General features: G+C 40.1%; 2 protein-coding genes across 7 annotated transcripts in view; both read right to left on the bottom strand.

Moving 5' to 3' along the window:
- Nucleotides 1-66266: 66266 nt before the first annotated feature.
- On the bottom strand, nt 66267-222913 carry NFATC2 (nuclear factor of activated T cells 2). Of its 2 annotated transcripts, none has more exons than XM_081323651.1 (10): nt 222314-222913; nt 203611-204643; nt 202362-202530; nt 174182-174384; nt 172790-172962; nt 154360-154500; nt 122660-122715; nt 121742-121868; nt 119520-120203; nt 66267-68535 (listed from the first exon to the last, which is right to left on the bottom strand). In XM_081323651.1, exons 1-10 carry the CDS (start codon nt 222444-222446, stop codon nt 68480-68482), a joined length of 2775 nt encoding a protein of 924 aa, XP_081179777.1. In that variant the 5' UTR covers nt 222447-222913; the 3' UTR covers nt 66267-68479. The 2 variants fall into 2 exon arrangements, with proteins under 2 accessions (XP_081179777.1, XP_081179778.1); XM_081323652.1 differs by having other exon boundaries at nt 203611-204640.
- Nucleotides 222914-275338: 52425 nt separating this feature from the next.
- Nucleotides 275339-288358, bottom strand: part of ATP9A (ATPase phospholipid transporting 9A (putative)) — a 93596-nt gene continuing 80576 nt past the window's right edge. For 2 of the 5 annotated variants that reach the window (XM_081325352.1, XM_081325353.1), the window contains exons 23-28: nt 288001-288156; nt 286777-286841; nt 285672-285780; nt 285506-285563; nt 282891-283094; nt 275339-280551 (exon numbers count right to left, since the gene is read on the bottom strand). In XM_081325352.1, the coding sequence (XP_081181478.1) occupies nt 280415-280551; nt 282891-283094; nt 285506-285563; nt 285672-285780; nt 286777-286841; nt 288001-288156 (729 nt within the window). In that variant the 3' untranslated portion in view covers nt 275339-280414. The remainder of the gene's footprint in view (nt 280552-282890; nt 283095-285505; nt 285564-285671; nt 285781-286776; nt 286842-288000; nt 288157-288358) is intronic. The other 3 variants (XR_014026138.1, XR_014026139.1, XR_014026140.1) reach the window with 3 other exon arrangements.

The raw sequence follows: 288358 nt of genomic DNA, 5'->3' as shown, positions 1-288358 counted from the left end.
GGGAAAAGGAAAAGTTTTATACTTTTATCAGTCAGCCAGTCTTAAATGGATACTTGATTTCTTATTCCATGCTTTCTCTAGTCTTGAATTTCTAATTTAGTATATGTTAAAAATTTATATAGCATAATAGTGATTTCATTTGGACTTCCGGTGGCTCCGTGGCGCCGGAGACAGCCTTCCCGGGCTGCCCGCCGCCCAGCTGTGTGATTTTTCGCCCGAAACAGCGCCGATCAGCTGTTCGGGCGAATTTGAAGCCCCCTCCTCGGGAGAAGAGGAGGGGGTGAGCCCCCAGGTAGGGGTTGAGTTCTCCGGGGCCGCCTGAGCTTGGAGCTTGGGCGGCTGAAGGATCGAACTCCCCCGCAGCCTGGGCTGCTCCCAGCTGGCTAGCGTCTCTGCTCCGGACTTCATGGAGCAGAGCCAGGCGTCTGCGACCATCCCTGCTTGAAGGAGAGACTATGAAAGGGAAAGAGCAGGCAGAGCAGTACAAGAGGGAAAGATGAAGAGATGAAAAGGATTATTTTATTTTACTCTCGAGCTTGATGGACTTTGCTTAAAACTTAAAGTGAAAGTGCGACACAATTGTAAGTAAAAGATGGCGTCTAAACCTCCCCCTAGAACTTTTCGGAGTGCTGGAAATTCCGGACTTCATGGAGCAGAGCCAGGCGTCTGCGACCATCCCTGCTTGAAGGAGAGACTATGAAAGGGAAAGAGCAGGCAGAGCAGTACAAGAGGGAAAGATGAAGAGATGAAAAGGATTATTTTATTTTACTCTCGAGCTTGATGGACTTTGCTTAAAACTTAAAGTGAAAGTGCGACACAATTGTAAGTAAAAGATGGCGTCTAAACCTCCCCCTAGAACTTTTCGGAGTGCTGGAAATTCTCCGGTGCAACAACAATCATTACTGCAGGCGTTGCATTCTCCAGATGTAGTGACATCGAAGGATCTTGAAAAACATACCCAGTTAATTTTGGAGTCAATGGGTGTTAAATTTGCACAGATGGAGGAGAAATTGGAGAAATTGGAGCAGAGAATGGAAGAAAGGATGGAACAGAAACTTGGAGAGATGAAGGTAGACATTTTGTCCTCAGTGCATAAAATAGCTAAATGTGTGGAGGTGCTGGATGACAAAGTGGCAGAACTGACTCAAAAGAATGCTATATTAGAAGCAAAAGTATTGGAAATTGAAGATTTTAAAGACAAAATGGATAGCGAACTGAGTTTGGCCCAATTTTATCAGATGCAGTTTGCTGTTAGAATTAGAGGCCTAAAAGAGAATATTAAGGAAGATTTAAAGCAGCTGGTTTCTGAGGCTTTTGAGGTGGTATTGAATCATCCAGCATCTGAAATAAAACAAGGCATGGACAAAGTGTTTCGTGTGAACTCGTGGATTGCTAAACAGAGAAAGTTGCCTAGAGATGTGGTGGTTTATTTTGTAAAAAGGGAAATTAGAGATGAAGTTATACAAGCTGCCTATGATACTAAAGTTGTGATTGCTGGTCAAGAAGTTTTGGTTTTAAAAGAAATTCCTCCAAAGATTTTAAAGAGAAGGAAGGACTTTATATTTCTTGTGCAAGAGCTCAAGCAAAGGGATATAAGGTTCAGATGGGAGATTCCAGCTGGGTTGAGCTTCATGTATGAAGGCAAAAGGTACTGTTTGGGTACTGTGAAGCAAGCGCATGATTTTTACAACAATGTCTTAAAAGCAACCCCATCAACACTTTTGGAAGCTGCAGAGGGATCTGGAGAAGGAGAACATCAAGAGGATGAAGATGGACAGATAGACGAGAATGGTACAGGAGGAGATCAAGCTGCAACTCTTTTGGATGATCCTAGAGAACAGAGGGTGACGCGTGCTGCCTTAAAACGCTCAAAAAAGAAAAGAAGATAGGACTAGTAGAAATCTATGGAACTTCCACAACATACTGATAGTCAAGTGGTAGTTGTGTTTTTAAGAGTTTTGGGATGATATGTATGGTAACAGAATCTTTAATTTGGAATTAATGGGCAATTTACTACAGAGGAAGAGGAAGAAAGTTTTGTGGGTTAATGTGGGTTAATCTGTGTAAGAATTATCTATTATAGCCTATTTTGGCTAGAGAGGTTAATAGGGATAGGGGTTTGTGATGTGTAAATGAGAATATGTTTAGGAAATAGTGAATTGTGGAAGAACATAGATGGGAATGACGCTAGTTTTCTTTTATTTTAGTTCTTTATACATATTTAGTATTATTAAGGATTGGTTTACTCTATATAAGCTAGAGAGTGATGGATTTTAGAGTTTATAATTGTTAGTATATGATTGTTTATGATTGCTTTTTAGATATATACCTTGTATTTTGCTCTGGGAAGTCGGGGGGGGGGAGGGGGGGAGGAGGGGAGGTAGGGGGGGAGGCAGGGGAGGGAGGAGGGAGAGGGGGAGGGGGAGATAGGGGGGAGGTAGGGAGGGGAGGAGGGAGGGGGAAGGGGGGGTTTTTTAAAGGAAAACTGTATTTTAAAACTTTTCAATAAAAAAAAAAAAATAGTGATTTCATTTGTTCAATTTATATTTCCACACCTTTTCTCCAGAAAGTTAAGCCAGCTTATGTGGTACACTGGTACCATGGTACTCAATTGCTTTGAAACTCATCGAATTTGGTACTCAATGCATTTTGACATGAAATTTTATCCTAGTACTCATTTGTTTGGTAAACACACAAGCTAGAACTTGTTGGTGTCTGCTGCCTTGTGGCTCACTACATTATTCCTTATAGGAAAAAATTGTTTGGTACTCATCATTGTTGGTACTCATCATGCCTCCTGGAACCAATTAATGATGAGTACCAAGGTACCACTGCATTTCCCCCTTTAATAATAGGCTTATTTTTTTGTGTAATCCCTAGAAGCAATTAACAGGAGGGGTCTATGTAGCTAAAATCACTGTGGAGCTTTTTCCAGAAAAAGTAGGAAGGCATTGTCTTTTAATCAGTTAATTACTTTCAATTTATTTGATTTAGTTTACTTATTTGATGCATTTAAAAACTTTCTCCTGAAATTACATTGCTCTAGAGCAGGGGTCTTCAACCCCCAGTCTGTAGACCGGCACTGGTCTGCAGCATGCTGGCAACCGGTCCACACAAATAAGCAAAGCCCCATTGCAGGATGAACGCTGCACCTGAAACCACGCCCCCTCTGGTCCACGAAAAAAACTCTCCTCATGGAACTAGTCCCTGGTGACCAGAAGGTTGGGGGCCACTGCTCTAGAGGTAATCTTTGATTGTCTTCATGGGAAAAACATACTTGCTAGATACTTCTGACCAAACCTGAGAATCCTGTTTCCTCTTGTGGGAGGTAACTTAAATATAATTAAAATTAAATATTCCTTTTTTAAAAAAAAATTTGAACCTTCTGTCTGAGTCTCACATAGTTAGATGCTTCATTAATCATCAGGTCACTACACTGCTGAATTCAAGGCAGTTACTCTGGTCATAATGACATCACTATAAAACTTAGAAGACCTTGCAGTGTTAAGTCATAAAAATGTCAACTAAATATATAAGGACCAAGGTTGTTCTCCCAGTACAGGTTTTTTCGAGTAATATTTCATGTTCTTGTCTTACTTCCTGAACAAGTCTTTTCACAACAACAATATTCCAGGTATGGCTCTCCTCTAAAGATAGATCAGCACTTTTGTAACTCTTTGCAACTGCTATCATGAATGAATTAGCAATTATATTCATTACAAGGCTAATAAATGAATTACTAAAATGCTTTTGATTTTATGCTTTTGTACGACTGATTGTAAGCAACCCCAACAATATATAAAAATTAAGAAAAAAAGTTGCATGTACAGGTAGTTCTCAACTAATGACCACAATTGAACTGAAAATTGCTGCTGAGACAGTTGTTAAATGAAGTTTGCCTCGTTTTATGACCTTTCTTGTCACAATTGTTAAGTAGGTCACTGCAGTTGCTAAGTGAGTAACTTAGTTGTTAAGTGAATCTGGCTTCCCCATTGGCTTTGCTTGTAAGAAGGTTGCAAAAGGGAATCACATGACCCTTTGTTTTTCCTTGAAGACATTTCACGTCTCATCCAAGAAGCTTCTTCAGTTCTTCAGAAATGTCTTTAAGGAAAAACAAAGAAAGTCCAATTGCCTCCCAAAAAAGCACCTTTGGGACTTTATAGGCCCCACCTGGGGCCTATAAGTCTCTCTGAGCCCTTGTTGTTGTTGTTGTTGTTAGCTGCGAAGTCGTGTCTGACCCATCACGACCCCATGGACAACGTTCCTCCAGGCTTTCCTGTCCTCTACCATCTTCTGGAGTCCATTTAAGCTCACGCCTACTGCTTCAGTGATTCCATCCAGCCACCTCATTCTCTGTCGTCCCCTTCTTCTATTGCCCTCAATCTTTCCCAGCACTAGGCTCTTCTCCAGTGAGTCTTTCCTTCTCATTAGGTGGCCAAAGTATTTGAGTTTTAGCTTCAGGATCTGGCCTTCTAAAGAGCAGTCAGGGTTGATCTCCTCTAAGGCTGACCAGTTTGATTGCCTTGCAGTCCAAGGGACTCGCAGGAGTCTTCTCCAGCACCATAGTTCAAAGGCCTCAATTCTTTGGCGCTCAGCCTTTTTTATGGTCCAACTTTCACTGCCATACATTGCAACTGGGAAGACCATAGCCTTGACTATACACACTTTTGTTGACAGGGTGATGTCTCTGCTTTTTAGTGTGCTGTCTAGATTTGTCATGGCTTTCCTCCCCAGGAGCAAGCGTCTTTTAATTTCTTGGCTACAGTCCCCATCTGCAGTGATCTTGGAGCCCAGGAAAATAAAATCTGTCACTACCTCCATTTCCTCCCCATCTATTTGCCAGGAATTGAGAGGGCCGGATGCCATGATCTTGGTTTTCTTAATGTTAAGTTTCAACCCAAGTTTTGCACTCTCCTACTTCACCCGCATCCAGAGGCTCTTTAGTTCTTCACTTTCTGCCATTAGAGTGGTATCATCTGCATATCTTAGGTTGTTGATATTTCTTCTGGCAATTTTAATTCCAACTTTTGATTCATCTAGCCCTGCCTTTGTCATGATGTGCTCTGCATATAAGTTAAATAGGCAAGGCAACAGTATACAGCCTTGCCGGACTCCTTTCCCAATTTTGAACCAATCAGTGGTTCCGTGTCCAGTTCCCACTGTTGCTTCTTGGCCCACATATAGGTTTCTCAAGAGACAAATAAGATGGTCTGGTACGCTCATCTCTTTAAGAACTTGCCACAGTTTGTTATGATCCACACAATCAAAGGCTTTAGCATAGTCAATGAAGCAGAAATAGATGTTTTTCTGGAACTCTCTAGCTTTCTCCATGATCCAGTGTATGTTGGATCATAAGCCCTTGCAAGAAGCCAAAGACAAGCCATCTGGAAATCTTGCCAAGTAAACAGCAGGGTCTAATCCAGGCAATTGCCAGTTGTCAACAATGACTCAGGTGCTGGCACATATAGCACTCACACTCAGATCCATCTTTGCTACTGATAGAATACTGTCAAGGTGTGATTACAAGACATTTTAAAGGGAGAACAGCATTACTTATCACATTCTAGGCAGTCGAGTGATTGGGTTTTGTTCTTCTACAACACCAGTGTCAAACACACAGCGTCACGTGACATGTTGCAACATATCATGACTTTTTCCCCATTGCCAGAGCTGGAGTGGGCACGGTGTCTGCACAATGCAACCGGCCGTGGGCTGACAGTTTGACACCCCTGTTCTACAACAAACATAGTTAAATAATTAGTTACTCATTGAACCAAATTTGATTCCTGACGATTGCATGGATAATGGTTGACTTATACCCACTGATTTGTAGTTTTTCCATGAATATTCCAGTAACTTCTTTCATTCTGTGCATTTATCTTATCCCTTGACTTCCCCATTGAATTTTTTAGTGATACTTTAGTCCATCAATCCACTCACATCATATGCCCAAATATGTAAGTTTCTCCTTAGTGATCATCACTTCTAACTTTATTTGGTGCTGGACTTATTGGCTAGTTCTTCTTGCTCTCCATGAGCCTTCCAAATGTTTATTGGGGTAAAAAAAAGAGAAGGTATGAATGAATTGGTTGTTTGAAATTCAATATTTCTCTCACAGTTGGCAGGAAGATGTTTATGGCCTCCAGGTGAAATACCTTCCATTATGAAGTCTACTGTTGGTCTTGTAAAAGCAGGTCAGTCTCTGGATAGCAAAACATTGTATGCAAGCTATATTGTAAATCAAAATGTATTTTGAAAAGTAAGTTATTGCAAGTCTTGCCATCATATTCTAACATTAAACTTGATTCACCATTATTATATCTCATGCTGTGAATTACATTTTTGCAAGTTTACCCTAGCCTAAAGCAAAATGATAATGCTGTAATTAAAATATAGATTAGGATAATTGTAACACTGTAAATATATGTAATGAGCACTATAAAACTTGTTTCTGTTATTCTTCTTATGCTTTGTATCACATATGTTTTAAGACTGGTAGTAATGCCAAGCTGGTTTTAAATATATGTAGAAGTTAATGAGAATTGCAATGAAATTAGGTAATAAAATTTGGCATCTAAGGAGTGGGATATGTTTCACAAAGGAAATAAAAATTATCTATTCCTTGAGAGAAGTATTATTCCTTACTAAAAAAAACACACCCCTTCCCTAATCTGATGCCTGCCATAAAAGTGTTATGATTCACGTCTCTCAAAACTATTAATTGTGAAAGACTTATCTGTAATATGAATACAGTTATTGGATAATGCATAATGCTCCTTGAAACTCCAAAACATAGCAAACAATAACAGTTTCCTTTAAATATACTAGCACATAGGCACATAAACATTTTTGGCAAAAAATGTTGTGAACACATTCATACAAATGGATGCTATAGATTTCAAGATCAGTCACAAAACTCTAATTTTCTACAAAACCTATGGGAATGCCCCATGTTACCTTTAAGATTATGTCAGGATTCACTCCTTACACAAGTCTCTCATTGCTTGTCTTCTCTTGTAGATGAACTTACTTCCAAAGCATAGGTTTGGTGTTTCCCACCATTTAAATTTTCTAAATCTTTATCTTTCTTTATCTTTATTATATTTGTATACCGCCCTTCTCCCGAAGGACTCAGGGCGGTGAACAGGGCACATAAAAATACAAAATACAAAAATTAAAAAAGAATTAAATAAGAGCCCGAGCTAAAAACAGTAGAGTAATAAAAATCCCCAATAAAAACCCCAGCACATCCCCCATCAGGCCAGGCCGGCTTGCTCAAATAGGTAGGTCTTCAGGCCACGTCGGAAGGAGCGAAGGTCAGGTGCCATCCGGAGCTCAACCGGCAGCTGATTCCATAAAGCCGGGGCACCCACAGAGAAGGCCCTCCTATGGACCCATACAAGGTCAAGAATATTCTTGAGATACATTCTTGGTATTTAAGAAAATAGTAGGTTGAAAATCTTTTTGTTTTAATCAGGTGAGTCAGGATGAGCAGGTCTATGGTCATCAAGTATGGGCTCTATGACTTTCCTATGGCCCATATATCATCCAGTATATTCTCAGTTTTTGTTTGAGTGGAGATGATAGGAAAGCACTGTTTGCAAGCTGAGGATCTTGGCTGTACAAGGCAAATAGAATACAAGTGTCTACAATCTGCAGCAAGCAAAAGCTATGGAGATGCAACCCATCAGATTTACAGCACTTTGGGATTTCATTGTAGATCAAATGGATTGTGAAATGTTAATAATGTAAGTCTGGCCACTAAACTCTAAACTTAGTATAGCCTGAAACTTCAATATGATGGGTATGAAAAATATGTTGCCCCCCCAAAAAGTGAAAATCCTAAACCTACTATCAAATCTCCATCAACAGGAAGAGCTCTAAAATGCAATTTTCCTCTGTTTTGGAGCATCCATTTTTTAAAATAAAAAGTCCAGTTTTGAACTTTTTATATCTTTACTTATATTATTAGGGAACCACTTAGAAAGGCAGCATAATACAACTTCAAACAATGCTACTGGATTACACCAGGGGTCCTCAAACCTGGCCACTTTAACACTTGTGGACTTCAACTCCCAGAATTCCCCAGCCAGCCATGCTGTCTGGGGAATTCTGGGAGTTGAAGTTCACAAGTCTTAAAGTGGCCAAGTTTGAGGACCACTGCTTTACACCATAGATTGAGCAATCTCCTTAAAGGCACATGAATGCTTCAAAAGCGGAGTACCTGCTTCCTACCATCCTACTCTTCTCCTTCCCTTGACAATGGTGTTTCCCATTCGGCCCCTTCAACTGGTTCTAAAACTCCCAAAGTAACTAGCCGATCTAGTTCGTTTTCTATTTTTTCTCTCAAGGCGAAGGGAACTCTCCTAGCCTTGATTCTGATGGGCATTACATTAGGGTTCAGTTTTAGTGATACTGGGGGTCCTGTGTATTTTCCCAGTGAGCTGTCAAAAACGTCCGCGAATTGAAGGCAGACGGATTCTAAGTTTGACAGCTGAGTGGCGTTGACGCCTGTCAGCGCTATTCCTAATGCCTCGAACCAGTCCAGCCCTAGCAGGCTGGTCCTGTTTTCCTGGGTAACTAGTATAGTAAGGGGTCCCTTAAATTGTCTAAACTCCGTTGGGACTGAGGCCTTTCCCCGGAGCTTAATGGGCGTTTTTTGAAAATCCGCTAGGCGGAGTTTAGTGGGGCGTAAGGCAGGCCGTTGCCGGCTGCGGTTACAAATGTCCTTGTAAGTCTGCCAAGAAATGAGAGAGACGGAGGACCCAGAGTCCACTTCCATCTCGCAAGGGATTCCGTGAATTAGAACGTCCACCTTGACTTTGGGCTTAAGGGTGCTGTGGACCGTATGCTCTCTCACTTTTCCCTTTACATTTTGCACTAGGGGTTTGGATTTATGCCTGTCCCTGGGTGTGGGTCGGTTCGTACCTGCAGACGTCACCTCCAATTCATGTAGGTTTTCTCGGCTCCGGCTACGGCACACAGCTTTGAGGTGACCTGTTTTTCCGCATCCATGGCACTTGGCACTGCGGAACCGGCACGATGCTCTCGGGTGGCTTCCACCGCAGCTGGCACATTTAGCTCTGTTAGGCTGGTAGCTAGTGCTCTTGTTGTTGTTGGAAGGGCCCCTCGGTTGTTGCGCTGAAGCCTGAGCCTCTCGAATCGCCGCTGCATGGCATCAATGTCCATGGAGATGTCGTCTTCTTCTGGCCCGCTGAAGGTGCCGTCCTCCTGGTGCATGGATCCACTGGGCCCGCTATCAGGGGGACGCTGGTTGTCACCGTGGCTGTCTTCGTAGGCGATGACTTCCATCGCCACTTCAGCCAGCGTCAGAGCGGGTTTGGCGATCAGCTTCCTCCTCAGGCGCTCATCTTTAAGCCCTATGACGATTTGGTCCCGGATTCGGTCCTCTAAATCGGGGAACCGGCACCGCCGTGCAGCGTGTCTGACCCGGGTTATAAAGTCATTAGCGGGCTCGTCAGGAAGTTGTACTCGTTGGGCGAAATTCACCCTCCAGAAGAGCTCTGACTTCGTGGGCATGAAGTGTTTACTCAGCCCCTCGGTGAGTTCTGCGTAGGAGATTGTTGCGATGGGTTCTGGACTGAAGAGTCCCAAAGCGGCATCGTAGACGGCGGGCCCACTGAGCCAGAGGAGGGCGGCTGCTTTAGCCCGATCGTCGGTTATCTTCTTTACCACCAGGTACCCTTCTACCTGGCCTAGATGTGATTCCCAGCATTCTGGGTGGCGAGTGTTGAACTCGCGAATATGGCCATGGTTCGTCATGCTGTCCGGTCGTGGGTGCTGCTGCTTGCGTTGTGTGGAAGCTAGGCTTCCCTTAGTGACTTCAGCGAGTGACTAGCTCTGGCTAAGGGAAAAAAATCTCTTCTCCCCTTAGGCGGTGACTTCAGCTATGCAAGCAGGTATCCCATCCTCGTCGCCAGTGCTTTGAAAGAGCAGGCAGGACAGCAAAGTTAAGCAAACTTAACTTTATTAGGAACCAGGCAAAACAACAGAAGAACAACGCTCTTATTTATACTAGCAGCTGTCAACGTTTGTCCAATCAGGGCTGAGCCGGTTTCCCGCGCCGTCCGCTTCGCCAATCAGAGCCGGCTGGTTTTGACAGCTCGGAGCTGTCATCGGTAGCGCGTGCTGTTGCCAGGTGATTCTGACAGCCGAGAGCTGTCAGACGGTGGGCGCCTGCGTAGTTCTGTCCGGCAGCTTTTGACAGCTGTCAAAAGCTGCCGCGGCTTTACCTCAGCCCTGTATATTCTTAATGTTAACGTTGATAAACATGTGAATACATAACAGTAGCCCTCTTTGTATAGTCTCAGGGAATTTTTCTTTTCCCTCTCTCTTCCTGACCATCTTCTTTCGGGCTACACCTCTTGTCCATTTCTTTCAGCATCTCTGAGCTTTGAACCTGCTGGGTATTTTGTGTTCTGGTGAAACCTGACAGCTTCTTTCAATCCATAAGCTGCCAAGTCACTCCACAGCCCAGGCTGCCTGCTCCCCTGTAGGGAACAGGCATATCAGCTGGGCAAAAGTACTGCAAGCAGGAAAAGCCTCAAGCTTTCCCTCCTGTTTAAAAATTTATCTTTCCAACAGCAGAGGGGAAAATTCCCCATTATCATACCTCAGCCCAGGGGCTTTTATAGATTTCTGAATTATTTTTTTCTCTTACCGCCAAATTTCTCTCCATTTTATCCTCCACTCTCACCATCTGACCCACTTAAGAGCAGATAAAGCTTTAGCTTCAGGAAGTTTGACATGAGCAAATTCCTAATTCCTGCATCCTGTTTTATTTTAACCTTTTTTCTCTGGATTCTATCCATGTTACAGCAACTATGGCTACATCGTTAATCATGTTCCATATTGTCCATCCAGAGATGTCTGTTTCCAAAAGTGCAAGATGGTGGATGCAGCATTACAACCAATCTCAACCCACTTAACCCACTTACATGTTTTTATGGCTATTTTCTCCCGCTGGTTTGACAGTTACATTGGAAAAGATTAGTGAGTTTCTCTTTTATTTCTTCCTGCTATTTATCTTCTCCAGAAGTCAGCTCCAACCCATTCACATTATTATCACTTTAAAGCTTGGTGTCATCTTAAAAGGCCATTGGACCCCACCATCAAATCAGCCAACATGTCTCAAAACTGCCAATCCATGCAGGGTTTTAGTTGTTTTGCAAGATTTTATTTGAGAATATTGAAAATTCATACAGAATTTCAAGGTCCTTTACTTGAGGTATTGTGGGACTCTGCAGTTTTTAAGATTTCATAATATCTGAAATCTTGTGACATTTGGTGGCCTCATGAATTTTGGCCTACGTATGCCCTTGAGGGGGTAACAAGCTCACTATTGTCTATGGGCATTTTGTTCTAAACCCTGATTCACAAACATATGATATGACTCTAGCTATCATAGATCAAGACAGGCAGTTTGCTTAAGGCAGAAGGCCATGAATTCTAGCCCTGCTCGCAAAACCAGCTGGGTGATCTTGGGCCAATCACTCTCCCTAAACCTTAGAAGAAGTCAATGATGAAAAATGTTGCCAAGAAAACTGTAGAGCCTTGTCCAGGCAGTTGCCAGAAATCTAAAATGACTTGGGGGCCCAAAAAACATATCATGGATCAAAGAAAATTTTAACTAGATGTGTGATTAACTATATTGGATTAAACTAATCCAGTACTTAACATTCTTCTTTCTTTTTTGTTTTGAAAGGCAGCTGGAGAAATGCTCTGTATAACTTACTGATTTATATAATGGCTCATCTCACAGCTAAACAAGCAACCTCAATGTGGTCAAATGTGGTGAAAGTTTCCGCTGGGATAAAATAAAATAAAATCTCCTTCTGACAGGGCATGGCTTCTGTTGACCTTGTGAACAAAACTCTCTGGTTTTTAAGGCAATGTTGTGGGATGTGGTTTGCCACTGCCTCCTCCTGTAGTATCTTTTTTCTAGAGCAGACATGTCAAACACAAGTCCCGGGGGCCAGATCCGGCCTGTGAAGTGGTTTCATGTGGCCCGCGAAGCCATCCTGGAAACAGTGAGGGAACGGCCCCCACTGCCTTGGCCCTGGCCCTGGCCCAGAGACCCTCCTCCTGCCAGAGACCCTCAGATCTGGCCATGCCCACCCAGTAGGCCATACACGCTTTAGCCATGCCCACCCAGTAGGCCACGCCCACCCAGGCCTCACCCACCCGGCCCCCTGAGGGCAACTGCAATGCTGATGCAGCCCTCAATGAAATTGAGTTTGACACCCCTGTTCTAGAGGGTTTTTCATCCTTATCACAAGCAGATCAAACCCTGCTTAGCTGTTGAAGATCAGGCAAGGTCAGTGAGATGCTGCTCGGTTTAAATTCCTTGTTTGTTTGTTTTTTTTAAAAAACAAACAAACACCAAAACATCATGATAAAAAGCTTCATGGCAAAATGTTACTAATGAAGTGTCTCATTATGAGACTCTCAACAAGAAACAGGCATTGCAGTATCTCCTGGCAGGAGGTAATAAATGTAAACTTTTGTGCCTATGAGTGCCTTCCCTTGATGGAAGTGCCAATTAATTGGCTAGGTGTTTGATAATGATTAAACGAAGAAGGTATTTTTTTAACAATGCTTGAGCAGAAAACCTTCAGATGGGTGCATGGCAATGAGATGAAAGAAGCAATGATATTGCAAAGAGCATCTGTTAATTTATTAAAAGATGCACCCTTTCAATACACTGATTTATCACAGAGATTCAGGCATGTTGCAAAAATTAAATTGATTAGCTGTTTTTCAATTAAAATCCTACTTCAAAGTTTGCTGCTTTCTCAAATAACTTTTAATACTCTTACATACAAACTCCAGCCGGTTGTGAGCATCTACGGGCCAGGGGTGTAAAAAAAAAATCAACATGACAATTGCAACTATGTAATTGAAGCTTCATTACTTTTTTATCTTACAGGTGCAGAAAATGAATAGGGCTTCAGTTGTGTGGTTAAAATTGCCATGTTGGCTTTTTTGATCCCTGCTCAGATACAGCCAGGAAACAGAGCCCTTGACACATTCAGCACCCCACTCTCTGGAACATAGCCTGGTTTTTAGGGCCTTACGAAGGGTTAACAGGGTTGGGGCCATTCTAATCTCCGAAGAGAGGGTGTTCCATAGAACAGGGGCCACCACAGAAAAAGTCCAACTCTTAGTCCCTACCAGCTGACATTCTTTGGCTGATAGGATTCTACTAGATGGTGTTGGACCGGTAGAGACTCTTGGAAAAATAGGCGATACCTCAGGGGAATTCGTCATAATTAACTTCTCAAGAAGCTAAGGTATTTGCACAACATCTCCAAAGTATGATAATTAGAACCTGGTCATTTATGCCTTGAGTGAAAACTCTGAGCTGATTTGGTTTATGATCCATTTATTTTGTTTTCTTGGTTATCCCTGGTATTCTCAGCAGTCTTCTCCAGGATCAAAGTCTGAAAGCTTCAGTGCTCTTTCAGTCTTGCTTTTCATAGTCCACCTTTCATGTGATTACTGAGGACTGACACCAACTTGATGACACATAATAATAATAATAATAATAATAATAATAATAATAATAATAATAATAATAATAATAATAATAATTTAATTTAATTTAATTTAATTTCTATACTGCCCTTCTCCCGAAGGACTCAGGGCGGTGTACAGGGCAATAAATACAATAAAAATACAGTGTACAAAAGTTAAGATAGAATTAAATATTAAAGCCCAATTACAGTAAAAAGTAATTAATATTAATATTAAAATACCCCAAACCCATCAGACCAGGCCGGCTTGTTCAAATAAATAAGTTTTTAGGTCACGGCGGAAGGAGCGAAGGTCAGGAGCCATCCGGAGCTCAACCGGTAAACGGTTCCAAAGGTCTGGTGCGCCCACAGAGAACGCCCTCCCGCTGGGGGTCACCAGTCAACACTCTCTGACCAACGGAACCCTGAGGAGGCCCTCTCTGTGGGAGCGCACTGGACGAAGGGAAGTGATGCCGGCAGCAGGTGCTCCCGTAAGTAATCCGGACCCATGCCATTTAGGACTTTATAGGTCATCACCAGCACCTTGAATCTCACCCGAAGGACAACTGGAAGCCAATGCAGCTCATGGAGTAGAGGTGTTACATGGGAGTATCGGGAAACCCCCAACACCACTTGCGCGGCCGCATTCTGCACCAGTTGAAGCCTCCGAGTGGTCCTCAAGGGCAGCCCCATGTAGAGAGCATTGCAGTAGTCTAAATGAGAGGTCACGAGCGCATGAGTGACTGTACGCAAGGCATCCCAGTCCAGATAGGGCCGCAACTGGCGCACCAGGCGAACCTGGGCAAAGGCCCCCCTAGTCACAGCTCCTATATGATCTTCCAAGGAGAGCTGTGAATCTAGGAGGACACCCAAGTTTGTAGCCCTATCTACGGGGGGTAATAGCTCACCCCCCCATAGTTAGAGGTGGAATAATCTGAATTTCCAAGATGCTGGCACATACAACCACTCAGTCTTGTCGGGATTGAGCCGAAGCCTGTTCCTCCCCATCCAGACCCGAACCGCCTCCAGGCAACGGGACATCACATCAAGGGCATCACTGGGGTGATTTGGGGTAGAGATGAAAAGCTGGGTATCATCTGCATACTGATGATACCCGACCCCAAAACCACGAATGATCTCGCCCAGTGGCTTCATATAGATGTTGAACAGGAGAGGCGAGAGGACCGACCCCTGAGGAACTCCACATAATCAATTTCTAGTTGCTTGATAACAGCTCTCTGTTGGGTTAGGCATGCCCTTGATCAATTCTATAACTATGTCTTCTTGGGGAACCAAACAATATTTCAAAGGTGTAGAAATGTTGCATTTTTATAACTAGAGCATGCATTTAATATTTGTTGATTACTAGAATAATAATGTGCATTTGCCTACTTTATGTTTAAAATTGCTCTGAGCATTTCTGGCAGTAATTTCAAGAGAGGGAGGTGGTGAGTTTTATATAGTTTTAAAACTACGAAATCACTTTTGCTCATTTTTGTTGCGATGCAATGCAATGACTTTTTTTTAAAGTAATCCACATTTAAACATTGAACATTTCCCCACTAGATGACTACAATACTATTCACTTATTGTTGAATCAGCAGAAAATTATAGTTGCCTGAAATATACTGTCTGTGTTGCCAGTCTTTATTGCCTTTGTTCCCACTCATTGCTATACTTGACTTCTCTCTGAAGTATTGGATGACCCAAAGGATTTTACATAACTTTGATTGATGGAGTCAGCTGAAAGCTGTGCTGGCATGAAGTCTGCCGTGTCCCATTGCCAATTCCTATCTTGCTGGCATTGCCTCAATTGTAAGCGGCTGAACTTTGAATCTGAAAGCAAAAAAGAAGTTTTTTGTAAGGGGGGGGGAGAAATGGAGGGTTTGAAGTCTGTTTTCCCAGTGCACTGAGGGGTTTCTCCTCCTCTATGCATGGGGACGCAGTGGCTCAGTGGGTTAGGACGCTGAGCTTGTTGATCAGAAGGTCAGCAGTTTGGCGGGTCGAATCCCGAGTGCCGCGTAACAGAGCGAGCACCTGTTACTTGTCCCAGCTTCTGCCAACCTAGCAGTTCGAAAGCACATAAAAATGCAAGTAGAAAAATAGGGACCACTATGGTGGGAAGGTAACAGCGTTCCGTGCGCCTTTGGCATCTAGTCATGCCGGCCACATGACCACGGAGACGTCCTCGGACAAGCGCTGGCTCTTTGGCTTTGAAATGGAGATGAGCACTGGCCCCTAGAGTTGGAAATGACTAGCACACATGTGCAGGGGAACCTTTACCTTTATAGGGAAATCCTATCATGTCCTGCAGAAAATGGGCCTAAAATCTGATGAAAATGTTACTGAACACCAACCTTTCCAAACAATGATGTACACGAACATTCTCATGATTCTTCAGAAGGCCCAAACTGAGCAATTTGGAGGAGGAGCCTTCTGACCCATCATGAGAAAGGGGCATGCTTCCAGGATGGAGGAGGCTGCCTCAATAGTCAGCAGCTGCCTAACTTTGCAGAGGTAAGTGGACCCAAATGTGGGGGCAATGGTAGTGGTGAGGTGCTATAATATAGTTGCTATGCAGCCATTTTAAAACAGTTTTTAGAGGTGCAGCATAGATGCCCACACTTGTTCTGTAACATCTTTTCACCTTCAAAGTTTTATTCAGTTCCTAATTAGTGCAATCACCCAATTTCTTTCCAAGATAATGGTTTACACATCTCAGAGTCACTTTTCTCTGCTATCGACTAAAGGGGCAACATATTATTTTTAACCTGATTATAGCCAAGGAGGACTTAAGGTTGCCTCATTCATGGATTGGTGTTGAGAAGAAGGGAGCGTTGGAAACAAAGGGGAAAAAGATGTTGCCAAGATACATTTCTACCATGGTTAAATACAAGGAGTTCCTATTTGCTGTCTACTTCTCTTCCCAACCAATCAGCTCTCTTTGCCATCTCACTCCTCCCACAATCTGTATTTTACTGCAGCTTTGTCTGTGTAAGTTGAAAAATATATTCCCATAATGCCTGCATTATTTTCTTGACGATAGTATCACCTTCTGTGACGCTTGTTTTCAATTTCCCATTCTAGTTCTCACTGGAATTCCTTGCATTCTCCCTTCTAAGAATTCACCAGTTCTGACTCAATTTAATTTTTTTCACAATTTTCTGACTCCCTGTCACGAAGTTCTAAACATTGATGTGAAATATATGACCATTTTGTTTCAAAAATCTAATGTGAGACACATTAGATCTAATGTGAGACACATTTAATATTCATTATGTGTTCCTACTGTTTCGAAGCCTCCAGAGCAACCTCACCTTGTCAGATTTCATCCTGGCAATGTCACAATGCACTCTGAGTCCTGTGTCTTTGAGTATTTAGAGGTAATCTTTGACTTACAACCAAAGCTGAGACCAGAATTTCCATTGTTAGCAAGGCAGTTGTTAAGTGAATTGGGCCTAGTTTTACAATCTTTTTCTTTTTGCCACAGATGTTAAGCAAATCACTGCAGTTATTAAGTGGCTTATGCTATCATTAAGCTAATCCAGTTTCCTTCGTTGACTTTGCTTGCTGGAAACTAGCTGGGAAGATCGGCAATGACAATCACATAACCTTAAGATGTTGCAACAGTTGTAAATACATGCTGGTTGCCAAATTTTGAACCTATGACTGCGAGGATGCTGCAATGGTTGTAAATGTGAGGATCGGCTGTATGTCACTTTTTTCAGTGCTGTTGTAACTTTGAACAGTCACTAAACAAATAGTTGTAACTCAAAGAATGCCTGTATTTAATTTTGTCTTGTGCTCTTTTTACCTCCAACCACATGCCCTCTAAACTATCTTCTTCTCAGAGTATTGATTTTTGACCAACTGTTCTATTCATATGATTTCCCAATTATCAATCATTAGAATGTAGAAGTTGGTGAAAGCTTGAAGACACTTCAAAGCTTGATGAAAGATCAAATCATGCAATATTAGGTCAAGACTGTAAGGAGAAAAAAAAAGGAATATAAATTTGGACTATTTGATCAGGGATAAACTGTGTCTGGAATTTCTAATAACTCCCAGTGGACTTTTAGCTGAACCAGAACTGAAAGGATTATGATTAGTGGAGTGCACATAGATAGAAGTTAGGTTATGGGAAAAAGAGGGGTGAAAAATGATATTAGCTTCCCTTTTCCCCTATCTGAACTTTTACTTTTCTTTTATGCATATAAATGTTGGTATACAAAGGATACCAGATTACTTTTGCTCAGTGGTGGGATTCAAATATGTGAACAACCAGTTTTCTGTGCGGATGCCGCTTCTGGAAGTCCATTCTGGGCCTGGGCAACAAAAAAAATTAGCTACTGGTTCTGCTGAAGTGATGCAAACCAGATGAATCCCACCACTGCTTTTGCTCCTCTTCCATGTTTCAACCACGAGAAACTGTTGTGTTTCGGTGCACACAAACAGAGCCAGTGTGGGATTAGGACCAAAAGTATAATGTGACTCCCTTTCTATGCATTTGTTCTTCATGACTGCTATCTGAAGGGATATTTCTGCTTTCTTTTAGCAGTCATGATTCACAGTCTTCTATCCATAAACTTTTTCACTTGCAGCCCAACCCTCTTTTTCCTTCCTCTTCCTACCAACTCTCTGAGGCTTTATTATTACCAGACTCCATTTCCCTCAGACTCTTGATCCTTCCTGTTCATTCTGCTGTGTGTCTCCTACAATCTTTCCTTCAAATGTTCCACCTTCCCTGTTCCAATATCTCAGGGGTTGCCACAAAGATGAGGGAGTCAAGCTATTTTCCAAAGCACCTGAAGGCAAAACAAGAAGCAATGGATGGAAACTAACTATATAACTATATACACATACACATACACATACACATACACATACACATACACATATACACATATACATATACATATACATATACATATACATATACATATACATATACATATACATATACATATACATATACATATACATATACATATACATATACATATATATATATATGTTTTCTGAGGTTTTCGCGGGTGTTCGTATGTGGATCTTTGGTTATTTGGGGTTTTCCCCGCGTAGAACTAAAGGTGTAGGGGCGACGTTTCGACGGAATCCCATCCGTCATCATCAGGCTGGTGGCTTCTGCTTCCTTCTTCTGGGAGAAGCATGTGGCTGTTTGTTCCTCTTTTTTTTTTAAACTGCCAGAGGGGGTGTGTTCTGTGAGTGGAGGTGTGCTCTGATTGGGTGGGGGAGTAAGTGTGTTCTGATTGGGTGGGAGTGTGTTTTGAATGGTGGGTGTGTTCTGATTGGGTGGGGGTGTGTTTTGAGTGGATGGGCTGGTCTCAGCTGCCAGCCTTAGACCTGAGCTGGTGAGTTGTGCTGCTTTTGTACGGCTTCGTGTTTGTGGTGGTGCCATGTTTTTATAGTGGGTGTCAGTTTGCTTATTGTGTGGTTTGGAGGGGTTTAAAGTGGCTGATGTTGCAGCTGTAGTTAGGTTTCTGTTTTGTGGTTGTGCCTCGTTATCATTGTGGGTTCGGATTTGCTTTTTGAATGGTTGTGTGGTGGTGATGTCATGTGGTGTTATCATGACTTTGGGTCTATCATTCTTGGTGGTTGGGACTCGTCTGTCAATCAAGGCGGGTTTCCAAATGGTTGGTAGGCGAGAGGTATCATCTCGTTTGTTTATGCTGTGGGGGCGTTTTTCTATCTCAATGGCTTCTCTGATTCTCTGCTTCTCAGCAGGAGGGGAATGTCCTCTTCATGCACTTGTGTGTGCACAGATGCACATACACCAATACAAACATAGTGATCACTTTCTCTCACAAATTGCCCAGGTGTCCATAAGGATTTGGGGGAAAGTACCCATTGGCATGAATAGGACTTGCTTTTCAAAGCTTGATTGCTCCAGGAGACCAATGAAAGAGAAATGGAGAAGTAACTGAAGAGACAAAAAGGAGAGTAAGAGATGTTGGATACATCTACTTATCTACCAAATTCTTTATTTATGGACACCTGCTGTCCTACTTTCCATCTCTATTCTGCTGGTGCACATAAAGGGGTTAAAGCTGAAATGTTTAAAGCCCACTCCTTTTAGGACAGTCCTTATGAACTGGAAATTGTGTGTGTATAAGAGATTTGGGTGTTGTGGTTGGTGTCCATGCATATGTATGTGTGTGTGTGTGTGTGTGTGTGTGTGTGTGTGTGTGTGTGTTGCTCAAATTTTTCAAGATGGCAGACACAACATTGCATTGCCATGCTTCTTTTGTATATCCATGCACAAAAGGGCACATCTTCTCTTGCAAGGCCATGCGTGCCATCTCACAGATTTTGAAATGCCCCCTCAATGTCTACAGGTGGGGTTACAGTAAATCCATACCAATTTTCACTGCCAAATGATCGTGGCTTTGAAAGAAAGGAAAGGTTCTTCACCATATTGTATACCATATTGTATACAGTGAGGGTGAGAAAATAAGTGCCAATCATGTCAAGGTCAAGGTTATGCTAATTGCACTGATATGTTTATCTAGCTTCCTGGAAGCAACATGGAAATAACTTGCCTTTGATTCCTTCTGCAGTCTATTAACTTTAGCCCTACTATTCTCTGGATCAGTGTTTTTCATCCTCAGCAACTTTAGTTGATTTCAACTATCAGAACTCCCCAGCAGCCATCATGCTTTGGATGCTTCCTTCCTCATACTAATCAGACCCAGGACTTTTAGCTTCTGAGCTTCTGCACTAGCTGAGACATCTCTGAATGTACTATTGTACCTGTTGTGTACTGATGTGAATTAAGTATACAACAGTACCTATTGTACAAATTATCCTAAATTCATAGGCCAAGTTCACATTGTTCATTCAGCCCCTTTCTGAATCATTTTAAAATAGATGCTTATTTATCTCACCACTCCTTCAGATTTCTCGTGAAGTTGATTTTCCCTATCTTCTGTCTTTCTTTGTGAATAAGACCAAAAACATACTTTTTCACTTGCTCTTTTTTTTACACTGATGTCTGCTAACTAAAACAGCGATTAGAATTCAGTGCTAATTTACTAACAAGTACAAATTATTTTTTGTGGTTTGTATTTGAGGTCAGATTTAATTTGGTTCCTGAAGTATGCCACCCAAGGCTCTTACACAGTTTAAATTAGCTATATACTGTATATATAAAGAAGGCTGTGAGTGTGGAGAGAAACCCAGGAGTTTCTAGAAAAGTTGTAGCTTAGTAGAAGAACCCCTCCTTTCTGTGTAGAAGGCCTCATTCAATTCCCCAGTAAGACCAGGAAGTAATTCCTCCCTGAAATCCTGGAATGTCAGTATTATTTGCTGCAGATAATACTGATTACATCAGTGTTTCTCAACCTGAGCAATTAGAAGATGGATGGACTTCAACCCCCAGAATTCCCCAGCCAGTAAACTTGCTGGGTGGGAATTCTAGGAGTTGAAGTCCACCCACCTTGCAATTGCCAAGATGAGAATACTGAGCTAGATCATTTAACCATGTGGCTCTCCCAAGATTTTTTTTTAATGTTCTATAGTGAGTTCTCTCAAGCATGAAGTATATACATAGAACTGGTCTTCAATTTAGGGAATAGAATAAGTAAAGTCTCCTTTAAGCAGTGCATTTTGAGATCTCTGAAAATCTCCCATCTAATGTATGGCTCTGATATTCTCTGAAGATCTTAACAGGGCTAGTTCTGATTAGCTTCTGGGTCAAGAGCTGCTGATGCAAGCATCCTGAAACCTCACAATTCTTCTGATGTGGAAGTCAGCTGATACTAGAGGATCAATGCTGTCTAATACAAACATTTCTAAACCTAAACTTTACAGAATATTTTTTTCAGAAACTTGCAAGATTTTGTTAATGTAGTTTTTACAATAAAGTGGAATTAGATTATCTGTTTGCATTTCTTGTCCAGTCTACCTGGTAAAGCTGGAACCAAGTCACTGCAAGTCTGACTTGGAATATTGCATCCAGTTTTGGTCACCACAGTGTAAAAAAGATGTTGAGACTCTAGAAAGAGTGCAGAGAAGAGCAACAAAGATGATCAGGGGACTGGAGGCTAAAACTTACAAGGAACGGTTGCTGGAATTGGGTATGTCTAGTTTTATGAAGAGACGGACGAGGGGGGACATGATAGCAGTGTTCCAATATGTCAGGGGCTGCCACAAAGAAGAGGGAGTCAAGCTATTCTCCAAAGCACCTGAAGGCAGGACAAGAAGCAATGGATGGAAACTAACCAAAGAGAGAAGCAGCCTAGAAGTAAGGAGAAATTTCCCGACAGTTAGAACAATTAATCAGTGGAACAACCTGCTTCCAGAAGCTGTGAATGCCCCAACATTTTTAAGAAGATTGGACAGCCATTTGTCTGAAATGGTATAGGGTTTCCTGCCTGAGCAGGGGGTTGGACTAGATGCCCTCCAAGGTTCCTTCCAACTTTATTGTTATTGTTGTTGTTGTTGTCTGTCCACTATGCAGCTGCAGGCTAGGCTCCCTCTTATTTGACCATAGTCTAGGCAACATCTCTTTGCCTGGTCTCCCAAGGTCATTCCCTTATGCCACAGGTCTGCAACCCGTGGCTCCGGAGCCGCATGTGGCTCTTTCAGCCGTCTCCTGCGGCTCCCAGTCCTCTGCCATGTGCAGTCCAAAAAAAAAGTGGGACTAAAAAAGTTTAACCAATCAATTCAAATATGCTAGGTAGGTGCATATCTCGCCTTGGCTCCACTCTTCAGTCAAACCCTGTTCTGCACATTCGTGCATGTACACACATGCACACACATTTTTTGCGGCTCCCAGTTTTTCCTTTTGTGAGGGAACCGGTTCCGAGTGGCTCTTTCACTGTTTCAGGTTGCTGACCCCTGCCTTATGCCATTACAGCTACAAAGCCACTATATGAAGTAGAACCTGGGGCTAGGGAATGAAGATCTAGAGAGTGTTTGGGACTGGAGGTTTGAGACTTCAGTCTTTTACTCTATAGGCTGAGTCATCCACTACGTACAGTTTAAAAAACCATACAAATTAATAGAGATAAATCTTTCAATGGCTAACAACTATGATACTTAAATGCAGGAACAGGGAGCATAAAGCATACAGCTTTTGTTAAGATATCCTTAGCTGCAACTAATTAGTCAGTGATTATTAGAGTTGTTGTCCAGAAATGAGGCCGGAAGTTGCTGACTTATTGTTGATGATGTACATCCAGGAAGGACATCATTTTAATTTATCTTGCCTGAATCCATTTTTGAAAATTCACCCACTTCTGTGCCAAAATCATATTCACTCTTAATTTTCCAAACCGGCATTCTTATTTTTCCTATCAAAGCCCTCTCACTTCTTATCTTCAGCATCTTCTCACATTTCAGAATAAATTGCCAGGAACTACTTCTTCTCTTCAGTTTCTCCTATAAAGATAATGTATCCTTAAAACTATAATGATGCAATTGTTAAAATGGGTAAGCCACACAGCATGGCCCCAAGACTTAGGCTATTCTCTGCAACTCAGTGCTAATCTATGCAATCCAGCATTAGCATATTGGTATCCATAGGAAAATGCCTACTTGATTTACATATAGTACACATAGAGGAAAAGAAAATAGTGTGGTGTAGTTAATACACTTTTTTTATTTTTATTTTTATTTTTATTTCATTTATATCCCGCCCTTCTCCGAAGACTCAGGGCGGCTTACAAGCTTAGCAGTAGCCTTCATTCTATGTATATGCCTGCTTATTAGGGCTTTCACACACACCCCCAAGCGGCATTATTACAAAGTCAGCTTATTGCCCCCAACAATCTGGGTCCTCATTTTACCTACCTCGGAAGGATGGAAGGCTGAGTCAACCTTGAGCCTGGTGGGATGCGAACCTGCACTAATTGCAGGCAGCTGGTGCATTAGCCCACTGCTTCACCAAGGCACATGACTTTGTCTATTAACTAAAAGGAGATGGTTGTTGAAATATTAAGCATCTTTCACTTTGCATATAAGAGATAGCAGAGCAGAACTATGCATTCTGGATATGGCAAGGGTGCTCCCTAAAGTAAGAGCTTGCTCCACCCTCCTGCTTTTTGGCCCAGGATGTCCTAAAACAAATAAATTGACATAATATCAGTGCCTTTCAATTTACTTATTATTTTCCCATTTTATTGGATTCTGCTTGTGGATTTGTTTTCATCTGACACAGTAGGAGCTTCTTTCATTCAAAATTTGTTTCTCACCATAACACAATCTTGAAATTCACATACAAACTATGTTGTCAAGCTCTGGGGAAATCAGGAGATTCAGACAGTTCAAAGGAGTATAAAGGCTTATTGCAAGCTTAGGCTCTCTACAAACATTTGAGCTACTAACTGTCAAGGGAAATGAGCAGGAATTAAGAAGGCGTTCAAAGTGGGCTGGACTTAGATCTCTTGTGTGTGCACAGGGACTCATGACTGATGATGCTTTTGACCCCTTCCTCAGGCTTAGCCTGATCATTTCCTACATATGTACAATCAACCGGCATTTACACTGTGATGTTCTGTTAACAAATTTTAGAGGATGAAATTCTGTATGTTTTTACCTCTTCTTATTGTTTCAGTTTGTCTCCTTTTTCCCAGCTACACATTCTACTACCATTACAGTTTTAAGAAAATGCCTCATGGTTTAGTTATTGAAGTCCTGTTCTCTCTCTCTCTCTCTCTCTCTCTCTCTCTCTCTCTCTCTCTCTCTCTCTCTCTCTCTCTCTCTCTCTCTCTCTCTCTCTCTCTCTCTCTCTCTCTCTCTCTCTCTCTCTCTCTCTCTCTCTCTCTCAACAATTGCAAGATTGAATTTCCACTGATGATTGTACATTTTCCATTTTCCAAGTTCATGCAGTGTCCACACAGGCATGGAAATGCATTTCTGAAGCTAAGCAGGATACCCAGAACACTCATTTCCACATTATTCCAGCTCACAGCAATTCAACAAGAAAATACACTGATGACCATTGTGATTAGCCAGGCAAGCAGGAGAAGAAAATATTCTATGGTTTCCTTATATAGAAATGTCCAACTGGAAAACAATTTCGGTAGACTTTTTATATGCATTTAAGTCCAGGGGAAAAAAGAAGATTGTTAAATCAGTGGTGACTAAAAATAGGTTGAGAATATATGGTAGAGATTGAATCACAATCCTAGATGTCTGCAGTTATAGAGGAACTGCTTGAAGTTGTTCAAACTGTATCCAAACTTTTTTTTACCCTGTCTAGATTGGCAACCTTTGAATTGCATTTGGGTTTTTCTAGGTCATAACATTAAAAATGAATAAATACTGTTTTAAAAGTTGATTCACAGAACACATAATTAAACTCTAATAAAATAACAGAATAGCAGAGTTGGAAGGGACCTTGGAGGTCTTCTAGTCCAACCCCCTGCTCAGGCAGGAAATCCTTTATCATTTCAGACAAATCTCTTCTTAAAAACTTCCAGTGTTGGAGCACCCACAACTACTGGGTGGGCGCTCCATCACTGGAGGTTTTTAAGAAGAGACTGGACAGTCAGTTGTCTGAGATGGTATAGTTTCTCCTGCTTGAATGGGGGGGCTGGACTAGAAGGCCTCCAAGGTCCCTTACAGCTCTATTCTATTCTATTCTATTCTATTCTATTCTATTCTATTCTATTCTATTCTATTCTATTCTATTCTATTCTATTCTATTCTATTCTATTCTATTCTATTCTATTCTATTCTATTCTATTCTATTCTATTCTGTTGTTCCACTGATTAATTGTTCTGTCAGGAAGTTTCTCCTTAGTTTTAGGCTGCTTCTCTCCTTCATTAGTTTCTATCCATTATTTCTTATCCAGCCTTCAGGTGCTTTGGAGAATAGCTTGACTCCCTCTTCTTTGTGGCAGCCCCTGGGATATTGGAACACTGCTATCCACACCTAGTCCTTCTTTTAATTAAACTAGACATACCCAATTCCTGCAACTGTTCTTTATATATTTTAGCTTTCAGTCCCCTAATAATCTTTGTTGCTCTTCTCTGCACTCTTTCTAAAATCTCAACACTTTTTTTATATCATGGTGACCAAAACTGGATGCAGTATTCTAAGTGTGGCCTTACCAAGCCATTATAAAGTGGCACCAGCACTTCACATGATCTTGATTCTATCCCTCTGTTAATGCAGTCTAGCACTGTGTTGGCTTTTTTGGCAGCTGCAGCACACTGCTGGCTCATATTTAAGTGATTGTCCATTAGGAACTTCAAGATCCCTCTTGCAATTCCTAAATTTCTTTGCTTCTGCCTCCCAGCAATCAGATATGACTGATCAAGAGTCAAAGGGAGGATGAAATGTCCAAAAAGAACCTCTCAGATCTTACCTCTTAGCGGGAAGCTGATGTTGGATGATAAAACACTAATTTAACACTGGTAGAGCTAACAATCATTTAAATCTGTATCAAGATTAATTGATCATTCTCCTTGGGCACCAAGTAAAGTGACATTGGCAACGTTTTGATTGGTATAGACATAGGAAGTGGGACTTAGTACCCCCAGCTTAAACTTGTTTTGATTCCTGGTGACTTCTTGAAGCCAGTCATGCAGTTGGTTTCCCACTGTCTTCTTCTGGGTTATCTTTTCAACTTCCAAGCTAAGCCCACACATACCATCGAAGATTAACTAAATCTAACTTTTGTTGGCTTTTTGACCTTGCATTAAATCAGAAACCTCTGTTTCTGCTGAAGTTGCTGATTATATTTGCAAAAGTATTTGCCCCAGATGGGTTGGGTTAGTTATTGATTTAAAATGGCCAGAATGCAGTCATTTTTCATAAACTATATAGATTTCCTCAAGACTATAAAGGACAATCTACTCAACAATGTTTCATACAGAAGCCTGCTCTTGGCTGATTGTCCCTATTTCCATATAAATTGTTGTGACATATGAATTTGGTGCAGTTCCTCTTGGTAGCTGCCAGATTTGTTATTGCAAAATGCTAGAAAACTAAAATACATCTTTCATTCGACCAGTGGTAGGTCAAAATTGGTCTGGCTGAAAAATTAACAACAACAAGAGTCTGGGAAAACCTTACAAAGAATAAATTTATTCAAAATCCAGTTACATTTATGGCTACATTAAAATAATTGTTCCTACTGGATTATCTTTGTGCAAAGGAGAACCTGGAAAGCGATAGCGACTGTGAACTTTTCAAATGCTTTGTTTCTCATTATTATATATGGACTCCTAATTGTCTGCCTGTCGATCTATCTGTCTGTCCTTCTATTGCACGGGTGTCAAACTTGATTTCATTGAGGGCCGTATTAAGGTTGTGGTTGATCTTGGGGGGCTGGGGTGGGCATAACAGGAGTGTGCGTGGCCAGGGTGGGTGTGGCCAGCTCAACATCGGTCATGTTGGGGGCACCTGTGGGGGCCCAGGTGGGGCTGGGGGGATCCATTGTCTCCAGCCAAGGAAAGCAAGACCAGGGCAAGCATCATACCATTGTCCACCAGAGGAATCCTGCTGTCCCTCTTAGGCCATGCAGAAGACCCCCAGTGATGAAGTGCAGGGCAAGCACCCAGTTCAGCCTTTCCCAAGGGGGTGCCTGGCTGCGCTTACCTCCTCCTCAAGGCTGCTGCTGATTGGCTCATTCTCCTTGGCCAAGTTGCTCATGGTGTGTGCGGGAGGGTAAAATGTGTGAGGGAGGCCCATACCCTCTCCCCGCAAGGAGACCCAGCTTTGTAACCAAAGCATCCTCAGTGATAGGATGGGAGAAGACCAGGAGAGGTCAGGAGGAAGGGACAAGGGGATGGCAAAAGGGCAGCAGGGCTGTTCGTGGCTAAATGCTAAGGCAGGACTTCCCTCAGACCCTTCCTCCATCTCATTATAACCTACCTTCCTTCCTTCCTTCCTTCCTTCCTTCCTTCCTTCCTTCCTTCCTTCCTTCCTTCCTTCCTTCCTTCCTTCCTTCACTCCTTCCTTCCTTCCCTCTTCATTCTCCTTTCCGTCTTCTTCCTTCCGGTCTTCCTTTATTTTTTGTTTGTTTTTCCTCTTTCCCTTTCTCCTTACTTTTTCCCCCATATTCCATCTCTTATTTATAAACGAATCCATAAAGTGTTGTCATTTCAGTCTCAATGCCAGCAGAAGTCCACAAAGGGTTACCAGAGATAACAACATATGTATATTGGAAAAAAGGTCATAAAATGTTTTATCTATAAAAATGTGGGTGAAGAATTGATTTCAGCAAGGAAAGAAGGAAGGAAGGAAGGAAGGAAGGAAGGAAGGAAGGAAGGAAGGAAGGAAGGAAGGAAGGAAGGAAGGAAGGGAGGGAGGGAGGGAGGGAGGGAGGGATGCCTTGCCAAAGTCTAAGTATACCATGTCCACAGCATTTCTCTACTCCACCAATTTAGTCACCTGATCAAAGAATGGAATAAGATTGGTTTGGCATGATCTGTTTTTAAGAAACCCGTGCCGGCTTCTAGTTATAACTTTGTTTCTAGATGTTCGCAGTTCTGTTTTTTTATTATCTTTTCCAGTATCTTCCCAGGTATTGATGTTAGACTGATTGGTCTCTAGTTTCCTGGGTCTGTTTTCCCCGCTTTCTTGAAGATGGGAAGCACATCATCCCTTTTCCAATCCTCTGGGAGTTCCCTGGTGCTCCAGGATTTTTGAAAGATATGGTACAGTGGTTCTGAGATGACATCTGCCAGTTTCTTAAGGACTCTGGGGTGTAGTCCATCAGGTATTTTCATTACAAAGGACAACTCCATAATAGCCTTGGTGGAGCAGTGGGCTAATGCCTCCTTAAGTAACACCAGCTGCCTGCAATTAGTGCAGGTTCAAGTCCCACCAGGCTCAAGGTTGACTCAGCCTTCCATCCTTCCAAGGTAGGTAAAATGAGGACCCAGATTGTTGGGGGCAATAAGCTGACTTTGTAAAAATGCCGCTTGGGGGCCCCCCGAAAGCCCTAATAAGCAGGCATATACATAGAATGAAGGCTATTGCTAAGCACATTGATTTGTGCTTTAGATTGTAAGCCGCCCTGAGTCTTCAGAGAAGGGCGGGATATAAATGGGATTATTTTTATTTTTATTTTATTTTTTAATTCCATTTATATCCCGCCCTTCTCCGAAGACTCAGGGCGGCTTACAAGCTTAGCAGTAGCCTTCATTCTATCTATATGCCTGCTTATTAGGGCTTTCACACACACACACCCAAGCGGCATTATTACAAAGTCAGCTTAATTGCCCCCAACAATCTGGGTCCTCATTTTACCTACCTCGGAAGGATGGAAGGCTGAGTCAACCTTGAGCCTGGTGGGATGCGAACCTGCACTAATTGCAGGCAGCTGGTGTTACTTAAGGAGGCATTAGCCCACTGCTCCACCAAGGCTCTGTCCTATATATGTTTGTGTGTGTGTGTGTGTAATTTTTTTTTACACAAATATGAGCTGTCACTACTGTGACCACTGCCTGTGGATGGCCTTGGGTTAGGCTGAAACAGGTAATAAGATTTGTCCCATGTTTGGGGCCTAGCAAGGTAATTAACATATATTTGTCCAAACATGGGACAAATCTTATTACCTGTTTCAGCCTAACCCAAGGCCATCCACAGGCAGTGGTCACAGTAGTGACAGCTCATATTTGTATAAAAAAAAAATTACACACACACACACACACACACATATCCTTCCTTCCTTCCTTCCTTCCTTCCTTCCTTCCTTCCTTCCTTCCTTCCTTCCTTCCTTCCTTCCTTCCTTCCTTCCTTCTTTCCCTGCAATTCCAGGCTCTTGACAGCTTATCCTAGACCTGCAGAGTTTGAAACACAGGCTCCTCTGGCTTCATTCATCAACCAGAGGACTAAGACAAAAAGAGGCTACATCTCATTTTGGCAAGGGAAGCTCAACCTGCACTCCAATTTATCAGCAAAGACACAGCAGCTTCTATGAGTTTACATTGCTCTGGTCTGTGAAATCAAACATTCAGCTCTCCTTGACAATTTTTCTGGCCAAAAGACTATTTTTCTGACCAATTGCCAATTCCTTGACCAATTGCTGGTCATGGAAAAACACAAGCAAAGAAAGTCAGCTAGGCACAAGCTGGATGCACATGCTATCTTATAAATGCTACTCTGAAGAATTGAACTCTATCCTTTTCCTCAGGGTCTCCACTGTCCCCATTTGTGTCTGCGTGTGCGTTGTGTGTGATGTAAGCTATTGGAGGCCAAATAAATACCTGAAAGACAGAATGAAATTTCAGTCCGTAAATAAGTAAAACTATAGAGCCATGGTGGCACAGTGGTTAGAATGCAGTACTGCAGTTTACTTCTGCTGACTGCTGACGTTCAGCAGTTCGATTCGCACTGCCTCAGCGTTGACTCAGCCTTCCATCCTTCTGAGGTTGGTAAAATGAGGACCCAACTTGTTGCGGGCAATATGCTGACTCTGTAAACAGCTCTTAGAGAGGGCTGTAGCGCACTATGAAGCAGTATATAAGTCTAAATGCTATTGCTATTGCTATAGATAGAACCAGTACATTTCCCATAAGACACATTTCCATTGCAAAGCTCCAATGGATACATTTGGGTGTAGTTGTGTATAGGCTAGTAACAGCAATACTTTTAAGAGCAGTGCTCTCTTTAAAAAAGCCAATTTACTCCAAATCCCCAAAGTTGTTGTTTTGACTGTTTCTGCAGCAGCAATGTAAGCATTACAATATTGTGCTGCTTACCCTTCCAGATGGAACAACCCTTTTCACTGGGCAAAAAGATGCTGTAAAAAACACCCCAGGATGTTCCCTTCCATATTTGTTCATGGCACAAATGTGCAAAGTATGTCTACCATACACATATCGAAATATGCACCAGCCACAATAGCTGGTATTTTCATCAGGTATTTTCTGAACCAAGAAAACTCTGCTGCATCTTATGATGAGGTAAGCCCAACTGTGATTGCAATCCTCCAATTTTACCTTCCTCCTATGGGGATAATGATTGGTTCCTAAAACAAAAAGAGCTATATTTAATTCTGGAAAAAGAAGGGAAATTGGTGGTACTGTATTCGTACACCACTTGCTTTCCATTCTGTAAATCTATGAGGTGCACCGAAATTCAGTAAGCCTCAATATCTGATTTTGGGGGGGGGCAGGGGCGGGGGGAGAGAAAGTCTTTGGTGGAAGTAAAAGTATCTTAAAAATATTAATCTTGATCCCTGTAAGAGTAAACAGAATTGGGACAGAGTGATTGAGGGGGGGGGGGGGAAATACCAATAGGTTAAGAATTTTCTTCTTTCCCAGATCCAAATGTCTGTTTGCTAAAGGCATTTGGAAACACCAAATGAGCCATTTGGGTTTAATATAATCTGCCCTTGAGTTTTGGAACCATTGATTTTCTGTAAGTCTTGATATAATGGTATTGGCTACATCTGCTCACTTGGACAATGATTTAAATCAGGATATTAAATAAAGGATTTATCTAATTCAGTTGAATCCATATTGTTGTTTAGGAAAACGGGAGGGGGGACCCAAAGCTAATACAGTAGATGAAAAACAGCAATTTATTGTTGTTGTTGTTGTTAGTTGCGAAGTCGTGTCCGACTCATCGCGACCCTATGGACAACGTTCCTCCAGGCCTTCCTGTCCTCTACTATCTTCTGGAGTCCATTTAATCTCATGCCTACTGCTTCAGTGACTAGCAATTTATTACACTGCAAAAAAAACACACAACAAAAATCCAATCCACAGACACCTGAAGGTAGCTTAAAGAACTAATAAAAAATAGGGCTTTACAGCAGTGATGGCAAATCTATGACACATGTGAAAAGTGACACACCACAAAATTTTGGGTGACATACCTAATAATGATGATGATGATGATGATGATGATGATGATGATGATGAAAGGGACCTTGGAGGTCTAGACTCTAGTCCAACCCCCTTCTCAGGCAGGAAACCCTATACCATTTCAGACAAATCGTTGTCTAATCTCTTAAAAACTTCCAGTGTTGAAGCATTCACAACTTCTGGAGGCAGGTTGTTCTCCTGATTAATTGTTCTGTCAGATGACAAGCCACAATGTTTTAATGATACGTCATTGTTCACCAACACTCAACAACCTTCTAACCCACAGGTCTGCAACCCGCGGCTCCGGAGCCTCATGTGGCTCTTTCAGCCGTCTCCTACGGCTCCCAGTCCTCTGCCATGTGCAGTCCAAAAAACAAAAAAGTGGGACTAAAAAAGTTCAACCAATCAGTTCAAATATGCAGGGTAGGTGCACATCTCACCTTGGCTCCACTCTTCAGTCAAACCCTGTTCTGCGCATGCGCGCATGTACACACATGCGCACACGGTTTTTGCGGCTCCCAGTTTTTCCTTTTGTGAGGGAACCGGTTCCGAGTGGCTCTTTCACTGTTTCAGGTTGCTGACCCCTGTTCTAACAGCTTCTGAACCTCCAAAAATCACACAAAAACAGGGCATGCTTTCATTATTGGTATTGTTTTGCTTTATTTTGCCACAGCTGTTCTACTTCAATTTGCAGGTCTTTGTATTTTGCAATTTTTCTCCAGTTCTTTCTCTTCTCTTCTGCTGCCTACAGTTGTTGCAACATCCACACATTCAAAACCTTTTTGTTTTTCTTATTGACAGTTATCCTTCTTATTGACAATTATTAAGCCTAGGATGTTATTTGGCAAGTATTTGTTTGAATTCTAAAGTCCCAGAGCATTTTTGTTTCTTTATTTTCCATTACTTTGTGTAATTTTGATCCCACCAGTTGTTGCCTGCCATCAAGTGGCATTTCTTGCAGATATTCCAACACATCATTGCCACTACTTTGTCATTCCATTGTGCGTAGACAGTCTATGTGACCTTATTATTGTCATTATTATATTACACACACATATATATTACCATATGCAATATTTCATTGCCTTGGATAGCCATTTAGTCTTAAAGCTAATTGTCCAGATTAAATTGCAGGACATAAATTTCAATTTCAATTTATTACAAAAACACAGAGGTGTCTTTGTTGGAACTTTGCTATATATAACCATCTTCTGTATCCTTCTGTTTTTATCAATCCTCTTTCTCTCTCAAACCATAATAAAACTGCTTGCTGCGGGTTCCCATTGATTTCTGGATTCTTTCCATTGCTTCAAAGCTGCCAGGGTTAATTATATCACTAAGAAATAAAGCTGGGTAATAATATATAACAATAAGGTTCTTGCCCAGAAAAAAAAGGTATCCTAGACCAATTTTCTTGACAAAGAGAGAGAATGGAATTTGCCTAAATTAACTTCTAAAGGGTAAGGGAAACGTGGAGATTTGACACTCTCTGAGTTTGGTTGTTTGCTTGCAGACATTTCATTACCCCACTAGATAGCATCATTACTCTCTTTTCAAAATTGTTTTCTCCTAATTATAAATAAAGGGAAATAGTGAGAACTTTGTGGCAATTCACATATTACTAAACTACTGCTCTCAGTAGTCTCAACCAGTGAATAGCAATTTAGGGAAGCCATTGTTTCTTGGCTCTCAACTGTCTTTGGATGCAATAGACAGTTTCATCTATTGCAGAAAATGATTATGTGGTTTCTTGGTGGGTTAAGAAGATGGGTGAGTTTAAAGCCATATTTGACCTGCCTCCTCAACCTGATTTCTGGTTTAAGAATTCCAAGGCAGAATTTTTATCGAACATGGACTAAAGACTCTTGGAAGATTCTGTCAGTGCCGACACAACAGAAGGATGCTATCTTAGGAAGACTGGCTTTGACTAATGGGAAGGGCCTTCACAACTCATTCGGGTAAGCATGGGTAAAACAAACTATGGCTCATTGCAGTGGGTTGTGAATGTATGCTGAATAGATCTGTACCAAAGTTCAGCATTCACTAAGATAGTCTTGTAGCTGTATTCTCAGATACCCAATTGGTAGCAATTATTTTAAGTACAGCAGATCCTATTGCTTGATCTGCAAAGGCCATTTCTAGAGCAGAAACTAGTTAAGCAAGTCTGCCACCTTGTGGCAGAAATGGAGAGGACCTTTCTGTGCAGACAGCAGATTATTTGTTTTCAAGGTCGTTATTGAGAAAATGGCAAATAGTGCATTGTGGGTAAATCACTGGATAAAAAAATACTTTGTGAGAATCACTCTAGCAGTTATACACTTAAATTTTTTTTCCATGAAAATGATTATTGCATTATTGCTGTATAAAATGTTATGGCTCAAAAATTAGGCTTTTTGCTTCCCCCCCCCCCCAGATTACATTTACTTTAGCATTTTCAAAATCATTTTTCTCCTTCTCCTGGCAAATCTTCTCTTCCTTTTTATCTATGAATCTGGCAGAAATATAGGACATGACCAGTTTTATTTTTTTTTCTGGGGTTGGGATATCGGTAATGGAGGTAGTCTTACTTATGGAACTGGAGGTAGCCCTCAAGTTACAACTGAGTTGTGATGGTTATAAACCAAGCCACCATTTGACCAGGCCCAATTTTACAACCTTTTTAAATGTTTGTTAAGTGAACACTGTGGTTGTTAAGCAAACCCATTGTTCACTTCTTGTTTGGTAGAATCAGAAGTAAACACTGTATTTTTGGCAAACCCATCATAAATCATGTCCTCAGAGTGCTGCAAACAGCGGTAAATGTAGGCTGGTTGTTGAGCAGTCAAAATGCAGTCAGGTGAACATGGGTGGGGGAACCCGTCTTTGGAACTTCAAAGCCAGGTTGTAAGAAGCTTTGAGGGGGGGGCTTCCATTGTAACTTCAAAATGGTGACTAAGCAGCTGATCATAAGTCAAGAACTAGCTTTTCAAAGGCACTGAACTATACCAGACTGAAACACAAGGATCATTAATAGGGCATAGTAATTAAGATGTTAGGTTAGGATTTGGGAGATCCCAGTTCTAGTCTATTCTCAGGTCATTTTGAGTCCGTTGCTGTCCCTCAGCTCAACCTACCTCAGGGTAATTTGTGCTGAAACAAGAGGGAAAGGGAAGTACAGTGAATGTAACTTAGAGCTGCTCAAAAAAGTTGGGCTATAAATGCAATAAATTTTGTAGAAGAATACACAGAAAGAAAGACAAGGTAATGAATGAATTTATTACAAGATATCAAATATGGGAAAAATAGATAAATAGAATTTGAACCCTGGAAAAATTGTGGATATTCAGAAGAGAGAAAAAAGCATGGTGGCAACTGGATCCAGAATCGCTACATGTTTTTTATAATGTGACCGAAACTGTCATATTTAAGATGATAGGGGATCTTGTGCCATTCCTCAAGGCATGCAAGCCTTGGGGAATGGTGCAATAGCCCCACGGCCTAGCGATCTCCAGATCTGCCTTGTATCACGTACCTTCAAGCAATGCTTTCTTTCTGTTGACAGACCGCTGGGGTCTACCTGAGACTGTTGCCGTTCACACCAGGCCTTTGATTTTTATTGCAAACCAGACTTGTGGCAACTTCCATGATATAAAAAATATTTTATTGATTTAATCACTTTTCCATCCCACTGCAGTCAAAAGTCTCTTGACAGAATATCATAGAATATCAAACTGATAAAATACCCTTGGTATAAAATTCCATAAAAACAACAAACACAGACACCCGCTAAATCTAAAGATACAAACAACAAAAATAATAGTTAAAGATGGCGCAATAAACTCAAGGGAAGGCTTGTTGAAACAGCGCTGTCTTTAAAAGCTTCCAAAATATAAATAAAGATGGCCTGATCTCAATAGAAGGAGCTGCTTTACAATGTCAGTGCTGCCACTGAAAAGCAATTCAAACGTTCAAATAAAGCATTCAGCATAAAACATTCAGCAGAAAAGATATTAAATCTACAATATAAAATCGCAACCCAGTGAATCATTCCCAACAGTCACAGGAAATAAAAAGCAGGGGGGAAAAAAGATATATGAAAGAATAGAAGATGGTGTGAATCATGAACTTGACTAAAGCGCTCTCTGAAACAGCTGTTGTCATCTAAAATTCAACAGACAGTGCCCAACTGACCTCTCTCCAGAAACTATTCAAGGACACTGGCATTAAAAAGCAGGGCCTCAGTTTCCCTCATCTCCCAGAACCATTGATTAACTACTCCCAGAAAGCACTGAGGTACTCACCCTTCATCTCCGAGGTATATGACAGCTTCTCCCTAGACCAGTGTCCTTGGCAGCTTTAAGCTGTGTGGACTTCAACTCCCATAATTCCCCAGGCATGTCATGATGGCTGGGGAAATTCTGCAAGCTGACATCCATACAGCTTAGAGCTGTCAAAGTTGAGAAACACTGCCCTAGATGATCTAATACACGGGTGACAAACTTGCCACGTCATGTGATGTGTTGCGACATATTGCGACTCTTTTTCCATTGCTGGCAATGGGGTGGGCGCGGCTTCGGTATGATGAAACCGGCCTATGGGCTGGCAGTTTGACACCCCTGGATTTATAATAGGCCGAGCTGATTCAAGCTGGGGCAAGCACTTCTGTAGGCATCCAGGGACCAAGCCATACAAGGTTCGATAGGACACCACCAGCCAATATTGATATTACAGGTTCTCAATGAAACAGGCTGCTGAATTTTGGACTAGCTGTAGCTTCCAAGTTAGCAGCCCCATGGAGAGGGGGTGTCGGAGAATTAATAAGCGGTAATGAGGCCTGTGTCGCTGTCGCCAAATCTTCCCACACCAGGTAAGCCAAAATGTCTTCCAGCTATGGCTTCCTTCTGCTGCTTGAATAGGACCTCCACTGGCTAGTCTGCCCTGTTCACAGGTGGTGCAAGCCCATCCAGGCATAACTCTGGCACTGATATCATAAAGGCTTCTTTGCATTCTTCTCTCTTACTCTCCTGTGTCCCACCCTCTCTTGTTTCCCGATAGCAACTCATCTCTGCACGGCCTTTAATGCAAATCCTGGGGTGAAAACACGCATCCAAGTGATCCTCTACAGAGAGGAGGCTAAACCAGGCCTGAGTATCAAGTTTTCTACTCCATTAGAGCTGTCCTGGGAGGTATAAATAGACTTACTAATTGCACTGATATTAATATTGCTACAAGTGTTACCAAGTTTCATTACACAGGGAGTGGGATTTGGCTGAGCTGAAAAAAACAATATGAAATCTGGCAACAGAAAAGAACAGGAACAGATGTCTAAGAGGGTCTGTTCCATATGCTTTGTTCGCATGTGCAGGCAGATTTGCAAACTCAATCGCCTAACTCCACTGCTGGGAAATGCTTACTACGCTGTAACTACAAGTAGTCCTCTGCTGTCTACTGTCTGGGGAATTCTGGGAGTTGGAGTCCACAGATCTGAAAGCTGCCAAGGCTGAGACACCATTCTAAGCATTCAATGCGGCTGTAAATCCAAAATCCAGCCACATCCCAAATACCATAAAATATATAGGATTTCACAATAAATGTTACAATTTCACCTTACCCAGGCCCTGCAGAAGAGGCACTGGGACAACTCTGCCTGTCTTACCTAACCCTTCTTTCTGCTCAGCATTAAGTGAATTATGTGACAGGATTAGCCCAAGCTGGGTATCATGCAGACTGCACAGTGCTAATAACTTACCTGTTTGCAACAGAGGGCAGAATTCACAGGGATAACTCCAAGCCAGGCAGAGACACAGTGCTAGGCTGCATTAACACAGTGCTAGGCTGCATTAACAGAGGGATAGAATCAAGATCAAGTGAAGTACTAATACCACTTTACAATGCTTTGGTAAGGCCACACTTGGAATACTGCATCCAGTTTTGGTCACCACGATGTAAAAAAGATGTCGAGACTCTAGAAAGGGTACAGAGAAGAGCCACCAAGATGATTAAGGGGCTGGAGGCTAAAACATATAGGGAACGGTTGCTGGAATTGGGTATGTGTAGTTTAATGAAGAGAAGGGTGAGGGGTGACATGATAGCAGTGTTCCGATATCTCAGGGGCTGCCACAAAGAAGAGGGAGTCAAGCTATTCTCCAAAGCACCTGAAAGCAGGACAAGAAGCAATGGATGGAAACTAGTCAAGGAGAGAAGCAACCTAGAACTAAGGAGAAACTTCCTGACAATTAGAACAATTAACCAGTGGAACAACCTGCCTCCAGAAGTGGTGAATGCTCCAACACTGGAGGTTTTTAAGAAGAGACTGGACAGCCATTTGCCTGAAATGGTATAAGGTTTCCTACCTGAGCAGGGGGTTGGACTAGCTGACCTCCAAGGTCCCTTCCAACTTTATATTATTATTATTATTATTATTATTATTATTATTATTATTATTATTATTATTATTATTATTATTATTATTATTATTATTATTATTATTGAGAGATGAAAGGGAATTAAAGGGTGGCACTCATGTGTTCTTCGCCAAGTTTTAGCTTCTCATGTGTTTGGAAGTGGTAGTGACTATCCTGCATAGGTGGTAACTTCATGAATGTGTGAATGAGGATATGAAGCAGGTCAAATCAAGCTTGAGATAAGGAGTATAAAGAAGTTTTAAAAGGTGACATAATAGCAGTCTTCCAATATGTGAAAGACTGTCACGGGGTGGGGGGAGTGTCAACCTGTTTTCCAAAGCACCTGAGTAGAAGACAAGAAGTAATGGATGGAAGCTAGAGAGAGATCCACCCTAGAATTAAGGAGAAATTTCCTGTCAGTGAGAACAATTAATCCATGGAACGACTTGCCATCAGAAGTTGTGGGTGTTTCATCACTGGAGGTCTTTAAGAAAAGGTTGCATAATCATTTATCCGGAATGTTATCAGGTTTCCTGCTTGAGCAAGGAGTTGGACTAGAAGTTCTCCAAGTCTTTCCCAACTCTGTTATTCTGTATTCTGTAAATACAAACATCTATAAATGCTCTGTCTCTAAAAACATACACCTTTTTTGCTCTGCTCTTGAACTGTAACCTGGGGGAGGGGGGGAGAGAAAAAAGTTGAATGTGTATAGCATTTTACATACTTGATATAATGTTTTGGGGTTTTGTCTTACTAAAGAGTATCATGTGGGGTTAATTGCTGGAAGGTTGTTTAAGCAGGGAAGCTGGCTAACGGCTCCCAGCTCCTCAGACAAACCGTCTCCAGTGCTGCCATTGGCTGCTTCTAAGGCAGCAATAGGTTGCTTTAAACCTATTGGCCGCCACCTAGAGGCCAGGGTATAAATAGCTGCATTTGCATCCCTGTTTCTCAGTTCAGTTCCTGTAAGCAAACAAAGAATGGTTCTTGTTGAATTTACTCGCCTCGTCTCGTCAATCAAGCAACAAACCCAGTATATAACACTTGACATTTAATCTTAAAGGAAGCAATAGTTTATCAATCTCTCACAATTTGTTCTTTGGGGGGGGGAAGGGGGGAAGAGAGGGAAGAGAAGGAAAAAACGCTGCCTTCTTGTGACAATGAAATGAAATTATCTTGTCTAAAATGAAGATGGAAAAAATGTAAGGAAGTTTCAAAAGGCATGACAAATAAATTAAACTGTATATCAAACTGATATTCTAAGGGATAATATGAAAGGAACTGAATCAAATTTTAGCGTTCTATTTTGAAGTATTCCTATTGTGAAAAGTTTCCTATGAAATGCCTAGCTCTAATTTACAATTTTTCGAGGTTTACTATTCCAGGGTTCCCTCTATCTTTTTCCTGGATAAGGGATACATTTCTACACAAAGGAGCAGACTGCAGCAACCCACTGATTGTACTCACACCACCTACATTACCTGGATGTCTTATACAATGTATTGAACCATCAACTAACCAAAAGGGTTGGATTCACTCTCATGTATATACATACATATACAGTGTCAATGCTGCTAACACTGAATGTTATTGCTTGACAAGAGATGAAGAAGTAGCCGTTTCATATGTTAAACTTGTGTATTGCTTTAAAAGATTAGTTTAAGGTTGGGAGGAGGGATGAGTAGGAATGCACTTTCAAGGCGATCTCTCTAACTAAAGAAGATAAGGCCTTGGCGGGTCTTCTAACGGAAGGGAAACCGATTCTTTAAATTAATTGGAGAATATAATTAATGACAAAATTAGAAAGGTGGAGAATTGTGTTTTAATATATTGTGCAAGGGGTGTAGATTTCAGATTCCAGCTTCCTTCGAGCAAGCATTTGCCAGTGTATTAGGCTAATAAAGGACTTTTAAGGTAAACAATGCCTCAGAGTCACTTGAAAAGCCCATACGTCGGAAACTTGACATACAGTATATGTAGCTCATGCAAAAGCTGACCAAGGTTGTTGTTGTTGTTAGTTGCGAAGTCGTGTCCGACCCATTGCGACCCTATGGACAATGTTCCTCCAGGCCTTTCTGTCCTCTACCATCTTCTGGAGTCCATTTAAGCTCACGCCTACTGCTTCAGTAACTCCATCCAGCCACCTCATTCTCTGTCGTCCCCTTCTTCTATTGCCCTCAATCTTTCCCAGCATTAGGCTCTTCTCCAGTGAGTCCTTCCTTCTCATTACGTGGCCAAAGTACTTGAGTTTTAGCTTCAGGATCTGGCCTTCTAAAGAGCAGTCAGGGTTGATCTCCTCTAAGACTGACCGGTTTGATCGCCTTGCAGTCCAAGGGACTCGCAGGAGTCTCAGGAGGACCAAGGTTAACTCAAACCAATTGCAAATGTAATCACTGTGTCTTCAGCTGATCTGTTTAAGTGGACTGTGAAAACAAGAGGCTGTATTGTCAAAGGATTTGTGAAAGGATTTGTTCTTATAATTCTAGCATGAAGATGCCTCCTCAGCTACATTTCAGACTTGTTTTTCATGTTGTTGCTTCTCCTGATCTCCAGTTCACAGCAAAGCAGCTTAAAGTTGTCTGTGGCAGTTCCATTTTTTAAAGTAGCATTTTCCCTTGTCTCTTGATACAGTTCTTATTGTGAACAAGATCCATGACACCTCTTCAATGAGGTTCTTGATGATACAATTGGCCATTCCAGCTGCCAAATGTTCCCTCCATTCTGATCCCTGCCCCCCTTTCTGACACCATTTGACACCTATGTTCTTTGTAGGTTTAGGAAAAAAAAAACCTGGGGTAAACTGGTGGAAAAAAGCCACCTCTACTGTCTTTTCCTGCTACCCCTTCTAATCCTGACAGCTCTTGCTCAAATAGCAAGGACTGGGAAGAGTGACAAGCAAAACAGTGGATATTTTTGTACTGTACATAGGTGTATTGGTCTTGGACAGAGTGCTTAGACCAGATTCTGGCTGTTTTAGAATTTAGTTTTAGTAATTTGCAAATTATGTGAGGCTTAGAGGCATTCTTAGAAATAAAAGGGGTGTTTGAAGCCAGCAGTTTACTTCACAGTACACCATCTAAAATGGTGAATCTTGTCAAGCATCAAAGTAGACATCCATAGACACTGCACTGGAGATACTGAAGCCAGCAAATAGTCTCAGATCAATAACTTTGGCTAACTGGCAAATGATGCCATGGATCCTATTCATAAAAAATACCTTATTGTTATGATCCTCTAAGTATTGGATTAACCATATCACTTAATATTAAAGCTGGACACTATAAACCTAGAAACCTATTCAAAATAAGAATTCTGAAATGTATGTATTCTATGTGTCAGACAATAAATTGAATTGACACTAAATTCACAAGACATATTTAGTGTCAATTTGCATTTTGATTCAAATTTCAAAGTTCTGAGCTCCTGAGGGTCCATTGTAAAGTTTTGCCTCTGAAAATGAAATATTGGTTGCTCTTAAATATGAAAATTTCTTTAATTGTCTTGTGTAACTTTATTAAGTTTAGCTTTGATTTATCATACTAAATGAATGAATTTTACTGAAAAAAATTAATTTCTCAGCTTTCTAATTTCAAACCTCATGGATATTATTTAACCCTAAAAACAGGATTTTCCAATATTTTTTTGAATTCATAACTTTAGAGGGATAAAGTCCTACATCATATTTGAGTAAAGATGATTTTAGCTTGTCCAGTAGAATATTTCTAACAGAGCTGTGCAACCTTTCAAAGGAATCTGATCAAGTTATCACTTTGAACCGAATCTTTGAAACAATTTGAGGTAGCAAATTGAGCAATTTAATGGTGAACAAGAGATTCAAAGGCTGTCATTACAGTTTTCTCTCCATGCACAAAGCTAAAGAGAGTCGACTGATATGATGGGTTCTCTGACATTTACAGAAGCTGCCATCATTCAGTTTTGACCCTCATATACTCTTTGGCTGCTCGTGCTACTTGTCAATCTTGTATTGTCTGAAGAAATGGTTGTCTTCAGTGCATGAATCAATCTAAAGTGTGCTGGACAATTTGGGGCCCTCCAAACATTTGAATTTCAACTTCCACCATCCCCAGCTAGCATGACCAAACAAAGGAACTGGAATATGTAGTCCAAAACTCATGGAAGATTACTTACTAAATCTTCCTTCTCCAATCACAGAAAAAATGAGGGCATTAAATACTGGAACAGTTGATATGTTGAATAGACACGAATGAATCAAATGTTACTTGTTTTATTATTTATTATTTTATTAATTGTCTGAATCAATCATCAATTTCAATTAAAAACAAAAATCATTTTTGTAGCTACTGTTCTCATATATATGTATTTTATATATAATATATAAGAAATATGCCTCCTATTAGAAAAGCACCTGGTCGTATGCCAATCCCACAATATGCAACACACACAAACACACACACACACAAACATATACATATATATATAAATTTATGAAGAAATTATATTCAGTGTGATTTTTATTTACTTTTTTGTTTTGAGGACTAGTTCCCATCTTCCTATAATACTGATTTTTTATGCTGAAAAAGATAAAAATATAAACCCACATTATGCTCAAATTTTTGGAGAAAATCTTATTTCTAACTAGACACTGAAACATTTTTCAAACAATAAAAATTGGGCCAAAGGATAGAGAATTTTATTTATTATGCTTGTAAGTGTGTCACAATATTATGGACGATACAAAATGAAGATTCATAAGACATCTGTAAAATGTTCTAGAAACTCAGCCTGGTGTTATAATAAGGAAATAAAACAGCAGGAAAGGATCAAGAAATTTTGTTTAACATAAATAGAAAAAATAATTCATCCGAGGAAATCTGCCCATCCCTTGAAGATCATGGCTAATGAATGACTGAAGAAAGAAAGAAAGAAAGAAAGAAAGAAAGAAAGAAAGAAAGAAAGAAAGAAAGAAAGAAAGAAAGAAAGAGAAAGAAAGAAAGAAAGAAAGAAAAAGAAAGAAAGAAAGAAAGAAAGAAAGAAAGAGAAAGAAAGAAAGAAAGAAAGAAAGAAAGAAAGAAAGAAAGAAAGAAAGAAAGAAAGAAAGAAAGAAAGAAAGAAAGAAAGAAAGGAAGGAAGGAAGGAAGGAAGGAAGGAAGGAAGGAAGGAAGGTTCTATGAGGGCTTCAGTGTATGTCTTATTTCGCTTTAGATATGAGGCAAATAGGATCAGACCATCAACCAAATTCTGAAAATGCCAGTGTGACCTGTATCTTTGAAAGCAAGGCAGCATCTTAGAACTACATAATTTAGTCTTTCTTCTTGATGAGTGCTGAGCAGTTTCTAATTATCAAGTAAATTTCCCTGGGACAATCATGCTGGTATATGTTTTTCTACAACAGAGTTCTCAGGATATACACTCAGCATCTTTACTGCTGTTGCTTTGTACCCCAGCACATGAGGGGAGCCCATTAGAGAATCTTCTTGCTTCCTTCCCAGTTTAATTCCTTCATTCTCTCATTTCTTCTGCTCTCTTCTTGCAAGGCAGCAGCTCCAGCAACTTTTGTAGAATTGTTCAGCTCACCCAACTTCTTAGCTATCTCATCACTCAATAAATACAAGAGACTTCCACTTTCCATCCATGAACATTTTTATAATGTTTTTTTTCTTCTGATTTGAAAGGTCATCCAAAGCAAATTTTCCACCACCACCTTGACAGACAACTGGCAGGAAAACAGGCAGGTTTGATGGGATGAGTTTAGTTCTACCACTGAGCTCTCAAAGAAGGAAAAGTACAAGCATCTCTGTCATGCTATTAACACACTGAACTGACTGATTCAGTAGAGCTACTGGATGTCAGTTTGTCAGGTACTGAGAAGTGAGGACACACTTGTAGGTAGTCCTTGAAATATGACCATAATGGAGCTTTGAATTTCATTATAAGTCATGATGGTGTAAGCCAAGGAGCTCACATGAATGATCTTTATTGCAGAAACCAATAATAATAATAATAATAATAATAATAATAATAATAATAATAATAATAACAACAACAACAACAACAACAACAACAACAACTTTATTGTCGCTTTGAATGTACGCCAATTGGCATACATCAAAATGAAATTTCATTGCATACAGCTCTTAAAGAGTCACCACCTCCGATATACACTCCTTGTTCCTGGCCAGCTCAAGTTTCAGATCATCCAGTTTAGTCTCTAGGGAATGAATGATGGCAAACAGGACAGATGGAAATGGGGCTCCATGTGGATTAGTCCTCAAATTAGCTTGTATTCCTGCACAACAACATAAGTGAATGCTATAATTGTTAAGTGAATCAATCTTATAAATATTTTTTTTTTGCCAGACACTGGCTGATAAGGCCAGTTTCCAGCCAAAAATGTTGTAAATCACGTCATGTGACTGCTGAATGAAGAGCCCTAGTGGCGCAATGGTTAGAATGCAGTACTGCAGGCTAACTCACTGCCAGCAGTTCAGTCCTGACTCGCTCAAGGTTGACTCATCCTTCCATCCTTTCAAGGTCAGCAAAGTGAGAACCCAGATTGTTGGGGGCAATATGCTGACTCTTTAAACCATTTAGAGAGGGCTGTAAAGCACTGTGAATTGGTATGCAAGTCTAAATGCTAGTGCTACTGAATGCTGCAAACAGCTGTAAAAGTTGCCAAATTCCCAAAATATGGTCATATGACCACAGGGGGTGACTCCAGAACTGAGTTGTATCTTTTAGGGGGTCTGTCATAACTTCAAAGAGTTACTAAGAGGTCTGTCATTAAGTGAGGGTTACCTTTAATAAGAGCAGGGAGAGAGCCAACACATTGGTTTATATAATTTTCTTTCCTTAAAGGAAGATTATGCTTCTGGATCCAGTAACTGTGACTGCACGGGTGCCAGGATGGGATGGATGTCAGAAAAGTCAAGATGGTGGCCGCAAACATATAATGTGATACATATAAAAAGGAGGAGTTTGATCACCCAGTTGTGTCTGCTATCTTGACTTTTTTGACCCTTCTTCCCTACAGATGTCCCTGTAACTTAGATAACCTGGTTAACTTGTCGACTGCAGAAAACAATAGGCTGCTGATTTTTTTTAGCTCCTTTAAAACCCCTGTGCCCCAACCTAACAGTTAATTATTTCTACATAAACTGACAAGATGCTCCACAATTGCTTTATAGCAAAAGAAGCCAATTTTTGCATCAACAAACTGATCTCAGGCTCTCAAGAACTCTGGCTCTGCCTAGGAGATTTTTGGCAGCCATTCACTGCTCATTCGCCTATATGTGGATAAGTAATTACTGGTAACCGGATCCAGAACTGGAGAAATTGGTGCCTTTTTTTTCTTCTTCATTTCAGCTAACCACAGATGGTAATTTGAACATTTGCCTGGGGATGATGTCAACATAGGATGGTTTGTAACCTGAGGTCCATTCTGTGTCTCCTTACATTTCATTGGACTAATATGTGCATGTTTTCTTCCATGGTTCATAAGCAGAATAAAAACGGGTCCTTATGGCACAGGTCAGAAATCTCTGGTTCTATTGATCAAGGATGCACAAGTTGCTCCTTGGCACCAGGACAAATATAGGCTGACTCACAACAACTCCCTTCCACAGGCAATGCAGCGTATTTGTTAAGAGTTGAATTACAGTGGAGAGACCCATCAAGTTTATGGGCTGGGAAAGCATGGCCTTCGAAGATCTGCTTCATGCAGTGTGCAAAGTTTCATTGAACAAGACAAAGTGATTTGGTTTATGCATAATGTTAAAATTGTAATTTACAGATCTCATTTAATGGTTAGGTCATGTACTAAACCTGAATGAAACAAGTCATGAAAAGGTTTAATGCAATTTGTGGATCCACTTTAAGTTTGAGATTCTGTATCCAGCCTCAGATGACTAATTTGATTTGTGAAAGGGCTGTCCAAACTGACACTGAGCCCGTCCAAAGCAGCTGGAAGAACACTTTGTACAAAGCATGTTAGCACGCTGATTATAGTCTATTAGCAGATAGTTACATTTTATGGTTAGCTGCAATTATGATTCATTTTTATGATTGGAAAGTTTGTGATGTTTTTCTGATTTTAAGGCTGAGTTTTATTCTTGTTAGCTGCACATAATATTGCAATGAAGGCAGCATACTAATATTGTTAATAAATAAACTTGCCTCAGAGTCTTTCAAACCATCATATCCTCTTAGAAGCCTTGGTGCAGTCATCCTTTTAGCAAGGCACAGACACAAATGCTTCAAAGATATTTCAGGGTTTCCCACACACGTGTGTATCTGCACAGCCCTCTTATTTCATTAGTGACTCCCTGTCCAGGCATTCAAACAAATACGGAAAGGCTTTGTGCATGTCACGCACAAGATGCAAATGTGTCAGAGAGAAGCATTTGGTTTGCACAAATATGGTTGGTGGGGAATCCTGTGTTCCTTGCACTATCTTTGTTCTTATTAGATGTAGCATTTCCAAAAGAAAACAATCCTACATATTTTAAAAATCTGCTTGAATCACTGATGACCCCAAATATGTCAAATGGATTTTTTTCTCTCTCTCTCTTTCCTTGCAAGTGTCAGGTTCAACCATTCTGAAACATTCAAGCAGTGATGGGTATGGAATCTTGCCCCTGGCAGTCATAAATAATGTTATCATCTGATACCACCTGTACCGAAAAATCCCATTGGCAAAAGAAGTGCACACATAAATTGGAACTAAATATTATGGAGGCTACACCCACAGGAGTCTTAGTCATTTTAATAAGATGTATCAGACACAGCCGAAGTCTTTTAGTTAACATTGCAATTGTATGCACATTTATGCTAAGTCCCACCAAACTTTCATAAAAGTAAATCTTGAGCGGAGCCAAATGCCCTTTTTGCTTATTTGTCTTGCTAGCCACCATTTGGTTAATTGTGGGTTATTGACTATAGCACAATTGGTAGACTTTGCACAATATGCTGAATCATAAAGTATGGTTTTATAAATCACAGTGACTGAGTTCATACAATCAAGCAATCGGAATAGAGCTGAAAGGGACCTTGGAAGTCTTCTAGTCCAGCCTACTGCTCAAGCAGGGGACTCTATATAATTTCAGACAAGTGGTTGTCCAGTCTCTACTTAAAAACCTCAAGTGATGAAGCACCCACAACGTCTGAAGGCAAGCTGTTCCACTGGTTAATTGTCCTCACTGCTAGGAAGTTTCTCCTTGATTCCAGGTTGCTCCTCTCCTTGATTAGTTTCATCCATTGTTTCTTCACTTGCCTTCAGGTGCTTTGGAAAATAAATTGACTCCCTCCTCTCAAATACTGGAATACTGCTATCATGTCCCCCCTAGTCCTTCTTTTCTCTAGACTGGCCATTCCCAAATTCTGCAACTGTTCTTCACATGTTTTAGTCTCCAGGCCTTTAATCATTTTAGTTGCTCTTTTTTTGCACTTTTTCCAACATCTTTTTTGTAATGTGGTGACCAAAACTGAATGCAATATTCCAGATGTGGCCTTACTAAGACTTTATAAAATGATACTAAATACTTCATGTGATTTTCATGATTTGCCTCTGTTTATACAACCAAGGATTGTATTAACTTTTTTGGCGGCGGCTGCACACTGCTGACTCATGTTTAAGTGATCGTCCACTAGGACTCCAAAGTTCCCTCTCACAGTTACTGTTTTTGAGCCAGGTTTCGCCTAACCTGTACTTGCACCTTTGGTTTTTCCTACCCAGGTGTAAAACCTTGCTTTTCTCCACATTAAATATCATTTTGTTGGATAGGGCCCATTGTTCAAGTCTGTCAAGATCTTTTTGGATTCTGAGCTTGTCTTCTGGGGTGTTGGCTAGTCCTGCCAGTTTGGTGTCATCTGCAAATTAGATGAGCTCCTCTTCTATTCCCTCACCTAAGTCATTTATGAAGATACTGAAGAGTATTGGGCCTAAGACAGAACCTTGTGGTACCCCACTGCTTACTTTCCTCCATGTAGATGTAGCACCATTAAGGACTACTCATTGAGTACAGTTTGTCAGCCAATTATAAATCCATCTGGTGGTGATGCTGTCTATCCCACATTTTTCTAGCTTACCAAGGAGTAGGTTGTGGTCTACTTTGTCAAATGCCTTGCTGAAGTCTAAGTATACTATGTCTACTAGTTTAGTCACTTTGTCAATTACATTAAACTGTTTAATTACATTAAACTGTTATTTCACTAAGCCAAAACTAAGCTACATTTATTTATGTATTTATATTTCATATTTTTAGATTGCTCATCTTTCTCAAGCACAGACTTTTGTCTTATGAACCAAGTCCCATGGTTTGGGTTTCAAATTCACTGGTGCAGATGGGCCCAAATGTCCAGGCTTACTATTGGTAAGAATCTACCAAGACCAAAACATTTGCAAGAGACCTATGGATAATCCATATCCTTATAATTAACAGTGGATGTTAAGGAAACACTGGACCATTTCATGTTCAGTATTCCATTATCCATGATTTGCATTGCATGCTTAAACATTACTTATTCAACTTAATTTTCTGGACTTCCTTAATACACTGAACCACAAATTAATCATACTTATTAAGTTTGTACAAAATGCTAGGCTAAAACAGAATAACCTTATTTGTGCTGTATAAACAGAAACATGTGAAAGACTTAACAATGAATGTTGTATATTTCTTAATAGCTTCATCCCCTATTTTTTTTTCTAGATATCTGAGGTCCAGGATTTTATATTCCACACATCACACTGACCTTGGTTAATGAAGCTACTTGTTGTTTATTTGCTTTTCCAGCTTGCTGGAGCAAGTAGATAGCTGTGTCATTAAGCCAGTCACATATTTGTACAAATGTATGAAGTACAAATGTTTTAATGGCAATCAGAGACCATTTGGACCCAAGGCAGACAGGTGGCAGCAGTACTGGGTTAATACTGCCAGCTGAAAGATGTAGCCAGGTTTCATTTATGACCATGCCTCTACTTAAAGGTAAAGATAAAGGTTTCCCCGTCCAGTCGTGTCCGACTCTAGGGGGCAGTGCTCATCTCTGTCTATTAGCTGAGGGAGCCAGTGCTGTCTGAAGACACTTCTGTGGTCATGTGGTCAGCATGACTATACACCGAAGTGCATGGAACACTGTTACCGTTCCACTGAAGTGATACTTATTTATCTACTCTTATTTGCATGCTTTCGAAATGCTAGGTTGGCAGGAGCTGGGGCAAATAACAAGAGCTCACCCCATCATAAGGCGCACGAGTCTTGAACCCGGGCTCTCAGCTTTCCAGCTGACAAGCTCAGCATCTTTAACCACTGAATTATCTTCTAAGTGAAGTAACTCTGCATTGTGAATGTCACCCCTCTAGTGCCAGACAGAGACTAGGTTCATGCATCATGGTGAGCTATGGGTTACTTAACCAAGTGTGTTCAATAAGCCAGGAAAGTGCAAAAGCTAAGATATGCTTGTCAACATCTTGCAACCAAGTTTGCTCACAGCATAGGAAGTGAGAAATGAGGCAAGGTGGTGGACATACCTTTGAGTTTCTCATTGCTCAAATGGACAGTGTTTATTTAAATTGTTAACTGATTTCAAATCTTCTTACAATTATGTTAAATAAAAAAATCACTGCAAATGTGCTGTCTTTGAAGAAGCATTCCTATTTTTCACTCATATTAAACACTATTGTTTTTATTCATATGGAAGTGAATAATTGATGAACTATATAACTGGTTCATCCCTGGACTGAGTACAACACATTCAATTCAGTCCTATGCACATGAATACCATGGGATTTACTTCTGAGTAGACAGATGCATACTTGCTGTGCTCTAAGATTTCTGTATCTGGGAAAGCATCCAGTTTAAAAGGCAGAAGGAGTGCATTTGGAAAGAACAACCATCTTTAAATCAAACTCACTGTGACATGCATGGATAATAAAATAATTCATCAAAGCCTCACACTGGTTGGCAGAAATAAGTTTCATTCAGATCTCCGGGCTCCACATGAAAGAAGAAACAGATGCAAATAGGAGGTTAACTAGCAGGTTAGTGACATTCTTCAGGAATATATTGAAATACATATCATATATATTAGAAACATACAGAAATATTTGCCTATTAGTCAGGTAGCTGTTGGACAGATGGAAGAAAGCTATTGAGATTTATATAAAATCTAATTAATTAGATGAATTAATTTCTGTTGTACAGAAAGTTAACTACAGACTACAAACTTAAGTTGCAATGTTTCCATTAAAATAAAAGCTCAAAAACTCAGTTAAGTCAGATTTATGAAATTACCAAGCTGAAATTGTTTTTATTTGTATTTTGCTTACCATTTTCTTTTTGATTAAGATACATGCAGTTTCAACATTCAAAAAGGCTATATGAATCACACTTCTCCAATTTGTCTTTCTGGCTTTTTGGCCATTAGAGGTGGTGGGAAAGGAGCAGAGGGATTGTGTGTCAAAAAGTCAAATGTGCATCAAATTCTTGACTGAAAGGGTAGGCTTCAATTGTGTGACAGACGCTGCTTTGGACATTTGGAAACATGCTCTGCAGTCTGGAGGTATTACAAACCAACAGATCTGCTGACAGAATTCCAGGTATCCATCCCATCTCCTTTTAAAGCCATTCAAGTTAGCAGCCATCATCACTTCTGGTCACGAATACCAGAGGCTTAGTATTGCTCCCGGCAGTTATAGCTGACAGAATTCTTAGACAACATCTATGCTAGTTAGAAATGAAATGAGAGCCAGTCTGGTCTAGTGGTTAAAATACTAGACCAAAAATGGGAAAAGCCAAGTTTTTGTCCTGCTTTAGGCACAAATCCAGTTGGGTGACTTTGGGCCAGCCACTCTCTCTCAGGAAACCACTTCTGGAAGTTTTGCCAAGAAAACTGCAAAGATCTGTCCATGTAGTTGACAAAAGTCAAGTATGCCTTGAAAGGGAGAAAAAAAAATCTGTTTCGAATTTCTTGAAATTGGAATGCAGCATTTTTGTGAAGTACCAGATTAATCTTTTTCTATTTAGAATTAACTTTTCTTATGTGGAACTGTATATAGGAAAATCAAGGTAGTAAAAGTTCTAGGACTAGAGAAGCTACTCATTTATAGTATTCCAATGCCTTTAATTAACTAGACACACAATCTAAAGTTTGTTGTGTGTCATTTTGTTGAGGCCTTAAGAATCAGCCACCGTATGCAAACTATGATATGCACATAGGGTTTTTGTGTGTAAATTGTAAATCCTGCAAAAGACAGACTCTCTTTAGAGCATTGTTTGAACACGTGGAAATCAGCAGATATACAAAAGATGTATGTACATAAGACATTGTTTTATTCCAAACTGGACAGTTATTTCCTTCTTTAAATCTCTGGATTTAATAGAAAGAACTCAATAAATAAATTATAAATAAATAATGCTCCAACAATATTTTGGAACATGAATTAGTGGTCTGGCTTGTGCACTATGCTAAGTCGAAAATATACAAACCACAGTATGAAATAATCTTCCAGATTGCCTGCAAAGCCATATAATTGCATAAATAAGTTAAAGGACAGTCTTTATTCAGTAGCATTGCATCCCAATAATGCAATAAAATAATTTCAGTTTGTACTGGTAAACAATTCTACTGTAACTCGATCACAATATATTCTTCTATTCAACATAAAGGAGCAAGCAAATGGCTATTATATTACACAGAATGTTCTTTTTTTCCTTAATCCAAAATTATCTAATTTGATAGATACCTGCTCTCTAGGACCCTAGGAAATAGATCATTTGATTGGCAATTTTTTCATGTAAAACCTATGTTGACAGACTGAGATCCCCAACAAATAAATTGTTGTTCTAATTGTTCTGCCGGCAGCAAAATCTGAATGATGGCACAGCCACACGGATTCTATTGCAAGTCAGGGCTGTTTGCAAAGGAGGCAGAGGAGGAGAGGTCCTGGGGCTTATGAAGGGAAGGAACTGGATGAGGCTGTCCGCAGGCCCAGAGGAAGGGAGAGAGGCTTTTGAAGGAGTTGGAGGCAGCGGCAGCGTGCTCCAGGGGCAAAACGGAGCAAGGCCCCTTTAAGGAAAAGGTGGAAGAGACAGGATCAGAAAAAGGAAAGGAGGCGAGGTTGTTGTGCAGGAATACAAGCTAATTTGAGGGCTAATCCACATGGAGCTCCATTTCCATCTGTCCGGTTTGCCATCGTTCACTCCATAGAGACTAAAATAGACATTCTGAAACTTGAGCTGGCCACGAACAAGGAGTGTAGATCGGAGGTGGTGGCCCTTTGAGAGCTGAATGCAATGAAATTTCATTTTGATGTATGCCGATTGGTGTACATTCAAAGTGACAATAAAGTCGTTGTTGTTATATTATTATTATTATTATTATTATTATTATTATTATTATTATTATTATTATTATTATTATTATTATTATTATTATTATTATTATTGAATTGTACATTTTTTCCCTATTCCATTCAGTCTATAACAGAGATTGTCCTCAACTTATGACCACAACTGAGGCCAAAATTTAAGCGAGACACTTGTTAAGTGAGTTTTGCCCCATTATTATTACCTTTTTTGCCACAGTTGTTATGTGAATCATGTGATTGTTAAAACAAATTTGGCTTCCCCCATTGACTGCTTATTGGAAGCCAAATGGGAAGGTTACAAATTGTGATCACAAGAACCCAGGATAGTGCAACTGTCATATATGCATGCCAGTTGCCAAGCATCTGAATTTTGATCACGTGACCTTGAGGATGCTGCAATGCTTGTTAAGTGTGGAAACAGGTCATATGTCACTTTTTCCATTGCCGTTATAACTTCAAACACTCACTAAATGAATGGTTGTAAGACAAGGACTACCTGTTCTTGCTTTTTCCAACAACACATTGTGTCACAAATGAGGTGGACAGTTCATGCTGACCCTCGCAACTTTGCCTTATCCAACTGTGAGAACCTTGAGACTTGGTGATTAAAATCTGGCACAGCATACATGAAGCATAAAGCAGCTGGAAAAAATTATTGTTGGAAACGTATTGTTTTATTTAAAAGATGGGTATTCATTTTATGGTTCAAAGACATGGAGAATTTCTGGAATGTAACTCATCACGGGGTCCCAATTAATAGGGAGAAGCTTTGTAGGCCTTTGTTCCCATTAGGAGTGTTTAGTCGCGTCTTCTACTTTTGATGGGTGATTCATTGCTCAACATGTGCCATGTGTACCACATGTTCCATCTGAGCAAGTTAGCGGGGAAATATTGAAAGATGAACCAAACTAAAATATTTGGCACAAGGATCTACTTATAATGCAAACTTATCTTTCCACTGTGAATTGATTCCTGTTATCGCGAGAAAATCAGCTCGCCCGCAAAAGGAGCATTTTGGAGTAGAGAGATAAATTGTGGAGGAAACCTAAGTTATACCCTGGCTGTACTGCTGAAATGGATTGTACATGAAGTTTTCCTTGAAAAAGTCTGGAAGCTACAGTTGTTGTAAAATGCAAGAGCTAAAGTATTACTTGCTTCAGAAAACCAGGATAATATCATAAAACCTTCTTGCTGAAAGGTATGACCCATCAATTATTTTCCAGAAACAATTGTTGGTGTCACTTTTGAAACTACAAACAGTTCGGAGCTCAACTCCTTGAGAAATTTTCTGTCTCTGTACGAACCTATCAAGATACCAAGACTTGTAAGATCATCTATGCCTTTCGACTGCAACTCTCCACATAGAACAAGTGGGCAAGTGACATCACATGTCTTATCATGTAAATTATGCAAATGATGTCTTTACAAAATTTGCATAATATGTGCAAGGAAGTCATGATACGAACGACATCAACATGGCTTGCATTGGATACATATGCCTTAACTAATGTAATTTACACTCTTCTAGAGATTGTTTATTCCCAGTCTCTCCAATTTGAAGGAAAGGGTGAATCCAAATGATTTCAGCTTTATTTATTTTTTTGACTGAGTGTTATAACCAAACTGGGACAGCTTGGATTTTTATCTGTTATTTGTTTTGCCCATTTGCCTACTAAGGGGATAAGAAACTCTTTTTTCTATTTGTAATATTTTTGTGGTGGTGTTGCAAAATTAGACATTTTTAGTCATAGTATATAAAATTGCTATTTGCCATAGCTGATGGAAAAACTCTGGGCAGAAAATAAATTCTGAACATCCTGAACCTTAGTGAAATATAGCAATATTTTTGCTAGCTGATTAAAAAGTCTGCAAGCAAAAATAATCCAATTTTCTTTATGAACTCTGAAGGGCTAACAGTTTCATTGTTCACATTAATTAGATTATTTATGCATTTGGTTCAATGTGGGTAATTGTATTGTTCTGAACAATTGTGGTTCCAACTAAAGTAACTTGCATTCCCTTTAAATCTTTGCAATATTTTTATTCCTACTAAACCCCAAAGGGCCACACAAGCAGAGGTTATACACATAATTTAGAAGAATAGCAAGTGAAAGAGGGATGGAAAGCTTTGTTGAAGAAAAATGTGAGAAATACAGAATATTTTAATATGAAGCAAACTTGGATTGATAAAATTAAGTTGCCTCACCCTGATTTGAATAGTAAGAGGTGGACCACACAGACTAATAAAGATATTATAATCAGCATAAACTCTGCTTCTATTTTCTGTATGATTCTGACTGCTGAGTCTTGTCAAAGAGTTAACTCTTTGAGACTAACATCTCTTTTTCTTTCTCATAGGTGAAGGATGTAAAATGCCATCTACTAAGAAAATATGGATATTGTGGAACAGGATCCTAAGAAAAAGTTTTTATCACTGATTGAAAGACAATGGTATGGTCAACTCGGACAACTCCTGATGACCTTATGGACACTTCTTTGTAGTTTTCTTGATAATAATATAGAGGTTTGCCATTTATTTTGAGAGACTCTTTTGACTTGCCAAAGAAAGGCTAGAAATGTGGATAGTTAACAAAGGGAATAATGGACTGCAATGCTTGCAGATTGGAATCAGGGAAAATGAGAGCTTTGGACTGAACCCCGGAGTATCCAGATGTCTGTGCTTCATTGCTCCATGTATAATTGGTACCTGTTCAGGGAATGTACGCCTAGGACTTGGAGAAGGACTTCTAGCATAATTCTTTCCTTTACATGATAGATGGGGTTTTTTCTGATCCTTTCCTTCTGAGGTATTTCTCTCTAATACATGCATGCATACATACACATATACATACACACATGCATATATACATACATACTAGATTGCTCCATTATAGCAGCCAGACAATGAGCTGACAGACAAATGAGGACCTTGTGTTCCACCAGATAGCCCTTTCTCTGGCTATGTTGAAACATACCTTCAGTGCTCTTGAGGAAAAGCACAAAATCTGTGCTTAAAATGAGCTTTTGTCTCTTCTCCTACCAGCTTGAAAAACAGGTCACCAGGAAAGAGGCCTGGGAAGCTTTTTATTAACCATGAATCTTTTAGTGTTTCGCAAAAGGACTAAACCCATGTTTAAAAACAGCTCTAAAAACAAATGACAAGTACTGGGCAGTGACTGGCTCCAAGGGGAATTTGGGAGGAAACACTCCAGCACCTAGCACCCAGCAACTGTCCTCCTTCCCATTAATTATGTTTAGACATAATATCTGGGAGGCAAGTGGGCACATCCCAATATAGCAGAAAAACAGTTTGTTTTTGGCACTGAGGCCAACATAAAGTAGGATGGTAGATGTAATGTATTGGGCCTAGTTTAACTTGAGCTGTACCATGTGGGTTTTATAATAATAATAATAAGTTGGAAGGGACCTTGGAGGTCATCTAGTCCAACCCCCTGCTCAGGCAGGAAACCCTATACCATTTCAGACAAATGGCTGGCCAGTCTCTTCTTAAAAACTTCCAGTGTTGGAGCATTCACCACTTCTGGAGGCAGGTTGTTCCACTGGTTAGTTGTTCTAACTGTCAGGAAGTTTCTCCTTAGTTCTAGGTTGCTTCTCTCCTTGACTAGTTTCCATCCGTTGCTTCTTGTCCTGCTTTCAGGTGCTTTGGAGAATAGCTTGACTCCCTCTTCTTTGTGGCAGCCCCTGAGATATTGGAACACTGCTATCATGTCCCCACTAGTCCTTCTTTTCATTAAACTAGACATACCCAATTCCAGCAACCGTTCCCTATATGTTTTAGCCTCCTGTCCCCCAATCATCTTTGTTGCTCTTCTGAGATTGCTTAAGCAAAGAGTTGGGTAACAGTCTCCGGCTCCTCAGACAGGCCATCTCCACGACCACCATTGGTTGGCTCTAGGGTGGCAATAGGTTCCTTTAAACCTATTGGCCGCCGCCTAGTGGCCAGAGTATAAATAGCTGTGTAGAAGCCCTGGTTAACAGTTCAGTTCCTGCATTCAATAAAGCACGTTCCTGCCTGAACTCTCTCACCTCGTCTCCTGCTTGCTGAAAAGAACCCAGTACACAACAGTAGACTTTTGAGCTGCCTTACCATCTAGGGGAAAAGGCCCATTAACCCAGCCATGAAGAAAAGCAGTGAGCTTCGGGCCTACACTTTTCATGGGCAAGATAGATTATTTGACAAGATTTTGTATCACCCTAGCTTGATCCCTGACTCTTCGTTTTGCTTAACCAGCATTCCTGATGGGAATTCTTAATTGGGTTCCTTTGAAAGTTGAAGCAGCTGTCCCTACATATGTTGGGCAACTCTCCATTTGCTTTTGTGAAGAGTCTGCTTGACTCATGCATGACTAAGTGGGACTGATATCAATTGAGCGAGCCTCACTACAGATCTCATTCACAAATCCTGTTCTTTTCTGCACAGTAGAGGCTGTTGCTATAACAGTCAGTCACTAGGCAACTGAGAAGCCCCTTTGTTTCCTACGCACTCCTTGTTCTCCCTCTTCTTCTTTTTCTTTCCAAAAGGAGCAAATGCATGGCAAGGCATTTCTGGCCACTGACTCTCCCCAGCTGTACCCTTTTAGAGGCTGAACTGACTCATGTTTTCTGCCATAACAATGACTTTCTTCTTCATAAACAATACTAATCCTCCCACATCCTCTAACAAACTGAAGTTGGAGGTTTCTGGGCAACTACAAGGAATATTGATTAATTATCTATGTGCACATGCAAATCTTTAGGATGAAGTGGAGTGTAGAAATGACAAAAACTACAGTTCACAGGGAAAAGTATGAAATAAAGATGGGCCTTAATGCAGAAAACATCCTAATAGGTTATATTCAATGATGTGGATCATTTTCCTTAATAATCTCCCAAAGTTGTTGGGACTGTGATGGACTTGGAATGAAAAAGAACACATGTTCATAGTAGCATTTATTCTAATACGGGTAGTCCTCGATTTCCACAGTTCATTTAGTGACTGTTTGCACTTACAATGGCACTAAAAAAGTGACATGATCATTTTTCACACTTACAACTTTTACAGCATCCCCAGGGTCACATATTCAAAATTCAGATGCTAAGCAACTGACTCATATTTATGATGGCTGCAGCATCCTGGGGACATGTGATCATGTTTTGCGACTTTCTGGCAAAAGCAAATTCAATGGGGAAGACAGATTCACTTAACAACTGTTTTACTAGCTTAACAACCGCAGGGATTCACTTAACAACATTGTCAAGAAAGGTCATAAAATTGGACAAAATTCACTTAGCAACAGAAATTTTGGGTTTAAGTGTGGTCATAAGTGGAGGACTATCTGTAGTCCCAAATCTTCACCTTATTCCATGACATTGGCATATCTTCCCCAGGCCAGGTCTATGGAGATTCTCAGTCATCCAGGGCATGGTTGTCCCAAAGATGCTTTTTTCAAGAGGCAACTGGACTTTCTTGTTTTTCTTTGAAGATGTTCCGCTTCTCATCCAAGAATCTCATCTCATTCAGAGCTGAAGAAGCTTCTTGGATGAGAAGTGAAATGTCTTCAAAGAAAAACAAGAAAGTCCAGTTGCCTCTTGAAAAAAAAACACCTTTGGGTTATCCAGGCCAACTGTGAGACAATCACAAGTCAAAATTAGATGTCCTGATATACAGTGGTACTTATTCTTCTATTATTCCCATACTGTCCAAGGTCTGTCTCAAGATGTGTAACATCTGTGACACTTTGGCCACCCATTACTCTGAAGGCAAACTTAGGGAATTTTAATAGATATGATTGGAGGTGTGTTTGGGGGAGCGCTCCATGTTTTTAAGGACCATCTCTAAACATCTGCATGTTGTTATAAAATTCCTCCCAACATCCATTTCCCCCCCAGAAAATATACTGCTCAAAAAAATAAAGGAAACACTTAAACAACACAATGTACTGTATTTAATAGTAGGATGTCTTATCTTGTGTTCCGTAGTTCCAATATATCTGGATATCAATAGAGTGGGAAAGACTACCATCCTCTGGGGCAAATTGTACTGAGAGCCTTGAAACATTGATACATTCCTTCTATTTTCCTCTATCTTCATTTTTCCCGCTTGCTTCTGTTGTTGAATTTATTAAGTCTTTTGGGGTCATTAGCCTGTTTGCTTGCTATGCATGTTGATGGTGCCATATAATTACATTATTATAAAAAAATCACTGGCTTCATCTTTGCTTATTAGCTATGTATCCAGCTTGTTCCCAAAAGAATATGTTGCTAACTTGGATACTTTGTTGAGCAAATGGCAGAGGGACTAAATTTGTAGTTCATTATTCCTCTCTCTTTCTCTCTGCCTTAAAATTTGCCAGATCTTGAGGTTTCTTTCTCTTGTTAACGATGTGCACCAGTTGATGTGAAATATGGCCAACTGTGTCATTGTTGAAGTGGGAAAACTTTACTCAGTGTGTGGCATGTTAACATGAATTTATTTGGGGTTGTCAGATGAGAACCCACATATCAGTGGTTTTGCACAAGGCGGCAAGATTGTGCAGAATTTCCTTTTCAGATGACTCTTTCTTAAATGAGGGAAGCTGTTAATTCCAAAAGAAAAGCTCTTCTTCCTTTATGCAAGAAAGATTTATCCATTTATCGTGGTATAAGATTTTGTGAATCACAGCTACCAAATGCATGCCATATGAACTTGAGAGGAATATTGCATATTATATACTGACACTGTTGTGGGGGGTCTGGAGAAGCAGAAGGGAAAAAAAGTACAGGTAGTCCTCAACCTACAATGACAATTGAGCCCAAAATTTCTGTTGCCAAGCGAAAGACAGTTATTAAGTCAGTTTTGCCCCATTTTATGGCCTTTCTTGCCACAGTTGTTAAATGAATCACTGCAGTTGCTAAGTTAATTAGATGGTTGTTAAGTGAATCTGGCTTCCCCATTGACTTTGCTTTTGTCAAAAGGTCACAAAAGGTGACCACATGGCCCTGGGACACTGCAACCATCATAAATATGAGTCAGTTGCCAAGCATCCGAATTTTGATCATGTGACCATGCTGTAACAGTTGTAAGTGTGCAAAATGGTCATAAGTCACTTTTTAAGTGCTGTTGTAACTTGAATGGTCACTAAACAAACTGTCATAAATTGAGGACTACCTGTACAAGGAGAAGTAAAACCCCAGCACTACCAACATGGCTTCAAATCCATGAGGAAAGGAGACTCCCCCCAATCCACTGATAGCATCACTGGGCAATGCAAAAGGCCTGGCTTGATGAAAAATGCCAATGGATGCCATTGCCTGATTGATGGAAGCACATTTTGCTTCCTATGTATATTTGGTATCATATTTGGTACTGCAAAGAGAATGGTGTTACCCTGCAGGGATCACAAACAAGGCAGCAGTTGGGCCCAATGCGTAAGGTAGATACAGTCCTCTTTCTGTGAAGTGGTATTCCTGTAACTGTAAGGATGCTTCCATTCAAGTATCTGGCTGCAAGGCAGAAATGGTTTGCTATTTCCTACTTCCAGGATGTTTCGTTTCCCCATCTAGCCTGCAGTTCTCAATGCCCCAGAAGCCTCCATCCCTCCAACAGAAGCCAGACCGTGCGGTGCTTAGCAAGTCAGCAGGATGCTTATATAGTGTATGCAGGGTGATAGTAAATCATGGTCTCTATTTGTATTCTTTCCCTACTCTATGCATCCCTCACCTTCCCAAGAGTTGCATATGGAATGCCTCTTTCTTGGAATTATGCTCCGATATGTAATTCAAGAAAGCATGTGAGACATCTCATTTCCATAAGATCGTTTTGCCATATCCTCTTTTATGCCTAAATAGGGGAAAAATATCCCACTTATTCTCCTCTTTGCCTATCCCCTTTGATGTTGTCTTCAACAATGGATGAGAGTTATCCACAGCAATCCTGGTGTTAATATAGGGTTTGCTTCCTTGTTCTTTGACCAAGGCATATAAAATGTATTAGACTTTGTCACCCATTACTTTCTTTAATGGGCTAGAAGTGACTGGGAACAGAGGCAGGATAAGGTGGTGATCTGAAACAAAGAAAGCAAGTGACTGACAGTATTGCACACTCAGGGATGGGCAGATAGCATGCTAACATCACACTGTGAATGAATCCAATACAAAGAGAATATATGGTATGTATCAGAGGACTGAACTCTGGAGCCCTTGGTGCTGACTTTGGCTGTTTATTTGCAGACATTTCATTACCAATCAGCTAACATCATCAATAAGCATGTGTGGGATATAGACTAACTCAGCTTCTCCCACAGGAAATGTTTTGGAGTTAATAACACTCTATGCATCCATTTAAAATAAAAGAAAATCCCTTCATAAAACTGTCTTTTTACTTATTAGAAGTATTTCCCAACTTTTGCCCAGCTCAGGACAGTGTGCAAAGAGATCTTCATTCCATAAAACAATTCCATGAACTTGGTTGGGCTAAAAGAGAATGACCAGCTCAGATCTCATACTATTCGTGAGTTGGGCAGCTACATAAATGTATTACTTATTTTATGAATATTTTTTTATTAAAATAGATTTAGAAAAACCACATACATAAAGGAATAGAATTTTTTTTAAAAGGATAAAAGAAAATGTGAATAACAAAAAAGCAAGAAAAGGGAAATTATCTAGAGAAGTGACTTCCCATCTACTTTGCAGCAAACATCTTAGTTACCAACTTCACCCTCCTGTCATTCGCTTCTTCCTATAAACACATCTTTTTAATCAGCAATTCATTTTTCCCCTTTTCCAGTAAAAAGCCTACAAAGGGTTTGCAGTCAGTCTCCAGATAATAACTGGTTGGGTAAATGATCCTGGAGCTCAACCCTACTTGATGAAATATGGTTGCACAACAGTTTGCTTTAAGGGGGAGATTTAGGAGCTTGGCTATCAAGGGAACTGTTGAGCACATCTAGTCCAGATCACAGCCCATTAAGTTCTTTCTTCATGGTTAAGTGAATGGTTTAATTGGATCAGGCTGACTGTCATACATGGAGTGATTAGAGCTCCAGAAAAATGGGTCCAGTGTTCCTACCGACATTGTTCATTGGATCATAATAATCTTTCTTTTAACTGCAATGAAGTACAAAGAACAAAAACAAAGGAAGTAGCTATTTGTCCTTCAATTTATTGCTGAACTTTAATAATACAAGCTGTATAAAAATATTTTACAAAAAAGCAAAATCACAATTAAACTTGAGATTAAACGCAACAAAGGGCAATATAACAGATACAACCCACCATTCATTCTTGTGGGGCTTTTGGGGTTTTAGTTAAAAATAGGTGAGCGAGCAGTTTAGTCACGTGTTAATATTTGAGCAATAAAGCTGCTTTCCGTTTAGGTTGATGACCCTGTGACTACAGCAAGCAGACATGACTAGCTGCAACCCAGGCTGACTATTTACCTTGCCACACTTGGAAATATATGTTCATTTTGACTTCCTTGCAATCCAAAGAAACCTTACTTCTCCATGCTGAATTGCTTCTTAGGGCAGTTTATTTTAAAAGTTAGTTTTGAATTCCTGTTTGTAAAACATGTTGATGATTAGGAAGCAGAAGCAAAGAATTATTTTAAGCCAAATGTACAATTTTGACATATATATATATATATATATATATATATATTTAATTTGGAGGTATACAGTTCATTAATTTGGCTGAAGGATTTGGAAAATCAGAAATCTTTGGTGTCGTTTGAGAACAGCGCCATCTGATCAGCCTCCTGTTCCCACAATGGTCAGCCAGATATTTCTGGGAAGCCCACAAGAAGGATAGGATTGCAAATCTCACACTTGACAAGCAGCAGCTGGAATTTAATGGCATGATCTTAATGGGTCAAAGTTACCAAAGGACCAATGCTCTCTCTCTCTCTCTCTCTCTCTCTCTCTCTCACACACACACACAAACCTCAGATACTTTGGGATGTTACCTGATGCTAATCCACATTTTTCATTAGCAATTCCAAGTGGTGCTTGGTAATTCACTGAAACCTTTCAATGCTGCTGAATTAATTGAGAGACAGTGAGATAGGGGCAGGGGAGAAAATAACAGTAGACTTCCTTTTGATATATTTTACATTCCACATTCTTTTTCACTGTTTGATGGCAAATAATATCAGGAATGAACAGGAATGAGGATACATACAACACGAGCTGAATAATTATATGCAGAACATAAATTGCATTTCGTTTCCTGAAACACAAAAATTACCAGTCTATTGGTAGGGTATATAATGACCACATTCCTGAGACACCAGACACCAGATTTAAAAAAAACAACAACTATGGATTGCAATTTATTGTGCTTATTATTTACAGCAGTGTTTCTCAAACTTGGCAGCCTGAAGAGCTAGCTGTGCTGCCTGGGGAATTCTGGGGGTTGAAGTCCAAACAGCTTCAAGTTGCCAAGGCTGAGAAACACTGATCTACAGTATACTAATTATGACAGTCCTTTTCTTCAAGAAGAGTGTTAGGATATGTTTATTCACCCTTTTTATTGCATCTTCCTTTCTGATCTTTTTTTTGTCAACACATTGTAAGGACTTTTTTTTAAAAAGAAAACCTGGGATTATCATAATTCTCAGTCTGTCACAGGCTCTGTGCAAGAGGACCGTAGGGTTCCCTTGGTATAATACAATTTTGGCCTAAATGAATCTGTACAATTGCTCTCAGCACTTCCTTCAACATTATGCACAATGCCCTGGAAATCCAGAGATGCAGATACCAGCTTATGAAATTTGTTATATACAAGCATTCAGAAATAAACAGAAATTTTACAAGCAGAACTACTGATTGGTTGGTGAAGCAGACAACAGACATTTGCAAGTTAGCACAGCTGAAATTAGAAAAAAAATGCAGTTTCTTTGCTTGTGTACTTATGTTCCTTCATCATCCAATGTAGCACGATAAAGGATGATTCATGGATCACATCAAATAGGCACCAAAGCATCTGTGAAGGCCACATATGAGTCTACAGGACTGGTTTTTGGAGTGTCAAAAAATCACAGCATTAGAGGATGCGGTGTTAAGTCTTTTGTCCAACCCTTGTTTGGTTCTCTGGGAGAGCATGAGGGGAAGCAGCCGGTAAGGAAAGAATTTATTTAAGAAACCCTGAGGGAACTTCCTCACATACTGCTCTCTATAAGCCCAAGAGTTCACTCAGTGAGTTCAACAGTACTTGCCTCCACAGAATAACATTTCTGAAGGCTTCAGCTGAAGAAAAGTCACACTATTTAGAAATACCACCATGGAGGCGTCTCATTCTTTGTAGCAACCAGAAAATATCTTAGACAATTTTCCCTTTTTTAAAAAAAATCTTATAATACAATATATATAACACCCCCATCCCCCACCCCCCAAAATACAAGAGGCTAGATAATTCCGACAATGGGTTGAAAACAACAGTCAAGAAGCAGCTTTTCTATATAATCTAATGCTCACTTTGCAAATGTTTATAATGTGATACATTCCAAACAAGATGCATAGATATGCAGAGTCCAATCAAGCCAAAGACATGTGCATGTTCTCAAATCCTGCAACTGCTAATGTATGAGAAAAAACAGGGAATCTCAAAGGGTGGATTATGAACCTCCGGGGAGGGAGGGCAGGCATGGGGGGGGGGGGGCTACAGCGTTTTTAGTTGATCAGACTTGCCCAGACAAAGTGAACAGGAGGGCTGTCAATGCTCATTTATGCTTTCCATGAGAGAAAAGCCCAGGACAGTTAAATCTGTGGGTCTAGCCAACCATCAGCACCATTTGCCAATCAAAGCAGCTGATTAATTCTTGCCAAGTGGTGACTTCCCATATGGCGTGTAATAGAATATCTGTAATTTGGGTGTGACTATAATAAATTTCAGTGCTTTTACCCATTATGTTCAATTTCTAGCCTTTTAAAATGGAAATTTTTGCTGGGTGGGAAGATGAGCGTTAAAAATGATCAATCTAACCATAGTGCTCATCCAATTAAGATTTAAGTCAAACATTTATGATAAAAATGACATATCTTTTAGCTAAGTGGGGTATTTATTCCTTGTCCAACCCTAACTCCTAAGAATGGATTTGTTTTATTCATTTAGTTATTCAACTTTATTTATTATTTTAGGGAGGTGTAGAATCACAACATTTGAGAATCCCTGAGTTAAAATACAACTTCAGATATTTCCTCTCTAAATCAATGGAATTACGCTTTCTATATTACATACAGTATCTAGTAGACAAGAAGACCAGATGTCAAACAGAATAAAGTAACACATTATTATATTGAACTACTATCTAGCAAAAGATTCATGGAAAAGTGCTTCAGTTTGGATTGAGCCCACAGGTCAGTATTAACCAAATGCAAAGCATAAATATTTTGATATTTTTTTCCATCTCAGCATTACTATTATTCAAATAAGCCTACATTTCTCTGACACCCAGAAGAAAAATTAGAGGCAAGCAAAAAGACAAAAAGAATTCTTCACAATGAAACAAATATCCATTCAAATCACAAAATATTCTCAGGTGCAGTTTTTTCTTTGGTATTCTTTAGTAACAAATGCATTCCAAAGTGATGAAACACTCTTACTAGCATGAGTTGCCTCTCTAACACCATCTGACTGTTTACATACTAAGATGGACGACTTCATCTATTTAGTGCAAAAGTTTACAGAAGCTCATCCTGTAATATGTCGGTCTAAGCTGTGATTAAGAAATAATAATGTTGGAAAAAATGCTACTGAGTTACAATAAACTGCTTTGACTTTAGCATAATAAGACACTAATGGAAAATGCGTTTACAGTTGTTAGACAATGCTTTGTGAGGCCTTTTGGTACAATGACAGGAAGGCACTTGTCATGAAGCTTTCAGATAACTGAGGAGAAAAAAAAGAATCTCCTCATGTGCAGCTAAGGCTGTCTTCCAGATAAACTGAGAACAAATTACTCGCACAAGGCAGTTTATTATCCAAGGCAAACCTAACATTTCTTTAGGTCAAAGTAATAATTAAAAAAAGTTTACATAAAGTTTACAAATGTTAACACTGTAGATCTATTGCAAAACCAAAATAAATAATTTCATTCATTGAACATTTCAGAATGAAATGTATCCAGTTATTCTTTACGACAAACATCTGCAGCGGAATGTCTTTGCTTGAGAAATATATATTTAGTTAAGGCTTTACTATGAGAAAATGGTTGCTTGCTAAATGTTCCAAATCAGACACAGTAGGACAGCTTGCAAACACGTAGCCATTATATATATATATATATATATATATATATATATATATATATATATATATATATATATATATATATATATATATATATATATATATATATATATATATATATATATATATATATATATATATATATATATATATATATATATATATATATATATATATATATACAGTATATATATATATATATATACAGTATATATATATATATATATACAGTATATATATATATATATATATATATATATATATATATATATATATATATATATATATAGAGAGAGAGAGAGAGAGAGAGAGAGAGAGAGAGAGAGAGAGAGATTAAAAAACATGTACTCTATACTACACATAAATGAATGTATAATGTAGCAGATAAGGAAGATGCAAAGAATACAATGACGTTTCGACCTGAAGATGACGAGTGGGACCTCGTCGAAACATCGCCAAGACACCCTCAATCCTACACGGGAAAAGACCTGAATACACCAAGACATATATATATATATATGTATTGCTGAGAAGCAGACAAAGAAGCAATATGGCTGTTCTATTGTAATTCCTTATGGTTTTAATCCATAGGAAATGTGCAGCTCTGGATCTAACTGTGGACTCATATTTTTCATTCCCCGCAGTGAATCACTGGCATAATAACATGGATATCCCTGGTTCACAAATAATAGTAAGCCATTAGGTAGTTGGTTGGGCTTTTCACTTAGTGGAATATACAAACCCATCTTTACAAAGAAACAGTATTTATAAGTCAGAGGGTAAATTTCACACCAAACCAAGGTAAAAACAAATAGACACAAGTGTTTACTACTACTACTACTGGGGATGCGAATGTCCTTACAGAAGGCAATTGCAAATCATCTGTATATTGTTGCCAAATAAATTATAGCTCAACTCAAAGGACACTTTACTTTTTATCCAAAAATACTACTAAATTTGCCAAGAATTTATTTCCTAGAGCTGGTGTTTTAGAGCTAAAAGCCAGAGCTAGGTTGCATCACATCCTTAAACCTCTTTGCAGATTAGGCAGATATAGATAAACAATTTGTATAAAATGATGGTACTCTCATAGAGGAACAATAACCCAGCAAAGAAATTCAAATAGGAAGTTTCTTTGGTACTTTATACTTGGCACAAAAATGATTCCAATTGTGGTCTGAAATCCAGGTATCTAGACAAACATTGAGGATTAGTGGTGGAAATGGTTATGAAGTAAGTGTATTCAAGATCGGGCATTAAAGGATAATTTGAAGTGAAAATGAAAACTAATAAAAGTGAAAATGAAAACTAATAAAAGTTTTTATTTAGCTTCGAGGAGTTAGGTTAGTTTCCACTAGAAAATTACTTTTGTACTTATCTCTATTACTATCCAATTCAGTTGCTTTTCATCATTTTCATCAAGCTTAGAAAAATATGGACAAAAGGTTTCCACCATAATGAAGCTATGCTTTCTTGTATTGCATAGATACATATATAGCCAATGTACTATTATCAATCCTACTTGCTATGCCTATTTATAAATTTGTACATTGGGACCGTCTACCAATCCTCAAGAAACCGAAATCAAATTGTTAGTTGGTTATTACAATAGTTTTATTAGGTTTTTATCAATTCTTTAAGAATCTTATTTGATGGAATGTGGATAAGTCTACATATGGCTGAAAAGTACGCACTTCCAAACAATTTGTATCACGTGAGTTATCAAGACTGATCTACAGTTTTAATTTTGCAAGGGATGAAGAAAAGAAACTACCACATACATTGGGCAAAAGAGTAAAAAAACATGTTGTGGCTTCTTTTGGCAATAGAAATTTTAGAGAAATAACATCTAAATCCAGAATACACAATGATAATCCTTAGTAGAAAAAAAACATTCTGGAGAGAAAAACCTTATTGTATCACAAATAAAAAGAGGCTCTGAGATTTTTGGATAATTTGATAGCTGCTAGAATGAATAATTCAGTAAGTCCTACTTGCTTTAACCAATTAAACACATTTCTATGCTTAACCAATTAAATTACTTAATATCCCACATTTCCTATGAATATAATTATGCCATCTTGTGATTTTTACCATGAGTTGAATGATTTGAACTGCAAAAGTTCCACTGTAACACCATAAAAGCAGTTTCCAAATCAAGTTGAGATAACTGATTTACTTAAAAAAAACCTTTTGATATTTGTATGAATGGGAAAGAATCTAAAATAAATCAGTTTCAAATCTGTACACTGTACAGTGAAATGCTGCATAGAACAGTGTGGAACAGAATGCATACTTCAGCCAAACTTAAATATTTTAGTTTTAACATTCATTCAGAATTGCAAATACAGGTTCGGCTCTTTTCTGTAGACATTGTTTGGTTTTTAAAAAAATGCTTCATTGTTGACTGCATTGTGTTCTGAGTTTATATATTTTCTAGTCCAATGAAAATATGGCTTTGGTGCATCTAAAAATAGAGCAAAGTTATGACAAGGCTACAACTAGAAAGCTACTTTACATTTTCACGAGAAGCTATGTGCATACCAGATGATTTTTATCCATTTTTCCATTGCAGCACCCTCCTTTTGAGGGTTTCTTTTTATTTTTTTTTTTGAAACACCTGTGAATCTGTGCAGAGCAATGGTCATGCTTGTTTGAAAAAAGAATAAAAAATAATGTTGCAAACATAGATCTGTTCCCTTTCATTTAAGGGAGGGGGTTCAATGCTTGAGTACTGGAAGTTTTAAATTTTGTTTCTGACTATGTATTGTGACCATTTGAGAAACCTAGTTCTTTTTTTTTGTTGAGTTGGCAATTGTAAAATTCATCCAGCGTCCATAACATGCATTCATATACTTTAGTTCAATAAAAGTTTCTGGACCAATAACTTTTCCTCCCTATTGCCATTTCCAGTCCATGTAGGCATCTTTAGATGCATCAGTAAATAGCATCAGGCACTTGCAAGGTTGCATGAGAACTGTATGATCTTTGGACAAAAGCAAGAGAATTTTGTTTGATATTTACAATGAGAGGTGCTGAGTGGCTTACTCAAAGTTGTCGGCTGGATGCCAGTGCATTGTTGCTGGTGTTGAATTGGTGCCTTGAGATGATCAGTTGAGGAAACAAAAGGCAGGCAGGACAAGAGAAGAATCTTAGAAGTCAGGTGTGGATGGATTCTGCAAAGGTTGTCCCATAAATCGCATCTTCTATGACTGACTTCTGGCAGGGAGTCCAGAAAATTCTTTCCTGATAATTTCGTTAACTAGGAAGGGAAAGAGAAAAAAGAAACACAAAAGCGGAAACGTTACTGTGCAGAAAATGAGAAAGAACTGAGCATAAAGCCACCTGTGTGGTTGCCAATTAAAAGCTGGCATTCAGTAATGAGTTAAGACTATGAAAATCTGGGTGCAAGTCCCAACTGCTGGAATATAGCCATGTAGCCTGCTGGATGGTCTTGAGTCTATCATTATTGTTCCGCCTCAAGTAGCTTGCAAACTGTAAAGAAGATGGAAAGGAAAGAAAATATATATATATATACTTTCTTGAATTCCTGGTAGGAAAGGGAGTTTTCATTTCTGGTTTATTTAAAGTAATGTAATATAATAATGCAACACTTCACTGACTTTTATAAATACAGGATCAACACAGATGTAATGAACTTTGATTACTGAATCCTGTCCAGATTGCAGAGGAAACACTCTTGCAAGCTCATTCTTGTTTTTCATGTTTTGTACCAACTATGGATCATTCAAACCATATTCTGCAGTGCCAGTCAAATTGTGACTTGGTAAACTATGGCCCTGTTAACTGCATAGCTCAGTTAGGTGAGAAGAGTTCCAGGCAGTGTACAAAATACCCTCAATACATTTGTATCCTTTACTGTTTAATGAACATGTTGGTGATTTCTCATAGTAAAACTCTGCTTACTAGTGTATATTCTACTAGTGTACATTCTATGTGCCTATATGTTTCACAAATTTACTTCACTAAGCTGATAGTAACCACAAAAACTCAATGAAGTAGTTACTGGCAGACAGTCTTGGCAAAATGTCTAGGAGGATGCAAATCTTTGGGAGTGACTAAAAAACCCCATTTTGCTATATACTGAAGACAAAGCACTGTATTGTACAATCACCTGTAGAATATGCTATTGCTACTATTGATGTCCATGTAAAACCTACAGATAGAACAGAAAGCAAAAGTCTGGTCAGAATATAATTCCGGCTTCAGATCAGCAAAGGAGTTATATAAGTGAGTTTATTAACAGAATAGAGTTGGAAGAGACCTTGGAGGTCTTCTAGTCCGGGGCTTTTCAACCAGTGGTACAGGTACCACCAGTGGTACATTGGCACCTGGCAGGTGGTACACGACCATCCTAGAAGGGGGGAGGGGAATGAGCTGAACTGGTGGCAGCACCGCACAAGCCTGAGCGAGAGATGTCTGGAGCTGCAGGGCTGTCAGGGCTCAGCGGAAGGGCCAGGATCAGTGCCAGGCTCCAGCTGGAGCTCAGTGCTGATCCTGGTGCTTCTGCTGAGCCCAGAAGAAGCACCGATCAGCTGGAATGTTGCAGCATCTCCAGGGTCTTGTGATTTACATTCAGATGCTTGGAAACTGATTCATGACGGTCACAGTGTCCCAGGGTCATGTGAAGTGAGCAAAACCTGCTGCAACCACCCAGCAGAGGGGGGGAATAAAAACCAAACACCCCCCAACCCACCCCCACTGCCAATCCTCAACAGAAATGCTCACAACAATGAAAACCTCAGACAGGAGGAAGAGCGCCGCCAGGCGGGCAGGCAGGTGTCTTGCTCGGCTGTGGCTTGGGGGGCACTTTTTTCAGTGTCATTGTAACTTCAAACAGTCACTAAGTGAACTGTTGTAAGTCAAGGACTACCTGTACTTCATCAATGTTTTCCTTTTTATTTTTTTTGGTCATCAAGTTTTTGACACTAGGCGACTGGCGGTACTTGGATGTTGCCATATCCTAAAAGTGGTACAATGGGTGAAAAGGTTGAAAAGCCCTGTTCTAGTCCAACCCCCTGCTCAAGCAGGAGACTCTAAACCATTTTAAATAAATGGTTGTCCAGTTTCTTCTTAAAAGCCTACAGTAATGGAGCACCCACAACTTTTGAAGGCAAGCCAGTCCGCAAATTAATTGTTCTTACTGACAGGAACTTTCTCCTTAGTTCTAGGCTGGTTCTCTCCTTGATTAGTTTCCATTCATTGCTTCTTGTCCTGTCTTCAGGTTTTGCTTCTCATATTATTGTATTGTATTGTATTGTATTGTATTATCACATTACATTACATTATTATATTATTCTTCCCTTGTGTATCCAACCAATATGCTGAATATGGATTGTAGGGGCTGCTTTGGTACAAAACCATCAGGGCTTCAAAATTAGAGGAAGAAACATGCATTATCCTGATGGTCCTACCTTTATAGCTGAAAATACAAAGTTCTACTAATAAATGTCAAGGCGCACAATTTTTTTAAAAAACGGTTAACACTTAAATATCAATCCAGAGTTTTCATTTCAGGCAAAATGACCAGGTTCAAATTATTATATTCTGGATACGTCTGAAGATCCAGCTCATGTGAGGACTCCAAAATGATGGGAAAGATGGAAGGAAAAAGGAAAGATGACCAGCAGAAACATGGATGGATTTAGATAGAGTGGTGATGAGAGACCTGAAGAACCAAGTGGGCAACAGATCATCCTGGAGAAGATCTATTTATATGGTCACTAAGAGCCCATACAGATGGCCCGTGATTACTGTTGTTATTATTACTAATTTAAGTTGCAATCTATATTTCTGAGCAAAAGTTTGGTCATTATGTAAAACTTACTGTGTTGGGGGAAAAATGCAGCCAGAGCCCAACCAAACTGTTCAAAATAGTGGGGTCAGCTTTTAAAGGAAGAAAGGTAGTACAGGTAGTCCTTGACCTATGACCACAACTGAACCTAAAATTTCTATTGCTAAGTGAGACAGTTGTTAAATGAATGTTGCCCTATTTTGCAACCTTACTTTCCACAATTATTAAGTGAATCATTGCAGTTATTAAGTTAATCTGGCTTCCCCATTGACTTTGCTCGTCAGAAGGTCACAAAAGGGGATCACGTGACTGCACACTGCAACCGTCATAAATATGAACCAGTTGCCAAGTGTCTGAATGTTGCTCACGTGACCATGGGCAGACGGCAACGGTAGCAAGTGTGAAAAATGGTCATAAATCACTTTTTCCAGTGCCATTATAACTTTGAATGGCCACTAAATGAAGTGTTGTAAGTTGAGGACCTGCATATTGATTAAATATAGATATATGTGAGGCTGATCTGGACTGACAAAGTTATGAATAAAATGGAAGGCAACGTCATGAGATTATAAATATTACTAATCAAGATTGTTCAAAGGTACCAGCTGTATTTCCCCAGGGCTCTTATTTAAAAGGTGGAACTTCTTCCAGAAGATATTGTGATTGCTGCCAATTGTGATAGTTCTAGAAAAGTGATTAGACACATTCATAGAAGATAAAAATGGCTGATAGTTATTGTGATTATACATTAGACCTGCAGTGTGTTTCTGGTTGTTGAGAAAAAGGGAGGAAAGACCTATTTGTAGGGGATAGAAATTGCAAGGGAGTGCTGTTACTTTGACAAAGGTTCAGATGAAGCACCTTTCAAAACCGTTTCGCAAAACAACACAGCTCCTTTGTTTCTAAGAGAAAAATGAAATCGTTGTGTTGCCTTTGTTCATCCAATTCTCTCCCCAGCTTTCTCTGACTTTTTCTTCCATGTCCAGAACACTCTGCACCACTTTCTATTCCAGAATAATAAATTCTAGAAAACAATAAAATGGCTCTGTAAGGGGCAGGGACATTCTGGCATATTTTTGAGAATGTCACAGTGGAGATCGGAATGTTCTGGAATCAGACCATGAGGTTGTGTACATTCTGGTCTCAGTAAGCATGAAAATTAACTGATAGGATCATTGGTGCTTCAAGATGGGCTTACATCAGGGATGGGCAACTATGGCAACTTTATGGCCTATGGACTTCAATTCCCAGAGTTCTTGAGCCAGCTGCCTCAGGTTTTCTGGGAATTGAAGTCCACTGGTCATAAAGTTGGCTGGCTTAGGAATTCTGGGAAATGAAGTCATAAAGTCATAAAGTTGTTATAGTTGCCCACCCCTGACTTAGATACCTCTGTGGTGGAATTTGATGCAATCATTTGAAGGAACAATGGCCATGACAAATTCTCCCTATAATAGTGTGACCACATTTGGGCCAGTCTGGCGGTGACTCAAAAGCACTACTTGCTTCAAACAAAGGTATTCCTTGATTTATGACTGTAATTGAGCCCAGAGTTATGTTGCTCGTTAAATGGGTTACCTCATGAGGTTTTGCAACCTTTTTTGCAGCAGCTGTTAAGTGAATCAGTATGGATGTTAAGCAACTGTAGCAGTCGTTAAATAATCCATTGTCTGCAATGATGGTTTCTTTTGGCAGAAATAGGAAGTAAGTGCCAGTTTCTAGCAAAAAAAAACCATTATAAATGGTGGTCACATGATTGCTAGACAGTGCAAATGTGGGTCAGTTGCTAAGTGCGACTGTGTGACCACAGAGGCAGGGTCAAAACTTTGAATGTGGATCGTAAATAGATCTGGGGAGGTCAGTCGTAACTCCGAACAATTGCTAAGCCACTGGTCGTATTTTGAGGATTAAACTTGGACTCAGTTTGAGCAGGTCATAACACACATTTTCAAGTTGGAATGAAGAATATTGTTTGTTCTATAGATTTTGTAACTGTTCAGTACGTTACTTATTACCTGTTGTACTGTACATAGAAAGAGGGAAACATAGAGGATGTAGCCTTCTTAATTAAAAAAACACAAAGAAACCACAACCCTGAAAACTACTTATCTAACACAATGGTGCATTTTTAAAGGTTTTAACCATGGTTGGAAATGTATATGGAAAAATATTTTTTTTTTAAAAATCAATGAACTAAAAAATATGCCCAGCTTTTCTCCTACAATTATCTGGGGAAAAAGAGAAGCATTTTAGACTGTGTTCTTATCCACACTCGTTAATGAAACTGTGTAATTAATATACAAGATTGTAACTCAAACATTGTCAGTGCATCGTACCATATTAGGGTTATAAGTTGGTAAGTGCTCTAAGCATTTAATCAATATGCAGGATATGTATGTCTTCGGTTATACTTAAGACATCTAATTACTTGTGGGTTTTTAAAACAAAGCTAGGCCTTACAAAATATTAAATGAAATTGCTGGCTTCTAAAGTCTTGCAATGTCCTGGAATTGTCAGCAGGGGGTGATATGGCTCTGGTTTCAGGAGACACCCTGACTGAAGCCTATACCTATTTTTCTTTTTTCTTTTTTTAAAGGCTTCCTGTTTTCTTTACCCAGGAAATGAGAAGAGCAGATCTTCAATGGAAAGTTTTTGGTCTTTCGACTGCTAAAAATACCATTTAGGTAAAAAAAAAAAAAAGGTGGGCACCAACCTTAACAGGGGAATGGTGGGTCATTTCCTTTGTGTAAACAAAGTAGGATGAAATTACAAGCTGTTTTATTTATCAGCACATTTGTTCACATGGTTAAGTGCCGAGAATGAAAAAAAGCTCTATGCACTGTAGGGCCATATCATTTTTATTTAAAGAAATCAACCTGTTTGCAAATGCGACATTTTTCCTGTTCAAAAGCTGTGTGAAAAGCCAAAAAGGGATTGGCTGGCAGTGGGGGAAGTGCTCATTTATGTGTACTGAGAAGCCGCAGTGGCAAAGCAGGTCAGCCTTCTAAAACTGAATCAGGAAAAACTCTCTGAATTAATCGAACTGAACTTCACGAGGCAGAAATCTCATGGTACAGGCAGTCCCCGACTTACAACAGTTCATTTAGTTACAACAACCCTGGAAAAAGTGACTCGGCAACCGATTCATATTTATGATGGTCGCAGTGTCCCCGGGGTCATGTGATCACTTTTTGAGACCTTCTGACAAACAAAGTCAATGGGGAAGCCAGATTGACTTAACAGTCCTGCTAATAACAACCGCCAAGATTTGCTTAACAACTGTGGCAAGAAAGGTCGTAAAATGGGGCAGAATTCATTTAACTGTCTCATTTAGCAACAGAAATTTTGGGCTCAGTTGTAGTAGGTGCAGGACTAGTTGTGCTGATAAAGGGGTTGCAATATGTGGTCAAAAAATAAAAATGGTGCCACTATAGATGTTATATAATGTGCTACTAAACTCTGCCTGATAATTTTTTTTAACATATGTTGCATATGAAAGGCGCAGAAATTCAATTGCACTGCAGTTGTCCCCCTTTTGATTTTCTTTTTTCTTTTTCCTTATCCTATGAATACCCCGAGCCTTGAAAAGTCATTAGCCTGCAAAAACAAGAACATCAGAACAGGATAGTCTTCAAAGAGGTTGGTGCATGCATTTCCATAGTGGGGCAGAGAATCAGAATGGGCAAACAAGTTCATTTCAAGAGGCAACATTTCCTTCAATCATTTCTGTCGAGCTCTCAACTTCCATTTATCAAACCTGAGAACTTTTTTTAAAAAAGTTTAAAAATTGGTAAACAGAGTCCTGTGTGCATTTGTGTTTGCAATATTGCCTGATACACTTGGTTTCCACAATTTCCTGTAAGATTTTTCAATATGGAGTTTGATAAAGAAATTTTCTACAAATTGGCAAACTGCATTGGAAAAGTCTCAGTCTCGTGAGATGTATGTATATATGTATGTATGTATGTATGTATGTATGTATGTATGTATGTATGTATGCATAGATAGATAGATAGATAGATAGATAGATAGATAGATAGATAGATAGATAGATAGATAGATAGATAGATAGATAGATAGATAGATAGATAGATAGATAGATAGATAGATAATGGGTGGGTGGGTGGGCAGATCAACAGATAGACTTGCTAGACAGTCCATTAAGGAAGCTGTTTCTGGTGTAATTAATGTTGGTGCTGTTATATGCTCAGCTTAGTGTGGGTATATACTAGGCAGGTTTGCATCCTAGAAATGCAAGGTATCTTAAGCTACAAAAAAAAGTTTTGTTTTGTTTTTTGACTTTTTTTAAGTAAAAACTTTCCTCAAGGGAAGCTTGTATTTGGTGACTACATAAGCACCACCTTCATGTATTTTTCTTGGCCATAATATAGAAACAGATTTTTCATTTCCTCCTCTTGAGATATTGTATTATTTAGATTTTTAGATTTAGATTTCCCAGTGGGATTTCCACAGAATCAGTTTTTTTAAAATTAATAAACCTACAAAGTTATTTCATTAATTATACATTCTTTATTTCAGTGACCATTCTGAATGTGATATTGAACAGCCATTTGTCTGGAATAGTATAGGATCTCCTGCTTGAGACTAGAGGACCTCTGAGATCCCTTCCAACTCTATTATTTGGGTGTTCTGAGATTACCTTCAACTTCTTCTGTATCAGAGTAATCTGTGAAATGTATGCCCATCTTTTTTTGCCTACTTCGTTTTAGTTCTAATTGTGAATGCCTCCTCTAAGTCTACATATTATTTGTGTGGTTTTTCGGGGTGTGTGTGTGAGAAATCTTGCTATTTTTTAACCACCTGCACATTCATGACAGTCTCCCCTGTCTCAGTGGTCTTAATATCAGATGAAAGGGTAAACAACTGTTCCAGACTCACTTTTTCCAATCCACTCATATTTTTATGTACTTTTGATGATTGCACAGCAGATATCTAGAGCTTATTATGACTCATTCTGCTTTTGCAACAGAAGGGAATGGGGAGATGGTGGTAAATAGTCCAAAAATTCCTGAGGCCTGAATACTGTTCTTTGATTCTTGTAAATATCTAATAAAAATGTGCCCTCGTGTAGCCAAATGGCTGGGAAGACATCCAAAAGATTAAGATAATCAGAGGTTTAGATAATGGGGAGTGCTTGTATACATAGAATTACAGTGTTGTGGGCAACAGATTCTGAAAGTGGAGGTGTACCCAAGTACAGCCTGTGTCCTAGAATACAACCATAGGCACACAATTCAACCCGTGCCATGCATTTGTTTTGGCATTTAAGTTAAAGTTGCATTTACTTTTACATGGAATAGCTTTTAGATGGAATAGCCAATATGGCTTCAACCACAAGCCTGGAAAATAACCTTAATCTCTTCAACATAAAATACATATATTACAGGTAGTCCTTGATTTACAACCACAATTGGACCCAACTTTTCTGTTGCTAAGTGAGATATTCGTTAACTGAGTTTTGCCCCATTTTACGACCTTTCTTGCTACAGTTGTTAAGTGAATCATGCATTTGTTAAATTAGTAACAGAGTTGTTAAATGAATCTGGTTTTCCCATTGACTTTGCTTATCAGAAAGTTGCAAAAGGTAATCACGTGACCCTAGGACACTGCAACTGTCATAAATATCAGTCAGTTGCCAATCATCTGAATTTTGATCACCGACCATGGGGATGCTGCAATGGTCATAAGGGTGGAAAAAAGTCATAAGTCACTTTTTCAGTAATGTTGTAATTTTGAACAGTCACTAAATGAACTGTTGTAAATTGAGGACTACCTGTTTTACCTGATTGTGAGAAGAGAGTCATGATTTCTCTTGATCTAACCTGGCTGACTTCCAGATACCTAGAGTTCAGTTCCCAGAATTCTACAGCCTGCATAGAATTCTGGGAAATGAATTCTGCGTAGAATTCCACTGCACAGAATTCTGGGAAATGAAGTCCATGACTGTGAGGTTGAGAAAGACCGGTCTACAGACCTCTGCAAAGTTTAAATTGTAGATTTGGTTCTAGTCAATTATTAATGCAGAGACTGAACATGACAGCTAATGGTCTGTGTGACCCTGAGTTCCATTTCTCACCATAACTAGTTGGATATGCTACTTTCTCTAAAGCCTTTGTGTTGTAGTTACCTCCCACTTTACAAGAGATATTCAAAGATATTTCACTACAAGATATGCAAACGTGGATCTCCTGCTCTCTAAACCTTCAATAAAAGTAGAAAGTCAAAAGATGCTTGGCCATTATTTGCTAAGTGGGTGCCAACTTAGAAAATAAGCACTGTCATCCACAATCCAGAACAATTTCTCCTTTCCTTTGTAGTAGTTTCCATTAATTTTACTTGGTCATGTACCCTGAAATAAGCTACAATAAACCCAGATTTTTAAAGGAGACTTTAAGAGCCAAATTAGATTCAATAATGGGAGAGCTATGAATCCATCATATACTGGAAGAGGGGATATTTGTTGTTATTGTTAACTCGCTAAGTCATATCTGACTCTGTGCCCCCATGGACCATAGTATGCCAGGCCCCTCTGTCCTCTACTGTTTCCCTTAGTTTGTCCAAATTCATGTTCATTGCGCCAATGTCACTACCTCACCATCTCATCCTCTTCTCCTTTTGCCTTCAGTCTTTCCCAACATCAGGGTCTTGTCCAATAAATCCTCTCTTCTCATTTGGTGGCTGAAGTATTTGAGCTTCAGCTTCAGTACCTGTCCTTCCAAAAAAGTCAGGGTTGAGTTCCTTTAGGATTGACTGATTTGATCTCCTCGCAGTCCAAGGGACTCTCTAGAGCAGACATTTCAAACTCATGACATCATGTGACGTCGCGCAATGTACCAGGCCAGTTTTGCCACTGCCGGTAATGGGGTGGGCGCGGCTTCTGGATGATGTGTCCGGCCCGCGGGCCGGCAGTTTGACACCCCTGCTCTAGAGTCTTCTCCAACAGAGGGGATATTACATAAACCCTTTTTTCAAAAAAGATGGGAAAGTGTGGGGAGAACATATCTGAAATACTTAAGTTTCAGGGACCCAGCCAATGGTCATTTTACCTTTTAGCTGGTCTTCTGAAAAGGTGGTGGAAGCATAATATGGCTAACACTGGGTGGAATCAAAATTTGGGGCTCATGGATTTATTAAGGCTGTGTTTTTACTTCTCCCTAAAGATTTGATGTTATTTACTATTGTTTTGGGGTCTTTAACACCCCGCTTGGGAACTACAGCACATGATCATGAATTGTAAGAAATTGTTGAAAGGGTTTCCAAATAGGTCAAAGATTATATTGGAATGGCGATATAGTTAAGTGTTGATTGATCAATAATTACCGTAATAACACTGATTTGTAGACCACCTGGGACAAGTCAGAATTCTAGAACAAGATCAAGCCTCCAATCTTTGACAAAGAAGAAGCTAATATTCTTTTAATAAGATATTCTTCTCTGTGATCTTTGCAATAGAAATGCAGATAAGAGACCTGCAAAAGCAAATTCTTGTTCTAAGTACAGACTATCACAGAACATTACTGGTTTATGTAAAAAATATTTTAGTGTAGATATGGAAAGAGTCCGATGCAGAAGAGAGGTGTGCTAGGCATTGCAAGACAAGAATACGTTCATTTTTGCAATAGACAACATGTATGTGAAATATTAGGCAAACTTCACTTCCTAATCATTTAAAAACAAATACCATGTTTTCAAATACTTCAATCATTTTGAAAGAAAACATGTAGCCACCATTCAACCCTACCAAGTGCATTTTTTGTTCCCGCCAAATATTAGATGTTTCTGCAATGAAATTTTCAACTGAGCAACCAACCAAAAAGACATTTGCAGAGGACCAGACAAGTCAAAGAAAGCTTAAGAAGAACCAAAGCTAGATAAAAGTCAGGAAAAAAATAAATTACCTGGGACTTTGTTTGCTTGGATCAAAAAAGCACAGCCTTTGTGTTTCATAAAATGTTTTGTATCCAGCTAAGATGTGTATCTATCAGCTCTGAAAAAGATTTGCAAAACCATTTTTGAGAAAGTGTAACTTTTGACCCAGTGGTGAGGTCAAATGTTACAAGCTTGTTTTCTCTTTTATATTACATGCTGTTATTTTTCTGTACATGTCTGGACTGACTGACCACCATTCCCACAAATGTGCCACAGCGATATAGTACCTGCTCCTAGTAATGTACGTATTGTATTTCAGCAGGATGGAGTTACAACAAGAATACTGTATACTAATTCAAAGTTACTCTAACGTAAATAGTGTTCTGATGGAAACATGGCCCTCAAAAGAGGCCTCTCACCCGTAGACCTTTGGAAAACATCCACCAGACTGAAGATCAATCCACAAATGAACTCTTGAAAGATTGCAAGATTTCTGGGATTTCAACTATTCTCACTTTAAGTCTAGTAATTTAAGGGGGGGGGGAATATCATGTATGGTATTTTTAACAGCTAGTTTGACTTCTTTTTTTGCTTGTGTTTCAATTTGTTTGGAGGACACCTGCTCTATCAGATAATGGTCCCTGGTGCCTTAAAAGGTTGTCAACTCCTGTGACAATGCAATGTGGTTTTCACCATGGACTGGTGGAAAATGTACATGATTAAAACACAAAAGAAATTTAGTTCCATAATAGGTAACTTCTACCAATGGTATTGGTATGAATACCTTGCCTGGAAAACAATACAATTTGTCAGAATGTATGTAGTGCCTTGAAGACTGGGCCTTATACTGAATGAGATCCATCCATCAATGAACAGCATCTGGCAGGAGAACAGATTATCTTCCTTCCCTGCATCCCACTTTCCATTCTTTCAACCTCTGAAATAGTCATAAAAGTTGATTGAGGGCATCCGTGAGGGAGAAAAGAATGGGGAGGAGGAGGAATGAAAAAGAACCCTGGATGCAGATGGTGCAATGCCATAATCACATACAGCAAAGCTGGATATTTAATTCACCACTGGATCTTTGATCCACACAGTACGATTATTCACAACGTAGACCCATAACTTGTCTCAATATTTGCTTATCTCAAGTAGGATGTATTTGCAGAGGGCTTTTTCCTCCCTGGTGAGTAACTGCACCGTGCATCCAAACTTTCTTTTAAAGTAAAGAGTGCGTCTTCAAGCTCTTTTTTATTATTATTTAATGGCACTTTCTGGGCACAGGATGTTTTGATACCCCAATCTGTTTTTTCCCCTTTTCTTTCAACTGCCACTAAAATAACATCACAGCTGTTTGGAAATATACTGGGGCTGAAACTATCAGAATTTGCACCAAAAATGACTGACCTTGCAATTCAATACTATCCATAATTCCCCCAATGATTCCAATTAATTGGTTAATGTTCTGCTGGCTTTATTCTCATGGTTTTAAAGGTATTTATTACTTTTTAAACTATCCAATGGGGAAAAAAATCAAACAATATATGAGTGTATGCATCATATAAATCATTGCACATCTATTCTACTTTTCCTATCTAAAATGCTAGTGCTGGGAAACATTGTAGCACTATAGAGAAAAACTATTGTCTGAATCATCCTGTAAAATTTGATACTTCAGTAAGAAGGATTGCACAGTAAAAGCCGTCTGACAGCTCTCAAAAACTCCCACCTTTGAAATAAATTCGGGGCAGCACTGCATATTGCAATAAATAATATGATCACCCAAAATGGCAGCAGGTTATGCAGCTTTCAGTTCAAGAATATTTCACTCAACTATTCCTTCCTTTGGGCCTCTCACTCCAGTGTCTTTTTTTCAAAGTATTACTGGAAGGAAAATAAAAATATACTGTAAGCTGTCTTTGCTGAATAAATCCTTCCAAGAAACAAGAGGAAAATTTGCAGTATACAACTCATTTGGATGGAGTTGGGCTTGACTTGTAGTAATTATGTGGACATTTCTCTGCAGTTTTCTTAATAAAAACATTTGCAAGGTGTTTCTTCAATTTTCCAAACTAGCTAAAGCACTGGAATTTCTTTATAGTTTCCCACCCAACTATTAGCTGGATCTGAGCCTGTTCAGGGTTTTGTTTTGTTTTGTTTTTTGAGATCAGCCAAGGTTGACTAGGTACTGCCACCTGCTGTGACAACTTGTGTATAAAACTGCTTTTTTGGGGGGTGCTTGCAGAGAGCAGGGCTTTAAAAGCTTTTCTTTTGGTCTTTGGAATGTAAAATGCAATATTTTAAAATTCAGCCCGATCATTTTGTGCAATTTGGGCAGTGGTATCAACATACATCCTGAGAATTAGATGGCTGTACAGTAGGATGGTGGACATTGCTGATATTCTGTATATTTGTGTGTGCGTGTGGTTGCGATTCTACTTTTTTTTCTCCCTTATAAGTGAAAAACAAAGGGAGGAAAGAGGACTCAAGTACTTGTTTAAATGAAAATTGGCAACTCCAAAAACTAACAGACACACTTTGCTAGAGAGAAGTTCCCTGAGGATGGGGGCTCCAACACAAGTCCAAAAGCTCAAAAGACTAAATCTCTGGACCCAGTGACCGATCCAGATCGGATCCTGCACTAATAAAATCTATACGTCCCTGTTCAGGTCCTCTCTCTTTGGCAGGGACAAGGATTTTGAAGTAAGTTTAATCCGGACCATTTCTTTATCTAGCTTAATAGTTCCTACTCTGTCTGGCAGCAGCTCTTGCCACAGGCAAAAAACTTGTACGTCATCAATCATCTTCTGAGCCCTTAAATGGAGACATCAAGAATCCAGATGTTGGCCTATATAGGATAGACCAGACAAGGAAACCAAACTCATGAATGTTAAAATTACTATTATTATTATTATAAGGTTATAGGAACAGTAGCAAGAGTGATTATGCTTTTTTTTCCTTCCTCACTTTTATCTTCATGCGAATTTGGGAGAGGCTGTCTGAGACATTGTCTTAAGTTACTTCCTTGGAATGGCTTAAGACATCCCTGTCTGATCACTTCCTTAGTAATGGATCTTCCTGCTTTCCTGCAAGGCCATTCTCTATGCCCTTTACACTAAATGGAGACCTTCCTTAGTAATAATTAGCCCTAGTTCCTTGCTCAATGTTTTTAAGCAAATGGAACAGAAACAGGAATGGAAATAATTACTGATGAAAAGAGATCTTCCGAAGATCCACTTGCCTTGAGCTAGTCAGCTGTTTTTCTCATTTTCAATGCCTCATTTTAATTTGCCATTGAAATGGTAACAGACTGTCAATCATTAATTTCATACCTGAATTTGTAAGAGATTAGTGAAAAAGTCATTACACTCCAGATGGCCAGAGGACTTTTACACAGTTAATCAGTGAATGGAGGTTCTCTGCCCATACAAGCTTAGTTTTCTGAAGATCAGAATGCAGCGGTATTATTGTAATATAAAATAAATGCAAATTGTAGGAATAAATTTCAAATTTGAAGTAGAAATGGTAAAATGTAAAAAAAATGAAATTAGCTCCTAATTATATACTTGTTTCCATGGAATTAAGTCCTATGGAGTTCAGTGAGATTGAAATAACTATTTGTTAATTAATGAGGCATTAAACTGCAACTCCGGAGTAATAGGCAAAAAATATAATATAAAAATAACATACCGTAGTTTAAGCTAGGGATGCAATGAATTTTATTGTATACTTCGCATTTCCAGATCAAAATACAATTAACATCTGAGGTGTGCAGTTTTTGATTGGCTCAGTTAACAGTTAATTTGTACTCTCAATCTAAACAGCACTACCAGGGGTACACTAATACAGAATTAAATTTGGGGGGGAGGTTTTCCAGGATGGTCAGTGTGATTGATATCTTGTTCCATGTTCACTTAATAACTCATTTTTGTATAGGAACTCACTTCAGCTGCAATCACCTTCCTGTAATTTGCCTGCTGGATCCTAAAGCAAATACTAAGTTCCTAGAAAAAGCCCAACTACTGTACTGGCTTAGTTACAGAAGAGAAGGCATGTTCTGAATCAATGGTTCTCCAGAGTTATAACTCTGGAGACTGCTTGGCCCCTTGAACTTGGAGTCTTCTTTTATTCACTCTCAGGTCTGCCTCTTATGAAAACAGTTAACATATCTTTATTCTGTCAGGTTCCTTTATCACAATTCTCAGATTGTACTAGCCTTTCCCATATTAAATCCAAAGTCTAATTTTACACTGGTTATACTAGCAGGGGTGTCAAACTCACAATGTCACTTGATGTGTCACGACGTATTGCAACTTTTTTCCCATTGTTGGCAATGGGGTGGGTGCGGTTTCGGCATGATGCATCTGGCCCATGGGCCAGCAGTTTGACACCCTTGTACTAAAGCAAAAAAATGCTTTGCTCACAGCAGTAAATACTTTTTGAATTACAGTAATAATTCCACAAAAATGCTCCCATCATTTATAGAGCCAAAAAAAGACTTCAAAACCACTCTAAAACAAAGAAAAGAGGACCTATGAGAGAGCAATTGGAGAGCTTAACTGTAATTGCTAAACTCAAGTATACTTTTTGATTAATTAATGTCTCCCTTAATGAGAAAGGCTGTAGTCTGATCTGCCAGATACTACCAGAACCAGGCGAGAACTATTTCCAGAGTATTTTTGCAATGGCATCATTAGACAATCCACCTGTGACTTGAAATATTCTTTATGACTAAGCTTCCTATGCACACATCTGAAGTCAAGGATTTTATCTCTCAACTAAAATCTAAAAGTCTCAGGAGAATATTTTATCCTCCATGGAATTACTAAGGGAGAACAAGGACTGAGAGGCTCCAGGGCTGGCTGCCCTATTCCCTAATACCAACAACTCAGCATGTTTTCCCAGTGATTGGAGCAATGCTACTGTCATCACATTGCACAACAAAGGAAATCAAGTTGATCCTTCCAATTATAGACCCATTAGCTTGTCTAATACAGTCAGCAAGATATATGCTAAATATCTTTACTTAAATCTATTGTTGAGACTGAAAGTGAAAGTATTGAGGAGTAGGCAGTTTCCCAGTGGACCAATCTAGTCTTAACTACTGGCTGGCCCTCTACCATTTAGCCAAAAAATACCTTTCCTAGCCCAGAGATTCTTTACTCATAGCCTTTGTTGATTTGGAGTCACCTTTTGGTTTAATCTCAAGGAAGATAATGTGGGAGAAACTAAGGAGAACCTCAGTAAAAAAAAAGACTCCTCATTAAGGAGTCATCATCCACACCAGAATGATGGTCAGATTTCCTCACAGGGACGGCTCTCTGGAGTTACTACCACCTCAGAAAAGGGTGAGGTGTAGATGTTTGTTTTCTAGTTCCTCCAAATTTGTATATTAATTTGGTAATCCATACCCTTCTGTTGTCACACATCCCCCTCCTCTATTAGCAAATAAAGTTGTTCCAGTTGTTTTCTACGTACACAATGTTGTAACCATGTCTATCCATTGGGAAGGGCACCGAAGGCTTTGGCCCCTTTCTTTCCTTAGAGGAAAAACTAGTAATATTTTATCAGAAAAATACACCTTAGTATTTGCATGAAACTATCACAATATCCGTAATTGTGAAACTAATAAGGATATTATTACACTGTCTTCATAACAAAGATCATTTCTCAACATTTCTATACCGTCCAAGTCTGGCATTCCTGAAGCCATTCATTCTAATTTATTAGAGCTATCTATCCAGTTCCAAGATATATTAGGCACACTGCTCTACATTTAGAGATGGGTTTGGTTTCCACGAACACTAAAGCTTAGTACTGCTTTTTAAAATATTTGGCTAAAGTTAATTTTCTTCCCAGTACGTCCTGCCCCACTGGTTCTTAGAGACTACCTTAATTCAGCTTGGTTAAAAAAAAAGTTATTGGCAAGCTTCACTCCATAGGAATCCTGCCGCAATGTCTTCCCAATAGGCTTCCAAAATGCTAAAAGTATTCTTAAGCAGTGTATCGGGGACTCTGATCCCAGCCTGACAGTACATGCAGTTTTTCAAATTGGGCACATGGCCATTTCCTGCTATCATGGTTATGAAATTTCACTGGGTCTTTGTTTTGGCCACTCCATTGCTTTCTGCTCTCCACTTCTGTATTTCCTGATAGAATAATCAGTGCATCAGTATTTGCCTTGCCTTCAGAAGTTATGGGTGCTCCATCTCTGGAGGCTTTAAGAAGAGATTGGATAATCACTTGTCTGAAATGGAATATGGTCTCCTGCTTGAGTAAGTTGTTGGACTAGAAGACCTCCAAGGTCCCTTCCAATTTTGTTATTCTGTTCTTCTACTGGGAAGTTTCAAAAAATACTTCCCAACAGTAAAACTTGGGAATTTGGTGTTTGTGGATTCAGCTTAGTACGGTTCTTGAGCCACATGTTCCTTTACTGGTTTCTCTATAGGGAGTCATATACATTTTTATTCATTTTATCCTGAAGAAATTCCTCTGCAGAGGACATGACCTCTATTAATTGCTTCTCCTCTCTGACCATTATTCAATAATGTTGTGTCTAATTGCCATAATGCACCATCTGTCTCCAGTTGTGTTAGAATGTCACACCCACACAAACTCAAACATATATGTTCATTATTTTTTATTTGTTTTATCTATATTTGACTGCTGGTCTTAGGGATATCTTAAAGGTTTGATTTGATCGGATGTGAATTGGCCCCATAATACTGAAATTCCAGCACAGTGCAGTCAAACAATGGAAAAGATTCAGAACCCGAGTAAAGTCATTTTTTTTCCTTTGTGCCCCCTGTGGAGCCACAAATGGAGCCAGCACTAGAGAACATTTGGGATATGTTTCTTTTGCATTTTTGAGACACAGAAACACTAATTCAAAGGTAACAACTGAGTTAACTCAAAATTGGCTATTTATATCTTTGGAGAATGCAATCTGTCACTGTCATGAGTTGCATAAAATTCTTTTAAAGCCACAACAGGATTTTTCTTTCAACTGAAGACAATTCTGAGCCTTTCCAAAACATTCCACAAGTTGCCTCAACAAAGCTATAGCTATCATTTGTGTTATCAAAGAGAAAGGAAAGGATCCTAAGTACTCTGAGTACTGTGGAACATTAGCATGCAATAGATTAGATGTTGGGGCTCTGCAGTATTTCATATTCAAAGTCCAAGGAGTGTTTCAGAGTGTCCAGGGACGTACAGATGGCCATCTGCAATTCTTTAAACTAAACTTATCTTTCCTCAGGATTGTCCTGCAGCTGTGGAAAGCAGCTTTACGTTCAAGTTTAAAGCACTGCAGACTCTGATGCACCTTTGTGCCTTAGAATTCATAGTATTGTGCAGCCCGGCTAAGTTTATCTAGCTTTCTCTCTTATTTCTTTTTTCTAAAATGCTCACTTTTCATTTCGAGTGAACACTTTTTATTATAAAACTTGTGAGTTGCAAATGCTGATTGCCAGATGGTTTAGGTTGGAAGAACAAGGGGGGGAGGGCGGGACAAGAAAGACCATGTGTGAGTGAGTCAAGCATTTGGCTCTCCCAGGTTGATTGCTGGTAAATTACAGAGAAGATATTAAATGTGTGTTTAATATTAGTTTACATATGATGGAAATCAAGAGAAATATTTCCAAGTTCGGTGTACTCACTGATGGGCTGAACCTCTTATGGAACAGAGAGAATTCTTCTAAACTGAAGAATTCAGCTTTCTGCAGACATGCCAGAAAGAAAATACTTCACTCAGTTCTCAATCCCTTCTTACAGTTCTACTAATGATATGGAAATAAGGTAGATGGCTTTTCCTGAGCAGATTATGGGATGGCCTCCAATAGAGCCATGTCTGATCTCCACACTGCCTACTTTTAAAAGGACACAAAAATACATTTTTTATTTGTTTCCCAATGCTTTTGGTAAAATCCTCACAAGTGTTGCTTTTAGTGCTTCTTTCTGTTTCACATTTTCTGATTTTTAGTTTTTTAAAATTACTGTTTATTGTTAGATACCACTTATTTTATCTTGCTTTGCTGTTAATTGCCTTTTTTTCTTGACTGTAAGAAAGGAAAGATGTAGGCTATTGTAAATCAATAGTGAGAAATGTTGGGCATTGCACTAGTTCAGCCTTATCTTCGAAATTAATTAATTAATTTTAATTTATTAAATTTTTATACCGCCCTTCTCCCGAAGGACTCAGGGCGGTGTACAGGACAATAAATATTAAAAAACAAAGTACAAAAGTTAAAAAACAATTAAATAATTAATGCCCGATATATACAATAGTTAAAACCATATTAAAAAAACCCAACCCCAACCCCATCAGACCAGGCCGGACTGCTCAAATAAATAGGTTTTTAGATCCCACCGGAAGGAGCGAAGGTCGGGGGCCATCCGGAGCTCAACTGGCAAGTGGTTCCACAGGTCTGGTGCGCCCACAGAGAACGCCCTCCCCCTGGGGGCCACCATTCGACATTCTCTGACCGGTGGCACCCTGAGGAGGCCCTCTCTGTGGGAGCGCACTGGACGGAGGGAGGCTGACGCTGGCAGCAGGTGCTGCCGTAGGTAATCCGGACCCATGCCATGTAGGGCTTTGTAGGTCATTACCAGCACCTTGAATCTCACCCGGAGGGCAACCAGAAGCCAATGCAGCTCGCGGAGCAAAGGTGTAACATGGGAGTATCGGGAGACTCCCAACACAACTCGCGCGGCTGCATTTTGCACCAGTTGGAGCCTCCGAGTGGTCTTCAAGGGCAGCCCCATGTAGAGAGCATTACAGTAGTCCAAACGAGAGGTCATGAGTGCATGAGTGACTGTACGCAAGGCATCCCGGTTCAGATAGGGCTGCAACTGGCGCACCAGACGAACCTGGGCAAAGGCCCCCCTAGTCACAGCTCCTATATGATCTTCTAAAGAGAGCTGTGAGTCTAGGAGGACCCCCAAGTTGCGCGCCCTATCTACGGGGGGCAATAGCTCACCCCCCATAGCAAGAGATGGAGTAATCTGAATTTCCCGGGATGCTGGCACGAACAGCCACTCAGTCTTGTCAGGGTTGAGCCGAAGCCTGTTCCTCCCCATCCAGACCCGGACCACCTCCAGGCAACGGGACATCACGTCGAGGACATCACTGGGGTGGTTTGGGGTTGAAATGAAAAGCTGGGTATCATCAGCATACTGATGATACCCAACTCCAAAACCACGAATGATCTCACCCAGAGGCTTCATATAGATGTTGAACAGGAGAGGCGAGAGGACCGATCCTCTGAATGAAATACAAAAAGAGTCCAGTTGCCTTTTGAAAAAGCACCGATTGGAACTCACTCTCACTTTATCTCACAGGCTTGCTGTGGAGGAAAAACTGAGGATCGAGCATTAGATATCTCACCTTGAGTTTCTAGAGGAAAGGCAGGATATATATCCAATAAATAAATGTGATAATGAAATTTAATAAATTTGTTACTTGATGAAAATCCTTATCTCAGAAGCAAGCACAGTAAATTGAAAGCTTATGGCTGATTTAAAACAGAACTTTAGCATTAGGGAGGAATGGACTCTTACTAAATGTGGTTTATTATTTAATTAAGAACATAACTGACTGATGACAGATATTATTTTGGGGAAGAACTGAAGTAGCTTTTTCAGAAAGCTCAAAAGGAGATTACAGTAGCGTGGTTCCGCATCTCATTTTGATCCCTTGGCTAACCTGTTTCAACCAACAATAGTGTGCTTGGACAGATGTACAAAGGAAAGACTCCCCATCAAGCAGAAACTGACTCCATATAGTTTTCTTGGCAATTACATGGAACTGTTTTCTTCCCAGTTGTTTTGCCAAGCCTTCAGCCTTGAAATTTCTGAATTCTAACAGAGTACTAACAGGTCCAATTCTGCTTCACTGTTTCAAGATCAAGAGGTCAGCTAGATGCCAGTAGCATGTCAGATGCAATAAGCTTAATAGATTTTATTTATTTGTTCAATTTATATGACCACCCATGTTGCCTTAGTACAGCTAGTCAGCTAACATATAAAAGCACAATCCAAATACATATCAAAAGAACACCAGAACAAAACTACGAAGGCAGCTGAGGTAGATCCCCTCAAAGCAGAGCCTTTCAGCTCAGTGACAAACTTTCCTGAGATACTAGTGTGTTAGTTTTAAAATGCACTTTTGATTTGCAGAACAGCTTGGTTTCCCTCCCCCCAGATTCTTGGCTTTTGATGCTATAATGGGAAGGAGGTCAGGAAGGGAGGGAGGCACTGGAGATTAAAAATCATCACGACAAAACCAACTTTTACAAGTACTTTTGAGAATGTGGTCATTCCATCACTGTTACTGAGGTGATCAATAGAGAAGCATTCTGGTTGAAAAGAAAAAGGATTTCAATGCAAACCACGATGGGAAAGAATTCCAGATGAGCTACAAGCTCAAAAAAACATTGCCCTGAAATTCACTGTGCTGTAAAGACTTGGCTGGAGAATGCTGCACACACTAAAAATTTGTTAACAGCTGGATGCAGGCTGAGATGGTATTTCCCTAGTACAATGTGCTCTCCAGTCATCTATTTGTAGCCAACAGTAGTCAACTATCTTCCAGACTTGGATTACCTTCTCTGCTTGACTGGCCATGCCAAAATTGAAGTCCAAAAATGTAGCTGGAAAGTCCTTTGCAACCATGCAAGTCCACTGAGCTGGGGGGGGGACATTAAATCCTTTGTTTATGAGACACATACAAGGCCTCTGTTACCCCCACATTTAAACATCAAGATTCCGCATTAACAAAGGTTGAATTTTAAACTCTGCCGGGAAATCAGGCAAGGTGATGTGGAAACGTGGCTACTCATAATGAATGTAATTTATGACATAAGTGAAGAAGAACTAAAGAGCCTCTTGTTGCGGGTGAAGAAGGAGAGTGCAAAACTTGGGTTGAAACTTAACATTAAGAAAACCAAGATCATGGCATCCAGCCCTCTCAATTCCTGGCAAATAGATGGGGAAGAAATGGAGGTAGTGACAGATTTTATTTTCCTGGGCTCCAAGATCACCGCAGATGAGGACTGTAGCCAAGAAATTAGAAGACGCTTGCTCCTGGGGAGGAAAGCCATGGCAAATCTAGACAGCACACTAAAAAGCAGAGACATCACCCTGCCAACAAAAGTGCGTATAGTCAAGGCTATGGTCTTCCCAGTTGCAATGTATGGCAGTGAAAGTTGGACCATAAGAAAGGCTGAGTGCCAAAGAATTGAGGCCTTTGAACTATAGTGCTGGAGAAGACTCCTGCGAGTCCCTTGGACTGCAAGGTGATCAAACCTGTCAGTCCTAGAGGAGATTAAACCTGACTGCTCTTTAGAAGGTCAGATCCTGAAGTTGAAACTCAAATACTTTGGCCACCTAATGAGAAGGAAGGACTCACTGGAGAAGAGCCTAATGCTGGGAAAGATTGAGGGCAATAGAAGACGGGGATGAGAGAGAATGAGGTGGCTGGATGGAGTCACTGAAGCAGTAGGCGTGAGCTTAAATGGACTCCAGAATGTGGTAGAGGACAGGAAGGCCTGGAGGAACGTCGTCCATGGGGTCGCGATGGGTCAGACACGACTTCGCAGCTAACAACAACAATTTATGACATATTTGCAATTTACAGGAAGGTTCACAAAGCTCTGCGTGGCACTAATCATCCAGACATCTTCCCACAATCCTGCTGGCTGGCTCCTCATTTGCTTATTTGGCAAGGATACGATATTTACCTTTTAAAAAGAATTAAGCATTTAGCATCAAGAATTATTAGTTAAGAATTCTATTTAACCAGAGGAGCTACTGGTTTGAGATATTCCCCATTCTTTCATTCCTTTACGTATTTTCCCTTTCTTTTAATTTTCTTCGGCTGCATCATTGGGGATGGAATTTTTGAGGGTTTTTTTTCAGTGATCTGTTTTCATCATAGTGCACTAAAAGAATTTATTCTTTCTTTGGGGTGCTGTTTTTAATCTCAGCCTTCAAAAATACACAAGTAATGTTCCAACAACAGGCATGTGAGCTGTGGGAATAGCCTTTTCAAAGAGATCAGACTGTTCTGATTGCTGTCTCTTTTTTTAAAAAAAGAAACTTCAGTGAGCGTTTGCAGACCACTGCTGTTAAGTTTATTTTATATTTCTCATTTTTTTTTTTAAAAAAAACCTGTTTTAGCCCACTTTAGATAGATGAGTGTAAACTGATATCTGATTCATTTATTTCTACAATTTTATTACCCTTGCACAGGTAAGCTGTCAAGATTTGACAGAAAAGCAAAGTATAAATTCTCCAGGGGAAAAACACAGTATTAAATAATGAAAACATTCTGTGCTGCACAAACTGCTCAATCACATCTTTGCATGCTGGGTGTGATGGGCCAAATGAACACATCTCCATTAGAGGTGTATAATTACCTATCTTTTTTCAGGCTTACTAGTTGTCAGTTTATTAATAATCTTGTTAATTTCTGACCAAGTTATTGAGTATTGATTTGGATATGAGCCTCACAAACATATTCTGAGACATGGATCCTCCCTCCCTCCCTCCCTCCCTTCCTTCCCTATGTTTGCTTCTTGTGATTCAGAGCTGAGTCCCTATTCTGCATACATCACACAGATCAGAACAGTTAGCAAGTCAGCATCTATTCACAAGTAGAAACATTGATTTATTTAAAGGCAGTTCTTAAAATTGTAATATCACTGCTTTTTTATTGCTTGGTTACAACATTTAGAAAGGTACTGTATATTAAAAAGAATAGAAAAGATTATCTTGTTGGACTACCTGATGAAAACTGCATTATACAAAAGTTGTTTGATGTCATAAATCAACCTGAAGAGTCAGCAACTGGCAGCCCCACAAGCCAAGCCAGGCCGGGGAACAATCTCCATTTAGCTCACCACTCAAACTCTGGGAACAAATTTTTTTTCAACAAAGAAGTTGAATTTTGTATTAACTAAAGGATGAATTTATTTACTACAACTATAGTAATATCTCTAAGCATCTTGCAAAATAATTTAAAAATAAAAATGAAGACAGTCTAATTTGAAAAGCAAAACAGAGATGTCCAACAGCCTTCAAATCTACTCCCAACAGTGGATTGTAATGGTTTCCTAAAAAACACTAAGAAAGGGAGTCACTCCAGTCTCAGTATGAGCCAGCAGTGTGCCGCTGCCTCCAAAATAGCCAATGAGTCCTAAGCTGCATTAACAGAGGGATAGAATCAAGATCATGTGAAATGTTAATACAACTTTATAATGCCTTGGTAAGACCACACTTGGAATATTCATCAAATTTTGGTCACTACGATATAAAAAAGAGGTTGAGACTCTAGAAAGAGTACAGAGAAGAACAACAAAGATGATTAAGGGCCTGGAAGCTAAAACGTATGAAGAATGTTGCAAGTTGCAGGAATTGGGTGTATCTAGTTTAATGAAAAGGACTAGAGGTGGTATGATAGCAGTGTTCCAACATCTAAGGGGCTGCCACAAAGAAGAGGGGTCAACCTATTCTCCAAAGCACTTGAAGGCAGGACAAGAAGCAATGGATGGAAATTATCAAGGAGAGAACCAACCTAGAACTAAGGAGAAATTTCCTGACAGTGAGAACAATTAACCAGTGGAATGACTTGCCTCCAGAGGCTGTGGATGCTCCAACATTGGAGATTTTTAGAAGAGATTAGACAAACATTTGTCTGAAATGGTATAGGTTTCCTGCTTGAGCAGGGGGTTGGATTAGAAGACTTCCAAGGTCCCTTCCAACTCTGTTATTCTGTTATTTAGGAGGAACGTGCACAACTAAAATACATTCATTCTTTTGCCAGAATGTGTATCAGAGATCATGCAAAATCTTCCACTTGTTATTGACTTCCCTCATTTTAAATTATTCACAACCTTGCAAAATTCTTCACTTTTAAAATAGTATTCTCAAAACATCCTCTGAGGCAGCTTCAATCACTTATAGGAAATGCATGTTCTGCTTTTTTGACTTAGGAAGAGTTTAATTTTAAAGCTTAAATGGATGAAAGAGAGATTATGGATAAAGCCTGTATTACATGGTATTTGAAACTTAAAAATATATTATTCAGCCATTTTATTTAATAATGTGACAGCAGTGACATCAATTTTAGTTATACAAGTGAAAACATTGTGCATCAGTATTTGCACAAAGAAGAAGACCGAAAACATACTTAATTAACTTGCATTTTTTTAAAAAAAAGTTTCAAGAATGGAAGAAAATTCTAACATTTTACTGTTTTAAATCAATTAAATAGGGACTCTCAACTTTCTGCAGTTGGTCATTTGAAAATTGACTTGGCAGACCATATAATGAACGTCTTGTTCCACTTGCCAAATCATATATTTAACTCATATTCCATTAGTTTCTTCACAACAATAACTCTGCTATGAAAATCACAGGCATTTTATGTAGCAAACAAAAAACTGAACAAAAGTGGTCTTGACAGATTGGTATATATTGATTCTGAAAGGATATATACAGAATTATGCAGTAAAGATTCCAGCTAGTCTAATTTCAACATTCCTATAATTTCACTGGCTAACGTTTGACTGATGACTATTTCCTGGCATCATTTTTTTCATCTGTATCTTGAATCAGCCTACCTTTCAAGGTTGTAAATATTTCTAAGCTAGTTTCGCAACAAACTCTTGGTGTTTGGTAATATAGTAATAGTACTTTAGTACATTCTTTCCCAGTTTTGTTCCATAGAAAGTATTTTAAAGTTACATTAAATATTCCTGGCTTATAGAGATGTGCATAATCTTCATTGTTCATCCTTTTTTTCCCCCTCCGAAATGTCTACTGCAAATTCATTACCAGAGGTAATCTGAACTGTGTCACGTTATGAATGAGCTTTGAGACTGTGCACAGCTTCAAGGAAATTAGTGAAAGGGAAACTTATTACTATATATAAAAAAAGCTTGCCATAGGCAGTTAATGACGAAAGTGGAAACTTTATTTTTTCCCCTTTCATCTAGAAATCAAAATATTTTTTTGAAAAGCCAGCTTCTGGGTAAAACAAAATATATGCCACTTTGATTTCATGCTATTTTCCAATGCAGAGAAAGAAGGCTTTGCAACAGAGCTTGAACTCTGGCAAAGCCTTGAAGGGGGAACGGAAGAGAAGAAGGGAATGAAATATGTAGCTCAGTCCAGAGGAAGAAAACACTACTGCTGTTTATAGAGGGAAACCCAAGTTGTCAGAATTCCTGTGCTAATCCATGCCGACCTCATGTTTTCCACCATCCTTGTCCACAGTAAAGATTATCTTTAGGATGCAGCACCTCTCCTTTGGGAAAGAAAGAGGAGGGTGTGTACGTCAGTTTGGCAGCTCCTCAACTTGGGTATGGGGAAAAAAATAGTCTTCTCTCCTACATTCCCTTGTTCTCCACCCCAGCATCCAAGGATCTCGACCCAGATCAAAACAATGCCAAACGCATCAACCCAAGACTTTCCCCAACTCTCCTGAGCCTTCCTACACAATGGTTTCCATAGAATTTGTGATGCCATCACAAGAAAGCTTGATCAGGCCTGCTGCTAGAGCACGTTTTATGTTCTCAAAGCGCTAACTTTAATGTCCTGGATTTGGGTGTTAAGTGCTGTTATGACAGCAGTCTCATTACGGCATCTTAAAACACTTTCCCAACTACTAAGTCTTGGGAGTATTTGTATTCCCTAAAGTATTGGAAGTGCAATGCCAGACTGATACTAGACTTCGACAGAGGAGATCCAGCTGCCAACCTTTATTCAAACGTGAAGATTTGGGGGCAAACACTATATGTTTGCTTATTTTTGTTCATTCTTTTTACATGTTCCTCCCCCCCCCTCCAGAAAATCTACAGGGTCATTGTTTAAGAGAATAAAAAAGGGAAGGGGAAAAATTGCACTGTCTTGAACTTTTAGAAGAAAGGTAGGACAGGAATGTACTAAATAAATAAAACACATGACTCCAAATGATGATAAATTTATGAGATAGTAGCAGACTACTGCCAACTAATATTTCGAACCTACAGTATACTTTCCCCAAAATATTTGGAAATGACCCAGAAGGATATTTCTCCAAAGCATTAGGAATTAATCCCAAAATCATCATCATCATCATCATCATTTTTTCTTTTCCTGGTGATAACATTGCTCCAGGCTTACCATCTCATTACTTTGGATAACTGGAAGAATAATTTTTGGAAAGAGCTAAGGCAAATATTCTCAAAAGATTTTCAAACTGTAGGTCAGGATTCCCCAAACCGCCACAAGCAACTTAAGAAAGGGTCTTTTTAAAAAATAAATTGCAATGGAAAACTGTTGCAACACAAAGCACGAGAAACCCTGATACATAGGTAGTCCTTGACCCCAAAATTTCTCTTGTTAAGCAAGTGAGTTTTGCTCCAGTTTGCAACCTTTCTTGCCACAGTGGTTAAGTGAATCATTGCAGTTGTTAAGTTAGTGGAGTCCATTTAAGCTCATGCCTACTGCTTCAGTGACTCCATTCATTCTCTGTCGTCCCCTTCTTCTATTGCCCTCAACCTTTTCCAGCATTAGGCTCTTCTCCAGTGAGTCCTTCCTTCTCATTAGGTGGCCAAAGTATTTGAGTTCCAACTTCAGGATCTGACCTTCTAAAGAGCAGTCAGGGTTGATCTCCTCTAGGACTGACAGGTTTGATCGCCTTGCAGTCCAAGGGACTCGCAGGAGTTTTCTCCAGCACCATAGTTCAAAGGCCTCAATTCTTTGGTGCTCGGCCTTTCTTATGGTCCAACTTTCACAGCCATACATTGCAACTGGGAAGACCATAGCCTTGACTATACGCACTTTTGTTGGCAGAGTGATGTCTCTGCTTCTTAGTGTACTGACTAGATTTGCCATTGCTTTCCTCCCCAGGAGCAAGCGTCTTTTAATTTCTTGGCTGCACTCCCCATCTGCGGTGACCTTGGAGCCCAGGAAAACAAAATCTGTCACTACCTCCATTTCTTCCCCATCTATTTGTCAGGAATTAAGTGGGCTGTATGCCATGATCATGGTTTTCTTAATGTTAAGTTTCAGCCCAACTTTTGCACTTTCCTTCTTCACCCGCAACAAGAGGCTCTTTAGTTCCTCTTCACTTTCTGCCATTAGAGTGGTATCATCTGCATATCTTACAATACTAGTAGCTGTATTTCAATTGTGCTAGGATTATACTGTTGGCTAGGTAGAAATGCTTTCAATGCAAACAAATCAAGAGGACAGTTTGGTGGGGTTTTTTTTTCAAATATTTTGTAGAATGCACAGAATGCTTTTACTTAGGAAACATCTCCAATGGCAATAATATTCTCCTGATGGACTAAGAGGGGCACGATAGCTCAGTGGTTAAAGACACTGAGCTTGAAAGCCCAGGCTTGCACATTTGGTGTATAGCCATGCTGGCCACATGAACATGTAAAGGGTCTTTGGACAATGCTGGATCCCTCAGCCAAGAAACAGAGATAAGCATTGCACCCTAGAGTCAGACACGACTGGACGGAGAAATCTTTACATTTTGATGAGCTAAGAAAACACCCTGCCTCCCAGCCTGAATATTAATTTAATTTCGGATCTGCTCAATAGGATTTGCAGATTTATTTATTTATTTTGGTAATGCTTTCAAATATGCAAAATCTGATAAAACAGCTGACAAAAAGACAGAGTAAGCAATAATTTCTTTGAAAATATTTTCCACTCCTGGAAAACAAATGCTCGTCCTTTATCTCCTAGGGAAGGGAAACCATCATTCTCCATATGTTGCTGAACTACAATTTCCAGCTTTCTTCACTTTTGACCATAATGGATGGAGTTGGTGGAGATTACAACTTAACATGTGCAGCTGTCCTGCCCCCCCTCCCGCCACCTCCCCACACACCACCCCCGGCTTCCCTGATTGAAGGCATGGGTTGTTTGTTGAAAGGGGTTTTGGCAATCTCCAGCCCACACCCATTCCCTATATTCTTTTTCTATGATTTTTTTTTAAAGAGGGGAAGTGGATATAAAAATTACATTCAAATGCATCTCAGATATACTTGAGAATAAGTGTATTCTTATGGATGCTGAAACAGAGGTGCTTGTTTGAAAGAAGCGGATGAGGGGAAGAATTATTACATGTTTTACTGGGCTAAATGGAAGGAGAAGAATGGGACACAGATGATTGCCTTCTCAAAGAGCTGAAGCCTAAAAAAGAACAGAGTTTGCTCTGTTGAAGGAAAAGAGGACTGAGAGTTGGCTGCAGATTTTCTCATCCTCTTTGCTAGCCACACCCAGAGGCAAATCAACATGAACAAAAGGAAAGGCAGGGGATTATGGACTCTTTTCAGGCAACAAAGAGTTCCCATTCTTTTCAATAAGGGTGGATAGCTAGTGGAATCATTGTATTTTGGCTTAGGAATTGAGATGCATTTGGATAGGCTCACAGCATTAGATCCTCAAGCTATTTTCCTCCCTTGATCATCAAGCAACTGATACCATATTGGATTTAAATAGACATGTATGCCCAGGGAAAAGTCCAAGCCATCAGAGCAATGCTGGATAATATATATGGCGGTGGTGGGGGGGCGGGTTTATAAGATAAAGTCAGGATAGTCTAGCAACTTAATTTTCATAGTGACCATTTTATCATTCACTCACTCACCCACCCTCAACCAGGCAAGTGCAAAGGATGACTTTGGCCTAGGCTTTGTCTTCCACAGAATTTTTGTGGGAAAAACCACTGCAAAAGGACTAGGTGCATTAGCTTAGGCTTCTGAAAGAAAAGCAGGATATCAATTCAGAATAACAGAATAGCAGAGTTGGAAGGGATCTTGGAGGTCTTCTAGCCCAACCCCCTGCTCAGACAGGAAACCCTATAGCATTTCAGAAAAATGGCTGTCACACCATCAGGAAATTCCTCCTTAGTTCTAGGTTGGTTCTCTCATGGTTTAGTTTTCATCCGTTGCTTCTTGTCCTGTCTTCAGATGCTTTGGAGAATAGGTTAACCCCCCTCTTCTTTGTGGCAGCCTCTTAGACACTGGAGCCAAGGCCACAAACACTGTGGTATTGCAGTGAATTGTAGGAAGGAATGTTTCAAGAAGAAGAAACATTGTGAAGAAATAGTTTCATTACCAACCAAATGATTTATTGAATGATGTACTGGTAGCCCTCCCTTACCAAATGCAATTGGGACTGGCAACTCCAGCACTAATCTATGCGGTTTTAAAGTGAGACATCATGTGACCGTGACTGACTTACATCAGTTCTGGCTAAGATTGTGAATCAATTTACCCACAGTCATTAAGCATGACATCACATGATGACTTGAGATTTCCTGTTGGCTTCCCCATTGATTTGGTTGTTGAAACTCAGCTTGAAAGCCACAAATGGCAATCATGTGATTACAGGGATGCTGCAGTGGGTGCAAGTTCAAGGGTCTACAGTAAATCTCTTTTTACAGGTGCCCTTGTAGCTCTGAATGGTCAGTCAATGAACAGTTGGCAAGCAAGGGCTATGTGTAGTGCGATTTCTAGTTTTGAACATCAAAACTCTGCATTGGTTTGAACATGTGAACATGTGACTAGCTCTGCTGGATCAGGTTTAGGCCCATCTGGCCAGCATCTACGAGGGCAATTTAGAAATAAATAAATAAACCTGCATTTGGTTATCAATGACAAATACAGAACTTATACTATACACATTAAAAAACTATAACATTACATAATCGCCATTCAAATTGAGGCACTTGTCATAACATCTTACAAGGTTTGAAATTCCTTCTGCAAAAAAAACCTGGGAATGAAGCCAACCTGTAACAGCACTGTGAAGCGCATTGTCATTGTTGAAGCGGTGCGACGCAAGCCACTGTTTCATTTAAAAAACTGGTTTATTTTCAATTGATCTAGCGGACAAGTCAACTGCAACACAACCTTCTTCCATTCCTCACTGCCTACTGAACTACTGCTTAAGGCGCCATAGGACGGGCATCGCTATCCCCACCTATTTCTCGCACATGGTCAAACTGAGGTTTATTTCCAAATAGTATGTATAGTTGGATTGCCTCTGTACCTGGAGGCAGCAACCAGTAATTAAGACTAATATCCACTGCTAGACCTGTCCTCTAGGAACATGTATATAACCCCCTTCTGTAACCATTTAAACTAGCAACTCACATCAGAACATGTAGCATCATGTTCTGCAGGTTGATTAGATGCACATGAAGAATATTTCTTCTTTTTCTGGCACTATATTAAATGATACATTTAATGTTGGGAGGTGATAATTCACAATTGTTACATGTACAATTTATAGTTTTCAGCCAAAGACACTGATATTCCTGCCAGATTACTCACCTGCTCACCTCCTACTATTGAGGTTAAAAACATTATGGTTTGGTTAATGCATACCAGATGAACATATTGAATGGATTCATGAACCATGTCTTAGTCTTAAACCAAGTCAGACTTAGAAAAAGCCAAGTCTTTAAGCCCCAATAAAGCAAGCCATCCTATGGCCTACTGTGTTGCATCCTTCTGTTCATATTACTTATAACAATAACAACAAAAAGCCTTGCAAAGCTGAACATTTTCACCTTCTACACTATATCTTCTCTTTTTGGTACAACCTCCCACCCCATCCCAACTGTTCTAGCTGGGGGAAGGACTGATTACTGCAAAACCCCGAGGCCTGTGCCAGTGTAGAAAGTGCCTGGGAAAAAAGGACAAAACATGTCCATTTTTGAGTCTATTTTTTGTCAAAATAAATATAAACTGAAGGAACATCTGGGAATGCATTACAGACAGTTAAGGGTTAAGCAGTTCCTCCTGGCTGGTTTTGGTTAAACCCTTAGCCTTCAGGGATACATTTGGCTAATTCTTTTTAAAAAGGAAAGACACACACAACTACATGTCACAGCTAGTATTAAGTCAACCTCACTCTTTCCATCAAGGTTTAAAACCACCCAAATAAACGAGCACCAAGTGAGACATTGAACATGTGAGAGGCATCATTCATAATATTCCTTCTTTTTGGTTTATGTTTGACTTGATCCATTCATAGATGATGAAGTAATTTTATATTAAACACACAGACAAACCAAAAGCAATTTAACCCAGCGTACATTTAACTGGCCCCTACTCAATTTGCATAGAAAATTGAGAAAATAAGTTCATACTGGAGGTATTTGCTTGCTTTTCTCTTTCTAGTTTAAATTATTTCATCCTTGGTGGCAGTCTCCATGTTAATTTAGCATTACCACATGTCCCTTATTTTGAGGAATGTCTCTTAGTTGGATTTCAAAGAGCTGCCCCATGTTCTACAACTACACAATTCCATAGAATATAAAAATGCTTCTTACGTTAAAACATTATGGTACCACTAAAGCTGGATTTAAATAAAAACAATTATTTATGAGGTTTCTACATCAGAAAGACAGAAAGAAGATTCCCCACAGCATGTGGATTAAAAACATACGTCTGGACCTGATTTGTTCAATGAAACATTAATCCTATGCTGATGGAACGATGAGCACTAGTTATTCATTAAGGAAGCATTAAATCCTTGTTGATCCAAATTTAATAATTTTGGGGCTTACAGTACACTAGGGTCTTCAGGGGTATGAAGACCAACTCTTGATGTTTCATTCAACAGCTATGTGGAATTAGATGACACAATTTTGGATGGTACCATTTCAGACTATGTGTGTTGTGTGCATTTGCATGTGTGCTTGTAATTCTCCAGCACAAGAGTTTTCTAAATGCTGGATAGTACCTATACTCTAGAACTGCCTTCACTTAGAAGCTAGCTATTATTCCAGATGATAGTAAAGACCATAGTGTTCCAGAGGGTTTTGAAGATTGACTCTGTGCCATCAGGAACCAAATACTTCAGTTTTATTAGGGAATTAATTTGGTAGATGTTACATATTGCCTTGTGGCTTGGGGTAAATTTACCGGTATATCATTGTTTTAATTGTGTTTTATGCTGTTGTAAACCTCTGTGAATCTAACAGACTTAGCAATATACAAATCTAATATATAATGATAAAGATTACCAATAATATTACATATCTGTAAATATATGGTTTCATTTTTAAATACACTAATGATGCTTGAGAATTTTATTCCTGAATAAGGAATACGTCTATGATTGTTGTGAAGCCTGGTCCTTTCGTTTCTTTTTTAGCATAGTTAAGATGCAACAGATACTTAAGCAAAGACCTGAATGTGCCCAGAAGCTCTTTGCTGGAAGGGATCTATTGTAATCAACAAATTAAATATTTCCCAGCTGATGAAATGTTGGCACAATTACACTGACCTGGGAAATATACAGCTTTCTATAGGCTTCCTGCTGAATGGCAGTACCTATGGATTCCTATTGAGTATTACCAATAAGAAGATACACAGATCACAAGACTTTCTTCCTAACTTGAAGAAATGAAAGTTTGTTCTCTGCAGTATGCACTTTGCATCCTTGAAGCCTGCAAAACTGTGAAGCTATAACTTAAACCAGGCAGAGGTTGACTAAGATGTAAATGTTAGAACGTGCATTAATTTGGGGATCACAATTCTTTCTGCAGATGACTGAGATAGATGAATTAGTTGTAGGCATCTTGCAGTGTTAAAAACTTCTAATTACAGCTGGAAGAAGGATGTTATATCAATCCAGTCTTTACCTCATCCAAATAAAAATTTCCTTAGTAATATATTCCTTTCTCATTCATGTTTATCCAGAAACTTAACAGTATTCTGTTTAAGAGTGTATCCTACATTTGGTGAATAAACTTAGTCATACTTTCATGCTAATTACAGCTGTGGGTAGATAGAAAGCTTCCTCTAACATAAAACTGTTTTTTTTTAACATAAAGAACTGGCTAAATAGGTTATTATTATTATTATTATTATTATTATTATTATTATTATTATTATTATTATTATTATTATTATTGGCAAAGACAGCAATGTTATGCGGACTGGCATATTGTTAAATCTTGCTTTGTAGGGTGGGAGTCCTGGTGAAAATAAAGGAAGCAAAAGTATTGCTGTACCATTTCAGGGGAAAAATATATAACCACTAGTTTTTTTCCTTATTTTTAAAACTTGGTTTGAAAGCATTTAAATCTGTTTTGAATTTATTTTCCCTCTTTCACCGTCAAATATTTCAGGGATTACTCTGACATATTTCTGCCTCTTAATTTTCTCATAATATAGAAAATGATCTGACTGCGCTGAATTCTTATTAAGAATAGTGTTTTTGTTTAGATAATATCAGTCTTATTCTGTGTATCTCTATAATTTGGCAAATGCTATTAACTTATTGGTTATAAATTATAAAACAACTAAATCACTTGGTTAACCCTCCCCCAAATCCATACCTAATGTCTGATGCTGAACCAGTTTCAGCATGCAAGTATCTGTTCTTTTTAATTGGCAACTGGAAAAACAATCAGAATAATTTTAAGACTACTCAGTTAGGTGCCAATTGAAAGGTGCTTATTATTTGGTATATCTAGAAATGTATCTTCCATTTTTTTTAAAAAAACTGTAGAATCTAAAGGACTTTCATAGCTGCATTTCATAGTCATTTTATTTCAAGCCTTTGCAGAACCAACTCAGAACCATACAAAGAATCCCATAACTGGGCAGGTATTTACTAACAGGGGGAAAAAACAAAACCCTGCATTTACAGCTTTCAGCGACTTACTTATTACCCAAATCTGCTGACTGCCAAAATCTGCTTGTTTGAACAGATTCAATTAAGCCCCATCAACTTAACTTTCAAATTAGCTTCACTGATTAAGACATCTGGCTTTTCATTCTTGATAATAAGCCACCTGCAGCCAAAATCAGAGCAGATATACATTTACCGGAGCTTTTCTCCACCTTCCATTTAGGGAAAGGAGTAGGCTACCAAGTGCTATATTATCATTATCGGTGAATAATATATACAGGTTAAAAACTATTTAGTTGACACAAATTCTCATATCACAGGATTGGTAGTGGCCATTAATGCCATGAAATCTAACTTGGTGCAGGAATCCAAATAAAAAGCATCCCTAACAGAGGGTTGTCTAGTTTCACCTTGAAGCTATCCACTGGGATCCTGCCGCTTTTTTTTCAATGTCTTCTACACTAGAAGGGCTCACAAAGAAATCTGCCTCAAGGGTTATAATCCATGCGCATTTACATGACAGTAGCTCATACTGAAATTTACATCTGATTAGAAATCTGTATGTGGCATGGTTAGGTTGCAATCCTATGAAGGTTTAACTGGAGAAACTGGATGGAATAAGATGATTCTGAAGAGCCCTATGGAGATTCTCAGTCATCCAGGTATGGTTGTCCCAAAGGTGCTTTTTTTTTCAGGAGGCAACTGGACTTTGTGTATCTTTTGAATTCTGAAGAGGCGCGTCCAGATCTCTGCTCTCATATCTGCAGAATCTCAATCAGCAAATATTTTGCTGTGCTTACCCCCTCTAAATACTGACTACTATTTCTAAGGCGTATAGCCCAAACCAACCAAAGTAAAGCAAATTTATCCAGAAATCAAGTACACTGTGGTGCCCGGAGCTATGAGTCCACGAACATCTTCCTTATTGCCCATCAGGTTACTGTCCAGTTAGATATGTGCAATCTCCCCATGACCCATATTTTCAACCATGGTAACGAACCCCACATAGGCCCCAGAAGTATCATTAGAAAATAAAATGCTATCTTTAGGAGTTGGCCTAACTAGCAAGAAGGAAAGAAAGACAAAGGCAGTACAAGGCATCCTTAGTAAGTTTGAGGAGATGCAGAGCAGATTTATGACTGACCACAAACCACAAAATGGTTTGTGATAAGTCATCCTGTGCGAGTATGCTATGCTTTCCATCTAGATCGTTCTTGATCTAGAACATTCCAAGGTATCTGTTACTTGACGTCTGCCTCGAAACATTATAAGACACCCCTAAATATGAACAGCAAATAGAATGGAAACTAGTGTATAATTTTATTTCAAATTTATTTTGCAAAGATTGACTCCAGACTTACTATTCCTTGACACCATCTATGCTAAAGTTACCAGTTATAATAGAATTCCAACCTTGGCAAGTAATACTTTTTCCTTAATCAGAGCTAAACTGCTCTTTGTAATGAAGGTTGATTTGATTAGTCAGAGCAGTATAGATTTTGGTAGGCATTTTCTGGTAATAGTTCCTACTCCTTAGAGCCCAGAAATAACTGAATACCATTTCCCTGTCTAGCTAAGAATTTCAGGTAGTCCTCAACTTATGACCACAACTGAGCCCAAAATTTTTGTTGCTAAGTGAGACATTAGCTGAGTTTTGCCCTATTTTATGAGCATTCTTGCCACAGTTTTAAGTTAATCATTGCACTTGTTAAGTTAGTAATATGGTTGTAAAGTGAATCCAGCTTCCCCATTGACTTTGTGACAGACTCACAAAAGCGGATCACATGACTCTGGGACACTACAACAATCATAAATATGAATTAGTTGATAGGCGTCTGAATTTTGATCATATAACTGTGGGGATGTTGCAATAGTCGTAAGTGTAAAAAATGGTTGTAAGTCACTTTTTTGTTGTAACTTTGAATGGTCACTAAATGAATGTTTTAAATCAAGGACTGCCTGAATCAAGTGTATAGTTGGGGCAGCGGTTAAAAGAATTGTAAGTATTGGTGCTTTGGGGAAAAAATATTATCCATGCTACAATGGAAATGGTGTCAATTATTGTACCACTTACTTTCAACCTAGCTCAGGCATGTCAAACTTGTGACGTCATGTGATATCGTGAGACGTATCACGAATTTTTCCCCATTGTCGGCAATGGGGTGGGTGCAGTTTCGGCATGAAGCATCCGGCCCGTGGGCCGGGAGTTTGACATGCCTGACCTAGCTTATCTGAGATCAGGGCTCTCCAAACTTGACAACTTTAAGACCTGTGGACTTCAACTCCCAGAATTACCAACTGGGGTGGCTGAGGAATTCTGGGAGTTGAAGTCCAAAAATCTTAAAAGTTGCAATAACTTCTCTTGAACTGCTTGGAAGAATCTGGCAATGTCTCTGTGGATTCCGCACACTACTTTGTCTTTGTGAATAACTTAGTAAAATAGATTAATCTAAAAGTAAATAATTCAGCATTGCTGCATAAGCCATTTGAGTTTGAATCTAACCTTGGCAGGTTCAAATCTGGCTGGCTTGTGAATGACAGTCTGTAGTTCTGTAAATGACAGAATCGTAGACTAGACTTGTAAGTAGAAAAAAAAATCTCAGAAGGAAATGCCAAAAAAATCACATGAAGTTATTCATGAAGTCATTAAGAGTCAAACTGTGCTCGAAGGATCCTTTACTTTTTACTGTTTGGTCTATGCTTGACTCCCCCAGCATGTTGTCAATATTACTGTATATGCTTATTCCAATTCTTACAGGATTAAGTTCTTAGGTCTACAAAATAGCTGGTTATATTCCTGCCATTTTAGTTTTAAAACAGTTAAAAGTAGATACATTATATTGAGAGGATTGGAAAATTAGATAGGAGATTTCCAATGTTGGAATGGCTCTAAACAAGAGGACAGGATAGAAACTTCATGGACACAAAGAAGCCAAACTAGAGCAAATAAAAACTGTACCAAGGCAAACTAGACAAAATCAGTTCTAACACCATAATCCTGACAGCTGCTAGAAATATGTAGGACTTCAAATTTTATAACTATGGAACCCATATCAATCTTGAAGATTAATTCAGTTAATTAATGACTATGACTCTGCAAACATTTTACTGTCATACTCTTGCCATTTTAGTTTCAAAACAATTAAATTAGTTGCATTTTATTGAGAAACTAATTTTTCAGTGTTGATAAATTCTATTAGTTTGGAGTCCAATGAAAACAGAGATAAACAAAGTTGGCTCAGGGTGGCAGAATTGCACTTCCTTCTCTGTAACTTTTGCAGTGTGTTCATTTTTATGGTGGTTTTATTTCTGTTTTCTTATTTTACTGGAAATGAATAATCTCAGGAGGACTTTTATCCTCCAAGGCTACATAAATATGTTAAATAAATCAAATCCACAAAGATTCATATAAAAATAATGTTTCAGGTGAGTTAAAAGGGCAAAAATTTCATGAACAAGCAGTAAAACTATCCCAAAGATGCTTTTTCAGACAGCTGGTCATTTGCATTCTTTTAGTGAGTCCTTAGTGCTATCTGGAGGCTTATCTGTGCCTTCAGGGTCACCTGAGTAGTGCAAAAGGGTGTGGAGCCTTCTTAGAACTGTTAAAAGGACTGTGTTGTCTCATGAAAAAGTATCTTTGGGATAATTATGACCTGGATGACTGAGAATATCCACAGAAAACTAGCAAAATTATCTGACTACTGAAAGAACATATAGGGTACCAGAAGCAAAGGAAAACAAAATCTTTGGGTTTGAAGCAATTTTATAAAAGCACAAATTTCATTGAGTACATTACCCTTTCTTTCCGTCTTGGTAGATGACATACTATGTCCTACTTTTTATATCTCATCATAAAAGAGGAATTTTGTATATACTTGCTGTCAGTGTGACATCTGAATGAGTGGATAGCTGGTTAATGTTTCATAAACTTGACAACTTGAAGATATACAGATTTCAACTCCCAGAATTCCCCAACCAGCTTGCTGGGAGTTGAGCTCCACACATCTTCAAGTTGCCAAGGTTGAAAAACACTGCTCTAAGCAATGAAGGTATCCTGTAGGTTTGAATGCATGTGTGTTAGGTTTTCAGCAGGAGAGAATAGAATAGAATAGAATAGAATAGAATAGAATAGAATAGAATAGAATAGAATAGAATAGAATAGAATAGAATAGAATAGAATAGAATAGAATAGAATAGAATAGAATAGAATAGAATAGAATAGAATAGAATAGAATAGAATTCTTTATTAGCCAAGTGTGACTGGACACAGAAAGAATTTGTCTCCAGTGCATAAGCTCTCAGTGTACATACAAGCAAAGTAAAAACCATGATCAGCATAGATATACATTCTTCATAAATCATAAGATACAACACTTAGTGATAGTCATAGGATACTAAGCAAGCAAACAACTAAATCATACTAGGATAATAAATAAAACAATTAATATAAATTGTAAGATACAAACAACAGAGTTATAATCATAAGACGATGAGATAGTTAATAGGAAACATGAGGAGAATAATAGTAATACAGACTTACTAGGCAGTTTGACAGTGTTATAGGAATTAATTGTTTAGCAGAGTGATGGCATGGGGCCAAAAAAACTGTCCTTGTGTCTAGTAGTTCTGCCATGCAAAGGAATAAGGATAGACAGCTAAAATTAATGTATACCACCAACATTCAATATTCCTCTCTGTGCCTTTCTATCTTCTCATTATTTCCCTTGCTTCTACTTCCTACTTTGCCCTTTATATGAAGTTTACACTACAGGATCCAATCTAGGTCGGTCAATGGGACCAGAGGTTTAGTCTTCCAAGCTTTCAGATTTGTGCTTCTAAGTCTCTTTCAGTTTCCCTTTCTCAGGCACATTCTGGTGAGAGAGAAGTTCCCTGAGGGCTCCAGCACAAGTCTGAAAGCTCGAAATACTAAAGCTCTGGTCCTGGTTACTGAGCCAGATTGGATCCTTCAACATTATCCTGTGATAATGTATATTTACCTTCATTCGTGAAAATTCCACTTCTCATTTCTCCTTTTCTAAGGATTCCATCTAACCACAGCTTTCTTGGTCTTCCCCTTTCTTTCAGTCCATTCCGCCTTCATTCATAGAAATGCTCTCATCCTTACTCTGGCGGCAACCCCCCTCCCGCCCCCGTATATGTGTGTTTCATCTCATTCAGTTTCGTACCTGATCCATGTTTCTTCAGTACTCATTCACCCAGAATTCTTTCTTTGTTTTATTTATTATGATTATAACTCTCTACAATCCAAATGAACTCTTACCAGTTTACTCACACGTACTTTTAATCATCCCATTTCCATTGTAATCAATTTAGCGAACATATCCTATTTTCACTTCCTTATAACAATTTGGGCAGAAATACATTTTTATAAACAAGCAATCCTTGCTTCTTCCAGCAATCATTAATTCCTTGCAGCAGAAAACATATCTTTCTACCAGCATTTGCACATATGAAAATTTCTCCATCTACTTTCCCATTCTGGCGAGGTAAAACAAATTCATCTGTTTGTTCTAATTTTTCACCACTTAATTATGGCTTGCAGCTCACTTCATTTCACATATCAAGCACAATTTTATATTGCTGTATTAGATCTTTTTTTTTATCCATGCGTCGGTTGCCTCTGGGGCCCCAGGGCTGGTCGTGGGATTACCTATTCCCACGACGTTAGGGAATGGCAGCAGGTGTAGGAGCAGAGGGCCGTATCGATCTCAGGGAAGGCCTCTCCGCTGCTTACAAGCGGTGAGGCACTCCGACCCTCTGGCTCCGCCCCGAGGTCCCGGGAGTGAGGATGTGTAGCCTCCTGAGCTCCGGCTGGTGTACTTGAATGCCAGGTCTGTCGCTAATAAAGCTCCTCTCGTCCGCGACTTGGTCGAGGGTGAGCAGGCGGACCTGGCTTGCATCACGGAGACTTGGCTGGGCCCAGAGGGCGGGATTCCTCTGGTTGACCTTTGCCCACCAGGTTTCCGGGTGCTACACCGGCCTCGGGCTCAGGGTAGGGGCGGGGGTGTGGCTGTTGTTATGAGGGAGACCTTGTGTCCGCGGGAGGCCACCGTTCCCCAGATAGTCGGGTGTGAGTCTCTCTTTTTGAGATGCGGCCCTGGTGCGCAGTTGGGCTTGCTGCTGGTGTACCTTTCGCCTAGTCACACAGCAGCAGCCCTGCCTGAGCTTCTCGATATCCTCTCTGGGTTGGTGATTGAGTTCCCGAAACTTATAGTTTTGGGGGACTTCAATCTACCATCGCTGGGAGGATCATCTGAGTTGGCTCGGGAGTTCATGGCTTCCATGACGGCCATGGACCTGACGCAAGTAATTTCGGGACCGACTCATGAGGGAGGCCACACCCTTGACCTAGTTTTCTTATCTGGACGGTGGTTAGATGATCTTGGTGGGGGCTCCCCAATTGTTATGCCCCTGTCATGGACCGATCATCATCTCCTGCGGCTGGTCTTCCGTTTTGCCACCCCCCCGCCGTGGGTGCGTGGAACCAATTAAATGGTACCGCCCCAGACGCTTAATGGATCCCGAGAGGTTCCAGGCGGCGCTGGGGTCCCCACCTGTCTCCCTTGCTCACAGCTCGGCAGATGCCTTAGTGGAAGCCTGGGAAAGGGCAGCCACTGAGGCTCTTGACCGAGTTGTACCCTTGCGGCCCCTGATCCCGTTGAGCTCCATGGTTCTCCGCGGAGCTCCGGGAGATGAAGCGTCGGAGACGGGGCCTAGAGAGCGGTTGGAGATCCAGCCGATCCGAATCCGACCGATTGCGACTAAGAGCCTATATTAGGTCTTATCTCGCTGCGATAAGGGAGGCGAGGTCTAACCACTTCGCTACCCTTATCGCGTCCGCAGATAATCGCCCGGCCGCCCTGTTTAGGGTGACTCGCTCCCTCCTGAATCAAGAGGTGAGGGAAGAACCCTTGCAGGGTCGTGCCGAGGAGTTTAACCAACATCTGTCGGACAAAATCGCTTGGATTCGGACCGATCTGGACTCTGACTGGGCAGAGTCTGGTGATCAGGACGCGGGCGGTCTTGTCAATATTACCTGGGAGGAGTTTGATTCTGTGACTCCGGAGGAAGTGGACAGGATCATGGGGAGGCTGAGCTCCACCACATGTTTATTGGACCCGTGCCCTTCCTGGCTGGTTTATGCAGCCCGGGAGAGGACACGCAGCTGGTTCCAGGGAGTTATATCGGCTTCTCTGAATGAGGGTAGCTTCCCCGCCGTCTTGAAAGAGGCGGTGGTGAGGCCTCTCCTCAAGAAGCCTGCCTTGGACCCAGCTGTATTGAACAACTTTCGTCCCGTCTCCAACCTTCGCTTTCTTGCGAAGGTTGTTGAGAGTGTGGTGGCGCATCAGCTCCCTCTGGTCCTGGATGAAGCGGATTATCTAGACCCATACCAATCGGGTTTCAGGCCCGGGTACAGCACGGAGACGGCATTGGTCGCGCTGGTGAACGATCTCTGGAGGGCTCGGGACAGGGGACATTCCTCTGTTCTAGTCCTATTAGACCTCTCAGCGGCTTTCGATACCATCGACCATGGTATCTTGCTGCGGCGTCTCAGGGGATTGGGAGTGGGAGGCACGGTGTTACAGTGGTTCTCCTCCTATCTCCAGGGACGTTCGCAGTCAGTGTTGACAGGAGGGCAGAGGTCGACCGCGAGGTCTCTCGTTTGTGGAGTTCCTCAGGGGTCGGTCCTCTCGCCTCTCCTGTTCAACATCTATATGAAACCGCTGGGTGAGATCATTCGTGGTTTTGGAGTTGGGTATCCTTTTCCTTTCGACCCCAAACCACCCCAGTGATGCCCTCAACGTGATGTCCCGTTGCCTGGAGGCGGTTCGGGTCTGGATGGGGAGGAACAGACTTCAACTCAACCCCGACAAGACTGAGTGGCTTTGCATACCTTCATCCCGGGTCTATTCGGATATTCCACCTCTTTCTATGGGGGGTGAACTATTACCCCCCGTAGATAGGGCTCGCAACTTGGGAGTCCTCCTAGATTTACGGCTTACCTTGGAAGATCACATAAGGGCTGTGACTAGGGGGGCTTTCGCCCAGGTTCACCTGGTGCGCCAGTTGCGGCCCTATCTAAGCCGGGATGATCTATGCACGGTCACTCACGCGCTCGTGACCTCTCGACTAGACTACTGCAACGCTCTCTACATGGGGCTGCCCTTGAGGACCACCCGGAGGCTCCAACTGGTACAGAATGTAGCCGCGAGAGTTGTGTTGGGAGTCTCCCGATACTCCCACGTTACACCTCTGCTCCGTGAGCTGCATTGGTTACCAGTTGTCTTCTGGGTGAGATTCAAGGTACTAGTAATGGTGTTCAAAGCCCTACATGGCAGGGGTCCGGAGTACCTTAGGGAACACCTGCTGCCGGCATCAACCTCCCTCCGCCCTGTGCGTTCCCACAGAGAGGGCCTCCTCAGGGTGCCACCGGTCAGAGAATGTCGATTGGTGGCCCCCAGGGGGAGATCCTTCTCTGTGGGCGCCCCGGAGCTATGGAATCAGCTACCGGTTGAGCTCAGGACGGCACCCGATCTTCGCTCCTTTCGCCGCGAGCTAAAAACATACTTTTTTGAACAAGCTGGCCTGGCCTGATGGGGGACTGGGGGGGTTGTTATTGTTACTTTATTGGGGTTTTAAGATGTATTAATTGTTTTTAGTATATGGGCATGTATTTAATTATTTTTTAACTTTTGTAATCCTGTATTTTTATTCTTGCCCTGTTCACCGCCCTGAGTCCTTCGGGAGAAGGGCGGTATAGAAATATTATTAAATTAAATTAAATTAAATTGTTGCATTATACAATCCATCTAACATTCGTTGCAATTTATTCAGGTTCTCAGCCAACAACATGTCATCATCTGCATATAAATCATACGTACACTCACGTCCCAAGGCAACACATGTCCCCTCTAATGTTATAAGATCCCATACATATTTGCTGCTAAGTACATTAAACAAGGGTCACTATACATTCTTGTCTTATTCCTTGCACTGAAACATCCCTTTTGTGTCATTCTATATTTACTTCACGTATCAACCTTATTTAATACAGCAACCAAACCATTTTTTTTACAAATATTCCAAAATTCAGACCTATAAATTTTGTCATGCTTTATCTAATTCAACAACGATACAATAATCTTTTTCCTCACATTTGTACAGTCCGCTATTCAAAATTCTAATAAAGCACAAAAATCTGGTTTACACATTCCCTGTCTGGCATAAAAATGCCTAAATTTTGCTCATAGTCACCTCTTGTATGCTTTCAATCAAAATCTGCTAAGCATCTTCCCAGATCAAGTTAAAAAATTAATCCACCTGTATGTTTTGCATCCACTCTTCCTGCTCTTCCTTTAGTACAGATGAATAGGAACAGTATTCTTCCAGTTCTTAGTCACAGATGTAATCTTTGCATACATGTTAAACAAACCACAAAGCCTCCATAAGCAAATCCTGTTCATATCTTCACACTTTTCCAATTATTCGAGCTATACCTGCAGCCTTACAATTTTTTTAACAGCATCGTTGACTTCTGTTTCATCAATATGTCTGAACTAACACTTAAAACATTTCTTCAATTCCACTTTTCAATTGATCAGTTTATGTATCTCTGTATAATCCCCCTTCAAATCTCTAAAATACTCCTTCTGGCATTCCCTCACTCCTATTTCACCCCAAATCCATTCATCGTAGTTACTCTTTCGGAGGGTCCTCGCTTCATCCAATTCCAAAACAACTTTAATTTCCACTCTAATTGTAATCCTACACTATTCTACTCTAGTGATCATAACTATAATCTTATATCTACTTTCCATCCACTCTGTAATGAGACTAGTCTGAAATTTTAATTTAATTTAATTTATTAATATTTGTATACCGCCCTTCTCCCGAAGGACTCAGGGCGGTGTACAGGGCAAGAATAAAACACAAAGCTACAAAAATTAAAAAGTAATTAAATACATGCCCAACAATAAATACATTAATAAAACCCCAATAAAGTGATAGTAAAAACCCCACAAATCCCCCCTCAGGCCAGGCCGGCTTGTTCGAACAGGTATGTTTTCAGATCGCGGCGAAAGGAGCGAAGATCGGGCGCCGTCCGGAGCTCAACCGGTAACTGGTTCCATAGCTCCGGGGCGCCCACAGAGAAGGATCTCCCCCTGGGGGCCACCAATCTACATTCTCTGACCGGTGGCACCCTGAGGAGGCCCTCTCTGTGGGAACGCACAGGGCGGAGGGAAGTTGACGCCGGCAGCAGGTGTTCCCTGAGGTACTCCGGACCCATGCCATGTAAGGACTTAAAAACCATCACCAAGACCTTGAACCGCACCCGGAAGACAACTGGCAACCAATGCAGCTTTTTCCTTGCAGTTGCTGTATTTGCCTCACTTCTTTTATTTTCTTCCATGTCCCTTTTTTCCAAAGATTCTCTGGACAATACAAGAAATTGTCTGTCTCACATTCAGTTAGGTCAATTAATACATTCTTTGCCATGCACAAATCTAAAACATTTATTGTATGTATTGGGAATAGATCTTTTCCTAAGCAGATACTCATTATTCTTTCTTATGCATGCTTGGGTCTCTGAATGGCCTAATCACTTTCTCTGTACTTTCCTTTCTGTTCATACCCATCCATTCATATCACTTAGCATAATTATTCCTCCCCCCACATTGCATTCCTGTAGAATAATGCCTAATTTCTCCTACAAAATGGTTCTTCCATTGTCACAATTCACTGGAGCGTAACATGTAATTTTCACCAACTTATGGATGCCTATTTTTACTTATAGTCACAACTAGGTGACACCAATTCATACTTTCTACATTTTAGCACTTTCATAACTAAACTGATAACTTCACTTTCCTGCTTTTATTTGCCAACACTTTTCACAAGACCTGACCTCCAATCAAATCTATTAGATTATTCCCCGTCCTTTTCATTTCATAGACAGAAATCATTTCTATTTTTATTTCCTTTCCTTAGTTATTTCACACTTATTGCCATTTGTTCCTCTTAAATTCCAAGGGAAAAATCTTTCATATGCCATAATCCTATAGGTAGTCCTTGACTTACAACCACTATTGAGCCTAAAATTTCTGTTGCTAAGTGAGACATTTGTAAAGTGAGTTTTGCTCCATTTTATGACTTCTCTTGCCACAGTTGTTAAGTGGACCACTTCAATTATTATGTTAGTAATACAGTTGTAAGACAAATGGCTTCCTCATCAACTTTGCTCGTCAGAAGGTTGCAAAAGCTGATCACATTACCTTAGGACATTGCAACCTGGATTTTGGACACATTCTGTAAGTTAGCCCATTTGAGGTCTCTTGGTTAAAAAATGGCTGCCATACAATGCACCATTTTGCCCAGTTAAAGGTCACAACAAGAGTTTTAGCAGTATATATAGATTGGACTATTTGGACTTTTGCTATGGCAATTGCATTGACCAGCTCCAGAGAGTCATCCAGCTGAATGTTTAGTTCATCTCCAAAACTGGAAAATGGTTCACTATTCAACTTTTTAATCTATTTATCTAACTAATTACTAGCTGTTTTCTAAGTTTGTTTAGAAGACCCCCAAATCATTCTGAAGTTAACCTTCGGTTTGCAAGGCAACAGAATGGAAGTATTTTTCATGAAAGGACTCAACACCTGTTTCCCCACAAAAATCACAATGCCAGTGTTTCTGTGATTTGACTTCACAACATTATTTTGCAATAATAGGAGAAATTTTTCACTCTGAAACACAGCTTCTACGTGAGGAGTGCAAGGACAAATTGTAAATGTGTACTCTGAGCAAGGCTTAAGTTCCGTTTTGTGGTGCTCTTGCTCTCTTAATAGATTTTGTATGTTCTTCTGAACAGGAAATGCTTTATAGCAAAACTTGCCTACAGGCATTGTACTATACCAATTAAAGGATTCCTGAATTTGAGAACAAAGAAGTACCAGTAGAGCAACTGCTACTTTTTTTTTTACCAACTCAATTTATTTTCTTCCTGAATTTGGGTTTATCATTTTAGGGTCTGCAGTGTTATGTGTCTGTATATCTCTCTGTGTGTTTGTACCTTATATGTTATTATGTGATTGGGTAAGCAAGTGAAGAGTAGTACCGAAGGAACCATTATTTTTAAAAAAAGATATTAGAGTTTGCAGTGTTTAAACTTTTTTATCCTTGTTTAATGTTTACAATGCACATCTCTGCAGTCAAGCCAAGGACATGGCACCTTCAATTCAAGGAACACCCTTTTGAACTTCTGTGAGGCTTCTGTGAATTTTATAAATTTTTGGAAATTCTGTGAATTTCCAAAGTATCAGAAGGCAAGACAAGAAACAATGGATGGAAACTAATCAAGGAAAGAAGCAACCTAGAACTAAGGAGAAATTTCTTAACAGTGAGAACAATTAATCAGTGGAACAGCTTGCCTTCAAAAGTTCTGGGTGCTCTATCACTGGAGGTTTTAAGAAGAGACTGAACAGCCAATTGTCAGGAATGGTATAGGGACTCCTGCTTGAACAGGAGGTTGGACTAGAATTCCTCCTAGAACCCTTCCAACTCTGTTATTCTATTATTTTGTTATGAAAGATCTGAAATTACACTAATCTTTTGGCAACATTGAAGCCAATAATGAGCAATAAAAGTACTGGAGGCAAAGCATTACTGTGCATCAAAACCTTACAATCTAACTCACAGTATTATTGTAGACGGAACAATAAATGTTATTTATCTGACTCTCTCTAAAAATGTAGTAATTTAACTTGCCAAACACCAATGGAGGAAAGGCAATAAAATAAAATAAAACAATTAAAAAATTAAAATAAAATAAAATAAAATAAAATAAAACAAATCCAATTATATAGGTAACAAGGCTGCTGCCAAACATGATCCCATCATGTGGTGCCCTGTTGGAGAACTTTGTTCAAGGTAAACCATCTATAACAGTCTGTGGGAAAATATAGAGGAGTAAAGTTACCCAACAACAACCTGTTAAATCACATGGGAAGAAGCAACTTCTCTGTTATTTTGGCTTGATGGATCATCTTGGACAATATTGATTCAATGAAACTTGCATGAACATCATAATGCAGATGCCACTCTACCTTTGAATATTCGCCTGTTTGAGAGACAAATGTACTTTGCACCTCGGTTAACATAAATTGATTGGGAAAGATCTGTTCCATGTATTTTTTGTTTCCTTTCTAAAATAGTCCAGGGGTGCTTTTGAAACATTTCACAATAATTACAGGATTGATTTTGAAGAGACTGAAACTCAAAGATGTAATATCTATTTTGCAAGTGGAGGAGGTCTCCAGTGTAAAAGTCTGCCCAGAAAAATGTCTCAGACTTGGGAGGCCTGCTGTCAATCACAGTGCTGAGTCAGAGACACCATATAAATTTCCTGCTTGGTTTTCATTGCCAGATTTTGCATGGTAGTGGTAAATTTTCAGTGAAGATCAAATGGCTATAAGAGTTTTATGTTGCTTTGTAGGGTGGAGAATTATTTTTTGGTTTCAAAATGTATTCTGTATGTGATTTAAAACTCTTCCAGGAAAAAGTTCAATAAATTGTGCAAAGAAATCAGGCATAAGAATCCATGCATATGTTTCATAATCCACCAGTTACTCATTTAATAAAGGGGGGAAATGCTATTTTTCTCTTGGCATCTGCCATTCCAGCATGCTGAATATCTATGTAGAGAGAAAAATTTGCAAGGGAAATCTGATACGAGTTGCTGTGGGACAAATCTAATTTAAGACCATTTTACTGTGTCAGAAAATTACAGAAATTGTATTTTATCAAGAAATACACTCTGTGCAGCATTGCCCATTCAGGCACCTTCTAGTTTCATAACCAGGATAATTAAAAGATACCCAACTCATAGAAGTCAACTCTATAGAGTTAAAGGTAGAAATTGCTACCACACAATAATGGGAAATTGTGAAAGACTGGGAAACAGTTAAAACACCGAAGAGAAGTGATCAATGGCAAAAAAAAAATCTGATCAACAAAGAAAAAGGAAGGAAGGAAGGAAGGGAGCGAGGGAGGGAGGGAGAGGGAGGGAGGGAGGGAGGGAGGGAGGGAGGGAGGAAGGAAGGAAGGAAGGAAGGAAGGAAGGAAGGAAGGAAGAGGGAGAGAGAGAGTGAGAGAAAGAAAGAAAGAAAGAAAAAGAAAGAAAGAAAGAAAGAAAGAAAGAAAGAAAGAAAGAAAGAAAGAAAGAAAGAAAGAAAGAAAGAAAGAAAGAAAGAAAGAAAGAAAGAAAGAAAATCTCAGTACACAAAAGGATAAAGATTGAATCTTCCTTGGGAGAGAGGATAGCAGAAAATACAGAATAAGGACAGTGATGAGAACAAAATGTATTGTTTGCTTCCAGCAACAATTTTAACTTTACTGGAAAAATGAGCTCCCCACAAGTATCTGTTTTTCACATCTGATAGCTGTTCTAAGAATGTTTAGTTAGATGTGTTTGTTTGTTTTCCTATGGGAAGGAAATCATTTCATGCTAACTCTATTTAATCTTCCCAGTATTCTTAAAATTAAAAAAAAGTATCTCCTCATGGCCATGCAAGCTATTCACACCTATTTCTTTTAGCTTTTATTGCATAGAATCTTCTGCTTCTTTCAAAGCAATGTACTAATGCACTTAATTATAGTTCCTATTTGCAATTCTCTGGAGATTTCCCAAAGTGTTTCTCTCTCTCTCTCTCTCTCTCTCTCTCTCTCTCTCTCTCTCTCTCTCTCTCTCTCTCTCTCTCTCTCTCTCTCTCTCTCTCTCTCTCACACACACACACACACACACACACACACACACACACACACATCCACACACACACACGGGGGGGGGGGGGAGAGACTGAATTACTACACATTTCTTTTAACTCAAGTGCTTTAGGAACCTATCTATCTGGTAAGCATCCACAATAACCACAAAGGGGAACCAATCCCGAATTTATTAGGAAGTAACTCTTTCTCTCAGTGATAAAAGGTCAGCAAATTACTTCATTCAAACTCTAATCCATAAAATCTTTATTCAAGAGAATGAGTAACAAGAGAATGTTCATGTCTCAAAGAGAAAATCGTTTTAAACCTGAGGTGCTAAATAATAACCTTCATTCAGTTCTGCTTGAGTTAGAATGTATTTAGTACTGAAGTGTAATACTGACCAAGAATAGGAGCCACAATAAACTTTATGAATTTGTCACAAAAACTCAAAATCATCTTCTCCAAAGCACCATTTATTCATATGGATAAGGTAAAAAAAACACCCTAGTTTTTTAAAAAAACAACTCTGAAATAAATGTCTGTTTGCTTACAAACACCCCATAATTAGTATTATAATCTTGCAAGTTATATGAATTGCACTACAATTTTCCTATTTTTCCCCTAAGTCAAAATATCTGAATTCCAGGCAAACATACGATACTTTCAACAGATTCTATATACCTCTACAAATATTTAGAAAAATAGAAGCCAACTGCATCCTTAATAAAATATTTAGTGAAATACTTTTAAATTTGGGAGGTATAGCACAGGACACCATGTCCTGAAACCCTGTTCGGTTTTGAACTGAAACCCTTCCAGATTCTCCATCTCCAAGACAGACAATTTCAAGCCATTCCAGTGGTAAAATTACATTGCCACCTACACATCCAACAACCTCTATAACCTTCAAGGACAATTAAAAACAAGAAACAGTAAACGTGTTGCTCTTGGCAACAAAAAGTCCTTTTGTCATTCAGCATGCTTTAAAAGAATTTTATAAAAACAGAATCCATACTTATGGTCTATTGTTTTTAAAAGCCTGAATATTAGTATCTTATTTTATCCTTTCAATTTATTCATTTGCTTGGGCAATCAAGTCAACTGTTATCACAATCAAAGACCAACATAAGGAGAATGGGGTACAAAAAAAACCCCTCCCCCAAATTAAATTATATAAAAAGCTAAAAATATAAAATATATATTCAAAACACCCAAAAGGAGGGGTAAAAACAATACAGAACACATGACAATATATCTAATGCAAATAGTATAATAAATCAAATACAAAATAGTTTAAGATAATGGTTTGGGTAGTATTAAGATTAATTTGTGGCACAGGTACCACAAATATTTTAAACGTGCTTGGACAATTGCATAAATGGCTAATGCAGCTAAACAGTAAAACTGTGCTTTCTGTTAAAAAAAGATAAAAATACTTTGTACTATTATTAAGTCAAGGAATTTGATCCAAAAGCAAACATGTTTAGAGAATTTAAAAAAGAGCAGACTTTTAAAATAGTTTTAAACCAGAAATCTGAGCTTTCAAAATACAAAGTAAGATTTTATCCCGAAATAAATTATGTGATAAAGGAGAATCTTGGAGGTTTTAATTTATTAATCTTTGCCTGAATGTTCTCTTGCTCCTCATCTCAACAGACATATCTTTGGTAACCAGAAGACACTATAACAAAAAACATTAGCAATACCTCCAAACCAGAATGTCTGGTTTGAGATACTCTAAATGAGAATCAGAATTTGAAATCAAGATGTGAAATTATGTATGACTCCTGCCTTGTTTGGTGCTGCTAAATTCCATCATAATATTACACTTTTTCATATTAATTATTTTAAAAGGTATTGAAATTCTATTTTTTTAACTGGCAGAAGAAACCAATCTGGAGAATTAGGGAATATGGACCAGCAGAGCTGCATATATGAACAATAGGCCAAGATATTCTAGAACTCTAGGTTATCATTTTGTGCAAATGCAGCGACTTGTATTCTCCAAACTACAAATTTGTACCCTAAGAAAGAGGAAGCCAAACTGATGTCTTTCAAAGGCCAATCTGGGGAGAAAATAGCATTTTAAAGCAGATATTGCTTACCATCATCCAAATAAGCTTGGTCAAGATTCTGTTCCTGTTTTACAGTGACTCCAGCTGATACCACTTCCTTCTGATCATTTACTGGAGGTCCATTTTTGGCCGTTCTCTGCTGCTGAATCACAGTAGGATAAGAATTTGGGCTTAACCTTTGTGCTTGGTTGACTTGAGGCTGATGGGGCCTCACTCCACTGGATGTGAAACTTTCACTACACATTATATGCTGAAACTCTTGATGGCTTTCACATCTCATTTGATGATTGGTTGTGGGAGAGCAATGAATCACTGGAGAAGATGGCTGATTGACTGGAGAATGATGGAGCATTGCTGAACTTTGGCTAGGGGATCCTGTGTGTACAAGCACTGACCTATGAATATCTGGGATGGAAACCTGGGCTCCCATCAAGTTGGACTGCTGGTAGCCCAGGTGGCTTGGACTGAGACTTTTGCTTCTTTGATATATTATAGCTCCTGGGTTTTGTGAAGGATACTGGGATTCGGGAGAAGAGAGATTTGAATGCAACTGCTGGCAAGAAGCCATTGTAGCCACAAGACAGGAAGGAGACTCTGAGACCATTGTATGATGTGAATAATAAGGCTGTGTTACTGTTCTTAGACCACTGTGTACTGTATTGCAGATTAAACTTGGATCATAGTCATCAATGGGCTCTGTTTTGATGGAAGGCACTGAAAGAAAATACATAAAGGATATCAGTTTTAAAAGAACTGCTAATAGACAGTCAAAGAAATGAATGACTCTGACACTATAATTCCCCACTACCAGTTTTCAGCTTGTTCAGTTTTCAGATATTACTCACATATCTACTGGCAAATTCAAGCAACAGAGCACTGTAGACTTACAGTGTACATCCACAATTTGAACTTCCATATCACCTTCTATTGCCTTGTTCTCAAATACTTTTTGATGGACTCAGTTTATGTGTTCAGCTACAAGGGGTAACCGGCTAATATTCATAGGCATATCGATCACCCTCATTATCCACATAATGACTACCTACTGAACATGGGTACTTAATTCCACCAAGCCAAGCAACATAAAATATTGCTTATATCCCAAAGGTGCTTTTCACAAGACAAGTGGACTTTCTTGTTTTTCTTTAAAGACATTTTGCTTCTCATCCAAATCTTTACATTCCCCACCATCCATCCAGTCAGAGCTGAAGAAACATTTTCAGAGAAAAACAAGAAAGTCCAGATGCCTCATGAAAAAGCACCTTTGGGATAACTATGATCTGGATGACTAAGACTCTCCATGTTCTATCTAGTAAAGTCAGCATCAAGTGATGCAATATGTCAACATTATGGAATTGAATGATCTCTGTGTGTATGTAAGCAACTAACTAATGACTACCAGAAAAATTACCAATGTATCAGTAATATCTATGCTAGGGCAATTAAGTTTTTTCCCCCCAGCATCTGAAGGCCGTGGCCATCTGGATGGGGAAGAAGTAGTTTCTTGGGCTCAGCTCAAGAAAGATCTAGCACCTGTGGTTTTTAGGGATTCTAGATATGGAGATAGTATTCTTTAAATTCTGGATGGGCTTGGCATCCTCAAATATAGCAGGTGTGTATCTGGAACTTGTGGCTCCTACTTGAAGGGCAGCTGGTAGCTCTAGCCAAGAAGATCGTGTCCACTGGTTATTGTGTTTTGTGTTTTTAATTCTGTTAACTGCCCACAGTGGCAATCTGCTAATTTGGTGGCCGTAGAAATGGCATGCACAAATAAGGAGACAGGATGCTCTATAATGCTGCTTTGAGGGAAAGTAAGATAGAAAACTAATGATCAACTAGAGGGAAATGATTGCACCAATTGCTCCTCGAAATGGAATCTTACAAACAATCCTCGAGAGAGTGTTTCTGAACACAAATCCCAAGTTCTTCTCTTAGTACCCAACTTAACCTAATCTAAAAAGATTCCACCTACTTTTGAAGTTAAAGTCCTTTTTGAGTTAAACTCAACTCCTGAAGCTTCATAGCCACATCTATTCAATTTTCAGAATGGAAGTGGTTTGCTCCTATCCTGTCATCTTTCAAGAGAATTCTCAATTTTTCTGCTCTACAACATGGCGTTCCCTGTGATTTCCCATCCAAGTGCTATATTGCCCTTGGGTATATTGCACTGCTATTCGGTTGCCATAGCCAATAGCTCTATGTTCCCACAAAATGTTTGTGTTACAAGTCCCTTTTCACACAAAAAAAATTACCTGGATGGTAGGCAAAATGCTGTGGCTGACTTTTTTTCCGTTTCCCATTGATAACATAGAAATTCACCTTGACAGGGGCACGGATGTGCTTGTTCCGATATTCTGGAATCTCTACAAACAGCATATTCTGAAAACAACAACAATAATAAATAACTGTGGGGACAATACAGTATAATAATGCCAGTAATTCAATATTAATAGACATACCCATCTAACCTGCAAAAATCCAGATGATCCACAGATGGCAGGAAATGACTTTTCTGCATCCATTTTCTGCTATTTAGTGGTTGTCTAGATTTTGCAGCTCAAATATGGTAGGCCTAATTTCTGCAATCAGCAAGAGATCACTGGGATATAATCTTGTAAATACAGATAATCTTTGATTTATGACTACAACTGGGACCAGCTGTTAAGCAAATCTGGCTTCCTCTATTGACTTTGCTTGTCACAAGCCCCTGGAAAGGTTGCAAATGGTGATCATGTTACCCATGGACATTGCAATCATAATAAAAACATGTAGGTTTCCATGCCCCTAAATTTGGATCACATGACCACTGTGACAGTCATAAGTGCAAGGACCAATCATAAGTCACTTTTTCAGCATTGTCATAACTTTGAATAGTCATTAAATGAATAGTCGTATGTGTGTTACCTGTATAAGCAACCCTCCTTAAAACAGTTCAGCTAAAGATACAGTATCTGAAGTTTCAACCTTAGAGAAATTAGTTTTAATATTGTTTAAAATATTAGTTTTAATATTTCTCTTATTTATGAGATTCTACTCACAAGACATGAGAACAAGAATGGAATCTTGTTCACTTTGGCCAATGTTAAAGAGAACATGATTTTTCTATTACTATTCTTTTCCATACAAAGCGGAAGATTGTATTTCTGTGGCTAACAATAGAGTGAACTTACAGATTGGCTCTTGTCTTTGTCCACTGTGGCCTCCATCTCCCAAACCTGCTGCCCATCTGAAAAAAAATTAAGTCATGCATGAAACTGTACCAGAATGTATGGAAGACAGACGTATATAAAGTCATTATGAATGCATCCCTTTTTATATTATAGCGTTCAAAGTATTTTTTTGCACGTTGTCCTAAAACCCTTCTTAAAGATATGTGGTGATTATTATTATTATGGTTCATTGCAGTCAGCTAGATATTCTGAATGGATTTGGCATTTTAATCCATTTACTGAGTCTTCCTAAGGACCTGGGATAGGCACATATTGATGTTTGATGGCGTTAGAGGTATTGTTACAGGATGTAAGCTATTCTGAGTAAAGCTGTCTTTTGCAACTGATTGATGGTGAATTTGTCAATGCCGATGGTGTTCAAGTGGTGCTCAGGTTTATAATTATATGTTGCACATGGAAATATAAAGTTGAACAAATTGCTTTTTTTCCTAGGACCAGCTCACTAATTTATTGTAGAGATGTCCAGAATCTGACTCCAGTCGGTCATGCAAAAGGCAACTCTTTGAATTTCTAAACTAACATACCATATTAAAATTTATTAATGTAGAACTTAAATTCAGCTGCAAAACTGAGTGTATGTCCCAGGGATGTCTATATGCATGAAGAAGATTTCAGAAAGCACAACACTAATTTTGTTTTTAGGATTTTAATGCTATTAATTTCTCACTCTAAGCAATTCTATTATATTACCTAGGTTTAATAAAACTAGAAGCCTTTCAATGTTTGTTATTTCTGCACAGTATTGAAAATGCTTCTACTATCTAAAGACAAACAGTTGTTGGCCACACAATCTTTCCCTGTGTGAGACCCGTACTATATCTCAATCTGTCGTAGTTGGCACAGAAGAGGGGAAAAAAAATGATAAGCATCCTGCCCCAAGCTGCCATTAACAAAGTTAAAACTTGTTATGATGTTCCCACAAACCTTAGCTTCTTCCTTGAACTAAAACTTTCCTAGTTCCTCCCAACTTTCCTTGCAACTCAGAAGACCTTATATGAGTTCCTTTCCTTCCTCTCTACTTTGTCAGCATATTACAGGCATTGTAAAAATCACACAAATCTTTCACTAGTACATGAAACACACCTTCACATCCTTGATGCTGAATGGGAGTTGGGGGGGGAATTGCTTGTTCCATAATTAGTTCTACCAACACTGTTAACAAAATTTGATGCTTTTAATTTCATAATCACATTTCTGTTATGGCATTAATTCTATGGTTTTTCTTAGTGATGGCTATAATCTAATGCAGGGGTCGGCAACCTGAAAAAGGAAAAGAGCCACTGGGAACCGGTTCCATCACACATAAAAAAAAGTGGGAATCGCGTGCGTGCGTCCATGCACGCGCATGCGCAAAAAACATTTTGCGCATGCGCAAAACGGGTTTTTCTTGCGTATCCGCGGACGCACGCGGTTGCCATTTTTTTTATGTGTGATGGAACCGGTTCCCGGTTGCACGACGGCGACGGCCCGTTTGCAGAACTACTGCCTTCGGCAGCCTGCAAACGTGCCGCGACAGCTTTCCCAAAGAGCGGCGCCGCTGCCCGTTCGCGCGGAGGTGTGTGCGCACCTCTCCAAAGGTTTGGGGAGGTGCGCACGCACCTCCGCTCGTTCGGAGAGGTGCGCGCGCACCTCTCGGAATGGGCAGCGGTGCCGCTTGTTGGGAAAGCTGCCGCAGCCCGTTTGCAGAGCTGCTGCTTTCGGCAGCCTGCAAACGTGCCGCGGCAGCTTTCCCAAAGAGTGGCGCCGCTGCCCGTTCGCGCGGAGGTGCGTGCGCACCTCTCCAAAGGTTTGGGGAGGTGTGCGCGCACCTCCACTCGTTCAGAGAGGTGCGCACGCACCTCTCGAAATGGGCAGCGGCGCCGCTTGTTGGGAAAGATGCCACGGCCTGTTTGCAGAGCTGCCGCTTTCGGCAGCCTGCAAACGTGCCACGGCAGCTTTCCCAACAAGCGGTGCCGCTGCCCATTCCGAGAGGTGCGCGCGCACCTCTTCAAAGGTTTGGGGAGGTGCGCGCGCACCTCCGCCCATTCGGAGAGGTGCGCATGCACCTCTCCAAACGGGCGGTGCCACTCTCCATTTGGAGAGGTGCGTGCACACCACTGCCCGTTCGAAGAGGTGCGCGTGCACCGGGCGGCTGGGAGCCGCAGGTTGCCGACCCGTGATCTAGTGATTTCTTTCACATGTTTCACATATCAAATGGAAAAAAACACTACTATGGTCCGGTGACTACAAAGTAATTTGAACTAAGGCAAAATAATCAAACAACCTATGTTGATAATGTTAAGTATTATTCTCAACCACCAACCAAAAGGGAATTACTTCAGAGTATCATTACTACATACTATGGTATGAGTGATAATATTCTATAGACTAGGACTTTTCAACCTTTTCACTCATTGTACCACTTTTAGGATATGGCAATATCCAAGTACCACCAGTTGCCTAACAAGGTGTCAAAAACTTAATCACCCGAAAAAAAAAGGAACAAAGTGATAAAGTACAGGTAGTCCTCGACTTACAACAGTTCGCTTAGTGACTGTTCTAAGTTAAATGGGACTGAAAAAAGTGCCCCCCAAGCCACAGCCGAGCAAGACACCTGCCTGCCCGCCCAGCGGTGCTCTTCCTCCTGTCCGAGATTTTCATTGTTGTGAGCATTTCTGCTGAGGATTGGCAGCAGGGGTTGGGTGGGAGGGTGTTTGGTTTTTATTCTGCTGGGTGGTTGCAGCAGATTTTGGTCACTTCACATGACCCTGGGAAGCTGTGACTGTCATAAATATGAATCAGTTGCCAAGCATCTGAATGTAAATCACAAGACCCTGGAGATGCTGCAACATTCCAGCTGATCGGCACTTCTTCTGGGCTCAGCAGAAACGCCAGGATCAGTGCTGCTTTCCAGGTGTTTGTTTTTTCTTCAAGGCTTAGCAGAAGCACCAGGATCAGCGCCGAGCTCCAGCTGGAGCCTGGCGCTGATCCTGGCACTTCCACTGAGCCCTGACAGCCCCGAAGAAGCGCCAATCATCTGGAAAGCAGCAGTGATCCTGGCGCTTCCACTCAGCCCTGACAGCCCTGCAGCTCCAGCTGTCTCTCGCTCAGGCTTGTGCGGTGCTACCACTGGTTCAGCTCATTCCCCTCCCCTGCCATCACTTTTCTAGGATGGTTGCATACCACCTGCCAGGTGCTAATGTACCACAGGTGGTACCTGTACCACTGGTTGAAAAGCCCTGCTATAGACAATAATTTAAATTAAATTAAAGCATTAATATGCAGGAACTGAAACAGGAAAAAATATTCAAACACTTTAAAAACTAGCAAGCCCCTATATTTTTTGTTTTGCTGTGAACATTGAAGACCACAAAGCATTTATGGCTTTTGACAAGGATGCATAGAACAAAGATATCTGCCATAATATTAGGCCAAATAACTTAGCAAAGACCAAGATTCTGCTTTAACTTAAACTAGCAATCTTACTGAATTGGTGGATGTTTTCTAGCAACATTTTAAAACTAAATCAGTGACTTTATTTAAAAATGCTTTACTCTAAAACTCAGTTTTTCTCACAAAGTCACACTGGTACTATCAAAATATATTTATTTAAAAGGTAAATGTAAAGGTTCCCCCGCACATGCGTGCTAGTCGTTTCCAACTCTAGGGGCTCATCTCCGTTTCAAAGCCGAAGAGCCAGCGCTTGTCCGAGGACGTCTCCGTGGTCATGTGGCCGGCATGACTGGACACCAAAGGCACACAGAACGCTGTTACCTTCCCACCGTAGTGGTCCCTATTTTTCTACTTGCATTTTTACGTGCTTTCGAACTGCTAGGTTGGCAGAAGCTGGGACGAGTAACAGGCGCTCACTCTGTTACGCAGCACTCAGGATTCGACCTGCCAAACTGCCGACCTTCTAATCGACAGGCTCAGCGTCCTAACCCACTGAGCCACCGCGTCCCGTTATATTTATTTACATTTACATAATTTATTCATAGAACCTATTCCTTATTAAACATGCATAGAATGCTAGAATGCTAAATGCACCATTTGAAGTGCCATTGGGTATTTCTTTTTTTAAAAAAATAAAATTATTAGAAGCTGGACATTACAAAACAGTTACGTTGGAGCAGAAAGTTGTAGTACCATTTAAAATAACCTTTCCCCATGTAACTGTTAGCCCTCTTTATGGCTTCCACTCAAGAACTAATAACTGCAATTATGGAAAAGGTTCATAACGGTAATATTGGAAGAAAATATGTTTTAAATAGAAAAGAATTTTATGTAGCTCAGGATTGAACTGTGGAGTCCTTGGTGCTCTCTGAACTTGGGTTATTTACTTGCAGATGTCTCATTATACAACTAGGTCACATTGTCAGTGCTATGGGGACAAGACACAATGCAAAAGCTAAGAAGGAAACAAAAAGACCAGAACACATCCTCACCAGAAGACTACATTTAGATAAGCAGGAATTAACATGAGACAAACAATCAAGCAGAAAGCAATACCCCAATCAAGGAACTACCAGGAAAACTGTACCTCCACCAACAGTGGCAGGTCAAGCTAATATATATAAACAGGGAGGAAAACCCACACTCACTAGCACTGATGTTACCGAGTGAGGTAATGAAACATCTGCAAGCAAGCAAGCAAGCTCAGAGAGCACCAAAGACTCTACAAAAGAAGATTTAATTATGCACAACGTAATTTCCCCACCATCCAACATTTTAGCATTTTGTTTAGTCTGCTTTTTAATGCTGGTGACAGGTGCAATCCACTAAGCAAATTCTCAATCAATTGCATGCATATTAGTGTGCAAACTGCCCCCATATTGAAAACTGCTGAATATTCAAATAAGGTGAAATAAATAGTGGTATGTTGAAAAACAATGCACTAAACCTATCTGGTTAAAGAACCTCAACCTCTGAGAAGGAATCTGACCAGAATGGATTTGTAAATACATACAGTTACAGAAGTATTTGTTCTTGTACAATTCTAAACTATAACAACCAGGCCTCCTTCTCCAAAAAAGGCACCTTTTTATTCCCAGGAGAGAAACCTGCTTCAGTCTGGGCCATTCCAGAAAGAAGTAAGCTTGTCCCTGGATTGTACCACCTCAGATCACAGATGAGAGCTGATATTGTCTTAAAAGAAAATACTCCCCATCTATAAGAACAACCTGGGTATCAATGAGGACTCCAAGCATACGGAAATATTCTGTTGTCAAAAAGCATTCAGGCTCTTTAGAATTTTAAAAATTCTCCATTTGCTATCTGAAAAGATGAACTGCTTCAAAGAACAGATAAAACAATTTCCCTGAAGATGTGGGAGCAAGAGACAAGAAGGAAGAATGGAAGCAGTAGAAGAAGGGAAGCGGTAGACATACTTCACACTTGGAGCCAAGATTATGTTGAGCAAGATTTATGCTGGGACTGACTAGTAATGGATACTTCTGTTGTTTTCATGGTTGCCTTGTGTAGGTACAATTTTTCCACTCCCTGTAGCTTTAATACGAGGCACACTAAGCTGCATCTAATGTAGGTCTTGAAGGTATTAAAGGCAGCTGGACTCCTCTTTTAGTTCAGCCAGCTCTAGATGTTTTTTTAGATGGTGGTAAGGAAGGAGTTTGCTTGATATGCCTGTACAACCATTAAGTGAAAATAACAAAAAAGTTTAAAAAATGACAATATTGTTAGAAGCTGGGAATAAAAGCATAATCTGTAAGATGAGAGAAGGGAAAGGGAAAGGAGAGGTTATGAGTCAGATTTACTGAGTCAGAGGATCTCTGGGACTACACCAAGGTGCCTGCATTTTATTTTCTAGCCTTTACTCAAGGGGAGTTCATGCAGGCATAAAGTCCTTCATTGTTCTTGAAGTCAGCTCACACACAAGGGTTCCAGTTTTCACAGAGTGTGCTGAAACATCATTACCAAACCACCCTCAGGAAGAACAGCAGCTGCAGAACTCAAGAGAACAGTCAGCCTTCAATGCAGGTTAATTGCAGTGTTGTTGCACACAATCAGCCAACTCAAGTGACCTAAACTGAACATATTAGACCAGACATGTCAAACACAAGGCCCGGGGGCCGGATGCGGCCCACGAAGTGGTTTCATGTGGCCCGCAAAGCCATCCTGGAAACAGTGAGGGAACAGCCCCCACTGCCTTGGCCCTGGCCCAGAGACCCTCCTTCTGCCAGAAACCCTCATATCTGTCCCACTCCTGCCCAGGCCCCCATAGGCACCCTTGATGCGAACGATGTAGAGCTGGCCATGCCCACCCAGTAGGCCATACACACTAGCCACGCCCACCCAGTAGGCCAGGCCACACCCACCCGGCCCCTTGAGGGCAACCGCAATGCTGATGCGGCCCTCAATGAAATTGAGTTTGACACCCCTGTATTAGACTAATCACAGTTGGAAAGTTATTTAAGCCTAAGACTAAACCTTGCAGTAAGCCAACAAGCAGCGTAATTCTACACTGAAGGCAACTATATCCTAGTTTGCAACTCCTGAAGTCAGTTCTGCAAAGTTAGCAAGTTTAAACAATTTATTATCCTTCTGCTAGTTGTGGAAAAGGGCAGAGGGCTATACAAGATGCCAGAAACTACTCTCACCCAACTGTTTTGCAATAGTTTTCAGCCAACCTTCTCTTAATTATTGTAGGGATTGAACTGGGGCACTATGCATCAAATGCTGTTTGTCTCAGTGGGTAAGCCTGCTGGTTGGAAAATAGCTGCTACCACTGTCAAGATTTATTTATCCCCTGATGATCTGCAAATCTACAGTACATGTAATATTTTAAATATCTTAGAGCACTTAGAAGTTTTCCACACTGAGAAACATTACTTTCTACTTATGAAGGAAGAAAAACAGTCTGGAGTAAGTATACCCATCCTCATTCTGTCTCTTCAAATGTGGCATTCATTCATTCATTCATTCATTCATTCATTCATTCATTCATTCATATATTTGTAAAGTCACACATTCATTTAGGCTAGCAGAGAGCTTGTACAGTTTATTATTCACTGACATGTCCAAAATTCTTTATTGAATTTGATGCTACTTATCTCCTTTTGTTCCATCAACCTAGCCACAATTAAGAAAACCATTTTGTTTTAGCTTTTAACCTCCTAAGTGTGAATGAAATTCTTGAAGACCTGAGAACTGGAAACACAGTTGAGTAGCCCACAGCAGGTGGCAGCATCTATCTAACCTTGACTGATTTCAATAAAATTAAATAGGTTTTGACCTAGTGGTACTTGAATAAGATCCTACCTGAAAAACTCAAGATTTTAGGCTGGATTGAGTCATAAACTCATCCCAGAATAAGGCAATGGCAAACTATTTCTATATATTATTCATAAGAAAAAAACACAGATATATCCATATGGTTGCCAGGAGTTCATGGAGGTTAATTTTTTAAATCCAAACATATTTAGTTTCTTCTCACTGAATTGAACAGTTTTTGTGGGACATAAGATTTTTACTTATTCTATGCCAGGAACTTCATAGATTAAAAGCAGGCTAGAAATATGGAGAAGAAACAGAATGTTCTTATCTGAAGAGGTTCACAATATCAATTCCAACTTTGCAGAAAGCAATTGAAGTTGGAGAAGAAAGGAGGAAAAATGAGTGAGGTATGAACAGTGATTATTGCGTATATTTGGATTCATTTTAACTGGAACAAGAAAAGAGAGAAGATAGCAACACAGATACTCTGGAATAGTTACAACAGGTGGATTACAGATGAGACAGAACAATGTGGCAGAATTTGGGCCTGAGACGAATGGATAACATCATTTTGGCTGCAGATAACAAGTGCCATTTTAAAACCCTTCTTTATCTAAAACAAGCAAGCCAACAAAATCCTCCTGCAATTCTTAAACAAATTGCACAATAAAGAGAACATTTCCAAATGAGCCTATCTGCTATAACAGGTGCAAATGAGAACACTGAAAACTCTTCCCTTCCCCTCATGTAGTCTAAAATGGCACACACCACTTACACCGCATCTGTCAGAATCCATTTATATTACTTTCATAAATGTACCGTATGTTTAAAACATTATCCCCCCATATGGATTCTGCCATCTCCCGAGGAAGGAGGAGCATATGTGGATTCAGCCTGCCTTAGGTTATTTCAAAGACCAAGGAAACCTTTTGAACTGGGGGGATCAAAAGGGAGGGTTAGAGAAAAAAGGTATCTGGCTTGTGTTTTCTTTTAATTCTGGAGAGGAAGAAGGCAATAACCATAAAGATTTGAAGTTCCTTTTTTCCCCACAAAAGGGATGACACGAAGTAGAAGGATGGGGGCTGACCAAATGGGGTTGAGGGAAGGGGGGTTGAACCGGGTACCCTTTATAAAATTTCAGTTTGTAAAACAATACTAAGTCCTGTCTTGTATTCCCACAACCAAGCATGTCCTAGTAAAGATTCCTTTTGGACTAGCACTGACTCCAAGAGTTTTTGTCTTCCTAAGACGTGGTTTGGGGTGGGTCCTGACAGCATCCTTTCCTTCCCTCAAGCAGCAGACTCATTCAATACCTGCTGCCTATAAGACTGCATGAACTGTAAATGAAATGACACCGAGTACTCCACCACTAAAGCAACCAAAGCATTTGGTTTTATTTGGTGACCAAATCACTCAAATAATACTAAGAAAAATCTCCTGAATCTAAAATGTTGAAACCACACTGTCCCAAAGGTGCTTTTTGCAAAGGCAAATGGACTTTATAAAAAGTCCACTTGCCTTTGGTAAAAGCACCTTTGAGATAACCATGGCATGGACGACTGAGAATCTCCATAGTCATTCAAACCACCTGATAATACTTTAGAAACTGACCTTAAATTCTACAGGGATGTCACTGCATGTCTGTTTAAGGTAGTGAAGGCATACGCATTAAATTAATGCAGCTTTCCCTCCATTTGATTGGCATTTTATTTACTCAAAAGGCAATGTTCTAAGGACAACAGATGGTCTTACCTGTATAGGTCCATGTCTGCAGGAAATAAATGTTTCCCTAGCACAGCTGGAACAAACCTGTTTCTTTAAATATAGTAGCCTTGTACATAAAAAGGTAATAATCTCATGGCAATTGTACTGACCTTTCAGTTTGTATATCATGTTCCATCTGTCTTGCTAATATGCTGTTATAATCTTGAGTGTATAAGCCCTAATTTTAGTTTGTCAATATTTGTGTTTCCCTTAACATCTCTGAACGTTAGCTCTAAATCTATGTCTAAAATCAGGTTTGCTTTGCTTGGGAGAGGGAAAAAAGAAAGAGAGTCTTCCTGTAACCCATTGTTTCCTACTTTGAATGAACATTGTGCTGGGTTTTCTACAGACAGAGAAGCAAATATATAGCTGGTGCTTCTTGATTCTAAAAGTGTTTGAAATAGAGATAGAACAGATTGCTTAAGCCATCAAATTCAACTTTCTGCTCAACACAGGAATACAATTTAAAGCACCCCAGTTCAGAGGTCCAGCTTTCACCTGAACACATTATATGAAGGAGAGTCTAATACCACTCTGAATAATTGATTCCAATATCAAACTGCTTTTTTACTCTTCTAATATTCATTTAAAACCTGTCTCCCTATTACTTAAATCTACTATTTTGTGTCATGTACTTCGGAATGAGACAAACAGATCTTGATTTCCTGATACATGATAGGCTTTCTTTTATTCCAAATGTACTACCATAACTCTCCTTGGTCATCTTTTCTCTAAATTAAACATCCAGCTCCATTAAAAAAATTTTTCAAAGTTTATAGTCCCCTAAACATTTTCACTATCTTTGTCTTAAGCCTAGGCCAATTTCATTGAATCCTTTATATTTAAGGAAGCACTGAATGTAATGCGTAAGTCTGACAATGCAGAAAAGAATGCAATTATTACTTCTTAAGATCTGGAGTACACGGGCCTGTTCTTTCAGCCCATTCATTACAACATATCAAGATGGTTGTAAATTTTAATTCTGTCTTGTAATGTAACAGTTATCCATAACCATTTTCTATCCATTGCCAATTTTAATAAGCATTCTATTTACCTCTTCATTAACAAAAATGCTGAACACTCAGGACTGATCCTTGTGCACCTCACCTATTACCTCTTTCCAATCTGATGAACATCCATTGATGAACATTCTTTGAATATTAATTTAAACCCATTGGGAATCCACATAACTCTCATGCCATCGGTGAATATTTAACTTAATTTCTCAAATGTTTTATTCTACTTTATCTCAGTCAAGTTTCAACAAGCACAAATTGGCATGCAAAATTCTTCTATCTCCCTTCCCAGTAATCATTCCAGTAATTCATCAAATAGGTAAAAAGGGAAGGTCAACATTTTCAAAATCTTTAACATCTACTCACATCTCTGAATCTTAAATGTTATGTTAAAGGTTTTTTGTAATTATACATGAAATAAAATTTACTATTTTCTTTGCAATTGTTACCATTGGTGTTATCTTTATTTTTAGCGTGGGTTTAAAAAATTAATAAAAATTGTAAATGATCAGAGATACTTTTTAATTGTTTCATATACAGTATGTATTACCGTAGTTTCCGGCGTATAAGACTACTTTTTAACCCATGAAAATCTTCTCAAAAGTCAGGGGTCGTCTTATACGCCGGGTGCTGAAAATTTAGGGACAGGGCTGGCTGGAAAACCTGGAGCGGATCTCCCATTTAGTCTGCACAGGGAAAGCGGGACCAATTGGAGAAGAAGCTGCAGTCTATGATTTTTTACAGGCTGGGGTCTGGGCGTCTATTCTTCTAAAGTTGAAGAGCAACTGTAGTATATCCCAACTTGAAAGGCAGGTGGGGAAGGCAGCAGCAAAGAGCAGCGGCTTAGCTCTAAGGACAATTTGACTCAGGAACTGGGTGAGCTGGCTGGAAAACCTGGAGCGGATCTCCCATTTGGTCTTTTTTTTTTTTAAATCCCATTTATATCCTGCCCTTCTCCGAATACTCAGGGTGGCTTACAATTTAAAGCACAAATCAATGTGCTTAGCAATAGCCTTCATTCTGTGTATATGCCTGTTTATTAGGGCTTTCAACCCCCCCCCAAGCAGCATTATTACAAAGTCAGCTTATTGCCCCCAACAATCTGGGTCCTCATTTTACCTACCTTGGAAGGATGGAAAGCTGAGTCAACCTTGAGCCTGGTGGGATGCGAACCTGCACTAATTGCAGGCAGCTTGTGTTACTTAAGGCTCTGCGCAGGGAAAGCTTTAGAGTGAATTAGGAAAAGTGAAAAAGTGAATTAGGAAAATAGGGAATGGTTGCTGGAATCAGGGGCTGCCACAAAGAAGAGGGAGTCAAGCTATTCTCCAAAGCACCTGAAAGCAGGACAAGAAGTAATGAATGGAAACTAGTCAAGGAGAGAAGCAACCTAGAACTAAGGAGAAACTTCCTGACAGTTAGAACAATTAACAGTGGAACAACCTGCCTCCAGAAGTGGTGAATGCTCCAACACTGGAAGTTTTTAGAAGAGACTGGACAGCCATTTGTCTGAAATGGTATAGGGTTTCCTGCCTTAGCAGGGGGTTGGACTAGATGACCTCCAAGGTCCCCTACAACTTCTTCTCCTTCTCCTTCTCCTTCTCCTTCTCATTATTATTATTATTATTATTATTATTATTATTATTATTATTATTATTATTATTATTATTATTATTATTATTGTTTAATCCACTTGCACTGTTTTATGTTTACATGTTTGATGACAAACAGCCTTATGTTTATAAGTGACAGTTTTCCTACTAAGCACCTGCATGTCATAAGCATTTGAATTAAAATTACCATATTAAAATCAAATCTGATGTTTTTTAATTTGGTGTGCGTTGGAAGAGGGGTAGTCTTATACGGCGAGTATAGCCCAAACCCTATAATTTAACAGGAAATGTAGGGGGTCGTCTTATACGCCCAGTCGTCTTATACGCCGGAAAATACAGTAGTCATAACTACTTATAATTAAGTTTAAAGCTCAATTAGCCTCTACTAAAGTTTATTGGTGGCTTATCTGTCAATTTTATGGATTAATTAAAGATTAATCTGATACATTTATATCTTGCCTTCTAGAAAGCTGTGTACAAAAGAACAGCAATAGAAGCTCCTAGTGAGATTCATAAACTAGAAAAGAGTAATGTCCATGGATAGTTTACCTGTATGGAATTAATTCATTCAGATATCGCAGATCCTCACAACAATACTGTATTTAAGATGGAGAAAAGATAGTTATTCAGCATTTTTCCAGGATTATTTTGCACATAGACAAAAGGTGTCTGCTATTTTTTGTGTTGCAATGTTTTGTTTTATTTTTTGGCTACCTCTGAGCTGCTGCTTGGAATTAACAAGGGAAAAGGATGTTTTATAGCAGTTCTTAAATACTTGGATTCTTAATGGCCACCTAACATGTTTCATATTGTTATATTTTGTTATAAGCTACTTAGCAACCTGTTGTTTACGAGAGGGGCATATGGCACAAAATCTGAGAATGTACTTCTTATCTGGGCCTACAAATAGCAGAATGTGTAAGTGGTCTAACTTGGGGTTCTTCAACTTCTAGAATTCAGGCTGGAAGTATCTACAATGCAGGTCTGGGTGCATGGGGATCTTTTTTTGTTCCCCAATTAGAACCAGTCAACATAGGAAACAGTTCCAAAATAGGAATGTGCTAGTTGTTGTTAGTTGCGAAGTCGTGTCCGACCCATCGCGACCCTATGGACAATGTTCCTCCAGGCCTTCCTGTCCTCTACCATCTTCTGGAGTCCAGTTAAGCTCACGCCTACTGCTTCAGTGACTCCATCCAGCCACCTCATTCTCTGTCGTCCCCTTCTTCTATTGCCCTCAATCTTTCCCAGCATTAGGCTCTTCTCCAGTGAGTCCTTCCTCCTCATTAGGTGGCCAAAGTATTTGAGTTTTAGCTTCAGGATCTGGCCTTCTAAAGAGCAGTCAGGGTTGATCTCCTCTAGGACTGACCGGTTTGATCGCCTTGCAGTCCAAGGGACTCGCAGGAGTCTTCTCCAGCACCAGAGTTCAAAGGCCTCAATTCTTTTGCGCTCAGCCTTTCTTATGGTCCAACTTTCACTGCCATACATTGCAACTGGGAAGACCATAGCCTTGACTATACGCACTTTTGTTGACAGGGTGATGTCTCTGCTTTTTAGTGTGCTGTCTAGATTTGCCATGGCTTTCCTCCCTAGGAGCGTCTTTTAATTTCTTGACTACAGTCCCCATCTGCAGTGATCTTGGAGCCCAGGAAAATAAAATCTGTCACTACCTCCATTTCTTCCCCATCTATTTGCCAGGAATTAAGAGGGCCGGATGCCATGATCTTAGTTTTCTTAATGTTTAGTTTCAACCCAACTTTTGCACTCTCCTTCTTCACTCGCAACAAGAGACTCTTCAGTTCCTCTTCACTTTCTGCCATTAGAGTGGTATCATCTGCATATCTTAGGTTGTTGATATTTCTTCCAGCAATCTTAATTCCAACTTTTGATTCATCTAGCCCTGCCTTTCTCATGATGTGCTCTGCATATAAGTTAAATAGGCAAGGCGACAGTATACAGCCTTGCCGGACTCCTTTCCCAATTTTGAACCAATCAGTGGTTCCGTGTCCAGTTCTCACTGTTGCTTCTTGGCCCGCATATAGGTTTCTCAAGAGACAAATAAGATGTTCTGGTACTCCCATCTCTTTAAGAACTTGCCACAGTTTGTTATGACCCACACAATCAAAGGCTTTAGCATAGTCAATGAAGCAGATGTTTTTCTGGAACTCTCTAGCTTTTTCCATGATCCAGCGTATGTTGGCAATTTGATCTCTAGTTCCTCTGCCTCTTCGAAATCCTGCCTGTACTTCTGGTAGTTCTCGATCCACATACTGCTGGAGTCTAGCTTGTAGGATTTTAAGCATAACTTTACTAGCATGAGAAATGAGTGCAATGGTGCGATAGTTTGAACATTCTTTGGCACTGCCTTTCTTTGGAATTGGAATGTAAACTGATCTTTTCCAATCCTGTGGCCACTGTTGAGTTTTCCAAATTTGCTGGCAAATTGAGTGTAGCACTTTTACTGCATCGTCTTTTAAGATTTTGAATAGCTCAGCTGGAATACTGTCACCTCCACTAGCTTTGTTGTTGCTCAGCTTTTCTAAGGCCCACTTCACTTCACATTCTAGGATGTCTGGCTCGAGGTCAGTGACCACCTCATTGTGATTATCAGGGACGTTAAGCTCATTCTTGTATAGTTCTTCTGTGTAATTTTGCCATCTCTTCTTAATCTCTTCTGCCTCTGTTAGGTCCCTGCCATTTTGGTCCTTTATCATGCCCATTTTTGCATTGAACGTTCCCTTCATCTCTCCAATTTTCTTGAAAAGATCTCTGGTCCTCCCTATTCTATTGTTTTCTTCTATTTCTTTGCACTGTTCATTTAAGAAGTCATTCTTATCTCTTCTAGCTATTCTCTGGAATTCTGCATTCAATTGGGCGTATCTTTCTTTTTCTCCCTTGCCTTTTGCTTCCCTCCTTTCCTCAGCTATTTGCAAAGCTTCCTCAGACAGCCATTTTGCTTTCTTGCATTTCTTTTTCTTTGGGATGGTTTTGGTTGCTACCTCTTGTACAATGTTGCGAACCTCTGTCCATAGTTCTTCAGGCACCCTGTCTATCAGATCTAATTCCTTAAATCTATTTGTCACCTCTACTGTATATTCAACAGGGATATGATTTAATTCATACCTGACTGGCCTAGTGCTTTTCCCTACTTTCTTCAGTTTAAGCTTAAACTTTGCAACAAGAAGCTCATGGTCTGAGCCACAGTCAGCTCCTGGTCTTGTTTTTATTGACTGTATAGAGCTTCTCCATCTTTGGCTGCAGAGTACATAGTCAATCTGATTTCTGTGTTGACCGTCTGGTGATGTCCATGTGTAGAGCCGTCTCTTGGGTTGTTGGAAAAGGGTGTTTGCTATGACCATCGTATTCTCTTGACAAAATTCTATCAGCCTGTGCCCTGCTTCATTTTGTACTCCAAGGCCAAACTTGCCTGTTATTCCGGTTATCTTTTGGCTTCCTACTTTAGCATTCCAATCCCCCATGATGATAAGGACATCATTTTTTGGTGTTAGTTCTATAAGGTGCTGTAGGGCTTCATAGAACCGGTCAATTTCATCCTCTTCAGCACCGGTGGCTGGGGCATAGACTTGGACTACTGTGATATTGAATGGTTTGCCTTGGATTCGAACTGAGATCATTCTGTCATTTTGAGGATTGTATCCCAGTATTGCTTTTCCTACTCTTTTATTGACTATGAAGGCTACTCCATTTCTTCTGAGGGATTCTTGCCCGCAGTAGTATACCTGATGGTCATCTGAATTAAATTCACCCATTCCTGTCCATTTTAGTTCGCTGATACCTAAGATGTCGATGTTTAGTCTTGTCATCTCTTCTTTGACCACGTCCAGCTTTCCTTGATTCATGGATCTTACATTCCAGGTTCCTATGGAGAAAAAATCTTTACAGCATCGGACTTTCCTTTCACCACCAGACATATCCACAGCTGAGCGTCCTTTCGGCTTTGGCCCAGTCGCTTCATTCTTTCTGGCGCTACTAGTACTAGCCCTCTGCTCTTCCCCAGTAGCATATTGGACGCCTTCCGACCTGAGGGGCTCATCTTTCAGCGTCATATCGTTTTGCCTTTTGGTACTGTCCATAGGGTTTTCATGGCAAAGATACTGGAGTGGGTTGCCATTTCCTTCTCCAGTGGATCACGTTTTGTCAGAACTCTCTGCTATGACCTGTCCGTCTTGGGTGGCCCTGCACGGCATAGCTCATAGCTTCATTGAATTACGCAAGCCCCTTCGCCACGACAAGGCAGTAATCCATGAAGGGGAATGTGCTAGTAGTTCAAACCATTTCAAGGATCTTCCTCTGTGTGGCCCTCAGTTGAGATTTTTTATGTACCCCAAGAGTGTTGTGCAACTTGGGGCAAGTTGTTCAAAGACAAATGAAGTAAAAAAAACTGGGCTTGTATGGGTGGCAGTGAAGCTGATGTATCACTGTTGGGGCATGGACTTTTTTTAATGGAAATTCCAGGATCATTCTAATGGTTATTACTTTGCCCAGGTTAGCAAAAACTTTTGATGTCTCCAGAATCCATAATTTCAGCCATCATACTTCTTCTTACAATGGACTTTACATAAATACTGTAACATAATTGCTGTTGCTAATTAGGGGTGGTACCATTTTAATGCGGGCCAGTGGAAAACAGGGTAGGCATTCATAATGGGAGGTAAACTGAGGTAGTAAAGCAGAGGGCTGATTACCTGGATATGAAAATATTTATAGTGCTTCAGCAAAACCATACCGGATACATATGGTATGATTATTTATCTCCACCTTCTTTCTTTTGGAAACAGACTATGTTATGAACAACTAGGGACTATACGAGGTTCTCAAGCATAGATTCTGCTCATCCTTGTTTTTATTGACTCATGCTTCAGAATCAATAAAAACATGATCTGTTAATTGGTTAGTGGTTTCATTCCCTGGTTTCTTCCACAATCCAAAGCTAGAATCCCATGGTTGCACGTAACATTAAGCTTGTCTATCTAAAGAGCAAATTGCTTGTTGACTTCACCCTGTTTCCAGCAACATTAGAGACACATGGTTCCTTCACCACCAAGCTATGAATGCAGATTGTGTGAAGAACCCATAAATGTGTTTAATATATATTATGCTAGCACTGATGATGTCACATAGTTGGTTAATGAAATGTTTGCAAGCAATCATCAAGGGCTCCACATACTATTCTCATATCTCTTCCCTTCAGACACATTTTACTAAAAGATGTACCAAGCCGTTATTAACCTATAAGCATAGTGAGGCCATCTCATGAGTGCCGCAGGGTCCTAGAGGTGAAGATGCTCACCTCATACTCAGGAGACTGAGAGTTCAATCCTAGCAGCAACAGATGTTTCTCTATCAGGGTGCAAAGAGAAACTATCTGCTGCAAAATCTGCATAGGCATCAGGAAGGACATCCGGCCAGTAAATGCTCAGCTCCATTCAGTCCACCTTGATACAAGGGATTAGATTAGAGGGTTGTAAAATGAAAAATAATAATGAGGCCATCTCAGCCTTGCCTATAAAAAAGACTGAGATGAGGAATGCTGCACACACATATCAAAGGGTGTTTCTTTTAAGTGATGTTTCTACTCTGCAGTACAATGGTGGGTTTTATTCTGATTCTGCATGGAAGTGTAATATGAAATTAAGCTCTAACAGAAGATCCAGTGGTGTCAGCACTCTTTACAGGATTAAATGCATTTTTAAAGGAAAAGTGTAATTCTATCTTGTTTAACTCAAGCTGTGATTGGACCACAAGTTTTGTGCCAAACTCTAGGAGAGTCAAGATGTCAGCCTGCATTAGGTAAATCTTATTTGATCTACTACAGTACCCTCAGAGTTGTTTTGCTTAATTAGCCAATTAAAGAATACCCCAAACCTGCACACATTAGTCACAATCCCTTACTCATTAATAGGGTTTGTGAAATGGCGGCAAAAATGTGTTTTCTGCCACAGCTTAGCTGAGTTGGCATAAGAGAATCAACCAAGAGGTTTGGGAAATTCTCTTTGCATTTCTCACAAGCTTACTCTGAGGTTTTAAAGCAGCAACTTGACAGACTGTCAAATAAAGTGTCCAAAATAAGTAACATTTATTTAAGTTATTGTGGATGAAAAAAAAATCTACTGTAGCTTCCAACAGTACATCTGATCCAATCAACACAAGAGGGATTCAGCATGAGTAATCAATCTAGGCTAGCTTTGCCATAAACCTAGATTTATGCATAAACTTGCTAGGTTGGTTTTATAATTTTGCTTGAAGCATGAACTCATCTATTATGGCTTATTATTATATGCAAACCAAGCCATTGTGGCATACTGATTCCTATTTCTTTATTAATGCAATATGGCACCTAATTCCTAAAAAGGCTCTGAGCAACTTACAAAAATACAAAATTGTGGGGCTTTTATAAAGAAGCAATTGCTTACTGCTGGGAATGGTACCTACCATAATGTCAATCTCCCAACTGGGTCTTGGTGGTTTTCCAAAAGGCCCACATGGCTAGTGATGGAGCATACTACAAGGAGAGGCATAGCTACAGAATTGTTCAACAACCTAGCATATGATCTAATGGCATTGTGGTATAATGTTATGAATGAATGCACCGACAATGTTTCCTCAAATTTGACTCCTAGTGACTTCATGGATATAGTTCTTCAAAAACAGTAAAGATTGGGTTTGCATTGATCATCTTCCAGAATGTTTTTTAACTTCCAAATCTATCTTACAGCCTTCAGATTTCCTAATAGACTCTCACCCAAACACTATCCAAATCCAATTTAATGTCCAAACCTAGTATTCAAATTAGTTCCTACATAACTTTTAATTCAATCCAAATGGATCTGCATCTCATCACTGTTCCTTAGTTCATTGTCCATAAAATCTATATAGGTAATCACAACAAAATCAATGTGTTAGCTCAGGGGTGTCAAACTCAATTTCATTGAGGGCCACATCAGCATTGCGGTTGCCCTCAGGGGGCCGGGTGAGTATGGCCAGGGTGGGCGTGGCCTACTGGGTGGGCATGGCTAGAGTGTGTATGGCCTACTGGGTGGGCGTGGCCAGCTCTACATCGTTCGCATCAAGGGTGCCAATGGGGGCCTGGGCAGGAGTGGGACAGATCTGAGGGTCTCTGGCAGAAGGAGGGTCTCTGGGCCAGGGCCAAGGCAGTGGGGGCCGTTCCCTCACTGTTTCCAGGATGGCTTCGCGGGCTGCATGAAACCACTTCGCGGGCCGGATCTGGCCCCCGGGCCTTGTGTTTGACATGTCTGTGTTAGCTGAATAAGAATTATAGTAACAGATGTAAAATTTGAATTTGAAGTTTGATGAATAAATAGTGATCAGGGCTGGTCTCAGTTATTTTATTATTTACCCATCCCTTTGCATGAGTCAATATTTTTGCTCTGAAGACAGAAAGTCTTTCCATTTTGTATATAAGAGATTTTGATATATATATTCCTATCACTGACATTAGGCTAAAATAAGATCTTTGTTATAAACTATCATTTGCACACTTTTGTACATGCAATTGGCCCAAGGCCTATGTGGAATTTACTAATGAGACAACAATATGCTACTCCATAAAGGGTAAGCAAAACTTCAGTCATCTTTGAAAAGTCAATGTAACACAATCTTGTGCAAAAATTATTTCAGTTCTCAGTAACCAAAGATCTGACTTAACAGCTTTCCTGAGTGCTTTCAAACTTAATGCATAACTAATTCTGATGCTATGCACACATGCTCTTTCATAATTCCTATTCAGACACCCCCTAAATAGCTTGGATACATCTGCTAAGGCTTCCAAAGATATGTGTTAGCATCTCTCATAAGACAAGTTAGACCTGGGTTAGCATGGCCACAGACAATTAATTATATATCAGTTCTACCTGACTTCTTGTAATCTTCCATAATTATCTGGGTTGATGGTCTGGTAATATAAGTTTTGGACTTCACAGAAGGTTGTCCTGATCAAGTAAAACAAGTCTCTTAAATTGCCATTGTGATCTTGTGCACTGTGCATGATTAATCACACAGGGTACTTCCATGATTTTAGAAAAGCTGTTATGGCAGCTTAAGAAAATTTGATTTGCAGAAGTCAACAAAACATTTTCTTTCTTCAGAAGGGTTACATTCTGTGGTCACCTTGTTTATTCAAGTGGGTGAAGAGACTATAGTTATTTAAACAGGCCCGATGATGAACAGGCCAGTATTTCAATTTCACCAAGAAAGCACCCAAGGAATGACTCACTAAGGCCAAACATACATGTCAAAGTCTGGCTGGGAAATGGCCAGAGTTATTAGTCATTCATGATGTATAGCCCAACCCCAAAATTGACATTTTGCACCCAGAGAATAAGTTCATCCCCCTTTCTAGCTCATCTGAATAGCAACGAAAGAGTAGGGAATGATCTGGTTCTAGGTTTATTTTAATTAATATCTTATGCAATTCATAAGAAACAACACAGAAGAAGAAAAAAATGCATAAACATTTAATGAAACAAAAGCTCCACTCAAAATAAAACCACTGGGAACCACCGTGTAATGAAATGAGTCACACCAGGATGTGATGACTAAGTGGGAGACTAGGGAATTCCACTCCGTGTGCCAGCTTTTTAATGGGATCAATTGGCTTTCAACAGGTGATAGAAGATTCTTTCTCTTCCTCCCTCTGCCTTTCCTCAGTTCCAAGACAAATGCATTAAAAGGCAATTGTTGCTTTTAAACAAATACCCTGCAAAGCTTGATAATCACTGACAGGCTGGTTTCTAGGCGCCCCCGTAGTGTGTAGCAAGCCAGGAAATCCAAGCCAGCAGTAGTTGCCTTTGTTAACAAAGAGCTTACCAGTTGCAAAATTCCAAAACCGTGTGTCATGCAGAGAGATTTTCCAAAACACTGGATTCCACGCTGTCACTTATTCTTCTTCAGTTATGGCAACTGAGTTTCTACGGCCACTTTCTTATTTTCTCTTGAGTGTTTATTTTCAGATTATCTGCCCACCCCCACCCTAATTTCACAAGATTCATCTGGGATTCCCCTATTTTCCATCTGACATTTGCTGGTCATATTATAGAAATACTTGTACAAGCAGTCACAGAGCTGCAATACAAAGGTAGAAATTCTCACAGAACATTCACAAAGCTACATTCATCAATGTTCACATTATACTCCTTGCCAAAACTGCCAAAGCTTTATAATTTTGTTAGCCTCTCCTCCATACAGGTCAGCTTTGTGAGGTAGTCCAGACAAGAAGCACACCCATAAGCACTAGGTCTAACTTTATTGTAAGGTAACATTGACAGAAACTTGCAAGTCTAAAAGTATTACATTCTTTGAAAACATGACTAAACTGGTAAACTAGAGAAATGCTGTTGACATAGTTTACTTAGACTTCAGTAAGGCATTTGACAAAGTAGACCACAGCCTACTTTTTGATAAGATAGGAAAATATGGAATAGATAGCATCAGCACCAGATGTATTTGTAATTGGCTGACCAATCATACTCAGCACGTAATCAATGGAACTACATCTACATGGAGGGAAGCATGCAGTGGGGTACCTCAAAATTATCTTAGGCCCAGCACTCTTCAAAATCTTCATAAATGATTTAGATGAAGGGATAGAAGGGGAACTCATCAAATTTGCAGAAGACACCAAGCTTGGAGGAAATAGCCAACACAACCGAGCCTTGGTGGAGCAGTGGGCTAATGCCTCCTTAAGTAACACCAGCTGCCTGCAATTAGTGCAGGTTCGAGTCCCACCAGGCTCAAGGTTGACTCAGCCTTCCATCCTTCCGAGGTAGGTAAAATGAGGACCCAGATTGTTGGGGGCAATTAAGCTGACTTTGTAATAATGCCGCTTGGGGGTGTGTGAAAAAGCCCTAAAAAGCAGGCATATACATAAAATGAAGGCTACTGCTAAGTTTGTAAGCCGCCCTGAGTCTTCGGAGAAGGGCGGGATATATATGGAATTAAAATTTAAAAAAAATTAAAAAAAATTAGAAGATAGGCTCAAGATTCAGAAGGATATTGACAGACTTGAACATTGGGTCCTATCCAACAAAATGCAATTCAGTGGTAAGAAAAGTAAGGTGTTATACCTAGCCAAGAAAAAAGCCAAATGCACATATATAGAATAGATGGTACCTCGCTCAACAGCAGTAACTATTAGAGGGATATAAGTGTCCTAGTGGGCAACCACTTAAGTATGAGCCAGAGTATGCTGCAGCTGTGAAAGAAGCCAGTGCAATCATAGGCTGCATCAAAAGAGAGATAGTATCAAAATCACATGAAGTACTAGTACTGCTTTATATTCTGCTGGTAAGGCTACATTTAGAATATCTCATCCAGTTTTGGTCACAATACAAAAAAGATGATGAGACTCTAGAAAGAGTAACAAAGAGAGAAGAGCAACAAAGATGATTAGGGGATTATAAGCTGAAGAGTATATCTAGTCTAACAAAGAGAAGGACGAGTGGTGATATAACAGCAGTCTTTCAATACTTGAGGGTCTGTCACAGAGAAGTGGGGGTCAACCTAATCTTTAAAGCATCTGAGGCCTATCAGCCCTCTAAAGTTGTCCATCCATACTGTACAATATTGGGAGTATAATATCAATAAAATAGAACAATTGTAAATAGATGAAAATAAAAGTAACTCTATGTTTCTACAGATTCAGGGCCCTGGGTACAATTGTACTACCTGCAACAATACCAGCCAGTGTAGAAAATTCACAGCTTCTAGATAATCATCACAAAGTCAAACTGTACCAGGTCAAAACAATCTTGGAGGCATGTCAGGAAGGATAGGCTACTGTGACTGAATGGATGAATTTTGACACTTTTCTGTAAGGCAATTCAGATTGTGCTGTTCTTGAAAACCAAATAATCCTGACATGACTTTGGAACCCGATATCCTGCACTTTCCTGGGAGAAAAAAAAAAGAATGCTCCTTCACACAGTTTGGAATAATGCAGATACCATCCAAATTTTCTTTCTAGTATTATTTTCATTTCTGCCACTGGTAGAAATTAAAACCTGTTCTATGAATTAAATTATAAAGTAAAAAAACACCATATTATATTTCTTTACTATCAAGAGATTTTTCTCTTAGTGAAAAACCTTGGGAAGATGATTTGATTTTTTTGGGGGGGGGAGTGTAGGAGAGATGGGGACTTCAAAACTAAAAATAATCCAATAGTTCAGCAGAAAATAACCACAAAACATTGTTTATAAGTTCTAGGAAGATATCAAGTGAGGTGGAAAATGTACAAAACCTGGAGGCTTTGTATTAGTATACTATTATTCTTTAGATCTCATACAGCTTTCTACAGCCTCAATTCCATTAACTAAAAAGGGATATGAGAGGGTGGAAACTCTTTGGAAAGTAAATTGAAATCTAGTTTTCTTCAATGGTTTTTTTGGTGGAACAATAATCTACAATAAGGAGATATTAAATTGTAAGATGTGTCTGCATTAATAAAGTAACAGAAGAACATCTGTAAACAAGATTCATCTTGGGGCCAATTCCCCTGCTCATGGAAACTAACTTAGGGGTTATCTCCTTTGCTGAGTTGAAGTGATATCATTGCATCTTAAGAACTAGACAACTATCCCACCACAAATTCAGTTTTCCCTATTGCCAATCCCTACCCTGCTTCAACTACCTCTGTTCCCAGTTAGTCACTTAATTTCTTGTAGAGGTGCATGGAAATACCCTTAAAGACGGAATGCAAGAATCCTTAAATAAATATCAACTTAACCCTGGGAAGGAATAGAGGGTGAGAAATAAACTCAAGAAAACATAGTCTTGATTCTGTTTGGTATAAGAAGACACAGAGAGAAAAACCAAATAAACAATCAAGCAATAAACATTGTCTTAATCAAGGAACTACCAAGGATAAAACAACAACCCCACCCATGCTGACAGGGCAAGCTACTGCATATAAACAAAAAGTGAAGCCCACGCTCACTAGAATTAAGGATTATGAACTAGTTGGGTAATGAAATGTCTACAAGAAGACTCAAAGAGCACCAAAGATTCCAATGGCACATAGTTTTAACTGTTAGCTAAAGCAGGGCTTTTCAACCTTTTCACCCATTGTACCACTTTTAGGATATGGCAACATCCAACTACCACCAGTCGCCTAGCAAGGTGTCAAAAACTTGACCCCCAAAAAAGGAAAAAAGTGATGAAGTACAGGTAGTCCTCTACTTACAACAGTTTGCTTAGTGACTGTTCGAAGTTACAATGGCACTGAAAAAAGTGCCCCCCAAGCCACAGCCGAGGAAGACACCTGCCTGCCCGCCTGGCAGCGCTCTTCCTCCTGTCCAAGGTTTTCATTGTTGTGAGCATTTCTGTTGAGGATTGACAGTGGGGGTGGGGTGCAGGGGTGGGGGGGTGTTTGGTTTTTATTTCCCCGCCATCTGCTGGGTGGTTGCAGCAGGTTTTGGTCACTTCACATGACCCTGGGACACTGTGACCATCATAAATATGAATCAGTTTCCAAGCATCTGAATGTAAATCACAAGACCCTGGAGATGCTGCAATATTCCAGCTGATTGGTGCTTCTTCTGGGCTCAGAAGGGCCAGGATCAGCACCAAGCTCCAGCTGGAGTCTGGCGCTGATCCTGGTGCTTCCACTGAGCCCTGACAGCCCAGAAGAAGCGCTGATCCTGGCACTTCCACTGAGCCCTGACAGCCCTGCAGCTCCAGCCATCTCTCGCTCTGGCTTGTGCAGTGCTGCCACCGGTTCAGCTCATTCCCCTCCCCCACTACCACTTTTCTAGGATGGTCGTGTATCACCTGCCAGGTGCCAATGTACCACAGGTGGTACCCATACCACTGGTTGAAAAGCCCTGAGCTAAAGGCTCAATAGATGAAAGGGATAATAAAAACCAAACAACTTTACGCATCATTCCAGACTGCATTCCCTTCAAGAGTTGTAGAAACTTAAGAATTCAAGTATTTATTTATTGCATGCATTATCTGGCCTTTCCTAAAAAATCTCAAGATCGTTTATGTGGAAACCTCCCTTTGTTTTATCCCCATTAAAAAAAAATAGTGAGGTATGCTGGGCTGAGAGGGATGATTTGCCCCAAAGTACCCAGTGCTTCCACGCTAAGAGTGGCCTTCAGCTTACATATTCCCAGTTTTACTCATCTACTTAACCACCCCACTGCATAATACTAACATCCCTTACCCAGAAATTGTTGCTAGTCCTATCACCATCACTGCTTTGGAGAGTGGGTACATAAGGAACTCAAACACCACAAGGTTCATTTAAGTGAGTGCAATGTGCATTCCACTTACTATGCATCATCCACAGATGGTGCAAAGCACACACATACTACATGTGGATTGCATACATTGGTGTTTTTTTTTAAACACAAGAGCTTTATTCAGATGCCGCTAAAGCACAAATTTGCAAACTCCCATTTCCCCAGAGTTCACTTCCTTCCACCATTTCCTGTGCCAGGTTTAGAATGACTGGGTCTTTTTATAAACTGCGTGCTGATCTCATTAATATGTAGTGTAGTCAAGCCAACATAGCGAAGGTCAGTTATTTTCATGGCCCAGGCTCAATGTATTGCAATTTAACACCTACATGACTTTCAGGTTGAGATCCAGATGATGCAGACAAGTGGCTTGACTTTCTCTCTAATTAGACAGGAAGGTTAGAAGTGATAGCCTAAACTGCTGATCTAAATTGTGGGAGTATTTTTGAATTGGAAGGCATGGGTACAAAAACAAAGTGGGGTATCTGTCATACCTTTCTGTCCAAAGCTGTGGTAGCTGTGTTTGATTGGGGGAGAGGAATAGTCTTGTGCTAGCTATGGAAATTAAAAACTTGGCTGTTTCCCTTAGCTCTGTCGCAAAATAACAAGGAGCCTAAGATGTTGAGTGGATTAACTGCATGAAGTTGAGAAAAAGCTTAACTCTCCCATTTCCGTCATACTATTGAGTATCTCTCCCCATCCTCAGCTGCACACATTGAACAGTGCTGTGACTTATGGTTACAGTTAGAACGGTGGAAAATATCTGAAAATAGGAGCCTTGTCATGCGCTACAACTTATACAAAGCACTTTCCCCCCCCCCCCCAAATCATTAAAGTAGTCACATCATATGCAGGGCTCATGATGCTGCTTTGAAAGCTGCTTCTGGCTGTCTCCATTCCCCATGAGTCATCCAAGTGAAATGGAGAGATAAAGGAGCACACTTTCCTTTCCAGTCGCTGGTGTGCTTTTCTTCTTTTTGCCATTTCCTTTTTATAAAAATGCAAGTCTTTTCCTAGAGTCAACAATCAGGAAAATAACTGACAGCCTCACCAAGGAAGCTATGTAGCCCTCGCTCCAAGTTCTTATGGCAGTGTTCTTATCCTTTGAGCTATTTATTAACATTATGTACAAAATATACATGTTGAAACCCGATTACAAACTTATGCATACATCATTGGCATCCTTCAGTCTCGAGAGACTATGGTATCGTGCTCTGGAAAGGGGTCCTAAAGCAGCGACTGGTGTGGCTGAAAAGGCCAATTCGAGAGTGGCAGTCCCTTCCACACTGAGGGCAGGTACAATCTGTTACAATTAGTTCCCATAGATAAATCTACATTTTTTCTGTACATTTTTCTGTATTTGAAGGCAGACCCAGTCTGCAGCTGCTGCATACGGGGGAGGGGAAGCTGTTAAAGCAAGCCCTCCAAAGCCTTAACTCCAAAGTAAAGTGGACACTTGGAATTCCAAAGTTAATCTGCAATCATCGTAACCTACAATAAGATGTGAGCCTAGTAAAATAGTAATGAACAAAAAAAAAATAATATTGCATAAATGAAAGACAGCAACCTTCAGAAGAGCTGCTCTTTAGATCTGAATAGTTCCATTTGAAAGAGCAGTCTTCAAAACAAAGGAAATTGTGTGTTTATTTGTCGGCCTGATACGCTATTCCAACCAAATACAACTCTGAGTGGTGTTCACTTCATGATACTGTAATTAGATTACAGCAATTAAGCCGAGCAAAGGAAAAACAACTACAACAAAAAGAAAACCATCTGACATAGCAATCACGAATAAACTATTCTGTGAGCCAGTTTGGTGTAGTGGTTAAGGCACTGGACCAGAAACTAGGAGACTGGGAGTTTCAGCTTTTTAAAGCACAAAACCAGCTGGATGACTTTGGGCCAATCATTCTCTCTCAGCTCTAGGAAGAAGACAATGGAAAAATACTTCTGAAAATGTTGCCAAGAAAAATGCATGGACTTGTCCAAGCAGTTGCAAGAAATCAAAATTGATTTGAAAATACATAACACACATAAATTGAGTGGCTGGGCCCTAGTCTTGACTTCCATTCTGCACTTCCTCCCTCTTTCCTCTCTTTAACAAATGTAGTCTTCACAATCTTAGCTTGTGCCATGCATATGAAAAAATATGACACAATGTCAGAGTTGGAGCTTCCATTTATCAACTGGAAATTTAGTATTGTCCTTCTAAGTATCAGTGTCCTTATTCCCCACTTACCCCCCTCTCCATTAATGTTACCGGGGAATTTGTTCAAATTGGGAGCAGTGTTTTCACTTATACTTGGCTGCAATTGGGACATAAGACACTTCCAAGAAATGATAAGCTGCTCTTCTGTTACATTGTAACAGCTTTGAATACCCCAAAAGCATCAGTGGTCACTGTGAGAAATTAAGTACCAGACTCAAATGGATCTTGGCCTGATCCAGAAGGACCAAAGATTTATATCATTTCCAAAACAGAAATGTACATAAAATAAAGGTCTATTTTATTACTTAAGGGTAGTAGTCTCACTGATTAACTCTTCCTAAATGCCCATAGTTTTTGTCATATGATGGCTGATCATATGCATGTCTAACTAAATATTTAGTACATTTAATTATACTTCTGATTTTGTTTTTTTCCAGTGCAAAGCCTTAGGTTCAACAAGAAGACTTTTTCCCCCCTCTTGTACTGCAGTACTGATAAAAGTGGAACGTTCTGAATATTGTTGAGCTCTCATTATCATCCTGCAGGAAATCTAGTTATGTGCTCAGTTAGAGTCAGCATTGACTTGATGACACATAATCAGTCAATCCATGATCTTGGTGTTGACAACAATGGGTTGTAAGGATCTGCAAGACGGCAGACTTGTCATTCAGTTGAAGTGCTGCCTCAGGTTTTATAAGGTAAAGGTAAAGGTTCCCCCGCACATGCGTGCTAGTCGTTTCCGACTCTAGGGGCCGGTGCTCATCTCCGTTTCAAAGCCGAAGAGCCAGCGCTTGTCCAAGGACGTCTCCGTGGTCATGTGGCCGGCATGACTAGATGCCAAAGGCGCACGGAACGCTGTTACCATCCCACCGTAGTGGTCCCTATTTTTCTACTTGCATTTTTACGTGCTTTCGAACTGCTAGGTTGGCAGAAGCTGGGACGAGTAACAGGCGCTCACTCTGTTACTCGGCACTCGGGATTCGACCCGTCAAACTGCCGACCTTCTGATCAACAAGCTCAGCGTCCTAACCCACTGAGCCACCGCGTCCCTTTTTCAGGTTTTATACATGCATACAAAAAAGGAAGGCCTTCAACCCCTTAATGCAGCCCCAGTTATCTTGCAGATTTTGACCTACTTGGAGAGGCTGCTGTTGGTAGGAACAAGAACACATGACCCATTTGCACATATATTTCAGTGGAAATTCATTTAAACTGACCTATCATCAAAGCAAATCAGCTATTGTTCTTAGTCACAATTCTATTTCTTTGTTCTAGTTTCCCAGTTTCTGATTAACAATCCCTTCTTCTGACTCATGCATAGCACATTAAAATTCTTGAAATAGTTCTACCTCAAAAGTCTCATTTGGGAGTAAAAGGTTCATTTGGGAGGAAATTCTTGCAAAGGGTTCCGTGAGGAATTACCATGTAAGTATACTACTGAATGTACAGTTTTACCATTCACCTCAGACTGCCATCTTCTATATGTGTTCTTACTACAATAACCAATTTTCTTTGGTAAGTGATGACAAATTGATGCATTCAGCCTTTGGAAAGACTGCCGTATATCATATGCTGTAAAATGAGATTACTAGTAACCCATTCTTTTCTTTCAGAATTACCTATCTGAGCTGGACAACCTGAAGAAGAATGGGGAAGTGATTCCAATATCCTCACAAACTGCATACAATGAACTTCCCTCAATAGACATTCCCTGCCACAGGTTAACATAACACCCTTTGTGCACAACCACAGAAATCTGCCAAACTAAACATATCCCAATGTAATGCACTCCAGAGGTGCTGGAATTACTGTTTCCAAAATAACTGGCCAACATGGCTGACAGTGTTAGTCGGATTGTAGTATTTCCAAAACTAGTGGACACCAGATTGAGAAGCAATAGCCTAACCTACCTCCCAGGGAGGACTCCAGGCCCAGCAGAGATGGGGGGGGGGGAGGCATACAATCCTGGCTCGGACTGGGGGGTCATGGCGCCAATGGGGATCTGACTTTCCCCACTCGGGTGGCCTTTGGCTTGCTGGGTGTGGGTGTGGTCTACCACCTCTACACAGGGCTCGCTAGCCAGCCATTTTGTCTCCTTTGTGCTGGACGGGCCAGGCGTTCTAGGTGGCGGCGACAGCCTAATGGACCTGCACAAGCTGCTGGTGGCTCCGCTGTTTTCAGAGTCGCTTCTGATCAGCTGCAGCACGCCATGGAGTACCTGGCTGATACGGGCAAGGCAGGAGTGCCCACAGACTCCGCTTTTTTCCTTCGACAGTGGTGAGGTTAGGGTTGCTGCAGCTGATCAGAAGTGCCGCCGAAAACAGAGGAGTTTGTGCGCGCGTCTGCTATGCGCTCACCCATCAGCCGTGCTCTCCATGCCTCAGATCAGCTGCAGCACGCTGTGGAGAGCAAGGCTGATGTGAGCTAGGCAGGCTCGCAAAGAGATTCCTCTTTTTTTGGTGAGGCTTCGGTGCCTGGCCAACTCAGCCAATTTCCCTCTTCTCCCTGTTCCTCCTCCTCCTTTGACAGTGGTGGGGTTTGGGGGATGATCAAACCCCATTTGTGGCATGGCTGCCAACCAATCACTGCACCCTCCTCTCAGGAAGACAACACCAGCAGCCAATGCCACAGCAGGAAAAGTGGAAGGCAATGCCGCCCACCAGACCCACCTGGCAGCACAGTAACTGCACTTCTCAGTTCCAGGAAGCCTGTGCAATGGAAACGTGACAGTGAGGGCCGTGGGTCACTTGCTGAGGGAGATGCTGCCAGTAACAGAGCCAGGGAAATGGGCTGGTGGGGGGAGTTGCCAATGTTGCTGCCCTGAGGCTTGGCAGATCCCCCCCAAGCATCCATGATTCCCCCCTCCCCAGCCAGCTAGCCACCATCCCAACCTACTTCCTGCCTGGTCGGCTGGCTGGCACAAAACCTCACCACTCTTCTCCTGGATGGCAGCAGCGTAATGGACCTGAGCAAGCTGCTGGCAGCGCCAGCCTGAGGCACAGGGGGGAGAGGGAGGCAGGCGATTCAGTGGCTTTGGTACCTCGGCTCTGTCCGAGTTGAAAGCTGAGGTGCAGCAGCGGGATTGCTCTCAAACAATAACAGCCGGGTGCGCTGTTTGCTCGTGTGCGCCTGCCTTATTGAGAGCAATCCCGCTGCTGCGCCTCCGCTTTCTTCAACTCGGATGGATGAGCCACTGGTGGCCACTTGAGTGGGGAGGATGAGCTTCGCTGCTGCTGCTGGGCCACACCTAGGCTACGCCCTGCTGCTACCTCCCAAACTCCACCTTTGCCACTGCGTGAAGCAGTGGCGGGGCGCTCCATCCTGGGGGGAAAGCAGTGGTGCCCTAAACCTAACCCCCGCCCTGTCCTGCCTTGCCTCACCCCACAGAACAAGCCTCCTGCCCACTGCCCCACCTGCCAGAGCCCCCCTGGATCTCCCCCAACCCTGCCTGGCCCCCACAGGCGTCCCTCCCCATGAACAACATCAAGGTGGCCATGCCCACCCTGGCCATGCCAACCCAGTCTGCTGTGACTACTGCAGCCACAGCCGCCCAGTGGACCACACCCACCCAGCACTCAGCGATAAATAAGTTGGTTTTGGGTTGCAGTTTGGGCACTCGATCTCTAAAAGGTTTGCCATCACTGATCTATCATATCTTGAAGAACCTCAGAACACAGTGGGTTGGGCCGAATTAGTAATTGAGGCAGGAGCCACTATGAAAATCTCAAGGCTCCAGCCTACACTAGAAAGTAAAAACTGAATGCAATAGCAAACTGTATACTTCCATTTGGTTATGGAAGTTGTGGATATGCTCATATACTATAGTCATCAGTAATTGAACTCAACCTGAGGGAGTCTTTACCTTTATTTAGCTAGGAGCCTTGGTGGAGCAGTGGGCTAATGCCTCCTTAAGTAACACCAGCTGCCTGCAATTAGTGCAGGTTCACGTCCCACCAGGCTCCAGGTTGACTCAGCCTTCCATCCTTCCGAGGTAGGTAAAATGAGGACCCAGATTGTTGGGGGCAATAAGCTGACTTTGTAATAATGCCGCTTGGGGGGGGGGAAAGCCCTAATAAGCAGGCATATACATAGAATGAAGGCTACTGCTAAGCTTGTAAGCCACCCTGAGTCTTCGGAGAAGGGCGGGATATAAATGGAATTTTAAAAAAAACAAGTTGTGGAAGGCTGAGAGGACACCAAGGACAATTTCCACTGCTTAGAATTAAAGAGCTGGAAGTGATCTATAAGGTCATCAAATCCACCCACACTTCACATAGCAGGATTCCCTATACTAACTCCAATATATGATCATTCAAATTCCAGTTGAAAATCACCAACCACTTTGTTCAGGTTTAGTTCCTTGATGCTAAAAATGGGGTACTAAGCTATCGTACTTTCTCACTATTTCTTCCTGACTGCCTTTGTGAAAAGAATTATAATAAAGGAGCTTCCTTATTGCTAGCCCTATTTTAATATTATTTTTAAGATTGGGTCCTTCAAGGCATGGCTTTCCTTAATCAGCCACATGAGAGAAAGAATGAAAACAATGCCATACCTGGTGTCTTCTCTGTGAAGATGACTCTGGATTCTGCTGTAAAATTCTGGCCAGTTAAAATCATTTGCTGTCCACCATATACAAGGCAGGTGTCCATATCTTGTCTTTCAACCATTGGAAGTTCATGAGCAGAGCGTTGGGCTGTGGACAAAATGCAGACTGGAATTAAATTAAATCTTTTCTAAAAGATTGGGAAATTTCAGAAGTACCCACATGTTCTATTTTGTCAATATTGCCATTTTCTCACTACCAAAGAGCTTATTTGGAAGACATTTTTTTTTCTTTTTATGACCCTGTAATCCCTTTTATTGGGGGGGAATCGAGGCAATTGAATGGATGCTCTTCCTGACACCTACGTGGAGTTTGTAGCAGATATTTTTCTTTTTGCGCCCTGATAGACATCTGTCGCTGCCTAGGGTTGAACTCTCAACCTTCCAAGTGGGAGGCGAGCATCTTCACCTCTAAGCCATCATGCCACTTATCTGGGAGAGTCAATTAAGGGCTTAAAAATAAAAGAGGAAATATATACTGGAATAATAATTCGGAACGGATTCCAGAACTATAGCTCTATTAGCCTTACTCCTTGTCTCTGACAAATAAGAACTCAGAACTGGAATCATCCCGTGTTTCATTCCAAACCAGTGGCCGAAGATTCAATTGTACATATGTCACAATCATGAAATCTAAAATATGCCACCTGCACACTCAACTCCAATCAATAGGTCTGAATTCTTTACAGTGAGCTGAAACATAACTTACTCCGAGATGGGGCCGGATATGTGTCATCTGGAAGCCGCGCCCACCCCATTGCCAGCAATGGCAAAATAGTCCCGATATATCTCATGATGTCACGTGACGTCGTATGTTTGACATGTCTGAGCTAGAATATACTGTATTTCATTGTGATAAGTGAAAGCAGAGGAATCTGAGACAGGGAACTAAGTTGCAGAAAAAGGTATTGCAGGAAGTCAAATGGCTTATCCTTGTAAGGCACCTTTGATGTGTATTTAAAAGGTGTGAAGCATTCTATATAGCACTTTTGCATTTAATCCCTTTTGCCTTTGCGATAAAATCTTTCAAAAAGAAAGAAATAATTGGAAAGAGGTAGAGAGAGACTGACCCCTTCATGGATTACTGCCTTGTCGTGGCAAAGGGGCTTGCGTAATTCAATGAAGCTATGAGCTATGCCGTGCAGGGCCACCCAAGACGGACAGGTCATAGCAGAGAGTTCTGACAAAATGTGATCCACTGGAGAAGGAAATGGCAACCCACTCCAGTATCTTTGCCATGAAAACCCCATGGACAGTACCAAAAGGAAAAAAGATATGACGCTGGAAGATGAGCCCCTCAGGTCGGAAGGCGTCCAATATGCTACTGGGGAAGAGCAGAGGGCTAGTACTAGTAGCACCAGAAAGAATGAAGCGACTGGGCCAAAGCTGGAAGGACGCTCAGCTGTGGATGTGTCTGGTGGTGAAAGGAAAGTCTGATGCTGTAAAGATTTTTTCTCCATAGGAACCTGGAATGTAAGATCCATGAATCAAGGAAAGCTGGACGTGGTCAAAGAAGAGATGACAAGACTAAACATCGACATCTTAGGTATCAGCGAACTAAAATGGACAGGAATGGGTGAATTTAATTCAGATGACCATCAGGTATACTACTGCGGGCAAGAATCCCTCAGAAGAAATGGAGTAGCCTTCATAGTCAATAAAAGAGTAGGAAAAACAATACTGGGATACAATCCTCAAAATGACAGAATGATCTCAGTTCGAATCCAAGGCAAACCATTCAATATTACAATAGTCCAAGTCTATGCCCCAACCACCAGTGCTGAAGAGGATGAAATTGACCGGTTCTATGAAGCCCTAAGGGACGTGGTGGCTCAGTGGGTTAGGACGCAGAGCTTGTCGATCAGAAGATCGGCAGTTTGGTGGGTCGAATCCCGAGTGCCGCGTAGCAGAGTGAGCGCCTGTTACTCGTCCCAGATTCTGCCAACCTAGCAGTTTGAAAGCATGTAAAAATGCAAGTAGAAAAATAGGGACCACTACGGTGGGAAGCTAACAGTGTTCCGTGTGCCTTTGGCGTCTAGTCATGCCAGCAACATGACCACGGAGATGTCCTCAGACAAGCGCTAGCTCTTCGGCTTTGAAACGGAGATAAGCACCGGCCCCTAGAGTTGGAAACGACTAGCACACATGTGCGGGGAAACCTTTACCTTTACGAAGCCCTACAGCACCTTATAGAACTAACACCAAAAAATGATGTCCTTATCATCATGGGGGATTGGAATGCTAAAGTAGGAAGCCAAAAGATAACTGGAATAACAGGCAAATTTGGCCTTGGAGTACAAAATAAAGCAGGGCACAGGCTGATAGAATTTTGTCAAGAGAATACGATGGTCATAGCAAACACTCTTTTCCAACAACCCAAGAGATGGCTCTACACATGGACATCACCAGGCGGTCAACACAGAAATCAGATTGACTATGTGCTCTGCAGACAAAGATGGAGAAGCTCTATACAGTCAGTAAAAACAAGACCAGGAGCTGACTGGCTCAGACCATGAGCTTCTCATTGCAAAGTTTAGGCTTAAACTGAAGAAAGTAGGGAAAAGCACTAGGCCACTCAGGTATGAATTAAATCATATCCCTGTTGAATATACAGTAGAGGTGACAAATAGATTTAAGGAATTAGATCTGATACGACAGAGTGCCTGAAGAACTATGGACAGAGGTTTGCAACATTGTACAACAGGTAGACACTAAAACCATCCCAAAGAAAAAGAAATGCAAGAAAGCAAAATGACTGTCTGAGGAAGCTTTGCAAATAGCTGAGGACAGGAGGGAAGCGAAAGGCAAGGGAGAAAAAGAAAGATACACCCAATTGAATGCAGAATTCCAGAGAATAGCTAGAAGACATAAGAATGCCTTCTTAAATGAACAGTGCAAAGAAATAGAAGAAAACAATAGAATAGGGAGGACCAGAGATCTTTTCAAGAAAATTGGAGAGATGAACGGAATGTTTAATGCAAAAATGGGCATGATAAAGGACCAAAATGGCAGGAACCTAACAGAGGCAGAAGAGATTAAGAAGAGGTGGCAAAATTACACAGAAGAACTATACAAGAATGAGCTTAACGTCCCTGATAACCATGATGAGATGGTCTCTGACCTCGAGCCAGACATCCTAGAATGTGAAGTGAAGTGGGCCTTAGAAAAGCTGAGCAACAGCGAAGCTAGTGGAGGTGACAGTATTCCAGCTGAGCTATTCAAAATCTTAAAAGACAATGCAGTAAAAGTGCTACACTCAATTTGCCAGCAAATTTGGAAAACTCAACAGTGGCCACAGGATTGGAAAAGATCAATTTACATTCCAATTCCAAAGAAAGGCAGTGCCAAAGAATGTTCAAACTATCGCACCATTGCACTCATTTCACATGCTAATAAAGTTATGCTTAAAATCCTACAAGCTAGACTCCAGCAGTATGTGGATCGAGAACTACCAGAGGTACAGGCAGGATTTCAAAGAGGCAGAGGAACTAGAGATCAAATTGCCAACATACGCTGGATCATGGAGAAAGCTAGAGAGTTCCAGAAAAACATCTACTTCTGCTTCATTGACTATGCTAAAGCCTTTGATTGTGTGGATCATAACAAACTGTGGCAAGTTCTTAAAGAGATGGGAGTACCAGACCATCTTATTTTTCTCTTGAGAAACCTATATGTGGGCCAAGAAGCAACAGTGAGAACTGGACACGGAACCACTGATTGGTTCAAAATTGAGAAAGGAGTCCGGCAAGGCTGTATACTGTCGCCCTGCCTATTTAACTTATATGCAGAGCACATCATGAGAAAGGCAGGGCTAGATGAATCAAAAGTTGGAATTAAGATTGCCGGAAGAAATATCAGCAACCTAAGATATGCAGATGATACCACTCTAATGGCAGAAAGTGAAGAAGAACTAAAGAGCCTCTTGTTGCGGGTGAAGAAGGTGAATGCAAAAGTTGGGTTGAAACTTAACATTAAGATAACCAAGATCATGGCATCTGGCCCTCTCAATTCCTGGCAAATAGGTGGGGAAGAAATGGAGGTAGTGACAGATTTTATTTTCCTGGGCTCCAAGATCACTGCAGATGGGGACTGTAGCCAAGAAATTAAAAGACACTTGCTCCTCGGGAGGAAAGCCATGACAAATCTAGACAGCACACTAAAAAGCAGAGACATCACCCTGTCAACAAAAGTGCGTATAGTCAAGGCTATGGTCTTCCCAGTTGCAATGTATGGCAATGAAAGTTGGACCATAAGAAAGGCTGAGCGCCAAAGAATTGAGGCCTTTGAACTATGGTGCTGGAGAAGACTCCTGAGAGTCCCTTGGACTGCAAGGCGATCAAACCGGTCAGTCCTAGAGGAGATCAACCCTGACTGCTCTTTAGAAGGCCAGATCCTGAAGCTAAAACTCAAATACTTTGGCCACCTAATGAGAAGGAAAGACTCACTGGAGAAGAGCCTAATGCTGGGAAAGATTGAGGGCAAGAGAAGAAGGGGACGACAGAGAATGAGGTGGCTGGATGGAGTCACTGAAGCAGTAGGCTTGAGCTTAAATGGACTCCAGAATATGGTAGAGGACAGGAAGGCCTGGAGGAACGTTGTCCATGGGGTCGCGATGGGTCGGACACGACTTCGCAGCTAACAACAACAACAACAAAGAGAGAGACTGAATTCACAGATTCAAAGCAGCCAGGCAAATTTTGAATTTCAAATCCCTTATTACTTAAATTCACAGAACAACCAACAAAGACCCCTCTGCCACAAGTTATTTAGACCAATCATTTGCCATAAGGTAGGGCATCCTGCTCACGAAAGTTCCACCCATACCATAATAAAGATCCTGGCTGGACTGTTCCTTGCAGTAATGAAATTTTCTGAATTTTACCTTTATTAATATTTGTTCTTTCACCATTGAGACAGCTGGAAAAGATTGAATATTTTCTTTGGGCTGTTCCTAATATCTCTCAAGCAGTTGTTTAGATTAAGTGACCTAGAAGTTCAAAATCTGAATTCAAACTTCTCCATTTTATTCTCATCCCTTCAGTGAAGGTCTCTTGAGAATTTTGCTCAACATCTTAATATCCTTATCTACTTGTGCTTTATTTTGAATCATGGGTTGCTAACTAATTCATGTGGCCCTTCTGCTTAAAGATCAGGATTTTCTATCACTTCTACTTGAAACGAATAATAGCCAAGGTTGCAAAGAATGTCTCCAAAATATGCCACAAGCAAAAATCCTTTTTAGAGATACCATCACTCAGCCTACAGCTTGTACACTGGTGCATAATACCCTATGACAAAGTCTTTACAATTTCTTCATGTGAAAATTTAATCGTGCCAAGTTTTTAGAGGAAGTGACAGCAGTAGCTTTCTAAATGATGAACAGGAAATAAGAACTACATTATGAGAGGAGTAGATGTGCTAATCAGTCAGCTTTCTGTGGCTACTAGAGAGTAGAGATGATGGAGAATATTGTTTAGATATTTTTAATGAATGAAATGTATAAATTCTGGATAAAACTGTGGATTGGAATATAATTAACTTTTTAAAAAACATTTACCGGTATTTAGATATAGTACCAGTAAAGGAGAATATTTGTAGCTCAGAATTGAAATGGGTCCTTGGTGCGCTTAGTTTAGTGGGCTTGCCCACTAGAATATAAACCCGAGAGCAAACCCTACTCCTTACAAGCACTGATGATGATACCTAGTTTAAGTAATAAAGGGTCTGCAAGTAAACAACCAAGCTGAGAGAGCACCAAGGATAGTGTCTATGGAGATTCTCAATAATCCAGGTCATAGTTGTCCCAAAGGTGCTTTTTTCTCAAAAGGCAACTGTTTTTTACCTTTTGAAAGAGCCGTGGTGGCACAGTGCTTAGAATGCAGTATTGTAGGCCAATTCTGCCGACTGCGAGCAGTTCGTTTCTCACCAGCTGAAGGTTGACTCAGCCTTCCATCCTTCTGAGGTCGGTAAAATGAGGACCCAGATTGTTGGGGTCACTTAGAGAGGGCTGTAAAGCATTGTGAAGTGGTATATAAGCCTACATGCTACTGCTATAGCTAGTTTCTTGTTTTCCTTTGAAAATGTTTTGCTTCTCATCCAAGAAGCTTCTTCAGTTCTAATTAACTGGTAGGGAATTCTTTAAATATTCTTAGCCAAAAAAACATGCTAAAATGGTCATTGGAGTTAAAATGCATATAAAAACACTTATTTCAAGAAAACACTATCAAGGGCATATCACAGAAGAAAATCTGTATACTGTAAAATATGAATTTCCATATATTTGAAAAACAAGTGGGAATTGTCTTTATTTTATTTATTTTATTTTATTTAATTAAATTTCTATACCGCCCTATTCCCAAAGGACTTTAAAGTGACCTTTTAAAAACTGATACAGAAAGAAACTGGTTTTATGTTTTGAATGGCTTCCATATGTAACCTAAAAGCTGATATTAAAGTTTGAATATATAAAACATAAAATAACAGCAGAATTAAGTTAGATCAGAACTACCTTTTGACAACAGGGCCATCTTTCATAATATCTCAGACTGGGTTTTTTTGCCTCAGCATTGCTACCCCTTTAGGTACAGCCAGCAATATTACACTGGGAGAAGAGGTCTTTTGTTGGTTGTGTGTACTGTAATGCAGTCTGATGATCTCCAGTTACAGTATATTGGACAACAATCATATACAGTATAAGTATTTTGACTCTGTTAACATAAGTTGGTCAACAGATCTGGATGACATCAGGTCTTTCGATTTCTTCCTGAAAATTTTTTTGCTGTGAGTCTATTAAACTTAACTTGTACAATCACAAAAAAGATTTCCAAACTTACATTTGGAACAAAGGTTTATTGCATACATGAAACTCAGTACACTTCTATTACCAAATGCATATATGTTACAGTTCAGAGAACTACCAGAACATCTATTAATATTCAGTGGCCTGCACCCATTCCCTGGATGATTAAAATTAACCTCAAATTATAGTTCAGAAGTAATCACAGTAATTTGTCAATGTGGGACATGTTTCTTCTTCTCTCTTTAACCTAGGGTGCTTCATTCTTTATTATTCACACAGCTGGCCTACAAAGCTGCCAGTAGTTTATGCTGAGATTATGTTCACAGAAGTTGCTTATTTCTTCCACATGGTATGTATGATTAATCACTCTTTGTAAACAGTCACAGTCCTGATGAGTTCATAATTGGATTTACCACTAAACAGAAGATTTATGGTTCTGAAAATGTAAGGTTAAATGATATCTAAAACAAATTAAATAAATCCAGCTACAATATTCAAAAGTTTAAATGCCATCTTGAGAATATTTTTATAGAGCTAATTCTGAGTTTAGAAAGTTCTGGAGAAAAGTTCAGTCTAGTTCCACTAATAGAGCTACCCCATGATCAAAGTTTCAAGTAAAGAAACAGATATTATAATCACAGTAATGCATGTATTCTTTCATTCTACTAAGGCAGAGGTCCCCAACCTTTTGGGCACCAGGGACTGATTACGTGGAGAGAGGTTTTTCTACAGATCGGAGGGGGCATGGTATTGTGTGCTGCCTGAATCCCGTGGATGGGGCTTTGCTTGTTTGTGCGGACCACTTGCCAGCATGCTGTGGACCTGTACCAGTCTATGGACCGGGGGTTGGGGACCCCTACACTAAGGTATTAATAAAGTTTTATTTAACTTACTAATAAAAAAGAGATAGTTAAAAAAAGTGTAAATGGCAAAGCAAGGACTTATCGTCAGCAGAAATCAAGTGTCTTCCAAGACCATTAAGAGATTGGACAACCATTTGTCTGCTGTGGTATAGGGTCTCTTGCTTAAGCAGGAAGTTGGACTAGAAGACCTCCAAGGTCCCTTCCAAATCTATTATTCTATATTCTATCTTTTACAAGTCTTTCTGTATTCAGTTTGACTACCTCTGGTTTTCAGAAAATGTATTCACTTTGTTTAGGGTCCAAAATAAGATTTTCAACTTGCAAATATTCTTATTCTTAGATTCAGGTTTGCTACAGAGATACAACTATCTTGTTGTGGGAAATATTTCAGTGAGGTATTTTTAACTAGCTCAGGCTAGACAGGGATGGTCTAGTCATGGTTTCCCTTGAAGGGGAAAATCCTTTCCTCAAAGCACATTAGAAAAATGTAGAATTACAAGAGTAAGCTGCAATAATTAATTGATAATAAATCTCACTCTTGTTGAAAGAAGCCAACCTGCCAATCAACCTACAAGTGCTTTTCTTTGTGTGCCTTTTGACAGATATTGTGTGGGTGATGACTAGAGAAAGAACATTTGTTACTGTGGAATTCCTTCTATGAGACTTGCTAGATGACTATATTGTTCTCTTTTCAGAATTAGGCTTTTAAAACTATTTTAAATTAATTTCCAACTTTAAAAACCGGTTGATCCAATGTCTATGTGTATCCAAATGCATGTTGTTTGATCAAAATGATTCTATACTCTTATAATGAACAAAAGTATACAAATAAATGCATACCTTATATATGTATGTATGTGTATGTGTGTGTGTATGTATGGCATACCAAGAAAATTATTAAAATATATTAAGTTTAATAAACTAAATCAGAATATTCTTATGGCTTTTAAGCTATAAGAATATTCACAAGATAAAAAAAAGCAGCCTTATGACAACACACCATGTATTCTCAGAAATCTTATCAATAAAATGACGTTGTTTTGACCAAATTAGATAATTGGTCTCATTCAATATTTCCCAACCTTCCAGATTTGTAGACTTTCAGAATTCTCTGCAATGGCCATAGTATCTGAAGGATCCTAAGAGTTAAGCCACATCTGGAAGTTTTGAATGGCTTTCCACATATTCAGATAAGCTTCGTTCTACTTGAAGTTTGTTTCAGTGGAGATACTAAGAACTGAACCTGGAAATTTCTGGTTAAATATACATTCTACCATTGAGTGATGGTCCATTTTTAAAGTGCAGATCTCTCAGAGGTGCTACTCTTAGGGAAACCAAAGCAATAGATGCTTATGTCATGGAGAGGGACCAATATCTTTAGAAAAGAATGAGATATTTGATCCATTAGGAAAATTTCCTTTATACCAAGACATTATTTATGCCAGTGGTTCTCAACCCTGGGGGCCGCAATGTCATCAAGCGGTTACCACAAAGGCTTGAAGAAATGTTATGAATTAAATCTTGAGTTAAGTCTTGGGGGTCCGTGGCCATGATCCGTAGCCATAAAAGGTACTTAAAGGGGATCCATGGTGAAGAAAAGGTTGAGAACCATTGATTTATGCTCTGCATGTAGGTCAGTATTCAGTACTCAGCAGGATTGAGGATGGATAGATGTAATTCCTTGGTCAGCCAATGTCAGTAATTTGTTGTGCCCATCAGCCCTGACTCAGCAGGGAAAGCAAACAATGTGCAATATACCAACAGAAATGAAAACATAAAAAGCCAGTTTTAAATGTCCATAATGCATAAAACATACTAATAATAAAATCATGAAAAAGGACCTGTTGGCTCTGTTATACCTAACCACATTTTGGACAACAAATTTATTTATTCTTTTCTACACTGCCAATGCAAAGAGGAACGCCTTAAATGAATCATAGTTGTCCCTACGAATCAGGAGAGGGCAAACTTTCACTAACTTCCAACTCACAGGAGGGGGAAAAAAATTACCATGATTTACTCCAAATAAATCTATGCTCTGGCAGATGAACAGCCATACAAGCATGTTACATATACCCAAACTCAGTATTTTGGAGATATAAAAATATAGAAGAGTAGATAAAAGACAGGACAAAGATGTAAGTACTGTAAGGGCACAACAAAATGAAATTTGATTTAATATAATTTTAATTTATTTGCATTCCTAGTAGCTGACCTACTCTTATATAAAGAACATCTTTTGAAATTTGTTAAAACCTGAACTTTATTAGAAAACAATAAACTATTAAGAACACAGAAATTTGCCTTAGATCAGGGTTAAGCAAGGACACAAATACTCCCATGGCCACCACCTTGAGCCTAATTCCATACATTTTCCTTAAGACAGCAGCAGCTTAAGACCCTGGTAACAAGTCCCTGCTCAGTTTCTGCAGTTTCCTTCTTGCAAAACAGAAAAGAGGGTCCAAAAATAGGGCGAAAAGTGGAAGGCAAGGAAGTGTTTGGACTTCCCAGTCCTCTGCCATGTGAAGTCCAAAAAACAAAAAAGTGGGACTAAAAAAGTTCAACCAATCAATTCAAATATGCAGGGTAGGTGCATATCTCGCCTTGGCTCCACTCTTCAGTCAAACCCTGTTCTGTGCATGCGCGCATGTGCACACATTTTTTGTGGCTCCCAGTTTTTCCTTTTGTGAGGGAACCGGTTCCGAGTGGCTCTTTCACTGTTTCAGGTTGCTGACCCCTGGGATAGCCCGATACAGTATACTTTTGTGGCTCTGTGTGCAGCAGAGTAATAATAATAAAAGTCTTGAAGAGAAGGAAGAAGAGGCTGAAGCGAAGAAAGAGTAAGATATCTAGATAGGTTTGACTCCTGGTGATAGAATGAGTAAATATGGTCTCTGATCTCCATTTCCCTCAATCTAACCAAGCACAATAAATGTTTCTTAGAAAAAGTGGATGAGTTTCTGCTTGTTCACCATCCCACTGAGGAGTGTTTTCTCAGTGTTCAGGTTACCTACCTGGATGATGATATAAATCTCTGTTCTTTGTTGATAAAATCAGTTCAATGTGAGACTAATCATTACTAATGCTTACAAGATTTATTAGTCTCTTGGTTGCTATTTTGTTTTTCCAGGGGTGCCTGACTCCAATATAGCAGGCAATGTTTCAAACCTGTATTGCAGAACTATATGTGTGTAAATATTTCTTTGAAATCGTCTGATCTGTTAAACATTATTGTGAGGAAATTAATTTGTTTATGCTTTTGATTTGAGAATACAGTCATCCAAGGTGAACTTTTTTAAAAACCTAATATTCTAAAAACCAGAAAAATAAAAACAAATAGTAAGAACACAGGAGGCCTGATGGTATATTAATCTCTTCCAATAATTTGGTGTCTTCCAAATGTGTTGATCTGAAATTGCCACTCTCAACTAGCAGAAATAGTCACTGCCAAGCTGGGTGGACAATGATTTTGTTGTAATAGAAATAGCAATAGCACCTAGGCTTATATAACGCTTCATACTACTTTACAGCACTCTCTTAAGAGGTTTACAGAATCAGCATATTGCCCCCAGCAATCTGGGTCCTCATTTTACCAACCTTGGAAAGATGGAAGTCTGAGTCAACTTTGAGCTGCTCAGGATCGAACTCCTGGCTGTGGGCAGAATTCACCTGGAACACTGATGTCTAACCATTCCCCCCCCCCAAAAAAAAATTGTAGGGCAGGTTTGGGAAGACTAGAACAGACCAATGTATATTTGAAAAGGGGTTATATATGATAATTATATTGGCATAGACTGATTCAGGATGGTTAAGCTATCTTGCTCCTTAGTAAATTCCTAGGCTTAGGAAACAGTAAAATGTAGACTTACAACTTCACATTGTTCCTTCTTTTCCCCTCAGGGGCTGACACTTCATACAGCTATTACAATTTAAGAGCTCTGAGTGTATCTAGTTGGGGTGTTTATTTTCAATAGCAACAGCCACCAACATAATGCAAGACAGTTTCTGGTAATGAAGCATTCACCATTATCATGTATTGCTAACCTTCTCTCTCATTTTTTACAGTCTAAAAACAATGAATTAATCATCTCATAGGCTGGATGGATGGCTTATCATTTCTAGAGAATAGTTAATTAGGTGAGAGAGAAACAGATCAGTAAGAATAGAATGAATTCTTTCATTCCCTTTTTTGAAGGGCAGATATCTGTTCCAGGACATTTAAATCCAGTTGTTTAATCAAAATGTTTGAATATAAAATGTGCAGGTCTGTTTCGAAGCAATGATGGTTTTACCTAATTTTGAAAAGATATGTGTGATACTAAGTGTTCTCATCCTTCTTTCTTTTCCCTGCAACATTCACCTTCCCAAAGAGCTCAAAGCAGTGTAAGATTTTTCTCAAATATTGCTGCTTTTATGTAACACTTCTTGACTGAACAAGTGATTATGAAATATTGCAAATTTATACGGTCAGTTTAGGAAATGCAACCAAGGAAAATCAATGTCTACGGAGAATCCAATGCTGCAGGCCATTTTTTCTTTTGGGGGAAAAAAGAGAGAGAGAAAAGCAAGAGTTTGGACTATCCTGTTGGTGTTTTTTTTTCCCTGTCTTTTTTTTTCTACTGGGGAAGGACAAACACTAACTGAATTTCAGATGGCAAATACCAGTTGTCCCATCACAGATCTTTGGGTGCCAAGCTGTCCTATTGATTAATCATTCTCATTATCATCAAATTCCTCCTTATTTCCTCTTGCCTGTGACAGCCCTTCAAATATTGAAGTATTGGCAGCCCTTGAAGTATTAGAAGACTGCTATCATGTCTCCCCCAAGCCTTCTCTTCATTAGGTTATTCAACTGTTAGGGGAAGAACAGGATTATAAATCAGTCATGAGACTCAATGAACCTATAGTGCTTCAATGAAGTGGTCCTTATTTGTCCACACCTGCCTCTATTTGTTTGAATTAGTCACACTGGCTGTGTAGCAGCACTATCAAAGTCAACACCTACTCCAACTATTGAAAGCGGAGATAGAAGTGCCATTCCTACAGAGTAACAGTACTATATAAAACAGACTCCAAAGTGGATTCTGGCTTCTATTTCTCTGCTTATCTTAGATTAGAAAGCATGTCTTCTAATCCAAATGTAGGAGAGGTAAAAGGAGAAGGGATTGTAATTTTAAAAGTAATGTTTGCTGATACATCAGAAATTAAAACTAGGGTCCGGCTACGTTTCCTAATAAGAAGATCCCTGCTGTACCAGGACAACATCCAAAAAACTTACAATCCTGTATCCAGCAATAGTTAACTAGATGCTTACATGAAATCTACAATATGGAAGCAACAGGCCTTCTTCCTGTGCTATTTCTCCCCCTTCCCACCCTCAACCTACAACTCTAATTATTCAAAGGTAATTACTCAACATTTTACATTTTCCACAACTTACGGCTTTAACTCCCAGAATTGCAGGCAAGCATAAAAAGAACCAGAATAAGCAAGACTAGATAAGTTTCATATTTCAAGCACAAATTCCAACAATAGGTGTGACAGTTGTTGTTGGCTGTGGATGATGCACAGCACACTGAATATGAGCTATGGCTCCCATGATGGCAATCACTCTAGGATAAGCTCAAGATAAGTTTGCAATCTCTATCAGACTTTTCCTTCCTACTGCGTTTAAAGTGCGAACTCAGAGTTAGGAACTCGTAGGCCAACAAAAGCTCCAAGGCATTTAGAGCTCCTGTAGAAGATAGGTAGTCCTTGACTTATGAACACAGTTGAGACCAGAATATCCATTGCTAAGCATGGCAGTTGTTAAGTGAGTCACACACAATTTTATAAGCATTTTTGCCATGGTTGTTAAGTGAAAATATAAATTATTTTGGGAAAAGAGTTGATTCTTTAATCAAGATGTCTTTTTATCTCTGGGTTGTTAGAAAACCAGGCTACCAATTTTTAAAACATTTTTCACTTACCACCAATAACATGTGAATAAAAAACATTTATTATGCAAATATGTACTGCAAATAGATGTCAAAGGAAATGTATTATTAAATTTCTGCACTTTGCTCAGCTATCCATATTTTTTTTGTAGAATAACAATGTATTTCTGTTCCTGCTATAATAATTTTCCTCCTATGCAAACAACATTCATTTATGGAAAATACTTCCATCTGCATCTATACTATTGATTTTCATAATTCATAGTAAACAAGGCACCTAAGCTTGCTTGGGAGAGAGGCTTAATGGAAGAGTTATTCAAGTAACATGAATGTAATGGAAGGGAGGGAGGGAGGGAGGGAGGGAGGGAGGGAAGGAAGGAAGGAAGGAAGGAAGGAAGGAAGGAAGGAAGGAAGGAAGGAAAGGTGGTCATTGATTTTGAGCAAAGTTACTGAAAATGGACAGCCCTTGTAATGCCCCGCCTGAAAACAGCAGGCTGCTGAATCTCCTGAGAATCTTCAGAATAGTTCATTGTTGCTCTTTCACTAGACCTTCTGTTGCCAATCTCCCAGTTGGCTTTCTTTGTTGCAGGAAAGCCACAGAAGGTTTGCCAAGATGAAAACATTATTTCCACTGCCCTTGCAAATGTACCACATATCATAAATGCAGGCTATCTCAATTTTATGTAAAACCTGGAGAAGAGTGGGAAAAAAAATTAAAACAGGGAAACTACCAAGGAAGTTGTTTCAAAAGAAGTGATTTAATCCAATTTCATCCAAACTAAGAAATGCCTTTGAAAATAAATAGAGAAATGTCAACATTAATCCTGTAAATCTTGAGAGAGGAATAAAAAAAAACGGGAGGGTAACTTTGCTCTGATAATATTTATAGTACCGAATATCTGCAGAAGGAAAGATAAGATCTAAAAGTCCTGCTAGTTCAGACCGCAGGATTATTAAATGTACCATTCCCTTTCCGCTGAGGTTACCAGATGCCGTGTTCCCAACATGTCATTCAAAGATTCAGGTGTGGTCCTCAGTAGAAATTAGGTAGTTCTGATTTGCCCTAATTGAGAGCAGCTTTCTAGGCTTTCAGACTAAAGACTTTCTTAGGGGTGTCTGAGATGTTTTTGTAATCCTCCCTCATTGACTGAAGCAATGTTTCCCTTTTTGTTGCTTTGGTAACAAATCTTCTCCCTTTTCATCAAGGGTCATCATCTTTACTCTCTACAAATCATTGAGTTCTGTGAGCATGCCAATATTTCCATCTGGCTCAAACATTGTATCTTATCTTTCAACTATTCAAGGAAAATGATTAGTGACTTACTTTCTTTCCCTCAATATTGCCACCAGATTGCTCTGAAAATTTATATCAAAAAAATTCCTTTGGAAACATAATTCATCGCAAATATCCAGCCGCAGGTAGATCTGCACCATCTGACTTAAATCAACACCCTCTGATTTTTTTAAAAAAACCAAAATGCTAAGCAAAATCTAATTGGGATAAAACCTGATTGATTGGACTAGAGTGGGAAGTTGAAAAAAGCTCACAGAACAGGGCAAGAGTGAACAAATCCCATATTGAGACTATGAAGTGAACATGAATGTTTTCATGTAATTGCTGAGTTAATCTCAGATCAGGAGAGTGTTTACCTTTTTTTGCTTCCCACATGTGCAGTTTCTTAGTACATTACTTTATAATCACCACACTTTTATAATCCTCACCCTTTCAGTTATGAAGGAGCACATCCCTCAAGACCTATGGTGAGGAACACGACATCTCTACTCAAATTGGTTCCTATTTCTCTGCAGCTGTTGATCTCCTTAGAGCTTTTAGATGCCTTATGGCTAGCAACCATCAACTCAAGGGACTACATTTAGTGGGAACAACGAATGAGCTAACTAGCACTGCTATTTCAGTGAGTTTTCCCTAGGGATTGATGTCTACAACTCCAATCCCTGAGTGATTCGCTAGTAATGAGAACCCCTGTTTGTAAAGATATAAACCTTTACATACTGATGTGGGAAATTGGAGAGCTCTATCTCTTTTTTGATTCAAGGGATAATAAGTCCTCTTGACCTTACAATCATGCTCACATGACTCCCCATCCCCATTCATGAACTATGAGAAATGATAGTTCTGATAATAGGATCTGCTTGTCTCTAGCTAGCTTGCTGTTCATTAAATCCACTCACAGCAATGCTGTAACTAAGAAACATCATCAATACATAAATGTAAGAAGAAAATGTGCAAATTTGAGAACAATTTTAAATTTGGATTACCGGTAAGTGAAAGGCTGAAGTGATGTCTATAACACTTTGGAGGATGGATTTTTAAGGTTGCAATTATCTGCTGATGAGAAGGTCAGAAGTCATATTTTATAATCTTTCTTCTTTCTTTTCCTTAGGCTTGTCTTTTACTTTATGTAAAATTCTTAATAAACATAAATATTTTTTTTAAAAAGTCAAAGCACCAAGATGCATACTGAGAATATTAAACCATGTGTACTTTAGGGAATGCTTAGTCAAAGAATTGTTCAAATGGTCCAAAGTTGTAAATTAGGGTGTATGTTGTGTGTGCATGTTAAATGGTTAAATTCTTCACACAACTTACAATCAACAGGCAGATTAGCTAAAGAAAACCTGCATGGAAAGAGGCAACCCAACTTTGATACTATATGCAAACTATAAGCAGTAACACCATTGCCATCAACACGCTTGAAGATCAACTTATCAGGATGCAACAGAAAAAGAACACAAAAGTATATGGACTTTGTCCTCATCCAAGAAAGCAAACTCCAATAATTGATAATAAAACTTTCCCAGATGCTTCAATTGAAAACCTAACACCATTTTAGAAGGATGCAACTCCAATACAAATGTGTCTTAGGGAAAGCATTTTGCTGTGATCAAAAACCACAGAGTAGATCTTTCAAAGCCTCCTTTCTCAGAGGGTTTATTGTTACAACAAGGCTTTGTACACTAATATGAGTCATACAACAAAAGATGTAAAAATGGTACGTTATAACTATGAAATCCCCAAACCACTGAGAAAACTCAAGTTACTAACAAAAAAAACACTACAGGATGAGAAAAAATAGTCATGAGGGTAAGTTCTCCAAAAATGACTAAGCCTCCTTTGAGGTGCTAGAATGGAGGCTGCACCACAGGTCTCGACTCGTTGAACGGCAAGGACCTGTAAACGTTTGTATCATCCTCCTACCTCAAGGGAAGATAAACTGGAATATTTAAGAAGAGGTTCACCTGCAAGAAAGCCAAGGACATTCTCCCCATGGAAAACATGACAAGAGTGTACAATAGACTTCCTGTATTGTTTAGATACTCAATGTTCAATGGAAATCCCTCTTCCCAACTCCCACCCCCCTTTTTTCCTCTTGAATTGTGGCTTATCCTAAAGTCTTTTGGAATACTACATGGAATTATAAGATGCATTCACAGTGAGAATTAGAAAACTCCCATTTTTTAGTATCAGGCAATCTTAGAGACATGCGCATGAAATCATACTGAGCCATCTGTTCTGGAAGAATGCTGATACATTTGGGCATTCTTTTATATGTCAATAAGTGTGCAACATCTCTCTGTTAATGGTGTGATATGAACTTTATCTTCAAGTCATAAGACAGTCCCAGATAAATAAGTATGCATAGCACAGGATCAAAACCCCAAGCCCTTACATTGGTTAATTAAGGATTAAATGACAGGAAGTAAAGAGGGTGGTGTTTGCCTTTTCCAGTTTTATAGGCAGTCCCTGAATTAAGAACAAATTATGTTCCCTAACTCTGTCTTTAACCCAACTTTGCATTTAACTCAGAACTTGTACAGGTAGTCCCTCACTTACAACAGTTGATTTAGTAACCGTTTGAAGTTAAAATGGCACTTTAAAAAGTGAACTTATGACTATTTTTCACACTTACAACTACTGAAGCATCCCCATAGTCACATAGCCAAAAATCGGATGCTTGGCCACTGGCATGTATAACAGTTGCAATATCCTGGGGTCATGTGATCACCTTTTGCCAATTTCTGACAAGCAAAATCAATGGGGAAGACAGAGCTGTTTAACAACCATGTTAACTAACTTAACAACTGCAGTGATTCATGTAACCGCCATGATGAGAAAGGTTGTAAAATGGGGCAAAATTCACTTAGCGACCGCCTCATTTAGGAACAAAAAATTTGGGGTCAATCATGGTCGTGAGTCAAGGACTATCTGTACTTGTAATGGGCTGCCCGTTACAACAAATGGCAGATGGTATTCTCCCTCCTCAAATGAACAAAGTGCTGAAGCCATGCAAAGCTTTTCAGGAACCAGTGAAACTGCATTTTTAACATATAGCCTGTTTTCCATGATTTTTAGCAATTCCTGAAAACATTGTATGGCTTCAGTGCTTCATTGGCTTGAGAAAGAAGAAAACAATCTGCCATTTTTAATAATAGGTAGAGATCTAGGTCAGATGTTCTTAACTCTGAACTGCCTGTATTTCAGTCCTGTAAAACAGCAGCCCCCAACCTTTTAGGCACTAAAAACTGGTTCTATGGAGTGTGGTCTTTCTGAGGACCAGAGGTGTGTGGTTTCAAGTGCTGCCTTGAATCCCGTGGGTGCACAGATGGGGGTTCAGATAGGGCTTGCGCAGACTGATTCCTGGCAGACTGTAAACTGGTGCTGACCCACGGCCCGGGGGTTGTGGACGTCTGCAGTAAAATTATGGGCTTCCAATACAATATTACTGAAAATAATAAAGTTACTAGAAAATTATGACTTACAGCATTCAATGGGATTGGATGCAACTTGCAAAGAAACTATCCGGCCACTGGATTCAGGGATGTGCACGCGGAACACCAATCGCACACGGGTGTTCTTTCGGCCAATATCTGTTTCTCCTTTCCGTAATTCAATGTCTGCATTCCTCAGTTTGAGAATTCCTGCGCAGTCAATGCTATGAAACAAACAAATAACTGAATAATCCTTGTCAAGTGACACCAGTACTTTTACCCCAACTACATTTGCAAGCTAAGCACTCCCCACTCCTGAAATTTTTGTTTCTCTGATTATGACTACAGATTTGGCTTGGCTTTTTTCTATGGAATTTCATCAAGGGACTGGCTGATTTTCTATTTTCCCTGAGGGAAAATGGACCACTGTGCCTCTGCAAGAATGTGAATTTCATCTTACCTCTGTTAACTTACAACCATGTCAGTCAAGCAATGGTTCCAAAGAAGGAAATGCAAGTAATTCCAGATGGCTTATTCATGAAATACTTTATGTAGTCCTAATCTGGAAATCAGCTGATACCAATGGACCACTCCAATAGTGCTGGCTGATACAAAGTTTCCTAAATCTACAACTCTCCATTATTCTATGGAATATATTTCAGTGATTTTTCAGTCTTAAGCATCTGACAATATCTTTCTTATCAATGTCATTGTCCCACCTGGAACAATGATTCACTGGACTCTTGATATCATCTGGACTTAGTTTTCTTACTATAGACATTTTTTCCTAGACAATCAAGAATCTACAGTTCAACCCTGAGCTACATATATTCTCCACATTCATAACAACTTGAGCAAGTAGTATTACTATAGCCATTCTGCTTCCATCCATCCATCCAAATGTGAATGCTCAGTATAGATACTAGACTCTAGACCATTTGATGCTCATCTCAGTTCAAAATCTATGAGGGAAAGAATTCAATTCAAATGATAATTTATGTTGGGAAGAAGCTGATTAATTGAAAGGTTCTCTTCTCCCAAGAACTGGCAAATCAGAACATTCTCCTGGTGCAGAAATGAGAGCATCTAATAATCAGGGGTGTGCACTACAAAGACTCTTCAGTTATGGACCTTGAGAAATAGGAGTTTCCAGGAAAACTGACAGATTTTTCAAGACTGGTAAATTAAGTGTCTATTCTGCTAACAAGATGTCCAGTAGAAAACAACCTTTCTCCTAATGTGTAACCTCTGTTAAGGGATTGAAGAGGACCCCTTCTGCACTCACTTGAAGTATTCTACTACTGAACTATAGCATATGCCATGGTAAAGCAAAGTGGGTTTACACTTGAGAGTTTTCTCTACAAATTAAATACAGGCATCTTTTACATTAATAATGTTAAGTCCTTTGTTTGCTATCTTACATTTTCTAATATAGAACCTTACATTGCTTTCATGTTGTTTTTTGGCTCCAGAGGGATTTCCAGCACTTTGGTGTTGCCAATTATTTTCTCAAAGCTGGTGGTAGTGACTGTTTTCCCTGTGATGCGATGGACTTGGTAAAAAGCATGTGGTTTAAGAATCCTCTCATCTGCTGTTCCAATGAAGATCTGAAGGCCCAAGGGCTTGTGGTCCACATAACCATGAAGCTGGCAAGAGAACAAACCATTTACACAATTATCTCAACAACAAATACAGCAAGAATTGAAATATTTTAGCAGTGTCAGATAAAGAACACAAAAAGCTTATAATTGCTCATCTTATTCCCTGTGGTAAGTGAAGATCACCTCAAGATAAACAGGCAATTTTTTTTTTACAACTCAGAAAGATATTTCGTTTCGTTTCCTTCAGGCTAAAATAGTTTTGCATGAACAGAACATGGATAAATTAACTAATGAAGAATACTGAGCAATAATGTTATTATCTCTTGCGGCTTTACAGTACTTTGCAAGACCGAAATATGATTATTGCCAATTATTATTTTCCAAAAATGAGATATGTGATAGTTCTAATAGGAGCTTTTTTTGAAGTTTCCAATCTTATTTTACTTGGTAAAATGTTTGCTCTTAGCATCTTCACAGTTTTCATAATTGGAATATAACTTATTGAACTGTATAGAACCATCAACCATTTTTAAAATGTCTTTCAAAAAAATTATGTGTCTAAGCTCACTTAGACACCTCTGCACTAAATGTGTATATGATTCTGTGGGGAGAGGAGGAAGGGAGAGAAGCCACTGTGTCAAATGGAAAAGAAAAGTAGCTGTAACTTCCCTATTATGATTAAAAAAACCCTGCATGTACACAGAATTATTAAAACTATTAAACGTAAGTGCCTAAGCACTGGTAAAAGTGAAAGCATCAGTGAAATTGAGAGACAGAGAGAGAAAAGCTAGGATTGCAATAATTAGTCGGTTAATGACTACAATTCATTAATCAAAGACATTTTGCTCATCTAAAAACAAAGCCAAAATCAGTCAGACCATAACCATTATAGTTCTTGATTAGCCTTTCCAGTCTTCATTATGGGCTCTTTGTCAAAACCACATTATTGAGTATGCCTCCAGTATTCAAGTCAGTAGAAAAGCAATTTTTTAAATTTATATTTTAGAACCACCCAGTAGCTGAAGCTCTCAGGGTAGATTATATTTTACTGTAAAAATACAATTACACTAAAAATACAATTTGAATAAAGACATATACAATAAGATGCAAAATAAAAAAATCATATAAAAGAGGCTGATCACTAACATGTGTTAATAGTGTTCCAGAATAATAATATTTCATGCTGGAGAATTCTGGAAATCCACACATCTTAAAGTTGCCAAGTTTGAGAAAACCTATGTTATAAGATAAGATCACCTTTATTCTCTTTTTTCTGTGTGTGAACCCAATGGCACACATTAAAAATGAAATTCTTAATGTTATATGTAGGGATCCTGTGTAAGGCCCCAACAAAAGGCCTACCTCTCCTGTAGCCCAAGCCAAAATGGCCACTGAAGGCACTATCCAGTGACCAGAGAGAAGAGGTCATCATGGGGAAATAGCCAAATGAAAGCAGACGCAGTGCCAGACTGCACAATCACCCATGTCATCAGTGAGGTATCACAAAATATACAAATGACAAAACTTGAATCAAGAGAAAAGGAAAAATACCTTAAAACTCAACTGCTGAAGTAATGTACACAAGCTGCCCCCTCAGTTGGCTAAGGATGAGATAAAAATTGTATCGGAGAACATATTCTCTCAAAATAGTGAGTAGAGAGGTCTAGGGCAACTTGCCACAGCCATCTTGCTATGGCCAATCCAGCACAGTTGTCTTGCAGTGGCCAACTCACCTTGGGACAACTCACCACGCTTAACTCGCCAAGAAACAATCCAAGTGGAATAACTCAACACAATAAATGTTATGCACCACTGTTTCTTCAACATTATTTCAACTTTTGTCAATAGAAATAATGCCAAAGAAATAGTGGCATATAATATTTATTGTGTTAAGTTATCCTATGTGGATTGTCCTATGTGGAGTTGGCCGCAGCGAGTTGTCCCATTCCATGAGCAGACCCAGTATTTACAAACTTTAAATTAGAATTAAAATATTCCCAAATATCACTGCACAAAGACATTGGAAAGAGGCACTATATGAAGCAGCAGTTGAATTCTCATAAACAAATGCTGGGTTGTCACCTGAAAATTTGAATCTGTCGACTGTTTTTCTGAGGAAAATTGTTGCTCCTTTTTCCTCTCTGACAAAACAATAACAGCAAAACCCTTCCAAGACAGGACGTCTAGAATCTTTCTTATAATACAAGGAAAAACTTCAAAGCTAACTCTGAAGGCTTAATTTCAAAAGGTAAGGCATCAACTGAATGCTAAGCCAAAGTTTTTGGTAGTTTACATTTCCAGTTTGCAGAGCATTTCCTGCTTTTCAATAGCTGGAAATAATCTAGTAGTAAAAGAAATAATCTGTAATTATGATTAGATCAAATCCAAGGAAGTGTGCGTGTGTGTGTGTAATTTATCATGAGGGTATACAATATACACTATACCTATGTCCAGAGAAGAGGTGTTTATATCAGTAAATAAAGTAAATATGTAAATAAAACTTGTGCATAGAAAAAGTAGCTTGCAGCTTATAATGCAAGAAAATAAAAGTGCAGTAAAAAGGAATTGTACATAGCATTACAGTTCCAAAACCTAGTCACAAATCAGCCCCCCCCAAACACCCCATTCAATCACAGTTTTTTATCTTGTTTTTTTCCCTTCCAGAGAATTCAAAAACAGACTCAGAGTGGCGATGCATGTGTCTAGCACCCAACAGTATACATTTCAAAATTTAGGTAATGTATTCAATTTCATTGTCAAGTTATGGAGACCCAGCAAGGAATATACCTCGTGCTTTATGAGACAGGCTCCATTCAAAACCACACATACAAATAAATGCAACAGGGGGGCTTTTGCCCAGGCTCGCCTGGTGCGCCAGTTGCGACCCTATCTGGACCGAGATGCCCTATGCACAGTTACTCATGCGCTCGTGACCTCCCGTTTAGACTACTGCAACACTCTCTACATGGGGCTGCCCTTGAGGACCACTCGGAGGCTTCAGCTGGTGCAGAATGCGGCCGCGCGAGTTGTGATGGGGGTCTCCTGATACTCCCATGTAACACCTCTACTCCGCGAGCTGCATTGGCTCCCGGTTGCCCTCCGGGTGAGATTCAAGGTGCTGGTGATGACCTATAAAGCCCTAAATGGCTTGGGTCCGGGATATCTGAGGGAACACCTGCTGCCGGCATCAAGCTCCCTTCGTCCAGTGCGCTCCCACAGGGAGGGTCTTCTCAGGGTGCCACCGGTAAGAGATTGCCGGCGGACGACACCGTCTCAGTGGGTGCGCCTGCCCTTTGGAACCAGCTGCCAGTGGAGCTTAGGACTGCCCCCGACCTCCGTTCATTCCGCCGGGACCTGAAGACCTGGCTCTTCGAGCTCTCTGGCCCAGGCTGAGAACTTTAATTTTAATTTTAATTTTAACTGGGGTTTTACTTATTCAGGGACGGATATAATTTTTTAAATTTGTTTTTAACTTTTGTAAACCGCCCTGAGTCCTTCGGGAAAGGGCAATATATAAATGTAATAAAATAAATAAATAAATAAATAAATAAACTCCATACTAAAGGCTGATGCACAAAACCTAAATATTTTAAAGCATTATGGTGTTCCAATACTTTACATAAATCGGTTGTTCGGTAGAACATGTCTGTCCAACAATAATAGGTGTGATGGCTCAGCAGCTAGAGATGCTGAGCTTGTCAGTTAGAAAGCTGACAGCCTGATTTCAAGATCCGAGTGCTGCATGATGGGGTGAGCTCCCATTACTTGTCCCAGGTCCTGCCCACCTAAGTTCATAAGCATGCAGATGCAAGTAGTTAAATAGGTACCACTTCGATGGGATGCTAACAGCGTTCTATGTGTCTTGGCGTATATGTAGTCATGCTGGCCACATGACCATGGATGTGTCTTCAGACAATGCTGGCCCCCCTCAACTAAGAAACAGAGATGAGCACCGCCCCTAGAGTCAGACATGACTGGAAAAAGGAAACCTTTACTTTTACCTTTAGTATGCAACACCTCTGGCTAACTATTTGGATCTCAATTCTCAGTAAAGTCTAGTGCAGACATGTCAAACTCGCGATGTCACATGATGTCATGCAATGTATTGGCACTGTTTTGCCATTGCCGGCAATGGGGTGGGCGCAGCTTCCGTGTGACACGTTCAGCCCGTGGACCGGCAGTTTGACACCCCTGGTCTAGTGTATCCTGACAGATTCCAAAATGATTGCTTTCTCTCTCCCTTGGCCTTGATCTTGATCAGCAGAAGTCACCTTTCCACAAAGTCCCTGATACGACATTACCCTGCAATACTGTCTGCAGCTGCTCTTGTTGACAAACCCAACTGCTTTATTCAACAACCTCTCCCTCCTGCTTCTCAGTACACCATGTTGGTTTGACAACACAGAATAGGCTGACAGGAGACTTTTTTTCTTAGATTTCAAATTTGAAGCCAGCCTTGTAAAACAAGGTTACATAGAGCTGCCGTGACATTTTTTTACTTGAGCGCAACAACTTTTGCTATAGATCTACTATGAAATACAGTCACACTTTGCATGTTCTGTCGAAAAGGTTTGAGAGGATGCACAAGTAACTTGTGCTTCCTGTCTCTCCCAGGTTTTGAGAAATGGCAGGAAATGCTCGCACCCATCCTTTGCGTGAAGCTCAAAAACAGAGGAAGAGGAAGCACAGGTCAATCACAGAAAAAGGTACACCATTATGGACCTAAATATTGTCTCTCTCCAAGTACAATCCCAGTACAGGAAAAGTACAATCCCCTTTGGGAGAAGCTGAGGTTGTCTAGGAGTTGGATCTCTTATTTAAAATGTCACTTTCAGGTTGAGTGAATTTGCAAGATGTGCAACCTTAAAAGCCGTTGTGACAAACAAAAACCCAAACCTATACAAACAAACAAACAATACAACAGAACATTAGGAAGAAGTTTAAACTTTCCTTAATATGAAGCTATGATCCTGGGAAAGCAGAGTGGAAATTTATTCTTAAAGCAGCAAAACAGCTACAACTTCTTGAAAGCTTGGCATAGTTGTGTAGAGACTGTCCCAAGATTCCTAGGCCTGCAGTCAGGCAGCGATGTGTCTTGTTATGCATAGCTATTCCCAGAAGATCACAGGAGGACCTCAAAACAGCCACACCAAGCTTCTGAGCAGTTGTGGCTACTTCAGAAGTGGATACAAGCAAAGTACCTCCATGGAATGATTTACACAGACCTAATAAATATACCGTATACATATCTTTGATCTACCTGGCTAACTGTATGCTTAAGGTAGTGTAAATCACATTTAACGTCTCCTTTTCTAAGGAATTCAGAATAGCTCATTCAGTCCCACCTCTTGCTGATGTTACTAATCTTCTAATTGCCTCCCTGAAAATTTCTTAAAAAGCCTTTCAACAAAGATCTGAATGATAGAAGTGTGTGAGAAGGGGGCAAATGATATGCTAGCAGAGACATCAAATGTCAGAAAGCCACTTCCTAGCCTTGGAAATACAGGAGCCATACAAAACCTGACATTGTATGGAGACATTCTTAGCTCTGATAGAAGTTAAAACATAGGGACTGCCTTTTGATATATTTTCTATCTTGGGGAAAAAAATTCCTTTAAACTCTCTGAAAACTCTTTCAAGGCACACTAGCAGTAACAGCCATACTGTGGCATTGCCTAAAGTCACATGAGCCAAAATGAAGGTTTACAAACAATGTACTGTAGATTTTGAGTTGGGAATGGCCTGTAGTTTCAAACTTCCTAATTTGCCAAAAGACTATTAACAGCTTGACTTAAGGAACTCCAGGATACAACTGCCATAGCAAAACAACAAAAAGATCCCCAAATCCTTTGGATTTTCAGTTTTTCATTAAATCACTAGCTACCATCGGAAATAAAAAATTGACACCATACATCCCAAATCCCCCCAAATGAAGCAGAGCACTCCATAAAATACATGTTTGGATTATAAACTGTTTTCTACTGTTTTAACATTGATGGTGACAAGCCGAAACAAAACTTTATCAAATGAAATATGTATTTAAACAAACAAGTTTTTAAAATGTTCATGGCAATCTTTCTCTATGCAAATATTTATGTATCCTGTATGTGGCATATGTTTGGAGGAAGTAAAAGGAGCCTTCAGTTTATTTAAAAAGTGAGCTGAGCATAAAAATGTTCAGTAAAGAATAACAGCAGCTTTTGAATTGGATTTCATTACGTGAAGCATAACTGAGCCAGAATTTCTGTGCAGACTCCAGACCAGAGAATATCTCTTTCATTATTAACACTCACAATTACAAATCAAGCCATTCTATATTTCTCACATCACTGAAAATTGAAAGCAGACAAATCTACCGCATAGCCAGCCATCTAGCTGAAAGGGAACTTGATGGTCTAAAGACACGGTAAATTTGTTTTCAATTACTTGGTCCACATATTTGGAAAAAAAATCTTGATTAAACTGTACAAAGCAAGCAGGGCCAGGAGATCAGAGAACAGAAACATTAAGCTAATAGCATCTATAGGTTTTTTTAAAAAAAAACTTTGTTTTTTCTTTGTTCTCTATTTTAACAGTCAGCAGGAGGTATCTCTGCCTAGATTAATCCACCACCACCATCACTACCTACCCCCCTCCCCAGAAAAAGACCACATGCAACTTCTAGATTGCCTGGCTGGGTTCCACAGTCTGCTTAATGAAGAAGAACCCACAAGACACACAGTCTTTGAACCCATTTTGCTTTCACAAATCTAGCATCAAATATTCAAAAGCACCCCCCACACACACATTCTTTCATATCCTTTGTATGAATTTAAGAAAGAAAAGGGAACGAGTCTGCAAGCTTTATTTGTGCAAATAACTTCATTAACTTGGTATACAGTTCTATACAAGTGCTAACAGACTGGACTCATCCATAAAAATGTGGATTTCATCATTAAGCCAGCATAAGAGTTTGTAGTTTATGATTCGTGAAATCTCTTTGGCTTGTCCTGGACCAAGCCTTTTATAAAGCATGTAAAATGGTCTTTTAATTCTGAATGATTAAAAAAAATACATAAGTCGTTCCTACTAAAAACCCTCCTATGCTTTGTGCAAAGAGGATCCCTGGGAGCATCTATTTGAGGGAACAGCCAGCTCTGGATCCTCCTCAAGGGAGAGAACAAAATGATGACTTCAAGATCTTGATGTAATAGATATTCCCTAAAATCATTATTTTCAGATTACATAGTTCAGACATGTCAAACACAAGGCCCGGGGGCCAGATCCGGCCCGCGAAGTGGTTTCATGTGGCCCGCGAAGCCATCCTGGAAACAGTGAGGGAACGGCCCCCACTGCCTTGGCCCTGGCCCAGAGACCCTCCTCCTGCCAGAGACCCTCAGATCTGTCCCAGTCCTGCCCAGGCCCCCATAGGCACCCTTGATGAGAACGATGTAGAGCTGGCCACGCCCACCCAGTAGGCCATACGCACTCTAGCCACGCCCACCCAGTAGGCCACACCCACCCAGGCCACACCCACCCGGCCCCCTGAGGGCAACCGCAATGCTGATGCGGCCCTCAATGAAATTGAGTTTGACACCCCTGACATAGTTGATTCTCAAAGCAGTACACAACATTAAAGATTACCTAAAGACAGTTGTACATGGTTGAATGGTGATGCTTTAAAGCAATCCCAAAATAAAAAATAAAAATAAGGGTAGACTAGGACCTACTGGCAAAAACCTGCTAAGCTACAAGGTTTTTAGAAGAATACCATGAATTGATCTTGACTGTTAGCTAACAAACAGAAGTATCCTTATATTTTTCTTGGGAACAAATAGAAATTTCCTGACAATGAGAACAATTAATCAGTGGAATGGCTTGCCTTCAGAAGTTGTGGGTGCTCCATCGCTGGAGGCTTTTAAGAAGAAGGGCATCCATTTGTCTGGGATGGTATAAGGGCTCCCACTTGAGCAGGGGGGTGGATGGACTAGAAGACCTCCAGGGTCCCTTCCAACTTTGTTATTGTGGTTGGGCACTGCTCTCTTCAAGGGCTTTTGGACTTCTTATTCTAGGTTACAGCTTTGGAATGTTCTTGTAGTCTTTCATCAAAGTACCACCTAAGTGCAATCTACCGTAGCTTTTTTGAGATCAGCCAAGTGATGCCATTTGCCAAGATAGCAAGAGTTTGTTTTTGCTGAAACAAAATTTGAAGGAGGCAAACATTTAAATCAGGACTGGATTTTTGCAACAAATGGCTGAAAAATTCCTGAAAACCTAGGCAAGTATTAATGATATTAACAATAATAGAGATGGAAGGCACCTTTGAGGTCTTCTAGTCCAACTCCCTGCTCAGGCAGGAAACCCTATACCATTTCAGACAAATGGTTGTCCACTCTCTTCTTAAATCTTTCCTGTCTGTTTGAAAGTAATCTTCATCTTTGGGATTTTCAAAATCAATTACTCACAGACTTACAAGCATGCCTCAGAGATATTGCAGGTTCAGTTCTAGACCACCACAACAAGGTGAATATTACAATAATGCAAGTCACAGGAAACCTTTGGCTTCCCAGTACATAAAAAATTATGTTTACACTATACAATAGTCTATTCAATGTGCAATAGCATGATGTCTAAAATCAATGTATTTACTTTATTGCTAAACGTTACTAATCATCATTTGAAACTCCAGCAAGGTTTTTTTGGTGAAAGTTCTTGTAAAAAATGTAGCATCTGCAAAGTGCAATGGAATGAGATATGTCTGTATTTGTAGCAGCTCTGAAAAAGCCTCTGTAACCTTTGAGTGAGATAAGTAGGTAGACAGGTAGGTAGATGAGTGCGTTGATGGATGAATGGAGATACATAGATAGATAGATAGATAGATAGATAGATAGATAGATAGATAGATAGATAGACAGACAGACAGACAGACAGACAGACAGACAGACGTAATTAAGTGCTCTTCCTTCTGTATCTGGCTTTCTTCTACTCCCTACTATTATCTGTCTTTTGTCCCATTTGCCAACTTTTTTTTTAATATATGCTGATTTTTCATACAGGTAGTCCTCAACTTATGATCAGAATTGAGCCCAAAATTTATGTTGCTAACTGAGACATTTGTTAAGTGAGCTTTACCCCATTTTACAACCTTTCTTGCCACAGCTGTTAAGTGAATCTTTGCAGTTGTTAAGTTGTTAAGTAGCACGGTTGTTAAATGAATCTGGCTTCCCCCTTAACTTTGCTTATCAAAAGGTCACAAAAGCTGACTACATGACACCAGGACAGTGCAACAGTCATAAATATGAAACAACTGCCAAGCATCAGAATTTTGAGCATGTGACCATGCAACAGTCATACGTGTGAAAAATACGTATACGTCACTTTTTTCAGTACCGTTGTAACTTTGAACAGTCACTAAATGAACAATTGTAAGTCAAGGACTACCTGTACATAAACATCAAGCTCTGCTATTGTTTTCTAAACTGAGTGGCATGTGTACTTGCTCTAACCTGGATGAGTTGACTGGGAATGTGTTAGGTACAAACTACTCTAAATTGAAAATTCCAACTATGGTTTTCTTACAAAGGTTACCTGCCTCCCGCTATAGTACTATAGCAGCAAGTCAAAGACAGGGGTAGGCAACCTGGGCTGTTGTATGACTCGTGGACTTCAACTCCCAGAATTCCTGAGTCGGCATAAGAGCCCAGGTTGCCTACCCCTGGTCTATAAACATCTAGAACTTCATCTTTGTTTTTGCTTCACAGGAAAAAAAAATGCCCTCCAATATTTCAACAGTCTTATCTTTGATAATGGCTTTTCTCAAGAATGCTACTTAACTGGATAGTAAAATTAGTTCAGATTATGTCCCAAAGGTGCCTTTTCAGGAGGCAACTGGACTTTCATGTTTTTCTTTGAAGATGATTCACTTCTCATCCAAGAAGCTTCTTCAGCTCTGACTGGGTGGTGGGGAATGGAAGGATTTTCATTCCTTGCAGACAGCTGGTTTTCTTGCATTCTTTTAGCAAGTCATGGAAGCCATTTGGAGTTTTACCTGTGCGCCCTCAGGGTCAGCTGACTAGTGCAAATGTGTGTGGAGCCTTCTTGGCTGCAGGATGTTTTCTGCCCTGGGTCCCTTTACTGTTGAAGACAGGCACAGACTATTGGGAATGAGTCTGTGTTATCTGCATCTCAAACTGAAGTGAAAATGGTTCCTGTTGTCTGCAATATTTTCTGGAAATCCATTCATACTTCCTCACCATTTGAAGGGTGTTCATCTCAAAGTGAATAGCTAAATGTCTATGGAGATTTTCAGTCATCCAGGTCATGGCTCCGCACACTTCTTAGATGAGAAGTGAAACATTTTCAAAGAAAAACAAGAAAGTCCAGTTGCCTCCTGAAAAAGCTCCTTTGGGACAACCATGACCTGGATGACTGAGAATCTCCATAGATACTTTAGATTATGATTGCTGTTTTGATTTTTTGTATTCCTCTTTGTTTGTATGTTATCCTTACGTAAAGTTCACAGAAATAAATAGTGAATTTAAATACTTCTCTGCAAATTACAAACATGGGCAAAGCAAATAGATAAAAAGATTTTGCTTGCTTTTCTAGATAGCAGGATCAGATAGGTGACAGCACCCACTCAATCTTTGCTAATGTGAAAGGGTTATGCAGGTTAAGATTCAATTAGTACAAATTTGACAAACAGGCAGGCTGTAAAATAGACTGAGACATGAGATTAACCTTGGAAAACTATTTTTGTTAAAGGCCAAGTTTTTGTCCTTTATTTTTTGCTTCTAGGAATATAAAGGATTCATATCAAAAATTAATGGAAAAACAAGAAAAGAAACAAGAAAGATAAATAGGGATGCTGAAGAGGAACTTGTCTCTCATATTAGGTGAGCAATTCAAAACAATCCTCCCCCAAAAGTGTATATATAGAGTAGACTGGAGAAAAACCAATGCATTTGAGTCACATTTACCAAAAAGGGAAAGACTAGCCAGACATGATGTGTACCTTTCCATATTCTATTTTGGGGTTTTATTTCTTTCTTTTTGTAGAAATGGACTCTTTTCTTTTGCCTACTACTGGAATATTAACAGTGCCAGACTTGGTCTCTGACCCAAGGAAATGCTAGCTACTCAGGCAGATAAATAAATAATTCTGAAAACAAGGGAGACTTTTATTGCAGAAATTGACTTATTAGAATATATGCATGATTAAATTTCATTTACCAGCTCGCCCTATCTCAAAGAAGCGTAAGACGATAAAAATCTAAATGTTCCATTTCCATTTATTATTATTATTATTGGTTTGTTGCAGAGTTAACCAGAAGTTTACACTGGATTCGGCATTTTTATCTACCCGTCAAGTCCCTCCCAAGGACCTGGGATAGGCAGGTGTTGATGTTTGATACTACCTTTGCTTTCTTTTGCCAGAGTTTTGCAATTGAGAATGCTGATGGACTGCTACCTTTATTCTTGGAAATCAGAACAGAAAAATGGAATCTGTCAATTTGATTTAAAGGGAGGCAGCTTCCCTTTGTTGTTGTTGTTTTCCTTTTAATTAAAAGTGTCTCTTTTTCAAATAGGGGAAGGAACAAAAGTGTCCACGTGCATCCAACTAAAAATCCCACAGACACTGGCAGGCAAAGTTTCATTTTTAATATGTGCCATTGTGCCCACAGTAAAAAAAATGACAATACAGGTTATCTATTTCTACTTCTACTTCTAAAATGATTTGATTGTATAGGTTCTAAATTAATTCCTGATGAAACCTTTTATAATCTTACAGGAAGCAATTTTAGCAACCAATAAAGAGCATGTATGTCTGCTGTCAGCTTTTTCAGAAACAGTGTGGTGATTCAGAAATGCATTTGTCAACTTTTTTAAAAAAATAATAATAGGAAAACAGAGTCCCTGCTGCCTACTCTTAATTAAAGGCAAGTATAAACCAAATAAAAACTAACTTCCTCCAACCTCTTCCCTTTTCCTGCTGTGCACAAGAAGATAAGAACATTCTTGAGTTTTTCTCCCTGGTGCAAAAACCCCCAAAATGCCTAAGAATTTCAAGTCACAACTACCAGTGGCTAATAATAATAATAATAATAATAATAATAATAATAATAATAATAATAATAATAATAATAATAATAATAATATCATCATCATCATCATCATCAATGCCTTTAGGGTCAATTCAAGTTTTAATCTAAAATTGCCCAAATACTACTGTAATATACAGGGTTCAACAAAAATGAAGCTCCATAGATACAAGTTAGGCCTCATTGACAATTTATTGTATAAATTACATTAAAAGTTGGAATTGGTTGCCATGTTCTTCTAAACACATCCTTACTACTTGATGTATAACTTCTGAACATTCCTAAGTACAGTAACATTTTCTCTGAAAGAAAATTAATTAATAAAGCATATTGTGATTGCTCTATAGAGCCTGACTTTTTATATATACTCAAGTCTATGTGTTTCTATGTAAAGATTACCTTTTGGGGGGGGCGATAAACTGAATGTTGTGAGGGTGACTAATTCTAATTTTGTCAACAATTTTGACAATTCAAATGTTATAGGTCCTGATGCTGCAGTAAGTGTCAGAATTGCCATCCTGATCTCTGGACTTGCTTCACTAGATGCCAGCCTGCCATAGACTATTGTGGGGGAGAGAGCTGTGGAAAGGGGGAAACAGTATTACAATATTTTCAAGTTTGGTTATAGCTACTCTTGTACCACTTGGCATTGACCTATTTATCAGCAAAAACTTTATTCAACTATTGTGATGTTTGGTGTTGTGTCCTATTGCTGTTTTTTGCATGTACTATTGTATAGAGAAAGGATTTGTTTTTTTCATGCCAAGCCCTAACGCTTCATCTGTTGTTGCCCTATAGTGATTTTGACACCAGACGTGACATGGCTAGATTGTCCTAATTTTCCATGTATAAAACATAAACCAGCGTGGGAGAATACTTTTCTGCAATAAAACAGTGTAATGTATGTATCAGAGAAACTGTAATTTCTGATCATAAAACACTGTAATTATATAACTTATATTAGGGGCCACAGCTGTCAGTGCATAGAAACACACATGTTTTAACATAATGCATTCTGCATTCTTAATTTATTCTGTCTTTTTAAGGAATTTGGATTTTTGAACAGGGGGAAGTGAAATAGACAATTGTGGAATCTAAAGTGACAGAGACAGAGTCTCTCTTTGGCTTTCATGAATCTTCTCCAGTACAAAAAAAGTCATTAATATGATAGCAATTCTGACCTGAAACCAATCAGCCACAATCAGATTTCTTAAAGGGAAGAAAAGTCAAAAGGGCAAGTGAAGTTTTATAAGTGTTCTTCTGTACATTGTGTTAACCATACTTCCAAACTCAGAAGACAAATTCTGAGAAAAGATGTTACTAGTGCCAAGCAAAAAAAAACAAAATTTTCAAAAAGGGAGAGAAACCAACAGAAAAAGACAGAGAGAGAGAGAGAGAGAGAGAGAGAGAGAGAGAGAGAGAGAGAGAGAGAGAGAGAGAGAAAGCGTGCCTTTTTAAAAAATTCTCACCACTTCCTTCCCCCTGTTCTTTTAATACACATATATCAATACACTTTGCTCTGCACCAGACTGGTGAGGTCCATGCAAATTGTATGAAAATAGTCTGCAAAAATGTTAGCTTCATGTCAAGCTAGCATTTTTCAAGTGCTATGGCTTCAGTTGGCCAAGGGTGTTTCTACATAGAATGAAAGGTAGGTAGGTAGATATCCACACAACCAGACACATATACATTATCCCAGCAACTGTTAAAGAAAAGCAATTTGGGAACAGGATGGTTTTCAAGGGAAAAGCTGCATATTTTGCATGTAGGCATGTATATAAACATCACTTTAATTTTTCCAGAAACTTTCCTCTGCATTCTGTCCCTTTACTGTACCAGCACAATTTCAGATCCTGGGTAATTAAAATGAAAATTTATATCCTAGGTCATTAACATATTTTAGATCCTGGACAATTATGACAAGGAATGTATATGGAGGGGGTAGCACACCTGCTAATATATTCTATGACATCTGGCAAGCTCCATTCCCCGTGTTTTTTTAAGGATTCTTTCAATTAAAATGTTATTGGGAAGCTAGCAAGTTGAGAGGCAAAACACCAGCCTAAACTTTACTTATATCCTTGAGCTCCATCAACATCCCAGAAATATCCTTAAAAATAAAATGCTGGCTGGCTTGCTGGCTGGATCCTAGTGCTTTTTAGCCCTCAAATATATGGTTATCCTCAACATGGGAACCATTTAGTGAGACTGCCCAATGGTCTACTGTGTTGACCCTTGCTTAAGATATGTATTTGTAATAATAAGCAAAAGAAACACCCATTGAAAATGGACTCCATGAACATACCCAGGTAATTCCCTTGACATTGATTTGTCAAAGATTTCTTCCTTTTTTTTTCAGTTTCCAGATTTGTAATCCTTAGAGTTCCAAACAGCCTCCCCTCCACTGCTAACATGATCCAATTCTGTTTACTTTTGTGGAGATCAAGGCAAGGCAAGCTAGCTGTTGCCATCTATCAAGACTTTAAAGATAAATGGGCATTTTTGCAGACAAGTCTTGGAGGAAAGGGATTTTTGTCTGAAACACAGAACCACCTCTCACTGCTTCTGAAAGAAATCTCCTGGCTAATGCCAAGTCAAGCAGAAATGTAAAACCCTAGGCTCTTTGGACCCCAAACTAATGGACCACTTCTGAATTTATTATAGGAGCAGGCAATGTCATGACCTTTGGATATTATGGATGACTGCCAAATCCTTTCCATGGAGTTCCCTCTATAGGGCTGAAGGATAAAACAGTGCCAGGTACTGCCTACCTCCGTAACATTACCTATCTATTTTCTAAAGTCATTTGCCAAGATCTTTCCTCAAGATTCCTCTTTTTTCAAAGGAAAACCTTTGCATCTTCAATTTTTGAGCAGGACCTCAACTGAAGAATGTCCTTTTCTGAGCAATTACTTTGCTTCAACGCAGTGCAAAACCGAGCTGAGCCTCTTTGTTCTTCCAGCACCTTAAGTGTTGCTGCTAAAACAGCTCCCTGTTATTAAGGTTTTATACAGTCATATAGTTGTACCATTTTTGTTGCTGCAAGTTGCAATCTTCCATGCAAACCATGGAATGCCCCCATGCAAACTGTTCCCCGAAGTTCCAGTCAAAAGGTAGTGTGCACCTGTTCACCTTTTGTGCTATGTGGCTTTTTAATGGAAAAGAAACGTAAACAAAGAAAGCCAAGAGTGTTACAAGTAAAAAGGCGATATAAATTCCCCCTCACCTGAGTTTTATAAAAGATAAAATTCCACTAAATCTGCAGGGTGAACGCATGATATAGACGTCTGGTAATTACCTTGAAGAAGGGTATTAGAGAAATGTTTTGATATAATTTAAGTAAAAGGAGACTTGAAATGTCTTTACAAAATTGCAGAAAAGTAATTGTGGCTACCACTTCATTTCATTTCATTCTCTTCATTTCCCATCCTCTGTGGCTATTTTGCTCCAAAAATAAAAACCACCATTACTGAAAGCTGTATTCCTTCCTTAAAAACATTGGCTGGTGCATTATTAGATACAATTATGTACAATTACAGTATGTACATTTCTTTAATGAGACAGAATCTCATTAAACAGTGGAAGTTTTGGACTTTTATCCACAGTGTCTCTATTACAATAAAGGTAAGAATAGTTAAGGGTTTAAGAGTGTAAAACCACATTTTATCAGGAGATGTAAAACAACTCTCAGATATAATTAGTCTGATACCCAAAGAAAAATGACAAGCAGGGCAGGATAGAGAAAAGTGATAAATTCTCGTTTCTTTAAACTTCAGCTCTGAATAAATAAGTTCTATTTTTAGCTGTCATGAGTAATAAATGTGCGAAAAACTCCCCAAATTATACATACAGGTTATTTCCTACACTTAGGTACAATCCTAGAGCAACTTATCAACTGATTCAATTCTACTCATTTTTTGAGAAGAAACATCCACAGAGAATGGGGCTGTCGCCTGAAAAAAGTTCATGAACAGCACAAATCAACACATTGATTATGGTCTTTCTTTTCTCTGAACCTAAATCCAGATCTCGGTTTGATTGCTCAAAGCCTAATATCATCTATTCAATGAAGGGAAAACAAGTACCACATACACAAGCTGAATGCAGTTATCAGCAAGGAATTCAACATTAAAAAAACCTAAGATTACAGCATCCGGTCCCATCACTTCCTGGCAAACAGAAGGGCAAGAAATGGAAGCAGTGACAGATTTCTATTTTCTTGGGTCCCAAGATCACTGCAGATGGCAACTGAAGCCATGAAATTATAAGACACTTGCTCCTTGGAAGGAAAGCTATGGGAAATCTAGACAGCATATTAAAAAGCTGACCCTACGGGAAATCTAGACAGCATGTTAAAAAGCAGAGCCATCACCTTGTTGACAAAGTTCTGTAGAGTCAAAGATATTGTTTTCTCAGTAGTAATGTATGGCTGTGAGGGTTGGACCATAAGGAGGGCTGAGCACGGAAGAATTGACGCTTTCAAATTGTGGTGTTCTTGAGAGTCCCTTGGACTCAGTCGTAAAGGAAAGCAACCTGACTGTCCTTGGAAAGGACAGATATGGAAGTTTAAACTCAAGTACTGTGGCCATCAAATGAGAAGAGAGGACTCATTGGAAAAGACTCTGATGTTGGGTAAAATTGAAGGCAACAGGAGAAAGGGACGGCAGATCATGAGATGGTTAGTGCATTTTGTTCATTAATGCAAAGAACAAAAATTTGGGCAAACTCTGGGAGACAGTGGAGGACAGGAGGTCTGGCGTACTGTGATCTATGGGGTTGCAAAGAATCAAACACAACTTAGCAACTGAACAGCAACAAATCAGCAGGGAGTAATCATTTCTCAAACAATCTGTCATCAATTATCAGCAGCAAGGAGCAGTTTGAATCCCCACTCAAGTCTTCTTGCATTTTTTTTAACCACAGTTGGTTGAATTCAACTTTACCAAGAGGCAAGGATATATTTATCACATCCTCTCTGAATTGAGTATCTGTGCCAACCACGAAGGAACAAATTTTCATGTCAACACCAGCCTTTGCCCCCCAAACAGAGGCAGTTATTGCTAGCCTCAGCTCTTGAACAAGACGTTAAACATACAAAAGCCCATGTCCTTGCTGAATGCCTCTCATCCTGCCAGAGGCTCTTCATTTTAACAGACAGACAATTGTTCTGGTGTTCTAGAAGCACTTTATAAATGCACATCCTTCAGTGGAGAGTGCCAAACTCCTGAGACCAACATGCAATGAAGAGGAAGTGGCATCAGTTAGCACAACCACAACATAAAGCTTTGGGGGATATCAGATCCAGAGGAGTACAACATTCTTTTCAGAGAGAACGAGAGAGATTTTTAAAAATGAATAGTTATTTTTCAACTCTTCACTCATTGTAGCAGCTGTACCCATCTTCAAACTCTTTCTTGAATAATGTTAGTATGGGGGCATGTACTTCAAAGCACAGAAGATCAAATTGCTGAACTAGAATTTATTAATAGGTGAGGGAGGAGCCCTTGCAGGGGCGGGCCGAGGAGTTCAGTCATCATCTGACGGACAAAATCGCTCAGATCCGGGCCGGTTTGGACTCTAACTGGGCAGAGTCTGATGTGGAGGAATCGGACGGTCTTGAGCATGTAATCTGGACTGAATTTGATCCTGTTTCCCCTGATGATGTGGACAGGATTATGGGGAGGCTGAGTTCCACCACCTGTTTATTGGACCCGTGTCCCTCTTGGCTGATTTATGCAGCTCGGGAGGAGACACGAAGCTGGTTCCAGGCAGTAATATCTGCCTCTTTGAGTGAGGGTGTCTTCCCCGCCGCTTTAAAGGAGGCGGTGGTGAGGCCCCTTCTCAAGAAGCCTGCCCTGGACCCAGCGATTTTAAACAACTATCATCCTGTCTCCAACCTTCGCTTTTTGGCAAAGGTTGTTGAGAGTGTGGTGGCGCATCAACTTCCTCTGTTCCTGGAGGAAACTGATTATCTGGATCTGTACCAATCGGGTTTCAGGCCCGGGTACAGCACGGAGACGGCATTGGTCGTGCTGGTGAATGATCTCTGGCGGGCTCGGGACAGGGGTTGCTCCTCTGTCCTAGTTCTATTAGATCTCTCAGCGGCTTTTGATACCATCGATCATGGTATCCTATTGCGGCGTCTCAGGGGGTTGGGAGTGGGAGGCACTGTCTTGCAGTGGTTCTCCTCCTATCTCCTGGGCTGCTCGCAATCGGTGTTGACGGGAGGGCAGAGGTCTGCCCCGAGGCCTCTCGTTTGTGGAGTTCCTCAGGGGTCGGTTCTCTCTCCCCTCCTGTTCAACATCTATATGAAGGCGCTGGGCGAGATCATTCGTGGTTTTGGGGTGGGGTATCATTAGTACGCTGATGATACCCAACTTTTTTTCTCCACCCCGAACCAACCCAGTGATGCCCTTGCCGTGATGTCCCGTTGCCTGGAGGCGGTCCAGGTCTGTATGGGAAGAAACAGGCTTCGTCTCAATCCTGCCAAGACTGAGTGGCTGTGCATACCAGCATCTTGGACTAACTAGTCTATTCCATCTTTAATGATGTGGGGTGAGGTGTTGCCCCCCGTAGATAGGGCTCGCAACTTGGGCGTCCTCCTGGATTCGCGGCTCAGTTTTGAAGACCATATAGGAGCCGTGACTAGGGGGGCCTTTGCCCAGGTTCGCCTGGTGCACCAGTTGCAGCCCTACCTGGACCAAGATGCCCTGCGCACAGTCACTCATGCGCTCGTAACCTCCCGATTGGAGTACTGCAATGCTCTCTATATGGGGCTGCCCTTGAGGACCACCCGGAGGCTTCAGCTGGTGCAGAATGCAGCCGTGCGGGTTGTGATGGGGTTTTCCCGATACTCTCACGTAACACCTCTGCTCCGCGAGCTGCATTGGCTTCCGGTTGCCCTCCGGGTGAGATTCAAGGTGCTGGTAATGACCTATAAAGCCCTAAATGGCTTGGGTCCGGGATATCTGAGGGAGCACCTGCTGCCGGCATCAAGCTCCCTTCGTCCTGTGTGCTCCCACAGGGAGGGTCTTCTCAGGGTACCGCCGGTAAAAGATTGCTGGCGGACAATACCCAGGGGGAGGGCCTTCTCTGTAGGTGCGCCTGCCCTTTGGAACCAGCTGCCTGTAGAGCTTAGGACTGCCCCTGACCTTCGCTCATTCCGCCGGGACTTGAAGACCTGGCTCTTTGAGCTTTCTGGCCTGGACTGAGAGTATTAATTGTGCTTTTAATTGGATTCTAATTGGGATTTTTATGTATTCAAGGTTAATGTAATCATTTTAATTGTTTTTAATTTTTGTAATTGTATTTTTTTTAAAAAAAACCTTGTGAACTGCCCTGAGTCCTACAGAAGGGCGGTATATAAGTTATAATAATAATAATAATAATAATAATAATAATAATAATAATAATAATAATAATAATAATAATAATAATAATAATAATAATAATAATAATAATAATAGATTCTTCTCTATTTGTTTAGGACCTAGGAACCAAACAGGTTGCTTAATTTGGAGTTCTAGCCTACATTTCTAATAGTTGTGCGTATGGCTACCTCGGCTCAAGTGTTGCAGAAAAAGTAGCAAAGGTTTAGGAGATTTCTAGAAGCAATGACAGTGTCTTGGATTATTAGAAAGGATTGATAAACTTTTTTAAAAAAGTGGTTCCTCAGTTAAACAAAAAGCAGAAGTTGCGGCTGCCAAATTTTCACTCAGTCACTTGACCAGTGCAGAATCTCAGGACCAAAAATACAATATGAGCAGGTTTCCTGCTTTTGCCTTGATTTTGCAAATAAAATTCTACATCTCTGTAGTGCTCTGTGTGATGTCAGTCAATATGTGATTCCAAGGCTAAGCGATATTCAAAACAAATAATGATTTCATATTGTGCCTAATATTCTCTACCTTGCCACAACCTCAGGTCATGGTGAATGTTTATACAATCTGCTTGGCTAAGCAAAATACAGTTTGGGATAATAAGCAAATGTATCAAGATAGCTGGGCTTATTTATTGCATAATGTGGTTGTATAACAACCACACTCAAGTAATCTGAAAACCATATGCTTTTAAAAATATATTTATCATACTTATATAGCCACCCATCTCTCATGAAAGTGTAGGGCTTTGCATGATATATGAAACTAGCTAACTGCATATTTAGCAAATGATGACTAAAGAAATCATAGTTTAGCATGATATGTAAGCCAAGCTAGTTTTGTGCATTGTTATCTCACGATATTACAATTCTGAATTTCAGTATTGTAGCTCTGAATACTGGCAATAGTAATAGGTGACCTCAGATGCCTGAAAGACTTAAGTAAACAAGAGCAAACTTATCACATGTTTTAGTATGCCAGCCACTGTTTCCTGGAAAGCCAGCACAACTGGAGGACCAGTTATATTCATATAAAGTAATTTCAAGTAGCAATTAAAAGAATCAATGAAAAATATGCCTGAGCTCGACAAAACAAGTTTCAAATCATCACCCATAAGTGCATTAAATATTTCAGATGTAATCATGGATGTGAATAAAGCCCACCTGTTTTTAAAGCATACAAAGGATCGTCTATGAATAAGGCTGTACAGAGAAAACATTAAAAGAAAGAATTTCCTATGGAAGATGGCTGGGTCTTTTTTTTACAAGATACAGTAAAAGTTGGTCAGATGGACCAAATACTACTCATTTAGATTTACAGCAAGAAAATCATTAGCTTAATTGTGTAACAGTTACTACAATACAGGAGAAATAATGCTCTTGCATATCAATGCAGGAAGCCAGATTTATATACAACTTTAACTATTGCACTTTCTTCCAAAGTTACATTGACTATACTGGTTATACACTATAAAAATAATGAAATTCCCTCCTCCAGGGAGAGAGTTGGAACCCTTCCAAGGTGGCATGATATATCATCTGTACATTTTTGTCCAAGAGCTGAAGGACAACTGGATTGTACTATATAAACACTATTCTCATAGTTTCCTCCAGAGAAACATGGAAACTACAGTTTAAAAGGGACTTTGAGAATGCTATTATAGATGTGTCACAATCTGACTCCTACACAAATCAGTATCACTGGATTCCATGCAGAGAGCAAGTTATCCACTTTATACTTGGGTAGGAAGACATTGGACAATTCAACTGTACAGATAGTTCTCAACTTACCACAAATGAGCCCAAACTTTCTGTTGCTAAGCGAGACAATTGTTAAGTGAGTTTTGCCCCATTTTATGACCTTTCTTGACACAATTATTAAGTGAACCGCTGCAGTGGCTAAGTTAGTAACACAACTGTTAAGTGTTTCTGTCTTACCCATTGACTTTGCTGGTCAGAAGGTTGCAAAAGGGGATCACATGACTCTGGGACACTGCTACTGTCGTAAATGTGAGTCGGTTGCCAAGCTTCTGAATTTTGATCAGTCGTAAGTGTGAAAAACAGTCATAAGTCATTTTTTCCAGTGTTGTTAACTGTAAATGGTCACTAAATGAACAGTTGTAAATTGAGGACTACCTGTATTATCTATCCATATGAGACCTTGAAAAGTGCCAAATGGTTTTGCCTTCTATCAGCTACAAACCAAGAAGAAAGCTCTGTGGAGGACCCAAAGAGCTGCCTTCTTCAAAGACTCACAGTTGGGTAATCAATGTCATAGAACAGGACACTTTTAAGGCAAAACACTATGTATAAATCCATGTTGTTAAGCCATAACATATGTTCCCCTTTTTTAAACACACAAACAGATTTGAAGGGGTGAAGAACTGGATATTTCCCAATCCAGATTATTTCAGCCTTGCCCATTTTATGCATTGTTTGGAAAAATTCAAAGCAAGAATATATGAAGCGTATATGAGTTGGGGAATATATAAGGGAATATATTAGTCAGAGGTGTTATCTGTGGAACACTTAGGACTTTCCTACCATTTCTCAGAATCTTCTTCCTTTTTCTTCTTTAGAATTAAGGAAGTAATTGGAATGGTGTAGGCTTAATGTAGAGATTGTGGCTGGGTTCATACAATAATCTAACCTCTAAAACCATGTTATTAAAACCTAAAACCAAGTTAACCCAGTTTTAGAACTGAGATGTTGCAGAAACTCAGCCACTAGTCTGCACTGTATTGTGGCTTAATAGTCAGGCCTGATTTGCACAAAGTTAGCAACTGGGATCCTACTATTCTCTGCATCCCATTTTAGTTTGGTTTGGTTTGTGGTTCAAACCGAAACAGTGTGTACTTAGCCACATACTTAAATGGCACATTGAGGCATACTGACCCACACACCACACTCATAATCATTTTGTCAAACCAGCAATTCCAATTAAAACTTTCTTAGTAGACCACAAAAAGCTAATCTACCCATCTTTTCTTCTCTGAACATTTTTTTAGCTTATTTGATTAGGACTGGCATCAGGCTGAGCTAAAATATCAGTGATGCTTCAGCTCTTACTATACAGGTAGTCCTCGACTTACGACCACAATTGAGCCTAAAATTTCTGTTGCTAGGCAAAACATTTGTTAAGTGAAATTTGCCCCACTTTATGACCTTTCTGGCCATAGTTGTTAAGAGAATCACTGCAGTTGTTAAGTTAGTAACATGGTTAAGGGAATCAGGCTTCCCCTGACTTTGTTTGTCAGAAGGTCACAAAAGGTGATCACATGACCTTGGGACACTGCAACCATCATAAATATGAGTCAGTTGCCAAGCCTCTGAATTTTGATCAGATGACCATGAGGATGCTGCAATGGTCATAAGTGCGGAAAAACAGACATAAGTCACTTTTTTCAGTGCCATTGTAACTTTGAATGGTTGCTAAATGAACTGTTGTAAGTTGAGGACTACCTATAGTACCAGAATATATACTCCTCCATCAAAAAAAAAGTAATTCTTGCTTGCAGTAAAGCATCCATGGACTGGACAGAAGGTGAGACTAGATGATCTCTAAGATCTCTTCTATCCCGTCCATTTTATGACAGTATCACAGACAGACTTTAGTATGTATTAACCAGATACATATACCAGAGAAGGGAAGACAAAAGAACCAGAATTCCCCTGGAATAGTTTTTCTCAAAAGGAGATCTAAAGTTTCATCTCTATTAAGTACATTTGCTTCTTCATCACTGAAGAAAAAAAAAGCCTTGGAGAAATCAACACATTTAATGTTTCTGCTTTGGATCCCAGTGATAACACATTATTCAGTACAGAGATCTCATATTTTAATTCCAACTACCACTTAGAATAAACTTGACTTAAAGTCTAAGTCCTCTCTAGGGACATGTTTATCCAGACAGACTTCTGGGCACACACTTCGACTTGTCTATTGACACAAGTTTTAATTGGTGCATATGGTTTATTTGTTTTTGATTGAACTGTATTTAATGGGAAATTTATTTGCCTGTTTTCAAAGTTGAGACTTTTGTATCATTGATAGAAGCCTCCTGTGTTCATTTTGGTGGAAAAGATGGATAGAAATTTAATAAGTGGGAAGGGAAGCAGCTTTCTATCCTTGTTTTTAAAATGTCCTGTGGTATCCGTGGCTTTAGTCTAACTTGCAGAAAAATCAGCAAAATCTGCTCCAACTCATTCACCTTTCTCTTACAAATTCATGAACCCAATTAGCCTATGCCGCTGTATCTTTACAACAGCATAAAGTTTACAACATGCCATCAAAAACCTCACTGAACCAAACGCCAACTGTGGCAGGCTTCAATTGACCTCCTTCTTTTCCTTATCACAATTCTAACCATGCCAATGAAGAGATCTTATATTGGCATCACATAACAAAGGTATTACAGGAGAAAGAAACAGTATGGCCAATAAACACCGAACTGGCTGCTTGATTTATGGCAGCTGTTGTACAAAAGGCAAGAAGGTGCTTCAGTCCACATGTCTCCAGCAAAAAATTTAATCAGAATAGAGCTGGAAGGGACCTTGGAGGTCTTCTAGTCCAACCCTCTGCTCAAGCAGAAGACCCGATATCGTTTCAGATAAGTGGCTGTCAAGTCTCTTCTTATAAACTTCCAGTGAAGAAGCACCCACAACTTCTGAAGGCAAGCTGTTCCACTGGTTAATTGTTCTCACTGTTAGGAAGTTTCTCCTTAGTTCTGGGTTGATTCTCTCCTTGATTAGTTACCACCCATTGTTTCCTGTCTTGTTTCTGGTGCTTTTGAAAATAAGTTGACACCCCCTCTTCTTTGTGCAGCCCCTCAAATATTTGAACACTGCTATCATGTCACACCTAGTCCTACTTTTCTCTAGACTAGCCATACCCAAATCCTGCAAACGTTTTTCATATGTTTTACTCTCCAGGCCTTTAATCATCTTAGTTGCTCTTGTCTGCAGTTTTTCAAAAGTGTCAAAATCTTTTTTGTTATGGGGTGACCAAAACTGGATGCACTACTCCAGTTGTGGTCTTACGAAGGTTTTATAAAATGGTACTAATACTTCACATGATTTTGATTTATATTTACACTATATATTTACACTGCAGTGCAAACCATCCTAGAAAAGGAAATTTGTCCAATTTTACTTCCATAGTCAATTCCACTAGAAACAAAATTATTGGGGGTTTTTTTGCAAAGCTTTCTACCAAATTTCAAAATGGTTCAAATGTTAAGGGCCAACTTAGGATATTAGGTGGTATCTCTTTAGCCTTATCAATTAAAAATTGATTCAGCTGATACATTTACAGCCTGTTCTTTTCTGTAGCCCTAGGAAATGTCCCCTTTTTGTCTTCCCTCCCAATTACAAAATGTGCTTATTACATGAAAACAAAAGCCTTATTTATCTGTGCATAAGATGGCATCTTTTGGAACTGAGCTTTTAAGCTATATAAGCAGCCAGAACAGAACAATTTACCAGTAGAAGTATGGGTCTTTTGCTTCCAGAGAAGCAAAAATACAATTCAATCTCTTTAGCATGAGAGGACAGCAGAAAAAAGGAGCTACAGCCTTGAGTGAGTTGCCAACTTCTGTTTTCAAACAATAATTCTCTGTTTTTCCAGACTAACAGAACAGTATTTTTCAAACTTGACTGTCATGGTTCCAACAGATGGAACTCTTCAAAGAACTTCGAGGCATTGTTTACTTTAAAGAATCTTTATTCATATAGCACTAACATAATCAAAGCCAAAACCTGAATTGTGTTTCAAAGCACAATTCCCTCCTCCAATTAACAGTCATAAATCACATTACCCAATTAGTTGGAAGCACAGGTTTCCCCTCCAGCTCTCCAGCCCTCCAATTCTTTATCATCTCTTATTTCAACAACCTTGGTTCTCATGCTAGGTTCAGTGTTATTATGTCTAGCTGGACTCTCATGCACATTCCCCCCCTCAGCATCATCTAACTCTAAAAGCGAAAATGGCTATATCTCTATCTGTTGTCAATGCAAAAACATCCGATGTTAGCAGCGTTGACATTGACCTTCTCTGAAACCAGTCTGACCTAGTGGTTAGGGTACCAGGCTAGAAACCTGAGAGACTGAGTTTTCGTCCTGCCTTAGGTATGAAAGCTAGCTGGATGGGACAGTCTCTCAGTCCAACCACCTCACAGGATTGTTGTGGGGAAAATAGAAAGAGGAAGGAATATTAGGAATGTTCGCTACTTGAATTATTTATATAAAAAAAGAAACACAGGATAAACATACACCAACTTTAACAGTCTTAGTCTAGTAGACAACCAATTACATATGATCCAGCAATGTGTGGCAGCAGCCAAAAAAGCCAATGCAATCCTAAGTTGCATTAACAGAGGGATTCAATCAAGATCATGTGAGGTACCACATACCATTCTATAAGACAAGAGTGTCAAACTACTGGCCCGTGGGCCAGATGCATTATAGTGAAACCGCGCCCACCCCATTGCTGGCAATGGCAAAAAAGTTGTGATACATGGCGACACGTCACATGACATTGCGAGTTTGACACCCCTGTTATAAGGTCTTAGTAAGACCACAGCTAGAATACTGCATCCAGTTTTGGTCACCACACTATAAAAAAGATGTTGAGACTCTAGAAAGAGTGCAGAGAAGAGCAACAAAGATGATTAGGTGACTGGAAGCTAAAACATATGAAGAATGGTTGCAGGAACTGGGCCTGGCAAGTCTAGTGAAGAGAAAGACCGGGGTGACATGATAACAGTGATCCAATATTTGAGGGGCTGTCAGAGACAGGAGGGGGGTCAACTTGTTTTCCAAAGCACTTGAAAGCCAGACAAGGAACAATGGGTGGAAACTAATCAAGGAGATTCAATCTAGAAAAAAGGAGAAATCTTCTGACAGTGAGAACAATCAACCAATGGAACAGTTTGACTTCAGATGTTGTGGGTGCTTCATCACTGTAACCTTTCAAGAAGAGACTGGACGGCCATCTGTCAGAAATGGTATAGGGTTTCCTGCTTAAGCAGTGGGCTGGACTAGATGACCTGTAAGATCCCTTCCAACTGTGTTATTCTATTCTATACTTCTTTCTATACATGTGTGGACTTCAGCTCCCAGAATTCCCCAGCCACCATGGGAATTGAAGTCTGCACATCTTAAAGTTGCCAAGTTTGAAAAACACTGTGATTGAGCTATGTTTTATTATCAAGAAACCTGGATGTTCTAAAATAGCAAATTTTGATGCAAAATGATCAAGGGTGCTAGAACTGGCATGGCATCATTTGATTTACTTGTCAAGTGAGACTTGAAGAAGCTTGGCTTATATCTGATATCTCCTACTGAAAGACCAGAGACTGAGAAAAATATACTTAAGGAGAGGTTAAGGAGACAGAAGCAGGGGTTCCTCCATCTTATCTCCTAACTCAAACAAAATAGAATATAGAATAATAGGGTTGGAAGGGATTTTTTTTTTAATTCCATTTATATCCCGCCCTTCTCCGAAGACTCAGGGCGGCTTACAAGCTTAGCAGTAGCCTTCATTCTATGTATATGCCTGCTTATTAGGGCTTTCACACACACCCCAAGCGGCATTATTACAAAGTCAGCGTAATTGCCCCCAACAATCTGGGTCCTCATTTTACCTACCTCGGAAGGATGGAAGGCTGAGTCAACCTTGAGCCTGGTGGGATGCGAACCTGCACTAATTGCAGGCAGCTGGTGTTACTTAAGGAGGCATTAGCCCACTGCTCCACCAAGGCTTTTTTTTTTTGCTTGGCAGAAGGTTGCAAAAGGTGATCACATGACCTTGGGAAATAGCAATGAGGTCTTCTAGTCCAACTTCCCTGCTCCCTATACCATTCCTGACAAATGGCTGTCCAGTCTCCAAACTCCAATGATAGAGCACCCACAACTTCTGGAGGCAACCTATTCCTCTGATTATTTGTACACATATTTCTCCTTAGTTCTAGGTTGGATCTGTCTTTAAGGATCTCCCACCCATTACTTCTTATCTTGCCGTCAAGTGCTTTGGAGACTAAGTTGAGCCCTTCTTATCTGTGGCAGTCCCTCAAGGGCTGGAAGACTGCTATCATGTCACCCCTAGTCCTTCTCTTCATTAGACTAGGGATGTTGTTGTTGTTGTTGTTGTTGTTAGCTGTGAAGTCATGTCCGACCCATCGCGACTCTATGGACAACGTTCCTCCAGGCCTTCCTGTCCTCTACCATCTTCTGGAGTCCATTTCAGCTCATGCCTACTGCTTCAGTGACTCCATCCAGCCACCTCATTCTCTGTCGTCCCCTTCTTCCCTTGCCCTCAATCTTTCCCAGCATTAGGCTCTTCTCCAGTGAGTCCTTCCTTCTCATTAGGTGGCCAAAGTATTTGAGTTTTAGCTTCAGGATCTGGCCTTCTAAATAGCTACTTTGTAAGCCCAGGAAAAGGCATGGCTTCTTTAAGGAGTAGCTGATTGGCAAGGAGAATTTGCCCATGCTGGATTGAAGCACCCTTGCCTTTCTGGGATCCATATACCCACTGCACTGTAAAATATGCCACACAAAATACAACGTACCTGAACCACAGGATGTCCCCCTGTTGGTGCTTTGACTGCCCCTCGGCTCCCTTCTGTCTCATAATGAGCACGATGGTGAGGTTTGGGTTGCACCTCAATCTGTAATTCATAGGAGCCCGAATGGCTGGAAAGAGGCCACTCAAGAGGTGGAAGAGACTGAACAGGAATGCTGGGGAAAAGAAAGTTTGGGTTTAAGTTATGAAAGAAAAGAAGCTTAACTCAATACTCACATAACAAAGACAGGCTGCACAATAATGATCCAAACAACTGGAAATCATGTTTCTTTTTCAAAATACAAGAGGACTGGATCAACCACTGATTGGCCAGAGATGGAGAACAATTAAAAATGCTTTTTTGCCCAACTCACATCAGTGGGGTGGATTCTTTGCCTCATAATTTGCAAACAGTTACTAACTAGGATAAGAACCAGTGGCAATTAATTCAAGAAGAATCAATGATAATGAAAGAAAGATTGACCCCAACCTTCCTGGCTATTCACAAGGCCCTGAAGGAACTCACAAGTTTTGCTAACTGGCATTGAGATCCAGGAGCATGGCAGAGCTGATGCAGTAGTAGTTATTTTGATGAATGGGATTACCTTGGTTGTGAGTTTTATGTATTTCATTATGTTTTCTATATGCTTTTATATTGTTCTTTTCTGTTTTTTTAAATTGTTGTATTGGGTTTTATTTCTTGTTTTTATATTTGTTTTAATTTTTTGTAAGCCACCCATAGTCATACATATGAGATGGATGGCTATATAAATTTGAATAATCAATCAATACTTCATATTAAAGGCTATGCTGGACTTCCAAAATCATCCTTTTCTTTCTCTGACTAGATTATTTCCACACTGACAATGCAGAGCATCTTCAGTAGCCATTCAATCATCATTGTGTGTAAATATAGGTAAATGCAGATGTTTAGAATGTAATGAAAGATAGAAAATGATTAGCTGTCTCCTTGTCAAGAAGGAGGAACAAATTATGCTGCTTTCTACCCTGTAATGATTTTGCCCTCCTCCCATATTATGCACTTTGATTTGCTGGGGGAACATGCATTTGCTGTTATCTCCAACAGAAGAATATCCAGGGCAGCTTAGGAGAAAAAGAACAGGAGAGTCAACAATAACTCATTAAAAGAAATCCTCCTCTATTATATGCAATCTGTCTCGCAGATATGCACATATCTATAAGACAAATTCTATACATTCTATAGAACTCCATATATGTGCAAGACATCTACTCACCTGCAGATTGGTATCGCAGGCATTAGCTGCTTTGGCCAAGATGGCGGCACTAAAAGGATTGAATCTGGTGGGGGGTTCCTTCGGTTGTCCTGCTCACAGGACCCAATGTATTCGATTGGCTGAAGCACGTGACATGGCATACTGGCTTTGTGGGAAGCCACTGGCGAAGGATCTGGGGTGGTCCTCCATATTTTTGTGGGAACTCCGCAGGAAGGATCAGTGGTGAGATTGTTCATTGCATCCATGAGACTTGATGAGGTGGACAGCTGGGTGTAAGTGACTGTGGCTCCGTCTTCTCTCAAGGAGATGTGGGGAGAGGCCTGTGGAGAAGGGGTCCTCGACTGCCGTGGAGAAGAGTGCGGGTGCTGACTCCCGTACAGCTCAGTGCAAGAGTACCTCCGCTTTGCCCCTGGCGATGACGACCTTGAGTTGGGACGTGGTGATGGTGAACGTGGCCCCAAGCAGGTATCTTCCACGACAGTTGCTTGTGGGGACATTATTGGCGAGGTTCTAGGGGAATAATGAGCATGGGTGTTTTGAAACTGTGGACAAAGGTCATCACTAGGGCCATTATTTGGTGAAACGCATGGTGAAGTGTAAGGAGAGAAATTAGTCTCTGAAATGAAGCTTGCAGAGGAGCCACTGCTAGGAGGGCTCAGGCACAGCGGTTCTCGGTAGCTCTCAAAGCCAGGGACTGGCAGGGTAAACCTTGGGCTAGCAGTAGCTGAGCTGGACTGATGCTCTACCAATAGATCTGTGTCTCTGCTGCTGAAGGGCCCCCCTGAGTGAATCAGTTCATAAGATGGTGTTATCTCAATCCTAGGGCTCAAAGTAGGGGGACCTGCAGCCTTGAGAGGGTCCAAGTAGCATTTTGACCCTATGCTATTTGGCTGTCCATATCTGCCCATGTGATCTGCCGAAAGGCTAGACAAAGCGAAGGGGTACGGCTTGAGGCCATAATCCGAGACATCGTCATGAGGGTAAGTAACTCCAGTGGGTGGGCTGATGATTTTATGTGAAGGAGTCGGTTCTTCTGGAAAAAGAAGGGTCGCTTTTAAGACTAGACATACCACTGCAGAAGCTGAGCAATCCTGGGTTAACAAGAAGGCATTAGCAATAGCGTTTTGGGAAAAGGTCGCATTATACACAGACATCAATTGCATGCATAAGGCAGCAGGTCAGCCTTCTCAGAGTAGAAGCCCACTGGGCACTCTCCGAGTAAGAGCCAGAGAATGAAAAGAAATGTGCCACCACTGCACACAGAGTATCACATTGGCTTTGAAATATTTCATCCATCCACTCCAGTATTTCACCGCCAGCTACCTTCTGATCATGTTTTTGCTATGACTATTGGCAAGAGCACACTTGGTGTGGCTCAGAGAGCAAGTGACAGTTGCAGGATACAGGCTGGTCCAACCATACCCAGCCTGCTCTGTTCTACCTTTGTTATGGCACCATGCCACCAAATGCCAAACAGCTGACTGATGCACTGGCAGCAGCAATGCGACTCCACATTCAGTTCTGACCCTCCAGATAGACTTCTCTTACTGCATGCATCCATGACAGCCTGCTTCCAACCCCATCTTTGGTAGGCCACTGACCACTGTTTATTTGGGTAGCAGTCTTCAATCTTCAGGCCATTGTTGGTCATGTTTTCTGTGTCTGGCTCACCTAATTTTTGTCTACCTAGGCACAACCAGATACTAGCTGCAAATCTCCCAGATTCCAATCTGAGTGCAACACAATGTTGAAATGTCCCTACTACTCAATTTCTAAAAGAAGGAAAATGATATGATACACCCAGACCTAGGAACAAACGTACAAACAAACAAACACGCATGTTTACTTCATAATTTTCTAGCATCCTGGTTGTTGTATTGCATTAGAAAGTCAGTAGACCAACACTATAAACAGTAAACCAATACTCGATTATATTTAATTTAAGGTGTTTATGACAAATGCTACAGGTACATGATTGCTAAATGCCAAAGAAGGGGGCCAAACTCAACTCACACAGTAGTGCTTTCCATCACAGGAGAGCAATGCGAGACAAGTCCCTTTGTAATGTGTCAGGCAACGATATCAAGAGCCAAGCCACCAAGGAGGGTTTGCTCTTCCAATTTAACAACTGTCCAGTTCCTAAAATGAAAGACATTCCCTCAGCTACTCGCCACCCATTGCTAACTTAGTATGGCATATTTAATAATACAATTACATGCTTACTGTATATGTCCATCACACTATTCCCTTTTAGAGAATGGAATGGTTGGCAGACAGCAGAAAAGGAGTAAAGGAGCAGATAAGCTTCAGCACCATTCACTGTTCCTCTCCATATTTTTTCTATTCTTGCCAGTTGTTACAGCTTCCCCCATATCCATATGTTGTTCTTTTTTACACTTCTTACCTGCCTTTTCAGCTATTTCAACCCCAACTTTCTCAGCCTTCCTCTTCCTCTCAAACCACCCACTCTTCCTCCATGCATCTTCTTTTGTATTCAACCTTCAGTTGTTCTGCCTATATGACCAAACCACTTTTAACAGATTTCTTTCATGCTGGTGAACCTCTTTTTTTGTCCACTTCTCAGTAATTCAACACTTGGCCCAAAGCTGTTTTTCAAAAGGCAACCGGACTTTCTTGGTTGTAGCCAGGATATAAGTGGTGTGAGTGATACGAGATAGGACACTACCCTATCTCCTGTCTCTCAGAGGACTAACAATGACTTTCAGATTGCTAACCACCAGATCTTTCCATTCCCCGCCCCCATTCAGTCAGAACTGAAGAAGCTTCATGGATGAGAAGTAAAACATTTTCAAGGAAAAAACAAAGAAAGTCCAGCTGCCTTTTGAAAAACACCTTTGAGACAACCATGACCTGGATGACTGAGAATCGCCACAGGCATTTATTCAACATTCATTCTGTTGTTTAAAATATAAATTATCGCTGCATTTTTCTTATTTTCTTCTTGTGATAACACAGGAGCATAAACATCTGACAGGGGTTTGTTAAAAGAACTGTGGTTTAATATACAATATGAAACAATATTCAGGGAGCATACAGAATACAAGATAGTCAGTTATATTCAAAGGGATGAAGTGAGCAAGCAGGTTCCAACTGCTATTCTCCTCAGGACACAGTCTCTTAAAGGGATACTACCCCCTTCTATCACTTCTAAATCATAATTACCTTGACACATTCTTGTCCTTGTCTCTTGTTTTACCATGCACCCTTCTTAAGTTCATTCTACATTCAACTTACTACACTTCTCCTGACATACTAAACTTTTACTTCCATATAGAAAGTAATCAAAGAGATAAGCAACCTAGAACTAAGGCGAAATTTCCTGACAGTTAGAACAATTAACCAGTGGAACAACCTGCCTCCAGAAGTTGTGAGTGCTCCAACACTGGAAGTTTTTAAGAAGAGACTGGACTGCCATTTGTCTGAAATGATATAGGGTTTCCTGCCTGAGCAGGGGGATGGACTAGATGACCTCCAAGGTTCCTTCCAAATAATAATAATAATAATAATAATAATAATAATAATAATAATAATAATAATAATAATAATAACAACAACAACAACAACAACATAATAATAATAATAATAATAATAATAATAATAATAATAATAATAATAATAATAATAATAATAATTTGTTGTTGTTATATGAAAAAGTGAGTAAACAAACACCTGGCTATTTTTGCTTCTTTGGGCAACCATTAATTTATTATAACAGTCCACATACTATTATCTTTCTACTAGCATTTGCACATCTCAAAATTTATCATTCATTTTCAATAATCATTTTACCTAGATACTGAGATTTGCTATTTGCTATTAGCTCAACTTCCCCTACAAGGTTGTACTTGTGTGAAACAAATTAGGGAAATGCTGCCTTGAACTTCCGAAGCAAAGATGGTATATAAAGCTAATAAATAAAATAGATAAAAATCTCAAATATAGTTAAAATTAAAGTTTACATATATTTTTAAACTACCTACTATTTTTAAGAGTATTCCCTAATAAAGAGTTATTATTCAAAAGTATGCAAGAATAAAACACTGTAACTTAGCAACTCCTTTGTTTTCTTTGTTAAATTTTACAGCTGCCTCAATCCCTAGGGATTTCTCAACTTAATTACTGTTCTACTATAGACGTTTCTTTTTTTATTGCAGACCAATAAAAAAATCGATCATCAGAACACCCATTCAAATATGACCCTTTTGTAACAGAAAATTCTATCTGTATTGAGTTTTTCTATTGTATCTTTAAAAATGTTATTAGAATTCAAGGATTTTTAAAACTGAGAATTAATAAAAAAAAAAATGGCTTTATCTTTCACAAACCAAAAGATCATTTAAAGAATTTTCTACTGAAAAATGTAGAATCCAGGGAAACTATTTTTTTCATGCAAAATGTGCACCTTTAAAAATTAGGGCAATATATGCTTTTAAATATTTAAAACATTCAGTTGAATAAAACCTTTGGCAGATACATAGCAGCCAAACAAAAGAATGGCTATGTGGCCATAAAGCTCAAACTTTGCACAGTTCAATATATAATTTCAAACAATGGGTGGTTTCTTTCCATCAGACAGCAGTAGGGGAATTTATCTAACCAGTCACCAATAATAAGGTATCCATGTAATATTTTTAAAGATCTTTTAGATCTTATATTTTTCCAATTGCATTCTTCATGTGACAGCAGGAAAAGAGTCTAAAGTGGTGCCAGAAAAAGGATGAAATGTCATCATGACATTCTCAAGACCTTATTAAATACTACTTTCAAATTATAGTCAGGATATTGATTACCCAAATATCTAAGCATCTTTCATCACTGGCTGGAGGACTGTGTTTCCATCCTAGCTTTGTGGAATATAGACAGAACCAAATTAAGAGACAGTGGCTGGCTTCATGTATCACATTGAGCCATGGGGTTGCTTTTGTGAGTCTAGATCGCCATAGGATCCAGGCACTGTGGCCTATTCAATGAACTGTAATTAAAACAAAGTATAACTTAACATGATAGCCGTATTAATATATAGATAGTCCTCGGCTTACAACCATTACGTAATTTAGATGTTACAACAGCAATGAAAAAAGCAACTTACGACCGGTACTTGCACTTACGATCACTGCAGTGTCTCCACATGATCCGAATACCAGTTGTGATAGCCATTGGAAATCTTTCCAGCTGGCTTCTGATAAGTAAAGTCAATAGGGCAGGGAGACTGGATTTGCTTAATGACTATGTGATTCACTTAAAAACTCAATGATTCGCTTTAACAATCTTGATAAAAAAGGTCATAAAATCAAAGATCAAATTCTTGTGAGAAGTCATACTGAAAAGGCCAAATATATTCGTATTTTAAATTAATCCTATCTTTAAACTCACATGTGACACAGAATCATATGTAAGGACCCACCTCAGCTAAGCACCCAAGAAAGCAGAATTCTTGAAACGGGCATTGTCTCAAAACTAACTTTTATTAGGGGCTAGTGACAGTAAGAAAGCCAAGATGAGATCTGGGGAAAATCCCACTCAAACGGTATAGTTAAACTAGCAATCTTCCTCCTCCCACAAAGTCATAATGTTCATTTGAAATCCAGCCAATCCACAGGTGGCACGATGTGTGGGTAACTGGCACATGTTGGAGCGCATCTCAATGTCTTTTCCAGTTTCATTTCTCTGTAACTGTCTCCCTGATAAGGGAGACACATTCTTCTGTCAAATGGATAAAGACAGGAAAGGAAGGGTAGAAAGTGAAAGTTATCCCATTCAAGTCCCCCCCCCCAGCAAAATGGCAGGCCCTAAACAAGAACACAAGAATGGCAGGCCCTAAACAAGAACAAGGGAAAGCAAAAAGGGTTTGGGGATCTGACATCATGCTTGTCCTATTTGAACTGATTTTCTGGCTTGTTACAAAACATGCTTAAGATCATAGCAATTTAGACATGAAAGATCCATAAACAGCCATGAATAATCTATTTGGCTGGATTGTTCTTGAGCTAAAAGCCTGACAGTCCTTCATGTATTAATATAAAATTACAACTAGTCCTTGATATATGGTCACAATTATGAACAGAATTTCCATTGTAAGTCAGTGCAGTCGTAGGTCATTGCATCACTGGATCCGATTTTATAACCATTTTTACAGTGGTCATAAAGTGAATCACTGTGGCTGTTAAGTTTCCCCGACTTTTTTCATCAGAAGCCGGCTAGGAAGGTTGCAAATTGCAGTCACATGACCACAGAATACTACAACCAGTTGTAAATATGAGCCAGTTGCCAAGCATCCAAACTGCAATCACATGACTGTGTGTTTGTGTGCTTGTGTGTTTGAGAGAGAGAGAAGGAGATGGTCATAAGTGTGGGAACAGGTCATCAATAACTTTTTCTGAAATGACCGTAACTTTGAATGATCATTAAACAGATGTAAGTCAAGGACTTGGTGGAGCAGTGGGCTAATGCCTCCTTAAGTAACACCAACTGCCTGCAATTAGTGCAGGTTCGACTCCCACCAGGCTCAAGGTTGACTCAGCCTTCCATCCTTCCGAGGTAGGTAAAATGAGGACCCAGATTGTTGGGGGCAATTAAGCTGACTTTGTAATAATGCCGCTTGGGGGGTGTATGAAAGCCCTAATAAGCAGGCATATACATAGAATGAAGGCTACTGCTAAGCTTGTAAGCCGCCCTGAGTCTTCGGAGAAGGGCGGGATATAAATGGAATTAAAATTAAAAAAAAATAGTACCGTATTTTCCGGCGTATAAGACGACTTTTTAACCCATGAAAATCTTCTCAAAAGTTGGGGGTCGTCTTATACACCCAGTCGTCTTATATGCCAGAAAATACTATTCACCTCTCTGATCTTTTGTCTTTTCTGCTGGACAGTGGGATCGCTGGGTGAATGGAGGTAGGCGATGGCGACCCATGGTTAAGCGGCTGATGGCGAACGGGTGATGGAGGGCAAACTCTCGTCAGCTCCTGGGGCGGCTACTGCAGCCGCCGCCATTGCTCTCTGTAGGACTGGCCATGCTGGCGCTTCCAATGCTGGCTGTCAGGTCCCCGAAAAGAGGAGGGGCAGGCGGTCCCCAGAGGCGCGCTGCTCGACAGTAGGAAGGGAGCACCTTTGCTCCTGCCGAGGCACCGCCTGACCCGCGCCAACCGGAAGAATCGCTTGCCCGGTCACGGAGTGCAGAACAGCAGTACTTGGTGCCCCTCTTGCCCACAGACCATGCAGCGGCCCTCGCCAGCCGGCCTCGGCTCTCTAGCACGTCTTCCGGGCCCGCCTGGCCAACCACCTCCTGGGCGGGGCTTGGCTCCAGACGCGGCGGCTGCTCCGTCTGCAAATGCTATCTCAAAGCTGGATCGCGCTTGGCCATGGAGGCTGCCGAAAGGCGGGGACTCAGAGTTCCCGCAGTGGTTACGGCTTTTGGCGTGCTGTTTGCAGAGTATGGCCTGGAAGAGCGCATCGTGTGAACGCAGCTCTTCCGTGTATTCCAAAGGGTGGGTAGAAGGAAAAGCCCCTTTGGGCTTCAAAAGGGTGGCTTTGCACCATTTGCATCAGACGGGGCTGAATTGGGCTTGTGTCGGACACTTGGCAACTGGCATGTAAGTATTTTCCGGCGTATAAGACAAAAAATCTTGAAAATCTTCTCAAAAGTCAGGGGTCGTCTTATACGCCCAGTCGTCTTATACGCCAGAAAATACGGTACTTTCTCTCATTATAACCTGCTACACATGACCACAGAATACTACAACCAGTTGTAAATATGAGCCAGTTGCCAAGCATCCAAACTGCAATCTCATGACTGTGTGTGTTTGTGTGCTTGTGTGTTTGAGAGAGAGAGAAGGAGATGGTCATAAGTGTGGGAACAGGTCATCAATAACTTTTTCTGAAACGACCGTAACTTTGAATGATCATTAAACAGATGTAAGTCAAGGACAAGGGACGTGGTGGCTCAGTGGGTTAGGATGCTGAGCTTGTCGATCAGAAAGTCAGCAGTTTGGCGGGTCGAATCCCGAGTGCCACGTAACAGAGTGAGTGCCTGTTACTCGTCCCAGCTTCTGCCAACCTAGCAGTTCGAAAGCACGTAAAAATGCAAGTAGAAAAATAGGGACCACTACGGTGGGAAGGTAACAGCGTTCCGTGCGCCTTTGGCGTCTAGTCATGCCGGCCACATGACCACGGAGATGTCCTCGGACAAGCGCAGGCTCTTCGGCTTTGAAACGGAGATGAGCACCGGCCCCTAGAAACGACTAGCACACATGTGCGGGGGAACCATTACCTTTACCTAAGTCAAGGACTATGTGTGTAGTACTTTCTCTCATTATAACCTGCTACATCTAACTTTGTACACAGATAGTCCTCAACATATGACCACAATTGAGCCCAAAATTTATGTTGCTAAGTGAGAAATTTGATAAGTGAGTTTTGCTCCATTTTACAACTTTTCTCACCACATTTGTTAAGTGAATCACTGCAGTTCTTAAATTAGTAACACGGTTGTTAAGTGAATCTGGTTTCCCTATCAACTTTGCTTGTCAGAAGGTCACAAAAGGGGATCACATGATTTTAGGACAGTGCAACCGTCATAAATGTGAGTCAGTTGACAAGCATCTAAATTTTGATCACGTGACCATGGGATTGCTGCAAGGGTCATAAGTGACTTTTTCCAGTGCTGCTGTAACTTTGAACGGTCACTGTAGTAGGTCAAGGACTACCTAAAGTATATTATTGTCATTTATATACAGGAGGAATGGAGAGTTGCACAGTTGCACAACCAAAACCAGATGAACAATAAAATTTGATAGCATTTACAGCTTAACGTAATTAAAGCTAAATATATTTATGTGACTATTTCTCAGTCAGATTATGTTTTCCCCTCTACTATATTAAAAAGAAAATCTGATAACATCTTTTGATTCCTTGGAGTTGAGTTTTCAAGGGTGGTGATCTGGGGCTTAGCTGGCACACACTTGATGCTTCAACAAATTATTATTTTGACATGTTAAGTCACTCATTTTCCTGTACAGGAAAATTAATTTTAACAGACAACCGAGTGAAATAATCACACCCTTTTTTCATATTGTACGCTATAGTAAGAACAGAATATGATCTTTATAACTCCAGGTAAATTTTGCATGAATGCAAAATACTGTATGACGCTGCCAATTTTGCATGAACGTGGCTCCCTTTAAGGGACACAAATGAGGTCTGAATGCATTTTTCTGAAATGCTGAAATTAGGCCTGCAAAAGAACACAGTAAACTCTTTGGATTCCACCGGGTATATTGGCTCAGCTTAGATTTGAGGAGGAAACTGATATTCACTGAGTCACCACATCTTTCAGCTCTTAGGGATGGGAGGTTTTTTTCAAAGCGGGGCGGGGGGAGATACATCCCCAAAGCCTTGCCACTGTCTAAGCTGGTATGCTGCAATACATGTGTTTGTGACATTATAGTCTGTGGTCACAGAAACATCCATGATGGTGTATTGCCAGCCCACTATTGAATAGACAAAGTTAGCACAAAATCTGCAGTTCCTGATTTTAATATTAAGTAATCCAATTTGGTCCAATATAAATCTTCCAATCCAGACTCCATGCCCACCAAACCTAGGAGCCTGTAATTAATAAACCCAGCTGCTAATCATGCCAGCCTACACATGGCTTCATGCAGACTACTGTTGTTGTGCTGGAAGGCCTCTCCTGAGAAGACGGGAAGACCGGCCAACAGCTTATTGAACACAGAGGAATAAACTTTTTTTCTTTATTCCATCCTGACTAAAATGGCAATTTCAGATTGTGCCAGTTAGTGTGCAACAAATTACTGTGCAGCTGGATGCACTTCAGCAATGGTTTTCTCTAATTCATAATGTAGGTACTGTATAGGACTAATTGAAAGCAGTCTCCATGCAAACCTCTAAAACAAGCTCATTGCCAACACTACTATTCTCTAACAATCCAGACTTCAATTTATTTATTGAAGTATTTATTGGGCTTAATAGACTAGGCTCATCATGATTCTATTACAGGTAGTTCTCAACTTGTGACCACAATGGAGCCCAAAATTTCTATTGCTAAGTGAGACATTTGTTAAGTGAGTTTTGTCCCATTTTATGACGTTTCTCGCCACAGTTGTTAAAGGAATCACTATAGTTGTTAACTTAATGGTTAAACCTAATTCATTAAACCTAATAAATACTATTAATTGATTAAACATTGTTCCCTGAAATTCCACTGGTCGTTGCTGTTATTAACTGCTGATTGCTACTTTTTTCTTCTTGTTACATTTTTCTTTTACACTGCAGTTTTAATAGATGTTCCTCAATTTCCCAGCTGATTGAGGGTTAGAATAATGCTCATGCATGGGAGATACTCTCACCCTTTCTTTCCAATCAGAGCACTATATCCAGGAGAAAGCCAGAAGAACTCTCACAAAAAAAAAAAACTGGGTTGCAGATCGAGGGCAGTAAAAATCAAACTTTCCTCTCACTTTGATACCTTTTCCTTTTCCCCTCCTCTCTCATCCCAGATTTTTCTTAACAAAAGTCAAGAAAGTCTTAGGAAGTAGAGGAGGGGGGGAGCTGAAACAAGCCAAGAAGGCAGAGTCCTCCTTGGGCACACTGTTTTCTTGCAACATTGGGAATAGTTTAAAATGCCAGTTCCATGAGCTCGATAGTAAGCTCAAAGGAGCACGTGCATCTGAGAACTGTTTGTTCCGTACTCAAGCATATGATCCATAGCCAATTCAGACTTCTTCCCTATAGGAAGCCACCGGGAGAGGTCAGCTAAGGGCTCATCAGCATGCTGATGATACTCAGCCCTACAGCCCCATCTGAGGAATGAAATCCTGACATAGTGCAAAAAGGCTATGTTGGGCTGAATGGGTTAAACAAGCTCAAATTAAATCTCTGCGAGAAACACTCTGGCTTTGTTCCAAATCCAGTAATAGTTCTGAATGGGATGGGATTCCTGGGAATGAGAACTTGGGAATTCTCCTTGATTTAAAGCTGCTGCTGGGACAGTGATTAGAATCGTGGGCAGGGTAGCCTATGCTCAGCTAAGCTGGTAAACAATTGCAGACCTTCCTGGAGTGAGAAGACTTAACAATAATAACTCATCCTTTCATCATCACAGGTTTACACTACTGCAAAGCCTTCTACATGGCACTGCCTTAAAGACACCCCCCCACACACACACACAGAAAGTGCAGTTGGCACAACAGGATAGCGATCTGCTACTGTAATATAACGCTAACTTTCCTGCATTCTGGATTTTTATTCCAATTCAAAGTCCTGCTTTCAAAGCTCTGCATGGTTTGGTTATTCAAGGAAATATAGGTAGTCCTTGATTTACAACCAGAATTGAGACTGGAACTTTTGTTGCTAAGCCAGATGTTGTGCCAGATTTTATGATCTTTTTTGCTGTGGTCATTAAGCAAATCACTGTAGCTGTTGAGTAAGTCACATGGTCATTTAAGTGTATTTGGTTTTCCCCATTGACTTCGCTTGTTGGAAACCAGATGGGAAGGCTACAAATGGTGATCATGTGTAACCCTGGGACACTGCAATACATACCGGTCGCCAAGTGCCCAAAGTTTGATCATGTCACTGTGGGGATGCTGCAACGGTCATTAAGTGCAAGCCCTGGATCTTTTTCAGTGCCATTGCAACTTTGAACAAAAGCTAAACAATGATTGTAAGTCTATTTTTCCTCCAAATGGATTCTGACCATACTGTGCAAGCATCAGGGAACATATGCTAAAAGTCTTAACTCTGCTAGAGATAAATTGTGGAGCCAGAGATAGTTCGTCTCTCTTGTGGCCATTATGTTGTTTAATTATCTGCCCTCAAGGTCGTCCTGACACCATCTCTTTTGGCTTTCTCCAAAGCTGTCAAGCCTCTTTTGTTTAGATTTACTTTTTAATTATAACCTATGTAGTTTGGATTTTTGTTTTGTATATTGAGCAACAGTTTTGCTTTTATAGTTTACTGATGTTTGAGTAATGTCAATTTGGGGCAACTAAGGATTTCTTATGATGATGTTATATGTTGAGTTGTAAACTACTCTTGAGTCTTAAAAACTGGCCAGTATAAAAATAAATATAACAAGCATATATTTCCTGGTGAATTTTTGAATGTATTAAATTACCCCAATAAAAATCCAGAGCATTTTTGGTAATATTAGATAACAGAAAACTACTTCTAAAGGCTCAAAATAACTTTACTGCTTCCTGTTGATTTTGGAATTTCTTTGGGACACTTTTTGAGAATGTTTACAGGGAAGAAGAGAAAGTTTGGGATCCTGACCTATGGCTAAAATTGCATTTCTGGTGGTCATCCAAAACTACTTTCAGTTCCAATGAAGCTAACATAATTGAGAAAACAGTCATCTTCCACAATTTCCAGGCACACTTCAACATGTGGACTAAAGGTTTTTGTTTTTGTTAAATCCATCTCTTTGTAAACATGCTTTAATCTTAGAACATTAAAGATCACTGATGTACAAAGGATTACTTACAGACTCATAATGGTGTCTTCTGAAAGCAAGGAATGTCCTCCAGATTATATGTTTTGTTGTGATCTCTCTTACACTAATGATTTCCATCTCGAAAATATCAAAAATTAATAATCATGGCAGTCAGGCACTCAGAATAAGGAAAACAGTCTCTGGAAGTGCTTTCCAAATCTGTTCAGGCATCCTTTACTCTCCATTCACACAGGATGAAAAGTTATAATGATAATTTCATCATTCCTCCAAGCTAAAGCCAAGATACATTCCTCTCCCACTTTATCCTCATATTGACCCCAAAATCTCAACTAGGATAAAGAAAAGTGATTGCCCCAAGCACTCTACAACCCTGGTGACTTAAGTAGAAGTTTGAGCTAAGATTTTCTGGTCAGAGCCCAAAATGTGCATGAAGCCACATAGTGCCATACATCTTGCTGATGTAACAAGGAGCGAGTTTGGGACAATATTCTTTTAGAATGAATCAACATTGGCATTGCAGATTTTCTAAACCCTTTGCATGTCTTCTCAAAGGTGAGGTCTACTGGGGAGAGAGGACTTGCAGTAAAAGAACAATGGTCCTGATTGCAATCTGACATAGATAGCATGGAAGGCAAACCGCCCAATCAGTTTGTGAAAGAAGAGAGTTTAAGGAAACACTTTTCGGCTACACCAACTTTCCATCAGTGCTTTGATTGTTGAATAAAATTATTAGGCATTTTACATATAAATTTTAAATATTAAATATTATTTTAACAATATTATTCTAAGCAGACTTGCCTCAGTAGCCATTTTATTCCCATACTAGGACGAGGTGCAATCCACACAATGGGTTTCATGCATTACATTAAGATTGGCATTCTTCCCATGCAGTTCTTCTCTAAGGAATATATTGTATATTTTTACCTTCAATAAAATTTTCTTCAGACAGCCAATGGCCAACTCCAAGACCACAGCTTCAAATGGACATGTAAGCTACCAGCAAGTCCTTTGTCCAATAATGAAAGTATTGCGACAACATCAATAATCTCATTCACTTTTGATTTGCAATGGCAAACAAGTCAAATGCTGCTGCACTGGGTTCTATAAGCACATGATTAAAGCTTGTAAGAACTCAAACGCACGGTGCCAAAAGACATTTCTTTTACTGTCTTCCCTTCCTTTATGGCATTCATTTTGTCAAGGTTAAATTTCAAGCTTGATCCAGATCATTATGGTTGATTACATTTGCATCTATTAAGGCCATGTAACTGCATACTCTATTACTGCATACATATATACATATAAATATACATACATATACATATATACATAAAAGGGACACGGTAGCTCAATGGGTTAGGACGCTGAGCTTGTCGATCAGATGGTTGGCAGTTTGGTGCGATGAATCCCGAGTCCCGCATAACAGAGTGAGCGCCTGTTACTCATCACAGCTTCTGCCAACCTAGCAGTTCGAAAGCACGTAAAAATGCAAGTAGAAAAATAGGGACCACTACGGTGGGAAGGTAACAGCGTTCCGTGCGCCTTTGGCGTGTAGTCATGCCGGCCACATGACCAGGGAGACGTCCTCGGACAAGCGCTGGCTCTTTGGCTTTGAAATGGAGATGAACACCGGACCCTAGAGTTGGAAACGACTAGCAGGCATGTGCGGGGGAACCTTTACATTTACCTATATATATATGTAGTGGGGGTAGATACAGTACGGGAGATGCCTGGGGGAGGAGTCAGGAGAGGGCAGGGAGGAGTTGAATCTGCTGAGGCCTAGGTTGGGGAAGATAAGCCTGGGAGAGGAGACAATAGGGGAGAATGGGAGAGGCTTTCAGGAGGTAAGCCTGAGGGAAAGAAGGGGATAGGATATGGGAGGCTTCTGTGGGGCAAGCCTGAAGGAGAGAAGGGAATAGGATATGGGAGGCTTCTGTGGGACAAGCCTGAGGGGGAGAGAGGGCGAAGGAGAGAGAGAAGAAAAAGAAGAAGAGCTGATCAGCCAACTGAACACTTTCCCTGCACGTGACCTGCTCGCTGAGAAGAGATTGAGCACCACCCCATCACATGACCCATCTGCTGAGAGAGACTGACCATCACGTGTTCCAGCCAAGCAGTTGTGCCTAAGTGAGGGACCACTGTGGACTGGCAGCCAGCCCAAGAGAACCAGAAGAACCCAGACTCTAGCGGACCTTTCAGGGGTAGCGCTACATATACATAAACCTTTTCTCGAGAAGCTTAGGGTAGCTACAAAAAGCCCAAACTGTATCCTCATAAACTTATGAAATAAGTTAAGCAGAGTGTGTATCTACACCAGATCCATCCAATAGGTTTTATAATACAGTATAATACCAAAACATTGAACCAAGTTTAACTACCCTAATCATAATAATTAAACTTTTACTCTCTGTGAGGGCTACTCAGCTTGAGATAGTAAAGTATCATAACTGACCATGATTTTTTTCAATGCAGCATTCTTCAAAATTTCTTTTATCTATTAAGATGCTGGAGAAGCCCGCATTTAGATTCCCACATAACGCTCTTCCATGTCGAGCAAAAATACAGGTAACCACTGTATGATGTCTAAAAGATACAGAAAATTCTAACCCAGGAGCCATGATAGGTTTCAAAGAATACAGGAACTGGAATGGGAAAAAATACAACTTCATTTTCACCAACTTCTAAAATTTCATAGAGAAGGGGATCATCACATTCAAAAGGATCAATGCCAGAAAAAGATTAAAAAACCCTACCCTGCAAAGAGTAAGAAAGATGACCTTGATGGAGATATGCAGAATACCTAGGCAAAAGGGGCTGCAATATTTTTTAGTCCTAAATTATGAGATAACATTCAGAAGCGGCTCAAGCTGATGCTTGGTTCACTGAAGTACAAGGAGGAGGAAGAGGTAAAACACAACCAGACTTGCAAGATTCAGCTATTACCGTATAGCCAATCTCAGTAAAACTAGTTTTAGCCTTCCTGTGGATTTGATTTCCTGGTCTGATCTATCTAGTGGGGCTGACAAGCTAACTTTTTTCTACTGTTTTGTGGCTGTCACGATGCTGGTAGTGCAGATCTGATAACCTAATTTAACTGAAAAATATTATAGTTAAAACTATAAGATTAATAAGATTTTAGCATGCTTCTGTGGATCACATCGAGTTCTCTTTATATTATATGAAGAATTGGATACCTCCATAAAGATAGGGAAATGAGATTTCCATCATGATCCAATGCATGCATTTTAAGTTTCACTGATTCAGTAAAGTTTATTTCTATTAAGGGTATTTAAGTTTGCAACTCTGCTTTTGCTTTTGGTTAAAATAATCACTAAAATGCAAGTTGTTTTAATAAGAAAATGCTTTTTTCCTCTGTTACACCTAGGAATCAAAGATAACCTCAGATTTCCCAAAGTTTGGTAATAAACCAGTAAAGGTAAAGGTTCCCCCGCACATGCGCGCTAGTCGTTTCCAACTCTATCGGCCGGTGCTCATCTCCGTTTCAAAGCCGAAGAGCCAGCGCTTGTCCGAGGACGTCTCCGTGGTCATGTGGCCGGCGTGACTAGATGACAAAGGCGCACGAAACGCTGTTACCTTCCCACCATAGTGGTCCCTATTTTTCTACTTGCATTTTTACGTGCTTTCGAGCTGCTACGTTGGCAGAAGCTGGGACGAGTAACAGGCACTCACTCTGTTACGCGGCACTTGGGATTCAACCCGCCAAACTGCCGACCTTCTGATCGACAAGCTCAGCGTCCTAAACCCACTGAGCCACCACGTCCCTTAATAAACCAGTAGGCTAGGTTTATTGTTTAACTGAATCTCTGTGCATTAAAGCTGTAAAATTATTGACTGTATTAATTTCTCTAGACCAGCAACTACTGTTGAAATATTTCACAGGAAAAAATATTCTCAGTTGGTTTTGGCACTGTAAGATTATATCACTTTACACATTCTAAGTTATGTTCACACTTGTCAAAAGGTGTGACATAAAAGCAACTTTAGTAGGTCTACCCTCAAGTACAATCAACCACTCTTGGTTATATTTCCTCTTGTCCACATTCAGAAAAAATCAGTAAAGCTTTGTTCATTCTATAATAATATATTCATTGACAAGAATGTTTGACTGCATTCATTGCAATTGTGTATCTAAACCTCTGGATATAACCCATCTAAACGAAGACTTTCACCTAATGCCAGTCTCATTTACAAAGTCTGTCCCCAGCAGTAAAATCATTCAAAAAAGCATGACAGGCCCAGCCTAGCACTTTTTTGGCTATTTGGCCATGATTGCTGAGAATTTTGACACTTGCTGTTCTATTGCAACCAGATTAAAGAATACTGGGGTGGGATGGAGAGATTGCCTGCAGTTATTGATTATATTCCATCCCAAAGGGGCAAAACAAGCAGTATGTTGCTTAATAAGAAAATGCAAAACTGTTTAAAATTATGTGATCACAATAATGTCACAAATATTAGAAGTCATAATTTTAAAAGAAAAGGCTTTAATTTGTACTTATAAATAGCTGAGAAGCATGCAGAAGGGAATGCTTTGCAGGTTTCCACATGTCTGTTTTTGATTATATCTGAATTACATACAGTTGTTCTTTTTCAAACAGTATCATGGCTTGCAATTCAAAACTCCTGGGATCCAAGTCAATTGCTCTCTCTTTCTAGGTCAAAGCAGCCCTTAAACTGACTGAAAGGAGCGATGACTACACTGTGCACCTTTACATTTGCAATTATACCTTTCCCCACTCCTTATAAATCTGCCTCTTCCATCTCTGATAGTGTGTGTGTGTGTGTGGGGGGGGGAAATCAAAGATTATTGAGTCCCAGTTATGTTGTTTTTTTTTAACTGAGACATCCCAACTCTTGCTTCATTTCTTGATAGAAGTGGTTAGTGTTGGACAGCAGTAAAGACTTCAAAACAATTTGCTATAGAATTTGTTATGTTAACATGATACAGAAAACTCTGCCAAAAGAAAACTGACTACACTCAGAAGATGACTACGAAACCGTACTGTCCACTTCGATGACTAATTAAGAGGCAAACTCACATCAGGACGTGTGATTTTGTTTTTCACACTGTCTGCAATTGCCAACACATATTAAAATGAGGATTTTTCACAGATGACATTTGCTAAATACCTATATACTATGAAATAAGGAAATGTCCCAAGAATCCTGATGTTTAGATATTCTCAACGTGTAACAAGGGTGCGTGATGCATGAACAAGTAGGTGTGATATTTTTATGGGACATCAAAAAAGCAGATATATTTTATCACCTCCAAAGACATACACTTTGAAAACATGAGCAATGCAATCGTAGCCCTGAGGCTAGTAGAAATAGTATGACATTTTATAGCGCTTTACAAATACTACATGAAATTACAATTACTCTGGCTTTCAGTCAGAGCTTTCAACGACTTGTCTTCTGCTACTCAGCCTACTGATTTTAGCAAGCTTGACCAAAGCCATTGTCCAAAATTAATTTCAGAGTCGTTTCCGGCCCTACCCTCTGGATCTGTGCTTTGCATTAGGAACAAACAATTACAAGTGCAAGTGATGCTGCTGCCAGATAAAACAGAAAGCCATGAAAAAAAAGCTGTTTTCTACATGACCCAGAAATGACAAAGAGGAGTCTTTGATGTGCTAAGATATAGTACTATTGCTACTATAATTTTTATTTTCTTGACAGTTCCCTTTCTGCCATTCCCTGTTAGATAAGTCCATCTTGAAAAAATCAGCAATCAGAGCTTCTACTTATGCATCCCTCTAGAGATAAACAGAAAGATATAGGCAGACTTTCAACCCCACTTTAGCCTGATGGAAGAAAGGTAAACTTTCCTAACTGCAGATGATCCTAATTAAGCTCAGCAAACATTGTAAAGTTTCCCTGCTTCCCTCTTTAGGGTTAATTGCAGAAAACTACTTTTTCCTGTAAAGGCCAGGCGAGTCCAACTCTTGATGGGACGGTTTCCAACCCAAGTACTAAAGAAACAGGATCTGATCCCGGCCACCCAACGACACCAGCTACACATCGTGTACCATTCCTTGGTCCTTGGGAACATCCATCCTTCAGAAAAACCCCATCCATTCCAAACACACCCCTAAGTTCTATTGGAAAAGCATCCATCAAGCCGAAGGGGTTGATAGTAATCAATTCATACTACTAAGAATAGGAGTAATCCGAAGTCACAAACCTGCTACTGGCTGCGAATAGTCATAATCAAATAAAATCGAGAAGTCCAGCTCTTCTTGAGGACTGATATTTGGATTGGGATCATCGTCCCCTGGCTGGGAGTTCGGATCCGAATCGTTTGGACTGGAAGCCATCTCTAGGTCTAAGGGTGATCTCTTTACAACTCTGATGGGGACGAAGGCAGAAAAAAAAACAACACGGGAGAGGCAACTCTGCCTTCCCCTTCGCAAGCAGTCGCAACAAGAAGAATTAATGATACCCCCGCCCCCCGTCCCCGCTCGTCTGAACCATGCAACTCGAAAAATGAAACGCACGCTTCCTTTAAACTTCTCAGGGAGGGAGGGAGGGAGGGGGGTCGTTTGCCCTGAGCCTTGGAATCTCCCTCCGCCACCTCACGTGGCCAGAAGAGACGTTTGCACACGCAGGTGCTGTTCCCGCGACCTGGGAGCGCTCGCCGCTTCTGCAACTCGCCCCTGGCCCTGCACGGCTGCAGCTTCGCTCGCGGACCGCGAAGCCCGTTCGAGGCTTCGGCAAGGGGCGACTTCCTGTTCGCGGGAGCCACCTGGGGCGAGAGGCGGCGCTGCCTCCGGGAGGGGAGGAGCGGCGGGGCTGCCACTCTTGTCGATCCCCGCAGGCTTGATCGCTACCCGGTCCCCGTCTCTTCAGAGCCGGGCGACCCGGCAGGAGACAAATGGCAGCCGCAGGGCACCAGACGGCAGAGCTGAAAAGGTGGCCAGAGTGGGCGGGGCTTTTTTAGCCCACGCGCGAGGGGCCCTGAGAACGTGTGAATGCGGGCAGGTGTCTTAGGCTTGCCCGGGCTGAGTTGCTAAACCTAAGGTTTTGCGGGCGCCCGACGTGCTAAACCATCACGTAACCCCGGAGAGAGAAAGGCGAGGGTCTCACGCTTCTTTTCACTTCGCTGCAGAAGTTCATCACGCGGGGGGGGGGGGAGAAGTGGAGGGAGGAAAATAAAACTTCGCCGGATGCATTTCTTCCTACTATCCAAAGAAGCATGGAGGTCGAACTGGGAAATCGGTGCATAAATCATGCATATACATATAAATACAAATATATACACGTGCGCTCCCTTGGATGGGGCAAGGGAAGGGAGAAACGGGAGGTCTTATAAACGAATTTTGCGAGAGATACGAGGCTGTATAAATGGAGTGCCTTTTTCTAAATTGAGGAAGGATTTGGATGTTTATAAGAAAAGGGGAACATAGTTAAAAGCAAGGGAGTCCGTTACTAACCATATTTGATTTGATTTCTCTCAGACCTTTCGAGATACCTATATCTCAATTTTAAATGTATGATGAGTTGCAAAAGTGCGATCACGACCTCCTGTACCGTTTATTATTTCATTAAGGCATTTGGTGTATTTTAATTATTCAAATATTCACGATTTAATATATTGTAAGTTGCTACCCTGTAGGAAAACTCACAAAATGCACTTTTTGAAATACATAAAAATTAGATTAAATGAACTCATAAGTCAGGTGGGGTTTTTTTTGTCCTGATCAAACTTATCCTTTGCAAATCTGTTTTCAAATGTGCTACCTAAGATGTAGCATCACCTTTTGTTTCTCAATAGTTATGTAGTTACTGATGTACTGATTCTATTGAATACATGAAAAACAAGCACATCCACATAAGAACATTTAACTATTGTAAAATAGTGAAATTTACATAAAGCTTTGTATGCAAACTTAACAGCATGTAACTGAAAACAGGTACAGAAGTGTTAGAAAGAGGGGAAAAAAACTTCCTTGCTGCACAGGTGTTTGCAAAATTTTGAATATGTGACCAAGTTTTACATTTAGCTCCAGTTTTCAGGAAAACCATCCAATAGTGAGCAATTAGTTCACTTAATGGTGATGTTTGCTTAATGACTGTGGTATTTGCTTAATGACTACCACAAAAAAGGCCATCAAATTGGATTGGTCATTGTGAGTGATGCACTTTACAAACATCACAACTTAGGGCTGCAATGGGCAGGCTCCATTAAAGCCGGAAGTCAAGAACTACGTGTGAACCACATATTATTAGTATAAAATTAATATCCTATCTTTATCATTTGATATATGCAATTTTCCAAATCTTCATGTGAGATACAAGTTGTATATTATATTCCTCCAAGTCCTCAGATAATCAATGTCATCTGCAAAAGCTAAATTCAGATTACTAAACCAGATCTTGCATACAAAGGCATGTGCTACGTGCTCCTTTTTCTGGTAACTTCAAAATTTGTTGTGATTGTAACATGCTGCCACAGAATTGCAGTCTCAACTGGTTGCAGAAAGATAACTCTATAGGTAGTCCTCGACTTACGACTACAACAGGGACTAGAACTTGTATTGCTAAGCAATGCAGTCATTAAGTGAGCTGCATCCAATTTCAAGTCTTTGCTGCAATGTTTAAGTGAATTTTCTTGACTTGGCTTATTAGAAGCCACCTAGGAAGGTCATAAATGGTGATCACATAATCCCAGGAAGCTGCAACTGTTATAAATGCTGGATGCCAAGCAACTGAATTTTGATTACATGACTATGGTGATGCTGTGACAGTCATAAGTGTGAGGACCGGTCATAAGTCATTTTTTGCTGTTGTAACTTTGAATGGTCATGAAATGGATGGGTGTAAGTCAAAGACTATAACCAAATGTGAACTAATTATAGAATATTTTGGACAGATAGCGGCCCATCTCAAATGAGGCCAAGGTAGTCTAATTAGTCTAACTTTAGAAGCAACTATTTAAAAAAGCATTAAAAACCTAAGTCATTTATATTGATAGAAACATGTCTTTTCTCTCTTTTCAAAGCATTCTTTGGTCCCAAGGCTTCAGTGAGCAGTATCACTCAGCCCTATAATTTGAATCACATTTGCAGATGACTTCTCAAACATCAGGATCATAAAAATGACATGGAACAAAGTACAGCAAGCCAAGCCAACATTTATGATTCTTTCCAGTACTTACGTAAAACACTAGTGATACGCTTCTGGGCTTATTGTTTTACAAACACACACATACACTTTTAACAGCTCAGACTAAGATGTCTACCCTCTAGATCATCTAGTTGCATATCCACAGCACTGCCAAAACAAGCATTACGGAAGGGATCTGGATGTCATCCAGCCAAGCATTGCTTCAGCAGCAAACCAGACAGACTTTTAATCATCCTTTCTTCTGATTACTTTTCTTTCACAACCTCTTTTTTTTATTTCTTAACCGAATAAGAGTTGGAAGAGACCTTGAAAGTCTTCTAGTCCAACTCCCTGCTCAAGCTGGGAACCCTACACCAGGGGTCCCCAACCCCGGTCCATGGACCAGTACTGGGCTGAGGCATGCCAGCAACTGGTTCACACAAACAATCAAAGCCCCATTTCCAGGATGCACACAAAACCATGCACCCTCTGGTCCACAGAAAAACCTCTCTCCACAGAACTGGTCCCTGGTGCCCAAAAGGTTGGGGACCTCTGACCTGTACCATTTCAGACAAATGGCTCTCCAGACTCTTTAAAAGCCTCCAGTGATTTAGCGCCCACAACTCTTGAAGGCAAGCCGTTCCATTGTTTTATTGTTCTTATTACCAGGAAATTTCTCCTTTGGACTGCATCAGCATTTTGCATCATCCTCAGTTTGGACTGTAATGAATTAATGCAATTAACCCACTGAAAATTAATAGGATATACAAAATAGAAACCCATCACATCATCACAATACATAGCTTAACTCACTAATACAGGCATGTCTTTGTCACACCAACATCTGCTTTATAACTGGCCATTATCTAAAAAGGTCAGTATCCCTGTCTATACTTCCTACCTTTGACTTCCCCCTCATACGATCTTTCTCAGCCTTAGCAACTTTAAGATAATGGGCTTCAACTCCTAGAATTCCCCAGCCATCATCTGGAAATAGTACTATATTGCAGAGTTATGTTACTGACTAGGGATGCGGTGGCTCAGTGGGTTAGGACGCTGAGCTTGTCGATCAGAAGGTCGACAGTTTGGCAGGTCGAATCCAGAGTGCCGCATAACAAGAGTGAGTGCCTGTTACTAGCCCCAGCTTCTGCCAACCTAGCAGTTCGAAAGCACGTAAAAATGCAAGTAGAAAAATAGGGACCACTGTGGTGGGAAGGTAACAGTGTTCCGTGCGCCTTTGGCGTCTAGTCATCCCGGCCACATGACCACGGAGACGTCCTCGGACAAGCGCTGGCTCTTCGGCTTTGAAACGGAGATGAGCACCGGCCTCTAGAGTCGGAAACGACTAGCATGCATGTGCGGGGGAACCTTTAACTTTTACCTTTTATGTTACTGAAGCAGGGGTAAAGCACTGAGCAGTAGAGTCTGAGAGATAATTCCGGTGGATATATATTGCAGGTGGCATTTTTAGTGTCTGCAAAGTCATATCACATTAAAATTACAGTGCTCACGCCAAAGGCTTAGAAAAAAAATTCCACGAGCATCAGCATGGCAAAATGGGAAATATCAGAACATCAAGACAAGACCAGAGTTCAAATCTCCACATAGGCTCAAAATCTGTTGGGAAAACTTGAGCCCATCCTCTCATTTTCTCTAGATTAACTATTTAGGATAGAATAGAATAACAGAGTTGGAAGGGACCTTGGAGGTCTTCTAGTCCAATCCCCTGCTCAGGCAGGAAACCCTATACCATTTCAGACAAATTGTTGTCCAATCTCTTCTTAAAAATTCCCAGTGTTGGGGCATTCACAACTTCTGGAGGCAAGTTGTTCCACTGATTGTTCTGTCAGGAAATTTCTTCTTAGTTCTAGGTTGCTTCTCTCCTTGATTAGTTTCCATACTTCACTTCGTGTCCTGCCCTCAGGTGCTTTGGAGAATAGTTATTCTCAGGAAAATAACCCCTGAGATATTGGAAGACGGCTATCATGTTACCCCTAATCCTTCTCTTCCCATAGTTCTGGGTTTGTAGGTATACTCTGTAGCATGAGCAAATATGAATTGTGATTATTTCTATCTTTAATATTTTTCTATTGATTTATTATTGAGTGCTTGTGTGCAAATTTGCAAGTGCCTTTGTACTCCCTGAGTAGAGAATAACAGCATTTATACAAACCAGGCAAACTTGATGTTTCAAGAGGTTGAATGAATGAATGAACCTTTATTGTCAAAGTACAACCATGTATACATTGAGATTGGCTGAGCCTCCCTTCGTGACACCCCCCCCCCACAACTCACAGTGACAACAAACCCATCATCTTGTTATACCATGTGAGTTAATTGCACAACACACCGGCCTCTTGTGGTTAATATAATCTCATATGCCAGGAGTGAATAAGGCAAAATATTCACTGAAAGGACATAAAAAAACAAGCTGTTTCATGATACAGCACACACACACACACACACACACACACACACACACCATGTCTAGTGCAGGTCCTTTCAGATCTAAACTCCAGGAAACTATAACTTACAGGGAGGAGAAAATGACCGATTAAAGAGAGCAAAAGTTGATGAGAGCAGCAAGAGTTGGATATAAGCAACTGGGCCAGAATAGAAATGTCAGAACCCATCAACATGCTTATTAATTGCATGCTATAGGCAACTGTACAAGTGGTCCTTGACTTATAACTGTAACAAGAGTTTGAAATTTCTGTTGTATGCCATGAGAATTCTAAGTTGAAGTACCTGTGTGATCTAAAAGTTGGTGATTTTACAAACTTTTTAGTGGTGGTCATTAAGCAACACCAGAGTCATAAAGTGAATGCTGCAGTCGTAAAGTGTGTCCATTCATTCCTAGGGCCCTTTTTTGATGGAAGCAGGCTGAAAAGGCCCAAAACTGGCAAATAATAATAATAATAATAATCCCCAGCATAAATCATGGTCATGTGGCTGTGGAATGCTGTAACCAGACATAAGGTGAGCTGATTAACAAGTGCCCTTCTGGGGGAATTCATCAAAACTTCAAATGGTTACTAAGAGATGGCTCATTAAGTGAAGATTATAGCCACAAATCTTGAAGGCCACTAGAGGGCAGGGACAAGATACAGAAAACCTCTCAAGGCTTTCTGACACCTAGTGGTTTCCTGGAAACTTGCGGCCCAGTTTTGCTGTACAACTGAAGTCAGCTTTCCATCCAGGATTTAAAACGGTCTAGCTGTACTGCTGGATCTATAACTATCTATGAGCCTTTATTAAAAGTTAGAATCAAGCACACTTCTTACTTATTTAGTATTTAGTATTTATTATATTTGTATACCGCCCTTCTCCTGAAGGACTCAGGGCGGTGAACAGGGCACATATAAAAATACAGAATACAAAAATTAAAAAAGAATTAAATAGGAGCCCGAGCTAAAACAATAGATGGTAATAAAAAATCCACAATAAAAACCCCAACACATCCCCCATCAGGCCAGGCCGGCTTGTTCAAATAGATAGGTCTTCAGACTGCGTCGGAAGGAGCGAAGGTCAGGTGCCATCCAGAGCTCAACCGGCAGCTGATTCCATAAAGCCGGGGCACCCACAGAGAAGGCCCTCCCCCTGGGGGCCACCAGCCAACATTCTCTGACCGGTGGCACCCTGAGGAGGCCCTCTCTGTGGGAACGCACAGGGCGGAGGGAAGTTGACGCCGGCAGCAAGTGATCCCCGAGGTACTCCGGACCCATGCCATGTAGGGCTTTGAAAACCATTACCAAAACCATTACCAAAATTTGTAGAGTGACTTTCCCTAACTCACACCCCCTGCTAAACGACAGACGCATCAGTCAACTTCACTGGTTGAGATACAGATGGAGAATCTGAAGGTGTGTAATGGTTGGTGAGAAAGACCTTGGGGGACAGGAGTGTTCAGATAACAGACTGCATATAGCCTACAGTGGCATGACGAGTGGAGAAAAAGGCTCAGAAACCTGTCCCACACAATACTGTAAAGGAGATGATGGGAGACTTGTACTTTCAGACTTACAAGATTCTGCTAATTCTGTATATCAGGGAAGGCTGACGAAACAGGGTTTAGGTGTTAACAGATGAGTGTGTGTGCAGCCCCCTCCCCTTCTAATGAGATCCAAACAGATTCACAGTCAGGGTTACATCTCCTTGGAAAGATGTCTGTTTGCACTTTGCTGTAAACGGGTGTCCCCTCACACTTGAACTGATCACACAGAGTAGGAACATGTAGCCAACATGGCTTCTGGTATTTAGGCAGGCAGGATCAGTTTGCAAAAGAAAATGAGGCCCTTCAGGCCTGCCTTGTGAATGCCTGAGAAAAGGTTCCCCTTTGCCCAAAGAACTTCAGGTGAGGAACATTGCTAATTATGATCCATTTTTAAGTTGAATCCATCCCACCCGGAAATATGTATGAGAAATATTGTATTAAAGAGACTCTGAGGTTCACAGAACTAGTTCTGGAACCAAATAATTAGATATTCTTTCCTGAGACACTGTCCTCCAGCAGTGCTAGTTGGGAATTCTTGGAGCTGTTGGGAAATCTGGAAGCCTTCAAGTTAGAGAAAGCTATAGGAACTGGTCAGGGGGAACGAAGAATAATTAACATTACCGTTGTTGTTACAAATAACAACAGCTTCCCACTAAAAGTAAGTGTTTTATAAAGAGTAAAAATAAAATACGAATACAGATCCCTTAGAAAACACATTTAATTTTGGGGTCAGTGAGTCAGAGATATTGCTCCCAGTTTGAAGCATAATGTGGTTTTGGTAAGAAAAGCCAATGGAAAAATTGCTCATAATCTCCATGTTCGCATTAAAACTGCTGAAGGCAGCCTTGAAAACCAATGGAATGTACATATCATAATAAAAAGTATATAGGAAGCCAAATATTGGAAAAGGCTTCCTAAGATATTATTATTCTAGGCTTTTTTTCTCCACAGAGGTGAATGATGACGTTATTTCAGTGGAGCAATAGAGTTTGCTCAACTTAAGAGAAGTCCACACCTAGTACCTCTTGGATAGGAATTTTTGCTAAAATCTAAGCAAAGAATTTGGTGTTGGAAATGTCAGAAAGGCATCTGATGATAAGATTCTCTTGAGCATTCATGTATGCTAGTAATTTTTGTAATTCTTATTTCTGTGCAATTTTTTTCTTTTTAGCATATATCTACTTAGTTGTTTGGAAACAGAAAAATAACAGCCAAGTGTTATACAATAGCATATTAAAAACTACTCATTGAATCTATTATGAACTTGGGTTAATTTAAAAACTAGTAAAATGGAAAGGGAAAGTCATGAGCTAATTTCCACTGAAAACAAACAGTCTTAATTTAAGAAATAATTAATTGGATTCAGCTTTAAACTTGCTTACAGTTGTATTAGGTTCTGTGGTCCAAAGTCTACTTTATCAGAAATATTCATGGATTTTTTTCCCCTCTGCAACATATTAACAAGAATAATCCACACTTTAAAGATAAAGGCTAAATATGCATATACATACATAAATATATATAATAGCATAATACCCTGGGTATTAGCTGATATTTTATATGAAATTTCACTGTGTAAAATATGTTCATTAATTAAAAAAACGTTTCTATCGGTCTAGTGTTTTGATGCTTGCAGAATTGCAAAATTAATTTGCTAAATTATAATAACACCTTAAATATGAGTTTATTACTTCTCTCAAAGGTCACTTGCATTTTTTTTTATTCCTGCCACAATCGAGGAAACTCAGTTTATTGTTCAATTTCATTGGCTTTAGCTTCATTCCCGAGTTTAAACAATATTATCAAGAACAAAGATACAACTTCAAAATAGTCAGAACAAGAGTCTCTCTAATGTTCTGAATTGCTTTCTGAAATCATTCTTACTAGATTTTTGTTTTAATTATGCTTTACTGCACTATGACGTTTAATAGCCAGATTTCAAGCATCAGGAGTAAATTCTCATCAGTTTATTAGATTTTATGGAAGTATTTTTATATAGTTTGTTATTCTGGAGCAACTTCTAGGACATCAATAATCCATTGTTTTAAGCTTGGCAGTACAGTCACCCAGTAAATTGACAAATGAATTTGTGAGACCCTCACATATGAACAAATGTAACAATTTCTCTGGGGTTAGGATTAGCCAAGAAGTAAATTTACCACTTTTAATAATAAACATCTAACCTTTGTATGCGTGTGTTTCTATCTATGTGTATGTCTTTGTGTCTCTTTGTGTTAAAATTCTGGAACCACAACTGCCTACTGAGGATTTTAAACTGTGCAAACACCTCCAGAAATAACCCCTGGAGGTCCCAGTCTACAGTGTAAGAACTCTCAGCTAATCTGATTTAAGTAATCTTATTGTTTGTTATGAACTATATAAACATCCTCCAATCATATCATACAAATCAAGTCAGCAAATTAGGATACTTTATAGTGGCCACAGCATTGTAGTATGATTGTTTGTATAGTTTGACTTCTAGAAAATAATGATTAAGGTTACATATTTGACCTGAAAATAATAATAATTGCCCACTGAATATGAGCATGTCATAAAAAAGCAATGTCATAATCATTGTCCCTGGATAATTGGAATAAATTGAATTTGTTAAATTTAACATAATATATAGCACTTAGACATATATACCGCTTCATAGTGCTTTACAGCCCTCTCTGAACGGTTTTATCACTCCCAACAATTTGTGTCCTCATTTTACTGACCTTGGAAGGATGGAAGGCTGAGTCAACCTTGAGCCAGTCAGGATCGAACTGCTGGCAGTTGGCAAAGTTAGCCTGAAATACTGCATTCTTCAAATATATGAATTATATATGTAAATAACTAATAATAGTAATTTATTAAACTTGTATGCTGCCCACCTCTCCACAACCCTGGGTTACAACAATCAAAGAAATTACAATAAGACCAATTAAAGATTAAAAATAAAGATAAAAGTCGGCAAGAGCAATGAAGCGAGGGTCCCACTCTCCCTTGCCAGAGGTCTGGGTGAAGAGCCAGCTCTTCACAACTGTAATAATAATGTCATAATATTTAAGTGTCAGGCTCCCATGATTGATATTGCTACATTACCAATCCCTCTAAATTAAGATAAAGTCTCTTTTCAAGCAGGCATAACTCCTGCTGATATTTTGACACTTCTCCATAGTTTTTGTTGGCGCAAATTCAGAAATGGCTTCCCACTGCCTGCTTCCACAGTGTTTTCCAATTTCCCATCTAACCACCCTGAGAATGCCTAATGGTCTCCCATCCAACAGTTAATCAGGTTCTCAGGGCCTGCCTATCATTAATAGTCATTTTGGATACTGAACCAAGCCATGTGGCGAACTGGATAAAACCTCAATGTATTTTCAACCCCACTTCTCCAGAGTGGTTTCCACCCCTGTCTGACTGCATCAGTGTGCGTAGCTGCCAGTTGCCTCAAAAAGGAGCACCACCCATTCCCTTTCCCAGTGATGCACACATGGGGGCCACGTGCTATGAAGATGGGCAACGAACAAGGCTTGTCCAGAACTGAATCTGCATCTCTCTGCTTAAACCGGGGGGCCTTCAAACTTGGCAACTCTAAAGACTTGTGGACTTCAACTCCCAGAATTCCTCAGCCAGCCCTGACTTAGAAGGAGAGTTCCCTTGGGATGCCCTTAAATGTATTCATAGTGACTAAAACTCCTGTGGAGGCGCCTTTAAATCAGGGTTTCTCAATCTTAGCAATTTTAAGGTATGTGGGCTTCAACTGAAGTCCACACATCTTAAAGTTGCTAAGGTTGATAAATGCTACTCTAAGGGACCAGAGGTTTTTTTTTCCTTATCATTGTTTAATGATCTATCTTCACCCTTCCAGGGATAAAAATGGTTAAAGCATTTTTTTTTATTTTGAAAGCTTAAGCCAAGAGGTCAGCTGTTCTTGCATTAGAACATAAAATGCCTTGCTTCTGTTATTACACTTCCATTTGAATTAATATCATGGAAGCCTCTCTGGAAATGTATCGGAGCTTCTAGTACCACAGAATACTGCCGGGTACTATATAGCTGGACAATATATCATACCAGCAGTTAAATTTTTTCACTTCCAAACAATATCCAGGTTCAAGGTCTTCTTTATGGGTCCTCAATAAATGAGCAGCAACAGGTGATTATTGGTGAAGATTTTTCTTCTCCCTGCAGCGACATATCGGTTGTAAAATACTCCCTATGAAAGGCATGCCAGGTGTATGTTTTAGCTGGACCAATCTCTTTTAGCCCACTTATTTCCTGCACTGTATTTTTGCTGGATTTTGTTATAAGCTTTTTTTGTCATAGGATGCACCATGAATTACTATGAGCCACTTATGAAAGTGAGTGACATACAATGTAAAATAAATGCATAAGCATAATATTCTTCTTTATTAAATTTATTATGGCTGCCCATTCCAATAACCTATTATGTATTTTTTTTTAAAAAAACCTCCTTTCTATAGTTCGTTATCTCAAACATACGAAATTTTTCCTGCTTCCCAGCAAGCAATGCTCTCAATGGGTCTTAAACATGAGCACCATATAAACAGAGGCTGAATACTCTTGAAAAAGTGCTAGACTTATTTAAAAACTAGAGCTAGCAAACTTTGATAAAGCTGTAGTCCTGTGCTACATAGTAAAGGTAAAGGTAAAGGTTCCCCCGCACATGCGTGCTAGTCGTTTCCGACTCTAGGGGCCGGTGCTCATCTCTGTTTCAAAGCCGAAGAGCCAGCACTTGTCCGAGGATGTCTCCATGGCATGTGGCCGGCATGGAAGGCGCATGGAACACTGTTACCTTCCCACCGTAGTGGTCCCTATTTTTCTACTTGCATTTTTACGTGCTTTCAAACAGAGAGCTAGTTTTCCCCAGCTACATTGCTAGTTTGGTCACCAGTAAATGGAGCAAAGGTGCCATTTTGACTGCCCAGCATTCCCCAGTCTTCCCAAGATATGTGAACTTCAGCTCCCAGAATTCCCCAGCCAGTAGCTGAGATTGGGAAACACTATCCTACACCTTAATTTGACCGATTTCATGGGCTATTTCTGGTGCTGTGTATACAAGCCATGCCTCTTGCTGCCACTATTGACTGCCTAATCATAACCTTTGCATCTCTGAGGATTGTGCTCATTCAAGATTAGTATCCAGTCCTACTTATGACCCTAACAGATGAAGGATATTTATTAAATTTATATGCCGCTCATCTTGCTATTCAGAACTGGTACAGAATACCCCAAATGCTGCACATAACCTATGACTTTTTAGTTGAAGAACTTGACAAGTTGCTATATCACCATTACATTCACTTGCCAACATAGGTCCCATCACACCTAAAGAAGACTTGAGTGGTGACTATTTTGTTCACTGATAGGTGGACTTTATAGGAGAAGCCAAGCTGGGCGTCCGTGAGCATCACTTGCCAGCCTCATTACTAAAGAGGTCTTGGCAACAACAATGCACAGCTAATTTGGCAGTTGTATGTACTGTATACATGGGATGCTGACATAATGAAGTAGAATGTGAAGCACAGATGCTCTGATTAATTATAGGGTGATTTTCCTCCCCATCCAGCTATAGCAAGAATCTTGGAAGCTTATTCAACTGCTGAAATAAGCTACAAAATTCTCTGCTGTAGTTTCTTTTTGAAATTATCTGCTCTGAGATGGTGATCATTTCTGAAATGTAAAATAGGGTGGGCATAGGCATGAACAGATATCGCTGGAATCCCTTCACATGCAAATAGTTACGGCCAAAGAAGTAGGATTACCCTATCTCTGTGCTCCATGTCCATAAATCCTGGGTTATTATCACCTCTGGATTCAAAATCATTTCACTAAGCATGTTGTGAAAAAATGAGCATAACAAACAATCTGGTTTTGTAATTGCCCAAATCCAGCCTTTGGTACTTATAGTTAATAATTTAGAATTGTGTGTGAACCTAGCCAACTTCAACACACTGCTAAACTCCAGGCTTAGCTCACACACATTAGGGTAAATGTTTGTGGCTCAGTGTGTTGTGCCAGCTGGGTTTAATTAACAATTAGTGTACTGGGCAAACAACAGTACTATGGTTGATCTCATTTTAGTTTGCAGTGATACGAAAACCCAATCATTACAGCTTAGCAACAGCAATCAATTTTGCTGCTGAACAAAGCACATCAAGTACTACACTCTGCAATCTGGAGTTCCACAACCCCTGTGATACTAGAAGTTGCTACTCCAATTAAAATGCTATGTAAAACCAGCAATTCAGGTTTTGATTTTTACTCTGCGAATGCTTCAGAGAGCAAGAGAGTTACAAGAACAGTTGCAATGGCTAAAAAATTAGGAGTACAATTTTGTACTTGATGATTCAGAAGGTGATCTTGTAGTAGTATTTAATAGATATAGGACCATTCACTGATATAGAGACCATTATGCTACTGAAATTATTCTTTAACTGGCAGTGTGAGTAAGAAAAATTCTGTCCAAATTCCATTTTCTGGTCTCAAATCCACACTGGTATTTAACTCAGCTGCAACCCTTCACCTGCACGAGAGCATTAATATTAGTGAGTCCTAAAATACTCCTGCAAAAAGATTGGAGAGGGGAGAGAGAGAGAAATGTTAAGGAGCAAAATGCATTCCCCCCCCCACCTCAACCACACACATACACACTGAAAAGTCTCAGGGCAGCCTGACTACAGCAATGCTAACTAGTACTGCTCATTAAGATGAAACCCTGTTTTCGATTAATCAGTTGCCCTTCCGCCAAGCAAGTCTTCCCACCCCTGGAACTCATGCTTCAGGTTTAAAGAAGAATTGTGAGCGATGGGATTAGTTTTAATTCTGCCCACAGTCTGCAGTTTGATCCTGATGGGCTCAAGGTTGACTCAGCTTAGAGAGAGAGAGAGAGAGAGAGAGAGAGAGAGAGAGAGAGAGAGAGAGAGAGAGAGAGAGAGAGAGAGAGAGAGAGAGAGAGGTGTTAAATGAGGGCCCGGATTGTAAATGAGGGCCCGGATTGTTGGGGACTGTATGCTGATACTGCAAACCAGCCAGAGAATGGTTTGGGGCGGTATGTAAGTCTAAGTGCTGTTATTGTTGCTAGTTCACCCTTCGGGTCCTCGGCAGAGATTTATCAACGCTTATTTCGCAACCCTGGCAGATCTTAGGTCCGTTCGGCTACTCGAGGGGGAGCTCGCCCTATTTCACCGTACCAGACCCCTTCTCAAACCATCTCCGCGCCTCCACCACCCGTCCTATCACCCGCCAGCTTCTCTCGCCAGCTCGTGGCTCCGCGAGGCCCTTTCGGAAGGGAGAACTCAGGAGAAGCAATTGCCGAGAAGGGAGAGGTCCCTTCCAGCAGGGAGGGCGCGCGTGGGGGGGGGGGCGGGGAGGCAGGCGTGAGAGTCCCAAGAGACCCTTTCCAGCCGCCCGGGTGTTGGACCACTTCACTGGGGCCTTTTCTCCAACGCGATCAGAAACTCACGTTCGCTCGCTCGCTCGCACACCCAAAGCAAAAACGCGCGCCTGCAATCCTTTCCCCGCCACTCCCAACAAGCTTCACCTTAACTGCACTCTCCGCGCTCCTCCTCCTCCTCCGCAGTTTCTCCTCTCTGGAGCTCTTGCCCCGGACGCGCTGGACTCGACCGCCTCTCAGCAAAGCAGGGCTGAGTCAGGAGCTGCGGCCCGGGGCCCCGGACCCGCAAGGGAAAGCCGAGGGAGGCGTTACTCTGTAACGAACAGCCCGACTCCCGGGGAGAGTCGGTCCCGTTGAAGAGGAAGGCGACCCGGGCTGAGCGGAGGATCCCCGTTGGACTTTCCTCCAGTGGCTTGGAACAGAAGTTCCTCCAGAAGTTGTGGGTGCTCCAACAATGGAAGTTTTTAAGAAGAGATTGGACAACCATGTGTCTGAAATGGTATAGGGTTCCCTGCCTGAGCGGGGGGGGGGGGTTGGGGGTTGGACTAGAAGACCTCCAAGGTCCCTTCCACCTCTGTTATTCTTGAACCAACCCCACTTTCTGGCCTTGAACGGCGCCTATAACGCTAAAAAAAGGGGCTCGCATCAAACTGACCACATCCCCATCCCCATCCCCTTATGCTGGGAGGTGAATGCTAGCCACTGCCAGTGCTGACATTTGGCCTTCAACTGCTTAAGGCCTTGAGTGAACCCTGCCAACCACATCTTAGGCCAGCTCGTCGGGCAGCCAAGGGCAGCTTTTAAGCGTTTGCTACCGATCGCTCTCCAGGCAGTTCTTTCGAAATTCCCTATGATCTTCCCAAGACTCAAAAACTGGTTCAGCTCGAGACGGGCTCTTAACTCTCCGAAATGGAGAGGGACTCCTATACAAAGGCGCGCGCACGCACAAATTATTATTATTATTATTAATAATAATAATAATAATAATAATAATAATAATAATAATAATAATAATAATAATAATAATAATAATAATAATAATAATAATAATAATAATAATAATAATAATAATAATAATAAATGATTTTGAGCCGGGCGCCAGAAGCTATTTAATTTTCTCAACGCGGAGCCCCGAGCGCCCAATTCAGGGAAAAGCGACAGACGCCACCGCTGCAAGGCCCGGGCTGGACGGAGGAGCCGTCCACGTTGAGAGCGCCTGAAAACTCCGCCCCTTCGCCCTTCTTAACCCTTCCTTCCCTTCGAGGACGGGGACACGCAGGAACGGGGCTCACGGCACCAAACCTGGAGGGAAAGGTGGGGTGGGGTGGGGGGGAGAGGGAGAATATTTACTTGGCCCCACCCGCTTCTCCCTTGGTCCGTGTAGGATTTCTGCTCCAGTGCTGAATTCCACTATTTTGGGGGGGGGATGAGCCACAATATTGAAATAGCTTCAGAGATCGTATTTAATACAGTCATACCTTTAACGGACTGCCTCTGTCGCCTTTAACGAAAGGTAGCGATCTAGCCGAAGGGATAATTGTCCCCATTTTCACCCCAATCCCATTCCCGCTGGAATTCCCAATCCTCCTCCCCTCCCCTTCCCGCCACCCTCGAAAAGCCCTAACTCGAGTCCTTGATGTTGCTGCTTTCACCTCGACATCCCCAGAACGGATCTGCTGGAAAACCCAATCGCGCGGTCCCAATCAAGGAAATGGGGATAGGTCAGTTTATAAGGCCGCCGTTAAAAAAGAAAAAAGAAAAAATCTTACCAACCTCGGTGTGCGTTGCTGAAGCTGCCCGAAACTAGGCAGGGACTAAAAAAAAATATTAGTGGGTGGATGGTTGAGAAGCAGCTTAAAGGCGGAGAGCTCTACTGTTGGCATACTTGGAAATAAAGCCCGGAAAACGTGGAGGGAGTGTGGGGGGGGACTTCCGAGGAACATTTGGTATATTTGGTGCAAGCGGAGCGCTTAAACTTGCGCGATTTACTTGGAATAGAATAGAATGGAATAGAATGGAATAGAATAGAATAGAATAGAATAGAATAGAATAGAATAGAATAGAATAGAATAGAATAGAATAGAATAGAATAGAATAGAATAGAATAGAATAGAATAGAATAGAATAGGTTATTGGCCAAGTGTGATTGGACGGACACGCAAGGAATTTGTCTCCGGTGCATAAGGTCTCAGTGTAGCTCATACAAGAACAAAGTGATAGGTCACAGATCATAAATCATTGTTTGCATTTCTCAGCAACCTTGGCTCAAATCGGGCGCTCTGAGAATGGAGCCCAATCGCGAGTGTATGTTCGAGAGCGGCTGATTTCAGGAGAATGCCTTCTTCTCCCCCCCCCCCCCCCACTGATGCCCCTTGCCTTAAAAAGCCCCGACTTCTGAAATCGGCTCTTTGAATCGAGAATTCAGCGCAAACCACACGAGTGGTTCAAGCAACCCCGAAGGTCTGCGGTTCCGGGAAGGGGTTTGTCCCGGAGGAAAACGTCTCTCCGGAGGCATTGAGGAAGGAAATGATCCCGAACGGAAGGGAGCAAACAGGGGAACCCACCCCAGGGATCCTTTTTAACCCCTCTCCCCCGTTTACCGAGGCGTCTCCCGGCGTGCGTGGGGGCGCCTATTGAGACGCGTGAAAAGTACTTCTTTTATTCCCGCTCTCTCGCCTTTCCAAGGAATCCTTCCTAGATTCCCCAGTTCTTCCCACGACCACGTCAGCTACAGGATCTAGAAAGGCGAGATCTGGTGACGATGCCGCTCTTAGACGGGGATGCCTGCAAAGTCCGGCCTGCCGGAGTCCCGCCGATCCCTAGCGGAGACGCGCGCAGACAGCTGCAAGCGGTTTGAGAGAGAGAGAGAGAGAAGCGGAGAGCGCAAAATATCCCAATTTACTCAGGGTAGCAAAAGAGGACAAAACTGGGGGGGGGGCGCGGAAGGAGGGATCGGCATAATTAACTTGGAGAAAAAGGAGGAGGAGGAGGAGGAGAAGAAGAAATGCGAGGACTCTACCTTGATCCACAGACCTCATGATGTGGTGATAATGGACCAGCCGGCACGCGGTTTCTCTCTGCATTTGGATTTTGAGAATTAAAGGTTCTCGGGGAGAGAAAAACACGCCGAGGACGGGCGAAGGCGCGAGCTGACTGAGATCGCCTTCATTCAGACCGCGGTCGTCCCGCGCCCATCCGCCGCCTCTCGCTCGCGTGGAAGGATCCGCGCCGCGCGTGGGTTCCTGCGGCCCGGAGGGCGCTGCTGGATTTGACTGCTGCGAGAGGTGGGTCACCCGAGAGGGAAAAGCCACTTCCTTCCCTGCTCTGAGTGTTTATAGTCTTGAATGCTGTAAAATAACGGGATTCCCTCACTGTTTCCTCCTGTTTATGCCCAGTACCATGGAAACCCCTGGATCGCCTCCATCGCACGAATTGAGGGCTTTCCTGCAAACTTCCACACTCCGGAATCCATGACGTCTCCTTGCACCGGAGCCAAAAGGCGGCCCTGTGGCTTCCCTCTCTCTCCCGCTCTCCTCTTTCTCTGGGCCGCGACACAAGCAGGCGATTGTTGAGCTGCGCGGGGGGGGGGAGGGGGAGGAAGAGGAGCAGGGGACGCCAGGATTAAACAAAAAACAAAAAAACAAAAACCCCAGCCCTGGAGAAGATGATAGAAGCATGGACGGACGGACGATGGAGGTTATTCCTTCTTTAAAAATCTACCCCACTGTTTCAGGATAACTCTTTTCATTAACCATTGCAGTTTACCTTTAGAACAACAGCAAAAAAAACACCAAAAATACACCACACCACTGGACCAAATTGTTGTTGTTGTTAGCTGCGAAGTCGTGTCCGACCCATCGCGACCCTATGGACAATGTTCCTCCAGGCCTTCCTGTCCTCTACCATCTTCTGGAGTCCATTTAAGCTCACGCCTACTGCTTCAGTGACTCCATCCAGCCACCTCATTCTCTGTCGTCCCCTTCTTCTCTTGCCCTCGATCTTTCCCAGCATTAGGCTCTTCTCCAGTGAGTCCTTCCTTCTCATTAGGTGGCCAAAGTATTTGAGTTTTAGCTTCAGGATCTGGCCTTCTAAAGAACAGTCAGGGTTGATCTCCTCTAGGACTGACCGGTTTGATCGCCTTGCAGTCCAAGGGACTCGCAGGAGTCTTCTCCAGCACCATAGTTCAAGGGCTTCAATTCTTTGGCGCTCAGCCTTTTTTATGGTCCAGCTTTCACTGCCATACATTGCAACTGGGAAGACCATAGCCTTGACTATATGCACTTTTGTTGGCAGGGTGATGTCTCTGCTTTTTAGTGTGCTGTCTAGATTTGACATGGCTTTCCTCCCAAGGAGCAAGCGTCTTTTAATTTCTTGGCTACAGTCCCCATCTGCAGTGATCTTGGAGCCCAGGAAAATAAAATCTGTCACTACCTCCATTTCTTCCCTATCTATTTGCCAGGAATTGAGAGGGCCGGATGCCATGATCTTGGTTTTCTTAATGTTTAGTTTCAACCCAAGTTTTGCACTCTCCTTCTTCACTCGCAACAAGAGGCTCTTTAGTTCCTCTTCACTTTCTGCCATTAGAGTGGTATCATCTGCCTGGACCAAATAACCAGGGCCTTAGCCAAAGATCCTTTTCGTGGCTGGATTTCTTAGAATTTTGTGTCTCACGTGGCCTCCAGTTCTTCTCACTCCCCCCTGCCTTATCCTCGAAGCAACCTTGCAAGGGAGGCTAAGTTGGAAGAGGAAAGAAAGAAGAGAGACCCAATTTATACAGGAAATATTCCCGGATGAGCAAGGAAAGGAAACTGAAGCTTCCCTTCCAATCCTAATCTAATAATGCGGGGAATGTCTTTTTTCAATCCGGCTTGAAGTCAGGTGAAAAACCAAGGGATGCATGACCTGATTCTTGGTGCCTTTATCTGAAAAGGAGCCTCACTGAATTCAGTGGGATTCTCTCCCAAGGATTAGGGCATAAATTGGTTGTTCTCTTTGACCTACTAAATAGAACATATAAGGAATGGTTGCTGGAATTGGGTATGTCTAGTTTAATGGAGAGGAGGATGAGGGGTGACATGATAGCAGTGTTCCAATATCTCAGGGGCTGCCACAAAGAAGAGGGAGTCAAGCTATTCTCCAAAGCACCTGAAGGCAGGACAAGAAGCAACGGATGGAAACTAGTCAAGGAGAGAAGCAACCTAGAACTAAGGAGAAACTTCCTCACAGTCAGAACAATTAACCAGAGGAACAACCTGCCTCCAAGAAGCAGTGAATGCCCCAACACTGGAAGTTTTTAAGAAGAGACTGGACAATCATTTGTCTGAAATAGTATAGGGTTTCCTGCCTGAGCAGGGGGTTGGACTAGAAGACCTCCAAGGTCCCTTCCAACTCTGTTATTCAATTCAATTTTAAAATAAAAAAAATGGAATGAACTGAGATCTAACACATGGATAATTTCTGACTGGTTTGTGATCCAGCTCTTAAGTCAAACTGCTGCCACTTCTGGAAAGCAAAAAAAAAATATTCCAGAGAATTTTGAAGAAAGGGATAAATGGAAATCCATCGTTACTAAACATTATCAGTAGCTGAGATGTTCATTTTTGTGTGGCAACTTCCCTGCCTGAGTTCCTTGACTCTTTGGCTGGCAGTGGAGTTCTCCAGGCTTATGGTTCTTGGGGGACTTCAACTTGCCAACCCTAAGCATGGGTTCTGAGGTGGCCTTGGAGTTCATGCCACAATGGTCCTGTCCAAACCATCCAAAGCCCAATGCATAACAGTGGTCATATACTTGACATGGCTTTTCTGTCACAGCAGTGCTGTTTAATTGAGGCAACTGTCATGGTAAGATCACTCCTTGCTGAACCTTCAGTTCTTTGGTGATACCTCCCTTTGCAGGGAGGCTGAGCCTACTAGCTCAGGTGATTAATGGACCCAGTTGAGTTTCAGAGGGAGCCCGGGGTTGTCCTGAGAAGTCTGCTTGGTAGTCACATGGAAGGGGGGGGGGAGCAGCCATGGCCTTGGATCAGATCATGCCTGAATGGCCTCCATATTTGGAGAGCTGACAAGGCTAAAGAGAGCTAAAAGATACTTACAGCAGGGGAAGATCACCCTAGAGCCACTGTTAGAGCCTACTTTGTGGTTTTAAGGGGTGGTAAAACATGATTATTTCTCCACCCTCATTGCACCCACACATAGTCATTCAGCAGCCCTGTTTTGGATGACCCATTCCCACCATTGTAGGCACCACCTGGAGTTGTACAAATCAAAAGCAGGGTATAAATCTACTGATTAATTCACTCAGATTGGCTCTACATTAGACACCAGCTTTGAAGCAGGGCCAGTGGAAGCTATGAGGCTACGTTTCGCAAAGTTATTTGGGAAGAGTTTGATCCTGTTGAGCCTGAGGAAGTGGACTGGGTTCTTGTTACTGCTAGATTTTATATACACTTGTATATTAGATCCATGCTGGTCAAGGTTGCCCAGGAGAGGATGTGTGGTTGGGCCCAAACAGTAATTCTTCCTTGAAGGAAGGGGTCATTCTGCTGGGTCTCAAAGAGGCGATGGTTCATCTCCTTTTCAAGGGGCCATCACTCGACTCAACCAGCCTGGAAAATTTTCATCCAGTTTTCAAATTTCCTTTTCTAGGGAGAAGAGCCAGATCTTCAAGGTGCTATTAAATGCCACTCTTGAACTGGGAAGTGCCACCCCATCCAAGTGTATAGTTGGGCCTAATATCCACGTCTTGGTAGGTTTCAGTTGGAGTCAGTTCCTTCCCAGCCAAGTCTAGACAGCCTCTATTGGTTGTCTTTACTGCATTTGATGTACATTTCATTAAATGAAAATCAAATGTTGGTTTTGCCTGATTTCAATTTCTTCACCCTGGTCCCATGTGCTTTCTGAGTGCACATCTGGGAAAAACACAATTCAGAATTTTCTGTATCTATGGAAAAAATGAGACTCCCAAACAGATATAGCAGGACATTCATATTAAGAGAATTTCTATTTAATGAGTTAATATAATTGCGTGAATAGGCATAGAGTTATTTTGCTACATTTATTGAGAATTGATGCCCAAAATTACTTGATCTCAGTTAATTGACTCAGTGAATCATAAGGGTTGTTTATGGGATCTGATATAAGAATGGAATGAGAGACTTGTAGCCATCTCCAAACAATTAAGTTTAAGTTTAAAAAAAAATCAGGATAAGTTGGAATCATTAAACCAAGTTGCAGCTGCTGTGTTTAAATAATATTATGCAGAAGAAAGCTATAGATTGAAGCCACTTGTAATATATGTGAAGATTGTGCAATATTTTAGAGCATTAGAGAGATCTGGAACAGTCTTACTGAGATATCTCTTTTCCCAGTGTCCTTGGACCACACACAGCCTTAAGCTATTTCACAGACTTGTTGTAATGATCAATTGAAAAGACGAGAATTAGGTACACTGCAGTCAGCTGTTAAAGAAAGAGATGATTTAAGTTAAATAAAGCTAGATTTTTTTGGACTCAGCCCTGAACCTGACCCTTTGGGATACCTTCAAATTGCTAGTCTCTATCTGAATTGCCATCAGGATGAGAATTAACTGTGGATGCTCTGGGCCATCTCAAAACTGCCATTCAATACACAAACTGCTGTCAGGGTCAGAGGTGGTCATGGGAATAAGCAGAGGCTGAGTCATCTTCTGTTCATGAACTTGGATTCCAGTTCAACAATACAGCTGGCTGGCATAAAACAAAACCTTTCCATTTTGACTCTCCTCCGTTTTTGAATTACATCTCTGGAATTTCTGTTCCTGGATTTGTTATGGTAAAGTTTGTGTAGTAGCAACTGAGAGCAAGAGAGGGAAACACATTTTCCCTCCCCACTTCTGTCCTGCCACTCTTGGAAACACTTAGGAGAAAATATATTGGTGCCCAGGGGCACATATTATATAACACCATCTCTTTGGAACCTGCTCCAAGCAGCCGGTGTGTGCTCAGCTAGAAAAGACAGGGGACATGGACCTTCAATGAACAAGGTGTGAAAGACTGAAAGATTTCTGTCCCAAAGGGAGAACTAAGAGCTGTCTTTTGAACCTGTCCTGATCTCCTCTTGACATCACAGCTGTTGCTTTCTAAAAGATGAATATTGCAGATTACTTAGTTATCTCTTTTTACACTGTAGACTTTTTCTTACAACTGAGCTAAAGTAGTAGATGCATATCCTTGACATAGCACAAAACAATGCCAACATAATATGTGCTATTACATTGCCACACCCTGCCCTTGCCTCTATGACAGGGGTCCTCAACCTTGACAACTTTAAGACTTGTGGACTTCAACTCCCAGAATTCCAAAGCCAGAGAAGCTGGCTGAGGAATTCTGGGAATTAAAGTCCACAAGTCTTAAAGTTGCCAAGGTTGAGGACCCCTGTTCTTTGGTGTCTGTTCCAAGTAATTGCCCAAAGGCAAATGGCCAAAGGCATTTGTTCTGATTTGTGAAAGTTCCACTTGCTATAGCAAAGTGTCTTCTGCTTTGGCTTTCAACATCCATCAGAGATGGCTCTAGAGAGGGAATGAGGTGGATCTGCCCTCAGGATTCTACCTGCACACTTCTACATTGGTTTGTCTACACCTCTTCTCACAGTTTATTTGGGTATTTCCCAAGTTAAAATCATGACCACTATCTTGATCCTCTACAAATAACAACACCAAAAGATCTAATTCACATACATTTGAAGAAATAGGGCTTATTTATTTTTTATTCCATTTTTATTACTACTGTATAAAAATAACTGAAGGTGGGAAACATACATAATACTCCTTCCTTCTCCTATTTCCCCCACAGCAACAACTCTTATGAAGTGTGTTGGGTTGAGAGTGACTGGTCCAAAGTCGCCCAGCCAACTTTCATGCCTAAGGCAGGACTAGAACTCACATTCTCCTGGTTTCTAGGCCTGTGCCCTCATCACTACCCAAGACTGGCTTAAGTTCATTAGTCCTTGAATAAACTCCACATTAGCTGGAAATACAGAAAGTCATCCAATGAGAAACCGGCCTCCCTGGTGTGGAAATGAGGGCAGATCAGGGTCTGCTTTTTCCTCAAATAAATGAAGTAATTTCATGAGTTCATTGGGCTCCCAGTTGGTAGTTAGCCTTCATTGGATGATTTCAGTGGTGGGATTCAAATACCTGAACTGGTTCTCTGTGTGGATGTAGGACTGGACCTCCAAGGCCCAGAACAGACTTCCAGAAGTGGCATCCATGCACTTCTGGTGGGCCATTCTAGGCTGAGAGGCCTCCTTGAGGCCTCTGAGGCCTCCGGAAGCAGTGTGTATTCAGCCAGGTCTCCAAACTCAACAAAATTTAGCTACCGGTTCTGCCGAACTGGTGTGAACCAGCTGAATCCCACCATCTGGTCCCATCCTGAATGAAAATACAGAAAGTTAGGGAGATAATTAAAACAATCTTATTCTGAAGCTACAGTAGAGTGTTGACTTTAGGGCCAGTCAAAATGGCATAAGATGGTAAAAATATCTTAGCTTTGAATGTTAAGCACAAGTGGAGTGGATACAACAGTCAAACCGCATTCCAAATTCATTGAATCAAAGTAGATTCTATGTATTAAGGAGGTATTTCATACTGTTCTATGCAGGTAAAAATATTTCACTTGCAAAGACATTTGGTCTCATGTTCATATTTCAGCACAAAAGTCAGTTGGGATTTCTCTGGTCTAGTTTGTGCCACTTCTGAATGATATTTATGTGAAAACAGGAGAGTAACTGACTGAACGTAACAGGGGCACTGACTAATTTAATCCCCCTGTTTACACTTCACAATTGAAACCACTGCTTTTGGAGAGAAAAATTGTAGAAATAAATCAGTCACAAGGAACACTGGAAACAATAGATATAATTCAGCCCCACATTAATGTCCACAATTAAATGTAATTGCAAACACAATATTCTGAATTCAGAGAAGAGGCCTTCCTTTTTTACTTCTTTCAGAAAGATATGGACCATCATTTGTCACTATTCTCATCCAAAGCAATCAGCAAAATATCAAAACAGTATAAAACAAGATTTTTGCAGATCTCATTCTGACAAAACATTTTGTCAAAGAAATATATGCATATAAATCATTTTTATAAAAGCATCTCCTTTGTCCCTATTAAAGGGACATTCTCATGAGAATGGATGCTAATTAGAGATGTAAGCAGAGATATAGTGAGGAAATTTTGAAATCCTACTGAAGTGAATGGAAAACATGTACTAAATCCTATTGATTTCAATGAGATGGAAGATGTTAGCTGTTACAAGACAACCTTTATCTCTTGGGTTGTTACAGAGATATTTCCTTATCATATTCCTGAGTTGCCTTTAACTAGTCACAGAGCTTTTAATATACTTTAAAAGGTCTTCAAAATTCAGGGAGATAGTTCAGAGATGTACCTTCCTTGAAATTAGCCCATGTTGAACGGTATAGCACAGTTAAACTTCAGAAATTGATCAAAGAAAATCTTTTAAGACACCTTGCATTGTATCATAAAGTGTTATAAAATATTTTATAAAACCTGCCAAATTTCATTTCCTCAGGAATTATGGATCCCCGATTTAGGATGCATTCTCTGAGTTAGTCCATTTGAGGTTCCTTCAATCAAAACACTTTGCCCTACAATGCACCAAGTTTCACCAAGTTAAAGGTTACAGACATGAGTTTTAGTAGTAGTGTATATAGATTTCTGCAGATAAAATGGTAACAGTATGTTAGGTAAAGGTAAAGGTTCCCCCGCACATGCGTGCTAGTCGTTTCCAACTCTAGGGGCCGGTGCTCATCTCCGTTTCAAAGCCAAAGAGCCAGCGCTTGTCCGAGGACGTCTCCGTGGTCATGTGGCCGGCATGACTAGATGCCAAAGGCGCATGGAACGCTGTTACCTTCCCACCGTATTGGTCCCTATTTTTCTACTTGCGTTTTTACGTGCTTTCGAACTGCTAGGTTGGCAGAAGCTGGGATGAGTAACAGGCGCTCACTCTGTTACACGGCACTCGGGATTCAACCCGCCAAACTGCCAACCTTCTGATCGACAAGCTCAGCGTCCTAACCCACTGAGCCACCGCGTCCCTTAAACAGTATGTTACTTATACAAATTTCTTAGAAACTGCATCAGAAGCAAAATACCATTTGTTTATCTTCACGTTTCCTGAAGTAATCGATCTGTTTTCATCTGTAATCAAGATATGACATTATTATGTGATAAATGATCACCATGATTCAAGAATGCTTCAAAGTGTTTGAGATACATAAAAATAAAACAAGACGGTCATATTTTTTTAGGCTATCTGAACTAGCCTTTTTATGATCATAACAGTCCTGTGATCGGTTTAAAGTACACCTTTGAACCTTTAAGTACAGCAGCATGAAAGACACATCTGAAGCTGATTTACAGAGAGTCATTTTGCATATCACGTCAAGCTATGATGTGGTTTATTTTGTTTTGGCTGTTACAAAAATTAGAGGATTGCAAAGGCGCAAAAATAAATAAATAAATTTCCGCACAGTTAGACATGAGCTTTCAGCCATGTCATGACCAGGCTAAAATAGAATTTGGCTTGTACCCATTTTTGTGACTTCACTTGGCCCCATAAAGATATTGACACATTTTTAGACTTGGTCTAGACAGCTGTGTTTCACTTCAGCTGGACTGCAGAGGCCACATTATTCTCCTGGTAGAGACTGTCACTTTTCAAGGCCTTGTCCTAATCCTTGCAGGAGGCGATGGAAGCCCTTCCAGTACTAACCAGGCAGAATTACTAGCTCAGAAGCATGCAAAGGAAAGCAATGCAGGTAGTCCTTGACTTATAACTGTAATTGAGCTTGGAATTCCAGTTGTATGTTGTGACAGTCATTAAGCGGGTTACTGTGTGAGGTGCCCAATTTTATGAGATTTTTGCATCCATCGTTAAGCGAACACTGTAATCTTAGAGCGAATGCTGTGGTTGTTGAATGAACCCATTGGGGCATATTTTTTTTGACAGAAATACAAAGAAAATGTTGGTTTTTGGCAAAAACATTGTGAATTGTGGCTATGTGACCACGGGACGTTACAAACGGCCATAAATATGGGCTGGTTGCTGAGTGCCCTTAAGGTGATCATGTGACCACAGGAGAGGGTGGCCATTGTAATTTTGAATCTGGGTTATAATTCCCTTTTCTGAGGTTTGGTATAGTGGTTAAGGCACCAGTCTAGAAACTGGGAAAACCTAAGTTCTGATCCTGCCTTAGGCACAAAACCAAATGGATGACCTAGTCCCTCTAGGAAGGGGACAACGGCAAGCCACTTACGAAGAAGACTGCAGAGACTTGTCCAAGCATCATCAGGAATCAAAATTGACATGGAGGCACATATATGCACAAAAAAGTCCCACTGAACTATACATTTACACACAGAAACACAGGCACACAAACATAGATATACAGACGCACATTTTATTCCCATATTATATTAGCCAATAAGTTCTTTTATTTATTTGAGGTTTAGCGTGTTGTCTCCAGTTGTGGGAGGTTAAACTATAGTCTATGGCATATTGCATTGTGCAAATGCATTCAAACAAAGGCTTAACAAAATGTGCAAACTCAAAATTTCTTGCATATTATTTCTGATGTTTGTCTGGAGGCAGATATCTATAGGGTTTGCATGGATTTTAAAAAATCACATACCCGTGTTTCCCCGAAAATAAGACCTATCCCAAAAATAAGCCCTAGCTTGATTTTTACACATGTGCCCTACCCTCAAAATAAGCCCTACTGAAGACCCCACTCACTCCATTGCACCTGGTTGCACATGGTGGGGTGGGGTGCGTGGGTAAAAATCAAGTTAGGGTAGGGATGGGGTGGGAACCGTGCCCCGCATCCACTTACCTTAGGACAGCTGCAGCCAGGCCTCCCACGCCCCAACACCTGCCTCACCTTGCCAGCCCACTTCTTCTGTGGCCACTTTCCACCACTCGCGTGCATCTCCCCAGCCTCCATTTCAGTGTCAGAAGCCTTCTGGAAAGGCCTCTGCAACTGAGAAACGAGCTCTGGATTGATGCGTGTGGCGCCCCCCTGGCTCCCATTTCACCATCAGAGGCCTTCCAGAAGGCTTCTAATGATGAAACGGAGGCCAGGGGTGATGCACACGAGCGGCCACAGAAGTGGGCCGGCGAGGTGAGCCAAGTGTCAGGGCATGGGAGGCCTGGCTGCAACTGTCCAAAGTCATCACCCCAAAATAAGACCTGTTGCCTCTTTTGGAGGTATATATATTTTCGGGGAAACACGATATATGCCAATCTATTTTAAATATTCAGGAATATAAAGAATGCTGAAACAGAGGGGCTGACACCTTCAGTGCAGCCCCTAAGAAGTGGCATTTTTGTATCTGTAAATAAATATATTTTAAAAAACTAGATGAGTAGATACATTTACCTGCCAGAGTACATACTGCATCAGGAGATACTCAAGGAAAGAATTGACCAGAACAGTATAGGAACTGCTTCTCTTGAGAGACAGGGGGTTTCCTAAAACAACATATTTCTCCAAACAAAGGGAGAATTTGGGCTCTGCAGGTGGAAAAAGCCTCCTCCACATTCCTGCATTACAACAGGGAGAATCCTTTTTCCGTGGTTAGGACACTTCATTTGGCTCTCCTCAGCCAGTCCAGTTCTAAAAATACATTGTCTTTTCTTTAAATAGCCCCCAAATCCATCTGCTCCTGCTGCTACACATGAGAGAATTTTCCTAAAATATCTCTTTTCCACCAGCATTTTTTTTCCAAGTTTGAAAAATGCTGAATCCTGTTACTCCTATTATTCCCATCCAAGTCCAGAAGGGATGGTTGGCCACAAAGGCTGCCTTCCGAATGATCTAACATTCCCCAAACCAGCTGCTTGTCAAAGGCTTGGAGAGAAGGACAGCCAACCCCATCTGCTCCTCAACTGCTGACTTAAATTTTCCTGGTGGGACCGTTTCTGGGACTGGCTTTGCTACAGGAGACCTGAGAGTGACCATGAATTGGGGAGGAAACGAGTTTGTGTGTTATATAACTTCCAGGAATTCCCAAGGAGAAGGAGAAGGAGTTTCCCTAGAAACCAGAAGAGTTTTCTATATAGTTATGTATTTCAGTTCCTTTCAGTGGAAGACCAGATGCCTCCCCCCGTTTTTTCCTTTGTTTCTTTAGTAACAGGAACATGGTTTTTATTTCATTTACTAAGAAGAGGTCTCCTTATTCCTAATTCCTTCCAATGTTCTTCTTGACACCATTTCTCCCAGTTGTTGCATTCTCTTGACTTCCATCTGGATTGAGTCTTTTGTTCCTCTTCCCACTAAATGGGCGGGGCTTGAGATAAGATTGCTTTTTCTGGTCATATATTCCTCAGTAGAATTAGGGCTTATTAAGGGAAACTCACTGAGTCAGAGGATAGGATAGGATAGGATAGGAGCAGAGCAGAGCAGAGGATAGGAGCAGAGCAGAGCAGAGGAGAACAACAGAACAGAACAGAACAGAATCATAGGGGTGTAAGGAACTTTAGAGTTCTTCTAGTCCAAATTCCTGCCCCAGGCAGAAGTCTTTATGCTATCCTGTACAAATGGTTGTCCAATCTTTTCTTGAAAACCTCCAGCAATGGAGCACCCAGAGACCACGAGGCAAGTTGTTCCATTCATTAATTGTTCTCACTATCAGGAAATTTCTCCTTGGTTCCAGGTGGAATTTTTCTTTAATGAGCTTCCACCCATTGCTTCCTTCACCCAGCTGCTTCATAGAACAGGCCAATCCCCTCTTCTCGGTGACAGCCCTCAAGGAGCAGAAGACAGCTATCATATCACCCCTAAACCTTCTCTTTGTTAGGCTAGCCCAGGGGTAGGCAACCTCGGCTCTTTTATGACTGGCTCAGGAATTCTGGGAGTTGAAGTTCATGAGTCATAAAAGAGCCGAGGTTGCCTACCCCTGGGCTAGACATACATACTGTAGTTCCCTTAGCTGTTCATCGTACAATTTAGCCTCCAGATCGTCATTTAGTGATCTCAGAATCAGAAAATAACCTCTTTTCTCCGTCTGCTCCCCGTCCAAATGATCAAGGGCAAGGTCTCACAGGAAGAAATGGGAGTTGTGTAACAGCATTTCTATACTTTTTAAGAATATAAAATAAAATATTTTTTGCATTGTGGCTAGAACTCTGGAAGGCATCTAAATGAGCTAATTCTTAAATGCTGGATCATTTTTCCATCCATAAAATATGCACACACTGAAAGTATTCATTCAAATGCATGAGACACTGCAGAATGTGGGTGCAGTACACTTCAAGAATTATTTATTTATTTATCAAATGTTGGAGACTGCCCGTCTTCCTCACCAAGCGGTCTCCAAATTATGGTTGCAGAATACATTGCAGGAAATTATATGGGCAAGCAAATCAAGCTTACAGACATTATTCAGGAAAAAAAGTCAAATCAGTTACACCAGAGGAGGCTAAATGTGCCAAATTCTCCTGCCAAATTAATTTGGAAGTCATTCCTTCCCAAATTCTGAACAAAATGGGATGCTGCTTGTACTTACATTTGCTAAGTTTGTAACATGAAATTACAGAAAGAAAATAAAAATAAAAATCCTGCAGATATGGCAGGATTCACAGCTTTCTTCCATATAACTGAAATGACAAAATAAGATTTTAGGAAGGCTTGAGATCTATTGTTTTAAAATTAAGCTGTCTGTTATCTTAGTAATAAAGCACGGCCTGCATGCTACTTTACAGTATTCTGAAAAGAAGAATTTTAACAATTGTAATAGTATTATTTATACTATTACTGTACTGAACTAAAATATTACTACTACTGTAAATAATATTGTAACTACTACAGTACTAGATCTGTAACTAGTACTAGATCTAGAATGCAAAAATCCAGATGACCACTAGATGGCAGGAATGATTTTCATTGTTACTTTGGTGCCATCTAATATTTGTGTGCAGTATTGCAGTCCTGTAGAACTCTGTTTTTTGAATATATAGTTTTAATTAATAAACAGGGAACCAGTTTTTATTACTGTGGTTAAGGCATCTGGCTAGAAAGCAAGAGACTGAGTTCTAGCCTTTTCTTAGGCATGAAGCCAACCTGAAGGGCCAGTCACTTTCTCCCAGCCGTAGGCAAGGGCAAACCACTTCAGAAAAAACTTGCTAAGAAAAATATAGGGACTTGTCCGAGAATTGGATATGACTGAGTGGAAGAAAAACAAATTAACAAATATTCTTTTCTGAGTAATTCTCTTGGCCTGTTTTTAAAATTGTTCTGAAGACAGCTTAGAGATAGTTAATAAGGAATTTTCCAAAGTGATTGGAAAGTAAGGTTTGCAAACTTAGCATCCTTTAAAAAGCTGTGCTGTGGCTGCTAGCAAGATGGCCAGTCCTGTTGTCTCATAGCACTGTTGTTCATTGTTCTGCAATCTCCTCATGAGAAGCAGCCATTCAGAGTACTTGTGGGCAATCTCCCTTCATCTCCTTAATCTGAAGAGGCTGCAAGGGACCAGTCTACTCACCAGTTCCTTGATCATTGCCACAGTTGTCTGCCATTCCAGTTCACCATACCTCCCCAGGAAGTTTATTTCTGATAGTGTTCCCTTATTTTGAGCACTAAGGAGAAAATTATCACACACTGAAGAGTATGAATATTTGGGACTTTCGTTCACTTGTATAAATGCTTTCCTCACATGCACACTGCAGCATCACGTGTTTTTAAGCACTGTCATATATAGATCCATCCCCTATGGTAAACCAGCATTCAACTAAGATTCGTTCATAATAAACATTGAAGTGGATGTTCTCAAAAGGTCTCACTGAAGAGCACAGAGAATCCAGATGATCTCAAAACAAAGCATTTGCCTCTGTTACTACTAGTCAAGGCCTCTCTTAGAATATTTATCATTCACTGGATAATTTTTAATCTATTATTTTGACAAAATAGATCTCAGAATGACTTCAAGAATCTACAGGTTTATGTTCTAAAAGACATAACAAAAATAAAAAGAAAAGAAAAAGGAGTAAGACTAAGTTTTATATTCAAAATATGAACCAATTTCCCTCATTCTACTCCCTTCTGCCTGTACTGGGACTGCAAGTATTAAAATTTTCAGCCAGCAGCCGGCCCATATTTTAAAAACTTAAGTTCAATATCTCTGGAGGGTATCAGAGGAAAACAGATTTTTTCATTTAATGAAGAGAAAGATGAAGGGTGACATGACAGCTGTGTTCCAATATCTCAGGGGCTGCCACAAAGAAGAGGGAGTCAAGCTATTCTCCAAAGCACCTGAAGGCAGGACAAGAAGTAATGGATGGAAACTAGTCAAGGAGAGAAGCAACCTAGAACTAAGGAGAAACTTCCTCACAGTCAGAACAATTAACCAGTGGAACAACCTGCCTCCAGAAGTGGTGAATGCTCCAACACTGGAAGTTTTTAAGAAGAGACTGGCCAGCCATTTGTCTTAAATGGTATAGGGTTTCCTGCCTGAGCAGGGGGTTGGACTAGATGACCTCCAATGTCCCTTCCATCATCATCATCATCATTACCACCACCACCACCACTATTATTATTATTATTATTATTATTATTATTATTATTATTATTATTATTATTATTATTATTATTCTATATTTTATTTATGTACTCATATTATTGTCTTTTCGAAGTATTGAGAGCAAAAGAGAATTGATTTAGATGTTTGTATTGTAAGAACAAAGTAGATAACTAAGGATTAGCCAATTCCAGAAGCCAAGAGCTTTGTGGAACATGAGCCTGGTAACAGACCTTCTCAGTGGTGGCCCCCTTTAATGGAACATTCTCCCTATGAAGGTACAGAAGGCCCCTACCCAACAGACATGTAAAAAATAGACAAAAATATCACTATTCCAATTAAATGGTACTTTTGTTGCTTTAAATTTATTTATTTATTAAATTTATGTGCTGCCCATCTCATTCTTCAAAGCAATTTTGAGTGGCTTACAGTTAAAATTATTGTTATTTTCTATTATTTATATGGATTTTTTTGTTTGTTTGGGGAGCTTTTTGTTTGTTTGTGTTTAGAGTTTATTACACCCTACTCAGAATCTGTTAGGACTAGGACAGACTATAAATATTGTAAAAATACATAAGTAAATAATCAAACTATTCAAACTATTCAGTTGCATCCAAAGAATGGAATATCCATTTCCTGCAATCTATCATCTGTCTGTCTGTCTGTCTGTCATCTATTTTTGTGTATATGTCTGTTGTGTATATCTCTCTGTGTGTCTGTTTATGTCTCTGTGTGGTGCATATACATATATGTTCTTTTGAGTTAAGTTGTAGTGAACTTTGATCTGTACTTGATTTGAAAGGGTTGTAGCTGTTTCATAGGAAAGATGATCAAATCAGACTATTTTCCACCCAGTATCACTGTCAGATCAACAGCAGTTTTTCAAATTCTAAAGCAGAGTTGACTTTTCCGTGTTCTCTGCTACATGATCCTTCCTAATTGGAAAGAGCAGGGCTTGAATCAGAAACCTTCTATATGCAAAACCTATTTTCTCCCACTGAGCTATCGTTCCTCTCCAGTAGGAGCCAAATACAGTAAATAGTTTAAGGTCATGGGTGCTAGCTGACCGATCTTGATCTAATATATTGGCTCAGTGGCAGGATGCAAAGAGATGTTTAGGGAAGCAGAACAAAGGCTCCAAATGGCCACCTTGGTCTGTAAGCTCTTGAGAAGATCAACCTTTAAGGTTTCCTGAGGATGTGCCCCAAAGTTCCACAGCAGCTCTTTTGAGCTTATCATAACAGCCAACTCAGTTTTTTACTTTGCAAAAGCATTCCAGTCTCATGGCAACAATACTTAGTTTTGACAAAAGACTCTTGTCTTTCCAAAATAAATAGACAGACTCTGCTGCTGAAAGCAGATCTTGAACCTGATCCACAAGAGTGGAAGTATCAAGCAAAGTATATATATATATAATGAATCTTATTTGATAAAGAGAATATCTTGAGCAGATGTATTTAGTCCTTTATTATCTATATCTTCACTAGTCCCTTATTATCTACATCTTTACTAGATATGGAGTTATTTCAGCTGGATTTTTTTTCTGATCTGCTCTCCTACAGATTTAAGACAGTTGCCTGGATTTTGAAAAAAAACACCAGTGCAAGTAAAACAAGGAATATTAAATCCAAAGTATTCCCTGATTATGGCATACTACATAGCACCATAGGAATTTTTTTACTATGGACCAGGCTCCATCACACCAGAATTATCCAGTGGTGTGGTAAATAATAGTCATATTTATTTATTTATTTATTAAATTTGTATACCGCCCTTCTCCCGAAGGACTCATGAGGATTATTAGGTAAGGGAAAGTTAATATTTGGAGGAGCAAATATCAACTATCCCTGCCATGCCACCTGGTAGCAAGAAACAGCCTTGGAGATGGAACAAATGAAGGTAACTGATTTGGTTCTAATTTGATATACTCAACTCATTTTATATGAACCCAGTATATTTACAGTGAATGACAGATTGCTTTTTTACATATCAAACTTTGTTTTATATCCAGACTGTATGCATATCCAAGAACAATGTACCACCAAAAATTAGTTTTGAGGAATCATATTCAATCTGCAGATGTGCAAACTGCATTTTAAATCCCCCCAAATTTAAAAAGCAAAATAGTGTAATAGAATGATCAGGAACACAGTGTTTAATGGAACTTTTCACTCAGAATGAAATCCATGAAAATACATTTGCAGGATTTGGAGAAGTATAGAGGTGGGGTTGACTCCAAAGCTGAACCAAACCCCTGTAGAACTGTAAAATTTGACAAAATTTCAAAAAATTCCAATTAATGGCATGCTTTTGATCAATTTAGATCCTCCTGATTAATGTTTAATAAATAATGTTTACACTCAGGACCTTTTGAAAAATTCTAAAGCCAGAATGCTCATTTGAGCCCCTGTATTTGGGCCCTTTTTATTAAGTGGTGTGGTGGCCTAGTGGTGAAGATGTTCACCTCCCACTCAGAAGTTTGAGAGTTCAATGCGAGGTAGTGGCAGATGTCTTAGAGCACAAAGAAAAAATATCTGCTGCAAACTCTGCATAGGTGTCAGGAAGGGCATCTGCCCAGTAAATGCTTAGCTCCATCCAATTGTCCCAACTCCACACTGAATAGGGACACGTAAAAAGAGAGAGGGTTTTTTTTTATTTGAGCCCTTCTTATTGCATCCTGTATCACTGTATTCCCATCCACTCCCTCCACGCTTACACACTTTGCCTTCCCTAAAAAATAGGCAGGTTTTATGTAGATCAGGGGTCCCCAACCCCCAGTCTGTGGACCGGTACTGGGCCACGGCATGCCAGCAACTGGTCCACACAAACAAATTCCTATCCGTGGGATGCAGGCAGCACAGAAAACCATGCACTCTACAGTCCGTGAAAAAATCTTTCTCTGTGGAACCGGTCCCTGGTGCCCAAAAGGTTGGGGATCTTTGATGTAGATGATCTTTGATGTAGAGGACCCAGATTGTTGGGGGCAATAAGCTGACTTTGTAATAATGCCGCTGGGGTGTGTGTGAAAACACTAATAAGCAGGCATATACATAGAATGAAGGCTACTGCTAAGCTTGTAAGCCGCCCTGAGTCTTCGGAGAAAGGCGGGATATAAATGCAATAAAAATAAAAATAAATAAATAAATATTGGTGGTTTGTATTCTGGCTTGTTCAGTTGGAGGATCTGTGAAGAAGCTCAGAGTTCAAATGTGCCTATCTTCCTCCTTCTCCTCCTCCACATTGTCATTATCATCATCACCACATATTCTTTAATATATTTTCGGAAGATATCTGTCTTTAAAATATTGTAGGTTAAAAATGTACACATTATTATGAATAAAGTGTCATACATCCAGATCACTTATTTATTTAGCCCAGTATTCTGTGCTCCAGAAGGCAGGCAACCTCCTCATCTCCAGGTGTTATATAGTATCTTTGTTCATTGTCATTGGCTGTGGAAGTACCAAGATAAATGTTTTGCAACTTTAGCATCTTTAAGATATGTGGACTTCAATTCCCAGAATTCCCCAGCCAGCATTTCAGATATATTTTCTAATGAAATTTTCTTCCTGAATATCATTTAAACTATTGGTTGCATTCCAAGGAATAAGGGAGATTAAGCATGACTTAGTCCTTGATTTCAATTAAGATGTGAGATCTCTTTAGATTAATAACCTAATTTAATTATAATTAAGCTTTCTCTTGAGGAAAGACTTCATAAGACAATTAGATTCTCCAGATATACTGAACTGCAAACCACAAACAATAAAGCACAATAGGTAGTCCTATATAAAAATATCCATAATTGTTAGATGGTACCAGACCTGATGGTCCATATTATGTAAATCTTACTTATGTAAATCTCAATTTTTATGGGATAAATCTTCATGAACTTCAGTCCACTTTAATAGATGCACTAAAGGGTATTTGTGTGTGTGTGTGTGTGTGTGTGTGTGTGTGTGTGTGTGTGTGTATGTGTGTGTGTGTGGTGTATAAAATCTAAAATTACACAGAAATACATACATACACACACTGCAGAAAGTTTTGTTTTTTGTTTTTGCTGTGGATTTGCTATCACAAATTAACGTAGCTACTATTGTGAAAATTATCTAAACAAATTAATCCATGCCCCAGATGAAATACAATGAAGATAAATTCACATTTGCTTTTTCATGTAGAACTGTTACCTTTTTTAAATTTATTTTTGGCAAGAAGTCTGAAACTGCAATCCTGCAGTTTTTAACCTGATTTTCTCTTCTTCTTCTTTTTTTTTTTACTTGTTCAGGCCTTTAAAAAAAATCCAAGTTTTGAGGAAAAAAAACGGAAGATTAATTTTGTTTGTTTAAAACAAAGTAACTGCCAATGCAAAAATGTGGCACAAGGAAAAAGCACCCAATATTAAATCTGAGCACAATTTGCTATTCATTACTGTGGTCAGTGGCCACACCCTACAACTAATGTTGAATTTTAATGAACTCCTTACTTGGAAGAAACCAACCAACCAGCCCATGTGATCTGTAAATTCTTATTTACACCATTAGAATACCTGTGATTATAAAAGAAAATATCGGAAAATAAACATTTATTCAAATGAGTATTAAGTACAATTAGAACCATGCAAGACATTCACAACCTGAGCCATTAAATAGTCTGAAAGTTTAACCCCCCCTCTCCCCGCTATTAATGAAAACATTCTTTCTGGTGCTATATTTCTTTCAGCACTTCAGATTTAGTTGCATTCTGTTTCAATGGCCAAACATGCTAAGTTACTTAAAGATGGAAAAGACTTCACGGTGTAATTATTGATCCTTGGGATGCTGAGTTAACTTGACAAGTCAGTTCATGATGCAGCCCAGATTCTAATATGAATAAGTTCTTCTTTGCTGTAAACACCGACCCCCCAGCCCTGGGCCAAATTTTGTCCAGCCTGTTTAAGAGGTACTTTGCAATGAGCTTTGATTCAGGCATGTTGAACTCTTATTAAATGTAAACACCTGATATTCCCTTTGAGCTTTGGTACTACTGAATGCTTTGTTCTGGAGAAAGAAAGAAAGAGAAAGAAAGAAAGAAAGAAAGAAAGAAAGAAAGAAAGAAAGAAAGAAAGAAAGAAAGAAAGAAAGAAAGAAAGAAAGAAAGAGGGAGGGAGAGAGGGAGAAACCTGTGTTGCAAAATCATCCAAGGAAGGCAGCAGGCGTGCAAATTACCCACTCCCGACGCAGGGAGGTAGTGACAAAAAATAACAATACAGGACTCTTTCGAGGCCCTGTAATTGGAATGAGTCCACTTTAAATCCTTTAACAAGGATCCATTGGAGGGCAAGTCCGGTGCCAGCAGCCGCAGTAATTCCAGCTCCAATAGCGTATATTAAAGTTGCTGCAGTTAAAAAGCTCGTAGTTGGATCTTGGGATCGAGCTGGCAGTCCGCCGCGAGGCGAGCTACCGCCTGTCCCAGCCCCTGCCTCTTGGCACTCCCCCGATGCTCTAAACTGAGTGTCCCAGGGGTCTGAAGTGTTTACTTTGAAAAAATTAGAGTGTTCAAAGCAGGCCGGTCGCCGGAATACTCCAGCTAGGAATAATGGAATAGGACTCCGGTTCTATTTTGTTGGTTTTCGGAACCGGGGCCATGATTAAGTGGGACAGCCGGGGGCGTTCGTATTGTGCCACTAGACGTGAAATTCTTGGACCGGCATAAATCATTTAGGGAACAACACAAAGGATGACTACAACGGTAAAAAACCTGTGAAACGGGCGGAGTCTTCTACAGAATCCTAAACTATTAACTGGGCAAATATCACACCTGGGCTTCAAGAATTCAGAGAACCTTCCCATAGCTAAAAGTTTCTGTATTTACTTAGTACCATCTTGGATTTTTACAGATTAGCTATAGTATGGCTGCTGTAGACCATCCTCTCTGGAGAGAGGTAACAAAATTAAAACAGTTTGATTTCCTTACTATGTTAAGCCATGGTTTGCTTGTCATGGTTTCTTAAGTAGCTACAGTGCATCATACTAAGTCAACCTCAAAACAAAGGACCCAAAGCCCACAAACAACTCCAAACAGTATGATTTAGTATGATAATATGAAACAAGCCAACCAGTTTAATGAATATTCAATGTAACTTCATTTTCTCTAATCAGCTTTTCTCCAATCTGATGCCACTGGAGAAGTATCTGTTAAGATTTTGACCCCCTGCTCCTATTCCTACAGTTTTAGAAGCTGTAGTCCAGGGGGGGGTCAAACTGCTGTCCCAGGGGCCAGATGCGTCATGGCGAAACCGCACCCAGCCCATTGCTAGCAATGGAAAAAAAAGTTGCGATACATCACGATATGTCATGTGACGTTGCGAGTTTGACACCCCTGCTGTAGTCCAACTCATCTGAAGGGCACCTGGTTAGGGGCAAATGATGTACAAAAATACTACTAGTTTCTGCCCATGTTTTGGGCAGAGGTTTTTCCCAGTCTTTTTTTGGAAAGATAGGTTTAGATGCAAAGTGTATGTTCTAATTCTAAACCACAGTCTTTCCTCCACCAAACTGCAAGTAGTCCTTGACTTACAGCCACAAGTAGGACCAGAATTTCCATTGCTAAGCAAGACAGTTCTAAGGTGAGTTGTGCTTGATTTTATGACCTTTTATGACCTTTTTGCCATCACTGCAATTAAGTGAATCACACAGCCATTAAGTGAATGTGGCTTCCCCTATTCACTTTGCTTGTGGAAAGCCCTCTAGGAAGGTTGTGAATGACAATAAGGGATACTGCAATCATTGTTAATACATGCTGGATCTCAAGTGCCCAGCAGATAAATGCTGGATCTCACGCGACTCTGGGGATGCTGCAATGTTTCTAAGTGCAAGGACCAGTTGTAAGTCAATTTTTTTCAGTGCTGTTGTCATTTTGAATGGTTGCTTAAAAAAATGGCTGTAAGTCAAGGGCTACCTTTAATTTTTGTAATAGTTGCCTACATCCACATAAAGGTATCAACTAGACAATAGTTTCTAGCTGATCTTAACTGATCTTGGAAGCTAAGGAGGATCACCCCTGGTTCATATCAGATAGAAAAATGTCTGGAAGTTCCAGATCTATTGGCTAGATTGAGAAGTAAAAAAAACAACACTGGAAAAGGCAATAGGAACCACCTCTGTAATACTGCCAAGAAAACTGCATAGAACTAGTTACCAGGAATCAAGCTTCATCTGGAGGAATTACCTTTTATCCATGTTGCTTTTACATCTTTCCTACTTTATGCTCCTTTATATAGCTGTTACACTTTGGACAGGTTATCATCTCTATAATTTCCCTAGTCAAATCCACCATCTTATTATTTCCTTTTGAATTGGGATTACATTTACATTTCTTTTTAAATATTAAGAATTGCAAGCTTTTTGCCTGCTGCATGTTAAAATAGGAGCATAATAATTACTGTTAAGGTAAATCTCATTTGAGTCTTCTTTTTAAAAAGATTGTAAGCTATAAGTCTTTTAAATAAATTAAGGATAATTTAATATGGTCAGAGTCTCAATTGAGAACTGAAACTCCCATACAATCACTATATGGGATGAGGCAAGAAGGTTAAGGAATTAGGAGCAGAAGTGGTGTTTTCATCTGTATTTTCAATGATGGGTCAACATCCAATGTGGGAACAAAGAATTTTAGAAATGAACCGCTGGCTTAAGACAACTTCGGATTCCCAGACCATGGTCTGCATTACCTACATGAAGGGCTTCTAGCAAGGGATGGGCTGTACCTCACAAGAACCGGGAAGAGTGTATTTGGAAAATGACTGGCTCAACTTATCAGAAGGGCTTTAAACTAAAGTTGAGGGGGGAGGGTGACCAATCCTTAGGATCTTTAAGACCCAGTCCCAAGCAGAAACCCCAAGACAATCAATCAAACAATGAGGTAGGTAATGATGGGAAGGAAGAAAAACTCAGAAACAATAAAGTTATATATTTTTCTTCTTTTCAGTTATGGCTGCTTTTTCACTGGCAGATTTTTAATAAGAATAGAGAAAAGACATTTGGGACCTACGTGTTGCCCAAAGATAAGAATGGATGCATCTATTAAAATGTCCTTAAAACTCTTTAAGGTACAAAAATCCTTTTTGTTTTCCTTTAAGCCTTAGTTTTGCTTGACTTTGTGACACACAGATCATAGCTCCAACCTACTGCGTTATGAATTTTAGTGACCCTTTAATGTTTTAAAATCCAAGTGCAACACAGGGAAGCTGATTCATGTTCGCTGCGTCAAGAATTCCATGGATGTCCCAGTATGTAGAAAGATCCAAAAGTGTTAGTCATCCAGCAAACACAGCTTCAGAATGCAGCAATTCTTTCGGCTCCTCTCAGTCAGAAAGGAAGTGTTGTTGAAGAGAACAGAGGTCCTTCTAGAAGTGGCCTTTTCATCCACAAGTTTCAAGTTTACCGATGATGTAAAAAATTGAGCTGCTCTGTGCATGAAGTACTTTGCTTTATAATGGACTGAGCATTGGATGACAGCATTTCAGTGACATTATTCAACTGAAGAAAAGGTGACATACTTGTGGAATAATATCACCAGTAATTCATGGAAGATTTGCTTCAGCTTTCGGCATTTGAGAGTTCCATCTCAGTTCTTTGAGGGAAATGTAAGACATTACCTTTCTCAAAAAAATAAATAGAAACAATTAATAGACTGAGTATTAGCATTGTGTGCTAAATTGAAGTGGCTATCCTTTCCCTGTGTATTCTTTCTTCTACACCCGTCTAACTAAAACAGCGAGAACACTGGTCTAGTTTATGCATCATTAATTTTCATCTAAAGCGCTTTCTAAACTACATCACCCCTTCCCATGCCACTGTCACATCAGCAGGAGCCAAGTGGGAAGGAAAAGAAGGATTCAGAAGCTCACACAATTCCAAAACATCTAAAATCTAAACGGTTGTTTGAAGCAACCTTTAAGGAAGTCATAAACCATATCACCAATGAGATGGACAGGAAAGAACATGAGACTGAATGATGGTGAGGCAGAAAACACGAATGGTTAATACATGGGTAGGCAGTCAGACTCATGACCATCAGCTAGTTGGGTTGGAGCAGATGAGAGTTGCAGTTGAAATCACCAAATCGCCTAACCCAAATAGATGAAAAAGAGCTGTATGATGGTTTCTGTATGTTGGATAATGAAAGGAAAGAAAAAAAAAGGAAAGCATAGCCAAAAAGAAGAGTGGGCAGAGGTGAAAGACGATATTTTTGTGCATGTTTGGCTTGTCTGCCCTAGGATAATGCTATTCGGAACATACATAATAGAGCATGGTGCAGAAATGCTGCTAATGGACTTAACAGTTTATGTTATTGGAGCAAGTACATTCATCTTATAAATCTACATTTTTCCTATCTAGATAGCCTATCATTACTGCTGAACTTATAAATATAGAAACATAGAAAACTGACAGCAGAAAAAGACCTAGTGATCCGTTGAATCTACACTTTGAATTGAGTTTTATTTTTATTTTTAATTAATTAATTAGAAATTTAATATTTATCATTTTTTTAAACCCAGTTAATTTTCCAAATATTGTCAACTAAGGCAGATCTTTTGCCTTCTCAAACTTCTGATGCTGATGATAAGAGAGAAGTCTTGTGCATCATGAAGGAGAGCAGCTAGTGTGACCTGGAATACAATTAAAGAGGCAGTGCATTTGAGGCCCTGGGAATGCAAAAGATTCTCTATTGATATAGCAATTCTCACACTTCCTTTTGGCCATGTGGGATAGTCAATTCTGGGCATTGACAACCTATCACATTGGGAGAGAACCAAATTGGGGGGTGCCATACAAGTTTACAACATCTACTTAGTAAAACGTGAAGTAAGAAGCTGGTTTCATGGAACAGGGGGCTGCAAATTTATTTCATTTTCATTGCTTTGATAGCGAACTTTAAAGGAAAGAAACAAAAGCAAGATAAGATAGTTATATTTGATGAGTTCAGCGCTATGCACATGTTTGTAGGAAAACCAGTAACCTGGCAATACCTTCATGGTTTTCAATTAAACTGGCCAGGGATTATTCTGATCATTTAGAGAGACATGGTTAGTTCTTCTGGCAAGGGTCTGGATTCTGCAAACAAGGATATTTCAAGAGCCAAGGACCCAGAAGGTCCTCTGCAAGATCAGAGTGACAAAATGACAAAAGCAGCAGCATGCCTTTGGGATGCAAAGTCCACCTCTTTCGTTCATGCATGTGACGTCATCTGGGAGAAGAGTTCTGCATTTCATCTTCCTTCTTTATCTCACGCTTTTATTGCCTTTATATCTCATTATAAAATGAAAAGATAGCTGTTGAAGAGTCAGCTTTACATAATTTGTATTTGAAATGTTGGCACCATAACAACTTGGCACTTGTTCCTCTAAAGATAAGCTAGGATCTTTTCTACTCAGGATTCATATTTGGACATGGAAGAACACAGCATCAGTCACTCTTCTGGAGTCTCTTTATCCTGAAGTGATGGGGTTGTTACATCTATGTAATGACCACTGCCTTCACTTTATGACCTTCTGTGTTTGCTTAATGATTGCTGCAAAAAGGTCATAAAAATCAGACATGGTCACATAGTGATCTGCTTAAAAACCATAATCTGTTTAACAACTGGCATGACCTAGAACCATAATTCTGGGCTCAATTACACTCATAAGTTTAGAACTACTTGTAGGGTTGTTGCAGAAATACTTTTTCTGTCTAATTTTAGCCTGCCTGACTTGGACATCCTGGGAGAACAGTAACTCATGCCCTCATTATCACTTATCTGCCAATAGATTCTGCATGAGCTACTTTTGAAAACCATTCAGAAGCTTCAATTGGTCCACAGTGCAATGGACCCATTACTAGTATATATATTTGCTTTGGGTCTGCCGTGGCTTCCTATTAGTTCCAAATGCAATTCAAAATGCTGGTTTTGATTTGAAGGCCTACATAGCTTTGTGGTAGGGTTCTTGCAGAAATACTTCTCTATTATCCAACAAAATGAAATTCAATGGTGAAAAAAGTAAGGTTTTACACTTAAGCAAGAAAGACCCAATGCACAGGTTTAGAATAAGTGGTAACTCACTCAATAACTGTAACTGTGAGAGAGATCTAACATTCCTAGTAGACAATCACTTAAATATAAGCCAGCAGTGTGCTGTAGTCACCAACAAAGCCAACATCGTCCTGGGCTGCATTAACAGATGATAGTTTCAAGATCATGTGAAATGTTATAATGCCTTGGTAAGACCACACTTGGAATACTGCATCCAGTTTGGGTCGCCACAATCAGGGCTTTTTTTGTCATAGAACACACAGAACAGAGTTCCGGCACCTTTTTTGGATGGAACCTTGTAGGGTAGGCAAGGCGGGTTGTATGACATGTGTGAGTTCCGGCATCTTTTTCTTTTACAAAAAAAGCACTGGCCACAATACCAAAAAAGATGTCAAGGCTACTAGAAAGAATGCAGAGAAGAGCAACAACGTTTATTAAGGGACTGGAGGAAAAAGGGTAAGATGAACCAGGTATGTCTAGTCTAATGAAAAGAAGAACATTTTAGCAGTGTTTCAATATTTGAGGGGCTGCCACAAAGAATAGGGGGTTCAAACTATTCTCCAAAGTACCTGAAGGCAGGACAAGAAGCAATGGATGGAATCTTATGAAGGAGAGAGTGGAAATACTGTAAGGAGAAATTTCCTGGCAGTGAGAACAATTCATCAGTGGAACAGGTTGCCTTCAGAAGCTCTAGGTGCTCCATCACTCAAGGCTTTTAAGAATAGATTGGATAGCCATTTATCTGAAATGGTATAAGGTCTCCTGCTTGAGAAGCGGTTGGACTACAAGATCTCTAGGGTCTCTTCCAACTCTATTATTCTATTGTAATTCTATCTAATTTCAGCCTCTCTGAGAGATCCTGCGCACAACCCCCTATTTTCATGAACTAAGGGGGTAGAACAAGACATTTGATATGCCTTCATTCTATTGGCTTTCTGCAAGCTATTATTTTGGAGGACCTTTAGGGTTGAGCTGACTGTCTGGTTATTGTGTGATTATTTATATTCTTTTACCATGGATGTCTTATTGTATTTTACTGGTGTTGGTGAAGTGCCAAGAGCCTTTTTGATTGTGGTCAAGTTTATATCTAATGCATAAATGAATAAAAAAGCATTTTATGGGTCGGTCATATTTGTTACCACAGTTTAATTTATGGCGTAGATAATTTTGCTTTCTAAATGGCAAATAAATTTCTGGATTAGTTCAACCTCTTTTGAGAACATATTTAAATGAAAAATCTGTTTCACATAGAAGGACAAATGAGAATGGCTGTTACCATCATCTTTAATGCACTAAATTCCTTTGCACAGATTGTTCTTGTTACTACTGCTTTGAAAATATCTGCACAGGATAAAAACTCCTTTCTGTCCATATGTGCCATTCACAATGCTTTAAAAAATGAGAGAATTGAGGAACAATTTGGATGTATAATTTAATTCCAGGCTAATTCTTATCCCTACCCCCACTTTAATCATATGGTTGTCATGTCCACTGAGGTTTTGTGGGTCCTAATAACAAAATTCTCTATAAACCTGCAAACCTAGATCAATGGAGAAGGAAAGGCTAATGTTAACTAATATTTTAATTTAAACCATCATAATTGATGCAATGGCAAGCGATTTTGGTTAAGCTATTTCTTGTTCTCTGTAACAGTTTCTATAAAGGAAAATTTAACTTAAATTGAAAGTTAAATTATTTAAATACCATTCACAATTAGTAATCATATATTTACTGTCCCAGCACATGTAACCTTGGGAGGATTGTGGAAGTGACACTCAACATTAAGGTTGAACAGGATTGCACCCTTTAGGCCTCAGATAGAACACTCTTCCATAAAACCATTTTAGTTTTTCATCCTGATTAGTCTTGTGCACCTAAAGTTGCCAAGTCTATTTGAATATTCTTTTATATTGAGAAATATTATCACCTGGATGGATGAAAACTAATCAAGGAGAGAAACAACCTAGAACTAAGGAGAAATTTCCTGACAGTTAGAATCAGTGGAATGACTTTCCTTCAGACATTGTGGATGCTCCAACACTGGAGGTTCTTAAGAAGAGATTGGACAAACAGTTGTCTGAAATGGTATATAGGGCTTCCTGCCTGAGCAGGGGGTTGGACTAGAAGACCTCCAAGGTCCCTTCCAACTCTGTAATTCTGTTCAATTATATAGTTCTGTTTCCTCCCTCATTTTCTTTGTGCTGTCCAATGGCCAGGATGAATCAGATATCAGGTAAATTCAAGTGTTTATTGCCAGTTTTGGAAATTAGACCAGTTTAATTTTTAATTGGAATATTTCGAGTACTTGGGAACTTTCATGCTCCTCAGAGAAGCATACCCATATTCAATCTTCTTTGGGGTTGGATGATTTTAGAATAGTTGGTCTTTATAATTTTTTTCTGAAATAAGCTGATAATGGAAATATAAGTCAATGCATTTGAATATATTTTCTGGACCAAGAGGCAAGGGCAATAGTTATTATCTTCCACTTGTATCTTGACTACAACTGTTTGTTCTATATGGGATTGCCTTAGAAAGCAGTTGGAAGGCTTAACCACTCCTAATTATTATTATTTTTTTAATCCCATTTATATCCCGCCCTTCTCCGAAGACTCAGGGCGGTTTACAATCTAAAGCACAAATCAATGTGCTTAGCAATAGCCTTCATTCTATGTATATGCCTGCTTATTAGGGCTTTCGCCCCCCCCCCAAGCAGCATTATTACAAAGTCAGCTTATTGCCCCCAACAATCTGGGTCCTCATTTTACCTACCTCGGAAGGATGGAAGGCTGAGTCAACCTTGAGCCTGGTGGGATGCGAACCTGCACTAATTGCAGGCAGCTGGTGTTACTTAAGGAGGCATTAGCCCACTGCTCCACCAAGGCTCTTGCTTATTGCTGGTAAATAGTAGAATAAGATCATTTTGCAGGAATTGGCTTCCAGGTCCAATTCAAGGTTCTGGTTGTCTTTTATAAAATCCTTTATAGCTCCAATCCTTATTACAATTAGGACTATCTGATTCAGGTAGAATACACGCATCTATTTTGCCCTCCCAGGCTGAAAAAAATCCCACACTTGAGATGTGAAGATGTGAGGTTCAGAAACCAGCCTTCTGAGTCCTGGGCCTGTTGCTCTGTCACAAATTGCCCTTGCTAACATTCTGAAAAGCAACCAAGAATGAGGGTCCTTGGGGCTCTCTGAACCAGGATGTTTTCTTGCAGAACTTTCATTACCCGAACTAGGCAACTTCATCAGTCTGACCGTTTCAACCCTGAGCTACAAATATTCTCTTTTACTGGCAACCAAGATAGTTGTTTTTCCCAGGAAGACTTTGAGTAAAAGTTGTTACTTTACTGAAGGCAGCTACATATGGCAGATATAATTAGTCTGAGAACTTAAAGCTTGGAAATTCTGGTTTGACTTGTTTTTATGGTTTAATGATTTTATTGCTTGAGTTTAAGCTGCCTAGAATCTTTGATGCAGGAGGCACACAGTAGCACAGTAAATGAATAAGCAAAAATGAAGATATGATCTATTTTGATTGTAAACCCTTTATACAATGACAATCACAGGGAGGAAAATTGGGGATACAATTACTGGGAATGACCCTCCTGTTATACGCATGTTGCATGTTCTGCATACAAGCCACATTAAGGAGGAAAAGACTGTGTAGGGCAGGGGTGTCAAACTGCCGGCCCGTGGGTCAATTGCATCATGTGAAGGCTGCTATGGCAATGCAAAAAAAGTCACGATACGTTGCAACACATCATGTGACATGGTGAGTTTGACACCCATGGTGTAGGGCAGGGGTCCCCAATCCCCGGTCCATGGACCAGCACCAGGCTGCAGCATGCCAGCAACTGGTCCTCACAAACAAGCAAAGCCCCATCCACAGGATGCAGGCAGCACACAAAACTGTGCACCCTCTGATCCATGGAAAAACCTCTCTCCATGGAACTGGTCCCTTGTGCCCAAAAGGTTGGGGATCTCTAAAGTAGGGTATCTCTGTGATTGAACAGAGCTGTATCTCTCAACCTTGTGGACTTTAAAATGTGTGGGCTTCAACTCTCAGAGTTCCCCTGCCAGCAGAGCTAACTGGGGAATTCTGGGAGTTGAAATCTATAAATCTTAAAGTTCACAAGGTTGAGAAACACTTCTATAGGGTATCTATGAGATTGGCATCATCTCCTACAACTGTATTAAGTAATGCACCTCCACTCTTCTCACATTGCCTGAAGTAGCACTGGAATGAGTATGAGATAAAGAAAAACTGGCCATCTGGTTCACACTTGGTGTCCAGTGAGGACTATTTACAACAGCACCCTCTGCTGCCACTTCAAGACTCTATGGGTCCATCCACAGAAGGAAATCATGTTGGCATAAGCTGTGTTGTTCCCACAACATTTGAGGCATTTGAAACAGAGCCATGCTGTGCTGCTGCTATACAGTTCCACTGTATGACAATGGAGGGGAAGGGATTGATAATTTTTCCCTGGCTGAAATTCCAGTCTTCCCAAGGTCGACAAATGCAGAAAAAGCTGCCACTAACTGCCATACAGAGTGTGTGTTGGGGCTTTGCTTGTACATCTGGAACCTCTATCCAGCCATTTTCCTCCCATTTCTATATTAAATGATTATAAACCTATTGAACAGGAGATGGCAGCATAGACTTGTGTAGTTTTAAGGTTTTTCCTTTGCTGCCATCTAGTGTCTTTCAATAAATATTGTTGAACAGCTGAAATAGAAGAATGGTGTTTTGGTTTCTATGAAAGAGATTTCATGGATTTACATACATACATACATACATACATACATACATACATACATACATACATATCTGTCTGATTAAAGCAGACAGTGAAGCTGGGGCTCTGACCCTTCCCTTGCATCTGAAGAAACATTGAAGAAGAGGTGCATTGACTAGTGATTAGATGACAGGGGGGCATTCCCACAGTTGACCTACTGGGTCAATTAGAGATGAACAGGTCACCAATCCAGACTACATCATCACAAGGCTTCTCCATCTCCATGCATCCTTGATTGTCCTCATGGGAGGTCTTATGTTGGGTTACAGTGAGCTGGAAGCAAGGTCACAAAGACACAATGTCTACAAAGGGTTAGAGGAATGTCTTTGTGACACAGCAAGTGGAGCATGTGGACAAGCCCTTAGTGAAATTAGTTTCAGATGTCAGTCTTCTCAACTTCTACATGTGGAAAGAAATCTGGATATCAGCTTCTTTATTACCATAGTCCTCTAGTTGTTCTATTAAGATGTTTTTCCCCTTATGTGTCTCTACAACTCCACTCACAATCATTCAAATATGGTGTTTCCCACAGAACAGCCTTAATTTATTATGAGGAGAATTAAAGATTTAAGGTGTAATTCAAATTCAAATTAAAATCTGGAATCTTAGCCCACCATGGGTGAGCTCCAAAAGCACTGACAACTCGGCAGAGCTTTTTTTCCCTCCAAAAAAAGTTTTCTACAACCCACAGCCACATGAAAAATGAACTGTAATCCAATGGAAATCTATGACATTTTTAACATTATACAATGTTTGTGTGAAAAACTATTGTAGAAATTCCCCATGTCTCTCCAAAACTATTTCTAGCTTTTAATTACATTTCACCATTAATTCAGGACAGCTTTTTATCATAATGGCTCACTGCACAAAACTTGTGTAACTCATTTGCAAATGGGAAATTAGGAACATTTGGAGGAAAAGGACTTACTGTAATTATGAAATGTATGCCTCTGCTCTCAACACATTCAATTCTCCAATCTTCTCCTGAGTCAATAGTTGCAATGGTTACAGGTATTCAGGTCTGGGGCTGGGGCTGGGGATAAGCAATGAGAATTATTTTGGGAAATGACTGGTAGGACTGACGAAATATTGAAAAACTACAAACATTTGTTATAAGGAAGGGATGGCTACTCGGTCGCACAACATATGGATTATGTGGAAATGGTTTCATGTTCAACCTGTGGCACATTCAGGGCTTTGGCTAAAGAACTGCTTGCCTCACTGCCAGAGCAGACAGCACTGATTGGGCTGGACAGACCCAGATTGATTTCTAATGTTAGTTCTGGAGGAATCCCCTTGCTTCGGAACAAACAAAAAACTGAATTGAGCAACTAAATTTCGCATCCCACCAGGCTCAAGGTTGACTCAGCCTTCCATCCTTCCGAGGTAGGTAAAATGAGGACCCAGATTGTTGGGGGCAATTAAGCTGACTTTGTAATAATGCTGCTTGGGGTGTGTGTGAAAGCCCTAATAAGCAGGCATATACATAGAATGAAGGCTACTGCTAAGTTTGTAAGCCGCCCTGGGTCCTTCGGAGAAGGGCGGGATATAAATGGAATTAAAATAAAAAAAATAAAAAAAAATAAATTTAGTCCCATTTGTTCTGAAATAAATAGCATGGGAGGTGGATATTTCTTGCTGGGTTTTCCTCCTTGCTCGTTGTTATTGTTGCTCATTTCTCTCTTACTGTGTGCAATGGGACATTTCATTTTCGATAATCAACCCAGTTTATTACAATCTGGCAATCATTTTATTTTCCAAGAATGTTCTAGACTTTTTGTTTCTCTGTCTCTCCCTCCCTCCCTCCCTCCCTCCCTCCCTCCCTCCCTCCCTCCCTCTCTCTCTCTCTCTCTCTCTCTCTCTCTCTCTCTCTCTCTCTCTCTCTCTCTCTCTGTGTGTGTGTGTGTGTTTGTGTGTGTTTGTTTGTTTGTTTGTTTTTAGAGGAGGGGGACTAAATAGGATTTTTGAGCAGTGTTTCTCAACCTTAGCAACTTGTAGCTTCAGTTCCCAAAATTCCCCAGGAGGTCAGGGAATTCTCAGAGCTGAATCCATGCATCCTAAAAGTTGCTGAAATTTAAAAACATTGGTGTCTTGAATGTTGTGGGAAATCAATTCTGCTGCTTTGGCTACTATACCTAGTGCATCCTTCTTTCCCTCATGAAGACAAAAAGTAGAATCACCCCTGAATGTAACAGGAGAAAACTAACTTTATTGATGACAAATACAACAAATACGACTTTAATAACTAACCATTTGAATGAATGAGTTTTATTATAAAGAGTAGCAAAACCAAAACAAATGCTTATCTATTGAACTGATTGCCAAGATTTAGTACTTGTGAAAATCCTTTTATGACTGCACAGACTTATGAACTCTCTTGTCCCTTTTAAAATATCCTAATTCTAGATCCCTTTTTCCATCAGCTACCTAAGTTGCAAGAGCCAGTTTTGTATAGTCGCTTAGCAACCATTCAAAGTTACGACGGACCCCTCCAAAAGTTCCTTAAAATCCAGTTCTGGTAACTATACCAAGCTCGTTATACTTATAGTTCGTTTTTTCTTCAAATAGCTCCTAGTAGGGTATATGCCTTTCTTCACTTTTTTTTTTACTAGCACCTTCTGAAGATTACATTGAAAGGCTACATTCACATATCAAACTAAAACACAACTGTTTTGATTCCACATGTAATGTGATGCCAGACACGGAAATTTGTGAAGTTAATGTAGTATAGAGTAGATCAGCAACTTTAAGAGGTGTGTATTTCAACTCCCAGAATTCCTAGCGTTCATTGGGAACAGATTTTCCCCCTTTCATTTTTGCTAACAGCAGGGGTCTTCAAAGTTGGCAACTTTAAGGCTTGTGGACTTCAACTCCCAGAATTCCTCAGCCAGCCTGGCTGAGGAATTCTGGGAGGTGAAGTCCACAAGCCTTTAAGTTGCCAACTTTGAAGACCCCTGGCTAACAGAGACCTTTTCATTACACACTGACTCATGGCCACAGTTGGGAACAGAATTTCCACTGCTAAGCAAGACAGTTCTTAAGTGAGCTGCGCCTGATTGTATGACCTTGTCTGCCATAGTTGTTAAGTGAATCACACAATAGTTAAGCGAATCCAGCTTCCCCCGTTGACTTTGGTTTTTGGAAGCTGACTAGGGTGCCACAACTATCACATATATATATATGCTGGTTGCCAAATGCCCGAATGATGATCATGTGATTGTTGGGCTGCTGCAATGGTTGTTAAGTGTGAAGACTGATCGCAAGTAACTTTTTCAATGCTGCTGTAGCTTTGAGCAGTCACTAAATGAATGGTTTTAGATGGAGGACTGCCTATGCTGAAAAATGACTGAATTTGGAAAAAACAAGCCTGTGCTAGATCCAAAACACTGCAGCAGCCCTTGAACTAAATATAGCTGCTTTTATAATTTTGACTGAAGGACAGTTAGGTACTCTGGGACTAACTGGTTCTAGAAAACACACGTTTGAGAAGACTCCCATAATACTCAGGCTCCATCTAGTGGCTAAATCCTGAAAGCTTTGCACTCTAGAGAAATTCAGGAAGGAAGCATCACACTAACGTTAAGACCAATCCACACCAGTATGGAAATGATGATTGATGGCTCTGCAACGTAATTCCAATTCAACTGTTTCGGGGTTTTTTGCTGCTGTCTAAAGGATTCCATCCTCTTTGATTGTGACCTTTATACTTACAACTCTTTTCATTCTTTTTTAACAGAAAACCATGGATTGAAGATGTTAGTTTTAGAATATTTATTTTTTTAAAAAAAGGTGTTTCACATGTTTTGGTTTTAAATGTATATCTGTGTATAGATTCAATGCAGACTCTACTAGGAGAACGTTTGTATTTTATTTCACGCAATAAAATATTCTGGCTCATATTGTCTGCAAGCCTGCATGTTTCTCTCTCTTTCTCTGTTTGTGTGTATGTTAAGGTTTCACCCTGTCCGCTTTTTCTAATTCAGTTCTGCCGATTCTCTCCTTATCACTTAAATTTATTAGGCTTCCTTCTTTCCCAAGAAATGGACTTGACACATGTAGGCCCGCCTTGAGCAAGAGACCTCTATTGCCATTTTGACATTGCATTATCAACCTGTTTCAAAGGCTTCATTTTATCATCATAAAATGATAAACACTTTAGGTAATGACCAAATAGTCAGGATCTGGTATTAAAAATGATGCCCAAGGAGTTAAATAATTGTACATAGGGTGATGGTGCTAGTCAAAAACTAATGAACAAAATATCAGTTGTTTCTTTGCCATTTTAAAGTCAAGTCTCTTTCTCATCAAACTTGATTCTTGATGATTTCATGTTGTGTTGTTGGCAATGAGATGTTATATCCTACTCTTTATTTACAGCTCTGGTAATTCCCGGTTGTCCCTCATGCAGTTATTAACTAGATCTGATCTTCCTTAGTTTTTCCAAATTCAGTCATTGGCTTGATCAGCAACACCTGACCATTAGCTACACCCCAGTTAATTTTCTAGTCAGAGCCAGTTTGCTGTAATGCAGGGGTGTCAAACTCGCAACATCACAACTTTTCTTCCATTGCCGGCAATGGGATGGGTGCAGTTTCGCCATGACGCATCCAGCCCAAGGGCCGGCAGTTTGACACCCCTGCTGTAGTGGTTTAGGCAACTGGATAGAAACCAGGAGATTATGAGGTTTAGTCCCACCTTAGGCACAAAGCCAGCTGGGTGACCTTGGGCCAGTCACTTTCTCTCAGCCCTAAGAAAAAGACAATGGTAAACCTTACCAAAAAAAACTGCAGGCATTTGTTCAGGCAATCTCTAAGAATGGGACACAACTGAATGGCAGGTTTTATTTTCTACTATATAGGTTAGTATTTTTTTTAAAAAAAATTAAAATATATTTCTAAAGCAACCGTGTGGAATAATTTCAATTTTAAAAATGATTCCATACAAATTTTAAAATAGGTTGAAAATTCCTGATTAAACATGGCAGGTGCCTAGAGGACTACACAGTGGAAGAATTGGATAGCTTTGAGTCCAGTTACCTAGCTCCATTCAACTCTTCTCTTGGGACGCCTTTCCTTATGTGAATTCGTCCTAACTACTCTAGTTTCAGCCTGATTAGAGCATTCCCTCTGAGCCTTTCAGCCTTACTATTCGTGCCTGTTGTTATTTCATCCACTGCACATGTGTGCTTATCTAATACTGGTTGTAAATTATTGTAATACTGTTGTAAAGGGGATTCTTCTTCATGACCATAATCAACCAGCAAACAAAGAAGTTTCGTGATTTGATGAGGACAATATCAATTCACACTGCCCAAATAGGTATGAAGTTCCTTAAAATTTATTGTTAACTTGTTTTAAACCATTCCCTTTTTAAAAGTTCTTACACATCTGCAACATGGAACTGCACATGACAATTACTCAATTTGCATGTATATTTCTCTTTGATCAAGAATATGCGCATCTCAGTTGACAAAAGGACAAGTACAAAACATTAGCATCACAAATAATTTGACATGGGGATTTATACTTCCAACACAGGAGGGGAAGGGTTTTCTGCTCTACATTTGAAAAGCTTAGAAATACATATTTAATTAGGTGGTGGCAAACAACCTGATCACAATTAACAGAGAGATTTGGAATACTCTCAAACACAAGTTTAAATGTTCCAAGGAAAATGAAACACACACACACACCTTGGACTGTTCCATTTTAAATGCTCAGGCCTGAGTTTTAATCCAACCCTAATCCTCAATCTTAGTTTTCTGTACCTAATTAGGCTATGCCGGATGTGTTGTGTTGCTCTTCTGATCTGACATAGTCTTTGGAGGCTTATTAAAATACCCTTTCTAATCTGCTCCAGAAATGGAATTATTGGGCAATTTCCTCCCCTTGGATTTACACTAGTAAGACTTCATTGGCTTTAGTATCTAATATACAGGTGGTCTTTGTTTAGTAACCACAAATGGGAATAGCAACTCAGTTGTTAAGTGAAGTGGATGCCAAGTGTAACTGCTACTGTGCATAGGATCTTACTTCAGCTTTCCTTATGCTTTACAGATCTGTGAAAATCTTAAATGTGAGGATTGGTTGTAAAGTTACTTTTTCATTGTTGTCATAACTACAAATGGTCACTAAATGAGGACCACCTGTATAAGGATCTACCTCTGGGACATTTACTTATTATATTACTCATGCATAATATGCATGTTGCAAAGTAGAAGTGTAAAAATTATGACTGGGGGACTGTAGGTGGCATTCCCATCTGTGATCACAGAGCCCAACCCAGGATTTTTGGTATTTTATTTCAATGGATTTTAGTTCCATATTTTGGAGTATGGCCCATGACACATGGCATAAAGCATTGTGTGGCCCTCAGGCAGAGGTTATGTATCTGAGTCCAAAGGACATTTGGCACTGGAGATGACGGCATCATTTATCAAGAGGACAAGGAAGGGGAAAAAGGCAGTCCCCACAAAGGCCCAAATAAATGAATGACCTACAAATGAAACATTTTTCCATACCTTAAGTGTCCAGAGAACATTTCTGTCCTCATGTCATCCAATAATCTTCTAACCAGGCCCAGCATGAAAAAGCCATGATGTGAAAGTATTAATTACTTGAGGGCTGATGTAATCCAGGGAGGGAAATCTACAAATTTTAAACTCATGAACAAATTGCGCCAGTTGGCAATAGCAATAGCTTTTAGACTTATATACCACTTCTCTAAATGGTTTACAGAATTAGCATAATTGTCCCCAACAATCTGGGTCTTCATTTTACCAACTTTGGAAGGATGGAAAGTTGAGTCAACCTCGAGCCCCATCAAGAACAAACTCCAGATTGTGAACAGTTAGCCTGCAGAGTTAGCCTGCAGTACTGCATTCTAACCACTGCACCACCAGCCAATGGCCATGCCATCTGGAGCTATTGGAAACTATAGTTCCACTATTTCTGAAAGGAGAACAGTTTACTCACCCCAATGTTTTCCATCATGGGTTCATTACCAATTATTCCTGATATGCACAATGATCACATAGTCTTATTCTCAATGCAAAATCAACACCATTACAGAACGTGTGCAGTTATCAAAATGTCCCAATGCTTAAACAGTTATAGTAGAAGTCTTGCTTCCTTGTTCTTTACCTTTATTTATTCTTGTAAATCTTTTGTGCAGTGGGGCTATCTAAGCGCCCAGTAGATAATGGCTGATACCACTCAGAATTAACATAATTCCTTATAATTCTGTATTCTCCAGAGATGCCAAACTTCAACTCTCACTATTCCAAGATTTTCTACAGAAATGAAAGGTAGCTAATTGGGAAAAATTGTTTTACACAAGCACCAAAGCTTTATAAAAATAAAATAAAAGTTACTGTAAGGAAGTGGTTACAGAAGGTAAAAAAATAATGTAAGCTTTGTACCCTTTCCTCAAATATATGCCTATCCCCTTTCCAGTAGGGGAAAAAAATAAATAAAAGAACAGCTATGTCACTTGTATTAACCAATTAACTACCCATTTGCAGTCTCTTTCATTATACAACATTAGGATCATAGCATTCTACTCCTCGATCCTTCAGTCATATAAAGGAAAGTGTCCCTTTATAGCCCATTCTAATGCATACAGTATTTTTTACACACAAGCCCCACTGATTTTAAGAATAGTCCCAAGTGCACCCAGAAATTCAACTTTATCTGGGAATACACTGAAGATTCAGAAGTGACAAAGAACAGAGTATAGCAGGGAAGTGATAAATTGTTAATGGATGATGGTGAGAAAGCAGAAATTCTTAATTCCTATTTTGTGCCTGTCATCTGGGCTAGATGATATTGACTCAAAATTGGGTCAGTGACCATGCTCAGTATGGGCTAATTTCAGCTTGAATGAAAGTTTCAAGTCAAGTGCTATCACAATGCCCTGTGCTGTTTAATATTTTCATCAGCTAACACTTCTCAGGAACGAAATAAAGTTCAAAATATCTAATCAGGTTTAAGCAATGAGCTGATGTGAAGAAGATGTATTTAACAGAGAAATTTTAAATTCTGCATCTGGAAAAATAAATTGAAAGATGCATGAATAGGATGGGGGAAGACCTGGCTGGACAGCAGTGAATGTGTTAAGATCTGTATGTCCTTATTGACCAGAACTTAAACAGGAGACAACGGTGTGATGCAGCTGCTACAAAGGCAAATCTTATCTTGGGGTGCATTAACATGAATACAGAGTCCAGATCATGACAGTAATTTTTCCATTCTACTTTACCTGGCCATAAAGGTAAAGTTTTCCCTGCACATGCGTGCTAGTCGTTTCTGACTCTAGGGGCCGGTGCTCATCTCCGTTTCAAAGCCAAAGAGCCAGCGCTTGTCCGAGGATGTCTCCGTGGTCATGTGGCCGACATGACTAGACGCCAAAGGCACACGGAACGCTGTTACCTTCCCACAGTAGTGGTCCCTATTTTTCTACTTGCATTTTTACGTGCTTTCGAACTGCTCTGGGACAAGTAACAGGCGCTTACTCTGTTACGTGGCACTCAGGATTCGACCCGCCAAACTGCTGATCTTCTGATTGACAAGCTCAGCATCCTAACCCAGTGAGCCACCGCGTCCCTGGCCATACCCCACTTGAAATACTCTGTCCAACGTGAAGCACGAGTTCAAAGGTTTTGCTCAACTCAACTAAGTATAACGTTTTAGCTGAGGATAATATTCTGTATCACATTTCTTTCCTACATTAAATGTAAACTCTGAGTGCCACAGTGTTCAAGTCTTAGTGCAATCTGCTCTGCAAGGAGAATTTTTCCTTTGTTACAGGACAATGAAGAAAATGGAAAGGAAGATGAGAGGTCCTTGGTGCTCTGAGCTTGATTGTTTTCTTGCAGATGTTTCATTACCCAAACTAAGTAACCTCATCAGTGCTGGTAGGGAGTAGGATTTGCTCTGATTTTTATTCTAGTGGCTTGCCCTGTCAATGTTGGTGGAGTGTTTTTTTCCACTTTTTCTTGTCCAGAGTGAGGACACAACTGTACATTTATAATCACCATGAAATGCTTGGGGGAAATGTCTAATGAAACCTGCATTCTAGGAGAAAATAATGTAGTGTGAATTGGGGAATGTGCATGGCTGAATTAGCATTAAGAATTTCTTCTTAATAGGGATTCTTAATAAATATCCAAAAAGGCAGTGATAAGGAGATTTATGCCTGGACAGAACAGATCAAGCCATACAGGTACCACCTCCCTAAAGTATTGTGCATCAGTCCGAATCTGGAAGTGCCATTGGTGAGAGAGAGTGTACAAAGCCTCTTCCAAAATGACAATGTGACTGAAAGTCTGTTGCTTTGTGAAGTAGCTTCAGAGGTGTGCTTGGCACAAACATTTGTTCAATAACTCCTAAAGCCTTGCCCATCCCTAACTTCTGATCCTTTTCCTTACCTGTCAATTATCTCATTCCCTTTATTCTCTTTGGTTCTGGCATCCAAGCTTTTTTTTAGTTGCTTTGTAGAAAACCTCAGAAAAGAGAGCTGGAAGTCGCAGAGGGAAGATAAATTGCAGGGTGAAACCCTAAGCTTCTGACTGTTCTTCTTTTCTGGAAATGATCTTGCACTCTTACCTTAGTGTTAATAAATGGGCAGTTTATCCTTGCAGAATTAGGATATGGAGTCACAATATTCTTCTCCCACCAAAACTTTTCAATAATTTTCTCTTTAGGAAAAAGACACATTCCCTTTCGAAAACCATTGCAGCATGTTTTAACTGGAAAGACTCATCTGTGAGTCTTTTGCAGAAAATTCAAGAAAATTGTAGCCAATAGAAATCAGTAACTCGGTTTTGCGTTGGACCACATCAAAGAGGTCAGCCCGGCATGAGGTATGTACAGTGGCCTGTTAACTACACTGTTATGTTGCTCAGTTGAAAGCATTTCCCAAGGCACAGAAAATGTTTACAATGAGGACCTGAACTCAAAAGATAAGTAGCAATAAAAATGAGGAAATTAAATAAGTCAACCCCCAGAAAAAGGAAAATACATTTGAAAAATTTGTCATGTCAACAGCTGATTCAGCACTTTCCAGGTAAGCAGACCGCATCACAGGCAGTTTTTTCTTCTTCCAAATTGCATGCATTTGTTTTCAATTTGATAAATACAAAGTGACAAAACTGGATCACTGATATAAGTCCTCTCTGCTTCGTTTGACTGTGAGGTTTTTTTTTTAACTGAATTATTCAGTCTTTCAGCAGTATTCCCCAGCCAGTGCAGATTGCTTATCCAACCGTCGGACATCGTTCGATGATGAATACACATTTATTGAGTCTGTACGCATTGTGCAAAGAAGGAAAAGCGAGTCCTTGCTCCTATGAGGTGAGTTTTGAATAACTTGGGGGAGAAAACCTTCGTCTCAGGTACTTTAGGACATAGAGAGGAAGACAGCTGACTAAGGTGATCACAGTCACCTTCCATAAGAACGATAAAGTTGTTATGAAGTAAACATCTGCAAGAAAGAAGATGTTTGTCACTCACTGTAATGAAAAAGACATGTTTTCAAGGCTAATTTTGCTCACTTTTAATTAAAAAACAGATTAAGAATTCAACTGCAGCCCATTTACTTCAGTAGCAACTATAATAGAATTATGAACTCTGAATCAGAAATTTAAGAGGAAACTGCTAATGATACCAGATTGTTGCTTAGCAAAGCTCCTGCTGGTTCATGACGATCCCATAGCAATGAGTTTTAATTTTGCCTTTGGGGCCTATTTGTTTTCCTATTCCCAGCCTGCTGAGTATAGAGGGGGAAAAAATAATATGTTCACATGGATCCAACAGGCCTCATATTAATCCTCAATTAAGGCTACCAGTTCTGAGCTACAAAAATCCAGATCACGATTAGATGGCGAAAAGAACAGGAAAAAAAAAACACAAAGCAAAAAGCAAACTTTCATAGCCCGGTTCTGATACCCCTGCGTCAATGTTAGTGGAATTCTGCCAGCAAATTTTCAGGGACAGTGGACATTTTTTCTTTACATTAAAAGGTAAAGGTTTCCCCTGTCCAATCATTTCCAACTCTAGGGGAAGCTGCTCATCTCTGTTTCTTAGCTGAGGGAGCTAGCATTGTCTGAAGACTTTTCCGTGGTTATGTGGTCAATCTGACTATACGCTGAGGCACGTGGAACACTGTTACCTTCCCGCTATTTACCTGCTTTCGAACTGCTAGGTGGGCAGGAGCTGGCACAAGTAACGGGAGCTGACCCTATCACATGGTGCTTGGGTCTTGAACCCAGCCTGTCAGCCTTCCAGTTGACAAGCTCAGCATCTTTAACTGCTGAGCCATTACCCCTCCCCCCATTTCTTTTACATTAAGGTAAAGGTAAAGGTTCCCCCGCACATGTGTGCTAGTCATTTCTGACTCTAGGGGCTGGTGCTCATCTCCGTTTCAAAGCCGAAGAGCCAGCACTTGTCCTAGGACGTCTCCGTGGTCATGTGGCCGGCATGACTAGACGCCAAAGGCGCACGGAATGCTGTTACCTTCCCACCGTAGTGGTCCCTATTTTTCTACTTGCATTTTTACGTGCTTTCGAACTGCTAGGTTGGCAGAAGCTGGGACGAGTAACAGGCGCTCAATGCAGCATTCGGGATTCGACCTGCCAAACTGCCGACCTTCTGATCGACAAGCTCAGCGTCCTAACCCACTGAGCCACCGCGTCCCTTTAGAATGCAGTACTGCAAGCTAACTCACTGTTCGCTGCCAGGAGTCCAATGCTGAGCAGCTCAAGGTTGACTCTGCCTTCCATCCTTCCCAGGTTGGTTAAAATGAGGACCCAGATTGTTGGGGGGGCAATATGCTGACATTGTAAACCACTTAGAGAGGGCTATAAAGCACTGTGAAGCGGTATATAAGTCTAAGTGCTATTGCTGTTTCCCACAGCTTTTTTTTGCACAGAATTATTCCATAAAATATTTTCTTGGTGAATAATTTCTGGACATTTTAAAAGGTAGAACAGGTGAAACTGATTCAAATTATAGCTGGAAAATACAACTCTTGACTTTTTAAAATAAGAGAGACTTATACTTTGAAGTACAAACTTGCACATGAAACTTGGCATCCAGAGGAATATTTGGGGCTGTGGAATATTTTTTAATAAACCTGTTCTTCAGGTTTTGCACAGAAGTGGAGAATAGAAATAGAAATTTGGGAAATTTAACTTAAATTTGGTACTGACAGTTTCAGATCTGGGACCATTCCAACATCAAGGACAGTTGTCTCGCTGTAAATTCAAGACCGCTTTGCAAAAGAGCTGTAATGTTCTAAATGTTCTCTCTCTACTGTGAAACCCTTCAATTACCTAATTTGTTCCATTTTCACTACATGACCCGACTGACAACAGATGGAAAATAAGCCCCTAATAAACACATATTACTTGATAGAAAGAGTATTAATTAGAGAAACAATGGAGGATAGTTGAGTGATTTCCCATCTCTGTAATTTCAGAACAGCTGTGAAGCTTTTATTTTCTAGAAGGCTTCTCATACCAGCTTTTATAACTCCCCCTCCTCAATTTCCAGTCCCTAAGGTTTGAAACCAAGATCTGCCTCTTATTGTTAACCTTCCACTCATGAGAGATAAATCTTTCCTGATGCTTGATCAAAAACCATTTCAGTTCTTTGGGTATCTTGCAAAATAACTCATACTTTATACTTTACAATTTCAATAAAAAACGTAACAGATAAAATGATTATCAATTTCCAGCTTCATTATTTAGCAGAAGATTGGTATTCTTCCTTTTTGCAAATAACTGAGAAAGTTTGAAGGAAGACAACACAAAACATAGTTACCAATAAATTCATGTAAGAAGACCAGTGAGGCAATGTAGCATGACAGACTGAGTAATTCTGCCACTATCATGAGCCAATGCCATGTCTGGATGGTCAGTGCCACCATCAACAGTTCAGTGAGGATCAAGGATGTGAAGGAAATTGCCACAATGTGGACAAATTCAGACTCAAAAAGCAGAAGTGCACCATACATAATTATGCTGCCTGAAATGAGAGGAAATTAAAGGAGTTACAGCATCAACCGAAATGACAACTGTTGTTGACTATTTATAATGTACATGGTTGAATAGAAAGTAATTTCTCCAAATGATTTTTGAACTATTCTGAAATAATCAAAAGCTTTGAAAATTGCAGAGACACACAAAAAGGTTTTTTTGTGTGACAATACCTCAGGAAAACAACTAAATTCCTTTTTATTGAGATTGGCTATAACAACAGAATCTTGTAAATCTGATTGTGCTGTGCCTTTTCCTCCTTCTTATAGTTCAGTGAATGAGGGAGCCACTTCTGAATGTTATTTCTTGTTCTAGACTTTAAAGAATGTTTTAGTTCCTTTTGCCTAGGTAAATAATTTCTGCATATCTCAATCCAGGTCATCTTTCCTATGCTCTACACGTTCCTCATGAAAGAAATGGAAACATTTCTTCCAATCCAACTTCACACCATATCACTCATAATTTTATGCATATCTTCAGTATAGATGAAACTTTCTAGCTTAAGGCTCAGAGGGACTTGTAATTTATTCTTAGTTATAATCCAAAGCATACTTAAGAAGCTAGGCCCATTAAACTCAGCAGGAACTTACATTCACTGACACACAGACACACTGAAGATAGCTGAGCATGTAAGGAGATAGAATGGGAAGACAAGAGTGACTTTGCATTCTGCTTCTGGCTGATCAGAGAATGGCTTCACAGATCCTAGAGATTCAGCTGCAGACATAAGTCATGACCTCAGCATGAGTAATCTACACTGATGAGTAATCCGCAGCCTAATTTGAAAAGCAATTTGAGCAGTGACTCAAGATTAAGCCATAAAATACAGATTCAGAGAATAACCTTTCCACCATCTGGGAAGAGCTCGGTTTGGGGCCATTCTTGGACAATAGCTAGTAGCCAAATTGCATGGTGTGATCCATAAAGTGAAGTCATTCGACCCACAGAACATAATAGGAGAAGAGTCTTGGCTTAGAAATCTTTCCCACGATGTCTCATTTTTTCTGACTGATCAGAAGCTGTGTGTTCTAGATGAAGGTTTTCATATTGTTTCCAGCATTGATATAGCCCTTGAAAATAATTTCTGTTAGAACATTGTCTCACACATTTCTATTACCATCCCACATGTTTATCTTCCTGAATTTGCTTCTCTAAAGTATCAAAGATGGGACAAGTGGTTGTTCTTGTGAATGAGAAGATGTACGTGAAAATGAGTAGACAATGGGTCACAATCTTCTTTTGCTTTGCATTCAGAGTACAAGGGCAGAATCCCTATCTTACTTCCTGAGTTAAGCCATTACTACGCTATCTTGTAGCCAGAAAACTTATTTCAAGACAAAGTCATTTTAATTCCTTCACTGAATTCAGTTACTTCTTGGGTTCTAGGCCATGTCATTCTTTTTTCTTCTGATCAGCAGAAATGCCTCAGATGAAAGGCAAATCCCTAAAAAGTACAACTTCAAGATGTAACTCAATATGAATAGTAAGCATGCAGCAAAGCTTTAGAAACTATAGCTTTGGGCTACTCGAAGCACTGTGAAGCTGCAGTACTTAGTAGAAAAATGGAGGAAGGATTATACGACTGGAGCACATAAGCTGGACGAAAGAGTTTTGGTATGCAGCATTTTGACTTATGTATTGGAGGAACCTAAGATAAGTAACAATGATCTGCCTTGGAGCATGTGATAGAAGAGACTGCAATGGTCTTCATCAGAATCACTTTAACATACCAGCAGTTTCAAAGTGGAAATGTAACAACAGAACCAAGGAAGCTTGTTGGGTTCATCTCTGCTGCATGTAATTCTATCATTGCAGAAAAGGGAATCATAGTTCTGCCAATGGTAAGCCTCAACTGACATAGACCAGGGGTCCTCAACCTTGGCAGCTTTAAGACTTGTGGACTTCAACTCTCAGAATTCCTCAGCCAGGAAATCTGGCTGAGGAATTCTGGGAGTTGAAGTCCACAAGTCTTAAAGTTGCCAAGGTTGAGGACCCCTGACATAGACCAACAGGAGTCCAACTGATCCTATGCAATTGTTGATCCTTGCTCTATTTCTGTTCACACTGCCACTAGAAATAAATCTGGTCTTGGTCTGCATATTTCTGGCTTACCTCCAGACCACTGGTTTTTATCAGGCACTCTACATGCTTTCTGCTGAGAAGGAAAGCAAGACTGCAGTCAATGTCTGGAGTAATCAGCAGAAGTTAAACGGAACTCCTGGTGGTCAGTGAGAACAAATTCGGAACTCTCCAAAATTTGCCAGCTCTCTTTATAACTAGTGAAACTAAAAAATGGCTGAATTTCTTTTTTTCTCTCAGAGAATTATATGAAGTCAAATTTGGAGAACAATTTATTTCAAATGTTCAGAAACACTCTGATGAATAAAGCAAACCTCTTACCTTGATAGATACTTATTAAGACCCAGATCAAAAACGTCTTATAAGATAATGGCCTTCCCTAAAATTTGAAAGAGCAGAAAAATGAAAATGAAATCTTTCTCATATATATTAACCTCAAAGCCACATGCAGAAATTTGAAAGGAATAGAAATGTAAGAAATCTGAACCTTCAGGAGATCTTTGTAGAGTTCTGGATACAACATGGCCACGACCGCTTTGACATCTTTGTCCAGCACTAGAGAGAATACTGGAAACATGGTGTAGAGGGTAGAATATCTAAAATCAGGAACAGAAGAAATGCCAGCTGAAGTTTATAATTTTTTCCTCTTAGGGTTTATTTTAGAAGGCTTCTTTTCCTTCCTTCCTTCCTTCCTTCCTTCCTTCCTTCCTTCCTTCCTTCCTTCCTTCCTTCCTTCCTTCCCTCCCTCCCTCCCTCCCTTCCTTCCTTGGTTTGAATTGGAAAAGATCAATTCCTGGGACTGTCTGAGTACATATTAGATACTCTACTACTCAGCTACTAACTTTCCCCCATTGCTAATGTCTAAGAGCTGCTTGACCTCTAAAATATACATTTTATAAAGAAAGACATAATAAATGTTATGTGCTCCAAAAATGTGGTCACCAGATTTGCAAAATAATAATAATAAAAAATTGCACATGTACATATCAAGAGTTGGAACTGATTGCATTTTCTTGGCCAGATTATATTTTGAACCAAACCTCAAAGTATGCTGCTATATTATGTGTGAAATGGTCCACAGATTCAGGACTTAATTTTATCCCAAACGCAACAGGAATCAGCCTCAAACCTTCCCTATGAGGCTGGGCTTTCACACACCCCCCCAAAATGGTGAGGTGGGGCACTGGCATTCATTTTATTTTCTTTCTGCAAGAGTCATATTATGAAAACATGGTTTTGTTTACTTAAAAAAAATCTGTGCCCTGCCTTTTACTTTCAGAAAAGACACCTCCCCCACTCCACCAACATTTTATACCATTGCTTCTGGGATACAAAAGTTGCTTTAACAACTAAAATTGGTCCTAATGGGAACCATGTGCTTTTAATGGTTGCTGGATTAAAAGTTGCTTTGAAACTGTGCATCTTCAAAGTGTCCTGCTTCATTCCGATAACAGCAGTAGAGGCAGGAAGGAAAGAGCACAACATTTTAGCCTGTGCTACTCATTGCCATGACCGCTTTCAAACTCAGGAAGGCTTCAAACAAATCTTATTATACATTTTAAAGATACCACAGGGAATGGTTTGGCTCTTACCCAATGATGAGAAAGCCTTGATACAGCGGAACAGAAGCAAAGTAAAACACCGAAGAGAAAACTGCCTATGGAATAAAATACAAGGAATTATTAGGCTTCAAAGCAAAAAGAAAATAATCTATTCAGCTATCTCTTAATAGAAAGAGTTGGTGTTCCATCATTTGTCAAATCAGGCAAGTAGTAAAGATTAACAGTCTCAAGACTCAGGAATGAGAAGAGACCACAGGTGGCTTCTCTACCCACAAAGATTTGGCAATTTAAAAAAAATGTTCATGGCAAATTAAATCCTAATGAAAGAGGGATTTTAAAAATATGGGTTCTAAAAGATATAATTCCTTCTCAATAATTCAAAAAATTGTGAAGGTCAATATACAATCAAGACCAGAGATATTTCTGCTAAAGATTTTATGGATAAAAATTTGGAAAAACTGCATGGTATTCTTTTCCTAAGACTTTTATATCCCCAATAGTGGAAAGAGTTAGAATGGAATAGAAATAATAACTTTATTTCACTTTAACATCATCTACAATGGAAGAATGGTGATGATGGTGTTGCTGAAAGATTGAAACTGAGGCTCTGATTAGAAAAAAGGCAATGACTAACTTTAATGCGAATTGGAAGCTCCTTTTACAGTTTTTGCACAAACAGTTAAAATGAAATTATGATATATAGGTTATGACATATGGGGACTATTAATGATCATACATTATAAACAATGGAACCATAAAGCAAGAGTTGAATTATTTTTTATTTGCATCTGCTTTAAAACAAGTCAGAAATTATTCTTTCTCTCTTTTTTGTATTTTTGCTTCTTCCTATATTTTTTTTTATTTTTTACTTTTTCGTTTCTATCCCCCTTCTTATTAGTTCTTATTACTTTAAAATGTAATGAAGTTATTATATTAAGAGTATAAGTGATGCAAATAACCTACATATAAAAGATATAAAATAAAAAGCTAAGAGGTCCTAAACCAGTGTAATTCACTGAAAAACTACTACCGGTATCTGCTTCCACACATGGAAGAGAAACCATATCAACGGAATGTGAGAAAGTAGGAACTTAATGACCAAACGGTTCTTGTTTAATGGATTTCTCCTATTTTCTCTGCCACTTAGACAGAAGTAAAAATCTTGTGTGGGTTTTTTTTTTAAATTCACATCCTGATCCTCTCTGGAGCCAAACAGTCAGATGACACTAAAAACGGTACAGGAACATCACTGACCTGCATGGTACTGATGCATAAACTTCTGTGGATCACAAACTGGCTGAGAGCAGCAGATCTTTTGTAGCTGTTTCTTCCATGCACCATCAGTAATCGGCCCAGGTGCTTAAACTGAGTGATGGAGAAATCTGCTGCAAGAGAAGCTTGTTTTCCTTCCTAGGAATAGCGTGAAACAAAAATATCAAGACCGTCCGCTCTTAGAACAAAAACCAGAATTCTCCTGCCACAAGAGCAGGCATCGTTCCTGTTGTATACAGTAGCTTGTTCTCCTTTTATCAGACCATAAGATCATTCCAATCAGGCATCTGACAGCCGCGAACGTGGTATCTTTAGTAGAGTTTATTACTGCCATGCAATC

This window comes from Vipera berus (genome assembly GCF_964194415.1).
Source record: "Vipera berus genome assembly, chromosome: 3".
Taxonomy (NCBI): Eukaryota; Metazoa; Chordata; class Lepidosauria; order Squamata; family Viperidae; genus Vipera; species Vipera berus.
This window is presented reverse-complemented; position numbering and strand designations above follow the sequence as displayed.

Excerpts from the sequence above, each read along its gene's own strand:
- NFATC2 (XM_081323651.1), bottom strand. The coding sequence starts at position 222,446 with ATGGCTTCCAGTCCAAACGATTCGGATCCGAACTCCCAGCCAGGGGAC. Across the intron at positions 204,644-222,313 it reads CTATTCGCAGCCAGTAGCAG|AAGAACCGACTCCTTCACAT; the intron begins GTTTGTGACTTC and ends TTCTTTTTCCAG. Across the intron at positions 120,204-121,741 it reads GCATTTTGCCTACCATCCAG|TGCCTTCCATCAAAACAGAG; the intron begins GTAATTTTTTTT and ends ATTTTCTTTCAG.